The 254498-nt window shown below is 41.8% G+C and overlaps 7 protein-coding genes across 14 annotated transcripts; 2 read left to right on the top strand and 5 right to left on the bottom strand.

Moving 5' to 3' along the window:
- Nucleotides 1-10003: 10003 nt before the first annotated feature.
- On the bottom strand, nt 10004-11989 carry LOC311033478 (endoplasmic reticulum chaperone BiP-like; the record flags this gene model as incomplete). The annotated part of the gene is made up of 1 exon (XM_084040989.1): nt 10004-11989. One exon carries the CDS (start codon nt 11987-11989, stop codon nt 10004-10006), a length of 1986 nt encoding a protein of 661 aa, XP_083897115.1.
- A 6186-nt stretch (nt 11990-18175) lies between these two features.
- LOC311033477 (endoplasmic reticulum chaperone BiP-like) lies at nt 18176-20161 on the bottom strand (the record flags this gene model as incomplete). The annotated part of the gene is made up of 1 exon (XM_084040988.1): nt 18176-20161. One exon carries the CDS (start codon nt 20159-20161, stop codon nt 18176-18178), a length of 1986 nt encoding a protein of 661 aa, XP_083897114.1.
- Nucleotides 20162-33902: 13741 nt separating this feature from the next.
- Nucleotides 33903-142429, bottom strand: LOC311065570 (uncharacterized protein). 8 transcript variants are annotated; one of them, XR_014602849.1, is made up of 6 exons: nt 141970-142429; nt 141710-141758; nt 141466-141512; nt 34653-34698; nt 34258-34348; nt 33903-34121 (listed from the first exon to the last, which is right to left on the bottom strand). XR_014602849.1 is itself a non-coding variant. In XM_084085982.1 (6 exons), coding segments are annotated over exons 1-6 (360 nt in total). In that variant the 5' UTR covers nt 141971-142429; the 3' UTR covers nt 33903-33993. The 8 variants fall into 8 exon arrangements, 2 of the variants coding, with proteins under 2 accessions (XP_083942108.1, XP_083942109.1); XR_014602852.1 differs by lacking the exons at nt 141466-141512; nt 141710-141758; nt 141970-142429 and adding exons at nt 34894-34944; nt 36085-36135; nt 36486-36596; XR_014602853.1 differs by lacking the exons at nt 141466-141512; nt 141710-141758; nt 141970-142429 and adding exons at nt 34894-34941; nt 36085-36135; nt 36486-36596.
- On the top strand, nt 62211-62739 carry LOC311065644 (membrane-associated progesterone receptor component 2-like; the record flags this gene model as incomplete). Its single annotated transcript, XM_084086088.1, is given in 2 exon segments — nt 62211-62699; nt 62701-62739. Coding segments are annotated over 2 exon segments (528 nt in total).
- On the bottom strand, nt 140220-140648 carry LOC311065629 (profilin-2-like; the record flags this gene model as incomplete). Its single annotated transcript, XM_084086069.1, has 1 exon — nt 140220-140648. The coding sequence occupies one exon, from the start codon at nt 140646-140648 to the stop codon at nt 140220-140222; it is 429 nt and encodes a 142-aa protein (XP_083942195.1).
- An 11191-nt stretch (nt 142430-153620) lies between the features above and the next one.
- Nucleotides 153621-156407, bottom strand: LOC311033562 (neutral alpha-glucosidase AB-like; the record flags this gene model as incomplete). Its single annotated transcript, XM_084041132.1, has 1 exon — nt 153621-156407. The coding sequence occupies one exon, from the start codon at nt 156405-156407 to the stop codon at nt 153621-153623; it is 2787 nt and encodes a 928-aa protein (XP_083897258.1).
- Nucleotides 156408-170487: 14080 nt separating this feature from the next.
- Nucleotides 170488-171762, top strand: LOC311033609 (UBX domain-containing protein 6-like; the record flags this gene model as incomplete). The annotated part of the gene is made up of 1 exon (XM_084041194.1): nt 170488-171762. The coding sequence occupies one exon, from the start codon at nt 170488-170490 to the stop codon at nt 171760-171762; it is 1275 nt and encodes a 424-aa protein (XP_083897320.1).
- Between the last annotated feature and the right edge of the window lie 82736 nt (nt 171763-254498).

Below are 254498 nucleotides of genomic sequence, written 5' to 3'. Positions count from 1 at the left end.
AGTTGCTTCTTTTTGGCTTGTTTTCCTAGACCTGGTCGCTTATTTCTCTCACAAAATATGGCAACACTGGCTCCAGCATGTAGCGGCCGGGCCATGTGATCGCACCAGTGTTTGTTATTATCACGGCTGGAGGCTCCGTGTCTCCGACACAAAGCAGAGCTACAGTACGAGCAGAAAGCAGCGATGTCAGCCGTATGGGAGTATTTCGTGTTAAAAGGACCCAACAGCCCAGTGCAAGTCGTGTCTAAAAGACGTCCCACGCGGTGGCAACGTCAATACACGGTACAACACGACCAACCTAATTAATCATCTTATAAAACACCATAAAGCTACAGAAAAGAAAAGGCGACCACACGCTGGCCCCGAACAACCAACGTTGGAAGATACATTTGAAAAGCGTGAAAAACTCCCAAGAGAGAGCAAGAAGGCAAAAGAAATAGCATAGCACATTGCCCAGTTTTTAGTGCTGGATGACCAGCCATACGATTAACGGCTATTGCGCGAGAGAGACCGAGACAGGACGCTAATGATTGCCATTAAAACCAAATACATGATGTTGCTCACATGTTGCAAACACAGCAGCTATAGGTGAGGGCGGCCCCAGCTAAACAACAGGCCGCTCGATGTTCGTTTGTATGGAAGAATTTCACTGAAGATGTGGACAAATACAACGGTGGGGTGACGACGGTAGTTGACGAGCTTAGCATTGTTAAGCGTCGTGGTTGAACTTGCGTCATGGTTGAACTTACACCTGGTGTTTGCATTTCTCCATTTACAACTCGTACATCTACATAAACGTTCAGATTTCAAATATAAAGTGCTTATCTCATGGCTACGGGTGTTATAATTATATACGGGCCCTCATAAGCACCCGTATCTTCCGTATCGTTCAATACAAAGCTTTTTGATCCGATTGGTGGCCATTGTCTCCGTTTTTTTTCCAACCGCGGCTGTAGCGGTTGGGGGGTGTATGCACTCTGATACATTAGAACTCTATGCGGAAATGGCCGCCGATTGCATTCAAATGCTTTGTATTGAACAATACGGAATATACGGGTACTGAGACCCACCCGAAATGAAGTGTAACATCCGTGGCCATGGGGTAAGCACTTCATATTTTAAATCTGAACGTTTATGTAGATGTAGGCCTACAGGCTGTAAATTAACAAAGTGTAAACGCCATGTTGCAGTTCAACAAAGACGTCACAACGTCGTGTAGCTGTTCATTTGCAGTGCTGGAAAGTAACTGAGTACATTTACTCAAGTACTGTACTGAGCTTGTACATCTGCTATTTTCAAAGATTTAGTACTTTCACTTTTGGTACTTTACGTACATTTTAATACCAATACTTTTGTACTTTTACTCAAGTTAATATTGAATTCTGGCCTTTTACTTGTAACAGAGTATTTTTACATTGCAGTATTGGTACTTTTACTTAAGTAGAGAATTTGAGTACTTTTTCCACCACTGCTTATTTGGGCTTGCTTTCAAGATTCTTTTTGAAAATAGCTGATGTAATTGGCCTCAAGTGGTCGTGTTGTGAGCTTGTAGATTTTCACAGATTTAGTACTTTTACTTTTGGTACTTTCAGTACATTTTGATGCCAATGCTTTTGTACTATTACGTTATTATTTGGCCATGTTCACACTGACCTCAATCTTCGCCATTGTTGGGAAGAGCCGTGTGGTGTCAAAAAATGTTGCCATCACTTAAATAAAAAACATTATAGCGTTTATTGTCGCAGATTCAATGTTGCCAGGTTTGGCGAGAGAAACAAGCAATCCGAAAAACAAGTAATCAGGTCTATGAAAACACACACACACACACACACACACACACACACACACACACACACACACACACACACAGAGCACCTGGTAGGATATGACTTCAAGTAATTTCTTTCTTGTTTATTACTAAGCCCATTTAAAAACAGTGAAAATGTTGTGGGCTTGTAGATCTGCTAAAATAGTGAAAATAGCAGATCTACATGCTGACAGCATGTCACGCGTTGTCGGCTTGTAGATCTTCTATTTTCACTACTTTTGCGCAACAAAACATCATCAAAGGATGGCAATACCCGTGTCAACAAGTGTCCATTCATCAAAGATCTCAAGTAAGTGGCAATTGTTTGTTTTTCACGTCGGAAAGCCGCATCCAGATAAAGGTGGTTCATTCTCAGGTCACCGCGGTGTTTTACACTGCGTGGTTTCTATTTGCTGCTCTGTGCTCTGATCCTGTCTAAAGCCCGCCTACCGTATCCTGTAATTTGTACCCACACACTAATGCAAGTACCGTTTCCGTATCCGCTTTAGACCCAGACAAGATTAGAAAGTGCCGGTCAGCGTTGCCAGGTTTTGCGAGAGAAACAAGCAACCAGGTCTATGAAAGGGCCAAAAGTAGCGAGCCCTTTGCCCTTTAAACTAAAATAGCCGATCTACAAGCTCACTACGCGTTGTGAGCTTGTAGGTCCGCTATTCTCAACAATAATTAAAAAAAAAAGTGGATTATTTTTTAAACATTTTAACAACACAAATCTTGTATGGGGGTCCCTGGCATACAACATGTTTTCAGATGGGGTTCCGGCGCAGACAAATACATTAATTTGGGGGTCTTTGACTTGAAAATGTTTTTGAACCACTGGTTTCAATGTTTCAACAACATTAGGAAACAAGCCCAAATAAGCTTTGCACTTTAGAAGCAAGCCCAAAGTCGCTTATAATAAGCCGACATGGCAACACTGGTACCGGGACGGTTTGTTTTGAACGGGGGAGGGAGGGGCCGGGAGAAATGGACAGTAGCGAGCCGATTTTATTGGCAGCAAGTGGACAGCTGACTGGAGCGTTTTGATTGGAAACAAATCGACGGGGGGGGGGGGGGGGGGGGAGAGATTTCATAGGCAACAAGTGGATCGGGTGGATTTTTATTGGCGACATGTGGATGCGGGGGAGCTCCGCGATTGGCCCAAATAGGACCAGACGAGGTAAATGGACGGCCGCCTCTATGCGCCACCGTGCCCCCTATTTTTTCCTAATTTAAGGTAAAATGAAATCCGTGGGGTGTGCACGTGCTGTGAGCGTGCACGTACGTGTGACGTCATCTCATTAAAATACCGTCTTGACAGTAAAAAAAAAAATCACCATTACACAGCTGGTGTCGTGCCCCAAACCCTAGCAACTATACATACATATATTGTTATTAAATACCATATTACTATACTATATTATACTATACCTGTAGAAAAGGCCCCAAGGTTATAGATTTAAGTATTTCATGCTGTGTATGTATTTTGTTGGCATTCTGATATTGCACTTATAGAGGTCTGACTGTTGACACTGATTGCCGAGCTAAAAGTATGCAATTGCCCTCTATTCTGAAATAGCGGGTCAAATCCCGTTTATTCACAGAAAAACACACAGACATGTGTATTGGTCAGGGGTCATCACCATGCTGTCTTGTGGTGGACATTTTGGTCAAAATTAACACATTGACAGTGGTGGAAAAAGTACTCACATTTTCTACTTAAGTAAAAGTATAAATACTGCAATATATACACATATATATATATATATATATATATTAGGGCTGGGACTCGATTAAAAAAATCTTATTAATTAGAGGCTGTCACGACTGCCACACCCACTCTACCTTTCTCCCCCTCTTTCTAGTACTCTCATCTGATTATAGGAGTGGAGACAGGGGTGCAAGACAGGAGGCGGGACGACCAATCAGGAAGTCTATAAAGCCAGGCTCAACGCTTCATGCTCTGCCAGATCATCAGTCTCTGTTCGACCTAGTCAGTCGCTTTCCACCTGGGCTAGCAATATTATCAGTAGGGATGTCCGATATTATCGGCCTCCCGATATTATCGGCCGATATTAGCATAAAAATTGATATCGGGAAAATATCGGTATCGGTTTTTGAATTTTTTTTTTTTTTTTTTGCTTTATAAATAAGTTACAGGAGTTCTTACTGTATATGGTGTGTGTGATATGAAATTTGAGCTTACCCTAATCACAATAATCCCCGCATATATCGGTTGATATCGGTATCGGTAATTAAGAGTTGGACAATATCGGTATATCGGTTATCGGTAAAAAAGCCAATATCGGACAACCCTAATTATCAGTGTGTATCCTGAATACTTACCTTTCTCTCCTGTGCTTGTAGTGACCACCTGAACCCTGGAAGTCTGCCTCTGCTCTGCTGTGACCCTGTATCCACCACTGCTACACTCCTCTCCACTCCTGTATCTAAACCTGGACGTCTGCCTCTGCCTTCACTGCTGGGATCCACCATTGCTGCATTCAGCTCCACTCAAACAGTATCTGAATAAATCTATATTCTATAACTGCAACTCCAACCTGTCTGTCTCCGTGTTTGCACCTGGGTTCAAGGAAACTTACAATATGACAGAGGCTTTGTAATTAATTAATTGCAATTAATCACATATCAATATTTGACCTGAGAACAGTGAAAAGCTATTTTTTCAAACGGATTTTGGCATACATCTTTAAGTTCAAGAACTGTACTTAAGTACAATTTTGAGGTATTTGCACTTGACTTGAGTATTTCCAATTTCTAATACTTTTACTTCTACTCCACTATATCTCAAAGGCAAATATTGTACTTTTACTCCACTACAATTATTTGAAAACTTTATTTACTAGTTACTTTGTAGATTTCGATTATTATTACAAAACAATACAGTAACCACTTAAGGCCTATATTGGCCATTTGAAAATAGCAGATCTACAAGCACAACGCATTGTGAGCTTGTAGATCTTTTCGACCACTGGAGGCTGGTGTGTTGTTACTGTTGTTTTATAGTAGTTTAATTAATTATCAATAAAAATCGTGCGCATGTGACCCACACCGCATCGTGCAACCCGATGATCGGTCCATCGGAAACTCGTCCAGTGAGAAATGTTCCGTGGTGCAAAAACGGGTGCGATTAAAATGTCACTGGCTCGCCGACTACTTGGAGGGGGTTAAGAGAGAGTACGAGTCTGCGGCACGCGTTCTCAAACACAACTGCAAAAGGAACGGGCACGGCGACAGTTGCTACAAGCTGGGGGCTTACCACATCACAGGCCGAGGCGGGGTGAGTCGGTGTCTCAAAACGGCGTACGCCTGCTTTGTGCGCTCCTGCGACACGGCTGGCAAGAAGTCTGTCGCCGCATGCCACTTTGCCGGCCTGTTGGCCCACAACGGAGTGGCCATGGAGCGCGGAGCTGACCCGGCTGTGGCCCGGCAGTAGCCTACTACAGCAGAGCGTGGGGGGAAGCCTTTGCTCCGTCGTGCTTCAACCTCAGCCCTTTGTTCACCGAGGGAAACTCCAAGGGCTTGGCACCAGATATGCTGCTGGTGCTGAAGTACGCCAACAGGGCCTGTGAGCTGGGGCACGCACGGGGCTGTGCCAACGCCAGTCATATGTACAGGCTTTGGGAGGGCACAGGGCAGGATGAGAAGAGAGCGGAGGAGCTGTGAGACCGAGTGAGAGTGCTGCGCGGCGTGACAAAGGAGAGGCAAATGACATTCGGGGAGTGATTTTATAATGGTTGAATATGTCTTCACGGTGCAGGCTCCACAGGAGGGCCAGATAGCCATCCATGAGAGGGTCTGTCTGTGTGTGCGTGCGTGCGTGCGAGTTATTCTATGAAAACGTGCCATTTTCCATGTTTGATTTTTAAATACCATTTAAAACGTTTTTAAGACCTTTTTTTGGATGAAGTATATCCGTACTCATCAGAAACATGAGCCGCGCCATCTCAGGCTATTTTATTTGTTGTATTGTTTCACACTTTTAATCAGCGTGCATGTGCATTTCGTCAACCCTGTTACCAACATTTAAATTACTTTTTTGCATTTTTGCAATTCATACCCCTACAGCACCTTATTTAAAAAAAAAAAGTTATCAAAACAAAATATATTATATTACAAAACATTGTGTGGATTACTGGTCAGTTATGAGATTAATTAATTTTACATTTGCCTTGTAAGTTATATTAGAATACACGTTATACAAGTAACAGGGCTGACAACAGGATAGTACTGTGATGACAGGATAGTAACAGGTATGACAGTAACAGGGTTGACTTAACATATGATAGTAACAGGGGTGACATAACAGGGGTGACAGTAACAGGGTTGAGGAAAAATGCTAACATTAGCCATTGCTAGCTATGTGGTGCATGTAATGAATGACACGTACCACATGGTCATGCATTCATCGGATACCTAACATGTTTGTGTTAAAAAAAAGGATTAAACAAATAACTTTTAAATAATTTTAAACAGGGTAACAGGATTGATGGCGTGAGCTCGCCCCACTTTGTCAAACATTGCAAAACTCAAAGAAAAGTCATAAAAAGAAGAGCACACTTAGCTGACTTTTTGCCAGCAACTCCATGAAAGAGTGATGATATCACTTCCTGGAAAGGATACATTTTTGGAACATTCCAATATAGGGCATCGCAGTTCCCGCCCACTTCCTGGTGCCACTGCAAAATACTCAATGCATTTTTCCCATTGACTTTTCCAAAAATATTTATATCAATTAATTTAAGCCTAGAATCAAGCTATCCAGGATCCTGGCGAATCATGACCATAAAACGTTTGATTCTGTGAAAAAAACTTTTTTGAAAACGGCAAAACAAAGGGTATTTATTAAATATAGTATATCATATCATTAAATATAAAATAAAATAAATCACAGAAAAAAATGTTTTATGGTCATGATTCACCAGGATCCTGGATGGCTTGATTCTAGGCTTAAATTAATTGATATAAATATTTTTGGAAAAGTCAATGGGAAAAATGCATTGAGTATTTTGCAGTGGAACCCGAAAGTGGCCGCAACTGCGATGCCCTATATCTGAAGGGGTGTTTTCTTTGTAGTGGAGTAAAAGTACAATATTTGCCTCTGAGATGTAGTGGAGTAGAAGTAAAAGTATTGGAAATTGGAAAAACTAAAATATACAAGCGCAAAAACAACATAATATCCTTTGATAAAAACATACAGGTCTTTCGGGGGATGGCCGAATCCGCCATGCCTTCGCCGGATCAAACAGCACAGCTTTCACCATTGGAATTGCATTATGGAACCTACACTTTGTTACATTTTATGTTTTTTTTTTGTTATAGCGCAAAACTATGGTGAAGTGTTGTACAGGTAATTGCAATTGGTTTTCTCACAAAATGTCACCTGCTATTTGGAATGCAAATGTACTTGGCTGACAAAAAAAAGGCATATAAATCCACTTAACCACAAAACATCCAAGAAAGGAGCACCGGTCTGCCTTTTTCCTATGTCTGCTATGAACCAAGATGACACGTCAACATCATGGCGGATGATTGAACACTTCAACATCAGCGGCGCAGCGGCAAATATGCTGTGTTGCTTTGTAGCCTTGCATCGTTTGTAGCTGCCAGGGTGAACGCACCATCAGAGTTATTGGACACTGAGGAGTTTACATTGTACATATGGGTCATAGAGTTAAAAGAGAGTGGTGCCTTTCATGAGTTCATTTCATTAAGCTATTATTAGCCTAAGACTGCTTTAAAATAACTTTATATTGGCAGAAACATCTTTTAAACCTTGCATTGTGTTAGAAACCTGCATCCACTTGTGGTGTTAGCGGGTCAAATTTGACCCGAGATTTAACACTTCCATTGTGTTTTCAAGTTTAAATAGGTAAAATGTACCCTTTACATTTCTTTATTGGAACGAGGCTTCATGATATCCTCAGAAACAGCTATTTTAACGCAACACAATTAATGACCACCATTTTAATTAATTATAATGGTCTTAAAAAAGAAAAGTGACACTTGCGTGGCTCAACTCCCCCCAAATTGTCAATATTCAATGTTTACATGTTTGAGAGTGAGAGAGACGTCAATTAGCATTTGCTATCAGGAGTAAAATAAAGTTTTGGTTTATGAAAAATAAATGACCTTTAACTTCTATGGTATACGGGTAAAGTTTGACCCGTTAACACCACTAGTGTCACTATTTTGAATAATCTTAACATTTTTAAAGTTAAAAAACTAAAACAAGTATCTATTTTTTTTTATTTTTTAAGTGTGTTCTAATTATTATTTGGAATTATAGCTAGATAACATCATTATCCATTGACTTCATTATAGGAAATGTAATGAGTGAATCTTTACCTTTTTACAATTGAAAATGACATATATTGAAAGATGAAACCTTAATCCTAACCAAACATAATATTTAAAAAGGTGTTTACATGGATATGAATGCATTACAAGTCAGCTATGAGGTGAGAGAAACAAATAAATGAAAATAATTATTCTTTGAGTATTTCGGGCTGAGTTAAATCACAGGTCAAATTTGACCCGCTAACACCACAAGTGGATGCAGGTTTCTAACACAATGCAAGGGTTAAAGTATTTTTACTCATTGTAACATCTTTAAAGTATTTAAACTCTTTTAAAGTATTTTTACTCATTTTAAGTGTTTTTACTCAGTTTAGGAACTTTAAAGTAGTTTTACTCATAAGTGTGTGTGTGTGTGTGTGTGTGTGTGTGTGTGTGTGTGTGTGTGTGTGTGTGTGTGTGTGTAAATGGTAAATGGTGCATTTATATATTTTCCAGTTCACACTACCCGGCCACTCTACCCCTGAGCCACTGCCGTGTGTGTGTGTGTAGGGGTGTCACGATTCACTTATCTCACGATTCGATTCAAAATCGATTCCTAGGGTGCCGATTCGATTAAAATTGCGATTCTGCGATTAATTGATATTCGATTCGATTCTACGATTTATTGCGATTTTCTAGGGTGCCGATTCGATTAAAATTGCGATTCTGCGATTAATTGATATTCGATTCTGCGATTTATTGTGATTTTCTACCCCAAATCACTGTGCTTTAATTATACTAGAACATTTTAATATAATATAAACCATGAAAAGTTGAATCATACACTTCAATGCAGCCAGATCATGTCAGTCAGTCTTTCTGACATTGATTTCAGACAAAGTGCCAGTGAAAAAGGTACTAACTTATAAAAAAAAAGTATTATTATTATTAATTTTTTTTTTTTTCAATAAAAAATCGATTTGAATATTTTGATTCGATTTTTAAAATCGTGGCATTAAGAATCGCGATTTATTCATGAATCGATTTTTTTTGACAGGCCTAGTGTGTGTGTGTGTGTGTGTGTGCGTGCGCGCGTGCGTGCGTGCATGCATGCATGTTGCACTCCTTTGAGTATAATTAGTGTAACTGGTTGCATCTTTGTGTTGCAATCAGCCGCAGCTGTTGAGGCCAGAAACAAACATGTTGAGGCCGTCCTCAAACATACGGACGGACGGACTGACAGACAAAAAGTCAGTCCCTGGAGTGGCTAGCACCACTCAAAAAGGGGGGAGAACAAAAAAAAGATCAAATGGGGGGTCCATGGCCTAATGCAGTGGTTATCAAAGATGGATCTAGGGACCGCCAGGGGTCCTTGGGGAGTGGGGTTCCAGAAGGTTATTGGCTACTCAAAAATAGCCGATATACAAGCTCACAGCGCATCTGCAAGCTTGTACATCTGCTATTTTTGAACAGTTTTTTAAACTTTATTGAAAGTGCTTTTGAATCATTTTGAATTTTTTAACACTTCTGGGGGTCCCTAGCACAAAACATTTTCTTTTCAGATAGGGGTCTGTAGCCAGATCAATTTGGGGGTCCTTGGCACGAAAAATAAAGAGTCTGGTCTAATGCTTATCAAAAACCGGGTGGGTCTTTGCAATTTAAACACGTGTTTTCCCTGGGGGGGATCCTCAGATGGCAGTTAAGTGACAATTTAGGGACTTTTAAAAAGGTTTGAATGGGTGACACGCCATTCAGTGGGTGTGAATGGCGATTCACAACACATTGTGAGCTTGCATATCAGCTATTTTCACTATTTGTACATAGACAAGACTTAAGTGGTTACAAAAAAAAAGCCCCCGAACAAATCAAACCCTGATTATGTACAGTGCCACTACTCGCCTAAAACTCATCCCTTTCATAATTATAATGGCTATTATTCTCCTGCTCGCCCTCTCCACTGTCAGGTTGAGAGCCAGCCGCTCCGTCATAAAGCTTGCTAACAATGGGCTGCACCACTTCTTCCAGTTCCTTCCTCTTGGCCTGGAAGTCTTCCAGGGCAGCGTTCTGGTGAGACTCCATCCATTTGATTTTATCCGCCACGGCTTTCTCGATGGCTTCCTTCTCCTCAACGGACAACTTGCCGCCGAGCTTCTCCTTGTCACCGATCTGGGCGCTCAGGCTGTAGGCGTAGCTCTCCAGGTCGTTGTGGGCGTCGATGCGGTCCTTCAGCTTCTTGTCCTCGTCGGCAAAGTGCTCGGCCTCGTCCACCATGCGCCTGATGTCCTCTGGTGTCAGGCGGTTCTGTTCGTTAGTGATGGTGATTTTGTTCTTGTTGCCAGTACCCTTGTCCTCCGCAGAGACGCGCAGGATGCCGTTGACGTCGATCTCGAAGGTGACCTCGATCTGGGGGACCCCGCGAGGAGCAGGAGGGATGCCGCTCAGACCAAAGCTGCCCAGCAGGTGGTTGTCCTTGGTCAGGGAACGTTCGCCTTCGTAGACGTTGACCGTAACGAGGGCCTGATTGTGAGAGGCAGTCGAGAAGGTCTGGGACTTCTTTGTGGGCACCACAGTGTTCCTGGGGATTAGTTTGGACATCACTCCTCCAACAGTCTCGATGCCGAGAGTCAGGGGGCAAACGTCAAGAAGAACCACGTCGCCGGTGTCCTCCTCTCCGGACAGCACTCCGGCCTGCACAGCAGCTCCGTAAGCCACAGCCTCGTCGGGGTTGATGCCTCTGGAAGGCTCTTTGCCGTCGAAGAACTCCTTCACCAGCTGCTGGATTTTAGGAATCCTGGTTGAGCCTCCGACCAAGACAATCTCGTCGATGTCGGACTTCTCCAGCTTGGCGTCGTTCAACACCCTTTGCACGGGCTTCATCGTGGAACGGAACAGCTCCATGTTGAGCTCCTCGAACTTGGCGCGGGTCAATGTCTCTGAGAGGTCCTCGCCCTCGAAGAAGGACTCGATCTCCACGCGGGCCTGGTGCTGTGAGGACAGGGTCCTCTTGGCCTTCTCGACCTCGCGGCGTAGCTTTTGCACGGCGCGGTTGTCCTTGCGCACGTCTTTGCCGGTCTTTTTCTTGTAGAGCCTGATGAAGTGCTCCATGACGGCCTGGTCGAAGTCTTCACCTCCCAAGTGAGTGTCGCCGCTGGTGGCGACCACTTCGAACACGCCGTCGTCGATGGTGAGGAGGGAGACGTCGAAGGTGCCGCCGCCGAGGTCGAACACGACAATGTTCTTCTCTCCCTCCTTCTTGTCGAGGCCGTAGGCGATGGCGGCGGCGGTCGGCTCGTTGATGATCCTTATGACGTTCAGTCCGGCGATGACGCCGGCATCCTTCGTGGCCTGACGCTGTGCATCGTTGAAATAAGCGGGGACAGTGACCACGGCATGTGTGACCTTCTTTCCCAAGTAAGCCTCGGCCGTCTCCTTCATCTTAGTCAGCACCATTGCAGAGATCTCCTCTGGAGTAAAGGTCTTTTTTTGTCCACTGCTGATCTCCACCTGAAAATGGGGCTTGGTCTTCTTTTCAAGAACCTTGAACGGCAGGTACTTGACGTCCTTCTGCACGGAGGAATCGCCCCAAGCGAGGCCGATGAATCTCTTTGCGTCGAAGATCGTGTTCTCCGGGTTGGAGGTCAGCTGATTCTTGGCGGCGTCGCCGATCAAGCGCTCGCCCTCGGCTGTGAAGGCCACGTACGACGGTGTGATGCGGTTTCCCTGGTCATTGGCGATGATCTCAACGCGGCCGTTTTTGAACACTCCAACACACGAGTAGGTGGTCCCCAGGTCAATCCCAACCACCGTCCCAAAATTCTCCTTGTCATTGCTGGCAGCAAACACGGAGCTGGCCACCAGCAGAAGCAGTAAGCACAAGAGCCTCATGCTATACTCTTGTCTGCTCAGCTTCCTTTAAGAGATAATACAGCTCTTAAGATTTACCAAACTAAAGAGTAAGATGCGCTTTTGTCTTTAACAAAATGCTCTCTAGACACTCTGGTGATTGAACCACTGATTTATGTCCACAAAATCAGTTGAGTCTCCTGCCATCTGCGCTTTTATACACTTTTGTAATGACGTATAGGCACGATGTTGTCATGATGTCATAACGTCCATATTTGGAAAGAGCATAGACGGCATGGGGGAACATGCGTCGACTTGCATAAGCCTTATCATGGCCACTGGTGGAAAAAGTACTCTCAATGTTTTACTCAAGTAAAAGTATCAATACTGCAATGTAAATACTCTGTTACGAGTACAAGTCCAGTAATCAAAATGTACTTGGGTAAAAGTACAAAAGTATTGGCATCTAAATGTCCTGTTCCTCAAGGTCTAAAATGTCATGTAAAATGAACATAGCAGATCTACAAGCTCACAATGCATCGTAATGTGACGCGTTGTGACTGTGTAGATCTGCTATTTTCAAATAGCCAAAGTATATATATATATGGTTGAAGTGGTAAGTGTATGTTTTGTAATAACTAGAGTCTGAGGTGGAGTAAAAAGTACAATATTTGTCTCTGAGGTGTAGTGGCGTACAAGTAAAAGAATTGCAAATTGGAAAAATACCTCAAAATCGTACTTAAGTACTGTACTTGAGTACATGTACTTAGTTACTTTATACCACTGGTTATGGTGTGGGCTTGTAGGACGTGAGAAATATGTCTGTTTATGTCCGGTACCAATCTCACAAACTGCTGGACCCATCAGTTGCAAATGTCTTGTGCACCCCCTGCCAGCACACCAAAGAAGTACCTCCATGCATTTTTTTTCCCCCCACATATCCATATTCACAGTCATACATACAACAGAGATATCTTTGCCACAGCCTCTCTGTGCATTCTCCAATTGGTGGACAAAGTACTCTACTCCTGTACTTGAGAGTGGCCGGTTAGAGTGAACTGAAAACTGCAAGGTTCCCAGTTTGATCCCGGGCTCCCCCAGAGTTGGTGTCGAAGTAGTCTCGCGTGGCCAGACTGTTGCCTCCCACTATTTTCAAATGTTTCCGGTCATACAGTCTGGGACTCGGAAGCTCTGATCATGATTAGAATACAAACCGGATGTGGCTCCTCCTCCCCACTTCCGTTTCGTCTTTACAGTAGCGCAGATTTATACGACTATAAATCAAAATAATTTGAGTATATTTAGCTTGCTGCTAGCAGAATGGAAATTGAAAAATAAAATATAAAGATATTTTAAAATATATTTTAAAATATATGCCAGTTTCCTCAATCGGATTTCGGGAGTTGTAGTTCCAGGCTCTATATAGCATTCGGAGATTGTGGAATAGTTGTCTGGCTACGCGAGACTAGTGTCGAAGTGTCCTTGAGCAAGACATTGAACCCCTAATTGCTCCAGATGAGCAGGTTGGTGCCTTGCATGGTTTCCTCCGCCATCGGTGTATGAATGTGTGTGTGAATAGGTGAATGTAATGCACAATCTATGTAAAGCACTTTGGATAAAAGCGCTAGATAGATGCATGATTTAACATTTATAGATACTCCTTGTCAAATATTAGTCAACTACACGTGAAAGATGCCCAGTCAAATATGTTCTTGAGCTAAATTACTGGAGTGCTTTAATTGCTTTTAAGTATTGCAAAGTACATGCTTTTTTTAAAAAAAAATCAAAAGTACAGTTTTACATTAATGTATTACTAATACGTTAAATACCCATGTCCCTAATAATTATATATCAAATATCAAATGCATATGCATAGAAAACAGCCCAAACTCGAATTGTTTCCATCTTTTGCATTTACCTTCAATTTATTATGCTTGTTGGGCACAGGCCTACTCGGGAACGATGCAAGTTGGAAATGCATACCCCAGCCGGATACGCAATAGCTGTACCCATTGTCAGAGTACCCGTTGTACCCATCTGCCTGTCTGTGTCCCTTTTATGTCCATAGTATGGAGATTTCTGTATCTGGTCTGTCTGTTTCCCTTTTCTTCCCATATATATCGGTGACAGGCATGCCCAAATATGAAGTCCAGGCGGTCCCATATATGGACATGCCCATATATGGACATAGCGGTCAGATCAGCGATTATGGACTACTGAATATAAGCTTTTCAGATGACATCAGACATACATTTTCTAATAACATGCCTATTTATGGAGATTCGGTGGTTCTGGAGAACCGCCAATCCGGCCGACTCGATTTTGGGCACCGCACTCCCTCAGGTCTTTGGCGACGCATGTGCCCAGTTTTGAGTCAGTCTGTAGGACGGTTCTCGAGATCTGGTATTTCAGGACTTCCGCATTTAATACTCTACTGCGTATGAGTCTATCATCCGAAACGTTAGTGCTCTCTGCTCTATTTGCTCCAACATTGGAGCAAATCCAGGAAGTAGAGGTACTTCCGGGTGCTTCATGCGCTTTTGTAAGTTTCATTTATATCCCTCTGTGTGTGCGTCTGTGTGTGCGTCTGTGCGTCTGTCTGTGCGTCTGTCTGTGCGTGCCCCACAAACTCTTCTGCCTGGTTCTCCTCAGTGGCTGGAGCAATTGATCTGCATTTGCACACTGGAACAATTGCGCATTTGCTTCTGTCATCTGAAACGCTAGTGCGCCCGCGAAATTGGAGCCAATCCAGGAAGTCGAGGTACTTCCGGGTGCTTCATGCGCTTGCGAGCATACTTTCATCGAAATGATTAGGTGGGGGCAGGGAAGTCCACCCTCTAGATATATTATAATTCTATGAACTTAGCCAGCTAGCCGCAGTAGAGTTCAGTTTTTCCACGGCCACATGCGCGTCAATCCCGGGGGGGCGGGGGGGGGGGGGGGCGGGGGGGGTTTTGTCCCCCCCTAGCTTCAGATTGGACCCCCCTCTTATTTTGAAATGTGCATCATTTTGAAAGGGAACAGATTTCCACGAAGGTCCCTTGACGACGTGCGTCAAGCCTACGTTCTCCGTTCTCCCATCAGTAAAATAAACAACACAGACGTGAACGTCGGACATTATGGAATATAAATACTTTAGGGCAAAAGTTCATATTTACCACCATGCCCTCTGAAACCAAGACAATATGCCTATGGAACAAAAGTGTGTTCTCTTTCGTCATCTTTGCAGAAGGTGAGTAAATCTAATACTGACAGTGGTGGAAAGTAACTAAGTACATGTACTGTACTCAAATATAATTTTAAGGTATTTTTACTTGACTGGAGTATTTCCAGTTTGCATTACTTTTACTTCTACTCCACTGCATCTCAGAGGCAAATATTATAGCCTACTTTTACTCCACTACAATTATTTGAAAACTTTAGTTAGCCTACTATGTTTCTTTGCAGCTTGATTTTAATTGACAAAACATACATAAACCACTTCAGCCCTATTTAAACTTTTGAAAATAGCCGATCTACAAGCTCACAAGCGTTGCAACGTGTTGTGAGCTTGTAGATCTGCTATTCTGAAAATATTTTAATATATTGATTTTAGCCATGGACCCCCATCTGAAAATGTTTTGTGCCAGGGACCCCCAAAAGAGAACATTTGTTAGCTCTGTTTTCATCATGCAGCCATGGGTGGGCCTGGGTATAAAGCTGGCCCACCCAATAGATTTGGCAAAAAAATATATACATATTTTGATTAATGTATTTATTTTTGATAATAAATTGGTAAAATCAGGCAAAAATGAGAATTAAATAACATAACCCTAACCTAACCCTAACCCTAAAACTGAAATAAAGTAAAAGAAGAAGCACTTTGAAACTGAAGATGATGGCCAATGTTGATGATAATTGATAACAAAAATAAATAAATATATATATATATATATATATATATATATATATATATATATATATATATATATATATATATATATATATATATATATATATATATATATATAAAAACAATTAAATAAGCCCCCCTGCAACGTTTCCTTTTTGCCACACATATACACTTCATGGAGTACATTTTTTTGTACCGAATTAAAGTAATAAAAAACGGAAATAAAAGGGGAATAACCGCGAAAAACGGCGAAATAAAAGGGGAATAACAGCGAAAAAAATTGCGCGTGCATGTGTGACGCGCGGACCCCCTCCAGCCTCAAGACATATTGACGCCACTGCACGGCCATATCAATTTGGGGGTCCTTGGCACGAAAAAAAGAGTCCGGTGTAATGCTTATCAAAAACTTAGGGGGGGTCTTTGAAATGTAAGCACGTTTTTTTCCATGGGGGGGTCCTCAGATGGCAGTTAAGTGACAATTTAAGGACTTTTAAGACCCTTTTAATACTTAAAAAAATCACACCCAGTGTGAAGTGGGCGGTGTGTGGTCATCACAACATGACTCACTTTAAAAAAAGGATTATGACTTTTTTTAAAGTCCATACTGCTATTCATAGGGCTGCACATGTGTCATGTGTTTCGCTAGCCAATCACAGTCCTGAATTTGCAAAGTCAGCCAATCACATTACAGTTAGTGGTGATGACACTAGCTGTAATGTGATTGGCTGATATGAAAAAAGTATCGATTTGCATTAACAATGGAAGGGTTAGGGGGTACACAAATGTTTTGGTCGGTGTCCAAAACTCACTTATAGGGGGCGGCTACACCGCCCCAAAAAGGAAGAAGACTATTATAGTAATCAACAAATTATATTATAATAACTAGGGAACCAGGAGACCTGGTACTGCCAGACCCCTAGTGGTTGAAATCTGAATGGCCGGGCTTCGCATGACGTGTGTCCCTTCTATGTCCCTTCTATGACGAAAGGGGGACAGACTTTTTTGGCTGGGGCCGGGGGACAAAGTGACCATGCCCATGTATGGAGAAAACAGATACAAAGCCTCATGTAAGCCCGACCCCTTGGGTCTGGCAACAAAAACTGGTCAAACTTTGGCCAAATTGTCAAATATTATAAGGAAGAAGCAAAACATTTGAAAATAGCCGATCTACAAGCTTGTAGATTTTCACAATATTTGCACCCAGCAGCAAGCGGCAAAGTGACCAGAGGTCATTCATGCCGTCAGAAACCTCCATATCTCCATATTTCAACTTTTTTTTTGTCTTCCGTAAACAAATGTCCTCCTACTTCATCATCATACCCCCAAAAACTCAAAAGTAGTGAAAATATCTTGCAGAGTGGCTATATTGACTATATCTAATTTTCTTTTTTTTTTTGTATATGTATTATTTTATACTAAATAAACGGTTTTGGACGTAGGAGTTTTCCACCCAACAGCAACGATATTTCCACCGGTCGGCGATGATTGACAGACAAAATCCCTCAACAGCGACACCCGCAGGCAAAGATCTATTTTTTCATTGCAGTTGAAAAGGCTTTAGAAATGTGAGAGAAAACACCTGCCATGAATCAATGCAGTGGATTTTTTTGTTAAAACTTTTTATACACGTTTGAAGGGCCATGACAAAGACTAATGTGTGGTCTTTAATGTGTGGTAAAACTGAACGTCATGAAACCTTTAACGTTTACGCTGATCTGTTAAAAGCTGTAGAAGCTCCACGAGGTTGTAAACAAAGGGTGTGTGCGCGATGGTCGAGGGTCCCGTCTAACGACTGGAACAATAATATTTCTAACGCCATTGCAGAGTGATAGCACGTCGAAAATGGCTTGTTTTCTCCACGGTAAAAAGACATGGAGATATGGAGCTTTTTCTCCAGATCCTATCATTGGAGAGGACGGAAGAGACGTTTCTGGGGCGCTTGTCACATCCGTCCATTCCATTTTACAGGGACCAAGGACGATTCCTAAGTTGCGTTAAAGCGGCACTTGTGGGAAAAATAAATAAAATAAAAACATTTGCAAACACGAGAATTCTCTTTATGGCACTCGACGGGTGTATTTGCAAACTATGGCACTCGACGGGTGTATTTGCAAACACGAGAATTCTCGTGTTTGGCACTCAATTTGTTAACAAGGTTTGAATGGGTGACGCACCATTAAGTGAATCGCCATTCAGTGGGTGTGAATGGCGATTCACGACACGTTGTGAGCTTGCATATCAGCTATTTTCACTATTTGCACATAGATAGGGCTTAAGTGGTTAAGCAAAGCCCCCCAACAAATCAAACCCTGATTATGTACAGTGCCACTACTCGCCTAAAACTCATCCCTTTCATAATTATAATGACTATTATTCTCCTGCTCGCCCTCTCCACTGTCAGGTTGAGAGCCAGCCGCTCCGTCATAAAGCTTGCTAACAATGGGCTGCACCACTTCTTCCAGTTCCTTCCTCTTGGCCTGGAAGTCTTCCAGGGCAGCGTTCTGGTGAGACTCCATCCATTTGATTTTATCCGCCACGGCTTTCTCGATGGCTTCCTTCTCCTCAACGGACAACTTGCCGCCGAGCTTCTCCTTGTCACCGATTTGGGCGCTCAGGCTGTAGGCGTAGCTCTCCAGGTCGTTGCGGGCGTCGATGCGGTCCTTCAGCTTCTTGTCCTCGTCGGCAAAGTGCTCGGCCTCGTCCACCATGCGCCTGATGTCCTCTGGTGTCAGGCGGTTCTGTTCGTTAGTGATGGTGATTTTGTTCTTGTTGCCAGTACCCTTGTCCTCCGCAGAGACGCGCAGGATGCCGTTGACGTCGATCTCAAATGTGACCTCGATCTGGGGGACCCCACGAGGAGCAGGAGGGATGCCGCTCAGACCGAAGCTGCCCAGCAGGTGGTTGTCCTTGGTCAGGGAACGTTCGCCTTCGTAGACGTTGACCGTGACGACGGCCTGATTGTGAGAGGCAGTCGAGAAGGTCTGGGACTTCTTTGTGGGCACCACAGTGTTCCTGGGGATTAGTTTGGACATCACTCCTCCGACAGTCTCGATGCCGAGAGTTAGGGGGCAAACGTCAAGAAGAACCACGTCGCCGGTGTCCTCCTCTCCGGACAGCACTCCGGCCTGCACGGCAGCTCCGTAAGCCACAGCCTCGTCGGGGTTGATGCCTCTGGAAGGCTCTTTGCCGTCGAAGAACTCCTTCACCAGCTGCTGGATTTTAGGAATCCTGGTTGAGCCTCCGACCAAGACAATCTCGTCGATGTCGGACTTCTCCAGCTTGGCGTCGTTCAACACCCTTTGCACGGGCTTCATCGTGGAACGGAACAGCTCCATGTTGAGCTCCTCGAACTTGGCGCGGGTCAAGGTCTCTGAGAGGTCCTCGCCCTCGAAGAAGGACTCGATCTCCACGCGGGCCTGGTGCTGCGAGGACAGGGTCCTCTTGGCCTTCTCAACCTCGCGGCGTAGCTTTTGCACGGCGCGGTTGTCCTTGCGCACGTCTTTGCCGGTCTTTTTCTTGTAGAGCCTGATGAAGTGCTCCATGACGGCCTGGTCGAAGTCTTCACCTCCCAAGTGAGTGTCGCCGCTGGTGGCGACCACTTCGAACACGCCGTCGTCGATGGTGAGGAGGGAGACGTCGAAGGTGCCGCCGCCGAGGTCGAACACGACAATGTTCTTCTCTCCCTCCTTCTTGTCGAGGCCGTAGGCGATGGCGGCGGCAGTCGGCTCGTTGATGATCCTTATGACGTTCAGTCCGGCGATGACGCCGGCATCCTTTGTGGCCTGACGCTGTGCATCGTTGAAATAAGCGGGGACAGTCACCACGGCATGTGTGACCTTCTTTCCCAAGTAAGCCTCGGCCGTCTCCTTCATCTTAGTCAGCACCATTGCAGAGATCTCTTCTGGAGTAAAGGTCTTTTTCTGTCCATTGCTGATCTCCACCTGAAAATGGGGCTTGGTCTTCTTTTCAAGAACCTTGAACGGCAGGTATTTGACGTCCTTCTGCACGGAGGGATCGCCCCAAGCGAGGCCGATGAATCTCTTTGCGTCGAAGATCGTGTTCTCCGGGTTGGAGGTCAGCTGATTCTTGGCGGCGTCGCCGATCAAGCGCTCGCCCTCGGCTGTGAAGGCCACGTACGACGGTGTGATGCGGTTTCCCTGGTCATTGGCGATGATCTCAACACGGCCGTTTTTGAACACTCCAACACACGAGTAGGTGGTCCCCAGGTCAATCCCAACCACCGTCCCAAAATTCTCCTTGTCATTGCTGGCAGCAAACACGGTGCTGGCCACCAGCAGAAGCAGTAAGCACAAGAGCCTCATGCTATACTCTTGTCTGCTCAGCTTCCTTTAAGAGATAATACAGCTCTTAAGATTTGCCAAACTAAAGAGTAAGATGCGCCTTTGTCTTTAACAAAATGCTCTCTAGACACCCTAGTGATTAAACCACTGATTTCTGTCCACGGAATCAGTTGAGACTCCTGCCATCTGCGCTTTTATACACTTTTGTAATGACGTATAGGCACGATGTTGTCATGATGTCATAACGTCCATATTTGGAAAGAGCATAGACGGCATGGGGGAACATGCGTCGACTTGCATAAGCCTTATCATGGCCACTGGTGGAAAAAGTACTCTCAATGGCCCCGATTCATAACGAGGGTCGTAAATATGGTGTAAATGAAGTTCGTAAAGGAGGTCGTATTTCTGGTACTCACTAACGGACGTGCAATTCAAAAAGGGGTTCGTATATGACAGAGACGTGCGTATGACCAGTTCTATATTATAATGACAGCCAGCTGGGCGTGATGATCCCGAGAGGTTCATTTACATTGCTCCACGCCCCATTTTGCACCATAAAAAGGCGTGAACCGTGACTCAGCAGTTTCTCTCTGATCAAATCTGTCACTTTACTGAACAACGTTGCCATGTCCGCTTATTATAAGCGAATTTGCTTTTATTTTTCTGTAAAGTTGCTTGTAAATATTGGTAGAAGTGGGGTGCGTTTTTTTGTGCTTGTTTCTAAAGTATAGTTGGTTATTTGGGCTTGCTTCACAATTGTTCAATTGTTTTAACCGGTGGTTCTCAAATATTTTATGTCATGGACCCCCAAGTTAATATGTAGGCTAATTTATCCCTATAAGCCCCATCTGAAAATGTTTTGTGCCAGCTGGAGGCAGATTTGTGTTGTTAGAATGTTTAAAAAATCTTCCAAATATTCCACATTTTATTACAAGATTTTGTTTTAAATATAGCAGATCTACAAGCTCACAACGGTTTAATTAAAGTGCTTATAATGGCCTAAGTGCCAGTTGCTTCTTTTGGGCTATTTTCATAGACCTGGTTGCTTATTTCTCTCACAGAATCTGGCAACACCGGAGTTTAACTTCTCGTCCAAACTTACAGCTGTCGGCCGCAATGCCTTGACACTGACAGAGAACTTGAACATCATTCATTCTGATCTGTCTGGAAGCGAGTCCCACTATTGCACGATGGATGAGCTGAACGTAATGTGTAATGTTTACAAGGTTTTTAACCCCGCCAGCAAATAATAGACTAATAACCTGGAAAGGATATAACATGCTCACGTTTACCAGGTAAAAAGATGATGTTGAGAATAAATCCATCCAGGGCATACAAGTGGAACGATTATGGACCAGAGCTTATTGATTACTTATTGATTAAATTAGATAATTTTGGATTAATATATCACTGTCCTACGTCTGAATGGGGAATGGATTCAGCTCTAAATGCGACTCATAGCCTAGAAAATAAATAAAAAGCGGTGGAATCTACATCATGTCTATATTATGCATAGGCTACAAGCAATACATCGTTTGACAGTCTTTTTTTTTTTTAATCTATATGTGTTGACAAATGTTGGGCACATATATATTTTATTTGAGTTTTGCCACTGTTGTAATTGATTTTGGCATGAAGAATAAAGCATTCTAAAGACATACGCACATTTCAGCCCTGGCAAGACTGCCTCGGGGGTGACGTGAGAACGTGCGCACCTGACGCACAAAACACAGACCAAAAAATCTTTATGAATCAGGTGTAGTGTGTACGACTTGTCCTAAATGCCGGTACGTACAAAATATGGTCGTAAAGCCCTTTATGAATCCGGCCCACTGTTTTACTCAAGTAAAAGTATCAATACTGCAATGTAAATACTCTGTTACGAGTACAAGTCCAGTAATCAAAATGTACTTGGGTAAAAGTACAAAAGTATTGGCATCTGAATGTCCTGTTTCTCAAGGTCTAAAATGTCATGTAAAATGAACATAGCAGATCTACAAGTGCACAATGCATCGTAATGTGACGCGTTGTGACTGTGTAGATCTGCTATTTTCAAATAGCCAAAGTATATATATATATATATATATGGTTGAAGTGCTAAGTGTATGTTTTGTAATAACTAGAGTCTGTGGTTGAGTAAAAAGTACAATATTTGTCTCTGAGGTGTAGTGGAGTACAAGTAAAAGAATTGCAAATTGGAAAAATACCTCAAAATCGTACTTAAGTACTGTACTTGAGTACATGTACTTAGTTACTTTATACCACTGGTTACGGTGTGGGCTTGTAGGACGTGAGAAATATGTCTGTTTATGTCCGGTACCAATCTCGCAAACCGCTGGACCCATCAGATGCAATTGTCTTGTGCACCCCCTGTCAGCACACCAAAAAAGTACCTCCATGCATTTCCCCCCCACATATCCATATTCACAGTCATACATTTACAGAGATATCTTTGCCACAGCCTCTCTGTGCATTCTCCAATTGGTGGACAAAGTAGTCTAGTACTCCTGTACTAGAGAGTCAAAGTGTGTGTCAGAGTGGCCGGTTAGAGTGAACTGGAAACTGCAAGGTTCCCAGTTTGATCCCGGGCTCCCCCAGAGTTGGTGTCGAAGTAGTCTCGCGTGGCCAGACTGTTGCCTCCCACAATTTTCAAATGTTTCCGGTCATACAGTCTGGGACTCGGAAGCTCTGATCATGATTAGAATATAAACCGGATGTGGAGCCTCCTCCCCACTTCCATTTCGTCTTTACAGTCGCGCAAATTTATCCGACTATAAATCAAAATCATTTAAGTATATTTAGCTTGCTGCTTAGCAGAAATGGAAATTAAAAAAGAAAATGTAAAGATATTTTAAAATATATTTTCGTGAACAGAAGTGTCAGTTTCCTCAATCGGATTTCGGGAGTTGTAGTTCCAGACTCTATATATATAGCATTCGGAGATTGTGGAATAGTTGTCTGGCTACGCGAGACTAGTGTCGAAGTGTCCTTGAGCAAGACATTGAACCCCTAATTGCTCCAGATGAGCAGGTTGGTGCTTTGCATGGTTTCCTCCGCCATCGGTGTATGAATGTGTGTGTGAATAGGTGAATGTAATGCACAATCTATGTAAAGCGCTTTGGATAAAAGCGCTATATAGATGCACCATTTACCATTTATAGATACTCCTTGTCAAATATTAGTCAACTACACGTGAAAAATGCCCAGTCAAAAATGTTCTTGAGCTAAATTACTGGAGTGCTTTAATTGCTTTTAAGTATTACATGCTTTAAAAAAATGAAAAGTACAGTTTTACATTAATGTATTACTAATACGTTAAATACCCATGTCCCTAATAATTATATATCAAATGCATATGCAAAGAAAACAGCCCAAACTCTAATTGTTTCCATCTTTTTTTTTACCTTCAATTTATTATGCTTGTTGGGCACAGGCCTACTCGGGAACGATGCAAGTTGGAAATGCATACCCCAGCCGGATACGCAATAGCTGTACCCATTGTCAGAGTACCCGTTGTACCCGTCTGCCTGTCTGTGTCCCTTTTATGTCCATAGTATGGATATCTCTGTATCTGGTCTGTCTGTGTCCCTTTTCTTCCCATATATATCGGTGTCAGGCATGCCCAAATATATAAGTCCAGGCGGTCCCATATATGGACATGCCCATATATGGACATAGTGGTCAGATCAGCGATTTTGTACTACTGAATATAAGCTTTTCAGATGACATCAGACATACATTTTTTAATAACATGCCTATTTATGGGGAATCGGTGGTTCTGGAGAACCGCCAATCCGGCCGACTCAATTCCGGGCACCGTACTCCCTCAGGTCTTCGGCGACGCATGTGCCCAGTTTTGAGTCGGTCTGTACGACGGTTCTCGAGATATCTGAACTACAGACACACACACACCAAGCACCCAGAACCGCGGAGAATGATTGAAGCCTCAGAAGCCTTATGTCCAAATCTGGTATTGCAGGACTTCCGCATTGATACGCTACTGCGAATGCTTCTATCGTCTGAAACTCTAGTGCGCCTGCTCTATGACTCCAACGTTAGAGCAAATCCAGGAAGTAGAGGTACTTCCGGGTGCTTCATGCGCTTTTGTAAGTTACATTTATCCCTCTGTGTGTTCGTCTGAGTTTCTGCCCAGTTCTCCTCAGCGGCTGGAGCAATTGATCTACATTTGCACACAGCCATTGACCATTACCATGTGCACGGAACACCAAGTCTGTTTTTCGCTTTCCCCAAATGTAAGCTGTTCATTAGCGTTTTTGTGTTCGCTGGCTCCTGGGTTGCCAAATCATGTGCGTGAAACAAGCGCTGGTGTTGCTACATCTGTGAAACAAGCATGGGTGCTCATATCCACCGACAGGTATGGTCTAGTATAATATGATTTATACAGTTGAAGTGGTTAATGTTTTTGTCCCAAATGTTTATTCAGTGTGTTCTCTCAATCACAGGCAGACTTGGTCATATATGACAATCACCTGTTTTTTTATCAAACCACAATATTGTTCATCGCAATTATTTCGGCATTTTCATATTGTTCCATCCCCACCTGCAAAACAAGACACACTATTTCATTTCTAATTGTTATGGGAGCACACTAGACCCTAAAAAGGGCGGAAAATGCTCATGTGAACGTTGGCGTTCCTACTGTGCATGAGGCCTTTGTGGGTCCGTAACCTACGATTATGGCCCTGTGGCGGTTGCAATTATCTGGAGAAATGTATCCGTTTCGAGCCGGTGTGAAGGTCCTGTCCCTAAACAGAGAACCAGGGTGACTCACTGATACATCACAGTGGTGGAAAGTACTAAGTATATTTACTTACGTACTGTACTTAAGTACAGTTTTGAGGCATTTGTACTTCAGTTGAGTTTTTCCCAATTGTCTGTACTTTTACTTCTACTGCATTACATCTCAGAGGAAAATATGGTACTTTTACTCCACTACAATTATTTGAAAACTTTATGTTGATTATCTTATCACTCAAACAGAGAGCGTCTCCTTTCAAACCCCAATGGTTCTAATCAGCCCCCCGCCCACAGGAGTGGCCCAATTCTCTCACAACTTGCTACAAAAATCCCTCATGAAAAACTATATAATCTCCTACCTTTCATTTTCAACCTTCACATGTGTCTCCTTCTCTAATAATCAAAAAGTGCTATATATTTCATCTCGCAATTTACTTCCGGATGGTTCGTTTTGCACTTTTTTGGCCACATCGGTCACGGGAAAGAAATAAGCGCTGCCGTGGTCTATGGAAACGAGCCCAAAAGTGCACCCAAATAAGCCCAAAATCGCTTATACAAACAGTCAGACCTGGCAACGCAGCCTACGCCAATCCAGAGTGTAGAAGAGAGAGTAACGACACGCTTTGATCTCGCCGCAAAGCGGGCTCCTATGGGCTATAGTTCCAAACATTGGAACTATCTCATTGAGATAGACAGAGCACTTCCGCATTCCATTCTTACAATGGGAGTCGACGCTAGCGTCAAAACTCTCTTTATGGCTCTGCGCCAATCATGCGTGAGAGATCTACAAGCTATGGGGCAGAGACGCCACCGTATCTTAGCAACAACTACAGCGCTCACTCTCATTGGTCGTGTCACGCTAAGAGCAGTCTCCAGACAATGGCATCGCAGACAGCTTGCTGTTACTGCTGTAGCCATCACAGTTAGTCCCAGCGACGACGGACAGGGCGCTGTGATAGCTGCCATGTCGCTAACGCTAACGTGGTTGTCATGCCTGCAGCGGCTGTGCAATCACTTTGTCAACAATGCACGTTCGTGTGGTGAATGTCAATATTGCTGCTCAGTTAGTCCATTGTAGATGGTGTATGTTTGTGTGTGTCTTCTGGAGAACTATGTAGCTCCACAGCAACTACAGTAACTAACGTAATGGCAGGACCGCCCCGTGCAACGCATGTTAGGCTGCATTATGGTCATGTAGTAATTTCAGATAATTTCGCTCCGATTACAGCAGTGCTTATCAACCCTTTCACGCCCCCCCCCCCCCCCCCCCCCCCCCCCCCCCCAATAAACGTACTTGATCTGGGGACCCCCCCATTCTGTTTGACTCCGTTCCACAAGTACATATTGTGAAAATAGCCGATCTACAAGCTCAAAACGCCTCACGTTGAGAGGCTTTGTAAGCTTGTAGATCGGCTATTTTCTACATGACTGCCTCTTTCTTACATTCTTTCACAATGTGGCCCATGTTTTCATAGTATAGTTTGTTGACTACTTTTGTTGCAGAAATGCTCATTTCCTTTACTTTCCTTTTTTTATTGTCTCCGCCAGGCCGAAAGGCATGGCGCAAGACTATGTTTCACCCCCTGTCCGTCCGTCTGTGATAGCTAATCTCTCACATCGTTGACTTGATCGCAGCAAAATAACAGCCCGATGAGTCAGTGAGAGCTGGATAAACGAGGTAAAATGTGTCAAAAGGAGTCTGTACGGCTGTCGATAAATGAACACATGACGTCGGTGGGAGAGGAGATATTGTGTCTTTTGGACAAACAGCAGTGTCGTGCTGATGTTTGTTGTGTGAAGCAGCTTAATGTCAGAGTGTTTGTGTTGGAGCACCTCAGTGCGGCTGCAGAGTTCATGTGCAACCTCTTCCAGAGAGAGACAGAGACACTAGAAACTCTGCTGGGGAAAAAAAACACTGCTGGGCATTGACTTTCATATGGACATTGATCTACACACTGCAGGTATATCTGCTACACACACAACATCAAACTACACACTGCAGGTATGATGCAGCGTTTGCATTACAGCCAGCATGCCAGCGTAGTTCCCATATGGTTTCAAGGTGGGCTAAACCATATGGACCCCATGTCAGCAATGTCAGCGGCATCCACTTCAGTCCCAACTGCGATGCCCATGCAGGCTATAAGTAGCTTCTACCTGGCCCTTAGGTGGGCCCCAACTACCCATGTTTATGTGGGACCAAGGCGGGTCCTACCTGGGTTTGCCCATGCAGGCTTTAACTGGGTTCTACCTGGGCCCTAGGTGTACCCTAACCAACCACAGTGCAGTGCCCATCGCTCCAATTGTTGTGACGTCAGGGCTCTCAATACTGCACATTGGTGGAGCTGAACCAATGGTAGCCCACGGATGTTTCCTCTGGGGATTTACAATCTGCCCCTCTATGCCACATATCATCCGCACTACAGGGTCTTCACTGACCGAGCCACGGCCCCACTGACCCTCATGACGCTACGCCACTTATATGAGTTGCCAAGTGGCCGCGGGCGCTACGTGGGCGTGGCCGCGGGCTAGACGCGAGCCCCCGCGTAGCGGGGGCGAGCTTCTAGTTATTACAAAACATATTACTTCAGCCCTATATAGCCTGCATTTTGGCTAAAATAGCCGATCTACAAGCTCACAATGTAATGCATTGTGAGCTTGTAGATCTGCTATTTTCAAAATATCTTTATCCATTGTACATATTTGAAAACTTGTGAAATGGGACATTCTGCATAATGAGTACTTTCTACTTTTGGTACTTTAAGTACATTTTGAAACCTTTACTTTATGTACTTTTACTCAAGCCCATTTTTAATTCCGGAATTTCACTTGTATTAGTATTTCTGCATTGCAGTATTGATACTTTTACTTAAGTAAAAAAAGAAATTTTTCCACCGCTGCCCTAAAAAGAGGGCCAGGGTGACTCACTGATAAATGCAGTAATCAAGACATTACTCGCCCACGCTATCTGTAGCCTACCTCATGTAGTGTTGGTGTTGTCAGCAGCCCCGGTAATACTGTAATAGTATTCAGTAAGGACAAGTTACAAAGTATATATATTTTTTTTAAATAGCAGTGCATTGCTGAATTGAAATAGTGAACATCCCCCCCCCAAAAAAAAAGAATACAAAAAAAGGTAAGAAAGAAAGCAAAGAAAAAATAAATCCACACACCTTTTTTTATGTATCTATCTATTCATTTATGTATGTGTGTATTTATATATGCATTTATTTATTCATTCATTCATTTCTATAAAAATAAAATGTGTGAAAATGATAATTTTCACTATTTTTGAGATAGGGAATAAGTTGTTAGTTCACAATATATTTTCTGTACGCGTGGTTCCCATGAGTCCCTAACTAGAAATGTAGTGCAGTCAAAAGTATATTTAAGGGGCCATGGCCAAAGGGCCGTGGACCCTTATTGCATCTCTACACTTTCATTATTCTTCTTCCGCCATTTTCGCAGTTCTGGCCTAACCGTTCTGGCCTAACCTATTCCCATGGATTGGATACACCCCTCTCACCTGCTCTCACTCATCACCAATCACACCTGTCTTCACTCACAACTCGTTAGTGGCCTGGTATATATTTTACAGGGGAATTGCAATTCCAGGGAAATTGAAAAAGGAGCGCTCGTTTTCACCCCCACCCCCGAGGCAATTCTGTAGAACCAACACTAGAGGGCAATGCAAGCCACACTAGACTAGAACGTCTCTGTGCAACGTGCATAGACATGAAAGTGCATGCATGTGCACGCACGCATGCACACACGCACACGTGTGCGCACACACGCTCATGCTTCCAATTTGGTTTATTGAAAGCATGACTGTTAAGATAATTTTATTGTGTTCTGGCTTTTATCATTTGTTTTAGTTTATCCATGACACACACAGACACACAAGTGGATAGTAACCCATGAAAAGATCTATTCTCCCCCTATCGGTTTACAACTCGGACGGCGCTGATTCGACTAGCAGACCATCGGCCGGTCAGTGCGGGCACTCGCGCCTGTAGTAGTGCTCAGGCGTGCCTCCTCGGCCTCAAGCTCTGCTAAGTCGGCGCGCCTCCGTCATGGACAATAACTATTATCACGTGTGCGTGTGAACGCGTGTTCAGCGTTCCCCTAGCGTAGCTTCCTGGTTGCTATGTGGGGGGGAACAACACAAGCCAGGTCCGCCTTGCATCAAAGCCACGCCTCGCGCCTCCTCCCCCTCCTCCTCGAGGTTAAGGTTAGTGAGGGTGGGTGTAGAAAAGAGTCATCTAGTCAGCAACCTTCCCCCTATTCCTATGGATTGGATACACCCCTCTCACCTGCTCGCACTTATCACCAATCACACCTGTCTTCACTCACAACTCATTAGTGGCCTGGTATATATACCCTGCCTGTCCTGTCGGGCCTATTTCAAGAAAGCAGAATTAGGGGTTAAGGCTGTATTTAACAGCTATCCTGGCTTAATTTATCCAGGATTAGCCATGAATTGGTTTCATGAAAGCTGAATTATCTTGCCAGATTAGCTTAGCCATTTCACCCTGGATAAGTTTATCCATGACTCAGTTTCACGAAAGAAAATGTAAGCAATCCTACCTTAGTTACCATGGAGATTTAGCTGTGAAGTTAGCCTGACTAATCCTATTGCCTTTACTGTTCATTAACACAGCAGATGTCGCTTTTTTTTAGAGACCATCAGAATTAACTATACTGGTGGTAATTAATTTTGTTACGTTAAAATAGCTGTTTCTGAGGATATCATGAAGCCTTGTTCCAATAAAGAAATGTAAAGGGTACTTTTTACCTATTTAACCTTGAAAACGGGTGAAAAATCTGCGGGCCATTTGCGGCCCGAGGACAAATTTTATACGGCCCGTGGCTTCATTCCTAAATTGTATTATGAACGGCCCGCCTGCACCTTCAAAAAAAAAAAGATTTATAAAAATGAAAGCTGCATTTTCCTTCTTCGCCTCAGGATAGCAGCACCTTCTCTAGCTCTTCTCCTCTCGCTCTGTCTGTGACCGACCATGTGAGCCGGGCCACACCACGTGACCCTCATACTATGTCCGGAATGCGGTCATGAATGCTGCGCGCCAGAGCTTTTTACTGCCCGAGTAATACTAGAATACAACTCCATTGATTCAGTGAGGCCAGGCAGCCTGCAATGGCAACTGCATCTAAAAAAAGGAAGGTTGATGAAGAGGGCCGCCGCTTCCAGGAGAGGTGGAAATTAGAATATTTTTTCACTGAATACAGAAACTAATGTGTGTGCCTGATTTTCTGAATACAATGTGAAGAGACATTATCAGACCCATGCCAAGACACATGACAAGTTAACAGGGAGCCAACGGAGAGAAAAATTAAAGAAGCTAGAAGCTGGCCTGGCTTCTCAACAGCAGACATTCACCCGAGCTCGGGATTCAAATCAAAACAGCACCAAAGCAAGCTACGAAGTGGCAATGTTAATTACCAAACAGTGCAAACCTTTTACAGAAGGCGAGTTTATTAAAGACTGCTTGATGAAGGCAGTGGAAAACATTTGCCCCGAAAAGAAGCAAGAGTTTGCTAATATGTGTCTTGCTCGAAACACTGTGGCCAGGAGAATTGAAGAAATATCAGCAGACATTAAAAGACAAGTGGGTGACAAGGGAGTGAATTTAGATTTATTTTTCAATAGCCTGTGATGAAAGCACAGACCGGTCTGACACTGCCCAGTTACTTACATTTTTGAGAGGAGTTGACAATGACATGGATATAACGGAGGAGCTGCTAGATCTCCAAGGTCTAAAAGGCCAGACAAGAGGAGTGGATTTATTTGACTCTCTCTGTTCAGCTGTTGATGATATGAAACTTCCATGGAGTAAAATCAGCGGAATCGTCACTGATGGCCCACCAGCCATGGCAGGTGATCAAAGGGGATTAGCCGCACGGATATGTAACAAAGTCAGTGAACAGGGAGGCAGCGCAGTTAAATTACAATTGTGTATAATTCACCAACAGGTGCTCTGCGCTAAGTGTCTTAATACATTTGATCATGTGATGAAACCGGTCGTAAAGACTATAAACTTTATTCGCTCCAAGGCACTGAAGCAGTTCCTGCTGGACATGGATGCAGAATATGGAGACGTCCTTTACCACAACGACGTGAGATGGCTCAGCCAAAGGACAGCGTTGCAGCGCTTTTTCTCTCTTAGGGAGGAAATTGGGCATTTTTTGACCGACAAGGGACACCCTACTGTCAGATCCAGACTGTCTGTCAGAATTGGGTTTCTTGATCGATATAACAAAGCACCTGACTGTACTAAACATCAGCCTACAAGGGAAAGATGCCGTGGTGAGCCAGCTTTACGCACACATCAAGGCCTTTAGAAACAAGCTCAAACTATTCCACAGACACCTGTCACAGACGGAGCCCAACACCTCACATTTCCCTGCACTGCGTGAGGTCCTTGGGAATTCTGGTGTGCAAACCAGGAGGAAATATGCAGCAGCCATTACATCTCTTTCTGATGAGTTCAGCGGGCGGCGGGCGCTTTAAGGATTTTTTTGCTATGGACAAGGACATGCCAAGTTTCTCATCTCCATTCTCCGTGGACCCCGACACTGTCCCGCATCAACTGCAGTTGGAGCTAATTGAGATGCAATGCGACGATGTGTTGCGCAGCCGACAGCAGCATCTCGCACTTGTGGACTTTTACCGACAGCTGGATAAAGGTAAATACCCAAAAATGCAAACATTTGCAAAGAGAATGCTGAGCTTGTTCGGCTCTACATATTTTTGTGAGCAGACATTCTCTGTAATGAACTTGAACAAGAGCCGCGTGAGGACCAGACTAACTGACCCCAACCTACGTGATATTTTACGCATATCAACCACTGCTCTCACACCAGACCTGGCAAGTGTACTGAAGTCCAGATCTCAGTTTCGCCCCTCTCACTAGTTTAAGAAAAATCAGACCTCTTTGTTTTCTCTCACACACAATATTCCTTTTTATTGTCTGAAAAAAATAATAAAGAGAAGAGAAAAAAAGAGTTGCTTGTCTGGCTCAGTGCTGCGTGCGTGCATGCTGGCCCTTGGGTGTTTTCATATTTTCTAATATGGCCCCTTTCAAAAAAGTTTGGACACCACTGTCATATAATCAGGAATATAAAAGAAGACATACCACAGGTTGTTTTCTGCTGTGTTGCTTTTCGATGTGTACATGTTGAACCCCTGAAACAGGGGAGAATAGTATGAAACAATACACAGGCGTCTTCTCTCATTCAAAGCTTGTATATTGAATCAATTAGCACATAACAGATACATCTTCACCATCATAGAACAACCAGGTAAATGTATAGGTAATTATTAACATTATTTAAAGGACAACTTTAGTTTTTTACAACCAAGGTTTATATTTTAGCTTGTAGTTAAAGTAAATAAAAGATGAGTGTTATTTTTTCTTTTCATTTACTGCTTTCTATAGTTTTAGCAATTTTTGCGATATCATTTACAGTGGGCGGGGGCATTCTGTCCGGTGGCTAAATATGCCTTTTTTACTCAATAAAAAAGGTCCTGTGGTCTTTGATGGCCAGATGTGAGTTATTGGGGGCTAGAAGAGCTACTGTAAATAATAATAAAGAAAACACCGGGTTATTGTGTTAAAAAAAAAGACATATTTAGCCACCGGACAGAATGCCCCCGCCCACTGTAAAAAAGATCACGAAAATTGCTAAAACTATAAAAAGCAGTATATTTAAACATTTTAACACTCATCTTTTTTTTTACTTTAATTACTTTCTAAAACATAAACCTTGGTTGTAAAAAAAATAAAGTTGTCCTTTAACATACCCACTGAGCATTTTTCGGTCTATTAGACGTCTAAATGACGTCTAAACGTCACCTAGCCGTCTAGTCTAAATCCGGTTTATGAGTGGTCTAGAATTGAAAGTTTTTTCAACGTCTAAACCTAGCCTAGACGTTGTTTCAACGTCGTTTGAACGGCTAGATATAAATATATAACCGTTCAAATGACGTTCAACGTCTAAGCTTACCCTAGACGTCAAAAAAACGTTCATTTTTAGACCTGTCATAAACCAATTTTAACCTAGACGTTATTTAGACGTCTAATTTTAACCCAATTATAGACTATAGACGTTGTTTAGACGTCCTGTAAACGTCTATTTAATAAGGATATTAATATACTTATAATTAAATCAGATGTTTAAATAACATCTAAACAATTTGTAGGCATTATATACCTTTAAGATCTATCAGATTATTCACACAAAACCTATATTAATGCATTTAAATACCTCAATTTTAATGCAGATCCTGGTTCTCTGCCAAAAATACCTGATGGACCAAATTTAACCCTTTTTGCTTACCTTTGTAGTGTAGTCCCATGATGTTCTGATCATTTGTTTACATTATGTTGTCATCTTTCGGGATTAAATAGGTTGCAGTGTAACACTAATGTCATGCTATTCTTCATCAGTGAGGCCAGGCAGCCTGCAATGGCAACTGCATCTAAAATGTTAACATTGATTTACTCTGAACATAACTACCATTCAACTGTAAGTTCAATCACAATACATATTTCAGCAACAAAAAACATACCAAAGCTTGTACAATCGTTCTTTAATTTTTGCACCTCTTAATGCTTTAAACCATTAAGACCTGTCATGTTAGATTTTAAACACTTTAACACATCTTATACTTGAGCTATTAAAAAATAGCAGATCTACAAGCTCATAGCACGGTGCCGCGCTACGAGCTTGTTGATCTGCTATATTTCTTTGAACGTATGTTTTTTCCTCAAATCTTTGCTTTGCCTAGATTTGAGTTAGAAATGTGTGTGTGTGTGTGTGTGTGTGTGTGTGTGTGTGTGTGTGTGTGTGTACATATATTCAAAGATTTGCACTTTTTTTTTTTACAAAAATCTTCAAAAAATAGAAGATCTACAAGCTCTTATAGCGCCGGACAGAGTTCCGCGCTATGAGCTTGTAATCTGCTATTTTTTGAATAGCCTAATAAATCTTAAGTGACACAGATGCGTTCCCTGTCCTATTGGGTTAAACAACTAGAAAAGACCAAATGATCAAATAATAACATTGGATTTGCTTCAAGGCGTTGCCCTCTTCTTCTTGTAACTCCCTCCACCACTTCTACCAGGCGCCTGCTTGAAGTGGTCAGAGATGGCAGCGCTGACCAGGTTCTCCATTGTCTCTCTGAATGTCTTCTGAACGGCTTCTGCAGTCAAAACAATGACAAATAACTCTCAGGCTGACAGTAGACATTACAGAGGTTATCTAGTATATGTCAGTCACACGTGTACAACGTGAATAAGCAATTAACAAATAACTAGCACTGACAAAGTTATTTTTACCATTGATGACAGATAGAAGGCAGTGCTTTTGAAAGCTCTCTCCTGCTGTCCATGCAAGTAGAAAGGACTCATCAGGGCATTGGTGAAAAGTCTGAAACAAAAAGAAAACGCAAAGCTAAATTGCAAAAAGAAAAACGGCACACTCTGCCAACCTGCAATGAAGACAATTATGTTGATATGAAACAGAAATAATACATTAACACAGTGGAAAGTGATAAACAATACTTCCATTCTTACTTTTGTCTGTCTGCCTGTGATTTAGAATTTGAGGCTATACTTTGGCTGGTGCAGATCTTAATAAACAACATTACTTGTTTTCAAGTTCAACATCATTATCTCTCCCCAATTAAATCTTTGCCAGAGTAAGATGACTTACAAACTTTATCAAAATGTACCTTTTGGAATCCTGTGACTTTCTCCAGGGAGTTCTGATAAGATTTCCTGTTGGTGAAAGACAAGGTAATTAGGCTACATGTCATACTTGCAACATCACCATTGAGGATTACTGTTAAAGTCAATTGAAAGGTGGAGTAGAGTCAAGACATTTTCTTGGCCCAGATTACGGCTTCACTGTAGGGGAGAGAAAACCCCCATTGCAACCCATTTTGCTCACTGCTACAATCAATTGAAAGTTACCTTGTGTAGTTCAGGATCTGACTTGGACCGGTGTGTAGCTTCAATATTCTGCTGGGTGTGAAAACACATTGAAATTACACCTTCTTACGAGTAGATGTACTGTTGTTGAAATACGTAATATGTGGGGCAGCAGCTCTGTAGAATACAACTCTCGTAGACGTATTTATGATTCTGACGTTTTCAATCTACGAAAACGTCAGAATCATAAATACGTCTACGAGAGTTGTATTCTACAGCTAGGGCAGCAGGACACGGGAAGCGTGATTGCACCAACTTTTCCATGATTTTGCTCAAAACAGGTCAAACACTTATAGGAATAACCTTAGCCTCCTTCCACAGCTTTTGACATAGACCCACATCCAAACATCTATCAATAATATGACAGATAGGAGATGCTATATTCTCAGCACTTTACCATCCAGATTATCTAGACCTTACTATCATAAGGAAGAGAGCAGAGTAACTGCTCCACAAATAGTTGCAAGGAGTTGCAGTCATTGTCGTGGAATAGCCAGATAGATAGATACATAGATAGATAGATATATAGATAAAATGTGACAAAAGTCAGCAGTTCGCCACTTCTAGACATTACCTAGAAGAGAGCTGTAAATACATGTAAATAGGCTACTGATTGATTTAAACCAGGGGTCTTCAACGTTTTCAGGCCAAGGAACCCTTGGCTGAGAGTGAGATAAAGCAGGGACCCCCAATATATATTGTATAGAATATAATCTTTTCATAGATTTCATTGATAGCTTCATAGACTTGTTTGACAGCACTGCCATCAGTGTTGGATTCATGTTAATGTGTATTTTCAGACTTTTAACCACACACACCGTCCATACTAAGTAAACTTGACCCACTCTGTACTTGGTCTGCTTCCCCCCCCCCCCCCCCCCCTCCACCAAACCTCTTTGCCGAAAATAGCAGATCTACAAGCGCTGTGTGCTTGTAGATCTGCTATTTTTGGCTAAAGTTCTCCTCAGAATAGGGATGCTTGGTTGAAGTGGTTAATGTAAAAATCACAAAGATTTGGCGGACCCCCTGTAGTAACTCTGAGGAACCCCTAGGGGTCCCGGACCCCCTGTTGAAGACCCCTGATTTAAACAATATATTCAACACATGGCCCAACTCAAGTAAAGGTGAATAATGTTATAGTTAAAACTCACGAAACATTCAATTCATAATTACCTGTGGTGTTTGATCTGATAGCACCATTATTATTGCTCTTTGTCGGTTTTGCTTCAAAAAAAGAAAAGAAAGAAAAAAGAATACATTAATCAAATATTTCACAAGGTTCTGTAAAGTTTTAACTCCAGATTAAACATTACACAAACAAACGATTATTTTATTGTTAAAGTATTAAAAAATGAATTTAAACTCAAGTGATTGTAATTCGTTACGGTCCACCAGTAAAAAACATTGAACGCCAGCCATGACGCCAGCACTTTGTTTGGGCAGAAGCTAGCAGCTGGTAGCTAGTTGGCTAACGCTAACTTGTACATGACCAACTAACTCAATAAACATCAACTCAATAAACATGTCAACACAAATAAACATCTCCTTCAAATAATGTATCCTTTAGCACTCACCTATGCAGTTCAGAATGAATGTTTTTTTGCAATTCTGTTCTTATAGTCTCTTCTGTTCAGTTTTCCTCTTGCCTTTAGAACGCGTTGCTGACTTCCGTGTTGTTATGAAACTCCAGGGGTTGCCACGTCTTGTGAGACCGCTAAGCAAAACAACAATGTTGCCAAGTCTCCGGAAAGAAACAAGCAAAACGACCTCCAAACCCAATCTGCGGTTTACTGTAGATTAGAAAGTCTAGTGATGCGAGGTTAGCAGTTTACTGCTTGGCTTTCACTCGTTCCTCTGTATTTTATATTAGCCTATCACCATTATTGCAAACTGCCTTTATTTGTTATATTTATACATATTTAAAAAATATATTTGCATATTATCACCATTATGCAAACTGCATTATTTCGCTGTAATAGTATTTCTAAACATATGTACGTTTTCAAACAACATGACTAAGAAATGAAATACATTTAATGGTTTAAATATGGTCTAAATCTAAACGTTGATATATAGTTTTGATTTAAACGTCTAGATCAAGGCTAGATCTAAACTATACTGTATATTGATCAATAGTGACAATAGTGAGATATATAATAATTTATTAACCTAATGTTAGCACCCTAAAATAAAGATTTTCAAACAACATGAATAAAAAAATAAAAGTTTAGAAATGGTCTACATTTGAACGTTGATATATAGTTTTGATATAAACGTCTAGATCAAGGCTAAATCTAAACTATACTGTATATTGATCAATGGCTATTCAAATTATTTTTGTCCAATATTTGGAGATCAGTAATGCAACTTACAGTTGTTTTTTTTAATCAATATGTATGGAATAATTGTTTAAATTCAATTGGCTAGATTTGGTCTAGATATAGACCAAATCTACACCATCTAATTTAGGTCTACAATAAAAACGAACGTCTAAATAACGACTATGGCTCACTGGGTAGCTTCCAATCCAGAACCCCCAGGTAAATACTATATATAGGTAATATTAACCATTTTTAACTGTTTTCATTCATTTTTAACTCTCATCAATATGAATTAGTACTCGCTTTCAACTTCAATAAACTCATTGCAACGTTTCCTATTTCTTGTCTTTTCTTCCATACATTAGCACATCCCACCAATTAATTAGTAATTTGGTTTTAACCAACAGAAATGTAATACACATGGAACATTATAGTGCAATACAGGGTCATTGCTATTATTAACAGTGCACCAGTTCTTAGAGTTGTGCATACTAGCACCCACCAAACCATTTCTCAGTAGATATCTTCTCAAATCCCCCTTTCAAGTGTAAACCATATTCTGTGACTGACGTCATTACAGACAGCAACGTGCAGACGCAGCTTGTGCTACGTTAGCTTAACTTAGCTCATGTGGCTATTTTACTGATCACGGTGTAAGCACTACAACTGCTAATAACGTTATCCCTTCATCAAAACACATAAAGCACAGGGTGCAGGCCTAGCATGAAACAGTATGTATCCATAGGATAACGTTTCCTCACATATTTACCTGAAACAGGGGAGAATAGTATTGCAGACGTCTTCTCTCAGGCTGTGGCTCCCCCTACACAGACTGGAAGGCATGATCGAGCAATCGATCTCAGAGCAGGTCATCAACAGGCAATACTAGCCGATTATCTTCACTTTAGAAATACTACGCAATTAAATATTCACTCTATTACATACAGTGGTTAACAGTCCATTCATGCGCGATCTTCAAACGGCCGGCCGCGTTGTTTTTTTTAAGTTTTGTTTTAACAGTATATCTCTCAGGTCATTATACAAGGGACAAAATAAAATAAAATGGATTTCATTCTCCACCTCATTCAAATGACAATATTCACATATTCTATCCTCCTCAGCTATGCCTGTACAGTATATCTTCCTGTTTCAATATGTAATGGCAGAATGCCACATCTTATCTGCGCACAAAGTGACCTCCGACTTTTTGCCAAATTACACAAAACACACATTTATAATCTTTTTTTTTTTAGATGTTACAATATATCTTTAATAATACTAATTAGATTTAAAGAACAACAGTGGTGTAGTAAGTTATTTTGCTCCACTACAATTATTTGAAAACTATAAAGAACTTCAATTGAACAAGCTTGATTTGTTTTTCTTTTCTTTTCATATGCATATCATGGCCAGGCAGGTAATGACCGTGGCCATGTCTTCAATGGCTTTAATAGCTAGCCATTGTTCTCCCAGAACGAGTTTGTCCACCGTCTCAATCAGCCAAGCGGGGGATGGAGTAAAAGTACTTACTCATCAAACGTTTCTGAGCGCACAGACACACACAGATTGGAAGCACTTTGGAAACTAATGACCCTCATCCATGTCATTTACCTACTATAGGAGAGAGATGCTTAGTTTAATGGCACAAGATTAAACACGTCCATAGATATCCAACTTCAGCTTCCAGCATTTTTAAGGACTAAGGACAGGACATTTTTAATTCAGTTCAAACAACAGTAGGCTACGTAGTACTGTATATGTTTAATAATGAAATCACTGATTTTATTATGATGAGTGTATGAGTCCTCATGTGTATTTTTAGGCTTCCCAAGTGAAAGCCTTTGCTGCAAACTGAACAAGTAGCCTAAATGGCTTGACACCTGAGTCCTCATATGTTTTTTTAGACTACCTTTTACACTATAGCCTTTGCTACAAATTGAACAAGAGAATGTCTTTTCCCCTTTATGAGTCCTTAAGTGATTTTCTAGACTACGTTTTACACTAAAGCCTTTGCTACAAACTGAACAAGAGAATGGCCATTCCCCTGTATGAATCATCATGTGTGCTTTTAGATTACGTTTTACGTTAAAGTCTTTGCTGCAAACTGAACATGTAAATGGATTTTCATCTGTATGAGTGCTAATGTGTCTTTTGTGACTAAAGCCTTTGCTACGAATTTGACAAGTAAAGGGCTTTTCCCCTGTATGAGTCATCATGTGTGTTTTTAGATTTCTCAATCGACTAAAGCCTTTGCTACACATGTGACAACTAAAGGGCTTTTCCCCTGTATGAGTCCTCATGTGCATCTTAAGATTTCCCTTATGATTAAACATTTTTGCAACACTGTAGGCCTACAATGAATCAATGCATTTACTTAAATTAATCAATTCATAAATAGCCATATACCTTCTATAATGTATAATGACATAACAAGACACAAGCCTCTTTCTTTTTTTTTATTTAAGTCCACAGAAGATGGACTGCATAGAATGCAAATGACAAACATAATTTTCACAGGGAGAGGCGCACAAACACTTCCACAGAGGATATTATTTTTCTCTCTCTCAGTCGCGACCAAAGTTGCCATATTTTGCGAGAGAAAAAAGCGAACAGGTCTATGAAAACAAGCCCAAAAGAAGTGGCTATTATAGAATACCAGTCATTTCGCCCATTCCGCAGTTCGGACATTTCGCCCAGACATTTCGCCCATTTTCGTGGACATTTCGCCCAGACATTTCGCCCATAGATAGTGAAGCTAGCTGGCCGTTTGTGTGCGAGAATGAGAGAGGGTTAGGGTTAGATAAAAGCTCTCTCTCTCTCTGTGTGTGTGTGTGTGTGTGTGTGTGTGTGTGTGTGTGTGTGTGTGTGTGTGTGTGTGTGTGTGTGTGTGTGTGTTTGTGTGTGTGTCAGTGCAGTCAGTGGGGCAAACGCAGTCCCCACGAAAAATATTTACGATTCTGTCCCTATCGGTACATAACTCGGACGGCGCGTAGTCGACTAGCAGGACCATCGGCTGGTCGTTGCGGGCACTCGCGCCTGGAGGCGCTCGGGCGCAACTCCTCAGCCTCAAGGTCTGCTGAGTCGGCGCGCCTCCGTCATGGTCCAAAACTATACTTTATCGGCAAAAAAAAGTAGTCCGCGGATGACTGAAAATTCCCCTCTTAAATAAAGCCATTTATAATGAATCTCGCACAACTGATTGATTATATATTTATAATGAATGTCGGGCGAAATGTCTGGGCGAAATGTCAAGGGGTGGGCGAAATGTCTGGGAAAAACGTCTGGGGTGGGCGAAATGTCTGGGCGAAATGTCTGGGGGTGGGCGAAATGTCCGCTCAAAAACACGGGCGAAATGGATTTAGGGCGAAATGTCTGGTTACCGCTATTATACAGTAGGCCAACACGAGTACTTTAAACCTATAGGCATCGGGCTATTTGAAAATAGCCGATTTACAAGATCACATCAAAATAAAAAAGCAACCCACAACTACCAATATTTACAAGCAACTTAACAACTTAATTTAAAACAAGGTCGCTTATAATAAGCAGACATGGCAGCACTGTTAGCGACACACATTCAGTCGGCTCTCTGGTCTTCATGGCCAGTAGTCCAGGGGCCAAGGCAGATTTTGGTACCACCTAAGGTGGCCGTACATTTTTGGTATTTCTGTATTCCTACATGTCTCTAGTTTATATTTTGGTATGATACATCTTCCATTTCAGTAGCTTAATGACAGTAATCACTCTAAACCGGCTAATGTATCCGGTAGGAGACACAAAGTAGAATCTTTGTGTCTCCTACCGGAAATACACCCGGGCATCAAATTATTCAGACAAAAAACAAAATATATCCATGTATTCAAGGCTTCATGGGGTGTGCAATTGATAGAAAATAAATCATTTTTTGGGTGAACTCCTCCTTTAAGTTTCCCAGGGGGACTCTCCATTCAGCTATGACCACCCTAGACCGAAGGAGGGTCAACTTTTACAAGCTTATGGAAAGCAGTCTTTTTGCAAACACCAAAAATCTGAGAAGTTATCAATTGCACACCCCATGAAGCCTTTAATACATGGATATATTTTGTTTTTTGTCGCAATAATTTGATGCCCGGGTGTATTTCCGGTAGGAGACACAAAGATTCTACTTTGTGTCTCCTACCGGGTACATTAGCCGGTAGGTAGTGATAACTGCCATTAAGCTACTGAATTGGAAGATGTATCATACCAAAATATAAACTAGAGACATGTAGGAATACAAAAATACAAAAACTTTACGGCCACCTCAGGTGGTACCAATTTGTGAAAATATCAGTGTTGGCCCCTGGACTACAGGCAGGTAATGACCGTGGCCATGATAGCCATTGTTCTCCCAGAACGAGTTTGTCCACCGTCTCAATCAGCCAAGGGGGGGATGGAATAAAAGTACTTAGTTACTTTCCACCATCAAACGTTTCTGAGCGCACAGACACACACACACAGATTGGAAGCACTTTGGAAACTAATGACCTCCATCCATGTCATTTACCCATGAGATAAATAATGACGTCAATGGACATGGCGGTACTTTATAAACAAAACATGTTGTGACCTTACATGTAAATTAACGTGTAATGTGTTGGTTGCTGATGAGCGTGGATTTAGAGCTGCTTACAGTAGGCTATAATGGCACAAGATTAAACACGTCCATAGAGCTTATCTTTAATAATAAGAGGCACACAGACACACACACACAGATAGTTTGATTGAATAGTTTATTAACAGTTCGCACAGAAAGTAGGCCTACACACATGCACAGCTTGTAGATCTGCTACTTTTGTAGATGTTATGTCAAAATTGAAAATAGCAGATCTACAAGCTCACAACATGTAGCTTAGTTCTGCTATTTTTAAAATAGACCACGTTTATATAAGGCTGAAGTGGTTAATGAGTTTAACTAATATTGTGGCTTTTTCAACAATCTAAAACAGCCACAGTTCTTCTTCAGGAATCAGGAGGCAGGGGCTGTGAGCTTGTAGATCGGCTATTTTCAAATGGCCGAAATGTAGATAGGGCGGAAGTGTGTTTTGTGATAATAACCAACATCTACAAAGTTGGCTACTAACTAAAGTTTTCAAATAATTATAGTGGAGTAAAAAGTACAATATTTGCCACTGAGATAGTGGAGTAGTTCAAAGTATTGAAAATTGGAAATACTTCAGTAAAGTAAAATTACCTCAACGTTGTACTTAAGTAGGCCGACAGTACTTGAGTAAATGTACTTAGTTACTTTACACCAGGGGCGTGCTGGGACCAAAATTCAGCTCTGGGATTTTCCGAAATTTTTCAATAAAAAAACAAAAACATGCTGCAGTTGTCTTGGGTGGCCCACCGGCCGTCTGGCGGCCCGTAAGAATGGCGCGGCCGTTCTGGAATTTTCCCGAATTTCCCAGTGGCCAGCACGTCCCTGCTTTACACCACTGCGAGAGAGATGGGCTCGAGTCGCAAAGCGAGTTAATTCAGCCAAAATCTGTCACTTACGTTTCGAATTGTAGACTATTCTTTGATCTGCTGGTGCCTAGTGATATAACTTAACTGTCACAACTTGCTATTTACAAACATACTTGTGTGAATTACGGAGAAATCTGAATGAAGTCTTGTTCGGGGAGGCGCTATACGCACTTATGGATTATGGATCTCTTTGTGTCAGTCCGTGCGACCTATTTTTGGTGCACAATACCGCCCGCCAAACGAAGTATATACACAATTGAAACCGCGCACGGCACAACAACGCACATCTTCAATGAACATGGACCAATTTGAGACAGAGTATTACTTGTCAGGAGCCCGCTGCCAAGTCTCACCCTTTGAGAGTGAGAGTCACGTAATTGAACCTCTTCACACGCCTCTTAGCAAAAAAAAAAAATCCATTCCATTCCATATGGAGAGGTCATTAGGACCTCTCCAACGCTGCGCGATGGGATGGACAGGAGAGAAGGTTAAGCTGCTGGGGACCCCCTGGAACACTCCCAAGGACCCCCCTGGTAGTGATGCCTCTCTCTCTCCCTCTCTCTCTCTCTTGTTAGTGTGTCTGGGGGGTCTGCAGGAGGGCGAGGTGGGGGAGGGGGTTGAGAAGGGGGGTGGGGTGGAGGAGGGGGATGTCTGATCTCATCAGGTCATAACAAGATCTACAAGCTAACAATGTGTCTCTCCCATGAGCATTGCAGCTTGAAGATCTGTTGTGTTTGTTGATCACACAGCTCCTCTCTCTCTCTCTCTCTCTCTCTCTCTCTCTCTCTCTCTCTCTCTCCAGACTTTGTGAGAGAAATAAGCAACCAGGTCTATGAAAACAAGCCCAAAAGAAGCGACTATAAAAGGCCACATGAGCACTTCAAAGCTATATATGTCGTCCATTAAACAATGTGCATATTTATATATGTTGGCTATTTGAAAATAGACGATCTACAAGCTCACAACCATTCTACCATTATTTACAAGCAACTTCAGAAAGGGTGCGTTCGGAAATACAGCACTGTGCACTGCCCACAGCTTACTTTTGATTGACTCTCTTTCAGATGTTATTCGTGGCTCTCTTTTTCGTCCTCTTTGCAGTGATGTTCCTGCATAAAAGCCTTTACTCTTAACCATAAACTGATCAGATGGTTTGGTTAAAGGGACTATAATCTATTAAAGTGTCTTTCTTTGGTTCTGATTGTTACTAGGTTCTGATAGTAACTTGGTATATTCTATTTATTTTATCTAGTCTATGTATAGCCTTAGGGAATATAGTCTGTGCCTGTAATTTTATTTATTTTATCTAGCCTATGTATAGCCTTAGGGAATATAGTCTGTGCCTGTAATTTTATTTATTTTATCTAGCCTATGTATAGCCTATATGGAATATAGTTTGTGCCTGTAATTTTATTTATTTGATCTAGCCTATGTATAGCCTTAGGGAATATAGGCTGTGCCTGTAATTCTATTTATTTTATCTAGCCTATGTATAGCCTCTAGGGAATAAAGGCTGTGCCTGTAATTTTATGTATTTTATCTAGCCTATATGTATAGCCTTAGGGAAGGGAACAGAGGCTGTAAAGGCATGCTAACCTGTCTATTCTATTTACTTGATCTAGCCTTTGTATAGCCTTAGGGAATATAGGCTGTAAACTAAAGGCTTTTAGTGTCTTTTTATTAAAGGATATGCATTTTATTAGGTTTTATTTCTTTTTTGTAAAGGTCAAATAAAATGAGGATTTCTATTTAAAGAGTAGCCTACGGTATAAATGTCATGCCATGCTAAATGAGTGTCAGCCAGGAATGTCAAAAAGAGATTTTATTTGCCACTTTGACCACACATGGATGGAGTTTAGATCCCATAGGGACGGTTGTGTTATTTAAAATGAGCTAGTGTTGGTTGTCAAACAATCAAAATGGTACTGTAGGTCAAGATGCATTTTATTATGATCTGTTATGTTGACACAATGACTCTACAGTAATGTAACTGTTCAGAGAAGTCAAATTCTTAACAATTAAATGACCTTAACCATATTTCTGTTATACTTATCTTAATTTCATAGGCTCAACATTCTTCTCTATCAATGGTAAAACTTGTATTATCTAATTAAATAGAGTTTTGCTTAGAAGTAATCCAAAAGTAACTGAAAGTATCTAGTAGTTACTTTTTAAATGGAGTAAACAGGATTACGTTACTGACTACATTTTTTAGCAAGTAACTTGTAAATGTAGGGGATTCCTTACCCTCCCAACCCTGCCTATAATGACATGACAAGACACAAGCCTAGAGTAGTCTAGACTATTTGCTTTCCTCTTTAAACATTTTAGCTCTCTTCTGCCACCTACTGTCCACCTACTGTATTACAACAATGAAAATGTCAAAACACGCCCCCAAGGATAACCACACCCCCAACCTTTCACAACCTAAGGATATGGTGGGTAATGATAGGTAACTTTCAGAGACTGCCAGGCAAAGGTGAACAGGTGTCCACTGTACACTGTATAATTTTATAGAGGTATCTAAAGAGCACACAGTAGGCCTATGTTTCTGAATGGCCAACATTTCCTGTCTAGCAGCCAAATCTTGCGAAACCTCTGAGACAGAAACGATTTAGATGCATTACATTACATTACATTACATTACAGTCATTTAGCAGACGCTTTTATGCAAAGCGACTTACAATAAGTGCATTCAACATAGGTAGGGAACGAAACTACTAATCACCAGAAGTCTTAAGTGCATTTCCTGCAAAAACAAGCAACCAAGAGTATACCTAGCGCTAAGGTAAAAGTGCTATATATCAGCTACCTACTTTCTTAAACAGATGAGACAAAATAGCAAAATCAGATGAGCACGAGCTAATACAAAAAGTGTATCGACTAAACAAGATCCAATAAAACAGTACAACAGTAAAACAAGAGTTTGTACAACTAGTTAACAACAAGTAAGCCAGACAAAGAGGAAGGGTAGTGTTTCCTGAAGAGGTGGGTTTTCAGCCTGCGGCGAAAGATGGGCAGTGACTCTGCTGTCCTGACTTCAGTGGGAAGTTCATTCCACCACTGTGGGGCCAGAACAGAAAAAAGTTGTGACCGTGTCGATCGACCAGAAGGACCCTTGAGTGACGAGGCAATCAGTCGCCCCGAGGTGGCAGACCGAAGTGGTCGGGCAGGGGTGTAGGCATCAACCATAGCCCGGAGGTAGGAAGGAGCTGTTCCTTTCACTGCCCTATAGGCTAGCACCAGGGTTTTAAACTGGATCCGAGCTGCTACGGGGAGCCAGTGTAGAGAACGGAGAAGGATAGTTGTGTGGGAGAACTTGGGGCAGATGCCTCAATAAAAATGATGTGCCATGCACATCAAAAAGCAAGTGATTAGAAAACAACATGTGATATGTCTTCTTTTATATTCCTGAACCGATTATATGACAAAGTTCGCAATCGTTCAGAAATAATTTTTGTACATGAGCTGGTCCAGCCGGCTCCATCCACTGCAATGTATTTCATCAAACTTTCGGTTATAGACTATACATTTGTTATTATGATAACAGCATGTATAGTCTGTAACAATCTACCAAAAACGATGCCTTTTCATGATAATTTTCAAGCCCCCACAAGTTCAATTGGGGTAAACAGGCATGCTGTGACATTAACATTAATTGTAATAATAATTGCGTTGGCTCAGGCTCGGGTCGGACGAATATTAATAATTAATGGTCAGATCCTAGTCGGTCTCAGTGGTGGAAAAAGTACTCAAATGTTTTACTAAAGTAGGGGGCACGGTGGCACAGTCGGTAGTGCTGTCGCCTCACAGCTAGAAGGTAGGTACCCTCACAAAAACATGTGGTAATCCTGGTCACTATACTGCCTCCCCCTGATCAGCCGGGGCGCCTGATGGAGGGGAAGGGAACTGGTTGGAATAACGTGTTCCTTCCACGCGCTACGTCCAACCAGGGAAACTCTCCCCTGTCAGGTGACAAGAAGGTCAGTTGGCTCTCATGCATTGAAGGAGGCATGAGCTCGGCCCTGGCCTCCCTAGGTTGGCAGAGGGAAGGTAGTGCCCAGGATTACATAGACAATTGGCACTGGGTGTAAAAAATAGGGTTACAAAATCGTGGGATAATTTTTTTTTAGAAAAAAAAATGTTTTACTAAAGTAAAAGTATCAATACTGCAATTTAGAAATACTCTGTTACAAGTAAAAGTCCGGAATTCAAATTTTACTTGGGTAAAAGTACAAAAGTATTGGTATCAAAATGTACGTAAAGTACCAAAAGTAAAAGTACTCATTATGCAGAATGTCCAAGTTTTTGGAATTTCAAGTTTTCAAATGTGCAGAAATCATTTGAAAATAGCAGATGTACAAGCTCACAATGCATCGCGATGCGACGCATTGTGAGCTCGTAGATCGGCTATTTTCAAATGGCCGAAATGTATATAGGGCTGAAGTGGTTGTTCCTGACATGCAGTTGCTAATCAGGTCAGCCAATGTTCAAAGATCTCCTTGATCAACTGGTGGGGGCTCTCACTGACCCCCACCCGCCTGTATTCTAATGTGAGCGACAATGTATAAGAGTGACTGTAAGTGACTAGTTAGAGGGTACTGTCTCACACGCCGTGAGGCTGGGGGGGGGCTTCAGCTCCTTCTGCTGTTGCTATGATGCTGTTGTTTGTTTATTATGGAATAAATGAATGATGTGGAACCTGGTCCGGACGTCTCTTCTCCTCTACTTTATTACAACCAGCTAGGCCTGATAACACGCAGTTTACTACTCAAATACACAACATATTTAATGTATGTTTTGTAATAATAGTAAAAAAAATCTTCAAAGTAACAAGTTACTGAAGTTTTCAAATAATTGTAGTGGAGTAAAAGTACAATAGTTGCCTCTGAGATGTAGTGGAGTAAAAGTATTGGAAATTGGAAATACTCAAGTGAAGTACAAATACCTCAAAATTGTACTTAAGTACAGTACTTAAGTAAAAGTACTTAGTTATTTTCCACCACTGGTCGGTCTCGGGCACTATGCTGTGGTCGGACAGAAACATTTGGCCCGATCCCAGCTCTATCGTACACTCTCTGAGTTACAGACCCTTAAACTCCTCTCGACGGACCACCGGGGGGTCCCTGGGGCCCAGCATGATTGGTCCATGATTTGCATATGAAAGGAAGAGATGTAACGTTTGAGTGATGTAACACACGTGCCATTCTGCGCTCGTTACAACAAAGAGCGCACGCAGGGTTTTCATGTGCACATGCTGATGTAGGAGTGTATGTGCACATTTGCACGTCTGTACACGTGTGTCCATTTGCAAGCACGGGTCATCCGTGTGTGTGTGTGTGTGTGTGTGTGTGTGTGTGTGTGTGTGTGTGTGTGTGTGTGTGTGTGTGTGTGCGTGCGTGCGTGCGTGCGTGCGTGCGTGCGTGCGTGCGTGCGTGCGTGCGTGCGTGCGTGCGTGCGTGTGTGTGTGCGTGCGTGCGTTTGGCTGTGTGAGCGCGCACACGTGTGTGTGTGTGTGTGTGTGTGTGTGTGTGTGTGTGTGTGTGTGTGTGTGTGTGTGTGTGTGTGTGTGTGTGTGTGTGTGTGTGTGTGTGTGTGTGTGTGTGTGTGCGTGTGTGTGTGTGTGTGCGTGTGTGAGTTCTTGTGCTATCAAAACCAGATAGCTCTTTAGAGAGCGGCGTGAATTCTCCTTCTTGCCTCCCTCCCTCCCTCCCTTCCTGACTCCACTGAACAGAGGAGTTGGAGAGAGAGAGAGATCAAAAGCATGGTACCCTAAAAAAAAAGGGGGGGGGGGCAATTAAGGACAGAGGAAGTAGGAAATGTATGCAATCTGACCATTTACCATTCCCACTAAGGGGACTAGTTAAGCACATCACATCTAAGAGTTCAGAAGCCTTGTTTGTTATGCAAAGCAGGAGAGAGAGAGAGAGAGAGAGAGAGAGAGAGAGAGAGAGAGAGAGAGAGAGAGAGACAGAGAGAGAGAGAGAGAGAGAGAGAGAGAGCTAGTCTCTGAGAGAGATACAGACACTGAGAGAGAGAGAGAGGGAGGGAGGAGAGAGAGAGAGAGAGAGAGAGAGAGAGAGAGAGAGAGAGAGAGAGAGAGAGAGAGAGAGAGAGAGAGAGAGAGACACACAGCTAGTCACTGAGAGAGAGAGAGAGAGAGAGAGAGAGAGAGAGAGAGAGAGAGAGAGAGAGAGAGAGAGAGAGAGACACACACACACACACACACACACACACACACACACACACACACACACACACACACACACACACACAGCTAGTCACTGAGAGAGAGAGAGAGAGAGAGAGAGAGAGAGAGAGAGAATTATTAGTTATTAGTATGATTATAGTATCATTGTAATACTCATGTTATTTACAAGAGCCTGTGACTAAATAATGACTACATTGGATCAATTGCAACATTGTTTTTTCGTCGCCCCTATTTTCACAGAATCTTCGCCACAGAATATGGGACGCTGGGTTTTGTGTGGGTTAACGCATACTTTTGTCCCCCTGCCGCACACATTACAGAACGTATTAATGTTTAAAGATGGAGTGGGACTGGGTATTTCAATGTGTAAGTACAAAACATGAACAAAGCTATCATGATAAAAGGTTCCATCTATTTTTTTCCCCACCCCCATGGAGGTTGGTCCCTAGGGAACGGATCAAGGATGTCCAATCACAAAGGTTCTGATTCATATGGAATCTCTCATCTTCGCTGTCGCTTGGAAAACCTTGTAACTCCAAAACCGTTACTTTTAACGACATGCAGAAAAAAGAAGCATTTGTTCCAATGCGTCCAATTACTATTTAGTCACAAGCTTTTGTTAATATATACCCATTCTAAATGGGTATATAAATACATTAATAATCCCATTCCCCTGGTAAATAGTGGATTATGTTAGTGTCCTTATAGTGTCACACTGTGTAGTCACAGTGTTACACACAGTTAACCTGACACCGTCAAATGGAAGAAGCTTGCGATACACTTTCGTTTCACAGCGTACCTCCGTCTGAGACTCCGTAGGCAGAATCGATGACAGACGTTTTTTCTTTTTTTTCAAGCTACTAGGCAGGTGATTGGATGATCCCGCCCCTAGCATCCGCTGATTGGTTCGGAAACGCAGCGACTGGGGCAGCTCAACTCCCTGTGCAATCCCAGACGTAATCTGCCGAGGGCTAAAAGTGCGATGCGATTTTGCAAAGGCAGATTCGTCTGGAACCAGGCTAACACACAGTGTGTGTGTGTGTGTGTGTGTGTGTGTGTGTGTGTGTGTGTGTGTGTGTGTGTGTGTGTGTGTGTGTGTGTGTGTGTTTTACACACAGATGGATGTACAGAATAATCCAATATATTGACTAAAACACTCCATGACCCATGACCACAAGCGTTGCATTTTCATGTTAAATAACGGTACAGATAAAATAGCGTAATAAATAGTAAAATGTTAACGAGCTAGCTTCCGTACCCAGGTGTTCAGAGCTCTTTTCCTCAGACTGTTATATAAGAAACTATGCTTAATATATTTAAAATCATATGAAATATTAAATCGGGTTGTTATTGCAGTCACTGATTAGGGATTAATGTATGTTCTGTGATGCATTAGATGGGTCTGTCTTGGCCAGTTAGCCTGCTGCAGCTAGCCTGCCATTGCACAGTTGTTGTACACAATAACATCCCAGACCCATAAGGATTCAAAACATGAATCCACTGTATTCAGCAAGTTAGCAACACAACATAATATTTGTTTTTGTTATCAATAGTTTTTATTCGTCATATTAGCAATATAACAGCAATACAAGTATGCCAGTATACATGGATGCCTCATGAATAAAACAAAAATAAAAAAAACAAAACAAAAACAAGATACATACTTAGGCTACAACAATAAAAACACTTGTTTATCGCATAATCCGTGGCTGTCGTGGATCCACTCAGCTCCCGGGCCGTTCTGATACAGTGATCTGTGTCATCACTTTTTCAAGTTAACCATCGTGTTAATCTACCTTTAAGTAATCGCAGAGTGAGTGATTAATAGGCAAAATATGTCTATAATGTGATGTCTTCACGGTTAAGCCACTGTCTTTCCACGTCAGGCTCAGGGACCACTAGCGGTCAAAAAGGAGGGTCCATTCGGTTTTATTCGTAGATTCTCAAGAGTTAAATAAACACAGAGGATTTTACAATGTGGATTGGGGTTCCAGTATAGTTTAGTTCCGCAATTGTCAACCTTTTCTCAGTATCAAGGACCCCCAGTTTGATATGTGTTGTGCCACAGACCCTTATATGTTGACATTTGTATCTCTATATCAGTGGTTTTCAACCTTTCCAGGCCTTAGACCCCCCACAATAATCATATTTGAACTGGGGACCCTGATAAGCATTTGGAATTGTAGGAGTTCAGGCATGACATTTTGTTTGACTCCACAGATAAAAAAAAAAAAAATAGAAGATCTACACGCTCCCAGCTCCTCGCAACGCCTCACAACGTGAGGTGTTGTGGGCTTGTACAGTGTTGGGAAAGTTCACTTAAAATATGAACTAGTTCAAAGTTCAGTTCACAAATTTTAAAATGAACTAGTTCAAAGTTCAGTTCATAATTCAAAATTTTGAACTAAAGTTCATGGTTCAAAAAATGAACTAGTTCAGTTCTTTTTCGTTCTTTTTTTTCAATATATATTAGTGCTGTCAGGCGATTAAAATTTTTAATCGCGATTAATCGTATGATTTGTGTAGTTAATCGCGCGATTAATCGCATATTAATCGCATATTTTTTATTGTCTCAAACTTGAATGATGAACTGAAAAGCAGTGCATTGTATTGTATATGGAGCAGGATGCATCCAAATATATTATTTATTATTATTACTATACTTTTATTATTTATCCAATACATTATAAAACCAATGTTATTTATTTAATTTTCTTATACATTATATCCTCTCTGGTGTACATACACAAAGCACCCTATATTTATTATTTCCAGTGGTGTAAAGTAACTAAGCACATTTATTCAAGTACTGTACTTAAGTACAATTTTGAGGTACTTTTACTTTACTAGAGTATTAGCAGTTTTCAGTACTTACTTACTTCTACTCTACATCTCAGAGGAAAATATTGTACTTATTTTTAATTATTTGAAAACTTGAGTTACTAGTTACTTTGTAGATTTTACAAATACATGTATCACTTCAGCCCTATTTAAGTTTTGGATATTGGAAAATAGCCGATCTACAAGCTCACAACAGGTCACGGTGCAACACAGTGAGCTTGTAGATCTGCTATTTTCTAAAGATTTTCATTAATCTTGGGGGGGGCGGCTGGGGGCTTGTCAAAGTGAGTGTATGACACTGTTAACATCAAAAGCCAGGTGCAGAAGTCCACTTTTAATCCCAAAATAAAGTCGGGTTGGACGTCCAGACTACAATACGTTCATTCAGAGGTTCGGGGGCCGGGGCTACCGTCCTAAAGTCGGCTGTAGGCTACGGTGCTACGACTCATCAGCCACGGACATGTTGTTGTGACATCCCAAACTCATCTCGCCGTTCCGCGGTGTTTACTTATTAATTCAGCCCAGCTTCAAGTTAATTTTGTCGGCAGTGAAGCCAAGGAAACAACACCGATACTTTGGAAGAGACACAAGTCAACTTCCAAATGCTTGTGGCGGGGAAATAAGCTTCGCAGAGCGGATAAAGTGTCAGCTCTTCGCCCTGGCCGAGTGGCCGTAACTGTCTGTGCTGCTCACTAGCTGTCGCTGCAATGAGACTGTTCACTCGGAGTCGGACTCCGCGCTGCGCAGATGAATGTTTAGACACCGCCTTGCTTTTCTCTTTTTTTGGCTGATGTTGCGTTCAAGACGCCTCGGAAACACAGAATAGGATGAAATACAACATGACAAACCGATGTAACCTTGGAAATTTGGGACACTCTTGAACGAAGTTAAACTGTGAGAGAACGCCGTTCACAAACGCCAGAATGAACGCGTTCACGATAACGTTCATCTAGCGGATATACAGTACGTTCAGTTCACGTTCGCCCAAAATATGAACGAGTTCATGAACGATCGTTCATTGAACGCGTTCAGGCACAACACTGGGCTTGTAGATCATCTTTTTTTGAAATGTTTGCCTCTTTCTTAAACCAGATTTTCAGGACGCTATGCGGCCTTCAAACCTAGTCCTATGTTGCGCTGATAAGAGCAATGGACACCAAAGTATGGCCATTTGAAGTGTTAAACACTGCTATAACAAAGCAGTGATGCACTTTCAGCACCCAGGTTCACTGTCATACCTGTGCGACCTTGTGTTCGGGAGGTAGGGGTCTATGACCACTACCTGGTAAAACCGGAAGTGGACATATCACTTCCAGGTTGCACCATTGAACTCCACATTGCACTCCCCTCAGAGAGTGTGTGGGTGAAGTTTCAAGGCAATCTGACAAACCGGAAGTAGGAAGGAAAACCAGAAAGTGGTAATTTTTGATTAAATAGGATGTCTGTGGGACCACCCACCAAGTTTGGAGCCTGTAGCATTCTGGGAACTGGAGTTATGACTGTTTAAATCCCAGCCAGTATGAAATCAGAGCGGGTGGGGCTTCAGCAATTAAAGCCTGTCCCGTAAGACCACCTACATATTTTTAAGCATTTAACATACTGGGAACTGGAGTTATGGCTGTTTAAAGCCCAGCCAATAGGAACAGAGAGCTTAAGCAATGAAATGATTTATCTGTACCTTCACACCATAAGAGATAAAGTTAAAATACTTAAGAAATAACCAAGGTGCAAGTTCAGAGGTTCTGTGAAATGGGGAGACGTTAAACACCCTTAAATAAAGTGACAGGAGATTTACAATTTGTAAGATCAAATCATTTATTATCCTTAAACTAAGTTTACAATTATTTCTGAGCCTATGAAACTATTAGAATGAATTATCAAACAAACACTAAAGATACAATACCAATCAAATAACAGCGCGCTGGATACAAAAATCTCTCCCTCATCACAGAGTAATGATGCTAGAGACAGGGCGATATTTCTGCACTGAAGCATCCTTTCCCTATTCCAGCGTTACATCATAAAAACATTATCAATTAGATCTTGATGTTGGCTTCGGAGGACGAGGCTTCCTGCAGTTCTCACGCTGACTCCACACCTTCCCCGTCACAGGCCTCAGGACTCCTTCAACTCCCTTCGATGGTCCTACACTCCCTTACTTTTGATTGCGATAAGCGTCTATGAACCCTTTGTCTATTATAATTTGGCCAAGGTATATGGCATTTTTAGTTTTCTATTTCCTCGCTGGGAACTAACACTCTGACTTCTGCTGTGTAATTTTATGTCATTTTGATATCCATATTAAAGCTCTTAGTATATTACTATAAGAGTATTACAACAAGAATATACAATTGTTATGACCTAATATTACTTTTGAGGCATCCCTAGTGCCTGTATTTTCAGTGAAACATTCCTTTCAAAAAGGGAGTAAATGAGAGAGAGGGAAAGACAGGGCCTCTCTCACTATGATCTCCTCTCCTCCTTGGTAAACACATTTTCTTTGAATAAGGTTATAATGACATAGTTAAGCTAAAACTTAACACCTTTAGTCATACTAATGATTAAAATATACGGTATATATACAGTACACAGTATAATAGTCTATATACCACTGTGTGGCTTCAGTGACTGAACTTAAAGCAGTTATATGTTTAAACAGCAGGATATAAACAGGAGCTTTTTACTCTTCTAAATTCCTCCATTTATGCAGTTTTCTACAGACACATTCCTTAAACTTCTAGACTTGAAATCTAATTTTCCTAACAGTCCCCCTTTTACACCTTCCCTTTGGAAGGTGTAATCTAAAAAGGGAAATTAGAAGGACCTAGTCCACCTAGATTTACAGTGTTATGTCACAAGTTGCAAATGGGTCGTCATGTGTGTCTGGGCTAGGATAAATGTCATGCACGTCATTATGGGTCTGTATATGTACTGTCCGTCATGTGGTATGAGGCTTCTCAAGTCTCTAGGCAACCCTCTAAGGTTGGCTGGATCAAAGTCAGAGTCATAGGTCGATACCTTAGTCAGAGCAAGTTGTCGGGCAGTGGAGTCATGTGAGGGGATGCTAGCTAGTGAGTGGTTTACACAACAGTGGATACGAATGGGAAGTATCCCACTGGCCACCCAAACCATCCAGGAAGAGCCCCATGAGGAGAACCAACCCCAGGGGTCGTAGCCTTCTGGTGGTGGGGTCAATGAGTCAAGAACGGCCTTGGAGTGAGCTAATAGAGAGGTTACGTTAGTAGACACATCTGGAATTAAAAAGTGGTTAAGCAACACCGTACACATTCCCCCCTGCTTTTACAGTAAGCAGGTCAAAGGTCTGTTGGTACTGCAATGAAAAAAAATTGTAATTAAAGCACACATACTCCCATGCCACTGCGAACAGCCAGAACCCCAAAAGACCCAAACTGCCCCAGTGTCCCCCTTTGCTGACTGGCTGGGGAAGAAAAAGATAGACAGACAGACAGACAGACAGACAGACAGACAGACAGACAGACAGACAAAACCTCCTGTAGGCCGACCTGGTAAATAAATCAAGCATTTCATAAAGCAAATACATCAAACACAGAATATTGCTGGGCTTCTGGGTAGGTCTCCTGTCCGTTTCCTGTGTCTGTTAAAAATAGAGGCCCTCAATGCAATTAGGTTCCGTAAACTTTGTAATACATTTTCTACACATTTTTATTATTCAGGGGCGTCCCCCTTTTAGACCTGAAAATCGCTGGTTTGTGACTTTTTCGATCTGTGGTTAGTTCAACTGGGGAATGATCAGTCACTTAAGTTAACAGATGACTGTACAACAGTTAATACAATCGCAATGCTCCCCCCCACCTTTGAATTACTGACACTATTGTAATATTGTTTTGGGCTGCTACACCTCCATCATATCTGACTAAATTATTTTTAGCCTGTATTCACTCTCAACTAAACATACGCTGCGCCATCTGCCACTTGTTAACAACATTCCTCGTTCTTATTTTTTATTATTATTATATATACTAGACCATACCCGGTCGACGCATATCCGTGGGGGGATATGCACACATGATCTGGCAACCCGGGAGGCGACATTGTTTGACACATAAACGCTAATAAGAAGCTGAGATTTGATGAAATTGAAAAACGAGCTTCACAGTTAAGTTCAGATGGTAATGGTCAATGACTGTGGGCAAAATCAGAGCAATTGGTCCAGCCAGTGAGGAGAACCGGGTTGTGACACCACTAAAGACAGACAGAGGTTACTAGAATTATAGTAGGATATATATATTTTAGAATGATATCATACTCAAATAGTTATGAGCCCACTGCACCTCTTTTTTTTAACTATTCATTATCGCTAATAAGGTACATGTTTTCAAACCTACTTTTTATATTCAAATTTAAAAATGTAAACAACCCAATCCTTATACTTATTATACATTTTATTTCATTACTTCTGATATTCCCTCCTACCCTACAAGGCCATTTTATAGGATTTTAATTCCACTTTTTGTCATATTTCTAAACCTCACATTCCGCACTTACTTATTGAACTTACTAGATGCCATTTAAGTCTTCAAACTCCTTTCCAACATTTAAGAAATATTTAAACACGTCTAATCTATTCCATACTATACTCCGTTGATTTAGTACTCTTTTAATTCTGAACTTTTAATAGAAATACACTAAACTAAACTACTCTGTCTGTTCATAACCTCCACTTGACCTCCCATCTAGCTGACTCACTTGACCTCCCATCTAGCTGACTCATCGTGCACTAAACCCTGAGCGTACATGCACACTTCCTTTTACTTTTTTAACTACTACCTCACTTGTAATCTTTGGTCAGGGTGCCAGTCAGTGTATAGTTGTGTACAGTGTGAGTTTTCTCTGTACAACAATGTATCTGCTAATGGTCATATTCTACAGTGTGGTTGCAGGAGAGTTTTTCCATTCTGTTCTGTGGACTTTAATGTTAAAAACATAATACATCAGTAGGCTACTTGTCTCTCTCCCCCTTAAAAAACAAAAAAAAAATGTGTTTTTTCTTGTTTTTTTTCTAAACATACAACTAAAGGTGCACTCTGCCCTACTTTGGCCATTCAATAATTTAATTACCAACTTGCCAGAGGAAAATTTGCTTTCACATGCTTGGGCCAGAGAGCCTGGTTTGACATCTTCCAGTGGCTCGGTAAATGGTCACGTGGCAGCACTCCTCCTCCTGCCAGAAGACAAATGTACACATGTAAACAGTTTATGTTTTCCAGAGCACCCCCAAATGCCCAGTCGATACAGTTCCTTCTCCTGCACGTGTCGCATGTGCATTGTTTATATCCCAGGTCGCATAGACTGACCCCTTCCCGCCTGTAATATCACGTCCAAGAGCTGCAGACAGTGTCACTTCATGTGAAAAGGCAAATTGTCCAGACCATAAACCTCGTGGACCCCTCGGATGTGAACGCAATTATCCTCAGCATTCGGGTTATTTACTTTGAAAAATAGCAGTTATTATAGTGGGGCAGTTTAGCAGTTATAACATTATTAACATTTATTCCCCAAAAAGTTTTGCTTCATGTGTGTGACATGCTGTTGTCGTGCGTATGGTTTCGTATGTGTACTGCCACTTAAGCAACTGTGTGTTGTGTGTGTCCGTGCGTGCATGCACTCTGACCTCTCTCCTACTCTGTCATACTCTCTTCTAATCACTTTTCTCTGCCTTCTATGCTGGTCCTGCTTAACCCTGTAACCTTCCTCCCCCTGCCTTAACACCCCTATAACTGGTCTGTTCCATTCTGCCTCATCTAAAAATTTTGCTGGCTCTGACCACCGTGTGTTTGCTCCCTTCTGGGTTGTATGCAATCACGGGCGAAGTGCCCCATACCATTGCAGTTAAAACATCTGACTTGGGACATGTCACGGGGACCCCTATAACCTCTTCTATAGTCCCCCTGCTGATAAGTGTTATTCCGCTGTTGTACCCAATTTTGTTGCATTTCCAACATTTGTTGCATTTGCTCAAATGAAAACATGTGTGTGGACTGTACCGGCTGTCCGGAGGTGGGTGTGGGTGCCACCGGCATCACAGGCTGTGTAGGCACTACGTTAAGAGCAGGCACATTCTTTTTGGCATTCTTTTTGGTCGTACTAAGCTGCTGTTCTACTTGTTGTATTTGTAATCTGAGAAGCCTTTTCTTCAGCTCAGCAATTTCCGCCATGTCACCTTTTTCTTTTAGGAATCTAACACAGCAGGGGACTATGGTACTGCTATTACTTCTGTACAAACAGCGTTTGACCACTCCCTAGTGAATGGCACAGTATTTCTTACACAACTGGTCTTCCGCAGTAATCTGTAACAAAACGGCTGGATGTGGCACTTATGATTCTCACTGAAAATGCCAATGTTTATGAACCCCCACGTTACAATCTATATAAGATAAAACATGAGACTATTCAGTTAAACACATTATAGCAGTGATTTATTACTGGGGAGTTTTCTGCCTGTGTGTGTGTGGGCGGCACCAGTACCCAAATCCTGTACTCTCTTCTCCCTTTTGTGAACCTCCAAATGGCAGTGCGAGGATTAAAGTGATATACTACTGGGGCTTAACTGTGAGTCTACATGCGTGTGCGTATATGTCAGTAGTGAACAAAAAGTATAATTATCACAATGAAGAGGTGTACTACAGCCAACCTAGAGCATAAACTTTAGAAGTACAAACAGGCTTGGCCTCAAAATGTTTTAAAAGTACCACAAACAAAAGTACTGAATGTATGGAAACCACAGATCAAAGCAGTATGTCGTTAATCTTCAATGACAAGCCAACCAGCCGCACAGAGAAAGCAGCGGCCGTGCACGTTTTAGTGTTTATTCTACAAATCGCTATAAGTGGCCAAAATACATAAAACACACACAGTTCCTAGCGCCCAAAACCGTACTATGTAGGAAAATTATTTAGGGGTTTCCAAAAAAACGTCTTCACACTTTTTAAGAAGCTTTTGTTGTCCTACACACTTCTTTCCTTTTTTCTTTTTCCTCCCAACTTTCTAATTTTTATTGTAAAAGTCTCTAGGAGCAGCCAGAATGCACAAATAGCACACACTTCTTAGCGCAATGAACTGTAGTATGTTATACAATGATTTAACAGTGAACTAGAAAGAGATAGACAGAAGAGATGCGACAATTGATTGATTGTCGCGAGTACACACCACCCAGCTTTTCCCCAATACAAACTCACATAGCGCGGCGCGCTATGTGAGGAATCCACCCACACAATAAATGTCAAGACTATATCTGTTATATTTCGGCAGTTTATCTCGGCAGCTATACTGTAAACTGATTTATGTCGGCAGTTATAATACTGTAATATCGCGGCAGGTATCTGTTATATTTCGGCAGTTTATCTCGGCAGCTATACTGTAAACTGATTTATGTCGGCAGTTATAATACTGTAATATCGCGGCAGGTATCTGTTATATTTCGGCAGTTTATCTCGGCAGCTATACTGTAAACTGATTTATGTCGGCAGTTGTCGGTTTAACCGCACTTTGTGTGACAACAAGATACTGGATCACTGTAAATGCTGCACTAGTGCGTTAAAATAACTGAGTTTACCTGGTAAATGTCTCTTCCCATAAATAACAGTCTTCCCTCAAACTCCCCAAGTCCGATTTTGCACAGTTAAAACACACAGCTTAATGACAATTCATTCACACCGCTAAATTTGGTTATACATCAATGTCCTACAATCGCTAAATTTATCTCCAATGCTTTGGGATTACGACAATTGCTTATCTCAGTCAAACAAACTCAGGTTAGAGTGATCAATCACTGAATTCGACGAAGCAGGTTTCAGCAAACCTTATAACTTAAACCTCCGGAGGCAAGTTTGTCCGACCAGAAAGCAACGTCGCGACCGACAGCTGAAATGATGTTCAGGCGGTCAACCTGCCAAGGATGCCGTCCCCCCAACAGAACGGGCCGTCGGGGTCACCAATTGAAATGATTTATCTGTACCTTCACACCATAAGAGATAAAGTTAAAATACTTAAGAAATAACCAAGGTGCAAGTTCAGAGGTTCTGTGAAATGGGGAGACGTTAAACACCCTTAAATAAAGTGACAGGAGATTTACAATTTGTAAGATCAAATCATTTATTATCCTTAAACTAAGTTTACAATTATTTCTGAGCCTATGAAACTATTAGAATGAATTATCAAACAAACACTAAAGATACAATACCAATCAAATAACAGCGCGCTGGATACAAAAATCTCTCCCTCATCACAGAGTAATGATGCTAGAGACAGGGCGATATTTCTGCACTGAAGCATCCTTTCCCTATTCCAGCGTTACATCATAAAAACATTATCAATTAGATCTTGATGTTGGCTTCGGAGGACGAGGCTTCCTGCAGTTCTCACGCTGACTCCACACCTTCCCCGTCACAGGCCTCAGGACTCCTTCAACTCCCTTCGATGGTCCTACACTCCCTTACTTTTGATTGCGATAAGCGTCTATGAACCCTTTGTCTATTATAATTTGGCCAAGGTATATGGCATTTTTAGTTTTCTATTTCCTCGCTGGGAACTAACACTCTGACTTCTGCTGTGTAATTTTATGTCATTTTGATATCCATATTAAAGCTCTTAGTATATTACTATAAGAGTATTACAACAAGAATATACAATTGTTATGACCTAATATTACTTTTGAGGCATCCCTAGTGCCTGTATTTTCAGTGAAACATTCCTTTCAAAAAGGGAGTAAATGAGAGAGAGGGAAAGACAGGGCCTCTCTCACTATGATCTCCTCTCCTCCTTGGTAAACACATTTTCTTTGAATAAGGTTATAATGACATAGTTAAGCTAAAACTTAACACCTTTAGTCATACTAATGATTAAAATATACGGTATATATACAGTACACAGTATAATAGTCTATATACCACTGTGTGGCTTCAGTGACTGAACTTAAAGCAGTTATATGTTTAAACAGCAGGATATAAACAGGAGCTTTTTACTCTTCTAAATTCCTCCATTTATGCAGTTTTCTACAGACACATTCCTTAAACTTCTAGACTTGAAATCTAATTTTCCTAACAGCAATTACAGTTTGTCCCTAAAGGCCGTCTAAGAGCACCTGACAAATGTGTGGCTATTCTGAAGGGAGACCCCTGACCAGTGTTGGTGCCAAGTTTTTGTGCGGTTCGGAGCAACAGTGCACCTTGCAGGTCCGCATGTTACGTTTGTAACGTCCACCCACCCACCATCACCCACCATATTTTTTAAATAATAATTTTCAGCCATTCGGCCAAGTGTTTCCTATATTCGGTATTCGGTTTCGGCCTGGGGGGAGGCTGCCTGGAGGTCTGAATAGCCTACTGGACAAACTGTAGTGGAATAGAAGTAAAAGTACTGGAAATTGGAAATACTGTAGTAAAGTAAAAATACGTCAAATCTTTACTTAGGTACAGTACTTGAGTAAATATAATTAGTTACTTTACACCACTGTTGTTCTATGAATCTAATTATTTAACCACCCACTTCAAATTGAATTATTCTACTTAAAATGGTTTATTATTATTATTATTATTATTATTATTATTATTATTACTACCCTTATTACAAATTGCATTGTTTGTTTTTAATGTCAATAATTAAAGTAGCTATTCTTCTTAATACATTTTTTTTTTTTAAGTGATATGCATAGTTAGTAGCAGTGTCTGAGTGCGTGTGAGCGCGCATGTGCGCCCGCAACTGGTTCCGGCCCCCATCAAGTCACCATTTGACCAATCCGGCCCTCACCCCAAAATGAGTTTGCCACCCCTGCTCTAGGCAATTTTAATATAGGGTTATTTGACAATTTGGCCAATGTTTGACCAGTTTTCTTGATGCAGTATTGATCTTTTTATTTTCTTTCTTTTAGGTATTAAAAAGGTCTTAAAAGTCCTTAAATTGTCACTGTCATCTGAGGACCCCCCAAAATCATGTGGGGACCCCCTCTAGGGGTCCCGACCCACAAGTTGAGAACCACCGAGTTAACCAACTGCTGTTGCTGATAGGATTTCATGGAGGCCAGTCTGACATCATAGTTGGGCACATCTAACCCGGAAGTCCATATTTGGGCATGAATAACTCATCATGACCTCATCGTGATGACACGTGCCGACGTCACTGGACAAGTATATAAGCAATGCGGTTTTGGCAAGATATTCAGTTCGATCTTCACTATTTGAACACCTATGTGGGTCCCATAAGGCTTGCACGTGAGACCTTCAAGACTCTCTGAGGCTCTTCCTTCAAGCAACATAATTGACATTCTGGCTGGTTCAGCCGGGGATCTGATTTTTCGTACTTGAAGAGGCCAGTAAGTTAGATTATCTGTGACGTACGACTCCAAATTTGGGCGAGCTTTTATACTAATCCAACCCCCGATTGACTTCTATTATGAATCAAAGATGTTACTGCTGAATATCGGTTTTGTAGTTGTCGCAGTGGCGGTTCTCTATGTCGGCTACCGGCAACTGAGGATCCGTCTGCAGGGCGGTGTGGACGCCGCACAGGGGAGCGAGGCCTCCAACCTTCCCAAGATGAGGAGACGCGATTTCACCCTGGAGCAGCTCCGTGAATACGACGGAGTCCAAAACCCCCGGATTCTAATGGCGGTCAACATGAAAGTCTTCGACGTCACCTCGGGCAAGCGGTTCTACGGACGAGACGGCCCGTACGGGATCTTCGCCGGCCGCGATGCGTCGAGAGGCCTGGCGACTTTCTGTCTGGAAAAGGACGCTCTGTGGGACAAGTACGACGACTTGTCCGACCTGAACGGTCCACAGATGGAGAGCGTGAGAGAGTGGGAGATGCAGTTCAAGGAAAAGTATGACTATGTCGGAAGGCTGCTGAAGCCCGGTGAAGAGCCGTCGGAGTACACCGAAGACGAGGAAGGCGGTTAAAGACCACCTGAAACAGCAATTCTCAATCTTTTAGAATTCCGAAGACCCCCTAGTTTGATATGCATTAGGCCAGAGACCCCAATTTGATACCAATCTAAGCTGTAAAGTACACTGCGAAGTACACTGTAAAGGACTCTCGTGTACACTCTGAGTTACACACCCGTACGGGTCCATTCGCAACCTTGCTTCGTCCCCGGCCCCCGATATTGAGAAAGAGTGACCTTCAAAACACATCTGACTGAATCTGTTCCACCAACCAAAATGCGACAGAAAGCACGAATCCCAAACAGCTGCAACAAACCTCTCCAACTCCCTGGAGACACATTGTGAAGATGTTATCTATTTACGGTTCAAATATCCTGCTGAGCTAATCAAACAGAGGTGTGGGAAACTGACCTGGAACAGGAAATGGGTAAGCCACCTTCTAGAAAAGGGAATAACAGTTATGCACACAGCCTATTCCAGAGAGAAGTGAATGGGGTCGGGAGATGAGGGAGTTGGGATATGAGGGGGTCGGGGCGGGAGAGGTTACCACGGCCACATTTCGTTCCGAGTGGCAAGGCGTGGTCTGGCCTATTTTCAGAAGTGAAGGATCTTTGTGCTGAAGGGGAATGTGGGGTTTTACTCTGCCTAGCCCCTCCTCCTCTCCCCCAACACTCAACCCTGCAAGAGAACCAACGGAGAAGGGAAACAACACTGGAAAACGTCATGGGGTCATTTCTACTACGTTTTTACCACCCAGGCCGCAGGGATGAATGTGTCCCTGTATGTGAGAAGTAAGCATTATGATCGCCAAATCCATGTGTTGGCAATGAAGGTTGGTCATAACAGATGGAAACCCCAGGATGTCTGCCATATTGAGGCACTTTTTTTTCTTCTTTTTTTTCCTCTTCCTTTTTTTTGGTGTAATCACCTTGCAAATGAACTGCTTTAGCCCTCAGAAGCTTATAAGTCAATCTGTCGTTTCTTCTTTTTTGTTGGAAATGTATTTAAAATTAACATTTTATTTTCTTCCAGTGGGCAGTGCTGTGGCCTAACCAAAGCCAATGGGATGAAAGGCTTTTGCCATTATTTTTAAAACCCCCATGGTTTATGTTGATTTTTACTTTTCTTTATTTATTTTTGTTTGAAGATACTTTAAGATATGCTAAGAGGGATCTGTTATTCTTTGCAATTTCATTTTTGTTGTTCCCAGCAAAGCATGTCCAATATTATCTATCTTTCGCGTTTCAATGTTAACAGGTGTGAAATGTCCCCAAACGTGATATTTATACTTCCAACATCTGAATTTGATTGGCATAACATACCATACCCATAAGGGGTACTAGACACTGGATTTTCAGACCCCAAAGCCCCCAGAAAAGGATGAAACTTTATTGGGGTATCCATGTGTCCCATATGATTCATAAATATGAGCTATGTGGGCATGGGTGTTGGAACTGGGAACACATTGTATGTGAGTCCAATATGGGTTCCACATATGAAGCCCATGTTGGCTGACGAATGGGCCATTGGGCTGGAACTGGGATCATATATATTTTTCCAATAATGTGGGTTCAGTAATATGGTCCCACATAGGAAGCCCATGTGAGCTGACTGCATGGTAAATACAAAATATAAGTCTGCAGACTATCTTTTATAGGGCTCCCAGTCAAAGCTTTATTGATTACTGTTTTGACTAAAAAGTCTTCAGAAGCTGACTGCATGGTTCCAAATGAGTTTCTGTTGGACAGGATGCAATATTGTATGACTACTGCAGGCTCAAAATGATCCTTTTATGAAAATGTGCCTTTAGTACTCGGTAGAGCACCCCTTTGCTTTGACCTGCTGCAAACATGATGCATAGCCACTTAACCAGACAACAGCTTCTGGGCAAAATTCCTGAGGAATCTTAGCATATTCTTGGGTTTGTGTTTTATAACTGCCTTCTTCAAATCCCAGAGAGGTGAAGGGTTATATGGGGTTGTATGTCCCACGTCATTTTTAAGTTAAAGTCAGGAAAATGTGATGGTCACTGTAGAATCTTCCAGGACTTCCTCTGAAACAAAGCATTACAGCTGGAAGCACAGTTCACAAGTTCAAAGTAAAAGGTTCAAATAAGTAATTATGGCACATCTATATGTTTCTTAAAACAAAAGATGACTAGTATATTTCAAGTATTCTGTAAACTAGAGAAAGTGCTCCTCGGAGCACTGCCAGACCCTGGTTGAAATCTGAATGGCCGGACTTCGCATGACGTGTATGCAGAGGAAAAGAGGGACAGACCGACCGACCGACAAAGCCTCCTGTAGGCCGACCCCTTGGGTCTGGCAATTATGGAAAATGTACATAGTGTTACTTTTGACCCCAGTCTCCCCTACACCGATCCCCAATTACTATTCATAGTGAACAGATCAACCAGGTATGTTCATATACATAGTGGGTAAGAAGACAAAGAAAATAATCTATTTCCTTCGCCGTCTGAGATATTTTGGTGCTAGCAGACAGATTCTTCTTTTGTTTTTCACTTCTGTTATTATGAGTGTTCATCTGTACTGTATACCACCTGGTATGGATGTCTGTCTGTAGCCTTAAAGTCACAACTGCTGCAGCAACTGAACATTTGTTCAAAGATTGTTGGACAACCACTTACGAGGCTCTATACAGTACATCTACATATAATAACAGTATGCTAATGTTGACAGGGGTAGGCTAAGCGGTGGACATTGCTCTTGTCTTTATGTTTTATGCATGTGATTTGTGTTTTTGTCTTCTGTGTTATGTCAAATGTGTGTACTGTATGTGTTGCATACATGGCTGCTGGGTCGCTAGACAAATTTCAGTGTGAGCTGACAATAAAGTATTATTAACGTATCGTTCAAGATGGGTCGAAGGAAACTAGAATGATTGGATTTAAGTAGAAACTCTTTCTCAAAATAATTTAAAATAATTTTAGAAGTCTGATATCGCTCACTCACTTACACATTGGATCACAGGGAATGTTGAAGTTGGACGGCACCGCTTTTGTTCTGAATAAACTTGAAACTTTTGGTGTATTCTTGGATGACGATTACATAAATGCACATATCATAATGTGTTGGGACTTTCCTCCTAATTTACTGTCACTGAAGATCCTTGCAATAGATGGGTGCGGTGGCTTGCAGTTCTCTACTCTTTCCCTGCCCTTGGATATGGCACCTTTGGAACAATTTACAGCTGAGCGTGCCCTTAGTGCACAACCAGACCAAGGCATATTTAAATACACAGCACAGCTGAAAACTCTTATCTTAATGAGAAATAATCTGTCATACTCAATCCCCTAACTAGAGATTCTCCATCTCTCCAACAATAAACTGAAGTCCCTGGATTTCCTGGCACGAGCCAACCTGACTCGACTCTCTTGGCTGGACCTGAGCCAGAACGAGTTGACGGTGATCAATGTCTCTGTGTTTCATTTTCCCCCGGCTCTCAAATACGTCAATATGAGTGACAACTTTTTCACTAGCGATTGCTCTAATTATGACTTTCAGCAGTGGATGCTGAACGACAAGCAAACGCTGGTAGCTGTTGCTCACAGCTACACTTGTGCCTATCCTCTGGCTCCAGGTTTCTGGTCTTTGACTTTGACCATTCCTGTTGGATGGACGCTACCTTCATCTGCTAAATGTATTTAGCCTCGCGTGGCCAGACAATATCACACGACACACTGCGTGGATATTAGTTTGGTCCCTATCAACGATAGATTTTTTTCCAAGGGGCGGTTACAAAAAGATCCAAACGGACTCTATTGGTTAGACCTAAAACCAATCAGAGCAGTGCTTCCTGCTACGTCACACACAAGCGCCGGTGCTGAAATAGTATTTAGTCTGGTAACCAGATGAAACTATTCTTAACACATCTTTCTTTCCAACAAAAGCTTTAAGGGCTTGTTTGTTCGTCTTTTAGAAAATAAATATATTCTAACGCGTATAACTACCGATGCTATGGCGGCGTCCATCTTTGTTGTGAAAAACTGAAAATGAGTCTCCTGATTGTACATCATTGCTCCAAATAAGGTGATAAGCCCGCCCATATTTGGATACTGGGCCCTGATTGGTCCCTCAAGACTTCGGAGGGAGAGAAATGAAATCTCTATTGAGGGGGGGCCAGACCTAATCTGCCAAGGGCTAAAGTGCGATGCAATTTTGCAAAGGCAGATTCGTCTGGAACCAGGCTAAAATGTATTGCACTTGCGCAACTGTGCTAATTCTGCTCACATCCTTCACCCAACGCTTCCTGAGGTGGCAGCCGACCTACAAGGAAAGAAAGAGGGGGTCTCCTCAGCGCTACGATGCCTTCATCTCCTACAACGTTCACGATGAGCTCTGGGTTTAGAGAAATGCTTCCAGTGCTGGAGGGAGAGCAGAGCTGAAGACTCACCACCGAGACTTCCTACCAGGTACAAACCTCACTCCCAGTGGTGGAAAGTAAGTAAGTACATTTACTCAAGTACTGTATGTAAGTTCAATTTTGAGGTACTTTTACTTCTACTGTACTACATCTCAGAGGCAAATATTGTACTTTTACTCCACTACAATTGCTAGTTACTTTGCAGATATACATCATTACATTATAAAACATATATTAACCACTTTAGCCCTATTTTAAACCTAGGCTATTTGAAAACAGCGGATCTACAAGCTCACAACGTTTCACATCGTGACGTGTTGTGAGCTTGTAGATCTGCTATTTTCAAACATTGTAGTACTTTTACTTTTGGTACTTCAAGTACATTTTGATACCAATATTTTTGTACTTTTACTCAAGTAAATTTTGAATTCCTTCGATTCGTGCACCAGAATGAAAGAGCCCGATTTTACAAAATGCACTTTTAAACAGGCAAATATTCAGGGCTACTAAGAATCTCCATGGCAACCAGGAAGAAAACATTCTGCAAAACCGAAACTTCTGGTCCAAAAAGACTAAAATGAGCGTAAAATATAGATTTTCATAACGAACTTGCAACAGCTATACCATAGGCTACTAATAGTTCATTAATAACTATTAGTATGGTTTTGCAGAATGTTTTCTTCCTGGTTGCCATGGATATTCTTAGTCGCCATGCATATTTGCCTGTTTAATTTTTTTTTTTTTTTTACATTCTCTTGACCAATAAAGAGCACATTTCAAGATCATGTAAGACTAGAATATAGGTATATTCTGAACACTTTTCATCTCAACATTTGTACTAAAAAGAAGTACTTGAACGGCATCACAAAGCATATATTCAGTAGGGTATGGTAACCAGTAGAGGTAGTACAAACAGTTACTTTTTAGAGTGATTTATTCAAAGTTAAGATATTACATAGTATCACATTGCATCAGCAAACTGTGGCATTGATTGATGACATGCCATGAGGTCCTTGTCTGTGGTCCAGCTACATTACTTCATAATACATACATTTTCTGCATTTGAGTGGATCAGATCAGCCTTGAACTTCCCCTATAACCACTAGGACAGATGTTCTATAACATAGCATGTGTCATAGATGCACTGTGAGGAAAACTGGCACCTGAAGTTCACTCGAATGCATTGAAGTCAATGAGAGCAGTTTCTATCAGCTTATGAATATATTTTTTATAATTTCTACACAATCATTAACATATAGATCTTCAAAATCATGTCGACCCATCTCTCATAGACTGCAAACATGACACACAATCCACTCTTCTTCAAACATGTCACAATAATTTCCCAGATCCAGTTGTTTGTCACCTCTTGCACCTGAGCCACTCCATACAGCCTGCAACACACACACATCATTTGTGGTTATTGCACACAAACATAAGATAGAGATAACAAACACTGTACAAAATAATGAATGCAGCATGAGTGCACACACTTAATTGACAGACAAACATAATTTAACCCAACTAAATACATTAACAACTGGTAACTTTAGCTTAGAACTTGTCAAGAGAGAAAGAACAAATCACCAACCGTAACTATAATCTAAACACCAACTTTGACAACAGATGCACAGTGATGAGACCTTAACAGAAATTATACGAGATGGGAATCAATAAAATAATGAGGCAAAATAGTGTAGCAGAGCCAATTTATGATAGCGAGACATTTATAAAGGGGTACATATTGATTGGTCACTGCTTAATAGTATCTTAAGTATTTGCAGCAGTTGTTAAAACGAAATTTGCATCCGCAAACCATCCTGCTGTTGGCAATACTAACGTTATAATGATATAATATTGATGCTTAATATCATAATGTGCCGTCGTCAACATGGCTCATTCTATTGTCTACATCCATTGTATACATTTTCATAAGAATCAGTCCAACAATCATCCCAAAACAAATATTACCTACCTCTGTTGTTTTCTTGATTCCATCTGAGCTGTATTTCCTGGTTCTGCTTTTCAAGTGATACGAAGAACGTGATTGGCCAACTGAATTGCACAGTACAGTAGGCGAGCTTTGATTGGTTTATACTTCACATGGGGTTGCCAGGTATTTGAAAATAAGTAATGTTTAGTTAGTGATATTATATCTAAGTTTTATTATTCTGGTGCAACTTTACAGATTGGAAACATTTGATAATGTGTTCATAAACAAGTAATTGACACAATACAAAAAAAAAATTGCCAGTTCCTTGATGGGGATCAACCAACTCAAAAACTAAAGCAGATAGAGGCACTCGGCCCACGGCCTAATAGACATCTAGAACAGGTAATCTGACAGCTGGTATTGCATATTGGGACATGCATTCCCAACTTGCATTGTTCCTGACTTGCGTGGTCCCAGAGTAGGCCTAGTCATCTAAATCTACTAACTAGTAACTAAAGTATTCAAATAATTGTAGTGGCATATACAATATTTGCCTCTGAGATGTAGTGGAGTAGAAGTATAAAGTCTTCAAAATCGACATACTCAAGAAAAAAAAAAAAGAAACACTAGAAGTATAGTCTTCAAAATCGATATACTCAAGAAAAAAAACACTTTAAAACTGGACTTAAGTACAGTACTTGAGTAAATGTACTTAATTTATTCTCCAGCACTGCCTTCTTTATCATAAATTTTGAAATTATTGGGACCATAATATATAATAGACTTTTATGCCCTTATTTGACAGGACTGTAGGAAGTATTATAATTTGTTTTTACTCATCGTCTCTGTTGGGCAGAAACCTCTTATCTCCTTGTGTATCTCACTCAAAAGTGGCAGATCTGCAAGCTCGTTGAGCTTGCAGATCTGCTACTGTTGCTGTTTTTGAATCCTGAAAAGTAACAGTTTTGGTCATATGAGGTTTCCACCCGGCGGAGACAATATGTAAAAGTAGCATTACCACAATATAAAACTACTTTGACTATTCAAAAATAGCAGATATACAAGCTCAGCACATCACTTTGTGCCTTGTAGATCTGCTATTTTTGAAAAACGAATATATAAAAAAAACGTATATATATTTGAATACGTTCAAATATATATTTTAAAGTGCATTTTTTAACTCAAATCTTTGCTACTGGGGGTCCCTGGAACATTATATTTTTGAGATGGGGGTTCCGTGGCCAAATCCATAAAGTCTTGGGGGTTCTTGACCTCCGGTCTTAATGGGTTAATATACTTAATGAAATGATGCCCTCATGCACCTTCATCCTGTTTTGAACAGTAGGAGCAAAACTAAGCATCGGAGAGATATCACTATTTCCTTGCTGTGCAGCAGCATATCGTCTCTGTCTGGAGGTAACGTTGTATTTCCAAAAACTATACTTTTCAGGAAAACGAAAGAAAGGAAGAAAATAATAAACTGTGTTCCACTGGATCCAATGTAGTTATTATATAGTCATAATGCTTTTCAGTGGTCCAATATTCATAAAACCGAGCCTGGTTCCAAACCATAGACCTCGCCCACTCTCTGAGTGGACTGCCCCTCTTGGACTGGTGTTGAAATGTGAGCCTAGGACTTTATTCGGTACAAAAAGTACGGAGGTGGGGATGGGTCTAACGACAAGTGGGTCTAACGACAAGCCAATCAGCGGATATCTGCTAAAGCAAGCTGTGCGATGACGTCAGATGTAGGCGGATCCGCGGATCTCTTGTGATTGGTTTAGGGAAATTCGAATCCCCTCCCCCTTGTAATCGCCGACACTGCAGCCAATTTCAGACTGAAGCTCCACGCAGCTTCAGGCTGATAATCAGGCTACATAAAACCCAAAGACAGACCGTAACTATACTTTCACTTTAAACATTTTTGGAGATAGCGGAAATAGGTGATTTACAAGCTCACAACACGTCTCATCCAGGCGGCAGCCGGCAGCCATACTTATTATGGATACTTTTCATTGCGCAATGCGAAACACACATCGTGAACAACAATTGCACTCACGCTCGAACGAACGATCGCACGCACGCACGCACGCACGCACGCACGCACGCACGCACGCACGCACGCACGCACGCACGCACGCACACACACACACACACACACACACACACACACACACACACACACACACACACACACACACAGACACAGAATGCAATTTGAAAAGATGTGGGACATTTTAACCGTAAGCCTAAAGCTGAAAAATAGCAGATCTACAAGCTTATATCTTATGGATCAGCTATGTTTGGTTTACATGACACAAGCGCACTCATCAGGTACTGTATAACGCCTAAACCTATCCTCTAAATACCTAACCTTAACCTTAACCCTAACCGGAATCTTTCTCTAATCTCTAAACATAATATGTTCATTATTTTAACCACAAATCCACAACCACAAAAATATATCTTGTGAGAACCAGGAGGATGGTCTATTTCTAAAAAATCTCCAAAAAGCTTTTTGGTCTTTGATCAATGGAACGACACCAGAGGACGAGAAAGTTATGGTCATAAGTGACATCAGCGAGCTGGACAAATATGATGACTGAACGAACTTCTGTGAGGTAGGACCCCTGTGTCAATTATTCTACTGATGAACATTTACACACATATAATGATGTCTATTACTCTACCAATGGACATTTATTTTTCTATTTTTCTACGGATGGACATTTATTATTATATTTTTCTACTGATGAACATTTATCATTCTGTTTTTCTACTGATGGACTTTTATTATTCTATTTTTCTACTGATGGACTTTCATTATTCTATTATTCTACTGATGGACATACATTATTCTATTTTTCTACTGATGGACATTTACTCACATATAATGACTGACAAACATAGTTTTTCTCTTGTACCTTGTTGTAGTTTTTATAACTTTATAATTACGGACAAAAGGTTTTAATGCTTTTGTACTTTTTGGGAGTTATTACAATTTCATTGGGAGTTATTACTACTTTATTGGGAGTTATTACCACTTCAATTTGACTGATAAACTGTTTTATGCTTTTGTTTCAACTGTGCTGGGCTTCGGTGTAACTGCTGAAAGGCTATATATCCTATCTAACTTTTTTCATTGAATTATGGGCTCATCCACTCTTAATCTACCGGGCAAAGGCCTGTTGATAGCTCACTTAAACATCTGTAGTTTAAGAAATAAAATCCCAGATTTGTGCATGGTAATGAAGACAAATAACATTCATATTCTGGCAATATCGGAAACCCATCTTGACTCCTCTTTTGACGATACTGTATTAGATGTGGATGGATACACACTATTTAGGAAGGCTCGTAATAGATATGGTGGAGGTGTTGCTGTGTATGTGCAGAATCATATTCCTGTTAAAATAGGTAGAGATTTAATGTTGGATGATATTGGCACTGTGGATTCAGGTTCATCTGCCTCAAACCAAACCCATACGTGTAGGTTGTTGCTATAGGCCGCCTAGTGCGGATATAAAATACCTGGATTTGATCTGTGAGATGTTGGACAAATCTAGTGATGAAAATAGGGAATTATATTTTACTGGGGACATAAATATTGACTGGTTTGGTATGTGCCCACAAGAAACTTACCGTTGTAGCTAATGCCTGCAACCTTAGGACCTGTGCTCCTCAGAGCACAGGTCTCCGCCAGGTCAGGTAGGTTAGTGTGGTCCAGCAATGTTCGGAATTCGCCTGGAATCAGGCTGGAATGTGAAAAATCTGTCGGATTGGACGGATCCGTTTTGATCACTTAACTAAAGAGATCATTTGTACTGATTTGCGTGATGTTTGGACATGTGTAGGAGTAATATTAAAAAATATATAATAATCGGCCTCCTGGTGGCACTATAATAGGGCAATGTTGAAAGGGTCGCATTTGTTCCTCAACGTAGTGCGAATGTGCGTGCAAAGTTTCAGCGCAATCGGACGCTGCGTTCATGATTTGCAATATTTTGTTGAAAACGGGCCACTCCTGCAAACTTTAGATGTCAATCTTAGCCAATGAGGGTGGAATATGAAAAATCCAATCCATCTTGATCACATGACTATAGAGATCATGTGTACCGATTTGCGTGAAATTTTGATAAAATCTGAAGGAGTTATATCTAAAAATGTGTTTTATATAAGTCGGCCTCCTGTTGGCGCTATAAAAGGCAGATGTGAAAAATGCAGGGCAAAGGTTTTTCCCTGGTCTCTAGGGAGTGCGCATACAAAGTTGTACACAGATCGGTGCAGTTGTAGGTAAAAACACGAATTGGCCTGTTATAGCGCCACCATGAGGCTGATTTGAAAAATTTGAAGTGGCATTTCTTCCTCTGCCTAGTGAGAATGTGCGTGCAAAATGTCACGGAAATTGCATGCTGTGTTCATGATTTGAGGCACTCCTGCAAACTTTAGAAGCCATTTTTAGCCAATCAGGATGGAATATGAAAAATCTGAACAACCCTTTTCGCTTAATGACTATAGAGATACTGTGTACCGATTTGCGTGACGTTTGGACAAAATCTATAGGAGTACTGTCAAAAAATGTGTTTTGCAAAAAGTGGCCTACTGTTGGCGCTATAACAGGCCCATGTGAAAAATTTGGGGCAGAGGTTCTGAATTGGCATCCAGGGAGTGTGTGTGCACAGTTTCGCTAAGATCAAGCCAACAGAGCCGGAGATTAGCTGTCCACAGACGGACGGACAGACGGACAGACGGACAGACAGACGGACGGACAGGGTGCAAAACATACTCTCTTGCCATGCCTTACGGGCCTGGCGGAGACAATAAAAATGGGTTAAAATCATCCAAATGTATTGACCACCTATACACACAAAAACAGTATCAATAGCTCTTGGTTTCACATCACAATTTGATTGCACTTAAAAGGAAAACTAAGGTCTCAAAAGCACCTAGCTTGATTGTACAGTACATAAAAGGTCATATAAACATTTTAATCAAAAACTGTTTATGGATGAAGTGAAAAATGTTAACTAGTTAACGGTGTGTCTTGAGGAGGATCCAAAAGTCGCTTTGGATATAATATTTATGAGGTTATTTTTGCAGATTGCAGATAAACATGCTCCTGTCAGGAAAACAACTGTGAGGGCTAATGGCACGAATACCAGTCATTTCGCCCTTTCCGCACTTCGCCCAAAAAGTCGGACATTTCGCCCAGACATTTCGCCCAAAAAATCGGACATTTCGCCCATACATTTCTGTAAAATTTGTAAAATGATTGCTGCAAATTGACGGCGAGGACATCAAACAGGTGCTGAGGCTGGTGACCTCAGAGAGAAGAAGCTAGCTTTGAGGGTCTTGTGTACCATTTGTACACTCCCAGAGTTAAATCAAAACTCTGGATTTTATTGTGTAAACCTGACTGGGTGCTGCAGTCAGACTTATCAAATGGCACACAAATAACAGATAATATATACCGCTGTGACTGCGGAGCAATTACAAAACAAAAATGCCAATGGTGTCAGCATCAAAAGACAGGATATAGCTAAACTGTCCATGCATCATTATGTTTTTTATTCATTTCTATTCTGATAATTTAGTTGCCCTATTTGCAAATAGATGAAGCCTTTAGGAATAAAATTCCTAAATCTAATTTGTTTTCAAGTGTAATCATTCAGAAAGAATGATTCAAGCCAAATCTAACAATTACAACAATTTAGGCTGGTGATAGATTATATTATCGACTCAGTGGCCTGTTTTTCAGTGCATTGTTTCCTATGTGTTCCTATGCAAACTGCAATCAATCAAACAGTAGAACAAGTTGTAAAGTACACAGATAGCTGGACATTAAAGTACAAAGATAGCTGGACTTCAGGTGGTGATCAGTTAAGGCGTTTGTACCTTTTCCTATGCAAACTGCAATCAATCAAACAGTAGAACAAGTTGTAAACGGAACTATGCAAATAGTCAAACAGTAGAACAAGTTGTGAAAGTTGAGAAATTCCCCTCTTAAATAAAGCCATTTATAATGAATGGTAACTATAATAATTGCAAAAGTAGGATGTATGTATGTATCTATCTAAATAAAGCCATTTATAATGAATCTCGCACAACTGATTGATATAAGTGCAGTGCAGCGGTAACGCTGGTAATTATCTATAATTGCAAAAGTAGGTAATTTCAATATAATGAATCTCGCACAACTGATGGATTATATATTTATAATGAATGTCGCACAATATAATTGCAGGGCAAAACGTCTGGGGTGGGCGAAATGTCCGGGCGAAATGTCTGGGGGTGGGCGAAATGTCCGCTCAAAAACAGGGGCGAAATGGTTTTAGGGCGGAATGTCTGGTTACCAATGGCACCCCCTGGATAGGCAATGAGCTTAAATCACTTATGAAGCAACGTGAGCAGGCTAAAAAGTTGTCTGACTCAGCAGGTTTACTGTCCAACAGGATGATCTACCATAAATTAAGAAATCATGTAACAAAAATAAATAGAAGTAATACAAAATAATATTATCAGAATAAAATTAATAACATTATGGAAAACAATTATGGATATTGAATCAAATAGTGGGAAGATCATCATACCAGACCAATTCATTTATAGAAGTTAATGGAGCTTTTCTGACTAAACCTGTGGAGATTGCCACTTACTTTAACAACTACTTCACGAGTAAGGTAAAAATTGGAGAACAAAAATGACACCATCTGATGGCTCCTCCTCATGAACATTAATTGGGAAAATGATATAATGAAAGGTAAGGGCTGTCTATTTGATTTGATGCAAGTTAGTATTACGGACCTTGAGAACTTGCTGTCATCACTACCATGTGAGAAACCTGCTGGTACTGATAGATACTAGATAGCAAACTGTTAAGATTTGCGTCATGCTATGTATCTAATCCAATTTGTCATATATTCAATAAGTGTTTAACATACGGTGTTTGTCCTAAGATTTGGAAGGAGGCAAAGGTCATTCCTTTACCTGAGGATAAAAAGAAAGAATTTACCGGTACAAACAGTCGGCAAATAAGCATACTTCCTGTTTTGAGTAAATTGATAGAAAAAGTTGTTTTTAAACAGATTCAAGATTATTTTACCAATAACAAACTGTTCACTTGTTCCCAGCATGCTTATAGGCAGGGTCATTCCACATCAACTGCTCTAACTCAGTTAACTGATGACTGGCTGACACAAATCGACATAAAGAAGATGGTTGGTACTGTCTTGCTTGATTTTAGCGGGGCATTTGATGTCATAGACCACGACATAATGTTATCTAAACTAAGAAAATATGGATTCAGTAGTATGGCACTTGGTTGGATGTTGAGCAACTTATCAGAGAGATCGCAGAGAGTGTTTTTGAATGGTAGCCCAGGTAAAAAAGTAGTATACTTTAGTATATGAAAAATATAATATAAGTGTACTAATATTATTAAAAGTATACTTTGGATTGTTGTACTTAATTAAAAGCATATTAAAAATAAACTTATACAAAGTATACTTAAAAAAATATGTAATTTAGTTCAATTTCAATGTACTGAAAATAAATATACTAATTATGGAATACTTGAAATGTATTTTTAATGTACTTATCCAAAGTGTACTTTATGCAAAGTATATTTTTAATTAAATGTAAGCACACTTTTTAAAAGTACACTAAATTGAAACTGCTTAACTCCCTGAGTGCCAGGATTGCCAGAATTATTTCAGAATTGATTCTGAAAAGTGCCAGAGTTTTTTTTCACAAAAAACAAAAAGTGCTTAGGAAGCGAGATACAGCCTTTTTCAGTAAAAAAAAGTTTATTTTTTTTATTTTTTTTACTATTTTTTCAAAAACACGTCAAACACGTTAATGGCACCCAGCGCCATAGCGGTAAAAACACGTGAAACACGTTAATGGCACTCAGTGAGTTAATAGTTTACTTTTAGTGTACTTAAGAAAAGTGTATTTATAGTAAAGTCATTTGTAATACACTGTTAGTCTAACATATGTAAGTGTACTATAATTGCAATCCATTGCAAATGTATTTTAATATATTAAAAAGAAGTGTACTTTAATGTAAGTATATTAAAAGTTGTATGCCAGTGTACTTTGAGATAGTATACTAAATTACTAATAACTATAAGTGAGCTTTTAGTGTACTTAAGAAGAGTACATTTATTTTCAGTCATTTTTAATACACTGTTAGTATACTTTATTAAGTGTACTTTAATTGCACTCCATTAGAAATGTATTTAATATACATAAAATAAGTGTACTTTAATGTAAGAACATTGAAAGTTGTATGCCAGTGTACTTTGAAAAAGTATAATAAACTACTAATGCTTATAAGTGTACTTTTAGTATACTTAACATAAGTACATTTATTTTTCAGACATTTGTAATACACTGTTAGCATACTTTATTTTAGTGTACTTTAATTGCACTCAATTAGAAATGTATTTAAATATACTTAAAATAACTGTGCTTTAAAGGACAACTTTAGTTTTTTACAACCAAGGTTTATATTTTAGCTTGTAATTAAAGTAAATAAAAGATGAGTGGTATTTTTTTTTCATTCATTGCTTTCTATAGTTTTAGCAATTTTTGCGATATTTTTTACAGTGGGCGGGGGCATTCTGTCCGGGGGCTAAATATGCCTTTTTTACACAATAAAAAAGGTCCTGTGGTCTTTGATGGCCAGATGTGAGTTATTGGGGGATAGAAGAGCTACGGTAAATAATAATAAAGAAAACACCAGGTTATTGTGTAAAAAAAGACATATTTAGCCACCGGACAGAATGCCCCCGCCCACTGTAAAAAAAATCACGAAAATTGCTAAAATTATAGAAAGCAGTAAATGAAAAAAAAATAACACTCATCTTTTATTTACTTTAATTACAAGCTAAAATATAAACCTTGGTTGTAAAAAAACAAAGTTGTCCTTTAATGTAAGTATGTTAAAATGATATGCCAGTGTACTTTGAAAAAGTATACTAACTTACTAATACTTATAGTAGGAATTAAGTGTAGTTTAAGAATGTTATAATACACTATTTCTATGCTTCATTAAAGTGTACTTTAATTTAACTTCATTATATGCTTATTTGATTATAATAATACAAAATGCACTATAATAATTTTTATTTGTATTTTAAAATCACTTTTAAAAAATATACCAAATTGCAAATACCTATAGTGTTACTGTTAATTTAGTGCACTTATGAAAAGTACACTTATTTTCATGCCTTGTGTAACATACTATAAGTATGCTTTATGAAAGTGCCCTTTAATTTTACTCAGTTAGAAATGTACTTAAGTATGCTTATTTTAATGTAAGGTAATTTTAAAATGAGCTTTAGTTTACTTTAAAAAGTATGATTATTTGCAAATCCTTTTTAATATACTATTAATATGCTTTATTAAAGTGTAGAATAATTTAAATACATTAGAAGTCCTGCAATCCTGAGACTGCATGCTGCACTAGCTTCCCTGTGATTGGTCAGAGTCACAGGGTTCCCTTTCAGCAGAGCCATTGGCTCTGCCTTTCAAATTTGCAGTCATGTGATTATGACATAATCAACTGTTCCGTTTTTGTCACCATCTTGTCACTTGTCACAAAAAAGTACATCCATACAAAAAAATATACTTTAATACATTTTAAATAAACTAAATGGGACACTTAAAAAGTACATTTGAAAAGTATTATTAATATGATAAAAGTGTTTTAATAATACACTTTTACACTACTGATAATGTACTGTAATCCCATTTAAAGTAGATTTACAGCACACTAATGATAAAATATAATTGCACTAAAAGTGCATTTAGACCGCTCGTGGGTATACTTTTCACTACTGTACTAAGTATACTTAAAGTTTGTAAAAAAGTTGTATGAATTTAGCACACTATTTGCACTTTTAGTATGCTCAAGCATACCTTAAGTAGTAATTTATTAGTACTTGAGTACACTTATGTTCAATTTAAGACGGCCAAAATAGTACATCCATACTAAAAATATACTTTAATACATTTTAAATAAACTAAATGGGACACTTAAAAAGTACATTTGAAAAGTATTATTAATATGATAAAAGTGTTTTAATAATACACTTTTATACTACTGATAATGTACTGTAATCCCATTTAAAGTAGATTTACAGCACACTAATGATATAATATAATTGCACTAAAAGTGCATTTAGACCGCTCGTGGGTATACTTTTCACTACTGTGCTAAGTATACTTAAAGTTTGTAAAAAGTTGTACGAATTTAGCACACAATTTGCACTTTTAGTATGCTCAAGCATACCTTAAGTAGTAATTTATTAGTACTTGAGTACACTTAAGTTCAATTTAAGTCAGCCAAAATAGCTCATCCATACTAAAAATATACTTTAATACATTCATCAAAAGTTTACTTTTAGTATGCTACATTTTTTTTACCTGGGAGCCTATCAGAACGCAAGTACAATAACTGCGGGGTCCTCAAGGATGCTGCTTAGGTCCTTTGCTTCTTATTATTTTCAGAAATGATCTCCCTTGTGTAACAAAGAACACCAATATGGTAATGTATGCAGATGACACAACTTTGTACAGCACTGCCCCTACCTTGAATGAATTAATAACTGCTTTAAATCATGATCTTGAAAGGGTGTCTAACTGGTTGAAAAATAACAAACTAGCCCTGAATGTCACCAAAACAAGGAGTAATGTTTTTGGCTCCAGGTTTATGCTTATTGGTGACCCTCAGCTGAATCTATCTATGTCAGGAATCCCTATAGAACAGGTAAAAAAAAAAAAACTGCTTGGTGTTTTATTGGACAGTCAACTGAACATATTGATAGCATTATAACAAAAATGGGAAGAGGCATAGCCATGGTCAGGAAGTGCTCCACCTACTTGACATCCGCTATGGGTCAAGTCATTCAATCCCTGTTTTTTTGTCATATTCTCTACTGTCCTGTCATATGGTCAGTAGCAACTATGTCGGATCTGAACAAATTGCAACTTGTTCAGAACAGAGCTGCCAGACTGGCACTTCCTGCCCCACAAACCAATCTCCTCAAACATACAGTTATATATAGAGCTATATCCTTCTGGAATTCGTTAACATCTCACATTCATTTTATACAAAATAAATTATCCTTCAAAATAGTGCGTGCGTGCGTGCGTGCGTGCGTGTGTGCGTCATTTGCATTTATTTATGTCCTGCCCGGTTTTCTGGCATGGATGAAGAGATTATATTATACGCATATGCTTATGTGTGTTTGTGTATGATTTTTCCTATTCCATCCTGATTGGCGAATTCCGAACATTGCTGGCCAACAACAACCTACCTGACCTGGCGGAGACGGTAACCGTCTTCCATGCCGACATCTCGCCACTCCGACTAGTGGCTTCCGCGTGCGGTTAGGGTTAGGGTGAGGGTTAGGTATAGGGTTCGTTAACGTCGGAAAGGCGACATGTCGGAAAGCCGCCATGTAACCGCGGAGACCTGTGCTCCGAGGAGCACTTTTTCTATTTTTATTCTTGTTTTGGGGGTTCAGGGTAAATGAATGCCCTACTTCGTACACATAATATAGTCAGTGTCACACAAAAAGTAATAAAAATAGCAGATCTACAAGCTCACAACGTGTCACAATGAGATGCATTTGTGATTTCTTAGATCTGCTGTTTTAGCTATTTAAAAAGAATAATACACTAGTCCATACCTGGTGATGTGGGTCATGAACTTGGAGTTCAAACAAGTTTGTTGTGGTCTTGCATGTTAAGAATGGTATTGATTGAGCACAGCTGGTGAGACAGACAGTCTGACTTGAACTGGATAGCTCTAGGAGAAGACTACGAGATTCTCACAAAATGCTTCATCAACTTTCCCACGACTGTCCCAACCAGAGGCACGGACGGCATCCACTACCTATTACAGTATAACCTGTGAGTAGTGGTTTATAATGTATTGCCCTAACAGGTCAGCTGAGCCACGCTATGAAGGATTAACCTGAAGTGCCACTTGTTTTGCAGTGCCCTTTGATTAGAAAATGTGTTCAAACTCAATTGATTCTTGAGAAACCATTATGCACGCAGCATGCACAAATGATAATCCTCCAATAACTAACCAAAGCTCTGTGCCTCTGTAGCTCTGTCTGTGCTGTGCCAAAAAATGCCCAGTTCTCCTCAGTGCCTGGAGCATTAATCTGCATTTGCACACAGCCATTGACCATTACCATGTGCACGGAACACCAACGCCCGTTTTTCGCTTTCTCCAAATGTCACCTGTTTATTAGCGTTTTTATGTAAAAGAATGTCACCATGGTTACGGCTCCCCAGGTGTGGGATGGCCTTCCGACCGATGGGATGAATGATCAAACTGCGCATGCGTTGAATCCATTGACCCACTTTGTTACACTGTTGCCGTCTGCCACAAGCACACACAGCGAACGTGCTTAAGCGGCGTCACGCGCGCGCGGGTCTGTCCGGCCGTCTGTGTGTGTGTGCTTGGATATATGTTTGTCTGTGTGGGTTCGTGTGTGTGTTTTCACTGTCGGTCCGGGATGTGGCGACGGGACACGTGTGGGTCCATCCAGCCGTGTGTGTGTGTGTAAAATTATACAACTTGTTACAAATGTAAATTGCTTGTGTTCATATTTGGCCTGCAGATTGCAGGAAAGCCCAAGCCAAAAGCTAAGGCATTGGCAAAATTCTGTTCGGAGGAATGCTTGCAATTTCAGGATACAGATCACGGGTACAGGAAGCATCCTGTACGGGTGATCTGTATCCTGAAATACTTGTCGTTGAGTTTTACCAAGTTTGCGCATCTACTATTGTTTGTGTTCAAGAATTACTTGTTAAATGTGAACGCAAATAAAAATGTTACGTGTGTGTGTGTGTGTGTGTGTGGAGGGGGGGACGCGACGACGTAATAATAATAACAATAATGCTAATCTATTGGCTCGCCACCATTAGATACAATGTCACGGAGTCAACAAGCTAGTGAAATGAGCTAACCTGGCCTTAAGGTGGACTGACTTAAGGCAGACTAGTAATTCACACAGAGCTAATGTGACACCAACTCATAACCCCTGTCTCATCAGGGTGCAGTACGTTAGTGCGACAGCGCATTCCTCCGACAGCGCAGCGCTCCGACGTTTCCAATACTAAACCCGAACCAAACCCGCACCCTAACCCTAACCGCACGCGGATGCCACATAGTCGGAGAAAAGGTATGTCGGATTAACGCATGCCTCCCGTCTCATCAAAGTCTCTACGACATGCTGTCACATTACTCATACCAATATCAAATATCTCCATTATGCAACAATCACATTGTTGGTTATAGTAATGGATAGACGTTTCTTTGTTACTTCAATATTTAACACACACTTTCACAAACATTGTGGGTGGTTGGTAATGAATATGCTATATTGGAAGGGCTCCCTTGGGCCAAAAAGGTTTGGGACTACTGCTGTATACAGCACATAACCATAGGCACGGCAATCCCATCTATCACCGAGAAACCGGTCAAGAGCCTGGGCAAGGTCTTTGATTGTAGTCTCAGGGATACTGCAGCAATCCAAACTACCATCAAGGAGCTTGAGACGTGGCTATCGGCTGTAGACAAGTCTGGCTTACCCGGCAGGTTTAAGGCGTGGATTTACCAGTATGGCGTCTTACCCCGGGTACTCTGGCCGCTGTTGGTGTACGAGGTGCCCCTGTCGACAGTAGAGACGCTGGAGAGGAAGATCAGTAGCTACCTCCGTAGATGGTTGGGCTTTCCACGCAGCCTATGCAGTGCAGCACTGTATGGGAAGACCAACAAACTCCAGCTCCCTTTCAGCAGCCTCGACGAGGAGTTCAGGGTCTCTCGCACAAGAGAGGCTTTGCTCTATCGGGACTCCAAGGACTCGAAGGTCGCATCAGCGGGCATCGTGGTGCGAACTGGCAGGAAGTGGAGGGCTCAGGAAGGTCTGGAGGTAGCCGAGTCTCGGCTGAGACACAGGGCTTTGGCGGGCACGGTGGCAACGGGCCGTGCAGGGCTCGGTGCCTTTCCTCAACCTCGCTACGAGAAGGCACACGGCAAGGACAAACGCCAGCTAGTCCTGAAGGAGGTGCGGGCCGGGATCGAGGAGGAACGTACCAGCAGGATGGTGGGTATGCAGCAGCAGGGAGCATGGACAAGGTGGGAGGGTGCGCTGGAGAGGAAGTTCAATTCAATTCAATTCAATTTTATTTAAGTGTCAAATCACAACAAGTTGTCTCAAGACACTTTACATGTAGAGAAGAGACCCGACAATCCCACCCTGAACAAGCAATTTTTGCGACAGTGGCAACGAAAAACTCCCTCTTAACTGGAAGAAACGTCAGGCAGGCCCTAGGCTCTAGGGTGGCGGGCTTCTGCCTCGACCGTGTCGGGGGAAAGAGGAGAGAGAGAGAGAGAGAGAGAGAGAGACAGAGACAGAGACAGAGACAGAGAGAGATACAGTGCAGGTAGTAACAGTAACAATAGTAGCACATATAATAGTGTAATATGTGATATATATGATAGTATAATATAGTACAGCAATAATGTGTATGTAGTATATAATGGTATAATATAAGAATATTAAGATAATATACAGTATATATAGTATAGTGGTATAGTGCAGTGTAGTAGAAATCCACGGTCGCGCTCCATGGAAAGGCCCGGTCCGCAGTCACAGTCTTGAGCCGCAGCTGGGGGTCCGTATTGACAGTCCATGGACCTGCGAAGTGGGAAATAAAAGAAACTCCGGGGAGCGGGTCCCCGGTTGTAGAATTAGTGGCAGGCCTTACTAGAGCGTGAATCCGTACAGGGTTAATTACGATCGTACCATTGGGACACAAACCCACACAACCAAAGGGAGAACGAGAAGAGAGAGGACGAGAGGAGAAGGGGGGGGGGGGAGGGGAGAGAGGATAACTATAGGGTGACTGAGTCTATACACTTCGGCTATAGGCTTTATCATAGAGAAAGGTTTTTAGTCTAGTCTTAAATATACAGAGTGTGTCTGCTTTGCGGACTGAGACTCGGAGAAGGTTCCACAGCTGAGGTGCCTGAAACTTAAATGCTCTGCCTCCTGTTCTAACTTTTTTGGGGTTTTCTGGAGCCGTAAGCATTTTTTCATACTGTGGGCGCAGTGGTGTTCTGGTTGGTTTATAGGGCTCGATGAGTTCTTTGAGATATATTGGTGCCTGTCCATTGAGGGCCTTGTATGTGAGGAGGAGAACTTTAAACTCGATTCTGTATTTAACCGGGAGCCAGTGCAAAGAGGCCAATGAAGGAGTGATATGATCTCTTCTTCTGGTTCCTGTCAGTATGCGCGCAGCGGCATTCTGGACAAGCTGCAGGCTATTTAGGGATTTACTTGGGCAGCCTGATAGTAAAGCGTTGCAATAGTCCAGCCTAGAAGTAACAAATGCGTGGACAAGTTTTTCTGCATCATTTTGGGACAGAATGTGCCTAACTTTTGCAATATTACGCAGGTGAAAAAAGGCATTTCTTGAAATTTGTTTTATGTGGGACTGAAAGGACATGTCTTGGTCAAACGTGACTCCCAGATTCTTTACAGTGGCCCTGGAGGTCAAGGTAATACCATCTAGGGTAAAATTCTCATCGGCTAATTTATCTCTGAGGTGCTTAGGGCCAAGTACAATAACTTCAGTTTTGTCCGAGTTGAGGAGTAGGTAATTACGGGTCATCCAACTCTTGATGTCTATAAGACATGCTTGAAGTTTAGCCAGTTGATCTGTTTCATCTGGCTTCATTGATAGATATAATTGTGTATCATCTGCATAGCAATGGAAATTTATAGAGTGTTTCCTAATTATCTCACCTAAAGGAAGCATATATAGAGTAAATAGTATTGGTCCAAGTACAGAGCCTTGTGGGACTCCGTATTTAACCTTTTCGCGTAGTGAAGGTGTATCGTTAACGTTTACAAATTGAAATCTGTCAGACAGATAGGACTCAAACCAGTTCAATGCAGCACCATTAATGCCAACCAGATGCTCAAGTCTCTGCAACAAAATATGGTGATCAATAGTATCAAATGCAGCACTGAGGTCCAACAGAACCAGTACAGAGAGAAGGTTATTATCGGATGCAATCAGGAGGTCATTTGTGACCTTCACCAATGCCGTCTCAGTGCTATGGTGTGCTCTGAATCCTGACTGAAAAGCTTCAAATAGCTTGTTGTTATGTAGAAAGTCACATAACTGCTTGGCGACTGCTTTCTCAAGGATTTTAGAGAGAAATGGGAGGTTCGATATAGGTCTATAGTTAGCCAAAATGCCTGAGTCGAGAGTAGGCTTCTTGAGGAGGGGTTTGATGACAGCTACCTTAAAGGACTGTGGTACGTAGCCGTCACCAGAGACATATTGATTATATAGAGTAGGGATGCACCAACCGGGGTCAGGACCTCTTTAAGCAATCTAGTTGGGACTGGATCCAAGAGACAGGTCGTTGGTTTGGAAGATGTGATCATTAGAGTGAATTCGGAGAGCTCGACCGGGGAGAAACTGTCCAAATATACACTGTGTCGTACAGCCACTTCTGGGGATATTACGTCGGAGGGCGGTCCGGTAGGGGCTGAGAGTAGTAGGTTATCAATACTATCTCGGATAGTATTGATTTTACCATTGAAAAAATTCATGAAATCATTGCTGTTAAGGGATATAGGAATACGCGGATCAGTAGAGTCATGACTTTTTGTCAATTTGGCTAGAGTGTCAAAAAGGAACCTATGGTTGTTTTTGTTTTCCTCTATTAGAGAAGAATAATAGGTGGCTCTGGCATTGCAGAGAGCCTTCCTATATATTTTAAGGCTGTTTTGCCAGGCTATACAGGATTCTTTCTGTTTGGTTGAACGCCATATCCTTTCAAGCTTACGTGACGTTCGCTTGAGATTTTTAGTTCCAGAGTTATACCATGGGGCTAGCCTCTGTTGCTTTATTACCCTCTTTCTTAAAGGAGCAACAGAGTCAAGCGTTGTCTGAAGGGAGCCTGTGACATTATCAACAAGGTGATCGACCTGAGAGGGGCTATAAGTATAGAGATCTTCAATTGTGTTGGAATATACTGAGTTGATGGCTGATGGTAGTGCTTCCTTAAATTTGCCCACAGCACTATCAGATAGATTTCTACCAAATACATTTTTGTCCAATGGTGAGTAATCAATTAATGTAAAATCAAAAGTTATTAAATAGTGGTCGGAGAGGTTCTCATTATATGGGAAGACTATAAGATGTTCAATTTCAATACCATAGACCAAAACAAGGTCGAGGGTATGGTTGAACTTGTGAGTAGGTTTATCTACACACTGAGAGAAACCGATAGACTCAATTAGCGTATTTGAGTCTATCGTTGACCTGTTGACCTGGTCTGAGATCAGAGAGGCAGAACCCCAGCGCATCAGGTTCATGGTTCGTGCTGTTTATGATGTCCTACCCAGCCCAGCCAATCTCCATCTCTGGGGTTTGGTTGACTCTCCAGCTTGTGCTCTGTGCTCCAGGAAAGGCTCTCTGGAGCACATCCTAAGCAGCTGCTCGAAAGCCCTTGGGGAGGGCCGCTATAGATGGCGGCACGACCAGGTGCTGAAGGCAGTTGCTGAAGACATCTCCAAAGCTGTGGCCAAAAACAACAGCAGCAAGCAACAACATGGCAAGAGAAACATCGCCTTTGTCAGGGCTGGAGTGCAGCCGCAGTCACAGCCCAAACCAGCAGCTGGCCTTCTCACCTCAGCGGTGGACTGGGATCTACGAGTTGACTTGGGCAAGCAGCTCAAGTTCCCAGACCACGTTACAACAACTTCCTTGAGGCCGGACATTGTGCTTTCGTCAGTTTCTTCAAGGCAGGTGCTACTGATAGAACTGACAGTTCCTTGGGAGGATCGCATAGAGGAGGCGAACGAGCGGAAGCGGTCAAAGTACCAGGAGCTGGTCGAGCAATGCCAAAGAAGAGGCTGGAAAGCACGCTGCGAGCCCATTGAAGTGGGGTGTAGAGGCTTTGCTGGCCGCTCACTGTGCAAGGTATACACGCTACTTGGCATCACGGGGGCTGCAAAAAGGAAAGCCATCAAGTCCACCATGGAGGCGGCAGAGAGAGCCTCCAGATGGCTTTGGATCAGGAGGAGCGATCTGTGGGCTAACGCTACTGGGACACAAGCCGGGGTCTGATCAACCCTGGTTGGGTCACCTGAGGGAGGACGTATGATGTTGAATATGATGCCGGTGATCTCAGGCACACATCACTGATGATGTGTCCCAGTGCATCGTAAGATGTATCTTTCACTCATATATATATATATATATATATATATATATATATATATATATATATATATATATATATATATATATATGTGCCTACACCTACAGTACTTGCACACAATGGACCATTGATATGCATCCAGCCAGGGTCATTCTTATGTTTATTCGCGCTGTTGACACCCGGCAGTGAATGACGGCGTGAATGGTTGCTTTTGATCGATACGCAAGCAGTGTTGCCAGATTATGTGAGAGAAACAAGCAACCAGGTCTAGGAAAACCAGCCCAAAAGAAGCGACTGTGGGCCAAATGAGCACTTTAAACCTATACATCAGCTATTTGAAAATAGCAGACCTACAAGCTCACAATGCGATGCGACGCGAGCTTGTAGATTTTCAAATAAAATCTTGGGGGGAAATGCGGAAAACGTTTTCTAAATACTATCATTATTAGTATTATAAAACTAAAATATGACCCGATGCCACATTTGTGTTGGTGTAGTTCTAAACAGAATTAGGAATTTAGGAACAGTACGCAAGCCGTACTGAATTATATTGATTCATATTTCAGGCACGTCATTCCAAATGTGCTATAGCCACGCCCCGCTTCTTTGACACACCCAGAACTGATGAACAGACTTTTCTTTTTTGTTTTTACATAATTATCGACTTTGTATGCATAGAAACGGTGCATCCAATCGTTCATGAGCAATCAGACTTAAAGAAAATAGTAAAGAATAGTCTGTTTTAAGGTAAGCGCTTCTGGCACAGCAGCACAGCAGCGTCTCAGTGGCAGCGTCTCATATACTGTATATTTGTATACATTTGTATAGAGTGCCAAAGGCCAATTTCCAAATTTAAAAAATCATTTCCATGTTTGCAATTCCTGTAACTAAAGGACAATAGTCAAATATATCCCTGTAATATCTCACGCTGCATCACTTTCACCCTGAGTTTGCATGTTCTCCCCGTGTCTCTCAGGGTAGTTAATACCCTCACAAAAAACATATAGTAATCCTGGTCACTATAACGCCTCCCCGGTAGCCGGGGCGCCTGATGGAGGGGAAGGGAACTGGTTGGAATAACGTGTTCCTTCCAAGCGCTACGTCCAACCAGGGAAACTCCCCCCCTGTCAGGTGACAAGAAGGTCAGTTGGCTCTCATGCAAGGAGGCATGAGCTCGGCCCTCATCATGATTTCATTCACCTTTGTGACTGGTTCTCATAGTTGCACGTTCCTCCACTCGCACCTGATTTTAGGGAGACACTATTGGGCTGCTTTGTTCTTTATCTAACCCAAGATGATGGTGCTTTACTCGTTTTAAACTTAAACAGTACATTAAAATATGTATATGAAGACATTTGAGGTGAGAAATAAGCAAGGCAGTAGATAAACGTTTCTTAGGATTGCCCCCCCCCCCTCTCTCTCTCTCTCTCTCTCTCTCTCTCTCTCTTTGCACGGCGAGAGTTAGAGCAAAACGTCCCACGCCTCTGAGTTCACAGAGGAGATTGTGTGCACATCTTGTATTTAGGCCAGTTGCTGGATATCAAGGCAAGGAGAAGAAGGTAACACATCTGCACACTCCCAAATTGCATTTGATTTAATGGCGCAAGGAGTTCCGGGCCCGTAGGCGGCCGCCTACCTAGCCTACCCGGACGCTCCGCCACTGCACACACACACAAACACACAAACATACACACACTGCCAGCAAGGGGGGATAATAGACAGAGACAGATTGAGAGGGAGTAAGTGTTGTTGGGGGTAAAAGCGGTCTGTCTATGCGTTGTCCACTATTAATGCCAATTAAGACAAAGGGAGGGAAACACAGAGGATAGATTAGACGGACCCTGACATCAATTATACACAAACAATCAGAGCTCATTAGTCTCAAACGTGGTCCGTCGCAAGACATTAATCACATGTCTAAAGCCATCAGGACGGATGACAGCCACTCTTCATCACACTGATGTGTGTGTGTAGAGGGGACTAAGATGAATTATGCAATTCATTTACATAATGTAATGTACACATCAGCACAGATTGTTTTCAGTGGTGGAAAATAACATAAGTACAATAGCTCAGGGGTGTCAGTGGCTCAGGAGGTAGAGCAGCCGTTTGGAGAACCGGAAGGTTCCCGGTTCGATCCCGGGCTCCCCAAGAGTTAATGTCGAAGTGTCCTTGATCAAGACACTGAACCCCTATTTGCTCCCAATAAGCAGGTTGGTGCCTCGCGTGGTTTCCTCCGCCGTCAGTGTGTAAATGTAATGCACCATCATTGTAAAGCACCTTGGATAAAGGCACTATGTATGTATGTATGTATGTTGAGCAAGGGATAATGTATGGGGAAGTGGTCATTATTGAAAATGAAATGCCCTGAAGGCATTTCATTTTCAATAATTACCACCTCCCCATACATTATCCTGCTTATTACACGGCTACTTAATAAATAAATACAACAATTGACCCAAAAGTAACAACAAAATGTTGTATTTCCTTGCTTACTGCAATGAAAGTATTCCATAAGTGTTAGGCTTGGCCGACAAGTTCGCCTCGGAGAGCAAATGAAAGTATTAGGTAACCGGAAGACTCGCCCCAAAACACGCTCGCCCCCATTCTATATACCGCTGGATTTGCCTATAATACTGGCGAGGGTTTTGGTATTCTGCCGTTGTTGCGCTACGATAAACAAGGAAGTGTAGTGGATCAAATAGAAGCCTGTCCCTATTGGCTGTCTAAGAGCACCTATTAAAGGAGAGATCCAGTCATTTTAGGTGTTTGCTTTGATGTGTCGCTAATCACTCACCAACATACCAGGGGCAGTTGACTTTTTTCATAGAAGCCCCTGTTGTCCATTGTGGAGACCCCTTCCACTGGCATAATGAAGTAATGTGTATAAAAGAAAATCGCCTATTTTAGCAGCTCCAAAGTTCATTGTGGTTGTGGTTCACGTGGAAGCTAGTCCTCGGTGTTGCCATATTCTGTGAGAGAAACGAGCAACCAGCTCCATGTCGTTCTGCATGAACGGCAGCTCATAAGGGACATTCAGTGCATCTTTGAGTCTCAGGACACTGTATAATGAGGATTAATGGGAAAAAATGAACTTTGGAGCTAAAAACAGCGATTTTTGTCTATACACATTACTCCATTATGCAAGTGGAAGGGGTCTCCACAATGGACAACAGGGGCTTCTATGAAAAAAGTCAACTGCCCCTGGTATATGTTGGTGAGTGATTAGCGACACATCAAAGCAAACACCTAAAATGACTGGATCTGTCCTCTAAGTTTGGGAAGTTTAGCATGCATGGGAACTGGAGTTATGGCTGTTTAAAGCCCAGCCAATAGGAACACAGAGAGGGCGAAGCAAGGGTGCACCTTAGTGTGTGTGTGTGTGTGTGTGTGTGTGTGTGTGTGTGTGCGTGCGTGCGTGCGTGCGTGCGTGCGTGCGTGCGTGCGTGCGTGCGTGCGTGTGTCTGTGTGTGTGTTCAAATTCCTGCACACACACATGCACGCGCGCGCGCGCGCACACACACACACACACACACACACACACACACACACGCATCACAATCATTTTGATCACTTGTTTTGTTCCTGGACACCAAAAAAGTTTGAGTACCTGTGTGCTTCATTATTGTATTGGTACTTTTACTCAAGTAACACATCCAAGCATTTCTTCTAAAACCGGGCCTCACCAGGCAGAAGATTAACTTTGATGCTTGTGTTTAATGTACAGTACTTTAGCACTTAAAAAGCTACCATCAGCACTCGGTGATCTTCATGCGCATGCCCGTCAGGCATCTCAAAACGCTGTGTCATAAGACACAATCTTTAAAGCAACAACTCTTTTAGTTAAGTGAAAGGATGTGGGAGCCTTTAGTCGTGAGTGAGAAGTAACAAAAATGTATTTATTCATGTACTTCTATTAGTCAACACATTCCATTGATTATTTTGGGGAACTCCCAGTTCAAATATCTTAAATTTGGGGGGTCCTCAGTTTAAGTGTGATTATTTTGGGGCGTACTCGAGGTTCGTGCAGGTTGGTTGATGATGGGATGTTTTGACTTTACTTTCTTTCTTTTTTCTTCTTCTTTTTTTGTATTTGTCCCAAAGCTTTCTTTGTCCTTTTCAACATCCTGAAGCGTGAATCTGCCCTTTTCTTCTTCTTTTCTTCTTCTTGGAACAATGTGGCTGTTTTGACAGTTTGGAAAGGAACTGAGTGTAAATTGCCCATTTGAGTTATTTCCGAGACAGGCAGAGAGAGAGAGAGAGAGAGAGAGAGAGAGAGAGAGAGAGAGAGAGCGAGAGAGCGAGAGAGAGAGAGAGAGCATGGACGAGAGACAGAACATGAAGGAGGGTGAAACAAAGAGAGAGAGAGAGGGGGGGGGGGGGGGGGGGCATGAGGAGAACAAAAGAGAGAGACAGTAACCAGAAGAGAAAGAACAAAGGGACTCCCATCCACTCCACTGGCTTGTCATACAGGAGATGTCACAGACATGAAGGAGGCCCCTAGCTGGTCCCTCAGCGTCGCACTGACATTAAAACACCCACATTAACAATGTGGAAATGATGAGGCTGCCCTGGAGGCCAAGAAGGAGTACCAAAATAAAAGTATTGTTTTCTTTTTCTGTATCAGGTCCTGTTCTTTCTGCTGGCCTTTGCACAGGCTGCATCTCAGAATGTCTGCTCAGCTGTCATTTGAAGGTGAGCTATTATAGGCCGTGAGGACATTGCAAGTGGGCCCCCAAATAACTGACAAAGCATAAACATTATAATGGCACAATTTAACAATTTAAAGCGAAAAATTATGTAACATTTTTCTTTTTTTCATTGTGATACGCAACACAATCGGTTGAATGATCATTCAAATAAACATGCTCTGAATATGCACGCGACCCACCCATCTGACCGCCCATGTTATTGCTTAAGCCCCGCCCCCTCTGTGTTTCTATTGGCTGGGCTTTAAACAGCCAAAACTCCAGTTCCCAGCATGCTAAACTTCCCAAACGTTGTAGGTGCTCTTAGACGGCCAATAGGGACAGACTGTAATTGCTTGTGCCCCGCCCCTCTATGTTCCTGTTGAGCAGCCTTGACATGAATGGACAGGGATTTTTTGTTCCTCTAGTTCAAATAGCTTGATGAAATTAACTCATCGAAGGCACCACTCAACAAAACAAATTTCACACACTTTTTTACTTCTGTAAACCTGTGATTTAACAATAAAGCTGATTCTGATTGTGTTTTTTGTGTGTACACATGGATCACTAGAGCAGGGGTCTTCAACGTTTTTCAGACTAAGGACCCCTTTTTAGAGCGGCTCTGTTTGCAACTTTTGTGTTAGGGCGCGCTCCCACCACACTTTTATTTGACCTCTGGGGCGGAATCTGCCAATGCTTTGTCAATGTAAATGCGTGGATTCACGCAAGAGCGGATCTTTCCGCATGTCGCGCAGACCTTGTGTTTATCCACTCTACACAACTTGTCCATTTCTGCTGGAGGCAGGAGCTGAATTTCCCCTTCCCCTTCCCGGACCGTCCCAAGACTCTGGAAGCACCATGGTGCTCAAGGCAGAAGGCGGTGCGGGCTACGGGGACGGTCTTGAAAGTGAGTGACAGGTGCGTCACTCCTGTTTTTTAGAATCCGCTGGCTGCAAAAAACTGTGGCCGCGTACAACCTGCATTTAACAGCAGCCGACCCTGTTTTGGTGGGAGCGCGCCCTTACCCTGTATTATGATGAAAAGGAAAATAATAAAGTTGAAAAATGGAGATATGAGGTAAAAGCATTATAGTGTACAAGCATCAGGAGAACAATGTTCTGCCAGCATTAGCTTGTAAAAGTCCTTTGTGAAACTTTTTTCGTAATGATTTATTAGTATGGAAAACTGTAAATTATTTGACTTTGTCTAAAGGCACTTATTTACCATGATGCCATGGCGATACCCTTGGGGTACATTATGGATGCATAACTCAATTAGCATTGAAGGAGCGGACGAGGAATACATTTGCATTATGTGTATAAAATACGGTAAGAAATGCCTTCCAGGAATGAACAACGTAAATGTTAAACGTGTTCCCTTTAGCTTTGGGCTAAAACTATGGAGATGACCTTAAGAGTTCAATTACATTAACAGAACGGCAACACTGCATATATTGCGGTAGGGCAGAAACCTAAAAGGTCTGTCGGATCAACGTATGCCTCCCGAAACCTTGTATCTCCATATGATCACCGGCCTCTCTCTCTCTCTCTCTCTCTCTCTCTCTCTCTCTCTCTCTCTCTCTCTCTCTCTCTCTCTCTTTCCATTATATATATATATATATATATATATATATATATATATATATATATATATATATATATATGTATACATACATACACACACACACACACACACACACACACACACACACACACACACACACACACACACACACACACACACACACACACACACACACAAATTACATTACAGTCATTTAGCAGACGCTTTTATCCAAAGTGACTTGACTGTGAACTCTTGTTTTCTATACTTTAGCTATTCTAGCCAAAGTTCTGATTGCATGCAGACTCATTTGTGCATGTAATCATGTTCATACTTCACCCATTCATGATAGTCTTCTTCTACTACTGCTTCTTTTGGTAACACTTTCTATGAAGGTCGCCTCTATAATGCTTTACAAGCTCATTTATAATGCATTATAATGCCCTTATAAGGCATTATAATGCTCATTATAATTGTTTATAATCATGTATAACGACTTATAACCACGTTTATAACGTATTATAACTGCTGGTCATAATGCATTATTATGCTCAGTGGAACAGCACATTATAACTACCCTAACTTAGTCAGTTGTAAAGGCTCATAGAGAAGTCCTGTAATGTGTCATAACGCATTATAACAGACATGTTTATTAAATGGAATAATGTCTTATAAACATCAATAATATGCTATAACATGACTTTGAGACCTTTAAGTAAAGTGGTCACATACTCATGCGTTATTAGCACTTGTATCATACTATAATACCCTATAGCATGACGTAGTGACCTTTAAGTAAAGTGACAACATTCTTTATAAGTCATTAGCATTTGTATCATATTATAATACTCTATAGATTGATGTAGAGAGAAGGAATGAGTCCACATCAGTGTGTTTTGAGTTTGTTCATTTTACTGGACATTATGGAACTACAACAAGACAGATAAACATAAACAATGAATTTAAGGCAAGTTTCTTCATCACATTATCATAACAGGATGCATTGGCTTTCTTTTTGATTGATAGCCATACTGTAACTGGACATAAACAGAACAATACATAACAGAAATAACATCACATTTAAACAAAAAAATGTTTTACAAAAATATAACATAAATACATGACACCAAATAGTTGTTTTCAAAATAGTATTACTATTACAGTGGGGTAGAATTCATTAATTAATCACAACACAGTCACACAGTAGCAGCTTGGGGCCTCTGCAGTCACTACTTCAGTGCAAGTTAGCTTTAGTTGCTAAGTTAAGATGCTAAGCTAAGATGCTAAGCTAAGCTGCTCAGCATGGAGGACAATTGTAGTTACAAACATTGTGGAGACAAATAGCCAACTTTCCCACCATCAAAATACTCCCTGGTCATACAGTATGCTCCCACCATCAAAATACTCCCTGGTCATATGCTACTTTATGTGTAAAGTAGCATATGCATGCATGGCAAGTTTACCCACTTTATGATATCCCACCTGCAACAAGATAGTTAAACACATAATTAAACAATAAATTAAGGCACGTTTCTGTCCAGTCTTCATAAAGTGTAATGTATCAATACAATATGTCTTACTAAAAAGAGATCCAATTTGGACATGGGCATCTGTGCAGATCTCTGACAGCTTCAGTTCTGCATGGAGCTTGTCAAATGTTTTGATGAATGCCTGCCTCTCCATAATCACAGAGTTTCGCCCAGTTTCTCTATTGTCGATTTTGACCTAATTGATTTTTTCTTTTGTGTCATTATCCATGGTGTTATAAATGCAATACTGTGCACAGTAACCAGGACTGTCCATCCGACCATCACCTGGCATAAACAAAAACATAAATATAGGAATGACAACCGTTAGCCTTCTCATAACCATATTATCATTCATGCAAAGCTAGTTTGTTCCAAAAACATCAGATCATGTCATTCAACTGAAATGTATCTGTACTCATCACAAATAGCTTGTGTTAGACCCCTCATACAAATGAGTGGTCATGAGAACATCAGTCTATAATCAATCATTCATTTGGACTGTGTATTGGGCTATATATGGACACTCACCCAGGGCCACAACTTTGTCTGTGGTTTGTAGTCTAGTGATTATCGCAGTCCTCTTTCTATTCCAGAACTCTGTGATTGTGTCAACACAGTAGAGGTCTTAGATCTTGTGGAATGTGGTCTTGTTCACCATGCCCATATTCATGAACTTGAATAGGAGAGTAACCTTGGCATAGTTGTTTCCCGAGATGAGGACATTGCAGGACAGAAGGAAGTCTCCAACCAGCATTCCATAATTCAGATACGGCTGGGATGACCACTTCCACACAGTGTGACCCTGTTTACAAAACTGGAAAACATGCAGGATAATTAGATGCAATAACGTACAACATTGCAAACTGAAAACGCATTCAGCAGCACAGTAAAGGACACCAAAAACAAAGACTCACCCATTCAATGACGGCTGCTGTACCCCTAGATGTAATCCGAACATCAAATTTGTTTTTGATTCCACAGTGTTTACACTCTTGCTCTAGTTGCTGTAGATGCTCCACTAGTTGACGTAGAGACATGTGGTACGCTATACAGGCAGGTTGTTTGAGAATGTTAGCATCGGCCTGGATATCATGTTCTGGATCTGGAGTGTTAATGGATTCTTCTTCGTCAGCTCCCCCATCATGCACAGACTCATCAAGACTAATGAGTGGAAGATGATCAATGCTGACTTTTAGGGCACCACCAGAACTGCAGGAACAAATAGGATCAAATTCAGAAATAATCACAACAAAATTATATATCAATGAAATCAGCATATAGGTTATAATAACCTACCGAACATATAAGCAGGGCCGGTAATCATCCTCACTGTCATCCTCCTCACTGTCGTAGTCTCTTGTCAGATATTCCTCAGACGATGACAATAGCAAACTTTCCATCCCATAATGCCAGGACTCATCATCTTCCCACTCAATGCTGCAGAATAAAATGTGTAGAGTACTTAGTACTTGTAATAATGCAACAATTGATATTTTTGGTACTGCTTTATGTTGTAAAATCCATGTTGTGTAAATCCAATGAGGACATACTGGGGTAAACAATAAAATGTATTGAATTCATACACTAATACATTATCACAAAAATATATACATACAATGAGTAAACGTGATAGCCTGATCATAGAAGGCAAGGAGAGAGAGCAATTTACACAGAATGACCTAAGTTAGAATGATGTGACATTTTTCAGTCTTTTGTCTAACCCATCTATGTGTGACACCACAGAGTGAGCCAACAATGTTAATATTGTTTTGTATGCAAGAGACTCTCATACCAGATACTTGATGAACAATGGTACAAGGTTAAAACACACATTGAATGTGTGCAGTAGAAACTAATGCACTATGAAACAATACATAGGCTTACTGGACTTACCTAATTTCAAACTGATGAGCAGCAGCTTCCTAAAATGGGATTTCCACCTCCACTGGCTGGACATCAAGGAAATTATCCTCCTCCCTTCAAGAAAAAAACCCAGAACATCCACAATATGTCCCGCATTTCAGTGACTTTTCAAGCGTCCCGCAAATTGAGACGCTGTCCCGCATTTTGATTGATAGGCTCCAGTTTTCAAATATGCGTTTAAAATCTTGATTTTATCAATTAACTGGCTGTGCGCAGCGCAGCGGAGCAGTGGAGCCTGTCATCAGGGAGCGGGCCGAGTGTGTGTGTGTGTGTGTGTGTGTGTGTGTGTGTCTGTCTGTCGAGACGCACGCTGCCCCAATTAAAACACTCGCCCCTATGTTTTTCGCCGACCGAGGCCGCCAGATATACCTGGGGCGAGTGTGTTTTGGGGCGAGTGTTTTTCTTTGGACGAGGCGGCCGCGGCCGCGTTCTTGTGAACGAGCAGTGAATTAAATCACGTGTTGCTGGTGGAATACAAGTCGGAAAGAAAATAATCAGCAGCTCAACAACATATAAGAGGATACAAGAGCTATCTGTGCAAAAGCTGCAAAGTGTGCATATTTAAGCAAGTATTTCAAAACAGTGAAAGCTACCGAGGAAAAAGAAAAAAAAGTAATAGACCCCGCCAGGACTCAAACTAACGACCAGTGACCACGTTGTGAATTATTATAAACAAACAACCTCCTGGTGCTTGCTTCCAAGTTGGGGGGTAAACCGAAGGTATTGAAGAGGAGAATGTTATGTTCATCAGAGATCAGAGGATTTAGCAGCAGCTGCCCAGCCATTCTGATAATGTTAGGAGCAATGGACCTGCCAACAGTGACACTACGAGCAGGTAGGGTCCAACCAAGTGTTTCTAAATTGACTGCAGTCTGCACAGAACCCTATCGATCCAAGTTTTTATTTGCATAGTAGTTCTATTATAGTTCTTATTATCACACTCCTATTACAGAGAAGATTTCATACCCCCCAGTTTTTGCACAAAAAAAAAGTTTTAATTGTGTTTAATTTTTTTGATAATAAATCAGTCAAATCAGGCAAAAATAAGAATTAAATAACATAACCCTAACCTAACCTGAATCCGAACCCTAAAACCGAAATAAAAAAAAATTGCGCGCGCGCGGGGGGGGGGGGGGGGGGTCCCGCGGAACGGGTTCATCTGTCCCTCATTGGCCCTGTTTGGATCTGGTCACCCTATAGCCAGATCATAGAAGAAAAGGAGAGAGAGCAATGTACACATAATGACCCGAGTCAGAATAATGAGACATTATTCACTCCTTTGTCTAACCATGCACCCAGCCACTACTTTGTCTAACCACCCAGCTATGTGTGACATCACAGAGTGAGCCAACACTCTTCTTTGTTATTGCAATTGTTTGTGTTAATATTGTTTTCTATGCAAGGTACTCTCATAACACATACTGTACTTGATAATATAACTTTGTATTAGGCCACTGTAAAACAGACATAGTAAGTGTGTAGATACTGTTATGACCTGGCTCATAGGCCATAACAAAAAGGAGGAAGACACGGCTTTTAAAAGTGCACAAAGCAATATATTTATTTACAATATAAACAATAACTTAAATTCAACATATAACCAAGAATAATATGAGATGTGTTAATCAGTGTCAGTAGTGTCAGCAAATGTATGGATGTAGTGTAAATGTAGTGTGGGGTGTTGAATGGTGCAAACTCAAACAAAGACTAAACTAAACACAGTGTTGCTGCCATCAGGGAAAGAGAGAGAGACTGAGCGTGGCCACACCCAGCCTTTTATAGGGCATACTGGGGAACACTGGCCAGGTGCTCCCAATGCACTTGATTGGCACCCCCAATTCCCCAACCTACAGGCCCTGTACAAGACACTAAAGACAAGAGTACTCAAGACACAACACAGGACCTGGTAAGCCAGGCTACAGGGCCGTGACACCCTCCCCCTACAAAGCGAGGTCCCTTATAAGGATCCAAGATAAACTAGCAGCCAAAATACCCAAAATATAAACATGGAAAACTTGTCAAATATTACAACCAAAATAACCCAAATATAATCATACTAACAAGAAGTCATAATTGAGATGAAAAAAAGTGTGACAAAGTACTTGCTTCAAATAACCTCCGATCTAACCAATTCCATCCTAGCATACCAGCGCCCCCCCACCCCCCCCCCCCCCCCCTCAGCAACCAAGATTATACCTAGGATTCGTGGAGCCTTTAAGAGGAGACGAACGGGAACCCAAAAGCCAGATCAGACAGAAAAGACCAGGAGTTAAGACAAAACACAGATCACATTGTCCAACATGTAAGGCACCCTACAGAGAGCATTTTCCACTACATTCACGATCCCCAAGTTAATAGCTACAATGTCCAGTCAATTTTATTTCACAAGGCTGACCCAAAACATCCGGGCGGAGGCTCGCCCCCCAACCGAGAGTGCGCGCGCAAAGCCCCACCCGGACAATCCAGTCTCGTCCGAGACCAACCCCCCTCCCCAACCGACCCATATGTCAGAAGGAAAGAGGGAAACAGACCCTGTCTCCCAGCCAGTCTGGCCCGGTGAGACAAATCTCATACTTTGACAGGATCGAACCATATCTACACCTACCAGCCATCTACAGCCTGGCAGAGAGACGAACTCTGCCTTCCAGCTGCACCGGCCTGGTGAAGACTACTCCTGCCGTTCAAATTCTATACTCCACTCCACTGACTTAAAGCGTCCACACATGGAGCTCTCCCAAAGTCAGCTACATCAGCCATCCTTTATCTAGGTACTGACAATACTGGACCAAACACATGTATGCCATTAGTGTGGTGTAATCTATTAGATACACTGTGTAATGGTTTAGCCTAGACACCCCTTGAGTTGGTATTGCCCGGGACACCGGAAGTGGCGTCTACGGATGTAATGTGCTATCGAATGAATGACATTCCTATGAGAGCCGGTGTGGCAAACATTCCCTGCAGATTTCTACCTGTTAATAAAACTACAGTACTATACCTCGTCGTAGCAGAACTCATCCCTCAACTATATAATTGCCTAACACAACATGGTGTCAGAAGACTACGAGCGAGTGTTTTGAGTCAAGTTTACCGAGTTATAAACTGAAAGTAAAAGACGTGTGAACGCGATGGAAGGAGACGAGGACGGTGCGAGAGTGGAGCCGAGTCCGCGGTTCAACGTCGGGGACACAAGCGGCTGTTCCGGGACCGGGTGCGACGTTCAGCATTCAGCCCCCGGATCAGTTTGACTTCAGCAAACCCCAGGACTGGGAGAGATGGATTAGGAGGTTCGAACGGTTTCGACAAGCCAGCAATCTTCACTCATCTACCCAGCAAAATCAAGTAAACACTCTGATGTACTGTATGGGCGACGAAGCGGATGACGTCTTGACAGGACTGAACCTGTCTTACGCACGTCAGCAGCAGTATGACGCGGTAAAGAATGCATTCCATGCGTTTTTCATTGTTTCAAAGAACGTGATATACAAGAGAGCACGCTTTAACATGAGAAAACAAGAGGAAAGTGAAAGTGTGGATTCTTTTGTGACTGCTTTGTACACATTGTCAGAACATTGTGATTATGGTGCTCTGCACAACAAATTGATTAGAGACAGACTAGTGGTAGGACTAGCTGACTTAAAACTGTCTGAACGTATGCAGCTTGACAAAGACCTCACGTTAGACAAAGCAATCAGCATGGCAAGGCAGAGTGATGAGATAAAGCGGCAGCAAATAAGTCTTCGTGGTGATACATGTGCTAAAGAAGCACACTCTGTGGATAGAGTTGCGTTCAAAGGCAAGCAGCAGTATCAGAAAAAGCCAAATGCCCAGAAAGAGTGGGGCAGTCATGCAAATGCAGATAAATATGACAAATTTAAACAGTGCCGCAAATGTGGAAAAAGCCCATCACAACCTCCAAGCCAGTGCCCTGCTAATGAAGTCACATGTCGTGGCTGTGGAAAGAAAGGACACTACCAACGTGTGTGCCTGTCATCAAAAACAGTCAACGAGGTTGAGGAAGACTCTGAGGATGATAGCCTATTTCTAGGGTCAGTGACAGCAGGAAAAGACCCATGGACTGTTAATTTATTATTGAAAAATAAAAAGGTTCAATTCAAAATTGACACGGGTGCGGATGTGACTGTCATTCCCGACTATGTGTTCAATGCAGTGTACACCAGTAACAAACCCTCCCTACACAAAGCAACTAAATCCCTGCTGGGTCCAGGTGGTACCCCACTGGACGTGTTGGGGGCCACAGACATCCTACTGCAGAGGGGGGAGAAACAGACAGTAGAGGAAGTGTTTGTGATCAGGAGCCTACACACAGCCCTGCTGGGTAGGTCAGCCAGTGTAAAGTTGGGCTAGGTAGCTCACCTGGACAGCATTAACATGCAAAACCTGAGAGACAGCTATCCAAAGCTGTGCAGCGGTCTAGACATGATAGAGCAGCCTTACACCATTAAGCTAAAGCCAGATGCAGTGCCATACTCGCTTAAGACTCCACGACGGATCCCTCTTCCTTTAATGCCCAATGTCAAGAAAGAGCTAGAGCGCATGGAGAAGTTAGGGGTCATCAGCAGAGTGGAAGAGCCCACAGATTGGTGCTCAGGCATGGTGGTGGTGCCTAAAAAGAATGCTGATCCACGTATATGTGTTGACCGTACCAAGATAAATGAGTCAGTGCGCAGAGAAAAGTACATCCTCCCATCGGTTGAGCAGACCCTGGGCTCACTAGCTGGAGCCGAAATCTTTAGCAAGCTCGACGCCAACATGGGGTTCTGGCAAATTCCGTTGGCTGAGGAGACAGAAAAGCTGACTACCTTTATTACGCCTTTCGGGACGTACTATACCTCGTCGTAGCAGAACTCATCCCTCAACTATATAATTGCCTAACACAACAATTAGCAACAAGGGGAAAGAAATTAGGACATGTGACCTCTTTAAATATCATCCAAAAACTTTTTTTCATTAGCCTATCCACCTGTTTCCGCGGGAATTTACTGGGGCAAGAATCTGGTGTGGGAAACATCCTGCGGATGGACCAGAAGTAGGAAGTAGCGGCTCAGTGTGTTTACATTTGCCAGCAGAACGTAGCTGTAGCTTCACAGGTCGCATAGCGATTATGACTCCAAGAACGTTTGTTAGTAAGTCTTTTATCTCTGCTTTTCTCTCGCTTAACGTCTCAATTACATCGCATCCGATGCGAAAAGAAGTTGTCTAAGAAACTTGAACTTAAAAAAAACTCCCAAAGCTGTGTATGTATGTTCATTTCACTTCGTGGACAAGAGACCTACACGGGACAACCCATATCCAACGCTGCTGTTGGGTGAGAGACCTCCAGAGGAGAGTATCGTTCAGAGACATTTAACGGGTAAGATTAATTTCTACAAGGCATTAAAACAAATTTGACCTGGCCTGGTCCACGGCAGGGCTCATTGTGATTGTGACGCAAGCGATTCAACCTATCGCAAACAAAAAGTTGCAACACAATTATGATCACAAACATAATGTGTCATTTGTAACCTCACACACACGCGCGCGCTGTGTGTGTGTGTGTGTGTGTGTGTGTGTGTGTGTGTGTGTGTGTGTGTGTGTGTGTGTGTGTCACACACCCACGCACAGCACTACTAGTTTTTTTCTTCTTCTCCATGCACCTTGACAAAATAATGGCCTATTTCTAGAAGCAAGCAACTCTTTTGACAAAAATATAATTTCCCAAAAAGAATGATGTAGGCCATTATTTTAGGAAGGTGACGGTATAACCTAAAGTCCAAAAAGAAAAACAAGCATTTTTAAAGATTTTTAAAGACAAAAAAACTATAATATGTTATAATCATATGTTTAATTCAGTGCCTTAAGCATGGTGGTGTGTTAAACGTGTACAATTACATCTGTCTCAATCGATAACAACTACTGCAATACATCTCATTGTACACTAAATATGTCTGTACCCGCAGACGACGAGCCAGTTGCAATGGAGGCTTCAGAGGAGCCAAATCCCGTGGCAAAGAGCTCACATGATGTCCAGACACAGTGGTCAGACCCAGGAATGGAGGACCACATCTATCCCAAAGCTCCACCTGCCAGGACATCTAGCGTGCTGCCTGAACCATCCCCTGAGAGCTCACAGTCTGTTGCAGAGGATCTCCTAAAACATGATGAAGACTGTCTTCTCTACACAGGGATTCCTCTACTTGAATTCAACACTCTTGTGTCATGCTTACAAAGCTTTGTCCGCACATCAATAATGCTTGTTTTAGATGGACCAAGGACCTCAACGGAAACAAGTCCGCAAGGACTTGTTTGGTCAGACCTTTTAGACAAAAGCATCTGAAATGTACATAATGACTCCAGATGGCGCAGTTACAACTAGATATTTCACAGCATTACAAGCATAGTAGTGACTGTAAGATTCAGTTCTTGAGTCCAGATGTTTTTCTTTCTGCAAAACACTTTCTGTACAGTCAATTACACAAGTAGTGTTTGGAAAATTCTCCAGGAAAACCTGTGGCATAGTAGCTTTTATGGTTTCACGAGGCAGCCATGGAATCAGATCCTTAGTGTGCTCAGCAATTACATCTATCCAGAATGACAATGTTTTACCAGCCTGACTATGTGACCTTTTGAAGTGTTTTGCCGAATCAAGTTTCATTGATGTCATTAAAAATTGATCTTTGATTGATTGAAATTTGTATTAGGCAAAAGAATGTAAAACAACACAGTTACATTTATAATACCTATGGTGGGAAATGTAGCGACACATTCATAACCGAAAACTCTGTGCCCATTAATATTGTCCCTAAAATGGACAAAATACTTAATTCAACTTGATTATCTCATTGGAAATTAGACAATACTGTTTCTGGATAATCTCATTAGAAATTACATAAGCATTTATTAAGGCCTCTCAAAACAGAAATACATAAAATACAATTAACAGTGATGTGATTGTGATCTAAATTGTGTCTATTTGCTTTACATTAACTCTCCTCTCAGATTTACAAGGGCTGCACAAAAGATGAAAGATGATTTGTGTCCTAGGACAAATGCATTGATGAAAGATTTCGCACTGTGTTTGTGTACTGTACAGTAGGTTTGTGTGTGTGTGTGTGTGTGTGTGTGTGTGTGTGTGTGTGTGTGTGTGTGTGTGTGTGTGTGTGTGTGTGTGTGACAGAGTGTGCTCAGGTCTGAATCATGTAGGCTTGGGCTTGCCTGGCCCTGCCTTTTAACATCGGCTCTGTAACTGAGCTGAACTGAGCTAACTGACCATCTGTCTGGAGGTGACTTGAAGTACTGTACTTAAGTACAAATTTGAGGAATCTTTACTTTACTGGAGTATTTTCAATTTGCAGTACTTGTACGTCTAGGCCACTACATCTAAGAAGCAAATATTGTACTTTTTACTCCACTATAATTATTTGAAAACTTGAGTTACTAGTTACTTTGTAGATTTTCATTATTACAAATCATGCATTAAACACTTTACCCCATACTTCGGCTATTTGAAAATAGCAGACATACAAGCTTTCGTTGTGAGCTTGTAGATCGGCTATTTTCAAAATGCTTTTTAACATTTTGAAGACTTGTGAAATGGGACATTTTGTATAATGCGTACTTTTACTTGGTTACTCAGTTATGGTAAGTGTAAGCCGTGTTTGTGCGCATAGCGTCTCTCACAGTAAAATCCTCAGTGTTCATTATCCAGACCAGTTGTAATTGTGAGTGTGCAAATAGAACCATGCTTTCATTTGTACAGTCAGTTATATTAAGAAGGTGAGAATAGCCACCACACAATACAATACATGTCCTTTCCTTTGTTGACAGTGGGATAATATGAACGTCATATGCAAATTAGCCATGAGGTGGTCTTAGAATGTCAACAAACAGTACGTGTTTCCTCGCCGACCCAAATAAAATAAAATACTGGAGCACTTAGCTTGGGCCTGCACGTTTAATTATATTAATCTACCTATCTGTGTTGCATTTTTACTGCTGTTGATGATATGACCTCAGCACGCAGGGACTGATGGTTATCTTAAATGATAACGGTTCATAAATGACGTATTGATTACGTGAATCAGCTGTGTCGGGAGGTATCTAAAACTTTTAGGACAGGTCGTAATAATGGATGCGTACATTTACATTAGCCTACTTAGAACTGGACTCCACAAAGCGATACGAGGCCACTTCTTAACGTCATCATGCATGATGTGTTAATGCATGTGTACTAGAGTGCCCCACACGAAGCACTCTAGTTTAAGCCATTCATTTAGTTTGGTTCGGTTGTAATGACAGCCACGCACAGCACACGTTGTCCCTGAGCTCATTGTGACGTTAAGAAAAGCCGAGTCTTAATAACAAACGTCTTGGAAAATCGCTATGCGACCTGTGAAGCTGCAGCTACGTTCTGCTGGCAAATGTAAACACATGAGCCGCTACTTTCTACTTCCGGTCCCTCCGCAGGATGTTTCCCACACATCAGGAAACTACCCGCGGAAACAGGTGGATACCATATCTTACTATATATTAAAAACATTTTTAAACCAAACCAAATTCCCGCAGGAACCAATGCTCTCTCTCTCAACAACAGTGTGCGCTGCAAGACAAGGTAAAGTGCTGACAGTGAGTCTAGGACAATTATCAAGCCCAACAAGGTGAGCATGTTCCCCCCTGACTTAGCTACCTAACCAAAACTAACATAACACAACTTGCCCTGGTCTTCGGTGGCCCTTACCGACTGGGCATCTCGGTGGTACCACCCTATCCCAGCTTGTGTGGGACAGAATCTAACAAAAAAAACAAAAAAAAACAGCACCCCAGCGTCCCACAGGGGGAAACGCTGCTAACCTACGTGGGGAACACCACTCAACCAACAGAGTAGGACACACCTGTCAACATATTTACCCTGACCTCTCAGCATCACACCAAATCAATGATTATCAAAGCCTGATGACAACACACAACCCAATATATGAAATACCACCAACTTGAAATGTAACCAACAACAAAAACACTAAATTACCGTGCACTTCCTCCAAAGACTGTGACAATAAACAATCTAGGCTCCAAAACAAAACAGGAAATCACTACATTACCTGCTCCAAAAATGTCACAGCCAAACCATCTAAATGTACTTTGTTAACCCAAGTTCTATAGTATCGACGAGCCCCCATTTTGTTATGACCTGGCTCATAGGCCATAACAAAAAGGAGGAAGACACGGCTTTTAAAAGTGCACAAAGCAATATATTTATTTACAATATAAACAATAACTTAAATTCAACATATAACCAAGAATAATATGAGATGTGTTAATCAGTGTCAGTAGTGTCAGCAAATGTATGGATGTAGTGTAAATGTAGTGTGGGGTGTTGAATGGTGCACACTCAAACAAAGACTAAACTGAACACAGTGTTGCTGCCATCAGGGAAAGAGAGAGAGACTGAGTGTGGCCACACCCAGCCTTTTATAGGGCATACTGGGGAACACTGGCCAGGTGCTCCCAATGCACTTGATTGGCACCCCCAATTCCACAACCTACAGGCCCTGTGCAAGACACTAAAGACAAGAGTACTCAAGACACAACACAGGACCTGGTAAGCCAGGCTACAGGGCCGTGACAATACTAATGCAATCTGAAACAATACATATGCCTACTGGTGGTTTAAAGTCAAGTCAATGTATCCTGTAGCAAAAACAACACAAACCTAATTTCCATCAGATGAACAGCAGCTTCCAGCGAAGGGATTTCTTCCTCTAGTTGTGGCATATCAAGGAATCTATCATCATCCCTGTAAAATAACCATTCCGTTTAGCTGAATATTAATAGAAGAAGCAATGTTATCTACACATTCAAACATAAGTACAATGCGACATACTCTCTCTCGCTCTTTGAAATGCTCGAGATTGAAGATCGGGGAGGGGGTCTCTTCCGAGGACCCTTAAACGGAGTTGATTGAGACTCATCTCTCTCATAACTACAAAGAAAAAGATAAGAAAAATAATCAGGGCGTTTTATTTCTCAGGCATCTACTTGGTGCTGATGTTGAGAGCATTATTATGTTACATTAATTTTATGCTTCAATGAAGAACATACAACTGTCTCGGTCGCTAAACTTGCTTTGAAACTCAGCAACCAAACAGATGGACATGAGATGCCACAGTAAAATAAAATATATAAAATAATACGCTAAATCATGAATGGTTAAAGAAAACACGACAAACCTAGTGTAAATGCCTAACAACATTAGAATACCCACTGCAAAGTAAAATATGACTTACTGGTCGAGTAGAAGAAAGTCTTCAGAGACTTTGCTTCTTTTTTTCGTCTCCACCGTTCAATAGCCGTTCCGATGTAAATTCGGGTCTTTGATTTTACCTTTCTCCTTTCTTTAAAGGCGGACTTCTTCTCTTCACTTGCAGCTTTATTCTCTTCACTCTTCTTTATTCTTTTGGCTTGTTTTTCTGTAGTTGGGAGAACTGGAATCGGAATTTTGCTCTGCTCACAGGGCGCCGCCATGTTGAAAACAAACTGTGCACACGCAGGAGGGGGTGCTCAGGGGGTCGGCGACCAAATCATTTACCCTACCTTTAAGTGTGCCTGCCATGTAATGGCAAAACACTTTTTGTAATCCGCCATACTTAATAATAATATAATTTATCCTTGCAAATTTCGGTCGTCCGTAACAGCCGCACGGTTTACACTACCCCGGCAATATATACATCAAAAAGTGCGGCTTGGCCGGAAATAGTGTGCTCGGAAGTTTTTTGCCGTTACGCAATACCATTGCAACGTTATTCGCAAAAAACTACGAAACCACGCCCCTTTTGGCCGCACGCGGTGCCCCAAATGCTACTCCTCCCACACGGTTTACACGTCCCCGGCAATGTATATATCAAAACGTGCGGAACGACCGGGCCAACCAGGCTATAACTTTTCTCGTTACCACGGCGACGTGATAGGCAAAACCACGTAGCCACGCCCCCTTTTTAGTCCCCCATTCAAACCCATGTTAAAAAATAAACCTTTACAGATCCGGTTCAGAGTGCAGGTTGCACTGTTTAACACTTTGTGGACCTCTCCTCTCCTCTCATTGGCCAAACATCCAACTGGTTATCAAAGAGGGGTCCGGGGCCCCCCTGTCTTCCTATTGGCTGGCCTTTAAACAGCTATAACTCCAGATGGCAGCATGCTACCGATTCCAAATTTGGTGGGTGGACCTATTTTTATCCAAACTTTTTTTTTTCCGAATTGTTTTTTTCCAAACTTTTTTTTCGAACATTTTTTTTGTCCGATTTCTTTTTCTTCTTTTTTTCAGAATTTCTTTTTTCCTTTTTTTTTCAGCTCTGGGTGTGGAGCTGGTGCAACCCGGAAGTGGATCTGTTCACACCGGTTTTAAAAAGTGCCCAAAATGCTCCGAAACTTCGCGCCCCTCCCCCTAAGTGGGGGTCTGCGAACAAATGCATCAGACCCAAAAGTGGATTTATTAACTTCCGGTTTTGAAAAGTGCCCAAAATGCTCAGAAACTTTGCCTACCCCTCCTAAATGGGGGTCTGCAAACAAATATATAATGCTCAGTTTTTGCCCCAGACCACCAGAAGTGGGTGAAACAAGCACTTGAAACCATTTGAGTAATTGTTTAGATATATATTTTTTCAAACATTGTTTTAGATTTAGATTTTTTCTTTCTATTTTTTTTTTTTTTTTGTTTTCCTTTTTTAGGTTTCGGTTTATATATATATATATATATATATATTTTTTTTACTCCACCAAAATGGACCACCCAAAAACCTGTCAGGAGCACGTATTAAGCCATTTGGAGTCGATTGGTGGTACTTTGTAGTGAAACTATTTTGAGTCTCCATCCAGCTGCAGGCACACTTACATTTTCTTAGGAAATGTGTTTCTAGTTATTATTATTATTATTATTATTATTATTAGTATTATTATTATTATTATTATTATTATTATTACTCTCCGCAGGAGAGTATTGTTTTCACTTTCTAAATATGACACACCGATTGGTCAAGCCTCACGTGACACGTGACAATACGGTGAAATACTGTATAAATACATGGCGTCACTTTGACGGTGTCTTGACACCGTCAAAGTGAGGTAAGACAGGAACCATCACGAAATGGCTGCATGGCTGACACATAATTGGCAGATAGGACAGATAGGACACTTATATAGACAGGAGGGATATGACACTTACACAGACGGATAGGACACTTACAGTACACAGACAGGACGGATAGGACACTTATACAGACAGGACGGATAGGACACTTATACAGACAGGACGGATAGAACACTTACACAGACAGGACGGATAGAACACTTACACAGACAGGACGGATAGGACACTTATACAGACAGGACGGATAGGACACTTACAGTATACAGACAGGACGGATAGGACACTTACAGTATACAGACAGGACGGATAGGACACTTACAGTATACAGACAGGACGGATAGGACACTTATACAGACAGGAGGGATAGGACACTTACACAGACAGGAGGGATAGGACACTTACATAGACAGGACGGATAGGACACTTATACAGACAAGACAGATAGGACACTTATACAGACGGATAGGACACTTATACAGACAGGACGGATCGGACACTTATACAGACAGGATGGATAGGACAGTTAGAACATAAGAATTAGAACATTCCCAACATTCCCAACACAAGTCTGGTAAGAGTGAGGTAAGACAGGAACAATCCCGAAATGGTTGAGAAATGGCGGATACTGTAACAATTGGATAGGACACTTACACAGACAGGACGGATAGGACACTTACACAGACAGGACGGATAGGACACTTACATAGACAGGACGGATAGGACACTTATACAGACAGGAGGGATAGGACACTTATACAGACAGGACGGATAGGACACTTATACAGATAGAACATTCCCAACATTCCCAACAGCGGAGAGTTGTGCTCCGAGGAGCACTTTTTCTAGTTACTATTATTATTATTACTCGTTATTACTCTCCGCAGGAGAGTATTGTTTTCACTTTCTGAATATGACACACCGATTGGTCAAGCCTCACGTGACACGTGACAATACGGTGAAATACTGTATAAATACATGGCATCACTTTGACAGTGTCTTGCCACTGTCAAAGTGAGGTAAGACAGGAACCATCACGAAATGGCTGCATGGCTGATACATAATTGGCAGATAGGACAGATAGGACACTTATATACACAGACAGGACGGATAGGACACTTATACAGACAGGACGGATAGGACACTTATACAGACAGGACGGATAGGACACTTATACAGACAGGACGGATAGAACACTTACACAGACAGGACGGATAGGACACTTACATAGACAGGAGGGATATGACACTTACACAGACAGGACGGATAAGACACTTACAGTACACAGACAGGAGGGATATGACACTTACACAGACAGGACGGATAAGACACTTACAGTACACAGACAGGACGGATAGGACACTTACAGTATACAGACAGGACGGATAGGACACTTATACAGACAGGATGGATAGGACAGTTAGAACATAAGAATTAGAACATTCCCAACATTCCCAGCACAAGTCTGGTAAGAGTGAGGTAAGACAGGAACAATCACGAAATGGTTGAGAAATGGCGGATACTGTAACAATTGGATAGGACACTTACACAGACAGGACGGATAGGACACTTACACAGACAGGACGGATAGGACACTTACATAGACAGGACGGATAGGACACTTATACAGACAGGAGGGATAGGACACTTATACACACAGGACGGATAGGACACTTATACAGATAGAACATTCCCAACAGCGGAGAGTTGTGCTCCGAGGAGCACTTTTTCTAGTTACTATTATTATTACCCTTATTATTATTACTCTCCGCAGGAGAGTATTGTTTTCACTTTCTAAATATGACACACCGATTGGTCAAGCCTCACGTGACACGTGACAATACGGTGAAATACTGTATAAATACATGGCATCACTTTGACAGTGTCCTTGCCACTGTCAAAGTGAGGTAAGACAGGAACCATCACGAAATGGCTGCATGGCTGATACATAATTGGCAGATAGGACAGATAGGACACTTACATAGGCAGGAGGGATATGACACTTACAGTACACAGACAGGACGGATAGGACACTTATACAGACAGGACGGATAGGACACACATACAGACAGGACGGATAGGACACTTATACAGACAGGACGGATAGGACACTTACACAGACAGGACGGATAGAACACTTACACAGACAGGACGGATAGGACACTTACATAGACAGGAGGGATATGACACTTACACAGACAGGACGGATAGGACACTTACAGTATACAGACAGGACGGATAGGACACTTACAGTATACAGACAGGACGGATAGGACACTTATACAGACAGGAGGGATAGGACACTTACACAGACAGGAGGGATAGGACACTTACATAGACAGGACAGATAGGACACTTATACAGACAAGACGGATAGGACACTTATACAGACGGATAGGACACTTATACAGACAGGACGGATCGGACACTTATACAGACAGGATGGATAGGACAGTTAGAACATAAGAATTAGAACATTCCCAACATTCCCAACACAAGTCTGGTAAGAGTGAGGTAAGACAGGAACAATCACGAAATGGTTGAGAAATGGCGGATACTGTAACAATTGGATAGGACACTTACACAGACAGGACGGATAGGACACTTACACAGACAGGACGGATAGGACACTTACATAGACAGGACGGATAGGACACTTATACAGACAGGAGGGATAGGACACTTATACAGACAGGACGGATAGGACACTTATACAGATAGAACATTCCCAACATTCCCAACAGCGGAGAGTTGTGCTCCGAGGAGCACTTTTTCTAGTTATTATTATTATATATTATTATTATTATTATTCAGTATTATATGTGAACACATGTAGAGGAATAAATGTTTGCTGTGTGTTCACACACACATTTTCAATTGTTTATGCCTTAAATAAAGAACAAAAACAATAAATCCTGAGACTACATAATAACAATGCATTGACATACTGACATATTGACATACATTTACAATATGTCTAAAGAAGTCTAGGGTGGCGGCCTTCTGCCTCGACCGTGTCGGGGGAAAGAAGAGAGAGAGAGGGAGAGACCCACTTACGTTGATACGTTTCGTGCTGTAGAAGCCCCGACGCGGAAGTGCATGTAAACAAAGCGTGCGTGCGAGACGGCGGAGGGTCCCGACTAACGCCTGGAACAATAATATTTCTAACGCGATCCTCCATTGCAGAGTGATCGTCGATCGAAAACGGCTCACTTCCACCATGTTAAAAAGAAATGGAGATATTAAGCTTTTAGTCAAGGAGTTAACATTGGAGCGGCCGACCGGAAGGATTTTTCACATGGATCCACACCCTGCCTCTCCTTCTCAGAGACTCCTTGGATGATCCCAAAGTTTCGTTAGAGCGCCCCACGTGGGCCACACGTATAAAAATAAAATTGGGTCAAAAACGGTCTGGACCGTTTTCGGCACTCTCCGCATGGATTCTCAAAAACGGTCCGGACCGTTTTTGGCACACAATGTGTGTTTCATTAACATAAAACATACAACATAACGTAGCCCAAACATTAACTGTGTAAACATGGTTTTGTTTAGAATATTCTTTGCGATAATATATTGTATAACATCAAAATGTGAGCATTTAACTTTAACATTAGAGGTGGACTGCATGGGAGGGAGAGGATTCTCCCATTGCCGGACATTGCAGGACTATGGAGATAGTTACAGTCAACTGTACAACTGTACAGTCAACTGTACAAATGGAACCAAATGGACCCTTACAGGTCTGTAACTCTGAGTGCACAAATGGAACCAAATGGACCCCTATGGGTCTGTAACTCTGAGAGTGTATACATGGAACCAAATGAACCTGTGAGGGTCCATTTGGTTCCATGTGTACATTATCAGACTGAGAATTTAAATGGGGTCCCAGAAATAATAATCATAACAAATAGTGGTACGTGGCCTAATGTAAATCATTTGGATCCTTGAAATAAAAAATCACTGAGTTAAACTACAGAATATTTATTAACATAAAAATCCCAGCAAATGTCCCAGCAAAACCACAAAGCTCCGAGACCTTGGGCTACATCCGAGCATGTGCGACTGAATACAAGACTTCTTGGTGAGAATGGGCAGCATCACATCTGACCCCCTGACCCTCAACACTGGAGCACCCCAGGGATGCGTGCTGATCCCTCTCCTCTACTCCCTGTACACGTATGACTGCACAGCCGCACATGACTCCAACACCATCATAAAGTACCCAGATGACACAACAGTGATAGGTCGAATCGTCAACAATGACGAGTCTGACGATAGAGATGAGATCAACTCACTGGCACTTTGGTGCCAGGAGAACAACCTCGCCCTTAATGTTGACAAGATGATTGTGGACTTCAGAAGGCCGCGGAGAGATAATGCGCCCATCCTCATCAATGGCGAGCTCCCCACGCTCCATGAACTATACAAAAAGCGGCCTACCACAGCACCAACAGGTCGAGAGCAGCACCACAAGGTTCATGAACAGCTTCCACCCGGCTGCAGTCAGACTGCTGAACAAGGCATGAGGGCCTGATGACAGGCGGTAACTAAGTATATCACGCACACAGTATACATCTGCTGCTATGCTCACGGACCTTATACCTTATCTCAGGTACTATGTGTAAATATGTAATTTGCTTTTGTTTTTCTTTGATTGATCTCCCCCCCCCCCCCTTCTTCTTCCATTTCTTTTTTTTTCTATGGAAATAACGGTATGATGGGAACTATGCTTTTTACTTTTGTAAATCTGTGATGACAATAAAATGTATTCTGATTCTAATTCTTGGGCTGAAGAACTTTGAAAACGCCTGGTTTAGTTAAAACAGTGGTTCTCAAAGTGGATTCCAGGGACTCTCAGGGTTCTTTTAGGGGGGTCTGAAAGACCAAGGAAGGTACCCTGAAGAAGGCAGTTAGCTGCCAAAACGTTGGTTTTCATTACTCTGCGTCCAGAATAAAATATTGGCACTTTGGCTACCTGTGTGTGCGGCCACACGAGAGAGAGAGAGAGAGAGAGAGAGAGAGAGAGAGAGAGAGAGAGAGAGAGAGAGAGAGAGAGAGAGAGGACGCTAGAGGCAGGCAAAGCTCCAAACATCTGTTTGAGAGCATGTGGCTAATGGCAGCCATACATCAAACAGAGTTATGTATGGACTAAAGTCACTTTCACTGGAAGTCAAACACTTATAAATAGGCTGTGGGACATCCAGCTGCTGTTGTGAAATCTATAGCAGAGGTTCTCAAACTTTGTTTTGTGTCAAGGACCCCCAGATTGAGATGCATTTGACCAAGGAATCCCCAACTCCCAAATGCGTTGTGCCAGGGACCTACAGAAGAGAAGATTTGTGTTTAAACTATATATATATATGTAGTTATTTATTTTTATCTCACAAGCTTGTACATCTGCTATTTTATGATTAACCAACGTATAAATGGATAAAGTGGATAAAATGATCATGACCCCCTCGCAAACATTCTCACGTCAAGGACCCCCCATATTAATATGGACAGACCCCCATGTTCCAAAATAAAGCATACAGTACATTGACTTGAATAGGACTAAATATTAGAAGTTGCAGAACATTTACAATGCTGTGATCGTTGCTGACATCCCATTGGTCCGACCTCCCCATAGTCCAACCGGTCGGACTAAAGAGATGTCCTATCAGTCCCAATAATCCGACCTCCCTTTAGTCCGACCCGTCGGACCATTCATTCGGACTAAAGGGAGATCCCGCTGGTTCGACTACCCGTTATTCCGACCACTGTCTGTATACCCCATACTGACTCACCAAAATGTTTTTTTTTAGGTCCTTTGTAAACTGCAATTGTCGCTTTACGGTGTTGCTGTGAAAGCCTGGTAATGCCAGGTTAGTGTTGCTGCTGGGCCAGCCCATCAGAGCTAATGATTAAGATTGAATGATTAAGCCTTAATCTCAACGAGATTCACCTGGCTAAATAAAGGTTTGATTAATGAAAAGGCTTAATCATTAAAGTGACTAAAATACTTAATCACAGCGCTAAGGGGGAGTGTGGGGGTGCTTTAGCACACCCTAAGAAGGCCATAGCACCGCCAAGAATGGTAGCCTACAGTAGGCAACATGTACAGTATGTTGTAAACGTTATAGCCTGAAAGTTCCGATGTTAGGTAAGTGTTCCATTTACACCAGTGTCAAGTCCTCATCTGTCTGTCATAATAAACCAACTTGTATAAATATATTAATAATGAATTATTGTATCTCAAGACTCTAGACTCTAGCAGTTACACACTCATCAATCTTCTAAGCAGGTTCTAAAAGCATGTCGTTCTAATACGGGAATCACTGTTTTGATATGCGCTATACATAGTAACAGCAATATTAGGCCTATCCTGTTAGATTCATCCAACATACGTAGGCTAAAAATATCCATTGCTGCAGGCCCCCACGAAATGTTAACATCAAAACAAGGAGGACGTTATCGCTTTTCATTCTGCATACAAACAGTATAAGTCTAAAAAACACAGATGACATAACTTTATGGAACTGGTCAGTCTGTAGGACTAATTAGACAGCTGGCTTTGATGTGACCATCAGTTCTCAGAGGCCTGTCACAACCAGGGGCGTATATCCACGGGTGGGCATATAGGCCTGGGCTCACCCATTTGGTTGTTGTGCCCACCCCAAAAAAATATATATATATTTGTTTTAATATCATATTCAGCCGTTTTGATAACAGTGTATATATAGGTACCGAAATCTGTTACAAACCCGAAAAAAAGTAACAAATATAGCTGCAAGCAGCGATAATACGGGGCCAGGAGAGAGAAAGAGAAATGATAATTCCTTTAGCAGGTCAGTTCATGAAAGTCCTTGCGGTCTTGTTTCCAAAGAGGGCCTGTGAGCAATTAGGGATTAAGAGTCTTGCTCAGGGACAAATTTCATTTCATCGACGCATATGCTGACCTGGCCTGGAATCGTACCTGGGGCAACCAGAGCCTCTGGCTCCCTAGGCGGGCTCACTAACCACTCAGCTATGGCCGCCCCTCAGATATATACAGAGAGAGAGAGAGAGAGAGAGAGAGAGAGAGAGAGAGAGAGAGAGAGAGAGAGAGAGAGAGAGAGAGAGAGAGAGAGAGAGAGAGAGAGAGAGAGAGAGAGAGAGAGAGAGAAACGGAATAGATTGAAGATAGAAACGGAATAGATTGAAGAGACAGACATGGAAACGGAATAGATTGAAGAGAAAGACATGGAAACGGAATAGATTGAAGAGAGAGCCATGGAAACGGAATAGATTGAGTCATGTTTTTTGCAATTCAACTTAAATGAGTCTGCATCAAGTGAGGCTTGAACCGGCAACCTTGCGATCGTGAGGCACTCTTAGGTAGCTGCAACACTACCTATAGTGCTATAGCTTTGTCCAGGCTAATATTGTCTGTTGAGGATCACAAACTCTTGCCTTCTGTCATGACCCAAGCCCCTGTTTCACTAACACAAAGATCACTCGTTCACAAACCATTTACCAATGAAGAAATTGTACATCTCCTCAGAACCAAAACTAGTGAAAGTAGCCGATCTACAAGCTCACAAACCATTAAAATTTGTCAGATTGTACATCGGCTATTTTCACAATGAAGTATGTTATACATTGAAAAAACATACTCTCATTGCTATCTGAAAAGTTGTGAGATTGTAGATCAGCTATTTTCACAATGAAGTATGTAAAAAACACTCAATTAAGTATTTCATGTTATCTTTAACAATTGCAAATGTATTCATTGATAGTCATTTTGTGTGAAATGCAACTTAGATGAAGTCTGCACCAAGTGAGGCTTGAACCTGTGACCTTGAGGTTGTGAGACATACACTTAAGCGGGACGCTATTGGACCAACAGACAAACCTCTGAAAAAAGAGATCACACTGATCATACAGTTTCACGCAAATAGCTGAAAAATCCTGGGTTAAAGTGTTTTTCAAACTGCTCAAGATTGCGGACAATCTAAGGGCGGTGCTTACTGGTCAACGTGATAGATGTGTTCCTCATTAGTCAAGGCACATGTGTAAGCAGGTCTAATGGCTGTCGGCCAAACGAGGCGTGACTTTTGCCTGTTTAAAGTTTCAATGTTCAAAAAATTGCTATAGCGCCCCCGTTTGACCAATTGGAGTAAGATTGGTTTCAGTGATATTTGGAATGGCCCTTTACATTTCTGCAAAGTTTCAAAGAATGGTAAGTCTGCATGTATGTGTTAGGGGCAGATGAATAATTGTCATAAAACTGCAATATTCATTGGCTCATTAAACCTTCATTTTTTCACTTATGGAAAATATTTTGCAAACGTTTTTTGGCATAGGTCCAAAGTTCATGTGTAAAAGGTTTCGTGCAGATTACTCAAAAATCCCAGGAGGAGATAGGTTTTAACTGTTTTTCATATAATTCAAAATGGTGGGAGATCTAAAGGTCAGAGGTCAAAAGTCAGAGTGTGAAAGTTGTTCAGCATGAGGAGACGCATGTGTGCATCGAAGTTTCATGGCTGTAGGTCAAACAGGGCATGAGTTGTACCTGTTCAAAGTTGGCATTTTTCAATTGAGTGCTATAGCGCCACCTTTTGACGAAAGATTGTGAGAATTATTTCTTGATCGTTTTTCATGACCATCTATCATATGGCCGAGTTTCATAAAAAGCGACTGCACGGTTCAGCCAGAACTGCCAAAAGTGGCAGAAGAAACGGAATAATCTCAATAACAAAACGGGTCCATGCTGGAAGCCTGGCCCCGTAAAAACCGGGGGGGGGGGGGGGGGGAACGATGCATGGAATGGAATGCATCCATGGAATTCATTGCATGCCCTTTTATGCACACACTCATCTCAAGCCTATGGTGGTGATGCTCGTTCTCTGCTTTAACGGCACTTTACACACACCACTAGAGCCTATTTGGTGGACCATAATATTCATTGATCGTGTGCGTGTGAAATTTCACGGAAATTGCAAGCTGCGTGCATAATTTGAGGCCTTTTGTTCAAAACGGATCCTGCGTTCGAAGCCAACCTTACCCAATCAGGATGGAATATGGGAAAACGGACAGATGCGTGTTGATCACATGACTATAGAGATACTGTGTACCAATTTGCATGACGTTTGGATAAGATCTGTAGGAGTAATGTAAAAAAGAATGTTTTGCACAAATCGGCCTCCTGGTGGCGCTATAACAGGCCCATGTGAAAAATAGGCAGAGGTTCTGAATTGGCATCCAGGGAGTGTGCGTGCACAGTTTCGCAGCGACCGGGCCAACGGTGCCGGAGATTAGCTGCTAACGGACGGACAGGACAAACACACACGGACGGACATACGGACAGACAGGGGGTAAAACATACTCTCTCGCCATGCCTTTCGGCCTGGCGGAGACAACAATAAAAAAAAATGCACTGCGCTCAGGAAAAACAACATCTTGGTGGACACAGCGCCCAATTTTAAAAAAGTAATAATAACTAGAAAAAGTGCTCCTCGGAGCACAAGTCTCCGCCAGGTCAGGCAGGTTATTGTGGCCTCCTGGTGGCGCTATAATAGGCCAATTTGAAAAGGATGGCATTTCTTCTTAGGCCTTTCACAGCAATCGGACACTGCATTCATGATTTAAGGCATTTTGTTCCAAAAATGTGTTTTGCTAAATTAGACCTGCTGGTGGCGCTATAACAGGCCAATGTGAATGTGAAAAGGGGGGCATTTCTTCCTCGGCCAAGTCGGGATCTGCATGCAAAAGTTCACGGAAATCGCACACTGTGTTCATGTTTTGAGGCATTTTGTTCAAAACTGACCAATCCTGCAAACTTTAGAAGCCACTGTAAGCCAAATAGGATGGAATATGAAATATCGGACAGATCCACAGAATCACATGACTATGGAGATACTGTGTACCAATTTGCGTGTTTTTTGGACAGAATCTGAAGGAATAATCTCCAAAAATGTATTTTACATAAGTCAGCCTCCTGGTGGCGCTGTAAAAAGATGTGAAAAATGCAGTGCAGATGTTTTTCCTTGGCCTCTAGGGAGTGTGCGTGCACAGTTTCATGCAGATTGGTGCAGTTATAATTAAAAATGCAAATCGGCCTGTTATAGCGCCACCATGAGGCTGATTAGAAAAATGTCAAGTGGCATTTCTCCTCGGTCTAGTGGGAATGTGCGTGTGCAATTTTATGGAAATGGTAAGCTGCGTTCATGATTTGAGGCAGTTTGTTCAAAACAGACCAAGCAAACTTTGGAATCCAACCTTAGCCAATGAGGATGGAATATGAAAAATGGGACAGATCCGGGTTGATCACATGACTATAGAGATACTGTGTACCGATTTGCATGACGCTTGGATAAAAGCTGTAGGAGTAATGGAAAAAACTGGGTTTTGCACAAATCGTCCGGTGCCGGAGATTAGCTGCTAACGGACAGACAGGACACACACACACACACACACACACACACACACACACACACACACACACACACACACACACACACACACACACACACACACACACACACGGACGGACGGACGGACGGACGGACGGACGCAACATACTCTCTCGCCATGCCTTTCGGCCTGGCGGAGACAATAATAACATTAAAAACCTGCTGACACTTTTGGTGTCAAATTTGACCCGTGATTTAACTCAGCCCAAAACACTCCAAAAATTATAATTTTCATTATTCCCCCCGCCCCCCCCCCACCTCATAGCTGCTTATGCATTCATATCCATGTTGGATCTCTAAATCTGAATTTGTTTTTTTACACAACCAGCACCCAATTCGACCCGTTTTCTATACCCTGCCCAAGATACATAAATCTTTAGAGAATCCTCCAGGTCGGCCTATTGTGGCTCAGACTCCTTGCTGTCTCCTTTATCTGCTTTTGTAGATGCTCATATTAAGCACACATTTGCACAGTCTCTACCGTCATACATTAAAGATTCCACAGACTTTATTAATAAGATTTCTAGCCTTAAAAATATCCCTGATGATGCCTTAAAGGTGTGAAATGAAAAATATGTTTTTCACACTTTTAGAGCATATCCATGGTCATCATATGGGCATACCTAACAATAGATGCCAAAAAAAATGGGGAAAAAATTGAAAAAATGCACCTGTTTGATTCCCATAGCTGCACGTTCTTCAAACACAGCTGATTTTAATTACAGAGCTACTCCGTTTTGAATCTCATCCAAGATGATGTCCAGACGGTGTATTACTCATTTTAAACTTAATCTGCACACTAAAATATGTATCTGAAAACATCTTAGGTTAGAAATAAGCCAGGTAAAAAAAATAAAAAAAAACATCTTTAAAGATGCAGTGCAGTGACATTTTCGGTCATTTTATTTTGAAGGTTCAGTCTGAAACGTCGTCTCAACCGACTCTAAACCAATCAGAAGGTCCGATCCCTTCAGGCTATGAGACGTTGGAATCTCAATCACTTCAGCCGTGCGCAACACGGCTAGTGTTTGTTTACAAGTGAGAGAGAGACGACCAGTGAAGCACGTTTGCTACTACCTGGCTTATTTCTAACCTATAACGTTTTCAGATACATATTTTAGTGTGCAGATTAAGTTTAAAATGAGTAATACACCGTCTAGATGTCATCTTCAATGAGATTCAAAATGGAGTAGCTCTGTAATTTAAATCACCTGTGTTTGAAGAACGTGCAGCTATGGGAATCAAACAGGTGCATGTAATCAAGATTCATTTATATTCATGAAAGCTGTGTTATGTCATCACGCAGCACGTTTTCGTTTATAGGAAGTAATTAAGATTGGCTTTTTAGGGACTTTAGATATAAAAATATTTCAATTATTTTGGCATCTATTGTTAGGTATGCCCATACTGTATGATGACCACGGATATGCTCTAAAAGTGTGAAAAACATATTTTTCATTTCACTACACCTTTAATAATTACCTTGGATGTGACAAGCTTGTATACTAAAAAAAGGTCTTGTATTACTTTAATTATACAACAGGTAGTTCAGACCAAGCAATCTGATTGGTTGAAATAGCTATCTAGCCGTGCTTCAAACCAGCATGATAGCACGGGCCTAATCACATTAATAAATCACTCTGTACTGCAGTCCGCACCTGATTAGACCATACATGGCACGGGTGCAGTACGTTAGTCCGACAGCGCATTCCTCCGACAGCGCAGCAAGCTGTGCTGTGACGTCACGCTGTCCCACGGTAGGAAAACAAACAGACAATAGCCTGACCCACCGCCGCCACCGGAGAACAAACAGCTATGCAAAATGGACTATGTTGTTCATTTTGACTTATTTGGTGGACTTACGGTTGATCAATGGTTAGAAGAAGAGGATGAGAAGGAGAACTATCCTCCTGTGTTAAAGTCAAATTACTCCCATTTCGTTAACAGTCCAGTGTATGTTATACTTTATCGTACGAAGGTATCGCACGGCAAAAATAGCCGATCTACAAGTTCACAACGCGTCGTCATCGCGACGCGTTGTCAGCTTGTAGATCAGTTATTTTGGCCACGTGACCGGGTCGTACGACGGAGCATATAGCCTACTGGAATCAGCTGTGTTGATGAGACGGTGCCTCAGAGCGCTGCTACAGGGACTATTTAATGTCTCAGTCAAATAAACTCTTCTCTTTACAGGGAAACGGATAATAGCGAAACATTTTTATTATGAATTGCCCCACAATATGAATACATTTGGATGTGTTTTGTTGGTAACTGTTGTATAATCGCAATATTACACTCGAGGGTGTGCTTTACCTACATTATTGGCACTTCAGTGATGCTTGCGGAACTTGGCTCCGCCTCGTTCCTGACCGCATCACTGGCGTGCCAATAATGACGGTAAAGCACACCCTCTCGTGTAATATTGCTTAAGTAAAACATACTTTTACCACCACTGACCACGTGCTATTTGTTCACATATTTGGTTCGCTTAACAAAGTCCCATGTGAACGCTAACAGACCAAATGCAATATGCAACAATGTAATAAATAAAGGTCAATACAAAAAATTAAATAAACATTTGGTCCCTGATCCGGACCTTTTAAGCAAACTTTGGGTGTGAATGGGGCCTAAGAGGGACTCCAAAAATAACCTGGTCTGATGTTTTCAATATGGACTATTATTATCAATATCATATAGCTTAAAGGACGACTTCACCGATTTTCAACCTATCTTCATATAATTGGTCCTCACTATTACTCATGATAAAATGGTAGAACTTTTTTCTACTCGGTCTGTGTCTCAGAGGAGGGCTGTGGACAGTTCAGAGTCCCGTCTACCAGTGACATCATCAATGGGGAATCCAAGCTAATAGAAACTGCAGGCTTTCTATTCCTGGAAAGTTGCAATGCAATAAAAGAAGTAGAGTTGCACCGATACCGATACGGTATCGGTATCGGCTACCGATATGACTTATTTCACGTATCGGATATCGGACATGACATAATCGATCCACGTTCCAATAAAAAAAAAGTTATTATTATTATTTTATTTTTTTTAAAGTTAAAAAAAAAAAAAGTAAAAAAAAAAATCTCTTGTTTATAAATATATATAATATAATCACGCAATTGTAAGACCATAACCAAACGTTTTAGCAAATTACTATTAGATAAAACGATCCTGCAAACTTTTTTTCGTCGCTTCTCCAGTCTTTTCTGACGGCCCTCACAGCATGTGAAGACTGTAGACTGAATACCAAAACGCTCGTCCCAAAACACAGTAGCCCCAGCAAACTATGCCTAAACGCCCTAAACGTAACCTCAGTAAAACGGTGCAAAAACCTAACCTTATCCCTAAACTAAACCTCAGTAATGTATGCCTAACCCTAAACGTATGTATAACCTTATCCCCAGTAAAACAAATAAAAGAACCACTGGTCCGTGAAAAAACAATGGGGCCATGAGTTTTGGGGTGAGGCTTCCATTTACCTGCAGACACGGAGTAGCCCCGCTCAGGAAGTGTTTTCGTCTGGTGGAGCGTGGAGCCGGCACAAAGTAAACATGTCCTTAATTTGGAAGTATTTCACACTTGAGACGCCAAAAAGCAGCACAGCAAAGTGCAAAGTATGTGAAGTTCATGTTCCAAGGGGTGGAAAAAGTATTAAGTCGTATAATACCACCAATTTGGCCAGGCATCTAAAAGAAAGAACACGAGGAGCTGGAGAAAGCTAATCGAGAACGAGAATGCCCGCAGCAGAAGATCACTGATGCTTTCAAGAAGAAAGACAAACTTTTAGCAGACGCCCCGAAGGCTAAAGGAATTACAGAGAAGGTGATCAATTTCATTGTGCTGGATGATCAGCCTCTCTCTGTGGTTGATAATGTTGGCTTTCGCAGCCTGATCGAACACCTTGAGCCAAAATATAATATCCCCTCCAGGAAATACATATCAGAGACTGCTTTACCAGAACTATACGACCGAGTGTCGTCGCGGTTAGCAGCTGAGTTAAAAGATGTAAAAAATCTGAGTTTCACTACTGACATCTGGTCCTCGTCCGTTAGCCCAATGTCGCTAATAAGTCTCACCGCACATTGGGTGAGTGCGGAGAATTATGCGTTTAACAGCGCGGTGCTGCAGGTTAAAGAGTGCAGGGGCTCACACACCAGCGAGTTATTAAAAACACAATGAAGGAGATGCTGGACAACTGGAAGATCCCACTGTCTAAAGTGCATGTGGTTTTGAGAGACAATGCCAGTAATATGAAAAAGGTGATGAATGAGGTGCCTGTTGATAGTTTGGGCTGCTTGGCACACACACTGCAGCTAGTTGTTCACGAGGGTCTGCTCTCACAGCGCAGTGTACATGATGCCCTCGCCAATGCAAGGAGAATAGTGACTCATTTTAAACATTCACAAGTTGCACAGTCCCGCTTTCAAGACGTTCAATTAAAGCTACAGCAGGACACAAAACGTCTCCAGCAAGACGTTCAGACTAGGTGGAACAGCTCGCTATATATGATAAAAAGCCCTCTGGAACAGAAACGAGCCCTCTGTGCATATCAAGCGGACCACAACCTGCCAGCAACACTGTCTGCCAACGAGTGGTCATTGTTGGAAAAAACAGTGACAGTACTGGAACCCTTCGAGGAGACAACTAAAAACATCAGCTCAGCGACCTCCACTGCAGCCGATGTGATCCCAGCCATCACCGTTCTTACGCGACTGCTCAGTCGGGAGACCAGTGCTGACAGTGGCATAAAAACAATGAAACGTACGCTTCTGGAAGCTGTAAACAGACGATTTAGCGCCACCGAAGGTCAACCCCTCTACTCTATAGCCACTTTAGTGGACCCACGCTACAAAGATAGGTAAGACAGCATGTATTCAATGTTTTATTATCAATACAATGTTGTTGGCTGTGTTTTTAAATGTGAAATGCTGCACAAACTAGATAACATGTTGAACTGTAGTCTAAAGTGTGTGTGTGTGTGTGTGTGTGTGTGTGTGTGTGTGTGTGTGAGAGAGAGAAGTAATTGTATTTACAGATTTATTTTTAACATGTTTATTTAATTCACACATGACTGCAGGAGGGGCGAGATCCCAAAGTGGCGGTGGCGGGCGCCGCGGCGGTTGTGGCGGACGCCGCGAGCGCCGCGCCGGTTGTGGCGGACGCCGCGAGCGCCGCGGCGGTTGCGGCGGACGCCGCGAGCGCCGCGCCAGTTGTGGCGGACGCCACAACCGCCGTGACAACCGCCCAAAGCGCCGCGAGCGCCACGTAGGGTCCGCCATCCGGGCGCCGCGGCGGTTGTGGCGGACGCCGCGAGCGCCGCGCCGGTTGTGGCGGACGCCGCGAGCGCCGCGGCGGTTGTGGCGGACGCCGCGAGCGCCGCGGCGGTTGTGGCGGACAACCGCCGCAACCGCCATGACAACCGCCCAAAGCGCCACGAGCGCCACGTAGGGTCCGCCATCCGATCCATCGACCATATCTGCGCTCTTCTGGCGCAGCCCCCCCCCCCCCCCACCTGTCCCCCCCCCCCACCTGCGTGTCCCCCCCCCCCCGCCCCGGGACCCCCCCCCCGGGACGCCCCCCCGCCCAAGGGGTGGATAGTAATAATTGTATATTTTGCGCATTTGATCCAGAGCAGTTGAGATTTGATTCGGCCATATCTTTCTGAATTTAACTTGTATTTTTATAATTGTATTTTTTATATGATCTGTAAAGTTTATATTTTCATTTGCTACCAGGCATGAATTTATTATAATTTATTATGTTTTTCCTTATTTTCTTTCTTTATTTACACGTGCGTAATAAACGAAAATGTTGAGATTTCATCCGCCCAGATCTTTCTGAATTTTTCTTGAATTATTATAATTTTAATGTTTATATGATCCGTAAATTTTATATTTTCATGTGGTATCAGGCATGAATTTATTTTAATTTATTTTATTATTTTATTTCATTTATTTACATGTGCCCGTCCGTCCGTCCGTCCGTCCGACAGACAGACAGACAGACAGACAGACAGACAGACAGACAGACAGACAGACAGACAGACAGACAGACAGACAGACAGACAGACATATAGATCTGTCTGTCTTCTTATTGACGTAACCATGGTAAATATAATTTGCTTGCATAATGTTAATAGCCTAATATAATAATATAGCCTATCATAATTATGTTTGGTTATAACCGTGTAGCCTACAGTATAATATATTTATATTATCTATCTATCTATCTATCTATCTATCTATCTATCTATCTATCTATCTATCTATCTATCTATCTATCTATCTATCGCGCTGCAGAGCTTGTTGATCGGCTGGCTGTCTGTCTGTTGCATTTAACCAGTGAAATGAATGAGGATGCGATGAGTTGTGAGTTTATAGATCAGTTATTTTCTGACCGACACACCAGGTTCATTGACCAATGACCCAAGCTTAATTTATGCACGTAACATAATATACAGACAGACAGACAGACAGACAGACAGACAGACAGACAGACAGACAGACAGACTGTTTCTGTCTGTCTGCCTGGAGAATAAGTGTGCTTATATTATTAAGTTCTGCAAGCACTTAAGTTGCTCTAACATATATGTTGCAAGGTCTATTAACAATAATAATAATAATAATAATAATAATACTGCCACCGGTGATAAAAACACAATGTATTGACACAAGGAATTAACAGTCAGTCACACTTTTGTGGATTAGGCTACAGTAAAATTGTAATGAAACATTTCAAGGTGAACTCTGCAGCCACCGAGACCCTCCAAGCCATCGGAGAGAACCCCTGCTCGTAAAGCAAATATATAAGAGATTAATTTACACTTTGCATTTGTATATATCGCTTTCTATGAGGACATTATCTGAATATGACTTATGACCGATAAGAGCTATAGAGCTAGCTTATAAGAGCAAAGAGCTGAGTCCAATAGTTAGATGCGTGTGTAATTGCGCCCATGTAAATAAATGAAATAAAATAATAAAATAAATTAAAATAAATTCATGCCTGATACCACATGAAAATATAAAATTTACGGATCATATAAACATTAAAATTATAATAATTCAAGTAAAATTCAGAAAGATCTGGGCGGATGAAATCTGAAATGCTTCGTTTATTACGCACGTGTAAATAAAGAAAGAAAATAAGGAAAAACATATCTAATAAATTATAATAAATTCATGCCTGGTAGCAAATGAAAATATAAACTTTACAGATCATATAAAAAATACAATTATAAAAATACAAGTTAAATTCAGAAAGATATGGCCGAATCAAATCTCAACTGCTCTGGATCAAATGCGCAAAATATACAATTATTACGATCCACCCCTTGGCCGGGGGGGCGTCCCGGGGGGGGGTCCCGGGGGGGGGGGGCACGCAGGTGGGGGGGGGGGGGGCTGCGCCAGAAGAGCGCAGATATGGTCGATGGATCGGATGGCGGACCCTACGTGGCGCTCGCGGCGCTTTGGGCGGTTGTCACGGCGGTTGTGGCGTCCGCAACCGCCGTGGCGCTCGCGGCGTCCGCCACAACCGCCGTGGCACTCGCGGCGTCCGCCACAACCGCCGCGGCGCACGCGGCGTCCGCCACAACCGCCGCGGCGCACGCGGCGTCCGTCACAACCGCCGCGGCGCACGCCACCGCCACATTAGGATCTCGCTGTCTCTCCATGACTGGCTGGTGCTTACTGCTTAGCTACACTATAGTATAGTTGTGCTCAACCTATTTTATTTTTGTGTCAGATTCTTCACAGGTGATGTCACAGCCCAGCAAGCCAGGGATGCCCTGATGCAAGAGATCAGGAAAATAGAGCAAACACTAAATGATGGAGCAGCTTCAGTTTCAGCTACAACAGAGCCAGCAGCTACTGAAGAAGATTTAGCTTCAGAAACAACAGAGCCAGCAGAGAAGGTGCCTCGCATGGAAGCAGCTGGTCCAAGCAGACCCAAGAGCAGTTTGATGACTCTGTATGATGACATTCTGGAGGAGAAAGGTGATCCTGGAACAGGGAGTAAGATTGATGTTGGTCTAGTTCAAATGCAAAAGTATTTACAAGAGCCAACAATTCCTCGCTCTGAGTCCCCTTTCCAGTTCTGGGGAAAAAAAACATGATAGCTTTCCTGCAGTTGCTGCTATTGCATTAAAATTCCTCAGTGCCCCCTCCACCTCAGTTGAAAGTGAGAGACTGTTTAGCACCACATCCAACATAGTGGATGAAAAGAGAAACCGCCTTACACCAGAGAGAGCAGAAATGATATTTATTTTCCTCAAGAAAAACCTGACAAAGTTCTCTTAAGTGAGATTCTTCTGGTGTTGTCTTAATTGGGTTAATCCATGTCCTAAGTTAAGATGATACCTGCCTGATAACTTTAAAAAAGCCACAAAGAAAGATGTGGTTTCTTTTGTTTACACTACAGTGGTTGCTGCTAAAACAGACCTACAGTATTTTATTTCTTTTCTGTTAAATACAATTTTAAGAAGCAGCTATGCACAGTGTTTTAATTTATTATTTGTAGGTATATTCTTTCGATTATGGTGTATTTGTTTTAGTTTTTTTTACTGTTGTTTCACTTTAAGATATTCTGTTAAAAAAATAAGGAGTAGACACTTTTTTTGCATTTGCCAATTAAATATTTGCACTGCCAGGCACTTGTTTAACTTTAATAAGCCACGATGAGATGTGGTTGCCTTGTTGCTGCTGCATTACAGCAGACCTTTGTTTTAGTTTTTTTTACTGTTGTTTCACTTTAAGATATTCTGTTAAAAAAATAAGGAGTAGCCACTTTTTTTGCATTTGCCAATTAAATATTTGCACTGCCAGGCACTTGTTTAACTTTAAAAAGCCACGATGAGATGTGGTTGCCTTGTTTACAGTGGTTGCTGCTGCATTACAACAGACCTACAGTATTTTTTTTATTTTGTGTTTAATACAATTTTAAGAAGCAACTAAGTATGCACATTGTTTTAATTTATTATTTGTAGGTATTTTATTTTGGTGATAGATGATAGTGTATTTGTTTTTTCTACTGTTATTGTACTTTAAAATATGCAGTAATAAATGTCTTTAATTGAAAGGTAATGCATTTTTTTTTGTATTTAAAGTTTTGCTCGGATATCGGCATATATATCGGATATCGAAAAATATCCTAATTGATATATCGGATCGGATCGGAATTGAAAAAACCTGTATCTGTGCATCTCTAAAAAGAAGCCATTGTTCTCGTGTTAATAAAAATCGAAATAAAAAATGTGAAATCTTGTTGGAAAAAAAAAATCCTGCCTAACGATGATGTCACTGGTAGACGGGGTTCTGGACTGTCCACAGCCCTCCTATGAGACACAGACCGAGTAGATTTTTTTTTACCATTTTATCATGAGTATTAGTGAGGACCAATTATATGAAGATAGGTTGAAAATCGGTGAAGTCATCCTTTAAACATCATCATAACCTGTAATCAGTCGTTTCGACTGATTTAAAAGTCTCTAGGCTAATGGTGCGTTCACACGGGCAGATTAAAAGATACAAAGCTACAAAAATACACTGCATATTTGTCGATGTGTCGCTTTGCATCTTTATTGCTCAACACGTCGGTGACATCATCATGCGCGCATCCACGGTGACGTGTCGGAGCGACGGAACAGAGAAAAACAACAACGTGTGTTGGCACGACTTCTAGAGAAACAACAAACAACGAAGTCATGGAGAATGAAAATCAACTGAGAGCTCTTGTGGAACTAGGCATTATTTATATGCATTGGAAGAAGTTTACCAAGACAAGAAAAAGACGTTGCGAGTTCTGGGTCCATCCGATCCTGTACAGACGCCAACAACAAGGCGAATACCACCATCTCGTGCAGGAAATGCGACTGTATGAACCCAGATTCAAACGCTATTTTACGCTAAACGTTAGCCAGTTTGATCATGTACTGTCCATAGTAGGGCCCCGAATTGCCACCAACTAAGTACATTTACTCAAGTACCTATTCGGAACAATAGCCAAAATAGCAGATCTACAAGCTCACAACGCCTGTGAGCTTGTAGATCGGCTATTTTTGGCAAAGAGGTTTGCTGTAGAGGGGGGAAAAAGAGCAGACAAAGTATTGATGGTTCAAGTGGTTAAATGTCTGAAAATACACATTAATCCAATATACACTGATGACAGTGCTGTCAAAGTCTATGAAACTATGAAATCTATGAACATGTTTAATCTGCAACACAATTTCATACAATATGATGTAGAGGTCCTTGGCCTGAAAATGTTGAAGACCCCTGTGAGAGTATTTCCAATTGTTTATACTTTTACTTCTACTCCACTACATCTCAGTGGCAAATATTGTACTTTATTTTAGCCCTATTTTATACCTACACTATTTGAAAATTGTCGATCTACAAGCTCATTGTGAGCTTGTAGATTTTACTTTTGATACTTTAAGTACATTTTGTTACCAATACTTGTTTTGTACTTTTACTCAAGTACATTTTGAATTCTGGACTTTTACTTGTAACAGAGTACTTCTACTTTGCAGTATTGATACTGCAATTATGTTTACCCCCTAAAATGTAGGTGGGTAAAAATAATGTGTGTTTTTTGTTTTGTTTTTTTAAATCACTGGAAATAATGTAAAGTATACATGATTTAAAATGCATGGTACCATTATCAGACCAAAATGTACCCTTCAACTTCTTGTTTATGCCCAAAATAACAGGATACCCACAGTTTGTAGCAATATTAGGCCATACTGGCCATATTTTTTTTTATGTATTTGACCCTCATTTATAAAATAAATGCAAATATAACATAACTAAACAAATTGTGCCCATAGTTCTCAGATGCCCACTATTCTAGTTACCCAAGTAGTTGTCTCCGCCAGGCCAAAAGGCATGGCAAGAGAGAATGTTTTACCCCCTGTTTGTCCATCCGTGTGTCCGTCCGTCCATCTGTGTGTCCGTCCGTGTGTCCTGTCTGTCCGTAGGCAGCTAATCTCTGGCACCGTTGGCCCGACCGCTGCGAAACTGTGCACGCACACTCCCTGGATGCCAATTCAGAACCTCTGGCCCATATGTTTCAGATCGGCCTGTTATAACCCCACCAGGAGGCCGATATGTGCAAAACACATTTATTGATACTACTCCTACAGATTTTGTCCAAACATCACACAAATCGGTACACAGTATCTCTATAGTCAAGTGATCAACACGGATTTATCCGGTTTCCCGCATCCTGATTGCCTAAGATTGGCTTCCAAAGTTTGCAGGATTGGTCCGTTTTTTAACAAAATGCCTCAAATCATGGACTCAGCTTGCGATTTCCGTGAAATTTCATACACACATTTCTATTAGGCCGAGGAAGAAATGCCACCCTTTTCACATTGGCCTGTTATTGCGCATTCATGATTTGAGGATCAGGATGATTGAGGATGTGCATTCTTCACAACTACCTGCAGAACACTTCAAGGGATCCACCTGGTCTACATCACCCCGACAGAGAGGATCCTCCAGCAGGCCTCTTTGACGTCCAGAGGATGGGGAACGCCTCTCGGAGGGCGATGGATGTGAGGGACACCTACATGTATGCTGCTTACTTTTCTGCAGAGGGAGCAGTGCCCTGGCAAGATGGGGCAATATAAGCCGTACCAAACAAAAAACTGAAAACATTTACTGTATATGATTCTGTATGCATGTACAGTAGTTTCTATCCTGTTTTTCTTTTCCAATTTTCAGTACTTTTACTTCTACTCCACTACATCTCAAATGAAAATATTGTACTTTTACTCCACTGCTATCATTTGAAAAATTCAGTTACTAGTTACTTTGTAGATTTCGATTATTACAAACCATACAGACAGTAATCACTTCAGTCCTATACCTTTCGGCAATTTGAAATTAGCCTGTAATGTTTGGTACAATTTGAACCTTTATTGTGAAGGTCACTATTACCACTGCTGGAAGCAGGATTCTTTATGATGACAAGCACTAGACCGGAAGTCAGATAATGCCGGTACTGTAACCGAGACCAGAGCTCCCGTGCTAAACCATAACTGGAAATGTACCTGTGCATTATTATACAGATTAGGCTATAGTACATATTGTATATAGTCAACCACAACATGGTGTCAGAGTAAAGAGTAGTTAGTTAGACTACGGACCCGCGTGAAACTTAAAAAAAAAAAAAAAAAAGACGAGGGAAAATCGAAAATGGAGGCGTTCGGTGGCCCTACCCTGAAGATGGACTGGGATTCATCTAATCTTCCAGATGCCTGGCGGAGATTCAAGCAACATGCTGAACTCATGTTCACAGGCCCGCTCAAAAAGAGAGCAGAAGAGGAGAAATGCAGTTTCCTCTTGTTGTGGATCGGGGACAAAGGACGGGACATCAGCAACACATGGACGCTATCGGAGGCTGAAGCTAAGTTGCTAAAGACATTCTACGATAAATTCTCAGAATACCTCACTCCGAAAGCAAACCCCATATTTGCAAGGTACAAATTCCATGAGAAGACACAGGGAAGCGGTAAGTCATTCGAGCACTTTGTGACAGAGCTCAATCTATTAGTCAAAGACTGTAACTACACTAACAGTGATGAGATGATCAGGGACCGTATTGTTTTCGCTACCAACTCACCCAGAGTGCGCGAAAAATTACTCAGCCAGGGGCCGGAGCTCACGCTAGAAAAAGCGATCGACATAGCCCGCTCCCATGAGATATCACAAGTGCAGCTAAAGGCTATGGCTAGCGACAGCCGTGAAGTGCATGCAATCCACCATCGCAAACCTGGAAAGCCAAGCTTCATGAGAGGTGCTAGCAAGCACTATGAAAGCCCAAAGATGCAGGACAATGCCTGTAGTAAGTGTGGAGGACACCACAATAAATCAACAGAGTGCCCAGCAAAAGGTAAACAATGTCTGAAGTGTCGAAAATTCAATCACTATGCAAAAGTGTGTAAAACTAAGTCCCACACCCCAAGTAGAGCAGTGCACAGAGATATCCACACAGTTGGAGAAGATTATGAAGATGATAACTCTGAGCTGTTTGTGGACACTGTTACTACAGAGAGGGAAGATGAGGAAAGTGCATATGCAGACATAGGATTGGGGCCACAGAACAGAAAGTTGACTTTCAAATTAGATACTGGGGCACAAGCAAGTGTAATACCTGCCAAAGATTTTAATGCGCTAATGTCCAGCACACAATTAATGGCTGCTGACCGTAAGTTAACTGGCTACGGTGGACATGGGTTGGAAGTAAATGGCTACTGCAAAATAGCAGGCAGATACAAAGCCAAGTCAACCACAGAAAAGTTCTACATAGTGAACTGCAAAGGCCCACCCATCTTAGGCTACGAAGCATGCAAATCCCTGGGACTCATCAAAGTGGTGTATGCAGTCAACAGTGACAAAGAGAGCAGCACCCAGTCAGACCACATACAAAGTGAGTACTCAGATGTTTTCAAAGGCATCGGCACATTCCCAGGCGAGTGCAGTTTCAGAATAGACCCCAGTGTAGCACCAGTTGTCTGCTCACCCCGGAGGGTACCATTCGCCCTTAGAGATCGTCTAAAGACAGAATTGGACAACATGGAAAGGGACTTTCCCTACCCGCACAGGAAGATGTGACATCCAAGTTAGCTGGGGCAAAGTACTTTAGCATCCTGGATGCAAGATCAGGGTATTGGGCAATCAAGTTAAGTGAGGAGTCCTCACTGCTCACTACATTCAACACCACATTTGGAAGATATCGTTTCCTCAGGCTGCCCTTTGGCATCGTGTCTGCCCAGGATGAATTCCAGAGGAGGGTGGATGAGACATACGAAGGCCTAAAAGGAGTGGCTGGTATTGTGGACGACATTGTCGTGTTCGGGAAAACAATGGAGGAACCCGACAGCAACCTCCGATCCATGCTCGACAGAACCAGAAAGCGAGGGATACGACTAAACCCAGAGAAGTGTCGCATCTGTGTTCCTGAGGTGAGCTACTTCGGTCATAAACTCACAGCCAACGGTTTGAAACCAGACCCGCTTAAGGTGAAAGCCATCAGAGACATGCCACCGCCAACAAGTGAGGCAGAGCTTGAAACCGTGTTAGGCATTGTAAATTACCTGGCAAGATTCGCACCCAATCTGGCCGAGGTGTGTGCACCACTCAGACTTCTGCTAAGGCAGTTCAAATGGGACATAACACATGAGAGTGCGTTTCAGCAGATGAAGGAGATCATCACAGCAGAGCCAGGGCCAGTGTTAGCCTACTTTGATCCTGAAAAGGAAGTGACACTGCAAGTAGATGCGTCAAAAAATGGCCTGGGTGCAACCATCATGCAGGAAGGCAGGCCAGTAGCATATGCATCCAAGCTGCTTAACAGCACAAAGCAAAACTATGCCCAAATTGAGAAGGAGCTATATGCAGTCCTGTATGGGTGTAAGAGGTTCCACGAGTACCTCTATGGGCGAAACATAACTGTGGAATCAGATCACAAACCGCTAGAGACTATTCTCCGCAAATCCTAGCCCTTGCTCCACCGCGCCTACAGCGCATGATGCTCGCACTGCAAAAATATACCATAACTCTCATCCACAGACCAGGCAAAGAGATCCCGGTGGCCGACACACTGTCAAGAAAATCCCTGGATGAAGAGGACAAGTCTCTATCAGAGGCCATGGAGACACAAGTGCACACTGTCATCAGCACAGCTCCAGTGAGTGCAAACAGGCTAGATGACATTAAAAAAGCTACTGCTCAGGATGAGCAGCTCTCCGCTTTAAAGCAAGTCATTCGGTCAGGCTGGCCGGAGACAAGAAAACAGTGTCACCCACTCATCAGCGAGTACTGGAACCACCGTGACGAGATCACAGAGGCTGATGGGATCCTTCTGAAGGGTGAGAAAATAATCATTCCACAAAAGCTCAGACCCTACATGCTAAAATGCATACACACAGGACATTTTGGAGTAGAGAAGAGCAAACACAGGGCAAGGGACGTAATGTTTTGGCCAGTCAACAGATAGAGGAAACAGTCCTAAAGTGTGACATATGCCAAACACACCGTAGTGCCAACACTAAAGAACCCATGCTCTCACATGACATCCCAGAGACCCCGTGGGAGACTGTAGCAACAGATCTATTCACATGGAACTCTGAGAACTACATTGTCATATGTGACTACTTCAGCAGGTACTTTGAAATAGAACGCCTGCACAACATCACTATAGCTGCTGTCATTCACAAGATGAAGGCAGTGTCTTCAAGACAAGGAATTGCACGTAAAGTCATTTCTGACAACGGGCCATGCTATAACTCACATGAGTTCAAGCTGTTTGCAGAGTCATGGGGCTTCCAGCACGTCACTTCGAGCCCGCATTACCCGCAGTGCAACGGCCTTGCCGAAAAGACTGTTCAAACCGCAAAGCGGATCCTCACCAAGGCCAAAGAGGACAAGAAAGATCCATACCTCAGCCTTCTGGAGTATAGGAACACACCAGTCGACGGACTCAAATCCCCAGCCCAGATCCTGATGAGCCGCGGACTGCGTTCCATCCTGCCCACGACGACTCAACAACTTCGACCTCAGGTGACCCCCCAAGCCACTGTACGTGCAAGGAGAGAGAACTGCCAGCAGCGCCAGAAACAACACTACAACAGATCTACCAGACCTCTGTCAACACTGCACGCCGGAGCGCCCATCCGTTTCCAGCAAGGAGATGGCACATGGAAACCAGCGACAGTCATCCGACCAGCTGAGACCGCACGGAGCTACCACATCCAGACCGGTGATGGACAGTCATACAGGCGCAACCGACGGCATCTGCTAGACAACCATGCATCCATCACACAGCAACCAGAGATCAGCGAGGACGACCTGGTCACTGCACGAGAAGAGGCAAGGCAAGTCCTTGACTTATGATTGATTGTAAAGGGTGTAGGCGGATCGCTGCCCTGAAATACATTTTTTTTTTAAATAAAAAAAAAGAGAAAAGAAAAAGAATTGCAATTGCAACATACTGTGATTTAATGTGTTTATAAGGAAAGAAAAGAACTGATTTGTGATACTGTACTGTATTCGGATACTTACCTGTCATGAGATGTTCACCAGTATAATACTGTCATTACAGTGTGATTCCCTGAAGTTGCTGCTAACATTTCACAGGAGTATTTCAGGATTTGTTCATCTGTTGGAACTACTTGTTTGCTAGTATTATTGTTGTTCCAGAAGAAGCACACTTAAATACTGCAGCACTTTCAGTATACTGAAGTTATATTTCTGCACTGAAGTTATTTGCACTGCCAAGGATTTTACAGTATACTGTGACTTGAATATTGTGTAATTTGAGTGCCTTTTTTTCTGCATGTCATTGATGCACTGCACATCTTATTTTCTTGTTAAAGGGAGATGTAATGTTTGGTACAATTTGAACCTTTATTGTGAAGGTCACTATTACCACTGCTGGAAGCAGGATGCTCTATGATGACAAGCACTAGACCGGAAGTCAGATAATGCCGGTACTGTAACCGAGACGGTAATAATAAACAAGAGCTCCCGTGCTAAACCATAACTGGAAATGTACCTGTGTCCATTATTATACAGATTAGGCTATAGAACCTGTATATAGTCAACCACAACAAGCCCATCTACAAGCTCACAATGCATCGCCATACGACGCATTGAGCTTGTAGATCTGCTATTTTCAAAAGATTTTGATCCATCTATTATTACATTGGAGAGAAGTCCGTCCTCATTTTTCCCGTGTCATTGTTTCGCACTAAACACAACAACAACAACAACATATCACATGTCATTAACAACACAAGCCACAACGTGCGCAATTAATTTACGGGTGGAATAACCCTAACCCTAACCCAGCCCTACTCCTAACCCTAACTCCTCACCATAACAGTTAAAAAATATCAAAATATACCTATAGAGATGGCTGTAATTTCCATAAAGCTACCCCAATGGAAACAAGTCCGCAAGGACTTTTTTGGCCGGACCTTTTAGACAAAAGTATTATAAATGTAACTGTGTTGTTTTACTGTACATTCTTTTGCCTAATGAAAATTTCAATCAATCAATCAATCAAAAAACCACTGGTGTCAGCAAAAAAATCATAAAGAATTAACCTTTACACTGTCTGACCGGGCAATTGAGTTTGGGGATCAAGTCATCATTCAGGATGTCTTCGGAGCTGTTGGAAGAATGCAACAGGAACCTTGTGCCTATAGAGGGAAAATAATGTGTTCTTGCAAATAACCACCATCAGATTTAAAATAGCCTAGCTTTAAAGGTAGGGTTACGTGATTTTCTTTTGTAAAAATAACTATTACATAGCTATAGTGTGTCCATTACGTCTCACCAAATCTTTATTAAACCGAAAATGCATGTTAAGGTCGGGATACCAATTAGGATATCAGGATAGAGATTAAACAAGTGCAATTGGAAGTGATGACACAAACAAATGAGCAGACAGAATTATGAGAATGAAGCTGATGAATTTGTAATCTCCCCAAGGAGACTCCTGTTACTGAACAAAGTTAACACTATAGGCCCTAGCAATAATTACTATCATAATATAGAGCTTTAACCTTTTAACAAAGCACTTTTTGTTTTAACCAAGAAATACCACTTATATACCGTATTTTCCGCACTATAAGGCGCATCTGAGTATAAGGCGCATCTGAGTATAAGGCGCACCTTCAATAAATGTATTATTTTCATATATAGGACGCACCGCATTATAAGGCGCATCCGCACTATAAGGCGCACTGACGGTGCGCCCTATAGTGCGGAAACCAAGGGAACCAATATTGATACATATATAAGGCGCATCGGATTATAAGGCGCATCCGCACTATAAGGCGCACTGACGGTGCGCCTTATAGTGCGGAAAATACAGTAATCATAATAATGTAATGAATGATAATGATGCATCTTTCAAAACATATTGCTGAAAGGTTCACCTAAACAGGGCCAGACAACATCATATTTGAAAACAGCAAAAAGCTAATCTATCTGTGTACTTGAATCTGTAGTCATTGAGATCAGTGGCGCTTAAAGCGGGGTCCCCCAGGGGGTTCCAGGGGATCCCCAGCTAAATGACAGGTGACTCTGAGAGTTATCGGGGTCCGTGGGTCAGATCATGGGGGGTCTGTGGGCCTAGTTTATTGTAAACTGGGGGTCCTTGAAATGAAAAGGTTAGAGTATTCAATGAGAGGATTTGAATATCATTATGTAAACACCAGAGGTGCGATTAAACTTGGTTCTATTGGAGAAGAAAACATATACAACTAGAAAATGTGCTCCTCGGAGCACAGGTCTCCGCCAGGCGAGGTGGTAAAAGAAAGTACTGTTCCTGATTAATTCTGTCTTACCTATTTATATTACATATTGTGATGTCACGTGAAACTTGACCAATGTTGACGGACGGACACACACACACACGGACGGAGGGTAAAACATACTCTCCGCCAGGCCGAAGGTGTATAAATAGCTACTATATAAAAATGAATAAATAAAACCAATTACAATTATAACAATTAAATCAAATCGCAGCAATAGATGAAATAGCCAGGCGCCACTATAGTGGGACCCAAATGTAGTAGTTTGGGTACTGTAATGTACTGGATTCAAAAGTGCAATAATTATTGCCAGACCCAGAGGGTCGGCCTACATGAGGCTTTGTCTGTCCCTCTTTCGTCCATCTTTTGTCCCTCTTTTCCTCTGCACACACGTCATGCGAAGTTCAACCACTAGGGGTCTGGCAGTACCCGGTCTCCTGGTTCTAGTATTTGAAATGTGGTGAGTGGAAGTCATGAGCTTGAAAAAAGAGAGAAAAAAAGTACCTTAAGTACAGCACTCAAGTAAATGCACTTAGTTACATGTCTACCATTGGGTGTCAGCAGTGGTGACAAGACATTCGGGAATTAGCTCCCAATTTTAAAAAGAGTAAAAAAAAATAATAAAAAAAGAATTGCCAACTCTAAAACAATACAATCATAAACAAATAAAACAATAAATAGCATGGCAATACATACATACATACATAATGTAATTAACCAAAATACTGATCTGATGGATACACCATATCTCTTTGCCAAAAAGAGCCTACACGCCTACACACAAATTGTCTTCCTTGGCCTACACTGGAGGGCTGCATGCAAAGTTCAACCTCTGAGCTTGTAGATCTGCCGTTTCCAGCAAGTGATCCCCCACCTAGAATGGGGATGCCAAACCTTACTGTGAGTTGGCTGTTTTGTCTCGTCTACGCCAAATGTCTTTGACAGAAGTAGCAGAAAAAGCTTGTAGATCTGCTATTTCTAGCTAATGTTCCCCCCGGAACTGGGGTTCAAGTGGTAAATGATTTTCAGCTCTTGTCGTTCAGTGACATGTGATCAATAACCAAACTGATCCCATTACAGCCACAGCCACACAGATGACGCAAATCCAAGCAGTGTGGCTGAAGGGAGAGGTGAGTTAACCCCCTCATACCCCTCCGCACATACCGCCAGGGTCTACCAGGGGCTCAATGATGGGTCTGCCCCTTCCCACACACACACACACACCAATCCTCTTAGACAAATGCTTGCACAGAACAGAGATGCCAGGGTCTCAGGTGGTGAGACAGAGGACTAGTGGAGTGGTGTTGGTGATTACTGCAGTGATTGAGTGCCACCTAGTGTGAACACACGGGATGACAAGCGGCTGCAGGGAGGGTGCAGACTGTTTTAGAAGGGACAACAGCTATATTGTGGTCCCCCATCCCAGACTAGCTCTGGAATAGTGGTTCTCAACATGGGGGTTCAAGGACCCCCAGGGGTTCCAGGGGGCCATCAGCTAAATGATAGTTAGGAACCAAATGGACCTCAATGGGCCTGTAACGTATGTAGAAAAAGGTAGAAGTTAGATTAACACTGAGGATGTCACAGTGTACAGTAGATTGGGTCCCGGATATATAAAAAAAAAGGTGTGGGTTTGTGATATCAAACTGTGGGGGGGGGGGTTATTCCATGGGCTACGAGTTTGCCGGTGGTGGCGTTAGTGAGATTAGACCCTGTAAAATGAAAGACGCACGCACACACACACACACGCACACGCACACGCACACACACACACACACACACACCTTTTTCTAGAAACATCTCAGTACTCCCAGTTATTAACCACTTAAACACTACATTGACCAGGGTCCCCTAAGGGTCTATACCCTCTCCTTTTGAGCCCTCTATAAATCTCATAGCTGAAAATAGCCGATGGAATGCAGAAGTGACATGCTTCACCTGCTCCCATGTCGAGATAGCTTGACACGTATGCTAAAAAACTTCGAAACGAGTCGTTTGAAAAGTCTGCTTCTGCTGACCCTCCGGGCTCCTTGAGGGGTTTCCAAATGGACCCGTACAGGTCTGTAACTCAGTGTACAGATGGGACCTTCGGGTCCATTTGGTTCCATCTGTACACTCTCAGAGTTATAGAGGGCCTTGAAATGCAAAAGAAAGTTGTGTAAAATGAGTTTGGTAACCACTGGGGTAGTCACTTATTAAAGGCCAATACATACTCCCTCCAATGTCAAACAAACTCTGGTTCGGACAAGCTTTCGGGGCTATAGTTCGGAGAGTAAGAACATCCTGGAGGTGCACGAGTTCCGCGAAAAAAGAGGCCAATCAGAGCCCAATCCGCTTCAGTATCCGGCTCTCCTCAGCTCGTCGATCATCTCAAACGTCTTCTTGTTGAGCGCCCCGCCGTGGACCCCCTCGCCCCCCATGACGACGACCAACACTTTCTCCGCACGGCCGATGGAGATGTTGTACGTGGGCTCTCCGTTCTCGTTCTTTGTCCGGATGTCCATGGTCCAGTCGTCGTCCACCTGCAGGCTGTCTCGGATCACCGAGCACTTCCGGTTGCACAGCACCAGGCCATTGGTGAGGAACATCTCGCGGTCTCGCCCCACCAGCACGTCGATCTCCTCGCTCGTCATGTTGGCGAAGGTGCCGCCGGGGTGAAACGCCCACACGTACTTCTGCGCGGGCTCGGCGTAGCCGACGATGGCGGCGTCCTGGCAGCTGCCGTCCGCCATCAGGCTGTCCACGAAGCTTTGCCAGGAGGACATTGTTTTGTTTCTTGTCGTGTGGAATTAGTTGCAAAGAAGGTTGGGAGGAAATTATGTTCAAGTGACGGATGTTCGCCGGCAATGCTTTACGAGCTGTGAGCAAGCTGTTTGTATATCGTGGTCGGGTTACAAAGGTATGCAGGAAATCCCCCGGTGGCTCTGTCACGGTCGAGAGTTCCTTTTTGAAGACGTGTGGGTTAGCGAATACGAATGAAATTTCTTTTAAATGGGAGGGTGTGACATATATGTGCAAATGCCGATGACATATGTGTGACGTCAGGCCGTGGTTTTCAAAGTGGAGTCTGGGGACAGTCAGATATATATATATATATATATATATATATATATATATATATATATATATATATATATATATATATATATATATATATATATATATATATATATATATATATATATATATATATATATGGCTGTGCACACATTTTCATGAATTTAAAAAACAGATCTGGAAGCTCATTTCCAATCAGACAATTACAAGGCAGCAACTTAATGCATTTAGGCATAAACACATTGGTCAAAACGATCCACTGCCGTTCAAACCGAGCATCAGAATAAAGGTGATGTGAGTGACTTTGAACTTGGCATGAACAATTGATTCTCTTTCAATATTTGTTTTATTGTTTTTAGCAATTAAGTGCTCAATACAAGACACATAAGACAACATATACACAAAAAGTAAAAATAGACAGAATCAACAACAACAAGCCAGCAACCAACAATTAGAAAAATATAAACATCTTACTTGCACCATTGCAACCCATTTTGCTCACTGATACAGTCCATTTAAATTTACTTTGTGGTGTTATTTCTTCATTGGGGCTGGAGTAAGGCTTCGATTCACTGTTGGGGTAAAGGAAATAAGTTAGGCATATTCACCACTTTGATCACTCCTAGACTCAAAATCTACCTTGTGTAGGTAGTCCTTGCTCCATTTCATCTTGGAGTAAGGCTAAGATTCTCTGTTTGGTGGGGGTACTTACTCATCTCACTTAGAAATTCACCATTTATATCACTGCGAAACTCAAATAAAATTGTACCTTGTGGTTGTGGAGTCCTGGCACTTCTTTGGCGTACGCTCTTGATACACTGTTGAGGAGAAAACAAAGTAAATAACATGTCATAATTACACCATCACTATTGTGCACAGCTATAGCAAATCAAATTCTACATTGCGTAGTCCTGACTCTTGCTTGCACCCGACTGAAGCCACAATTCACCGTTAGGGGTGGAAGACAATGAAATTACACATCCAACGTAATGTTTTAAATGTCATCTCCACTTTGCCATCTACACATACTTTGTGATATCCGTGTCCTCAGTCCATTCAGGGCAGCTTGAGCAAGCAGTGTATTGCTGTGATCCGTTAGAAAACAATGTCATTATTAATTTCACAGCTTGTCTCAGCCCCATATAGCAGTACTGACTCCACTGTAAATGGATCCACAACAGCACTGTTCCTCCGTATGCCAAGCCAAAAACAAAACCTAAACAGCTTCTGCAATGAACATATAAACAAATTAATTCATTATAAGATTTGGAGTATCAATAGCAGAGGTTATGTAATCTAGAGTGTACACTGTACAGCTTGAAAATGAAATAATACATTTTTAGCCCTGACAATTACTGCAACATCACTAGTTTTAAATACAGTTGTTGACGTAATGGTGATGTCTTTTTAAACTTCCTTTCCCTTGCTGACCTCCTCCATTCAAATTAAAGTGTGTCATAAGTGAGTGAAGAGTCCAACAACACTGGAATGACTCTTAACACTTCCGTGACGGCTGTCAGCCCATCCCATACGCAGCCTGAGTTAAGATCATAATGACCGTTTGTTTCCTGCTATTCCATTGGCCAGTGTCTCCCCCCTGGCTCCAGACGATCCGACACCTTGTCCCCCTGCGCTGCGGGTCACAGCGGGGGATTCTATTGTCTTTTAAATAGCCTACCTATTAACATACCAGCTCACATATATTGTCAGACTACATGCAGGCAGAACATTATAATATAGGCTAACTGGGAACGTGCATGTGTAACTTCACTAACTTGTAATAGTAACTGCAGATCATGTATGTAAAAAAGAAAGCGTATAAAACTGTACGATCTGTAGCTTACATTAAACTCTTGAGTTAATGTAAGCATCTCCTCTCCTCCTCCCTATGTCAGCGCAACAAGTGAACACACCGGTATGTTCCACAAATGTGCTCATTCCAGCTCTACTCCTGCGCTAAATATCTGATCTACAAACATAAAACAGTCGCTGCCTGACGAGCCCTATGCTTGTAGATCAGATCTGTTGGCGCAGCATTTTAAAACAGCGCGATCTGTAGCGAACACATCGGTATGCTTCACACATGTACTCAATCCTGCGCAAAATATCTGATCTACAAGCATGAAACAGTCGCTGCGTGACAAGCTCTACGCTTGTAGATCTGGTCTTTTTTTGCCACTTCGCAGTGACAGGGAAAAGATTGGGTTGCCAAATTTTGCGAGAGAAATAAGCAGTAAGGTATATGAACATTTTACTGCATGCGTTGCGTCTGTCTGAGTGTGTGCCCTGAGAAAACAGTGAGGCATGAAGCAGTAGTGTGTATTTCTGTCTGTCTCCTATATGTCATCATGATTTGTGTGTGTGTGAAAATCGGGCTAAAGTGGTTAATGTATGTTTTATAACGTAATCATTTATATCTGCAAGGTAACTACTAGCTAAAGTTTTCAAATAATTGTAGTGGAGTAATGAGTAAAAGCACAATATTTGCCTCTGAGATGTAGTGGAGTAGAAGTTAAAAGTATAGACAATTGCAAATACTCCAGTAAAGTAAAAGTAACAGAACAGAAGCAGCAACACAGTGAAATAAAAGTATTACCATTATAATTGAATTATACATATAATTATAATAATAAATATAGCTGTAAGCAGCAACAAGCGGGTTTGAGGGATAAGGCAAAAGGAGATTTGAAGCGCGCGAGAGAGAGAGAGAGAGAGAGAGAGGCAGTTAGAGAGAGAGAGAGAGAGAGAGAAAGAGAGAGAGAGAGACCAATTCTGCACATTAAACATTCTGTACTCACAATATTTGTCCCTCCAACGTCCAAACATCTCCTAAATTCATAATTTCTAGTTGAAAACATGCTATTGTCTGTCTCATCATAAATCCACACGATGTTTACTTTCCTCCCCCGTCACCCGTGAGTGGTAACTTCTAATGTTGCCATTTATTCTGTGAGAGCAATAAGCAACCGGTCTATGAATATTATATGTTTATGAATTGAATACCAAGGACCTCAATGGAAACAAGACCGCAAGGACTTTTTTGGACGGACCTTTTAGACAAAGTGTTTTAACTGTACTTTCTGCCAATAAAATATTCAATCAATCAATCAATACTGTAAGCGCAAATGTTCGCTTTTTTCATAGATTTTACCTGGTAACCCCCCCCCCCCTCCCCCTCTCTCTCTCTCTCTCTCTCTCTCTCTCTCTCTCTCTCTCTGATGCGCAAACACACACACACAGTCACACAGACTAACAGTGTTAGTCTGTGTTAGTCGAGTGCGCTCCGGACGGTGCGCAATTTCCGAGCGCACCCTTTGCTTTGATTACTAGCTAGCTCAGCTGTGTGATCGTAAAAGTTGCAAGTTGATCAAATGTCAATGTATATTGTTTCTTGTGTCTGGGTAGCTCAGTTGGAAGAGCTATTGAACCGCAAGGTCATAGGATCGAATCCTGGCAAAAGCAACACAGCATATGAGTAATCTGGTTCCCTGGTGTATAGAGCATTGTTACAGGTATAGACTCATTTGTTTGTTAATGTTGCTACCCTTTAAATGGCCATGGCAATAACGTGGCATTGGGCGCTTAAAGTTAAATATTTGAAAAACTACACATTATTCCTAAAAAAAAGCCACCAGGCCACTAATGAGTTGTGAGTGAAGACAGGTGTGATTGGTGATGAGTGAGAGCAGGTGAGAGGGGTGGATCTAATCCATGGGAATAGGGGGAAGGTTGCTGACTAGATGACTCTTTTCTACAACCACCCTCACTAACCTTAACCTCAGTAAAACAACAACCTAACCTCAAGAAACACTATTTGTAAAACTAAGAATTCCAAATGATGATCACCTCAACACATTGTTGGGGACAGGGATCGAACCAGCAACATAAGGACTCACAGGCTGCCTCTCTTCTCATTGAGCTAGAGATATGGACTCCCTGATGGTGTCTGTTGATATCTATACGTTTTTCCGTCCCTTATGAACCAAGCCTCTGTTTCGCTAACTACTCTAGATCACTGGTTCACAAAACATTTACCAATAAATATTTTTTTGTCTCCTCGGAATGGAAACTAGTGAAAATAGTCGATCTACAAGCTCACAACGCGTTGCTATATGAAAAGTTGTTAGATTGTAGATCGGCTATTTTCACAAGAAAGTATGTCATACATAAAAAACAACTACTCTCAAAAAAGCATTTCATGTTATTTTTTAAAAATTGCACGTGTCTGAATTGACAGGGTCATGTTTTGTACAATGCAATTTAAATGTAAACTGTTTGAACCGGGGACCTTTGGAACAAGAGGCTAACATTTTACTGATTGAGCTATTCAATCCACAGCCTTAGTCAGTGAGAAAGGAGAATCCAACAAAAAAAAAAAAGGGGGAATGAAGTACGTCATACATTGAAAATAACTACCCTCAAATAAGCGTTTCATGTTATATTTAACAATTGCACATTTATTCATTGATACAGTCATGTTGTGTGCAATGCAATTGAGATGAAGTCTGCATGAGGTGGGACTCGACCCGGCGACCCTGTGGTTGCAAGGCATATGGTTTACCAATCAGCCATTGGACCAACAGACCTGAACTGGTGAAAAAGGAGTTCACACATATGACACAGTTTAACGCAAATTGCTCAGAAATCCTGGGTTTAAATGTTTTTCAAACTGCTCAATATGGCGGAAAATCTAAGGGTGGAGCTTACTAGTCAAAGTGATAGATGTGTTCCTCATGAGTCAAGGCACATGTGTAAGCAAGTTTCACAGCTGTCGGCCAAACGAGGCATGACTTTTGCCTGTTCAAAGTTTGCATTTTCAAAGAATTGCTATAGCGCCCCCCTTTGACCAATTGGAGTAAGATTGGTTTAAATGATATTTGGAATGACCCTCTACATTACTGCAAAGTTTCAAACAAATATGAGTCTGCATGTATGTGTTAGGGATAGATGAATAATTGCGAACGCGGAAGGAGGCGCGCCTCCGCCCAAGTGGAGCCTACTATGAAACTCTGCTCGGCTTGTGGCTCTGTCTGTCTGTCTGTCTGTCTGTGTGTGTGCAGTATGTGTGCACTGCCTGCACTGCCTGTGTGCAACCGACAGAGTGCGCCAGAGTGCAGCTACAGTCAAAACACACACACACACACACACACACACACACACACACACACAGTCCGTAAATACACAATATTTTCGAGCTGCGTTCGCTTCCAGCGTTCGCGCGTCTTACTTGTTGTCATAAAACTGCAATATTCATTGGCTCATAAAAGCTTAACGTTTTCACTTAGAAAAAAATCCACTCCCATAAATCTGTTGGTATAGGACATAAGTCCAAAGTTCATGTGTAAAACGTTTCGTGCAGATTGCTCAAAAATCCCTGGAGGAGTTTGTTTTTAACTGCTTTTCATATGATTCAAAATGGTGGGAGATCTAAAGGTCAGAGGTCAAAAGTCAGAGTGTGAAGGTTGTTAGGCATGAGGAGACGCATGTGTGTATCGAAGTTTCATGGCTGTAGGTCAAACAGGGCATGAGTTGTACCTGTTCAAAGTTGTCACTTTCAATTGAGTGCTATAGCGCCACCCTTTGACGAAAGAGTGATAATTATTTCTTGATAGTTTTTCATGACCATCTACCATATGGCCGAGTTTCGTAAAAAGCGAATGCATGGTTAAGCCAGAACTGACCCTTGGCCAGGCTGAAAGTAGAATGCAAATCACCCATTAAACAGAACAATGACGATCGGCGGGTCAATGCGGGGGGGTCTCTGAGGTGTGAATGGCTCTTGTCTGGGAGAGAAAGGGTAAGACCGGTCCAAATAGCCGAAATATAACGTCTGGGATGGTATATATAGAGCTAATTTCATATTTAGTAAATATATTAGTAATTTAGTAAATATATTAGTCATTTACCAAAGTAGCAGGTCTAAAAGCTCACACCGTGATGCAGATGCAAAGCGTTGAGCTTGTAAATCGGCGTTCTTCACGGACTGCTAAAGTTAGCAGCTAGCTTTAAAGGGGCTACACCATGAATTAAAAAAATATATATTATATATAAATATTGCCCCCTAATACGTTTTAAACAGGTTGTAAGCCTAAAAAACATCCAGATATTTTTTCTCACAATCTGACTGTCTGTCATTCCAAGCTTTTTCAGCTGCAATACCAAAACGTCCTATTGGGCAGGGGGGAGCTACTGAGCAATTCTGTCTGGCCATCGTCAATGCAAAATCAGTGCAAGTGACATCACTTGCACAGCCATTCTGAAATGGCCTGTTCAGACACGCCCATTCAGGAAATCCATGAAATGAGCATGAATGACTGAATGTTAAAAAAAAATATTTTTTGGGGTACAAGAGACACTGGGGAGCCCAAAAAATACTAAAAACCTAAAAAAAAAAATGAAATTCAAGGTGTAGCCCCTTTAATTAACTGCAGCTAGCAGCTACCTTTAGCAGTTATAAGCTTGCAAGTGGCCTAAGAAACATTTTAAAATCAATAAGCAAAGAACACTCACCTCTACAGTCTTATTGCCATTTAAATAATTAAACTTCATGGTGATGAAATCATGAGAACTCGCATTAAAATGTCTCTAGCTGTGCTGTTGTCTTCGTGGCCATGCAGGACTTCACTGTGTTGTTGTTATGCAACGAACCACTGTTGCCATGTCCCCCCTGGGAGAAATCAGCAAACAGACCTCCGAAAACTCTGGTTTATTGGTAAATGCTTTCACCATTATAACTATGGCTTTCACTCGTTCCTCAGTATTTATAAATATTTCAAAAATGTATTTGCATATATTAATGCAAACTGCCAATATGTAGCGATTTTAGATCACTTCTAAACATAATATTAGCATCCTAAAATAAAGGTTTTCAAACAACATGACTAAAAAATAAAAGTAATTTAATGGTTTAAAAATGGTCTAAATCTAAACGTTGATATACAGTTTTGGGTAGCACTTTACAATAATGACCCGTTATAAAGCATTTATAAACGTTTATAAGCAGTTTGTAGACTATTAACAAATCATTAACAACCTGTTTGTTGACATTCGTAAATGATTACTAAAACCTTTATAAGTACAGTTACAAATCATTTATAAAGTATTAGTAAGTAGTGAACTATTCATGAATAAGCCATTTATATACATCTGTAAATGATTATTAAATCATTTGTAACTGATGTTACATAATATATACAAGCTATTGGTAGCTTGTTCATGTTTAACATATGCTTTGTTAAATATTCCTAAAATATCTATAAATCCTTAGTACATGTTATTATGTGCCCTATAGTAAAGTGAAGACAGTTCATCATTTACAACTGTCTGTTAATGTGTTTGTTCATGTTTAACATATGCTTTGTAAAACATTCCTAAAATATCTATAAATACTTTGTACATGTTATTATGTGCCCTACAGTAAAGTGAAGACAGTGCATCATTTACAATGTCTGTTAATGTGTTTGTTCATGTTTAACATATGCTTTGTAAAACATTCCTAAAATATCTATAAATCCTTAGTACATGTTATTATGTGCCCTATAGTAAAGTGAAGACAGTTCATCATTTACAACTGTCTGTTAATGTGTTTGTTCATGTTTAACATATGCTTTGTAAAACATTCCTAAAATATCTATAAATCCTTAGTACATGTTATTATGTGCCCAATAGTAAAGTGAAGACAGTTCATCATTTACAACTCTCTGTTAATGTGTTTGTTCATGTTTAACATATGCTTTGTAAAACATTCCTAAAGTATCTATAAATCCTTAGTACATGTTATTATGTGCCCTATAGTAAAGTGAAGACAGTTCATCATTTACAACTGTCTGTTAATGTGACTTTCTCCTTACCTGTTGCAAACTACCTGGCTTTCATGAATGCAGACACCAAACAATTACTAGAATTATCTTTCATGTTTAATATATGATTCGTAAGACATTCGTAAAGAGTATGTTGACCATTTGCAAACGTTATCATGGGCCTTGTTGTAAAGTGAAGACTATGCATTATTATTTCATGTTTAACAAGGATTAGTAAAACATGTGACATCAAAAAGTGGCAGAAGTAACGTCATAGAGTATAAAAGTATAAAACAATTTATTAAGATATAAAATGTAGCAACTCTTGGCCACAGCACACACACTGACATTTAAACAAAGAAAGTCATCACAACAGAATCACAGAGTAGCAGCTTGGAGCCTCTGCAGTCACCACCTGCCAGTGCAAGTTAGCTTTAGCTGCTAAGCTAAACTGCTAAGCATGGAGGACATTACTAGCCTACACATCAAAACAAACATTGTGGATACAAACAGCCACCATCAAAATACCCCCTGGTCATAATGCTACTTCATGTATGTAAGACAAGTAAGACGCGCGAACGCTGGAAGCGAACGCAGCTTGAAATATTTATTTATCGTAAAAAATATGTATTTACGGACTTTGTGTGTGTGTGTGTGTGTGGGTGTGTGGGTGTGTTTTGACTGTAGCTGCACTCTGGCGCACTCTGTCGGCCGCACCCAGGCAGTGCACTGCACACAGACAGACACACACACACACACAAGCCGAGTTTTATGTTAACTCGATCACCTGCAACAAGACAGTTAAAACACATAAAATATGAATTAGACATATTTCTGTCCAGTCTACAACTGCATCACTGTTCACTTCCTCCCAAGTAGGCTACTGCAGGTGTAATGCAGGTAATCAGTGTGTTGCCAGATTTTGCAAAAGAAACAAGCGGACAGGTCTATGAAAACAAGCCCAAAAGAAGCAACTAGGCTCAGGCTCATGATAACGTCTGCAAATGGTTTACATACTCTTTACGAGAATGTCTTACGCATCATTTGCTTAACATGAAAGATAATTCTAGTAATTGTTTGGTGTCTGCATTCATGAAAGCCAGGTGGTTTGCAACAGGTAAGGAGAAAGTCCACATTAACAGACAGTCATAAATGATGAACTGTCTTCACTTTACTGTAGGGCACATAATAACACGTACAAAGGATTTGTAGATATTTTAGGAATGTTTTACAAAGCATATGTTAAACATGAACAAACACATTAACAGACAGTTGTAAATGATGAACTGTCTTCACTTTACTATAGGGCACATAATAACATGTAGCCTACTAAGGATTTATAGATACTTTAGGAATGTTTAACAAAGCATATGTTAAACATGAACAAGCTACCAATAGCTTGTATATATTATGTAACATCAGTTACAAATGATTTAATAATCATTTACAGATGTATTATACATGGCTTATTCATGAATAGTTTTACTACTTACTAATACCTTTATAGTTGATTTGTAACCGTAGTTATAAAGGTTTTAGTAATCATTTACGAATGTCAATAAACAGGTTGTTAATGATTTGTTAATAGTCTACAAACTGCTTATAAACGTTTATAAATGCTGTAGAATGGGTCGTTACAAATGGTTTAATAATCATTTACAGATGTAAATACATGGCTTATTCATGAATAGTTCACTACTTACTAATACTTTATACATGATTTGTAACTGTAGTTATAAAGGTTTTAGTAATCATTTACGAATGTCAACAAACAGGTTGTTAATGATTTGTTAATAGTCTACAAACTGCTTATAAATGTTTATAAATGCTTTATAACTGGTCATTATTGTAAAGTGCTACCCAGTTTTGATTTAAACGTCTAGATCAAGGCTAAATCTAAACTATACTGTATATTGATTGAATAGTGTGATATTAGTGAGATATAATCATTTATAAACATAATGTTAGCCTCCTAAGATAAAGGTTTTCAATCAACATGAATAAGAAATAAAAGTAATTTAATGGTTTAAAAATTGTCTACATTTGAACGTTGATATATAGTTTTGATATAAACGTCTAGATCAAGGCTAAATCTAAACTATACTGTATATTGATCAATGGCTATTCAAATTATTTTTGTCATCAGTTTTGCAACTTACAGTTGTTTTTTAATCAATATTTATGGATTAATTGTTTAAATTTAATCGGCTAGATTCGGTCTAGATTATAGACAGAATCTAGACAAAAAATGGACTTCTAAAAAACGACTATGGCTCACTGGGACAGTGGTGAGTAACATTGTTTATAAGAAAACTAACGTCAGGAAAATAATAATAATTTGATGCAGTTGGTGCGGATCTAGAAATAGGATGGTAAAATTAACGCGGTTGGATGGCGGGTGGATAATGAACATGTATATGCGGATTTGGGTGACGATAAACCCTATCCGCGCATCTCTACTACCCAGGACCAGATGAAGTTAAATGATGCAATTTTACACGAGAGGGTGTGCTTTACCATGATTATTGGCACGACAGTGATGCAGTCAGGAACGAGGCAGAGCCAATTTCCACAAGCATCACTACAGTGGCAACTAGAGAAAGTGCTCCTCAGAGCAAAGGTCTCCGCCAGGTCAGGTTGCAAAAATCGGCCTCCTGGTGGCGCTAAAACAGATTTGTGTGAACTTTGATTTCAAGCATTTTGTTCAAAACGAGCCACACAAACGAGACAGATCCGTCTTGATCACATGGCTATAGAGATAATGTGTACTGATTTAAGTAACGTTTGGACCAAATATGTAGAAGTAATATCAACAAATTGATATGCAAAAAAAAATAGGCCTCCTGGTGGAGCTATAACAGGTCGATCTGAAAAAGCATAGGGGAGTCCAGGGAGTCTCTGACAATAATATCTATATATTCTTTTATTCCATATTTAGCTACTACTTTTGCAAACCTCCCGTGCAAACTGCTAGCCTAGCTAATCGGATATTATTATTGTGATTCGTTATTAGAGAACAGCTAGGTTCATATGAGCACAGCCAGAGATACATATGTTCTGCATTGTGGCATCCAGTGTGGGACCTCTTTTAATTTTATAGAGGCCGCTCAACATGTTCAGTGTGTTTCCTGAAGAGGTGGGTTTTCAGCCTGCGGTGAAAGACGGGCAGTAACTCTGCTGTCCTGACATCAGTGGGGAGTTCATTCCACCTCTGTGGGGCCAGAACAGACAAAAGTCGTGACCGTGTAGATCGCCCAGAAGGACCACTGAGCGACTGGGAAACCAGTCGCCCCGAGGCGGCAGACCGAAGTGGTCAGGCAGGGGTGTAAACCTCGACCATAGCCTCTGTCCACCGGAGAATAAGGCTGAGGCCGAGCTAAGTGTGTTTTTCTACAAATCCTAATATAGGAGTGGACGGAGGTGCCGTTTTTTGGGATGACCACACATCCATCCATTCCTTCTCTGAGCGTCGAGGGATCATTCCTGTGTTAGAGAGCCCTCTTGTGGAATTTTCCCCCCAAAAAATATTGAAAAGACTTATGTTTACATCCTTGGCAGGCAATGTGTTACAAAAATGTCAAAGATAACAGATCTACAAGCTCACAATGTGTCACATTTTTGAGGACCTATGAAAAATGTTATCTATAATGACCAAATCTGCTGCATAACTGCTGCTACCGATAATAGAAGTCAAATAATGACTGATATATCGGCCAGAACTATATTTCCATCGGGCTCTATTGAGTTCCCTGCAGTCTTCCTGAGAGGAAGGTTAAAGTGCACTGAGTTGATGGTTGTGAGATGGGGGCATAGGGGGGTTGGGAAGGTATATTTATTGGGAAAGCATGACTCCTCAGGCATTGCTCCTGTCTTCCACATAAAGGCCTCAGTGGGGCCTTTGCTCAGACCCTGAATGTCCTCCAGGAGACTGCTGGTGGTATGTGGGACGAACCTATGATGATTGCACAGGGTTTGACATTCTGGGTGACCTTGTAGGCAGAATAACACATCCCTCTGAGGATGAAGATGATGAGGTGCCGGCCTTGTTCTGCACATTGGCTGCATGTATAAGTACTTCAAATGAGCAGATCTCAGGATCCACATAGACACAGCATGGCTCCAATGTGAATCTCGGACTACACGTGGCTAGCCTATCGGTCATCTATGACTATGATGTCATTTATGCTGTCAGGTGTCTATATCTCTAACGTATGACTCTAAATTTGGGCAAGGTTTCAGCCTGATCAGAGCACCACTGACATCTACAATGAAATTGCAGTGAAATAATTCAAAATGTATGACACATGTGGAAAAAAAAAATGGAACCAGGAGACCTGGTACTGCCAGACCCCAAGTGGTTGAAATCTGAATGGCCGGGCTTCGCATGACGTGTGTCCCTTCTATGTCCCTTCTATGACGAAAGGGGGACAGACTTTTTTGGCTGGGGCCGGGGGACAAAGTGACCATGCCCATGTATGGAGAAAACAGATACAAAGCCTCATGTAAGCCCGACCCCTTGGGTCTGGCCAAAATGGTGCAAGTACATTTGTGACCTACCGGCAGCGTGCATATGCAGTTTGGTGCTGATCGTTCCAGTAGCTTGTGAGATTACCTCCCGACACACACACACACACACTATCGTAGATGGGCTAGTCTCTTGCAAAATACGTAGCCGTGGGAACCAACGGTTCCTGAGTCATGCATAGGTTAGTTAGGTTAGGTTAGATAGCTATCTCCTGTTTCTTTAGTGTGAACAGCTTGGTCTACAAGTACACTCCCTGGACATGACACATGATGTACAAGTACATATTTCCACCATCCAACCCTTGAGAGCAAGGCAGTCACTCTTTCCTTCTCTTTCCTCTCATTTTGTCACCATGGTTAATGAAGCGCCACAGTCCAGTCTGCCCCGGCATTCATGCCAGGCTTGTGAATCATCAACACCGACATGGAGGGGTCATACTCGAACTCCAGTTGTCTCTCCTCCCGACCATCAGCAGTTCTTAGGGTAACCTTGCTGGGTTTGCTGGCTCCCAGTATGAGGATGCGTTCAATCCAGGACTGTGTAGAATACTGAGCATCTGGAACCAGATTACTGGAAGAGAGGGTATTGTTGGTGAAAGACAAGCTCCTGTGGATGAACTCCTGTTTCTTGTCAAAGTTAAATGTATGGCCATCATCTATATAGAGTTCACCCTGTGCAGTTCTCTGGGCACTGAGGGACACGTGTAAGGTGTAAGGATCATCTTCCATACAAGAGGATGACCTACGAGCCCTAGTCTTCCTGGGAATAATGGAACCACCGCGCTGGAATACCGGGATAGAACTCATAGTGACTGGGATATAAAGGTTCTGGGCGCCATCGTGCTTTTGGAAAGTGTGGACATCAAACCAGATCTCTCCTTCACCTGGCAGGTAGACAGAGACGCCCCTGGCCCCCTCTTCAGTCACTGGGTGAACCAGTAGGTCTCTCCCAACCAAGAACTGGTCATCCATAGTAAATGTAGCAGTGTCCTGAGGATACTCCACCCACAGTGGTCTCATGACTGGTTGTCCAGTGCGGTGTGCATGGTAGAACAGCTGATACCAGTGAGGCAGCAAGGCGTAGCGCTGTCGAACTGCCTCGCGGATCAGTGCAGTGTTCTCTGGACCAAAGAGCCAGGGCTCACGGCGGGGGGTATCGTGGTGGGCATGAGCCCTGAACAACGGTTGGTAGGCACCTGTCTGGTACCAGCGCACCAGAAGCTCACTGCTGGGACTCTTGGAGAAGCCGCCCACATCAGCGCCACAGTGAGAGATTCCCACCAGGTTCAGACTCAGACACATGGGGATGGAGATTTTCAGGTGTTCCCAGTCAGCAGTGTTGTCACCTGTCCACACAGCACCATAGCGCTGTGACCCAGCATAGAAGGCCCTGGTCAATACAAATGGCCGCTCTACACCCCCTGACCTCTGAATCAGACCCTCTGCTGTGGCCATTTGCACATAGAAACCATAGAGGTTGTGCACGTCCCGGTGCTCCCAGGAGCCATGCACAGCGTCCTTGTGCATGGTGACCTCTGGCCCACTGAACACTGACGGCTCATTCATGTCATTCCATATGTACAGGTTCTCCATGGATCCCTTGTATTGATCATAAGCAAACAGGCTGGCCCACCACGCCCTCACCTCTGGGTTGGTGAAGTCTGGGTAGCCTGAATTACCTGGCCAGCAGTGGCCCTCATAGTCTTCACCATTTTTATTCTTGATGTAAAAGCCTCGGGAGCGGGTCTCATTGTGGATCCTGTAGTTGCTGTCTACTTTAATATGAGGATCCACAATGGTGACCATCTTGCGTCTCTTGTCCATGATGCCCTGCAGCATCTCCTTGGGTGTGGGAAACGTGTTGGGGTCCCAGGTGAAGTAACGCTTCCCGTCCGTGTGCTCGATGTCCAGCCAAATGAAGTCGTAGGGGATGTCATGCTCATCAAAGCCAGCGTCCACTGACCGCACATCTTCCTGATCGTTGTAGTTCCAGCGGCACTGGTGGTAGGCCAGTGCAGCCAGGGGAGGGAATGCCTGGGTTCCAGTGAGGGAGGCATACTGGGAAAAGACATCACGTGGTGCCGGTCCCAGCATGATGAAGACGTCGATGATGCCGCTCTCAGAGATCCAGCGCACGTCCGTCTGTTTTGTCTTGCTGGAGCCCTGCAGGTAGTCTAGCATCTTCCCAACAACTGTATTCCCTGCTGTGTTAGAGTTGATGTCCACCCATGTCTCTGCCGCATTGAGCCAGAAGATACCCATGGTGCGCTGGGTGCTGTGGGACAGCATGACTGGGACCGCACCATATAGAGCCATGGGGTTGTACAGCTCATACTCGAACACATCTAGGTTATACAGTCGGTATGGGTCTCCGCCGTCTGTGGTTCTGAGTTTGAGATTGTCTGCATGCTCCGGAATGCCGTAGACGTGTTCAACACCTGGTAAGGAAAAGTCTAAACTGACAGATGAGGGTCCATTGGGTTTGCTGTCCGAGTGCGATTTAAATGTTTCCTCCCACATCCCGGCTTCCGACTTCTCTTCTGTGTTCCTTACTGCATCCTCGCCACGGCTTGCTGAATCGGCCCGGTCCTCTTCCTTTGTCCGCGCCCTCAGGTGCTCCAATGCCAGCAGGCCACGGGAGTTTAGCGACATCAGCACCTTGTGGCCCTCCAGAATGTCCAATTGGAAGGGCCGGGCACTGACAAGGACCCTCTGTGAGTCCCCGAGGGATAGAAGAACTCCGTTGTCATCCCTAGATATGAGAGACAGGGGCTGGGTTAGCGGCTCACGGACGAGAACATCCGGGACCTCATAGCGAGGCTTCAGTGGATACAGCTCGTTGATCTTCACCCTCATCATGTTGCCCTGGAGGCGGAAGACCTCCAGCAACAGTCGGTGCGACTGTTGCTGGAGCTGAGCAGCGCTGGACTTAACATGCAGCTCATCGTGGATGAGCTGCATGGTAAGTCCAACGCTGGTCAGCTCCATGGTGTCCAGCAGGGCTCGGTATGGATTCTGGCCGGGCGTCAAGGATCGCTGGCGCCGGCAGAAAGCACTCTGGTCACAGGTCTTGAAATTCCCCCGGTCCACGGCCCACACCCCGTTTAGGCACGCAGCTAGCAAAAGAACCAGGACAAGTGCCATCCTCAAGGGGGAAGTTGGTGTGCTAACCTGTTCAATGATGGCTGTATCAGGCTTAGTCAAGCTACTAATTCAACTGGGGTCACGTTCGATAGGATGTATTTTAGCAGGAGCTACTATTTTCTCAAATTTGACTACTTACCAGTGCTTTGGCCTTCTTTTGCGGCAGGCAGCACCCTTTTTCGGAATACTTGAACACCAGTCTATGATGTCAGACATCTATGACATCAGTCATCTAGGATGTATTTTAGCAGGAGCTACTATTTTCTCAAATTTGACTACTTACCAGTGCTTTGGCCTTCTTTTGCGGCAGGCAGCACCCTTTTTCGGAATACTTGAACACCAGTCTATGATGTCAGACATCTATGACATCAGTCATCTCCATATTTAGACCCCTCTGTCGTCCCGGGACCCAACGTTGAGAACCAGTGTTATATATTTTCTGAAATATTTAATATTTCTCTCTTTGACTGTTATATACAGTGTACTCCTTGTACTCTAGGCTGCTAGATGTTTAACAAACTCCAGGTAACACAATCACATTATGCCTATGCTGGCCTCTCCACTGGCTGCCAGGATTTGACGGAAAGGTCTTCCTGATGACTTCGAAAGCCTTACAAGGCCCGCCTCCTACATACATTGTAGACATGCTGGTCTTAAGTGCAATATTAGATCTAATAAACTTTTAATTCATAATAATCTGTCATGGATGGTGGTGGAGCAGAGATTAGCTGCCAGTCTGGCTGTATGTTTTAGGAATATTTGTTTAAAGAAAAAAAGAAAATGCAAATATAAAAATATTCATTATACCAGCAATAGACAAAGAATTAATACCAGACATGTAGTGATGGGTCGATTTACAGTGCCTAGGCCAAGAACTGATGCAATGAAGAATACAGTCAGGGCAATGACTTTCTGGAACTCACTACCAGTATGCATCACTGAAATTAAGGGCAAAAGGCATTCAAAAAAGCCTAAAGCATGTTATATATATATGGAGGAATCATTGCAATTGTTTATTTCACTATACTTCGTTGCTATCCGGCAGAAACCAGCTAACTCCATTTTGACGCTTTTGCATTTTTTCCCCATAAATTAGGTCCATTGAACAACCTTTACGTCTGTGTGGTCCAACAAATATTGGACGAATGAAATGCATGAAAAAGCGCTTCTGACAAAACCAGCTAACTCCATTGGATCCTCAAATGTTCTGCTAAACCAGCGAAGTCCACCGGAGTTAGCTGCTTTAGCTGACTCCAGGCTCCACCCCCTTTTGACCTCCAACCTCATTGTGAGCTTGGAGGTCCATTCAGCTGTTCTTATGAATGATGAACAGAACCTCCTAACTCCACTTTTTTTCATTTCCTGAAAAACGAACATTTTGGAGTTAGCAGGTTCCTGCCGGACAGCAGAGATATATTACTTATGCGTAAGCACTAATCGTGTATCTATTTCGACCTCACTCTGACCGTCACTACGGGCATAACAATGAATGATGCCCTCATCTTCTACCTATTATCAAGACCAAAAACCGACATAGTCATGCCAACATGACCCGGGGAGGCGGTCTCACTTTTAACCATGCCCAGTGAGAGTGGCCTGGCCTCATTGAAGGGACCTGCACTGTTGGAGGATGAGTATCTGTTTGATGTATACCTAATATTGAATTAAACTGCTTTGCTCTTTTTTGCTGATAGTTTTCACACTCGCTGCCTGCTCAACCCTACACTTCGGTGCAGGTGCCTTGCGTCCCTGTGGGTTGCAGTGTTGTGTTTCTATTTTTGCAAAAAAAAAAGTTAATATTACTCCTACAAATGTTGTCCAAACATCACGCAAATCGGTACATATTATCCCTTTGTCAAGTCATCAAGACGTATCCATCCAATCCGATTTGTCACATTCCAGCCTGATTGGTGCATTCCGAACATTGCTGGCCCACACTAACATACCTGACCTGGCGAAGACCTGTGCTCCGAGGAGCACTTTTTCTAGTTTGATTATATATTTAGTGTTTACCCGTTGCGCTGTTCGCAGCTGCTGGGGTTTCTATTTGAGTCTCCATAACTTTTCATTTATTGGCTCCCTGTGTGTTCGCATTCTGTTAGTCTTCTTAATTATTTCCCTTGTGCGTTCGTGTGCCTTGTAATAATTATTTCACGTTGCTGTCTCTTGCAGTCAAGTGTTTGTAACCCCCACCTGTACCCCGTTACCGTGTATTAGGGTGGACGCTTCGTTCTAGGTCCGTTGAAGAGGTGTTTTCGATGTACAATGACCACACAACACATCAGATTGACACAATAGCTTTGGTTGGGTAACCACTTGGCACCCTTTTAGTATTTTTAGCAATTAGAAATAGTGCACACACATGAAATTACATTTTGACAAAGGTACATAAGCCGGCATGAACAATAACCCCCAAATAAAATAGTAAAGAGAAAATAAATTGTCATTAAGTGAAGTTGTCACTTTTAGAGCTCTGTAACTCTGTTCAAGTCAATAGTCAGTCAATGGTGTTTGTAGTCAATCAATTGTCAGTTAGTTGGAATCAGACGGAGGTCTGATCCTATTCCTTCACTCCGTGTGACAGGAATAGCGAAAGTCAAGGTTCGTTGGAGTGCACTCTTATCGCGTGTGTTCAATCTGTATCAGTCGGATGACTGACACAATCCTACCATGACAGACAGTCCGTCTGTTCTCTCTCTCAACGTAGTTGAGGCAGATCTGGAATCCTGGGATCATCAACTGGGTAGCTCGCCATCTGGTCTCCATGGATCTTCAAACTCGTTCTAAAAACCTGACCTGTATTTGAAACAGGTCTTTTAGTCTATAATCTAAAGTTATCTATGAATTAATACCTTCTGTATCTCTATTCTGTTCTTTTCTGGTTGTACAACATTTTAATATCAACATTAGCTGAGTATTTATGAATTCAAATACTCTATGAACTGTATTTTTAACTCCAAATCCAAATTAAATGAATTATAGAATTAATCACATATGCTTGGCATATTTTTAACCAATAACTGGTTTAAATACAAAATAAATGAATTAAACTGCGTCAGTTTAACCAGTGCATCAATTACAAAAAATATCAAATACCTCTTTTATCAAATATGAACTCAACATTTGTGCAAAATAAAATACACAAAGTACAGAAGCACTTTAACAGCACCCAAAGGCACCAATCAACACTGACTGTTTCACAGTGTCAGTAAAATAAATCTTATCTTTTTCCCTTTTATGATAAAACAATATAAAATGCCCTTTCAGTGCATTTATGCCATATATGGAGTTTCCATATAAGAGTTACCACTCCATTTGAAAGTGCATCTTCATAAAATAAAGTTGGATTAAATCCGGTTTTGTAATAATTACAATCACATTATATTTTCCACAACACTAGTACATTACAGTAGCAACACTTCAACAGCCAAATATCTCACCAAATCTCATCCAATGTTCCTGTATTGACGACGTCAGGACAGGACTCAATCTCACAAGGGGTTTTGCCTGTATAAACAGGGTGCTAGCATTAGCATCATGTAGCATTGAGTTAGCTAGTTAGCATTACAGTTAACATGTGTAGATTTGTTTGTTTATCTCACCGAGTGGGCTAACGTGTTGTTCTTGCACCAAACGGCTGTAGGATTCCCCTCTGTGAAGCTAAGACACAGCACCACACTGTAGCCACAGCTGGTGTATCTGTTCTTAGTTATATTATATCGTTTTTATTTAATTATTTTATCTCTCAGCTAACTGCTGGGTGTTTTCAGGTTGAAGTCGCGGTGTGAAAGAACGTGCTGACGTGGTGACGTCACTTTTCACTGCGTGACTTGTGAGGCTTTCAAGTGTGCTTGTAAACCACAACTGCTGCTCTGTACCAATGATGCTTTCATGTGTACCTCGTGAAACACAAATCAACCAAACTGAGGTAGAATATTTTTAGAGGTAGATCGTTTTGTGCATGTTTTTAAATAAAGCAACTTATAATGAATTTCAAATAAAAATACAATCATGTCTTAGTTAACCTGGTTAACTATTGTAACTTATGTAAGCTGGGTTTTCCACCTAGGTTACATGTTGTTTCATTCATACTTTCAGCAGTATCACATGAGTTTTGTTTCGCTCAGACCGCTGTTCGCAGCAGGTGGGCTTTTTTTGGTTATTCTGTTCTTCCCTCTCGTACGTTCGTGTGGAGTGAGTAGGTGTTTTTATTTCTTGCGTATTGCTGCCCCTGGTACTACGCTGTAGAGTTCTCAACGGGCCTGAAAATCAAGGCTCGGCCCTAACTGGGCCCTACTGGGTCGGTCCGAGGCTCGGCCCGAACCTGAATAAATAATGTAAAATCTGAATTAGAAAAAGTCACCTTCGGTGTCCCGCAAGGTTCGGTTCTAGGTCCGAAATTATTATTATATTATATATATAAATAAGGATAAGGATAATTCCTTTTAACAGGTTGTTCATGAAAGTCCTTGCGGTCTTGTTTCCAATGAGAACCTGTGAGCAATTAGGGGTTAAGAGTCTTGCTCAGGGACAAATTTCATTTCATCGACACATATGCTGGCCTGGCCTGGAATCGAACCTGGGGCAACCAGGACCTCTGGCTCCCCAGGCGGGCTCACTAACCACTCAGCTATGGCTATGGCCGCCCCCTCGAAATGAGATTTGCAAAGTGTCACCAACATTAAATTATGTCTTGTTTGCCAATGACACAAACCTTTATTGTTCTGGGAAGAATTTGGAGCAGCTTCTGAATGCAGTGGAAGGGGAATTGAAAAAAATGGTTTGACATTAACAAGCTATCACTGAATATAACTAAAACAAAGTTTATAATATTTGGCACTAGGACAATAAGAAATCAAGCTACAATTAAAATCAGTGGTATGGAAATACGTTTTAATAATACGAGTAATAATAGATGATAAACTATGCTGGAAATCACATATAAATAATGTAAAAATAAAAATGTAAAACTACTGTATTGCAATATTATATAAAACTAAATATATCCTCTGTCAGAAATCACTGTATTTACTGTATTGTTCACTCATAGTTCTATACATTACCTATTGTGTGGAGGTATGGGGAAATGCATATAAAACCAATACCAACCCTATTTTTATATTACAGAAGAGAGCCATAAGAATAATAAATAGAACCCACAAGGGTTCGGCGTGCTGGGCATGGGGGGCAGTCAGCACGTTCCAGGGATGTCCAGGCTCCTCCTTGCTCAGGGTCCAGTGCATGGGCATACTGGCAGGCATTCCCGAAAACGCCATCAGGTGACCGGAGTCATGGGAGGTCTCATGAGCATACATCTGTGCCTTCTAAACGTCCTGCTCTCTCCCCGAAAAAAGACGGCGGGTATCGTCCCGTCCTAGATCGCAGGCGGCTAATCAAATACATGAAGGTTCTGCCTTTCAAGACACTGCAGACAAAACACAATACTTCAGTCCATTGGGCACGGGGAGCGGTTCACCACTCTTGACCTAATTGACGCATACTTTCATGTCCGCATCTCGCCGGGTCACAGTCGTTTTATCCGCTTCACTTTTCAGGGGCAAGCGTACCAGTTCAGGGTAATCTCAACATTAAATGTAATCAAGGTTTTAGTTGCATTGTTCCTGCGTTACCGCACATCACAGTTGTAATGTGATGTGTCCGATATCCTAGCCTGGCGTAGCACTCGCAGATTCGTCTGGTCCCAGGCTACCAATATCCAGTGATGAACGTTGTCTGTTTGTGACGACGTGTTGGATTTCCGTTGGATTTAGGAGCCAGTCAGGAGCTTGCAGGCAGGCTAGGCTGTTTGCAGAAATGCCCAGGTCAGAGCAGGTCACCGGTGATGTGCCTATATGGTCAGGCAAGAGTGCAGTCGTCGTAGCGTTGAGCAGAGGTGCAGATGCGACTGCCCATAAGTCCGACATCCCATTACTCCGACTATGTGGCTTCCGCGTGCGGTTAGGGTTAGGGTTAGGTATAGGGTTAGTAACCGTCGGAACAATGAGTCGTCGGAACAATGACACGGCACCGCAGCTACGACCGACAGTAGAGAGGGGAAGCAGCGGAGACGCAGATTTAGGGGGTCAGAATTCGTCTCATGGGGACCCCAATCTGGCTGTGGCCTTCCAGCCACGGAGGGCATCTATGCTATACGTAGCATGTTGACAGTAACATGAGCTTAGTTGCAACACACGTGTTCTTCGGAAATACACATTACATTACTTAAGTAAAAGTACCAATACTGCAATATAGAAATACTCTGTTACAAGTGAAAGTCCAGAATTCAAAATTTACTTGAGAAAAAAGTATTGGCATCAAAATGTTAAGTACCAAAAGTAAAAGTACTAAAATGTTTGAAAATAGCAGATCTACAAGCTCACAACGCGTCACATTGCGGCGGGTTGTGAGCTTGTAGATCAGCTATTTTCAAATAGCCTAGGTATAAAATAGGGCTAAAGTGGTTGATTGAATATTTTATTAGGCAAAAATGAATGAAGAAGAACAGCACCGGTTAATGTATGTTTCATAATATCAGAATGTATATCTGCAAAGTAACTAGTAACTAAAGTTTTAAAATAATTGTAGTGGAGTAAAAATACAATATTTGCCTCTGAGATGTAGTGGAGTAGAAGTAATATAGAAAATGGGAAATACTCCAGTAAAGTAAAAATTCCTCAAAAGTGTACTTAAGTACAGTACTTGAGTAAATGTACTTAGTTACTTTACACCACTGATTATAATCCAATAATCCTGATCCATTCAGGATTCTGAGTCTGCATGTCTCATTTGAAGCTGCTTGGATACAACCGTCTGCAAATAGAAAGTTACAGGATTCCATGGGCTTCAAAGGGAATCCTCAATCATGGTTAAAGTCAAACCTTACGTTTACGAAATTAGATGCAAAAAATTATGCAAACTTCCATTTCTGTCGCACATTCTTGAGGGTCAATAGGTCAGGAGTGTGAAACCAAACATCCTATGACATGTAGAGTGAGACCTCAGTGTGTGAGCGCAGTGCTCCGACATTAAACAGTAAACCCGAACCAAACCCGCACCCTAACCCTAACCGCACGCGGATGCCACATAGTCGGAGAAAAGGTCTGTCGGATTAACGCATGCCTCCCGACAGAGAGAAGTACTTGCAGTGTTCATTTGTTCATCCAATAGTGTAAGTGTGGGAACTGTATAAACAGTAATTGTGCTTCTATATCGACCCTTAATTACTACACTTGCATTGTGTTAGAAACCTGCTGACACTTTTGGTGTTAGCGGGTCAAAATTGACTTGTGATTTAACTTTTTTTCCTCATAGCTGACTTGTTATGCATTCATATCCATTTAAACACGTTTTAAAATATAATTTTGGGTTATGGTTTCATCTTTCAATATAGTTTGTTTAAAATTATAAAATATGTTAAATTTCGCTCATTACGTTTCCTATAATGAAGACAATGGATAATGATGTTATCTGGTTATAATAGACTAATATTAGAACACATAAACCCAAACTTTATTTTACTCCTAATAGAAAATGCTAATTGAGGACACCTTTCTCTCACTCTCAAACCTGTAAACATTGAATATTGACAATTTGGGGGGAATTGAGCCACACTTCTCTGCCGGGTAAATTTTGACCAGCTGCGATCGTGTCGCCATCATTGTTGTTTTGAAAACAAATTTAAACTAGAAAATGTGCTCATCGGAGCACAGGTCTCCGCCAGTACTGTTCCTGATTAATCCTGTCTTACCTATTTATATTACATATTGTCACGTGTCACTTGACCAATGTTAGCTTGATCCCGTTAGCTTGACCAATGTTGGAAGTGACACACCTATTTATAGGATTTTATTTCGTCATGCTCGCTAGCCAATCAAAAGCATTGGTGACAACATATTGTCACGTGTCACGTGAAGCTTGACCAATGTTAGCTTGGCTAGGGGGGGGACACACAGCGTGACGGGAACGAAAACATACTCTCCACCTCTGGCGGAGACAAAAACTCACCACGATCGTGATCTTGCAACCCGCGTGCGTCACCGTCGCCATGAGGCCGTGGATGGAGTTTTATTTCTTCATTATATGGATAGATCCGTGTGCCATGCGGATTGGAGAGGACTTACTGAAGGTAGGCTCGCGTGCCGTGTGTGTGTGTGTGTGTGTGTGTGTGTGTCTGTGTGTGTGTGTGTGTGTGTGTGTGTGTGTGTGTGTGTGTGTGTGTGTGTGTGTGTGTGTGTGTGTGTGTGTGTGTGTGTGTTTTTGTTTTTGGAAGTGAGGTGACATTGGTCAAGCTAACGGGATCAAGCTAACATTGGTCAAGTGACACGTGACAATATGTAATATAAATAGGTAAGACAGGATTAATCAGGAACAGTACTGGCGGAGACCTGTGCACATTTTCTAGTTATCACTTTGTTTATTGGGCTTGTTTTCATAGACCTGGTTGCTTATTTCTCTCTCAAAATCTGGCGTTCTTTGGAATTTGCAGTCTCACGTGACCGCTAGATCAGAGGGTCTCACTCTCAACCTGTGGCTTGGGACCTCAACGCCTCGCTGTGAGCTTGTAGATAGATATACTTTATTGTTCTTGCGGAAATTCATTTTGTACCAAGCAGCCATCAGGATACAAAACAATCACACCCTGTGTGAAGGTAGCAGCGCCTTTGATACATTTTGTCATCGATATGTGTTTATAGCCATGTGTCACGTGAAGCTTAACCAATCACTTTGTTGACGCACCTGACCAATCAGAACGTTGACGCACACGGACAATGTCAGGTATAGAGCGGCTAGCGCAGCTAAAAAACACAACACATAACATAAATACACAATACATAGACAGATCACACAATACATTGACAGTGCTACACATCTCCTCTCTTAGAGAGTAAACTCTAGAAAAGGCTGCAGGGCATCACATTACATTTTTTGCACAGAACTGAGATGGTGCCTGTTTGTTCAGGAGTCCTATACTTGTAGGGACAAATTAAACCATAGCCTGCAACATTGGCACTGTGTACCTACTATTTTCACAACATGTATCTGTGGAACCAGTCAAACAAAATGGGTGTCCCCAGTTCAAATGTGATTATTTTGGGGGGTCACAGCCTGAAAAGAACTGAAGATAACCACTGCATAGATTACTAAATCAGGTTTGTGAACAGAGACATCTCACTATGTGAGAGAGAGAGAGAGAGAGAGAGAGAGAGAGAGAGAGAGAGAGAGAGAGAGAGAGAGAGAGAGCTATTTTCCCAATATTTATCTGTGGAACAGAGTCAAACAAAATGGGGGTCCCCAGTTCAAATAGGCCTATGATTATTTTGGGGGGTCAGGCCCTGGCATCCCTTATTTTTATTTATTTATTTTCACAAATTGTCATAAATGGCATAAAGGAAAAAAAGATCATCTACAAGTTCAGCAAAAGCTTGTAGATCTGCTATGTGTTGCTATGAATACAGGTGTGGCTTGAGATTTTGACTTGCCCATTGGTGTGGCTTGGGCACAAAAGGTTTGAAAACCACTGCAGTATAGAATATTGGACTGGAAAATTAGTGTTCTCATGAAGCTCTCGATGACCAATTCATTGAGGTTGCACTTTGAACTTTGAATTATTATTATTATTATTATTTATTATGTGATGTATATAACTTGAGTTGAAATGTTTTGTTTGAAATGAGCTGAAATAAGCTTGCACTTTGGAGTGAAACAAAGCCATAAATCTACTCAAAAGCAGTTTTTTTTGTTAGCAAGTATTGTTTACATGACTGATGCCAATGAAGGCGCAAAATAAATCACTTTTGAAATCATTTTTATGCCTCTAACGCAGGGCTGGATTAACACCTCTCAGTGCCCCTGGGCACTACAACTGCAATGGGCCCCGCCCGATTCTCGCACGCGCGCAAAACTTTTTTAGGTTTTCTTTTTTGTGTAACTGTTTTCTTGGTACTGTTGTCACTGTGGATGCTTCATTGAGTTTTATTGTTTTCTTATGGTTGTTTATGCTCTGTCTAATGGTATGGATAATGTAGGCTGTGTATAGGATAAGGTACAATGTATTCTTAATGATTAGGAGTTTATATGAAGTTATGTTTTGTCATGCTTTACTGATGCAATGATGTTTAGGAATTGACTTTTGATGTATGTATTGTATGTTTTCTGTTCTAGTTTTCACGTTGGGAATACAAATAAAATGGTTAACTCATCAGTCGAGCTTCAACTCCTTTATGTCCAGCTGGGTCCGCTACATATAAGGAGTTCCCAATGCAGCTATGGCCAAATATGGAATGTATTGTCAAACCAATGTGTCATCATGGCATCAGGCCTTAACAAATCAGTCAGCATGGCCAATTGGCCATACAAGCGACAATGACTGATAGATTCAGAGATCTCCATATATGCCCATGAAAGGGACAAGGACTGACAGATAGAGATCTCCATATATGACAGGCAGGCGCACACACACTGGAGTCCCAACCTCCCAACCTCACGACCCACCTGCTGTCAAATAGAAAGCCTTTCTTCTCAGTGGTGGGACCGTCATCAATATGTTCATTAGTACACCGTCACTCTTTGAGTTTGCCGTAATTGTGATAAAGAGGTCAAACTTCCTGTATCTGGTTGCTATGGCAACCTGCCAGATCAGGCTGAGGGTCTGATAGGCAAATCAGAGAATCGATCATGCCTAGAGTCTGATCACTGATCGAGGTGGGGTAAGATGCTTCGCGGCCCTAACCTCTAGTCCCAACCTCCCAACCTCACGACCCACCTGCTGTCAAATAGAAAGCCTTTCTTCTCAGTGGTGGGACCGTCATTGGGCCGCCTGTACTGTGGGTAACCATGGCCATCATGAGGCAGTCAAGTGTTGTCACTAGGCTGCTGTCCTTGAAATATGTTCATTAGTACACCGTCACTCTTTGAGTTTGCCGTAATTGTGATAAAGAGGTCAAACTTCATGTATCTGGTTGCTATGGCAACCTACCAGATCAGGCTGAGGGTCTGATAGGCAAATCAGAGAATCGATCATGCCTAGAGTCTGATCACTGATCGAGGTGGGGTAAGATGCTTCGCGGCCCTAACCTCTAGTCCCAACCTCCCAACCTCACGACCCACCTGCTGTCAAATAGAAAGCCTTTCTTCTCAGTGGTGGGACCACTGAGAAGATCTGATCTGGCAGGTTGCTATGGCAACCTGCCAGATCAGTGATCCTGATTGATCCTGTGCTTGCGAATCCCAGACGAACTTCGGAGCGTTTGTCAATTATAGTAGTTATATTATATAATATATATATATATATATATATATATATATATATATATATATATATATATATATATATACACATAATATTACTTTTTTATTGTTTGCTAATTTCTTAAAGCACAGTATACCAGTAAGCCAGTGTTAGTGGTGAAAGCAAACAAATATGTCAAGCATTAATACGTTCTTTATTTTCCTTCAATAATTTGTTTCTTATCTCTTATTTGGTGTATAGGCGACACTTTCTTCTTTACAATAGGAGAATGTAAGAATAACTTTATGCCTACAACATAAATTGTTATTAAAATGTAAAAAAAGAAAAGAAAACCTCTTATTCCTTTACATACTTTTTGCCAAAGCAACTGGTAGCCACGGGAGAGGGCCTTAGAGCCACATGCGGCTCTAAAGCAGCAGGTAGCTTACCCCTGGGTTAGCCAAACAAGGACTACTGGCTTAGCGGCACACTTGTGACGTGACAACTCTGCCAATCCATGAAGCCGACAGTTTGGGTTGGCTACTGAGGGAAGCCGATGCATACACAACAGGTATTACTGACTTTTTTCAGTCCTTGGAAACCATTGGGCCGTCCGAAATTGGCGTTCGGCTCTGCAAATAGCAGGGTTGTATGAGACATACAGGCCCAGTTTGACACCGAACAGACGCTGTCCGAGTTATGCCAGGGACAGATATATATGCATACACATATTTACATACATACATATATATATATATATGTGTGTGTGTGTGTGTGTGTGTGTGTGTGTGTGTGTGTGTGTGTGTGTGTGTGTGTGTGTGTGTGTGTGTGTGTGTGTGTGTGAGTGAATTTCAGTGTCCTGTAAATCATATTACTTTTTTAATTACAATTATTTGCTTTCCATAGGTTTTAGTGCCAAAAACACCACATACTCATTCCAGGATGACCTAACGAAAGAAGTCGTTCACTTTGAGTTGCTGCAGGTAATTATATATTTTTTTAAATAGGGAAAGGACGTACTTCATGTACATTTTGGTGGCAGTTGTGTCACTGTTTCTTCCTTTATTTATTTTTATTTTATTTTATTTTACAGGTTTCAGAATCTCCAAGCTCTGTAGCGATGGAGATGATAGGATACGAACGGGGCCTAGAAAGACTGCAATTCTTGGGTGTTGATATTGAACTAATTGCCACAGACAGATCACCGTCAATCAGGAAACTGATGAAGAGTGAGAAGTATAAAGGCGTTATAATGCATGAATTTGACGCCTGGCACGTAGGCAAGAGTAAGTGTCCTTCAAATATGATTTTTCAAACAAATAATATTGACCATATCAATATCATATACAATTTACTAACCTATTAATGCCTAAAACGAATTAACTCGTTTTTAGCTTTTCATCACTTGAGTGCCAAGATCTGCTAAAAACGAGTTAACTCGTTTTTAGCAAAAAAATATTTTTTCAAAAAAAAATATATATTTTTTTTTTCTACTTTTTTTTTTTTAAATTTGACCCAAAGACCAAGGAGATATGAATTTTCGAAGATCTTTACTCTCATCCACTTCCTTGTTAACTTAAAACTTTAAAATTTTGTATCTATTTTTTTTTTCCATTGAAAAATCTCTGGCATGAATAACAATAGGCAGTGAAAATAATTCTGGCAGTCAATGTGTTAATACAAAAACAGGAGAAAAAAAGTAACTGGATAAACCAAACAAAAGTACCAAACACCCCTACATAGTGAATATTTGAGTATAGACAAAGAATGAATCTGAATATAACTTTAGTAAATAAATGACCAACTTTGGTTCAAGCATTAAACTAAATAATAAGGATCAACTTTAAGCAAACTAAATATCAACGAATTGGAAAACAAACGCAATTGAAGTACTCAAAGACAACTAATCGGAAAACTAACAAAAAGCAAAAATGTTACAAAAGGCTGGAGGACAAGAGGGCTTGAGTCTCTGCTGCTGTTAAGCTGCCAGTCCGCAATAATGTCAAGGCAGAATGAAGGCTTTATAGATGAGGACCCAGAACCACAGCCAATCAACGGCTAGGGCATGGAAGGAATCGACGAATGAGGAGTAGGAAACGATTCCCCAGGGGCAGCTGGACTTGTCAATCTGCAACACTGCCTGCTTTCAATCAGCCACTTCACACTCATACCTTACCTCTCCACCATTCGCACGGCACACAATTCTCCACCACAAGGAAAAACAATATAACACTAGATACAAATAATACAAACATATTCCAACTAATCATTAACTATGCTAAATTATAACCAAATATAAATATTAAATAAATAAAAATACAAAATATGTCTCTCACACACACACACACACAAACACACACACACACACACACACACACACACACACACACACACACACACACACACACACACACACACACACACACACACACACAAAAGGTCTATACTACATCCCACCTACCCATTGTGATGCGTTGTGAGCTCGCAGATCTATTTTTCGCTGAATATCCACCTCAGAATAGAGATAGGTTGATGTGGTTAGCGTTAGCTTGCCGTTAACATTAGAACTGAAATTCAACGGTTGTGGCACCATTCAATAGTTCTGGCGCCTGCACAGATCAACATTGTTAGGGGCAACGGCTTGTTTGTGACGTAAAACCAGGGCTACAGTATATAAGGTGTTGTAGGGTGGATATTCCTTCAGATTGTGCCTTCCTCTGAGAACAAGAAAGAGACTGCGAAAAAGACCCAGAGAGAGAGCTCCCTGCAGCCCTACAGGCTTATAGTGTTTATGGGCCAATGCTAGCTGGCCTCTGTGCATTACGGGTCAGTTTTCTGTCAAGTTTAAGCAAAATGAAGGCATTTCTAGATAACATTAAGAAAGACATCAAATTCAAATTTGCCGGATCCGGGAAGAAACTCACCGATGCGGCCACTGGCAGAGCACAGCGGGTAGGAGGCCCAGCGGCGGGCGTGGCAGCAGGAGCGGCAGCTCTGTCCAGGATCAAACATCAGCAACGTCCAAAGGCCCACACCTCACAGGATGCCGTTAGGAACCAGTTGAAAGGGGAACTGGGGGCAGAAGCTCCTGCAGGGGATAAAACGGACAAGGCAGCTACAGCAGCAGCAGAGCTGGAAAGTCTCTCTGTGTCAGGTGTGTATTTTACCTGTCCTCTAACTGGAGCTACTTTAACCGGAAGTGACAGAGAAGCGCGCCTCAAAGAGGCCATTCTCATGAAGTTTGAGCAGGATGCGGTGGAGGCTTCCATCATGATGATGCACACCTTCAACAAGGACGGAGAAACGAGGGCCGCCGTGGACGTCATTAGCAAGTACGTTGACAACGTGTGTGAGCACCCTGCGGAAGAGAAGTACAGGAAAATTAAAGTCAGCAACAAGGTGTTCCAGGAGAAGGTGCACTGCGTTGAGGGGAGTAGAGAGTTTCTGCAGGCCTTGGGCTTTCAGAGCACTAGGATCCCCGTAGAGGGACAAGAGGAGGCTGAGGAATTCCTGGTCTTACCTGAGCAGAGCACTGACTCCCTGCAGCTGATGACGGAGCGGAGGGATCGCCTCCAGAGAGGGGAACCGCTCAGAGCCCAGCTGGACAGACGGCCTCAGGCCTTCAGACCCTCCTCCAACGCTACCCGCTTCGAGCTACCACTGGAGTTCTACAACCTGACGGCGGAGGAGCTCAAGAGAGAGCAGCAGAAGAGGAGCGAGCTGGTGGAGATGAACGCCTTGCTGCTCACCAAGGCGATGAGAGAGAAGCAGGAGCAAAGGGAGAGAAGGAAATACAGTTACGCTCTCCTGCGAATCAGACTACCTGACGGAAATCTGCTACAAGGGACGTTTTATGCCTGGGACCGGATGCCGGTGCTGTTCAGCTTCGTGCGCGACTCCCTGGTGGACGGCTGGCGGCCCTTCAAGCTGGTTGCTCCTGGATCTCACAAGAGCTTGCAGGAGTCTGAAGACGTGGCCCTCTTTGCATGCAACTTGGTCCCTGCAGCTCTGCTGATGTTTTCCTGGAATGTAGACATGCAGTCGGACATCACAGCTGCTGGCGGCGAGAGGAAGAGCCCAGCTCTTCTCAAACCCCAGCTGCTGGAAAGCATTCGGACCCTTAACTGAACAGAAGTGGCTTTATCCCTGAACTCTCATATGGCTCTTTTCGACTACAGGAACTAAGTGAACCACGCTGTGCCGTGAAACGTATTTCACTGGTTCTGGATTTCTTTCCATACTCTACGGTTTCAGATATGGTTCTGAGAACCTAATTAGGGCCCTGCTCAGGATCCCTGAACTCTGAACTATCCATGAGTTCCCAGAACTCAGGGATAGTACCCCTCATTTTATGGAAGGTTCTGGGTTAACCCTTCGCAGGCGATGGGACAACATCCCTCCGTGGTCCATCGAGGGTGGAGTTGTCCCTCATCAATGATTCTCAAAACATTTTAATTTCAGGGACTCCCAGTCTGATATGCATTATATGCCATGGACCCCAATTTGATACAATCTTTTTTTTATCGCTGGGATTGCAAGTCTGAGAGCATTGTGTAATCCTCAGTGTCAATTTGACTCTGAGGGTATGCAAATGCACTTAGGTCCTTTTGGTTCCCTTAGCACACTGAGTTACAGAGTTACAGAGCCGTGAAGGGGGCTACATGCTACCACCAGGGACGTGCAGAGAGGGGCAGGGCTGAATCTGTAAAATGGCACTTTAGGACAGAATTTTGTTTGATTGAATACTTTATTAACAGTTTGCAAAAAAAGAAGCACAGGAAAGTACAGTTCAATACACAGGCGGCTAAGAGGATTTTAAACCCAAGAATGGCTCACTATGGCTTGTTTCCATTGGGGTCGTTTGTACTCAATTCATCAAAACATTTATTGACAGACAAATATGTCTGTCATTGTTTGAGCCAAACCTGGGTTAAACGTGATTTGTGGCGCTCCCTCTGGTGTTGTGATTGTGGACGTCATTGACGTTTTTGAAGTGGTGTATCTTGTAGACCAGGCCCATTGCCGGTTGCTGTACTCTGTCCTCTACACTGAGCCATCCCACCCTTACCTGGCAAAAAGAGCAGGGGTTGGAGGAGTTGTACTGTAGGTGTGAGGCCAAGGAGTATCCTTGACCAGTTTGTTTTGGGATGCCTGGAGCAGCATGTAGGTAGCTTCAGGGTCCATTTGGTTCCATTTACACAATCTCAGACTTACAGACCCGTAAAGGTCCATTTGGACCCCCAGCGCTGACATTGAGGACCAGTGATAAACCCTATTATACTTGACTATACTTGTATAGTCCCATAGGGATCTATAATAAATGATAAATAGTGCATTTATGTAGTGCTTTTATCCAAAGCGCTTTACATAGATTGTGCATTACATTCACCCATTCAAGGCACCAACCTGCTCATCGGGAGCAATTAGGGGTTCAGCGTCTTGCTGAAAGACACTTCGACAACTCTGGGGGAGCACGGGATCGAACTGGGAACCTCACAGTTCCCATTCGGCCACTCTACCCCTGAGCCACTGCCGCCCCCATATACTAGGCCCCTCCTTATCACTCACACACACTCACTATGTGTGTGTGTGTGTGTGTGTGTGTGTGTGTGTGTGTGTGTGTGTGTGTGTGTGTGTGTGTGTGTGAGAGAGAGTGAGCGTGCGTGTGTGAGCGTGTGCGCGCGTATCTTGTGTAGGCCAGTATTTCCTCCAAGTCAACGTGCTGTGATTGTCTATGTTGATTGGAGGACTGTAGTAACATAATATATTCAGTGCGCATCGCGACGCGTTGTGAGCTTGTAGATCTGCTATTTTCAAACATTTTAGTACTTTTACTTTTGGTACTTTAAGTACATTTTGATACCAATACTTTTGTACTTTTACTAAAGTAAATGTTGAAATAATGTGTTCCTGAATGCTGTTTGCTGCGATGCGACAATAAAGTTGATTCTGATTCTGAATATAGGCTACTTGCCTTTGGGGAATTTGAGTTTAACCCTATAATGAATTATTTTAGGGACAACATTGTGATGCTTGTGATGGATTTCCATAATTATCTGAACACTACTGGGTTACAAATCATGTATTGAACACTACAAAGAGAGCATCCCCTTCTGGTCTTGACCATTTATAGAGTGGATGATTATACATGACATTCACTATTTTGAAAACCTAAAGATCATAATTCTATGTTGCAATAGGTCTGTTTTTTATCCACACCACCTCCGTTCAAAACTAAAGCATTCATTATTAATAAACAACAGAGAGCTTAAAACAGGCGAAAAATACACATGTGACTACTATTAGCACATGAACCAATGTAAACATTCTGCCAATGACATCATAAAACCAGTCAACTTTTATACTCTCTCTCTCTGTATTAGTTTTGATTATTTTCATTTGACGCTTGCTTTGACAATCAAAATGTGTAATGCCAATTAGACTCCTTTGAATTGAAACTGAATCGAGTGCACAAAACCAACTCACAATTGATTTTTGGATATTTGTTTCCTCCTGACTGCAAGCCCTGTATCGTGAGCAGTGTTGGGCAGTAACGAATTAAAAATAATATATTACTGTAATATTATTACTTTCCCCAGTAATGAGTAAAGTAAGGTATTAGTCTGCCAAAACAGTAATATAATACCATACTCTGTCAAAAAAGGCCTCATTACTCGTTACTGATGACGAGCGTCATTTTTTTCTCATTCATTCATTTAACATGTACTCTCTCCGTCTCTCGTAGAGGCAAGCTGTAGCAGCATGCAAAAATAGAGTAGATCTACAAGCTATCAACCTACGTCAACAGAGATGCTATATAGCTTGCAGATCAGTTCTTTTTAGCACGCAGCCTGCGCACAGTTATGACGTAGCGCATGACCCGTATGCGAGCGGCGCCGGGTAACACACAGAAAGAAGAACACACTACACACCAACACAAACACTGACAGCATGGCGGCGGATGGTGTTTACACTTTTCACGGCTGGAAATATCGACATTATTTTGAATACGTGGGTGTCAAAGATCCCAAGAATATTAATGTCCGTTGTAAACTTTGCATGGGCAGAAAAATACTTTCCACAGCAAAAAATACAACGTCTAACCTGTTGAAGCATATCGAAACAATGCACAAGAATGTTACGCTGACCGAAACACCAGAGGATGAAACTGATCGCCCCTCAGACCCAAAACAAAGTTTAAAAAGTCAGAGAGACTGCTGCTTTATTTTGTATTTATTTGTTTGACTTGTTTACAGTTTTGCACTTTGGCTAATTATTTATTGACTGGTGTAAGATATGTTGAAAAGATTAAGAAATGTTTACTTTATTGTTTGTTATACACAATACAGTTTTTTGAGAGGCTGCAGTCAGTGTGTGCAGTTCAGATTGATGTTGTTCCTGTAAGGATAATTATTGTTCCAATTCCAAATATGGAATTTGCAGCAGCAAAATACTTAGAAAGATAAAGACTGTTGACTGTTTTCTATTGCAGTGGTTCTCAAACTTTTTCATCTCAAGGACCCCCAAATTGACACTTATTAGCCCGCGGACCCCCATTTCAAAAATATATGCCAGGGACCCCCATAAGAGAAGATTTTTCACTGCCAGCTACCAGTGATTCTCAACCATTTTAATTTCAAGAGGACCCCCAGTTTACATGCATTAGGCGACACCCATTTAATGGCATTTCTATCCCTGGGACCCCAATTTATATTGTAAAATCAATGTTATTTTAACTCTGAGAGTGTACACATTTGTACACTCTCAGAGTTACAGACCCACAAGGGTCCATTTGGTTCCTAACTATCCTCCATTTAGCTGGGGACCCCCTGGGGGTCCTCGGACCCCACTTTGAGAACCAATGTTCTATTGTTCCATTAAATTGGATTCAGTTCGACTTCCGGTAATGCAGGGTGAGGAGTAGACGCGTCCTCTCTCTGCTCCCCCGCTTCATAATTCTACCTAAACAGAAACCCCACTACCTTCCTCATAAATGGTATGGTTTGAATTAAAAAAGTTTGCGATTCAGTCTTGATATCAGAAAATGAACACTAGGGCTTCCGCACACGTCAAAAAAGATACTATTTCGATGAAAGCCGGTACCGCCACCGCTAAAGACATCAGCATGGAGGCCCTGACTAGCCTACTAGAAGACCACAGGACGGCTCTTTCGGCTGACTTTAAAACAAGCATCGCAACGCTTGAATCTAAGATTGACCTTATACACACCACTATAACTGATCATGGCCAGCGTATTACTTCACTAGAGTCTAACGCGGATTTGGTCAGTGATCGTATAGTTTCATTGGAGGCCACATGCGCGGAGCTAGCGGCTAGCAACGCGAAGCTGCGTGCTAAAGCCTCGGATATCGAGTCGAGGAGTCGCCGCTGGAATGCACGTATAGTCGGTGTTAAAGAATCGGTTGAAAGTGGTACCAAGCCCACCACCTTCTTCTCCACCTTCCTGTTCGAACTTCTGGGGGACGAGGTTCTGCCTGAACCGCCCGAATTGGATTTAGCTCATAGATCGCTAAAGGCTAAACCGGGTGCTAACGAAAAGCCGAGGCATGTCATCATTCGTTTCCACAACCTTCCGGTCAAGGAGAGAGTTATTCGGGAAGCACGCAAGCGGAGGAACCTGGAGTACGAGGGTCAAAGAATCGCCATCCATGAAGATTATCCCCAGGATGTTGTGGAGCAGCGCGTCAAGTACCGTGATGTGATGGCCGAATTATACAAGCTTGGATGCCGGCCTGCTCTCCACTACCCGGTCAAATTGATGATCGCTAACGAAAATGGCGGAGCTAAGGTCCAGTTGGCGTCCGTTGAAGAAGCTGAAAAGTACATCACATCTAAACGCAAGTAATCGCAAGTAATGGGTGCTTTGCTTATGACTTGATCTGTTCAGACTTGGATTTGATAACTGTATTTGGCCTGGCAGATGTATTGTTTGCTGCGTGGACTTGTTTAGCTGTTAGCTTGCTAGCCTAGCCGTTAGCTGGCGAGCTTAGCCGTGGAAGGCTGGGGGCTAGCTGCAGCTAGACACTGATTAACATTGCCGGGCTGAAGAGCGCTCTTTTTTCTTCTTTTTCATCTGGACAGTGTATTTTTGTGACGCTCAATCTGATTACTTTATCGCTTGATGTGGGACCGATTTTATTTCTATTTTTATTGCTCTTTTTGGACATGGACATTATAGTCTGGACTGGCTGGGCTGATAGCTGGCTGGCTAGGGCTTTTGCCTGGTTAGCCGCGGCTCAGCTGGGACGGCGACACTGTTTTGATGTAACGCCTTTCTTTTTCTCCCTTTTTTTTGACATCTGCTCATCTCCTCTCCCTACTTCCCCCTCCCTTTTATCTTTATTTTTTATTGTAAATTGTGTGTTATGCCGCAACTACATTGAGATAATATATGCACTTTAGGTGTGTTTCATGGACATGGTAATTGTATTATTAGCCTGACTGTTGTATTGTTACGTGAATTAACCCAGCTGTGACTGATTGACTAGCCTTGACGTTGTCTAATTTGGAATGAGATGACGGGTCCGTTTTGTTTTAAATACATTATAGTTTCAATTTTATCTTTTTTGTTGCAATCTTAAATATGTGTGTTGTTGTTTTTTTAATGAACAATTGCTTCTCTGGCCAAGTTAGTGTTGTATACAGCAGCCGACTTTCCTTTTGTTGTTCTCTCTTTGTGTGTTAATTTGTTGTGTACATCAGACTAATAATATCTCCTTTAGGAGTTTTTGATTGCGTAGCTTACATAGCCTTGGGCAAATCATTTATTTAATTGACTACTATTACAGCCGTTCCCCCCTTTGTTTTCTTTTTCCCTTTTTTTTTTTCTCCTTATTTGATGGCTTGCTTTTATTTGGAATACTATTAGGCTTGTTGGACCTACTTCACTAATTTATGGTTTGCCTTTATGTGAAATTCCATGGGCCAATGTGCTTGTTTGTGATACAGAGGAGTTTTAGTCCAGTCTATTAGGACCTGCTTTATTCTAGTTTGGCTTTGTTTGTTCTTGTTTACATGTGTGTTGTATTTATGTTTATTACATTTTTTATTTTTTATTTTTTCTCTTAAGTAGTCCACTGGGTTAATGATGTTTACGATAACTTGAGCCAATTTGCTTTCTTACATGGGATTTCTTTTGACTCTAGTTTTGGACCTCAATATAATGGTTGTAATGTGGCCTTGATGCAGTAGTTACCATAATGTCGGACCTATGTAATTGAAGCACCTTTAATGTCAATTTGATCTTTGAACGACCTTAAGAGATTGTAAGACGGCCAATTGTTTTTTGTAGGGGGGCGATTGGGGGGGGGGGGGGGGGTGGGGTGGGTGGAAGGGGAATTCAGGGCTATTTTATTTTTACTTGGTTTTCAGGTCTTATTGTGAAGGTTTTGTTGTCACTGCTTTATAAATGCACTTTATTTGTGTTAAGATAGGCATTTTGGGTATATATATGTTGTTCCGAGCTCACTCTCCCTTAATTTTTACTATGCAGCCTAAAACTTTAAGTGACCCTAAGGTAACCATGTATTTTAGGGGAAACAAGTTTGAATGACATTTTCGTTCACATGGTTTTTCCAAATGGGTTTGTAAAAGCTTTTTGTAGCTTCTTTATGTGTGTATTTCACCTCACTGTGGAGCCTAAACCTGAGTACCAAAAAGGAAAGAACTTTTTTTTCATTTTTCTAAAAAAAAAAAAAAAAAAAAAAAAAGTTATTTTTATTTTTTACCTGTGCTTTCACTATAGGTTTATTTGGAGGTTATTTGATACTACCTTACAGGTGGAGTTTGTTCGGGATGGGATGTGTGTACTGTACTATGCCTGGTCTTTTGTTTTTCTAATGTGAAATATTTTTTGTTACTACTGCTTGTTGGATGATGTTATGATGTTAACACTGATATTCAGATTATGCCAGAATTGAGGGTTGATAATTGCACTGAGTGGAAAGGGAATGGTGATATACATGTTTTCATTTTATTTCTGTATATTTTTTGGATTATTTATGTATATTTTTTGGATTGTATACCTTTTCTCACTCAGTGGTTTGCAGGGGGGTGGGTTGTGGGGTTAGCATTTACTGTTTAAGATAGGGGAAACGGAAGTTAAGTAGGTAGGATTAGGACTGACTCATGTCAGGCAGTTTTGTATCCGGAGTGATACGCGTTTTTGGTGCTCCCTTTGGAACTAGGGTCCGTGTTCTCAGAGAACCGGGTTTGTGTTTTTCTTTTTGTGTGTTCTGGATGTGTGTGTATGTGTGGACCTCTCCCCTCCCTCCTTCCTTTCCCTTCCCCTTTCTCTGCTCAGATGCCGGCATAACAAAAAAGGGTGACGTCGATGAGTGGTAGGAATCTCCGTTTCATTTCTTGGAACGTTAAAGGAATGAACGGTGTCATTAAAGCTGGAAAGGTAATTTCACATTTGCAGCAGCTCAAGGGAGATGTATGCTTTTTACAAGAAACACATATGCGCACTGCAAGGGTGTCGCGTATTAAAAAGCCGTGGATGGGCCACCTGTTCCACTCAAAATATTCTGAAAGCTCTAGAGGGGCCGCCATTATTATACATCGTGACGTTCCATTTGAACTGAACACCACTGTGTCAGATCCAAATGGACGATATGTTATTGTCTCGGGCAAATTGCTAAACACCCCCGTGGTCCTGGCCTCAGTCTACGCTCCAACATGGGATGACGACAAATTTATTTCCAAATTTTTCTCTTCTATACCCAACCTTGATGAATATCAGATAATCATTGGAGGAGATTTTAACCTAATCCAAAACTTAGAGCTTGATAGGTCATCTACTAAACAAAATACTTTGTCAAAATCAGCCAAACTTTTGCAATATCACGCTGACCAACTTGGGCTATGTGACCCTTGGAGGTCTAAGTTTCCTACTCAAAAGGTGTTCTCATTCTTCTCGCAAGTTCATCATAGTTACTCAAGAATAGATTTTTTCTTACTTGACGACAAATTATTGCATAACGTTCTCTCTTGTGAGTACCATAGCATAGTTATCTCCGATCATGCACCAACATCTCTAGAGATAAAATTTCCACATGGCAGACCACCCTCTAGGTTTTGGAGATTCAGTCCACAGCTGTTGTCTGAACCTACATTTAAGGACTTCCTCGAGTCACAAATTACTTTTTACTTTCAAACCAATGACACTCCAGATATTGATAGTAACGTCTTATGGGAAGCCTTTAAGGCCTATCTCCGCGGCCAAATTATCTCATTTGTTTCCCACTTTAGGAGATCGGAGCAATCCAAATTGACAACAATTTCATCCGACATTCGGAACCTGGACATCCAATATTCGGTTAATCCCTCGCCCACCTTGTACACACAGAGATTACAACTACAAGCTCAATACGACTTGTTATCAACCAGTAAGGTCGAGAGACAATTGTTACAGACTAGGCAGCGTTATTTTGAACAAGGAGATAAGGCGGGCAAATTACTTGCATACCAGGCAAGAGCGGCCAGTGCCTCCAGACTGATCCCTAGATTAAAATCATCTGCGGGAGAGGTTAGGACAGACCCAGGGGAAATTAGTTCGATTTTCTCTGCCTTTTATGCAGATTTGTATTCCTCCGAGACCTGTCCACAGGACTGGGAGGGGCCTAATCCCTTAGAAGATTTAGAATACCCAAAATTGGATGAGGACTCTGCCACTAACCTTGGAGCGCCTTTAACAGTTTTGGAAGTATCGGAGGCAATCAAGTCCCTACAAAGTGGTAAATCACCTGGGCCCGATGGCTATAGCACAGAGTTCTTTAAAACATTTTGCGACGTTTTGGCCCCAATTTTGGTACGGGTATTTAATGACGCCTTTTCAAAGGGAGAGTTACCCCCTTCCTTATCGGAAGCATCAATTACATTGCTGCTGAAAAAGGATAAAGACCCACTTTTATGCGGTAGTTACAGACCCATATCTCTTTTAAACGTTGATTTCAAGATTATGTCTAAAGTCCTGTCTACGCGTCTCCAGAGAGTCATTCCCGACCTGATTCATTCGGACCAGACTGGCTTTATGCCTGGAAGGCACTCGTCCTCCAACACGAGGAGGCTGTTTAATATCATCTACTCTCCCACCACTAGGGTTCCCGAATTAGTGCTTTCTCTAGATGCGGAAAAAGCCTTCGATAGGGTGGAGTGGAGATACCTGTTTTATATCCTCGACAAATTTGGTTTCGGCCCTAACTTCATTTCATGGATTAAGCTTTTATATACTTCCCCGGTAGCTTCGGTCAATGTTAACGGAGTGAGATCTGGCCAGTTCTCCCTCTCCCGTGGAAATAGACAGGGTTGTCCTTTATCTCCATCGCTGTTTGCGCTTGCAGTCGAGCCTCTGGCAATTTGGCTCCGTAAGGAAGAGAGGTTTCAAGGTATTACCCGTTTTGGCTCTACTCACAAGCTTTCCTTATATGCAGATGACCTTCTGTTGTATATTTCTAATCCGTCATCCTCTGTTCCTGTAATTTTACACATCCTAGAGCAATTCAAGAAACTCTCTGGTTACAAACTTAACCTCCAGAAGAGTGAATATTTCCCTGTTAACGCTCTGGCCGACAAGCTTCCCCAAACTCTTTTTCCCTTTAAAAAGGCTACGGAGGGATTTAAATACCTGGGAATATTCGTTACTAAAACTTTCATAGAGCTATTCGCAAAGAACATCAGCCCCCTGGTGGAACGTTTTAAGTCTGACTTGGATAGATGGTCTACCTTGCCCCTCTCATTACTAGGACGTGTAAACTTGATAAAGATGGTGGTGTTGCCCCGTTTCTTGTATCCTTTTCAACATATTCCGATCTTCATCAGCAAATCTTTTTTTTCCACTCTCGATCGGCTCATTAACTCATTTTTATGGTGTAATAAAAAGGCTCGAATCAGAGGCAAGGTCCTTCAACTCCCAAAAACCGAGGGTGGTTTAGCGCTCCCCAATCTTCGTCAGTATTATTGGGCGTCTAACATACATAAAATAACTTTCTGGAACACTAATTCGATTTTTGCAGTACAACCCCAATGGGCCAGCATGGAGGGAGCTTCCTCGAATCTCTCTTTATGGTTGGTGGTCTGCTCTCAACTACCCCTCCCGGTTAAACAAGTGTCCAAAAACCCTATCGTAGTTAATACGTTAAAGATTTGGAACCAGTTTAGGAGGCAATTTGGTCTACACAGGTCCTCAAATCTAGCACCCGTATACAGGAATCACCATTTCCTTCCATCGTGTACTGACCCTGTATTTCGGATTTGGGCAGACAAGGGTCTGCGATCCATTAAAGACCTTTATACTGACAATATCTTCTCCTCATTTGCAGCCCTGTCTGCTGAATTCGACCTCCCTAAATCTCACATGTTTCGCTTTTTTCAAATCAGGCATTTTGTGAAAAGTCAGAACCCTCAGTTCCCGAACCGGCCACCTGATTCGGTGATAGACTCCTTTTTATCCCTTAGAGCGGGTGACAGGAAGCTTACTTCAATTATATATGACACAATCTTTGCAGTTAATCCGACTCATTTGAATTCCCTGAGGGCCACCTGGGACCAGGACCTCGGTATCACCTTGTCCGACAATCAGTGGGACCATGCTTTAGACCTGGTACATACCTCTTCTATTTGCGCAAGACACAAACTATTACAGTGCAAGATATTACACAGAGTCCATTATACCAATGCAAAGCTGGCCAGAATATACCCTGAGAGGTCCGATGCTTGTAATAGGTGTAAACAATCGCCAGCAGATTACATGCACACGTTTTGGTCCTGCCCTAAATTGTCAACATTTTGGTCAGAAGTGTTTAACACCCTTGGGGTGATGCTGGGTGAACCAATTGATCCGGATCCCCTTACTGCTCTTCTTGGAACCACAGTAATGCCTGTTGTGCGCAATTCAGCACGCCGAGTTATTGCTTTCACGACCCTACTCGCTAGGAGGCTTATTCTCCTTAAATGGATACACCCTTCCCCTCCTACACACAACAGATGGATTCATGAAATTCTGTACTGTCTTAAACTTGAGAGGATCAGGTTCTCCCTTAACGGCTCTTTGAAGATGTTTCACAAAATTTGGCAACCCGTTCTAGACCACATTGACACCCTAACTATGGTGGAAGAACCCGCAAATTAGTGTCTCCTTTGAAGGAGAGACTAGATCCAATTCAGACTCTCCCTCAATGACTCTCTTTAACGTTTCTCGAAAATAATTAAAAAATAAATAAATTAGTAACTCTTACCAGACCTCATCGGCATCCAGACTACGAAAATAATCAGCGCTCTGTGCAGAGAAACCCCCCCTCCCCCCTCCTCTCCCCCCCTCTTCTCCTTCCCCTCCCTGGTATGATTGAGTGTCTTAATTATTGTCTGTCTTGTCTGTTTATTTATTATTATTTTTTTAATTTCTTATTATTTTCAAGACCCCTATTATGTATGCTAATTACTGTACTAATTTTATTGTTTGTTGTCATGTGCTTTGTTTGTTTGTAGTTTTTTGTCAAAAAAATCAGACCTCTTTGTTCAACCGCCTAAAAAGTTTGTATTTTAACCTGTCTGAGAAAAACAATAAAGAGATTTGTAAAAAAAAAAAAATTGGATTCAGTTCTAAAAGGCTAAAAACTGTACACGTCTTTTCTTTTGCGGGGGGCGCGGGGAAAGTAATATAAAGTAATATAATATATTACCCTTGATTCCAAGTAATAAGTAATATAATATTATTACTTTTCAAAGGAGTAATAAGTAATAAGTAACATATTACTCTCCTAAGTAATATAGCCCAACACTGATCGTGAGCACCGTGCCATTATGGATAGCTGATGCGTAGGCGACTGAAAATGTGCTCTGTCATTATTCAGTGGTGTAAAGTAACTAAGTACATTTCAGTCAGATAACTCACAAATAATTTGAACCAATATTTTATTATGAATGTGAATACAAGTGTGGATATAATAATGTATCTTGGTGTTGAGGCTCTGCAACCTTTTTCACCCTGCTCGACACAATCATACAGCCATCATTAACCATTAAGAGCAGGGAGATAGATATACCATAACATAACAACCCCCCATGGGGAACATAACCAATAGCAGAGCCCACTGGTGGTGCTGGGGTGGTGCTTGGAGTAAACAGTTGCATATCAACAGACCAGGGGACTTGAGGTGAGCTTAAACAACCCACTGATTGGTCTGCTGATGTCACGTCAGCTATGACGTATGGTCTGTGTAATAGTGTTGTAGTAAGCTCTGTATGCGACCGCATAACCGCAGTGTGTAACCTCTCGAGTATATACTGCCTGAATTAACTCGCAGGCTACGTATAATTTACTCAAGTACTGTACTGGAGTATTTCCAATTGTCTGTATTTTTACTTCACTACATCTCGTAGGCAATATTGTACTTTTACTCCACTACAATTCATTGAAAACTTTAGTTACTAGTTACCTTGCAGATATAAATGATTACATTATAAAACACACATTTACCATTTTAGCCCTATTTTACACCTAGGCTATTTGAAAATAGCCGATCTACAAGCTCACAACGTGGCGCGATGTGACCCCCCAAAATATTCATATTTGAACTGGGGACCCCCATTTTGTTTGACTGGTTCCACAGATAAATATTGTGAAAATAGCAGATTTTCAAGCCCTCTCTTCTTCTTCCCCTCTTCCTCCTCTCTTCCTCCTCTCTTCCTCCCCTCTGTCTGTCTGTCTGTCTGTCTGTCTGTCTGTCTGTCTGTCTGTCTGTCTGTCTGTCGCTCACACAGTGGGATGTCTCTGTTCACAAACATTTGGAACCAAATGGATCTGATTCAATAATCTATGCAGTGGTTATCAACCTTTTCAGGCTGTGACCCCCCAAAATAATCATATTTGAACTGGGGACCCCATTTTGTTTGACTGGTTCCACAGATACATATTGTGAAAATAGCAGATCTACAAGCTAGCCCTCTCTTCTTCTTCCTCTCTTCCTCCCCTCTGTCTGTCTGTCTCTCTGTCTGTCTCTCTCACACAGCGAGATGTCTCTGTTCACAAACCTGATTCAATAATCTATGCAGTGGTTCTCAACCTTTTCAGGCTGTGACCCCCCAAAATAATCATATTTGAACTGGGGACCCCCATTTAGTTTGACTCTGTTCTACAGATAAATATTGTGAAAATAGCAGGTACACAGTGCCAATGTTGCAGGCTAGGGCTTCAAGATCATTTGTCCGTACAAGTATAGGACTCCTGAGCAAACAGGTCCATCTCAGTTATGTGCATAACATGTAATGTGATGCCTCTTGAATCATGGGTAGCCCTTTCTAATGTTTACTCTGTAAGAGAGGAGCTGTGTAGCACTGTCAATGTATTGTAAGATCTGTCTATGTATTGTGTATTTATGTTATATTTTGTGATTTGTTGTATCCTGATGGCTGCTTGGTACAAAATTAATTCCCGCAAGGACAATAAAGTCTAATCTGATAAAGTAAAATCTATCTACAAGCTCACAACCTCTGTTCTGATCTAGCGGTCAATTGAGACTGCACATTCCAATGAACGCCAGATTTTGAGAGAGAAATAAGCAACCAGGTCTATGAAAACAAGCCCAAAACACCATCTCTAACCTAACTAACTAAAGTTGATAATAGTCCACACACCGCAGCAATTCAAACCTAGTAGGGAAATAGCTATGTGAGCACGCGCACACACACACACACACACACACACACACACACACACACACACACACACACACACACATATACCTCCACAATCTGCATTGATATCTCGCATGGATCATTCACTCCTGAGAAGATCGACCGCCTGTCGAGGGACGACGGAGGGGGTCCGCCTGCGCCTTCTCACGGTAAGATCCGGCTCCCAGAGAAAGCAGATGTGTTTACTGTTTCGGTTTGTAATGGCGGACTCTGTTACCCGCGGCCGGGCGGCTTAGACTGTTTTGTAATAACGTGTTTGTGTGATCACGTGACCGGATCAAATGTTTTTTCAACTTCTCTTTCATTTACACGAACGATTTTAACCCACAATCTGCTGGAAGGCCTAATTTAACAGAAACCACTAAAAAGACCCTATCCCGAGAATTCTCCCTATCGGCGGTGAACCGTTGGATTTTATATCTCGAGAATTCTCTGTATTGGCGGTGAATGTGTGTGGCGGCTCGCTGGTTGTTCTGCGATCGTGTATTACATTTTGTTTCTAAAAAAGAAAAGTGGGGGGAAAAAAGAACATTTCATACAAAGACGTTGTAACTTCAAGGAAGACATTTTGCATGCTCATGCAAGTTTCTGCAATAGCTTTGTTTTAGAATCTCAGAGAGCTACCTTTCTCTAACGACATATAACGCCAGCTCCACTGGCTTCAACTTCCTTCAACTTCCTTCCATTACTTGATTTCCAAATAGTCACCCCTCAGGACGCAATGTCAGCCGAGTCGACACGCCCAGAAAACTCAGTAGGCTAATCAGTCGCTTTCATTTCTTTTTCACTTAGTATAACCAGTCCTAGGGGGCACGGTGGCGCAGTCGCCTCACAGCTAGAAGGTCCTGGGTTCGATTCCCGCCAGGGACGCTGTGGGTGCTGGGGGCGTGTTCTCTCCTCCGCGTCATCAGCGCCCATACCCTAGGTGGGGTTGGCGAAAGGGCATACTCTGTGTGGAGTTTGCATGTTCTCCCTGTGTCTCCTAGGGTAAGTACCCTCACAAAGACGCAGTAATCCTGGTCTCTATACTGCCTCCCCCTGGTCACCCGGGGCGCCTGATGGAGGGGAAAGGAACTGGTTGAAATAACGTGTTCCTTCCACGCGCTACGTCTAACCAGGGAACCTCCCCCTGTCAGGTGACAAGAAGCGGCTTGCTAGCTCTCATGCATTGAAGGAGGCATGAGCTCGGCTCTAGGCTCGCCCTAGGCTGGCAGAGGGAGTGTAGCGCCCAGGATTACTTAGACAATCGGCACTGGGTGAAAAAATTGTGGGATAAAAATAAAGATACATTTTTTTTAAAAAGTATAACCAATCATCTCTTAGTGGCATAATACTGTATAGCCTGTGGTTCTCAAATATTTTCATTTAAGGGATTCGGCCAATATTGTATTACTTCAACTCTAACATTACTGTAACTCTGACATTACTGTAACTCCAACATTACTGAACTCTAACATAACTCCAACATTAGCGTAACTCTGATATTACTGTAACTCTGACATTACTATACCTCTGACAGTACTCTAACTCTAACATAACACTGACATGACTGCAACTCTGACAGTACTGTAACTCTAACATACCTTTAACTCTAGCATAACTTTAACTCTAACATTACTGTCACTCTAACATTGTTGTAACTGTAACATGCTTTATCTAACTACTTTTGTATACATACCTACACATGATCAGGGAGTAACGATACAACACAATCTAAGATGCTCTGTAAAACACAAGACATATTATAAGACACAAATTATGACAAGATAAAACACATCAAACCAAACTTCACACGTCACAACCCAACTCACAATAAAACATTGTGATACACATCACTTGCAGGAAGCTGCCCCCCTGAGAAGGGGACGAGGCTACACTACTGTAACCTCGTACTAGCATTGTAAAGGAGAGACTTAAGCCAAATTCCAATACCGAAAATCTCGGCCACTCGCTCACTCCCACTCGGTCACTCCGACTTTGAACCGGAAGTAGGTCCAATTGTTCATGTGCTTCTTGGAGGAGGCAATCTACACTTCATGGAGTACATTTTTGTACTGGGGTTCTGGGGACTGTACGAGCAATAAGAGGGACAGGTCAGGATTAAATCAATACATGTAAGTTTGCTCATCCTGGCGCTTCATTCACTATTTCAGGAATAAATGGCTTTGCACAATAATGTAACTATAAAGATAACGATGTGGCCATCCATCCACATTGATGAATTGTCTATTCTTATATTCTGTATTATTCTATACCTGCATATTATTGGTCCAACTTTGTGAGACGTCATAAGTGATCGCGGAATTTGCCGTCGCTTTGAAATGACGCGCTGAGTGTAGTCCGATCCTTTGAGGGCAACCGCTCGACCACTCGTCCTCACAAATAATCCTTGGCTCCTCGCAGGGGCGGGGCTTAGGCGCGAGTGGAGGACGCGAGGAGAGTGAGCGAGTGACCAAGCTTTGGGGAATGGAATTTGGCTATAGAGACAGAGAGAGAGAGAGCACGAGAGATGAAAAGTTTACGGCCCTATAGGAGGTGTCCTGACTCATCCAAACAGACAGACAGACAGATGTGTACACAGGTGGGTAGCCTCCGAGAGCCAACTTCTAGCAAATAGGTGTGAAAAACCACTGCAGGGGAATAGAACAATGAGGGGATACGATAGGTGTGATATATCCTATGAGGAGGGATGGGGCTAGTGGGAATCCCCCTCTCATAGTTTTATTACAGTCCCTTGTCTCATCTGAGCTTGTAGATCTGCTATTTTCGTATCATTTTTGCAAAAAGTGTGTCTGTACCACATTTTCAATAGAACCCTTATAACCAGGGGTGCACATAACTTTTTAGGTCTAGTACTCAGAAGAGCACCTGTAGATGTGACTTGGTGCGCACCAAATAAATGGTCCCGTCCCGTTTTGTTAACGGGGGGGGGGGTTCAGCACGGTGCCCACCGGACATTTTTGTCAACGGGGGGGGGAGGGGTGGCGACGTGTGCTTTAGCGTGATTGTGTGAGTGTGGCTTCAGGAAGTAAATTCCTAGCCTCGATCTCTAGGCTTTTATTTTTTAGTTTTGCTAAAAAAAAAAGCTTGGAAATTCCTGTCCCAGCTGTTGGGACGCAAAAGCGCCTCGCGTCGTCTGATGTGCCGCGCATTATTTATTTTGGGTGCGCATGCGCACCTGCGCAGAAGTTATGTGCACCCCTGCTTATAACATAGGTTTCAAAGGTTGTCAGAGCTTGTTAAAGGAAGAAATGTGTTACATACATACAGATAATGATAAAAAAAAATACACTGTGTCCCCCTGGCTGCAGCTGTGGGCCCGAGAAAAACAAAAGCTCTAACACCCACGTGTGAAAAAAGCCCCTGTGTGAGGAGCAACGGACACTGTGTCCCTACGGTTTCCTCCCATTGGCTAGGAAGTAGTGATGGGAAAAACAGTTCATTTCGATGAACGAACGAGTCTCATTCAGTTCACGGCAAAGACTCGTTCAAATGATTCGTTCACGTTCTCGTTCAGTAGTGCTTGCGGTCCCGCCGGAGCGTATGCGATGCGAAACGGTAACTGCATGAAACTGTTTGCATCTGATCCCTCTGACATGACTGCACAGTCTGCACAGAAACACAGCACTGTCATTCAGAATCTAATTGCACCATCTTCTTTGTAATATAATGTGTAGAAGTAATAAATTACTGCAATAGATAATGTAAAGTTATTTTTATTTGTCGATAATTATTTATAATAACAATAATAATTGTATACAAAGCAGCCCAAGTCAGTATGATTTCGTATGAACGAAATCATGAACGTAACAGTTTCGAGTCATGAACGTATTCGTTCACGCTCACGGCAAAGAACTAGTTCTTATGAACGGATCGATCATGACCGACACATCACTACTAGGAAGTAATCACCCAGCATGCAATTGTGAACTTTAGCTATGTATGCCGTTAAAAAAAATGTGGGTTATAATGGTAGAGATTGGTGTCTAACCCAGTGGTCTCAAGGTGGCGACCCGCGGGCATTTGGCGGCCCGCGGAAAGGTCCATGACGAAATACTTTTAAAAATAGTAAATTGATGCTACATCTAACAGACAAAGAGTCGCAGTTTGCATTGCCTCCAAGCGGCTGTGAGGACGCTCCCCCCTCCCCCACTCGCTGCTACTAGGCTGCAGCGAGTACTAGCTGATGGCCCGCTGTAGAGAAGCATTGTCTCTCCCCAGCTGTGGAATGTTCTGGCTGATTGGCTCGTTAACAGTCTATTCAACTACTACTACTAGTCGAGTAGTATGGCTATACTCTTTGATCCTCACACAGGAGTCAGCCTAGCACGGACATGTATTTTCTCTCTGTCTGTCTCTGTCTGTCTGTCACACACACACACACACACACACACACACACACACACACACACACACACACACACACACACACACACACACACACACACACACACACACACACACACACACACATGAACGTAGTGCAGTGTTATGAAAATAACTGGTCCCTGCCATTGACAAGTTGGTTAAAGCAAAGAGATGTCAGGTGTCTGGAAGCAGCAAGTGATTTAGATGAAATTTCATGCTGGCTACACCATGTAAATTTGCCATTTGGGATCATTTTAAAAATATAATAATGGTAGTTAGAAGCATTAATCATATATGTGTTAGAAACTTATAAATGTATCAAAGCTGCTTCTTTTATTTCTCAGGAGCTTGCCCTGTGAAGTGGAGCGGGAGCAACTCCTTACTGATTTAAAGAAAGCTTGATACATCAGTGTAATGATCGATGGGGCCACTGATAGTGGGATCTTGGAGAATGAGATCGTATATGTCAAATTCTTCACTGAGGAGAGAGGAGTGGTCCAGTCCTTCCTTGGCATCGAGGATGTGAAACATGCACATGCAGATGGTGTGCTTTCTGCAGTACAGGCGGGTAAGCCAATAAGAATAGGTTAGTTAGTAAAGTGTGATTTACTGACTTAAGTGATGACTTAAGTGTTTGAGAAAGCAGGTCTGGGCAACTGGAAGGAGAAGGTGGTCTTCTTTTGTGCTGATGGTGCAGCTGTCAATATGGGGAAGAAGAATGGCGTGGCTGCAAAGCTGAAGGGGAAGATGGGACACCTGCTTTCCATCCACTGTGTGGCACACAGGCTGGAGTTGGGGATGGTTGACTCCATAAAGGCCCAGCCAAGGATTAAAAAACTGCAGGAGGTGCTGCATTATTTGCACATGCAGTACCATTACTCCCCAAAGGCACTGAGGGAACTGAGGATGCTGGCAGATGCCCTGGAGGACAAGGTTCTCAAGCCTACAAACCTGAAGGGGGCCAGGTGGTTGCCCTACATCCACAAGGCAACACAGGTTCAATGATTGATACTTTTCCAAACTTGTGTAACGGAGAAAGATATGAGTAGATAATGAAATAGCGAAATATATCATGTTGTCTTTCTCCTCCAGATCCTGTGTAATGGGTATGCCGTCTTTGTGGCACACTTTGAGGACCAAGTCAGCCCAGAGCGGACACCTCAGCCTTCACCTGCAGTAGTGGGAAGAGCAAAGAATAATCTCCAATACCTAAAAAAATACGAGAATGTGCAGTTCATGCACTTCCTGCTAGATACGCTGGAGTTTCTGAAGACACTGAGCCTCCAGTTTCAGCAGGATAATCTGACACCAGGTAAATACTGCATGTTTTCTTTTTTTCTATTTTATATGCTTTATACGGTCTTACGAAGTAGATAACAAACTCTAACTATTTTCTATAAGGGGAGGCAGTGGAGTACATTGAGGCCTGCATCAAAGGCCTCACAGAGGTGTGTCTGGAGCCAGGAGAGAAGCACAGGAAGCTGTGGGCTGATGCAGTGACTGGCACGTACAGAGGGGTGGAGCTCACTAACACCTCAACAGACAACACACTTGCTCCTGAGAGGAAGAGAATTACAGGTTAATAAATAATGAGAAACCTTTACAGTTTTTAAAGCTTTCTTCAAAGCTTTGACAACAATTGAAATATGGATGCTGACATGAATTGTAGAAATTCTGGTAGCACTTGCTATGCATCCCATGTGTATAACGCATTATGCACATACTTATAAGGCATTGTAATGCTGATCATAATCCGTTATAATCACATTTATAAGAGCTTATAAATAATCATAATGCTTTATAACCATAACCATGACACATTGTAAAGCTTATAATGACTTATACGTTCAAGTATACATGGAGTGTATTATGCTTATAACACGTGATGATTACAGTTATACATATTCATAACGTATAATGCAATCATAACACATTATACAACATGTTATAATGACTTATAACGTCAAGTACTATAATACTTAATAATTGCTCCCCACTTTGTAAAACTTGCTATGCAACCCAAAATGAATTCTCATAGTTATAATCCATTATAATCAATTGATAATGCTCTGTTATAATGCATTATAAGTGACAATAAGGCATTATAACAGTGATTAGAATGCGTTATGACAGTGAGTATAAGGCATTTTAGACATTATAACACAGCATTATTAAATGATCTTAAAGTAACAAATGGCCACTTATGATAACTTATGATCATAATGTAATGCATTATAACAGTGATTTAAAGGCGATAAACATGTAATAATAACATCTTATAAAATGATCATAATGTTACAAATGTTCACTTTATAATAACTTATAATCACAGTATAATGCCTTATAAGTGATAATAAGGCATTATAAACGTGATAATAAAGCCTCATCAAATGATCATAAAGCAACAAATGACCGCTTATAATAACTTATAATCATAGTATAATGCATTATAATAATGCATTATAATAATTATGACACATTATAACAGTGATAATAAAGCATTATCAATTGATTATAATGGATTATAACTATGAGAAATAATTTGGGATGCATAGCAATTGTTACCAGTTTGGCAGCAATTATGAAGTATTATAACATTTGATACTTATAAGTCATTATAAAATGCCTTATAATGTGTTATGGTTATGGTAATAAAGCATTATGAGTATTTATGAGCTCTTATAAATCTGATTATACAGGGTTATGAGAAGATTATAATGCCTTATAAGTATGTTCATGACGCATTATACACATAGGATGCATAGCAAGTGCTACCGAAATGCTCACCAAACATATTGAGAGCCGTCTGGAGGACTTGATGTCTGCCGGCAGTATTGTGGCAAAATTCTCTGACCTTAATCATCACATGTGGCCAAAACCGGCAGCACAAATGACTCCAAGGAAGCCTTTGTCCTCCATGGACGTCAAATTTGACCCGTGATTTAAATCAGCCCAAAATACTCAAAAAATAAGTATTTTCATTTTTTTTCCTCCCACCTCATAGCTGACTTGCAATGCATTCATATCCATGTAAACACTTTTTAAAATAGTATAGGTTAGGGCTAGGGTTTCATCTTTCAAAATATCTCGTTTTCTATTATAAAAATGTTAAAATTCACTCATTAAATTTCCTATAATGAAGTCAATGGATAATGATGTTATCTAACTAGAATAGAATAATTAAGAATAATAATTAGAACACACTTCCAAAAAAAAAAATATATATATATATATATACTTGTTTTTGTTTTTTAACTTTAAAAAATGTTAAAATTATTAAAAATAGTGACACTAGTGGTGTTAGGGTCCGAAATGACCCGTATACCATAGAAGGTAAAAAGTCATTTATTTTTCATAAACTCAAACTTTATTTTACTCCTGATAGCAAATGCTAATTGAGGACAAGTCTCTCTCACTGTCAAACATGTAAACATTGAATATTGACAATTTGGGGGGGAATTGAGCCACACTTCTTTGCCGGGTCATTTCGGACCCTAACACCACAAGTGTCACTTTTTTTTTTAAGACCATCAGAATTAATTAAAATGATGGTAAATAATTGTGTTGCGTTAAAATGGCTATTTCTGAGGATATCATGAAGCTTCATTCCAAGAAAGACATGTAAAGGGTACTTTTTACATTGGTGGCAGTCGGGGCCAAGAACCAGACGCCCAGGATTTACAGCCTGGGCATCAGGAGGAGTGATGAATGCACTTTTGGAATACAATTTTATTTGCACTGTTGAAATACCTTTATTTGCACTTCTGAAATACTGCAATCAGTACAATACAATACAATCAGTATTTATACAATTTAACTATAAACATTTCTTTCAATAAATCAAGGTGAGGAAAAAATCAAATTCATTTAACATTATTTTTTTAATAAACTATCAATTAGTCTGATTAATCACTTAACCACTAGACTGTTGTGAGATTGTAGATCGGACAATTTCTTTTGCCTAAGACTCGGTAGACGGGGAAAAAAGCGGTCCAAGTACAGGTCCGATTCACGAAGACTAGAGCAGGGGTCTTTAACGTGTTTCAGGCCAAGGACCCCTGAGAGAGAGATGAAGCAGGGACCCCCACTACATATTGTATACAATTGTGTTGCAGATTACACTTTTTCATAGATAGCTTCATACTTTTAAATTATTATTTGTTCACACATCATCTTCTGTATGTTGGATTCGTTTTAACCCATTAAGACCTGAGGCAAATGCCTTCTAATTCTCACACTTTCAAGATTTTTCAAACATGTTAAAGAAATAGCAGCTTGCAGTGCGGCACGAAAACCCGGGTTCAATGGGTTAATGTGTGTTTTCAGACGTTTAACCACTTAAACACATACTAAGTAAACTTGACTGCTGGCTCTGTACTTGGTCTGCTCTTTTCCCCCCTCTACACCAAACCTCTTTGCCGAAAATAGCCTATCTACAAGCTCACAACTATTGTCCTATGACACAAAGAATTGGTAGCCCCTCTGTAGTAACTCTGAGGACCCCCTAGGGGTCCCGGACCCCCTGTTGAAGACCCCTGGACTAGCATGTCTAAGCGAACAATGTGTGCAAGTGTGCGTTGTTAGGCGTACAATGGCAACAGTTTGTGGTGAGTGTGACGACAGAGGAAAGCTCTGGACAGCCTATTTAAGGTGTTGCAGCTTAATAACGCTCACCATAAGTTGTGTACGTTAGTTACTTTAATTCCAGGATATTTAGTTCAATTTGTTTATTTCTTACTCTCTTTTTATCAATACAAATATTAATTTGGCATCTTGCGTCAAACGACATATTACCGGTATTGAGAGTAAGAGTAAGAGAAGAGACGGAGAGGTAGGTAGAAAGAGAGAGAGGGAGGGAGGGGGAGAGAGAGAGAGAGAGAGAGAGAGAGAGAGAGAAAGAGGGGGGGGGGGGTGTTAAGGAAGGAGAGTCAATTTCAGAATGATCTCTGGTAGACAGCCCCACTATGTTAGGGTCTGCTTCATCCATCTCTTCATCTCACTGGTTGTATTTTCCACCAGCTGGGGGGGAGACTTACCACCCTGGGATACAGCTGAGCCAGAACCTAAATATCAATACACAAGACCACCTTTGATTAAAGGCAACCCCTTCTTCGGCATTTGGAACGTTCCCGATGCGTGTTACAAAGCGAATGCAATAGGCGAACCACTCCTCGCTAATCGGGAGCACTACTTCGGATTTATCAGCAACTATAAGGACAACGACCAAGAAGTCAAACTATTCTATAAAGAGCACTTTGGCAAGTTCCCTTACTTATCTCATCATAATCCAGACAAGCCGATAAATGGAGGTATTCCTCATAGGGGTAAGTATGACTCTCACATGAAGCAGGCTAGAGAAGGCTATAAGAAAATGATCCCCACCACGACAAAAGCAGGCCTTGCCATCCTCGACTTTGAGCAATGGAGGCCACTGTGGGTCCGAAACTGGGGCGGAAAAAACCACTACCGAAAATTAACAGTCGAATATTGCGAGGCAGAATTTCAAAATAATGCAGAAGGAATGAAGAAACACTGCTCAAAAGGAGGAGTACCAGATTATTATGAAAAGGAAGCCTGGAGATACTTACTCGGACCTCTTGATTATGGGAGAAATCAGAGCAATAAAAAGCTCTGGGGTTACTACCTCTTCCCTGATTGTTACAACACCCATTACTCTAGAAATAGGATGGACTCGTGGTTAAAAAAACCTGGGTGTCCTGAGTCGGAGTATAAGCGTAATTTCCGTCTGGGTAAGCTCTGGTTAAACTCTACTGGTCTTTTCCCATCCGTCTATCTGGATTATGTGCTCAGAGATAACGACGGGGGTCGTTTATACACTAGACATCGCATAAGAGAATCCGTAAAAATGTCCTTTGCTCCCAAAGGACATGGCGGTGAAGATGGAAAAGCTACGTGGCCTACGGAAAAAGAGGGGAAATGGGAATGGAACACAGGAAAACCAACACGGAACTTATCGATCCCCATCTTCGTCTATGTCCGCAATGCCTTCAAAGACGAAGAAGACGAACACTTGTCAGAGTTAGACCTGGTAAACACCATTGGAGAGTCGGCGGCACAAGGTGTCGGCGGTTTCATCGCCTGGGGCAAGATGCGTTTTGCCAATAACAAGGTTTCCTGCACGAAAGCTCGGAAATTCCTGGACCACGTCATTCTCCCGTACTTGCTGAATGTCTCCACGTCGGCAAAGATGTGCAGCAAGGCACTGTGTAACTCGAGGGGCCGCTGTTCGAGAACCAAATGGGACGACCACGACGTCTTCCTCCACCTGGATGCAAAGCGCTTCCAAATCAAGAAAGGCAACGACGGGCAGCTGGATGTGGAAGGTGAACTATCTAATGAAGACATCAATTTTTTCAAAGACAAATTTAAATGTGTGTGCTATAGCAAACCCAGCTCTAAGAAAGGAGTAGCAAACTGTAGCCTTCCAACTCCTCCTCCTACAAGTGCAACTACCACAGAAGACCCTGAAGAATCGGTTCAAGGTCACCCTCCTGTAACCAGACGCAAGGACCACAAGGACCCAAATCCTCCTTCCACTAGAAAAGCGTTAACGGTAGGGTTAATGGCAGGTGTAGGGTCAGGGGCAGGGATAGTGGCAGGGTCGGGGATAATCTATGCATTTATCATCAGATAATTGTCAAGGTTTAGATAAGGTGCAGGATTCTGAGTCTCCGGCACCTCCCCCCAACCCTGACTTCAGTTTAGGGTTAGGGTTATGGATAAGGCCAGGATTAGTGTGCATTTTTTAATAGCTGTGTGTGTGTGTGTGTGTGTGTGTGTGTGTGTGTGTGTGTGTGTGTGTGTGTGTGTGTGTGTGTGTGTGTGTGTGTGTGTGTGTGTTTTATTATTTTTTGAAATATTTAACATTGCATTTTATGATGGATGCCAATGGGGCTCAGATTGCGCTGAAACCTTCCCATATTTCAAGCGATACTACAACCTGTGCCGACGGGCTGAGCCACGACATTACCAAGTGGATCCTAAGATCCATGTGATCTTTTTCTTATCCCACTTTAATTGTTACCAATGTATTACCGAACTCTTTAGAACATTGGTTTAGCACAGTGGTTCTCAAAAATAGCAGATATACAAGCTCGCAGCGCGGCACAAAGTTTGTAGATCTGCTATTTATTTTTGTGTTTGAAAAATGTTGAATATTTTTTTTATTTATTTTTTAACACAGATCTTCTCTTCTGGGGGGTCCCTGGCACAAAGCATTTTCAGATGGAGGTCCGCGGCAAAATACATATCATTGTGGGGGTCCTTGGCTCAAAATAGTTTTAAAACTACTGATTTAGAAGGCATTTGTAGGTCTTAACCCTCTGGCGTCTCACATTTTGTTTTAAAATTCAAATTTTGGTCATGGGTGGTATGGCCGACTTGTGGGTTAAACCTCTTTCCTGTTGTCCTTTTTTCCCCTCCTTATTTAGTCATTATTACACCAGTTCCCAGTGTTGCCCCTACATGTAGGTTCTGTATGTCCCTGTTTACTTGTAACTGAGTTTATTTTTTATTTTGTTATGATCTGCTATTTTCAGCGAAAGCTTTCCCCACAATAAACGCTGGTGTCGAGCTCCGAGAGACTCCGGGGCCAACCATATAGGGTTTAAGTGGTTAAGTAAAAAAAATCTGAATACTTCCACCACTGCACCTGCTGAAAGACGTTCCTATCCCAACCTGTAGGAGTCCCTATAGGAGCCGCGATCAGAGAACGCCCTGCCCGCCTGCATTGCGGAGGATTATACAACCCACACCTAAGGGGCCACGTGTCCACCAACAGGTTTTTTTGTTTTTCCTGAACGGTTATGTTGTTTTGAACGGTTTACAATGAGAGTGCTGCGAAACCCAGTGGTGTAAAGTCACTAAGTACATTTACTGGAGTACTGTACTGTACAATCTTGAGGTACTTTTACTTTACTGGAGTATTTCCAATTGTCCATACTTTTACTTTTACTCCATTACATCTCAGAGGCAAATATTGTACTTTTACTTCACTACAATTGTTTTTAAACTAGTTACTAGTTACTTTGCAGATAAATGATTACATTATAAAACAAACATAAACCACTTTAGCCCTATTTTATACCTAGGCTATTTGAAAATAGCTACAATCTACAAGCTCACAGCACATCATGACGCATAGTGAGCTTGTAGATTTGCTATTTTCAAACATTTTAGTACTTTTACTTTTGGTACTTTAAGTACATTTGGATGCATTTTTTGGGGTACTTTTACTTAAATTAAGTACATTTGGAATTCTGGACTTTTACTTGTAACAGAGTACTTCTACTTTGCAGCATTGATACTTTCACTTAAGTAAAACATTTGAGTACTTTTTCCACCACTGGCGAAACCCCAGCAGTGCAGCATTTTCAGCCGTGAAAAAAACATAACATCTCTGTGGACACGAACCCCACGTCTCTGCGGTGATGACTATAGGAAGGCTATGTGTCAGCCGGAGACCCCTGCCAGTACCTTTATTGATGCTTTTCGGCTCTTTCCGAGCAAATACAATGCTCTCGCACTGACAATTCCCGCCATCGCAGGTTTTCAACCCGGCTTATAAAGTCAAGATGATGCAAGATGGCAACAGTGTGGAAACAAGGGAACCAGGAGACCTGGTACTGCCAGACCCCTAGTGGTTGAGATCTGGGTGGCTTCGCATGACGTGTGTGCAGAGGAAAAGAGGGACAGAACGACCGACCGACCGACAAAGCCTCATGTAGGCCGACCCCCTGGATCTGGCAACAAAAAGTACTGTAGAAACAAATCTTTGTGCAAATAGATCGGAAAGGAAGTTTACTGCAAAGGTGGAGAACCGACCTCTTCTTTTTTCATTCTCTGTCAATAGTAAAGCGAGCATTGGATATGCGTTCAGAATTGCCAGTGTCCAAGCAAATGCAATTCACCAGCTCTCACTGCTCTCATCCTGCTTGTGCACTAACTGGCCAATCACAACGCTCCTGTCTAAGGCTGGGACAGTAGCCTCATTACCATAATATCACAGTCCTGTGATGCTTGAGCTTATTCATCGCTGCATTTTAATTCATTTTTTATTGTATTTACTTATTTGATTTTAAAATCACTTATTTGATCTATTGATGTATTTATGTATTTGTTTGTCAAATCACATACTTCATCATTCATTCATTTTTGCAGATGAGAGTTCCAGGAGTGCATATGATATACGTGAAACGTAAGCTTACGATGACACAATACTCATTGTATAGTTAACATGTCACAGACTTATTCCACCCCATGTGTTCCAAGGGCTTCCTGATTTTTATTTAATTTGAGCCAGACCAAGAGGCAGCCAGCGAATTTGGATGAGGCAACATGCTGCATCTATGGGGGGAAAAAAACAAATACCCTCATGTGTGAGCACATGGATGCATTAGGAATAAATATGTCTAAGATATGTGTAATATAAGATCACATCTGAGACCTCTGGCAGCTGATATTTTGTTTTAAAATACAGTTTTTGGTCATGGGCGATATTTCCGCCTTTGAAGAATTTGTCGACTCACAGTACCGTAACATGCTGTACTGTAAACATCACCTGCGGTATGTGCCAACTTAATGTCCTGTTTTTCCCATGCTTTGCTTACAAACAGCCCCTCTGCTGCTGCGTTGTAAATCATTACTTTTGAATGCCATTCACAGCTGATAAAGTGGTGATGGAAACACATTGAAAGGAATGTTTGTAGAAACAAAGAAGCATTGGGCCAAAGAACATACAGAAGAGGATTTCAGGAAACAGATTTGTCAGGGAGATCTGGGAGTGGGAGAGGAAACTTTTTTTTGTTATTTTTTTGTTATTTTATTTTTTTCCTGCTCTGTCATGTTGCCAATACATTTATTCTCTCCGCCAGGCCGAAGGCGTGGCCGATACTATGTTTTGCACCCTGTCCGTCCATCCGTGAACAGCTAATCTCCGGCACTGTTGGCCCGATCAGGGTTGCATTGCTCATGGGACGACGTGCAGGCACATGCATACAGTAGATTTAAAACAACTTTAAATTCACACCTCAACAAAGTGTACAAAGGCTCCCGACTCACACCAGGTGAATTAACATAGGAATGAGCCTAGATGCATATCAATTGCCCATTGTGTGACCTGTAGTGTACAGTAGGTGTTGAGCGACGTGAGCGTGACGTCATTAAAATAGAGTGCAAACACGTTCCAATTCAGCAATGCAACACACTGGGCCTGATCAACGTGAAACTGCACACACACATTCCCTGGATGCCAGAGAAGAACCACTGCCCCAAATGTGTCAGACCGGCCTGTTATAGCACCACCAGGAGGCCGATATTACACATAAAGATTCTGTCCAAACATCACGCAAATCGGTACACAGTATCTCTATTGTCAATAGAGATACTACAATAGGGAGCTCATATGTAGTATACAATAGGGAGCTCATGACTCCTTTAACTGCACCGATCGGCAAAAACCTCTGGCCTGCATTTTTCACATAGGCTTTTTCTTGCACCATGCACCAGGAGGCCGGCATTTGATTTGTTTTTACATTACTCCAAACATTGCGTAAATTGTTACACATTATCTCAGTCATATAATCAAGACGGATATGTCTGATTTTACATATTGATTGTCATCTAAATTTTGCAAGAGTGGCTCATTTTGAACAAAATGCCTCGAATCATGCACGCACACCCACTAGGTTGACGAAGTAATGGCACCCTTTTCATATTGGCCTATTATAGCGCCACTAGCAGCAGCAGATCCAAGTCCACTGGCGCTGTACATACCGTAATGCCCCATCAACGAACATGACCATCTCTCAACCTGAGGTAAGCGGTTTTCGTTGTCCACAGTTCACATGGGCCTTCAACCAGAAGTAGGCAATAATATAACCCATTATTGTCCGATATTGGGTTCCGTTAATCACCACCTGTTCTCTCCCCCGCAGATAGGATTTCATCCAGTTCACTGCTATCAAAACCGATTGCTTTTAGCATATCAATAGAGTGATTTACGGTGTCAAATGTCTTTATGGAGGTCCACCATGACCATGCCACAGTATTTGCCCACGTCCACCAGATTTGAATTCGTACATTCGTTTTTTTTCAGCAAGATACTTTTCTTTTCTTCTTTTCTTTTCATCCCGCAATTTTGAAACCCTTTTTTCACCCGGTGGCATTTTTTCTAAGTGATCCTGGGCGCTACACTCCCCCCACAGTCTAGGGAGCCCAGGGCCGAGCTCATGCCTCCTTCAATGCATGAGAGCCAACTGACCTTCTTGTCACCTGACAGGGGGGAGTTTCCCCGGTAGGACGTAGCGCGTGGAAGGAACACGTTATTCCACGTGTTCTTTTCCCCTCCATCAGGCGCCCCGGCTGTCATGGGGGAGGCTATATACCGACCAGGATTACTACATGTTTTTGTGAGGGTATTAACTACCCTACACAGGGAGAACATGCAAACTCCACACAGAGTAGGCCCTTTGGCCAACCCCGTCCCCGGCGGGAATCGAACCCAGGACCTTCTAGCTGTGAGGCGACAGCGCTACCGACTGCCCCAAAGACATCGCCTGATTGTCGAGGTTGGAGCGCTAGGATATGAACGTTCGGCCAATCATAGAAAACCACACGCACGGGAGGACGCGATCGGCTCCTGCCCGAGCCAACTTTGTTCAACTGTGGCTCTGCTTGCTTGTAGCATATATACTGTACATAATATGACAGATGCAATGAATACAAGAGTATGTTACGTTATATTATAACGTAACATACTCTTGTATTCATTGCATCTGTCATTCTAGACTTACAATTGATGAGATGATCAAAGCATTAATAATTACCACGAGCCACCGAGGGCACGTTGAGCCACGAGTTCAACGATGCTTGTAGGCAGCCGATAATGTAACATTAACATTAACCTGATCAAAGCAGAACGAGAGCTTTTACTGGCTGACTTAATGTTCCTGCATGGTTTCTTTCCGACAAACAGCTAAACATTGTCCAATAAGTGTATAGCCTACATTATATTTTGGCTATATGTATATAAGAAGGAGTGTAATAAAATTGTAGAGTGTGATTGTGAACGCTTTCCCTAACTCTACCCAAACTCTGTTAGTTATGTAACAAATAGGCAAACTCATCATTGAGCAATAAAATAATATTCATGCTTATAGCCTATACTCTGCATAATGTCAGAGTATAGCAGCATGATGTGCTTATAGTAGCCTATACATTTGTATTTCTCATTAGGAAAACATTAAAATTGACGTTGAGATGCATTAAGCATTAATCATTAGACATTTGGCTCTGTACTTGTTTTTTTGCCCTATACACCACCAAACTTCTGAACCAAAAATAGCAGATCTACAAGCTGTCGCAGCATGATGCATTGTCAGCTTGTAGATCGGCTATTTTCGGTGAATGTAGGCTACCCCCCCAAAATAGGGATGCTGGTATAGCGTAAAAAAAAAGAAAAAAAGAGAGAGAAAATGTTCTATCTCACATAGATTTGGCCCCGGACCCCCATTTTTACCTCATATATGACGGCAATTTATTTTGTTAACGTCTGTCTTGCCTGTCTAAGTGACTCTATAGGTAGCCTACATTATATTTTGCGTATATAATATAATGTTGACACTATGACAAACTCTTGTTTCCCCTAAGCTAACTCCCTAAACTCGTTTAGTTATGTAGGTAATAAATAGCCGACATTTTGCAATCGTGTCATTGTTATCCAAGTTATTGCTTATTGCTAGTAATCAGTGGTGGAAAAAGTACTCAAACTTTTTACTTAAAGATGGTGATAACTTAGAATAATGAGGGCAATATTATGCCCTAATTAGCCCAAGCTATCACTGAAACCTGGACCCTGTGAGACTGTATGATTTTGGGTAAAAAGGTGTTTAAGACTGTAAAGGTATAGTAATAATAAATGAGACGACAACGACAGGTTAAAATAAGGTAATTATTATTCCAAAATGAGTTATTAATTACAGTTACAATTAATTGCAGTTATATTGAGTTTGCACAGAGTTGCGATAAGGAGGCGAACCAAAAATAAGGATCGAATAGCGTTCCTTCGGGTTAAGTAAAAATGTTACAACTGAATTATGGAAGAGAGATTCAGATATTATAAGTGGTGGATTTAGGCTTCCTTATCAAGGAGGGGGGGAGAGGGCAGGTCTTCAGAGCTATCTTGCCATATAGCTCTCGGCAGTTTGATGACGTCAGAGGACCCAGGCTGGTCTTGGGAATCATATCCATGATTCGGGGCAAGAGTCAATTTTGATAGGGAGGCTCCAGGAATCCATAACAAGACAGTTTCTCAGGATGAGATAGACACAACTTGCATGTGCAAGCGACGCCTTGGCAGGCAGTGTACAGTTCAGGGCTGCACACTTGTGTGTCCAGGGTGGACAGATGGCCTTCACGTGATATTAAAACCTTTATGCAGCATTATATTAATTTGACATTTAAAGCAGGTTTAGGACATTAGACAAATTATGATTAATTAAAACATTTCTATCAAGCCTACCTCTTTATCATGATTTGGATAGGGTCAAAGGGCAAGCTGATTGTACCTTGTGACATTATTCAAACCAAACCAGACACAGACAGGCAAATCTTACAGTGACTAAGTAAGGACACAGAGATTTCAAATGACCTAAAGGGCAAATGGATTGGAAGTACAAATATATTTTAAGGACTGTATAAGTTATTAACAGATATTACTTAGAAATGTTTTTACTTCTTTGAAAGGACTGTATATAATGGTTATTCATTCAATTAGGAAGTAAAACAGGGTTATATTTCATGAGATTTCGAGACACATACGACAAAGTTTTTCCCTTTTGTTTAGTGGAGTCGTGTCTAGCTCTCCACCTGCAGCGTTCAGCAACAGCTGATTAACAATTCACATCTCCACTAACAAATCATTTTATTATAATTAAAAAATCTCAGCTAATGTACCGTTCCAAAACAAATCTTCTTAATACGTTTGGATTTAATCAATTTTTTTAGCACCTGTTAATGACCCATAGCCCGTTTTGGTTGATAGAGTGAGGGAAAATTGACCAGTCTGACAAGTTTTTGAAATTGGACTTTGACAAGACACCTACGTAACTGATCAAAGACGATTCTGGACAATTCAGATAAGAGAATTACCCCTCCTCGTGTTGAGCTGGTCCAGATACTTTAACAAGTTTTTAAGTATTTAAAATGAAACGGTACACTTCTGACCTGTATTTTTACTTTTTGGTAGTAGGGCTGTGTCTAGCCTTCCACCTGCGGCCTTTAGCAACAGTTGATTAACCATTCACATCCCTACTAACAAATAACTTTACTTTATTTAGGGAAAAACTCAGTGGAATGGTCCCAAAACCCAGGAAATACTTCCCGAATGTAATACTTCCTGATTGCATGTATATGGGGTTTATTTTGGTAGGAGGAATCATGTTAATGGATTAAGTAAGTACAACCTGAGTAAATACAAACTGTTTGTGTAATTTTCAAATGTTTTCAATCTAAGTATATTCAGCAAATCAAATCAATTATTCATCTACAAATCTCTCCCCTTGTCACATTCAATGGGTAATGAAGGTGACATGGAAAAGAAACAAATGGGTAATGGAGGTGACATGGAAAAGAAACAAATCAGATTTAAACACAATGGGAACATGAAAAATGTAAAAGAAAATATGGAAATATTTATTTGAGGTTCTATTCTGAAGGGTACATTTATTCTTTTATCTTTCATCTAAACTAAAAACAAACAAATGCATTCCAGGATTCGTATTAATATGTAAATCAGTTGTGGGGTTTTACCCCACTTACCTCCGAGGTCTATTTACAGCGCAATACGAATTGGCCTGGAACGTGAGGCATACTGTGTTTTGTTCTGAAAATAGACAAACAACAAAAGTGACAGTACAAAAGGAAAACAAATAAAGAAATACATATATTCATATATCTATATACATATATATAATAATTTTAAACCTTCCAATACCTTCATATACCTATAACCATACATGGCAGGACATCGCATGGATACAGTATATATGAAAGAACCATGATTAAAATGTTTAAAATTAAAATATAACAATGACAAAATTAAAATAAACATATTCGTTGCGAAGAGTTAGAGTTAGATAAAGTACATCAAAATAAATTGAAAAGAAAACACACAGACTTTGAAAAAAAATAAAACAGCAGATCTACAAGTTTAGTTAAAAATCAAATATCTTTAAAACTTTAAAATAATTCTTCTTATTCATCATTAAAATGTTTCCAAAGAATAGTATAAAGAATATTATAATATTGTAATGTATTTAATCTAATATTCACCATTAAGTATGGAATTTAATGGAATCTGTAGGAGTGACGTGGTAAAGTCACGTGGCCGGGAAGCTGATACTTCCTGTTGAATGAATTATGGGTAATTGAGTCAAATGGAGTGTAAGAGAGACCATTAAAGAAAATCAAAAAAATGTAGAACTTATTATTTAAGGGACATGTCTATATATATATAGACATACCCATACATGTGGCGAGGGATGGAACTAGAACAGTCAAAATATGGTTACAGAGGGAGAGTTTAAGATGTGTTTCCATTTTCACTGCCGGAGCAGTGAGAGGGGAAAAAAATAATAAGGGCTGCTTCTTGCAGCTTTTAATGAGACCACAGAAAATAATCACATATCTGGGTTGAGTTTAATAGTCGACTTAGTCTGTCTAGCAGACGAATGAGCTCTTGTGATTGCTTAATCAACCATTTTTATCGATTAATGGTCTACCACTTAACAATAATTTATGAAAAACATATACACGAAAAGCAATAATTTGTGAATGCAAGTCAACTAATATTCATAATCCTACAGAGTAAAATAGATATAATAGTTCTCGTGACAAACATTAACCTATGTTTCACAAACATAGTACACAAAATCAATTTACGCGAATGACGAGGGGTCCGCACACTTATCTATATTTGATCACCCACCTGGTGTGAGACCAGCATAATGATTTATACATGTACCTAGATGATATGATCAGAGGTACACCATAAATCCATATACATATATACATACTCATACAAGTATCTATATATAAATAAATAACTGGAAATATTCAGAAATGAGAATGTCCAGCTGCTTAGTCAAACACCAGTGTAAAAAATATGGAGATGTCCAGTACAGATCGTGTGGAGTTAACATAACCTTCTTACGTCATCATCCTATGCTTTTTCATAGCACAAGAGGGCTGCTCTCACTTATCTACGAGCAGCCTAAATGTTTACCGCGGAGAGGAAGGAAGAGAAAAAGAGAGAGAGAGAGAGAGAGATGGAGAGAGAGTGATAGATATATAGTGAAATATTGTATTTTTAAGAACGTTTAGTCTAGAATCTCTTTATGGCAGTGGAGGCGGGCGCTGTAACAGACTAATGAGACAGTTATGCACGCTCCAAGCCCTGAAAAGCTTCCCCGTTCAAAAAGTTTTGAAGAACGAAAATAAATGATGAGTTCTATAAGTGACCGTCTAGACCATATATACAAAATATATATATATATATATATTATATATACATTCAAGAATGTTTTTCATGAATTTAAGGGGATTATAAAACATTTTAGTTCAATAAAATAATTAAATTAAATTAAATCGAAATTAAGGAGTAGTCTGTTCAGTCTTGTTTGTGTAATGAAACAAATTACAATGTAGGAAAAATAAGTAACTCTTGAAACGCAATGTCTATGATTATCACCAATACCCCCATATACCTACCAGTAAGACTCCCTAATCGGGAGATAAGCGACCGTAGCTGCAGTGGCAGGGGGTCCTCCACTGGGGGCGCCACCACTTTTGCATCCGTTCTGGAGCACCAGGAGTGGGTGGTCCCCGGGAATGCCCCGTGAGCAGCCCCGTTGGGGTGGTCATTTGGTAATTTGTCCACATGTGCTCATTTTTTACACTTGGGGGTCCCCGAGGCAGCTGGGGGTCCCTGGAGCTCCGGGGGTCCTTGGAGGGTGTAGTTTGGCAGGTAAGGAGTGTGTGTGCAAAATCTGGCATGGATCGGGGCAACGGGTGCGGAGATATGAGCAGGGCAAAAGTGTGACGTGTGTGTGTGACGGAGTGACGTGACGGACGGACACCTGGAGCAGGTTTCTATAGTAAATGCGACCTACGGTCGCAATAACCATACATGGCGTTACATCGTATGGATACAGTATATATGAAAGAACTACTGGTACTCACAGTCACAGCCATACGTACGCATACATCCAGGTAGACCCATGCCGATACGTATGTATATATATACAAAAAAACACAGATCTACGATCTATAAAAAATATCTGTATTTAGAAAAAGGTTCACCAAAAGATTCCTTGTAAGCATTAATCTGATATAAAGGTTAGCGTTGTATTTTTAGCATGAATTAGTTTCAAGGGAGCGAGTTCTACAAAAATGTGTTTTCGCCTGCCAGATGACCCCGGTAACAGAAGCTGGGGTTTCCGGGTTTCCCATAAATCGCCCCGGAAGTATAAGCCCGCAATGATTTATTATGGGAAATGAAGTCATCTATCTAACGGCAGGCTACAAGGAAATGAATTATGGAGTATAACCGAGAAAGAGATAATTTACTCTTCTCGCAGTCTCACCCACATTCATAAACATTCAAAGCATTCAAAGTATTTACAATTATCTGAATTTTATGGAGCATAAACGAGAAAGTTGAATAGTTGACAAAGAGAAAACTTATTCTTTAAGGCAAACTATTTACTGGTTCAATGAATTTAGAACAGAAGGGGGAAAGGAATATAAAATGTATTATTAAGGCTTATTTTTAAAGCTCACAATATTAAATGGATTTGATGATTTTAATCTACAGTGGTCAAAATAAAACCGGTCAAAGGTAAATAAATATATGTATATATTAAACGCTCACCCCCCGCACCACCCCGGCCGGAGGCGGTGAGAGAAAGAGACAATAAAAATACATTAGAGTGTAGCGCTCCACTCTGAATTTAGGGATGAAAATGAATAACGAGCTACATAATGACCACAGTAGATAGAAAAATTTATGAGACATTCAGGAATGTTCTAATAACCGACTAAGTTGAATAGCCGACAAAGAGATAAGATTTGCTCTCCCGTCGGACACACAGAGTTAAGAATGATTTATACAGTCAGCGTTGGGTCAGGGCAGGCAGGCGTTACATTATTCTTTCTGTTTTAAGTTGGGAAGCATATACAAATCAATTTCTTGGCGTTATCTATCATTTTATCTACAGCCTCCTCGTGACGCTCATCTCTGAGAAGTACTTGGGGGGCTGGACGGTCTTCCTTTATCCAAACACCGAGATATCGGAACGGGAAACCATTCCGATCTTTAACAATAACGCCTTCCGAAATAAGAAATTTATTCAGGGTAGGACCGCAAGTGTGAATGCACTGGGTAATTAAATCTCTGCATTCTATGGTGTTGAGCCTTAGTTCTTCGATTGTCGCTTTGAGAGCGTTCTCCCATCTGTCGGGCTCTGACCGAATATTAGGGAGTGTGTTTATAATATTGTCTTTATCTTCGGGATACCATCTTCTGTATCCAGCGGCCATTAAAATGTTCTGCTCCGGTGTAACTATGAATTCGGCTGTCTGGTTTTGGGCCATGACAAAAATTAAAGAGAGACCCTAGGAAGTCTAATTCTGAATCTAATAAGATCACTGATTTTAATTATGAAAATGGAATTCGTTTTTGGGATGGTTAAATTTAACAGTTAATTTATAACAATTTTATATCTAAAGTGAACAGTTTAATTTATGGCAATTTACAGTTATATGATATAACTATAAATTGTCACAATGCCTCTCTAATGTGCAAAGTCAATAAACCATACTATACCCTTCCAGTAGACCGATCACAGGATCCAGTATTCCGCGAAGAAATGAAAAATATATTTCCGAGTATATAAAAATCCTAGTAATTCGCTCGTTCACGAAAAATCGTATTTATCCGCGCTCGTTTTGGACCATTTGATAATGGTTATCCGGCTCGCGTTGGACCATTTGATAACTTAGAATAATGAGGGCAATATTATGCCCTAATTAGCCCAAGCTATCACTGAAACCTGGACCCTGTGAGACTGTATGATTTTGGGTAAAAAGGTGTTTAAGACTGTAAAGGTATAGTAATAATAAATGAGACGACAACGACAGGTTAAAATAAGGTAATTATTATTCCAAAATGAGTTATTAATTACAGTTACAATTAATTGCAGTTATATTGAGTTTGCACAGAGTTGCGATAAGGAGGCGAACCAAAAATAAGGATCGAATAGCGTTCCTTCGGGTTAAGTAAAAATGTTACAACTGAATTATGGAAGAGAGATTCAGATATTATAAGTGGTGGATTTAGGCTTCCTTATCAAGGAGGGGGGGAGAGGGCAGGTCTTCAGAGCTATCTTGCCATATAGCTCTCGGCAGTTTGATGACGTCAGAGGACCCAGGCTGGTCTTGGGAATCATATCCATGATTCGGGGCAAGAGTCAATTTTGATAGGGAGGCTCCAGGAATCCATAACAAGACAGTTTCTCAGGATGAGATAGACACAACTTGCATGTGCAAGCGACGCCTTGGCAGGCAGTGTACAGTTCAGGGCTGCACACTTGTGTGTCCAGGGTGGACAGATGGCCTTCACGTGATGTTAAAACCTTTATGCAGCATTATATTAATTTGACATTTAAAGCAGGTTTAGGACATTAGACAAATTATGATTAATTAAAACATTTCTATCAGATGGAGTGCCATGATATTTTTCAACCCTAAAACCTGATCATAAGGTATTATTATTATGTAAGGATTTTTTTTTTTTTAGTGTACAGTAAGTGTTAAAATGTTGTTTTTATGTAGACACACCCACCAGTTCATTAAGTATACCTGGTTTCACTTAGCACCACCCATCTAATCCAGTCCCTCCGCCTCCTCCTATAAGACCTCCCACCTGTCCTAGTCCTTCCCCCTTATCACTAAAGGACTGCCCATGGTTCTGCCCATTTGTTTACAAAATGGCAGAGGGAGGACAAATTGGACAAATACAGCCATATATGTTTGAACCTGAATCTGGTTCAGATGAAGATGAGGAGGAAGAAGAAGAAGAACTACTCCACAACCGGAAAGCCTCATCAACCCTTTGCTCAAATCCCAAATGCTCATCTGTGCAACGGATAAATAAAAGGCTTAAAAGGACAATTTTGTTTTTTTTACAACCAAGGTTTATATTTTAGCTTGTAATTAAAGTAAATAAAAGATGAGTGTTATTTCTTTTTCATTTACTGCTTTCTATAGTTTTAGCAATGTTTGCGATCTTTTTTTTACAGTGGGCGGGGGCATTCTGTCCGGTGGCTAAATCTGCCTTTTTTACACAATAAAAAAGGTACGGTGGTCTTTGATGGCCAAATGTGAGTTATTGGGGGCTAGAAGAGCTACTGTAAATAATAATAAAGAAAACGCCGGGTTATTGTGTAAAAGATCCCAAAAATTGCTAAAACTATAGAAAGCAGTAAATTAAAACATTTTAACACTCATCTTTTATTTACTTTAATTGCAATCTAAAACATAAACCTTGGTTGTAAAAAACTAAAGTTGTCCTTTAAACAGAACCATCAGTTGTCATACATTCTTACAGATGTGCCATGGTAATGTTCAATATCCTGTGATCCAAGTAGAACTTTATCTTACAATGACTATGGTATCCATTACATCAGTGTCATTATTTATAGCATCACTGCACACATTTTACTATCACTATACATACATCCCCTTACTAGAAAATGGAAATATAAGCTACAGTATATTACAGTAGGCATATGCATATAAAACGTCTAACTAGATGCTCTCATAATGTATTCAGAGCCATTTCCACCTTGATAATACACTTATGTTTGCAGAGGCACAGATAATTCGTCTCTTTTTTATTATATTGACAAACAATCACGCTATGTATCTAATCCAACTGAACTAGCTCTAGCGACCCTAACGTTCGCTGAGACTGTATGACTCGAGTTGGTCCCGCCCGTGTCGGTATGTTCTGCCGATTTAATGTACATTTTTTACCTTCTGAACATCGTATGAAAAATCTAAAGCTAGGCGCCGTAACCTACATATGTCTGTTGTTCCGACGGCGTGAAACAACGCATCGATGGGCTCAAATAACCGTTTAAAACCTTAGTTTGTTGGCAGCCTGCGTTGAATTAACATGGAGGCTCGTCCCTGATCTAACTCTACGCCATGTTAAACGGCGATGTGCGTTCACGACCAGCACTGTCTCTGCACGTTGAATTCAACGCAGACCGGCACAAAACGACCCCGTTTCAACCCATCCATTAATTTCTTCACACCGTCGTAACAAAAGACGACTGTAGGTTACCGCGACTACCGTTACATACGATGTTCAGAAGCGAGCTTATCGACGCTGAACTAAATCCCACAACTAAATGGTGGGGGAGGTCACAGACACAAGGCTATGTCAAACCGATTCATGGCTACTAAGTCATTTTATTGGGGCTGGCGGATATTTTAATTTACCGGTAACGCTCCTGAGGTGCTGCTTTCTGTGTCGCCAGGATAAATCGTCAGAATAGAACCTGGCTTCAGTACTTTCCTGTTTGCAAATCCCATATTGACTTGCACTAAGTTGGTGAAGCAGTCATCAACAAAATGGGAACTACACACCCGAAGCCTGGTAGAGGGGGCTGAGGGAATAATCATGTCTTTATAAATTAAATTAAGCCATTGATCACGTTTGTCCGTGTCAATGGGAAAAGTGTGAAACGACTGTTTGATAGCTGTCACACAGCAGTTAGGCACAGAACAACCGGCCATGGCCACACACGTGTGTTTGAGGCAGCTCCGCCCACAAAAGGTTGTAGTATAAATGACAATGATAATGGGGGAGGTGCGGTGGGTGGGTGTGGGCTTTGTTTCGTCAGTATGCCCCTGTTTTGGGGCGTTTGGATTGGCACGTTTGACTCTCAAGGTTTCAGCCTCCAGGAAAAAACTCCAAATAGTCAGAGAAGACATGAAACACCATAAAACCACCAGCGGGGGCCTTAATGAAGTTCTATCAACATCATAGACACATGAAAAACAGAAAAAGTGCAAAAACATGGCACTAGCTCTTTAAGTAAAAGTATCAATACCGCAATACAGAAACACTGTTAAAGTACCAAAAGTAAACACTCATTATGCAGAATGTCCAATTTCAAGTTTTCAAATGTTAACAAATCCTTTGAAAATAGCAGATCTACAAGCTCATTGTGAGCTTGTAGATCTGCTATTTGTAAATGGCTGAATGTATATAGGGCGGAAGTGGTTAATGTATGTTCTATAATAATAATCCAAATCTACAAAGTAACTTGTAGTTTTAACTAAAGTTTTCAAATTGTAGTGGAGTAAAAGTATAATATTTGCCTCTGAGATGTAGTGGAGTAGAAGTAAAAGTACTGAAAATTGGATATACTCCAATAAAGTATAAAAAATACCCCAAAATTATACTTAAATAGTACTTAAGTACAATTTTGGTCTTACAATGTTGGGAAGACTGCATGGCTAATTTGCACATGCGTAATATATTCACGAGAATATGCAAATGAGCCATGCGGTCTTAGTCCGCAGGCTAGCCACATCTTTGCTAGCCATGGTTACATGACGGTCATCTGTTACAACCGTCATGGATGAACTTCAACCTGGTGTTTGCACTTTTCCTTTACTGCTCCATTCATCTACATAAACGTTCATATTTCAAATATAAAGTGTTTACCCCATGGCCACGGATGTTACAATAATGTACTGGCCCTCAGAAGTACCCGTATCTTCCGTATTGTTCAATAAAAAGCCACCGATCGGATTAAAATATCCAATCGGTGGCCATTTGCTCATACAGTTATAATGTATCAGAGTGCAATACACCTCCCAGCCGATAGGATCACGTAGTTGAAAGCATATGGAGAAAATACGGGGAAAATGGCCACCAATCAATGCTTTTTATTTAACAATTCAGAATATTCGGGTACTTCTGAGGGAACGTACATAATTGTAAAATCCGTAGCCATGGGGTAAGCACTTTATATTTGGAATATGTACGGACCAAAAAGGGAGAAAGTTTAAATACCAGGTTGAAGTTCATCCATGACGGTCACGATATGACAGTCATGTTTCAGGGCTATGAACTCACACATGATTGGTTTTGCTGTTCTCAAATAGATTACCCACAATAAATAAAATACTGGAGCACAGCATACTTTGAAATTGCAGGGGTGATGTTTTAATCAAACTACTAAGATAATAACGCCAGTCCATCAACATAATTAAAGGTATTGGCTGTAACATTATGCATTATGATCAGATCAGTCAATCAAATTGGATATCAAAGAAAGGAGGCCCACGTGTATTTTGGCAGATCTGGTGCAGGAGCTGGACAATGAAAACGAAAAAGGCAGTAAGCTAATCAAAGTAGAAAAGATTGTAACTTCCTCTTGCAATGAACAGCCAACTAATTTCCTTTGCTGTTTCCTGCTTCTCCTTCTTCCTCATCTACGAATGGGGGCTGGGTCTGGGAGTTCGGGGAAAGATTTAACTGGTCAGTGAAACAGTAAATCCAGGACCGAGATTGGCCGCTGCTCAAGCAGTGAATGACGGGGGCGGGTCCGGGAGTTGGGGGAAAGATTTAACTGGTCAGTGAAACAGTAAATCCAGTGCCGTGATTGGCCGCTGCTCAAGCAGTGAATGCAGGACCGTGATTGGTCGCCCAAACAGTGAATGGAGGACCACGATTCGCCGCCCAAGCAGAGAATTAAGGACAACAAGCAGTGAATGCAGGACCGTGATTGGCTGCCCAGAGTGCCACCATTGCCACCAACATAGATATATATAAAGGCTAGATGGCTCAAGGGGGCGTCGCAAGCGTAGCTCAACCGCGGCCATCTTGCGACAGTCATTCATAACATTATGTCTATGGTGCATGTACTATTGAAATAACCATAGCGTGCTCAATTTTCATCCGATTTTCAAACGGTTTGGTGTGTTGTAAACACCAAAGATGTACTTATGATACTGCATACTTATAACTATGATCATGTTTTTTTTTTTTAAATAACATTAAGTATGCGGTATCATAACTACATCTTTGGTGTTTACAACACACCAAACCGTTTGAAAATTGGATGAAAATTGAGCACGCTATGGTTATTTCAATAGTACATGCACCATAGACATAATGTTATGAATGACTGTCGCAAGATGGCCACCGTGTGGCAACGTCGTACTCCATTGGCCAGCAGCGCGGGTGAGTCATCTAGCCTTTATATATATATCTATGGCCACCACTACCACAAAAAAAAAATGATTGCAAAGGGAAACATACTGGATTTTCACATTGAACTCAATGGAGCCACATGGCTTGAATGAAAGCCTGGATCTAAGTTCCTTCTTGTAAATTTGATTTATTATACTCTAAACTGCCACATTTGTTAAGTATTGCAATAAGTTGCATTACTTGGCATAGGCTTCAGCCTACTCAGACTTGCTTGGCCTACTCCAATTTTACTGAGCTGTGTATATATATTTGGTGTACTGTGTTGGATAGAGGGCAATGAGAGAGAAAATAAGGGGGGGGGGGGATTCCAAACCCTCTCTCTTTTATGTACTCCATTTACTGTCATGAAATGTACTGCTGCTAAAGTATATGAGATTATGCTCCCTCAACCTGATATGTATTTATCTTAATCTATATCAAGGTGGTTCTGTGTCATGTTGCATCATATGTATATATATGCATTTTAGTATGTGGATACATACATACATACACACACACAGTACGTGCGTGCGTGCGTGCGTGCGTGCGTGCGTGCGTGTGTATATGTTACAGGGAAATTGATAAAGGAGTGCTCGTTTTCATCCCCCATCCCCTCCCCCCACAACCTTTTTGGTGCCAAGGCACACCTGGCATAGCCAAAAGATCCTAGGGCACACCCTAGATATACGGCATATATACATATATACACACACACAGAGAGAGAGAGAGAGAGAGAGAGAGAGAGAGAGAGATTATTGGGCAGGTATAAAGAAACCTTGACCATTACAAATATATAAATCTTTGGCCTACAAATATATAAACTTGGGTCAGTGCAATGAATGGAGGACTTTGAAAACCTTCCCAGAGTAAAACTTCTTTGGTAAGTAAGTATATTTGGTACCCAATATACTTCTAATATCTGATAATAATATCTAATAATCTGATCCTGATAGCATTATTGCGGACGCATGCGCTGTTGCCCACTACAGACGAACACCAAAACTCTCGCCCCAAAACAGTCACCCCGGGGGAAATCCGGTGATATTCAGCTGGTATTCCTAAACGTAACCTCATTAAACTATGCCTAAACATAACCTTATTCCTAAACGTAAACTTGGTAAAACTAATAATGCTAATAATGTGGCTAACTGTAAACTTATTTCTAACCTTATCCTCAGTAAAACAAATACAGGAATACAAGAACCGCTGGTCCGCGAAAAGAAATGGGGGCGAGCGTGTTTTGGGGCGAGTTTTCCGGTTATATATCGACGGCACCGCGGCTTGAAGTTGCAAGAGATTCTCTCCGTGGAGGAGTAATTAAACACCACAAACTACACAGATTACGTTGACACAAACACACTGGAGTGATTTAGAAGCACTTTATAAGAAAACTAACACTTATGTAGTGTTATATTGTTGGACATTCATCATGGCAGGTTATAACATGGGCTTTTGGGACAGGACAGCCCCTCTTCGCAGGTACGACGTATCGGCCCGTTCCGACCCACTTTCACCCCTGAGTAGGCTACCTGCCAGGCGAGTACAGGTGATGGCCCCGTGAAGACAAAACCAAACATTTGCATTTATATGGGCGAGGGTCGATTCACTGGATGTGTGTCCGCGATGGACGATGAGCAATGGCTTAAGGCAGCAGCAGCCCATGACGCATCTATTGTTCTGGGGGGGAGGGGGTTGATTTCTTTCTTTTTCATTTGACACACCTAGCATATCCTCACGGCACAAAAAAAACTCCAGGCGCAGGCACTCGCGCCTGGAGGTGCTCGGGCGCGCCTCCTCAGCCTCAAGCTCTGCTAAGTCGGCGCGCGACAATAACTATTATCACGTGTGCGTGTGAATGCGTGTTCAGCGTTCCCCTAGCGTAGCTTCCTGGTTGCTATGTGGGGGGGAACAACAGAAGCCAGGTCCGCCTCGCATTAAAGCCCCACCTCGCGCCTCGCAAATAAAAAAAAAGAGCTTAACTCGGCATGTAAATATTATATAAATGAGTTAATGTGAAGTGGAATCGAAAATAACATTGTAGTCCTCCGAGCGTTAGCCGAATTTGGCTAATAGTTAGCTTAATCTCGTTACTAACACACTGTTTTTAGCCAAATGCAGTAATGTCCGCTCTCCATTAGTTATCGACGCAAGTCACGTTATTACTCCCGTAATTTTCATGTATTGTACGTCCCAAAATAAAATGTATTAACCATGTTATGGTGCTGTAATGACTCGCAACATAATACTGTGTCTTTTTCACGGGTCTTGGAAAGGAGGATCGCTTCCGCATTTTCTTCTTCGTTGGTCTAAACAATGACACGGTTGCCAGATTTTTGAGAGAGAAATAAGTAACCAGGTCAATGAAAACAAGCCCAAAGATTTAAGTGACTATTAGGCTACATAAGCACTTTAAACCTATATGCATCGGCCATTTGAAAATAGACGATTTGGAAATAGCCGATCTACAAGCTCACAACAAAATAATAACAAATAAAAAGCAACTACTAATATTTACAAGCAACTTTACAGAAAACGAGGTCGCTTATAATTAGTATACATGGCAACACTAGTATGTGAGGTGACAAGCGGCGAAACAAGAGTTTTTTTGCAAACAAACACATTTACACTAGCGTGTGTGTCACCTACATAGTCAATCTATATACCATGTTAATGGTACGGGCCTTGTGATTAAAATGATGCTAACCATTCCAAGATTGATGATGATTTTAGCATCAAAACTGACGCTAAAATCAGCGTAACACAAAACATGTTTCATGAAAATATCAGATCTACAAGCTCACAACGCGTCGCTGCCTTGTGAGCTTGTAGATCTGCTATTTTTTTATTTTTTTATTGAATACTTTATTTAGAAAAGACATTAATGAAACCAAATGGACCCATTTGGGTATTTTGTTCATGTAAGCCAGTAGTGAAAAGGGCAAACTTGCATTTATGCATTAACAACTCAAGCCCTGTTTCAAACAGTGAAATTAGAAGACAAGTTGTGAGCTTTTATAAAGGCTAAATAATAATAACTTTAGTGTCAACTGTATTCTTGACTGGTTATGCAAGAATGCACTAGTACTCTAGTACTTAGTGACTAAGTACTAGTGCAGATAAAAAATCACACCCAGTGTGAAGTGGGCGGTGTGTGGTCATCACAACATGACTCACTTAAAAAAAAGGATAAATAACTGTCATTCCTTCCCAGTTTGCAATGATGAGGCAGATCGTTCGGATTACAGATGTTTATTTAAACACCTGTAATCCGAACGATCTGCCTCATCATTGCAAACTGGGAAGGAATGACAGTCAAACTTTCTGGCTGCATGTAGGTATGAAAAGGAATGCACGGGGGGGAGAAGGGAGTCCAGGTTTCCCAAACAAAACAACTTTAGATGTCACCGGCCATTGGCCAACACACGGAACAAACAATTCATGCCTCTGCTGTCTGCAGAGACACGACAAGACTGTAGCAGGAAGCGCAATACCCAGCCGTGTGGAAACACTTTCCAAAATAATGTTCCGGCAGGAAATGACGTGGTATTGGCAACTTTATTACACAGAGAAAACAACAACAAAAAATAAAGTCGAACAGAAACATAGTGCGGCAGCCACATAACTTTTTTTTAAGTCCATACTGCTATTCATAGGGCTGCACATGTGTCATGTGTTTCGCTAGCGAATCACAGTCCTGAATTTGCAAAGTCAGCCAATCACATTACAGCTAGTGGTGATGACACTAGCTGTAATGTGATTGGCTGACTTTGCAAAAGTATAGATTTGTATTGACTGTGGAAGGGTTAGGGTTGTAGACTGCGTTGTAGACTATTGGCCAATCACGGTGCAGGATTGGTCAGTGTCCAAAACTCACTTATAGGGGGCGGTTACACCGCCCCAAAAATCACACCCAGTGTGAAGTCTCCCATGACTCGGGAGTCATGGGAGACATTGCAGGTCTCTGCAATGACGGGGGCGGGTCCGGGAGTTGGGGGAAAGATTTAACTGGTCAGTGAAACAGTAAATCCAGTGCCGTGATTGGCCGCTGCTCAAGCAGTGAATGCAGGACCGTGATTGGTCGCCCAAACAGTGAATGGAGGACCACGATTCGCCGCCCAAGCAGAGAATTAAGGACAACAAGCAGTGAATGCAGGACCGTGATTGGCTGCCCAGAGTGCCACCATTGCCACCAACATAGATATATATAAAGGCTAGATGGCTCAAGGGGGCGTCGCAAGCGTAGCTCAACCGCGGCCATCTTGCGACAGTCATTCATAACATTATGTCTATGGTGCATGTACTATTGAAATAACCATAGCGTGCTCAATTTTCATCCGATTTTCAAACGGTTTGGTGTGTTGTAAACACCAAAGATGTACTTATGATACTGCATACTTATAACTATGATCATGTTTGTTTTTTTTAAATAACATTAAGTATGCGGTATCATAACTACATCTTTGGTGTTTACAACACACCAAACCGTTTGAAAATTGGATGAAAATTGAGCACGCTATGGTTATTTCAATAGTACATGCACCATAGACATAATGTTATGAATGACTGTCGCAAGATGGCCACCGTGTGGCAACGTCGTACTCCATTGGCCAGCAGCGCGGGTGAGTCATCTAGCCTTTATATATATATCTATGGCCACCACTACCACAAAAAAAAAATGATTGCAAAGGGAAACATACTGGATTTTCACATTGAACTCAATGGAGCCACATGGCTTGAATGAAAGCCTGGATCTAAGTTCCTTCTTGTAAATTTGATTTATTATACTCTAAACTGCCACATTTGTTAAGTATTGCAATAAGTTGCATTACTTGGCATAGGCTTCAGCCTACTCAGACTTGCTTGGCCTACTCCAATTTTACTGAGCTGTGTATATATATTTGGTGTACTGTGTTGGATAGAGGGCAATGAGAGAGAAAATAAGGGGGGGGGGGATTCCAAACCCTCTCTCTTTTATGTACTCCATTTACTGTCATGAAATGTACTGCTGCTAAAGTATATGAGATTATGCTCCCTCAACCTGATATGTATTTATCTTAATCTATATCAAGGTGGTTCTGTGTCATGTTGCATCATATGTATATATATGCATTTTAGTATGTGGATACATACATACATACACACACACAGTACGTGCGTGCGTGCGTGCGTGCGTGCGTGCGTGCGTGTGTATATGTTACAGGGAAATTGATAAAGGAGTGCTCGTTTTCATCCCCCATCCCCTCCCCCCACAACCTTTTTGGTGCCAAGGCACACCTGGCATAGCCAAAAGATCCTAGGGCACACCCTAGATATACGGCATATATACATATATACACACACACAGAGAGAGAGAGAGAGAGAGAGAGAGAGAGAGAGAGATTATTGGGCAGGTATAAAGAAACCTTGACCATTACAAATATATAAATCTTTGGCCTACAAATATATAAACTTGGGTCAGTGCAATGAATGGAGGACTTTGAAAACCTTCCCAGAGTAAAACTTCTTTGGTAAGTAAGTATATTTGGTACCCAATATACTTCTAATATCTGATAATAATATCTAATAATCTGATCCTGATAGCATTATTGCGGACGCATGCGCTGTTGCCCACTACAGACGAACACCAAAACTCTCGCCCCAAAACAGTCACCCCGGGGGAAATCCGGTGATATTCAGCTGGTATTCCTAAACGTAACCTCATTAAACTATGCCTAAACATAACCTTATTCCTAAACGTAAACTTGGTAAAACTAATAATGCTAATAATGTGGCTAACTGTAAACTTATTTCTAACCTTATCCTCAGTAAAACAAATACAGGAATACAAGAACCGCTGGTCCGCGAAAAGAAATGGGGGCGAGCGTGTTTTGGGGCGAGTTTTCCGGTTATATATCGACGGCACCGCGGCTTGAAGTTGCAAGAGATTCTCTCCGTGGAGGAGTAATTAAACACCACAAACTACACAGATTACGTTGACACAAACACACTGGAGTGATTTAGAAGCACTTTATAAGAAAACTAACACTTATGTAGTGTTATATTGTTGGACATTCATCATGGCAGGTTATAACATGGGCTTTTGGGACAGGACAGCCCCTCTTCGCAGGTACGACGTATCGGCCCGTTCCGACCCACTTTCACCCCTGAGTAGGCTACCTGCCAGGCGAGTACAGGTGATGGCCCCGTGAAGACAAAACCAAACATTTGCATTTATATGGGCGAGGGTCGATTCACTGGATGTGTGTCCGCGATGGACGATGAGCAATGGCTTAAGGCAGCAGCAGCCCATGACGCATCTATTGTTCTGGGGGGGAGGGGGTTGATTTCTTTCTTTTTCATTTGACACACCTAGCATATCCTCACGGCACAAAAAAAACTCCAGGCGCAGGCACTCGCGCCTGGAGGTGCTCGGGCGCGCCTCCTCAGCCTCAAGCTCTGCTAAGTCGGCGCGCGACAATAACTATTATCACGTGTGCGTGTGAATGCGTGTTCAGCGTTCCCCTAGCGTAGCTTCCTGGTTGCTATGTGGGGGGGAACAACAGAAGCCAGGTCCGCCTCGCATTAAAGCCCCACCTCGCGCCTCGCAAATAAAAAAAAAGAGCTTAACTCGGCATGTAAATATTATATAAATGAGTTAATGTGAAGTGGAATCGAAAATAACATTGTAGTCCTCCGAGCGTTAGCCGAATTTGGCTAATAGTTAGCTTAATCTCGTTACTAACACACTGTTTTTAGCCAAATGCAGTAATGTCCGCTCTCCATTAGTTATCGACGCAAGTCACGTTATTACTCCCGTAATTTTCATGTATTGTACGTCCCAAAATAAAATGTATTAACCATGTTATGGTGCTGTAATGACTCGCAACATAATACTGTGTCTTTTTCACGGGTCTTGGAAAGGAGGATCGCTTCCGCATTTTCTTCTTCGTTGGTCTAAACAATGACACGGTTGCCAGATTTTTGAGAGAGAAATAAGTAACCAGGTCAATGAAAACAAGCCCAAAGATTTAAGTGACTATTAGGCTACATAAGCACTTTAAACCTATATGCATCGGCCATTTGAAAATAGACGATTTGGAAATAGCCGATCTACAAGCTCACAACAAAATAATAACAAATAAAAAGCAACTACTAATATTTACAAGCAACTTTACAGAAAACGAGGTCGCTTATAATTAGTATACATGGCAACACTAGTATGTGAGGTGACAAGCGGCGAAACAAGAGTTTTTTTTGCAAACAAACACATTTACACTAGCGTGTGTGTCACCTACATAGTCAATCTATATACCATGTTAATGGTACGGGCCTTGTGATTAAAATGATGCTAACCATTCCAAGATTGATGATGATTTTAGCATCAAAACTGACGCTAAAATCAGCGTAACACAAAACATGTTTCATGAAAATATCAGATCTACAAGCTCACAACGCGTCGCTGCCTTGTGAGCTTGTAGATCTGCTATTTTTTTATTTTTTTATTGAATACTTTATTTAGAAAAGACATTAATGAAACCAAATGGACCCATTTGGGTATTTTGTTCATGTAAGCCAGTAGTGAAAAGGGCAAACTTGCATTTATGCATTAACAACTCAAGCCCTGTTTCAAACAGTGAAATTAGAAGACAAGTTGTGAGCTTTTATAAAGGCTAAATAATAATAACTTTAGTGTCAACTGTATTCTTGACTGGTTATGCAAGAATGCACTAGTACTCTAGTACTTAGTGACTAAGTACTAGTGCAGATAAAAAATCACACCCAGTGTGAAGTGGGCGGTGTGTGGTCATCACAACATGACTCACTTAAAAAAAAGGATAAATAACTGTCATTCCTTCCCAGTTTGCAATGATGAGGCAGATCGTTCGGATTACAGATGTTTATTTAAACACCTGTAATCCGAACGATCTGCCTCATCATTGCAAACTGGGAAGGAATGACAGTCAAACTTTCTGGCTGCATGTAGGTATGAAAAGGAATGCACGGGGGGGAGAAGGGAGTCCAGGTTTCCCAAACAAAACAACTTTAGATGTCACCGGCCATTGGCCAACACACGGAACAAACAATTCATGCCTCTGCTGTCTGCAGAGACACGACAAGACTGTAGCAGGAAGCGCAATACCCAGCCGTGTGGAAACACTTTCCAAAATAATGTTCCGGCAGGAAATGACGTGGTATTGGCAACTTTATTACACAGAGAAAACAACAACAAAAAATAAAGTCGAACAGAAACATAGTGCGGCAGCCACATAACTTTTTTTTAAGTCCATACTGCTATTCATAGGGCTGCACATGTGTCATGTGTTTCGCTAGCGAATCACAGTCCTGAATTTGCAAAGTCAGCCAATCACATTACAGCTAGTGGTGATGACACTAGCTGTAATGTGATTGGCTGACTTTGCAAAAGTATAGATTTGTATTGACTGTGGAAGGGTTAGGGTTGTAGACTGCGTTGTAGACTATTGGCCAATCACGGTGCAGGATTGGTCAGTGTCCAAAACTCACTTATAGGGGGCGGTTACACCGCCCCAAAAATCACACCCAGTGTGAAGTCTCCCATGACTCGGGAGACTTGTTTGTAGTCAACAGGTTTCATGGCTTGTGAAGGGTGAAACTACAACACAACAAAAACATACAAAACAGTGCTTAAACTCCTTTCCTTCATAAACATCAATGCAATAAAATTATACAGTATGTAAGCAACTACAATAACTAGACAATATTATACCAACAGCCAGAATGACTACACAGGCATTATTTCAATAGCTACACAAAATACAAAGTGTTTGAAACAATCGCATGTTATGCAGTTGAATTAAACAAACTACACCAAAAGTGCTAATTCACAATTATCAAAATATCAGTGAAGATATCTCTACACACAAGTATCATATAAAGCAGCGGCAAAATAAAAGCTTTCCCTTTTAAACATCAGCCACTAGGGGGCTTCAAATGCAAATACACCATTACAAAACAAACCTACAATTTAAACAAATGACTACAAATTAAAGTTACAGTACATCTGTAACAGAACAATACACCTTGCACCATTGTCTTCGTTTGTTTAAATCAGATTTACACAATATTTCGTGCAATGGCGGACATTGACAAAATAGCGCTGGTTCTAATTCTGCTAACATGACTTTTTACATATTTACACATACCGTACACAGTTAGTATTCCACAATTTTGTTCTGGTAGTGGACTTTAACAAGGCTACATAAATGAGGAGAGGTCAGATACAATGGCCCTATTTTCGAGTCAGCTATTACCGCCAGGTCTTATGTCACGTCAATGCGGAGATGTGGCCTCCACGGTAAAAAAAAGGTTTACCGTACACATAGCCTGACAATCAGCCTGAATTCTCATTTTATTTCACTTCATTATTCAGTCTGAAAGCCCTCTCAGTGCAGCCGTTTTCTGAGATGGGGGCGTGGCCAAAGTGGGACTTTTTTGGCAAGTGGTTCATACTGGATTATCCCGATCCCGATTGGGTCGTTTAGATGTGCAAACGAGAAAACCCTGCCTTCGATAGCGTCACCAGACCCTGAATGCGAGGCTAGCCATTTCAAGGGCTGGAGCCAGGTTACCGTACACACAGAATCGTCTCAAGAAATGTGTGTGTCCACACAAAACCACTGAAAACGCCACAAAAGCACTGAAAACGCTGTAGTATAAAAACAGAGAAGAAGCCATGGAGCGTGCGCATACAACTCTTGCGATGTAAATAAAAACAATGGCGGAGAATTCGAATCGAGCTAGAAATGAGACATTTGTGTGGGCTGACAGCAAAGTAGAACTTCTGCTTCGGGTCACACTTGACTACAAGATGACCAAACTGCAGGAGAATGTTGACTGGGAATCCTGCCAGTCCAAAAAGGTGATATAATGGACGAATTTCGGGCGCAGTATCCGAGGCACCAAACAACAGACAGGGATTACCCTTGTGACGTAAACGCCATATCAAAAGCCCAGCTCACCGCTAAGATAAAGAACATCCAAAGCAAATACAGGCAGGCGGTGGACACTAGGCGTAAGAGTGGCCAAGGACGTGTGGTGCTCTTGCATTTTGAGCTGTGTGCAGAGATCTGGGGTGGGTCGCCTGCCACACACTCCCTTGACGCCGGCATTGAGACTGGGAGCCTGAAAGAATCGTCTTCCAGACAAAGTTAATCTCCCGACTTTGGAGCTTTCTAATAACTATATTCATACATTATTTTATAAATATTTCCATCTAAAGAGAATGGCAGAGTCCACACCACAACTAAAATGAAGAGAAGACAGTGCTGAATAATTGGTGTGTAGGTGTAAGTGTGTAGTTTATAATTTACAGTTAGAGCACAGGTCGGAGCACAGGTCTCTGCAGGTCACGTAGGTTATTGTGGGCCAGCAATGTTTGGAATTCACCAATCAGGATGGAATATGAAAAATCGGACGGATCCGTCTTGAAATCGGCCTCCTGGAGGCCCATGTGAAAAACTTGGGGCAGAGGTTCTGAATTGGCATCCAGGGAGTGTGTGTGCACAGTTTCGCTTCGATCAAGCCAACGGTGCTGGAGATTAGCTCTCCACAGACGGACACACACACACACACACACACACACACGGATTGACGGACAGGGGGCAAAACTATAGAGTTATAAATAATAGAGAGGGCACCGTAAATCCTCTCCCATCCACTTGCATTGAGTTACCCAGCACATGAGGCGAAATCACCCTTCTTTCGGGGTGTGAAATGTGATGGGAGAGGCCTATTTGGGGCTTCTGCTGCACGTTTTGCGTCACCTCGGTGCACAGCCCCATGCGCAAGCTCGTGAGTCGAGCCCATTGGTCGAAACCGTTTTCGCTCGTGCATGTACAGAGGCCCCAGCCGTTTTGAGCTGCAGTACCTATGAATGGCCAGCATGTCCAATGCACTTCAATGCAACCACTGGGTTCTGGGGGCTTGGGCAAAACATAGTCTCCCCATGCCTACGGCCTGGTGAAGACAATAAAACGGGGACAGTCTGGTTTCCATTGTCATTGCCCATCATTCAATAATTCAAATAAGAATGAAGAACCTTTAAAAATCCCAAAGACCACTACATGGTAACTACACTCATAGGCAGGCCACACAAGTGTCCTTATACTTTTGTTCCCATCAATGTATGTTAATGGATGGACAAAAACACCAGGGCACCACTGTAATGCACTCCAATACACCATCACAATCCGCTACACCCTCAATAATAAACAAAGTAAAAGTATCAACCTTTATGACAATATCGACAAAAACTGTAAATATTAAAGCTTTGCCAAAGTAGAATGTATGGCAGAGCTGTTGTATTGGATTGCAGTGATACCTAATTAAGTGGCCGCATGATTTTGCACTGGTTTATTCAAGGCAAAGCTGAACAGCCACACAACTGACAAACTGAAAGACATATACAAAAGAGGATGTTGGAGCTAATGGAGGAATCAACCCTAACACAGTTAGTTAACAAGCCAACCAGAACTCAAATAACGATAACATTGAGCATTATAAGTGTTAAACTTGGGTACAGATACAGAACCTAAACTAATCACTGGCTTCTCAAACTAATCACCATGGCAACACGGCATACACAAATGACACTCCTTAGCGGGGTTAGCGGGGTTGCGCCACCATAATGGGCAGTGCCAGTGACGTCACGCTATGCCACACATTAAATGTATAAGACTCACCGGCAATGCCTGCATCACCATATGATTATATTTTATTCAGTTAGTCTTTAGGAAGTGTGGAAAACCATTCAAACGTGAGAATCGCCTGGAGGTTTACAGGGGGACGTGCACAGGAAGGAGAAACGCTGCTTCTGTGTGATGATGGGATACATTGGATCCCTCCGAGTAAGGTACGACAATAAGGAATGCATTGAATTCCTCCGTAAGCACACAAAGTTTGTCTTCAAAGGCAGATTCATCTTAATCCTGATGTTCCTCGCAGGCGTTGTCAACATAAGTCTGGGCATCGGCTTGCTGACGGAGGACAATAAAACTCACCTGGACGACCTGGATAGTATCCTGAAGGATGGCAGTAAGTCAGATCTCAGATTCAAGGTCCCGCTGGTGGGCTCGCTGATGATAGGTGTGGGGTTGGTACTGCTCATTCTTGGTTTCCTGGGCGGTTATGCAGCTATGAAAGAAAGCAGGTTCTGGCTGAGCCTGTTCTTTGGCATGGTGTTGGTGCTGTTCATAGCGCAGGTCACTGGAGCAGTGATAGTCCTGGTTAGATCAGTGGCGTGCGACTATACAAGGTCAAAATACAACATAACACTAATGTATGGAAAAGTAGGAGAAGACAATATCACAAACCTTTGGACAGATATTATGGATAAAGGCGTCTATTGCTGTGGATTCTGCAACTACGAAGACTTCAGAGATTCTGAATTTTATAGGCTTGCGGCTACATACAAAAACAAGATTACGACGTATTTGAAAAAGGTTTATGATCAAGATAACGAAGGTTTAGAAGAAGCGGATATCAAGGAATTAATTGATGTGGATGAATATCCACCTCAATGTTGCCGAGCTATGGATCCTGACTGTACATATAATAGAGCTAAGCTTAGTTACGAAAAACGGAGAAGAAATGGCTGCTACAACGAGATTAAAAGAGTGATCGAGGATGACTTTGATTTTGCTGCACGGTGGGCCCTGGGTGTCGCGGTTCTGGAGCTTTTTGCCATGGCTGTCTCCATGATCCTCCTTTGCAAAATAGGATCAAGTGAGACCGACGCAACTTGAGGAGCATCATTGTTTGGAAGCATAGCATGCAGGTACAATAATTCACCCTGGAGGACCAGAGGAGAATAACCTTATCGTGAAGAAAACTATTGTTAAATGAAAAACACATTGCCTGTGAGCGCCACACGTCAAAACCAGGCGGAAAGAAAGTTCTGCTGGATGTGAAGCCGAAACTAATTATCCTTAATGGCCTAGAAGGCGTCGCTATTTCCCTCCTGCGTGCTGAAAAAGAATTACCTCGGCATTGATGGTAATTCTTTATTACCATACTTTATGCTTTCAGTTACTACTTTAGAGTGTTTCAATTACCATGATATGCATTTTTGTAAATTATGGTCCCATTAACTTTAAAATTGATGATAAAGAAGGGCATGCTTCTAGGGCTTCTACTGGTTCTACCGAGTGAAGATCCCCTCACTACCTGGAATTCCAAGATGGTGGATTTGAATTAGCTTATTTACAGGCTTCAAACCGGGTCTGTAGAAACCAACGGGTGTCGTCACCGTTCCCTGTGTCCATTATTTTTTACTGTCTGGTCAAAACAGCCAACCCCATTATTGTCTATGTACAATACCCACAAGGCGGCACTAGACCCGCACCAGCGCTCATCTATATCTATAGATATAGCTATAAATAGACAGACACAGGCAGACAGATACAGATAATGATGTTTTTTTTGTTTTTTTTTCAGGGCCCATGGGTATGGCAACTGTTCTGCCCCCATTATAGATTCCCCACTGCAGACTAGTCCCAACCTGTTGTTTTCTAGGTGTATCAGGAGAGACTGATAGTTCAAATCAGTACAGCACACAAGCCCGTCGGAAGAAAGGTAAGTCTGGCGAGCCTGAGTAGCCAATCTCCCAATGAACTACTCTGGTGAGGAATCAAGTAAACTCAGGACACAACACATGTCCTGCACTGTGCGTGTTCTCTCGGCAGTCTGGCCGTGCAATGCTTCCAGTTGATGCTAGAGGCAGCACTTCACACACAATGATGCTTCACTGGGCTGGCGGTTTGCTTTCTACGTTTGGGACAGTTCATGTTAAAACATGCAATTGTCAGATTTTTTTAACTCAATGAATCTAATTTCACAGCATAAGAGGCACAGCATGGCCCTAAAAGAACCAGAGGCATCTGGAAGAGGGTCTTTGTGGACCGATCACCACCTTATTTCTTGTGTACGCAGCCAGTAAGCCAAGGAAGTACCTCCATGTTATCAATTTTTTGGCATACCTGAAAGAGTTAAGAGCATATAAGAGATTTCTGACAGACAGGTGTCTGTTCGTCTCCATAGCCAATCTCACTAATTTTCTTTTGCACAACGTCAATAACGTAGAATACCACTAGTTTTTGTTCACATATGTTCGAGACTTTTTCATCAGTTTTTATAACAGAAGTCAATGGGGCCCTGGACTTTTTGGGCATGGATGACATCAGCTACACTCTCCATGATGGTGGTCAAAGGGACTGGAATTTTGCCCGATTATGATTTTATGCATCATAAACCTGTGATGGGATAGTATTTTAACTTGATATATGACTGTTGTCGTAGACTAGCCACATGAAGTCCAAGATCCACATGGGGGATTGATGATTTTTTATTACTTGAAATTAGAATGCAATCCTATGATTCTGGATTGATGCCCATTTAAAATAGTTATGACAGATTAAACTATAAAGACAAATGTTCTTATTTACATTTTAGTTCTAAAAGAAAAAAAAGGGCTCACCTACCTCTCAATTTATCAGTGACAGTGACAAGAGAGAATTGGCGACCACGTCGAAGAGATCATCCTTTGCTGCAATTGCCGATCTAGATCAGCCATTAATGTTCCCGTCAGAATAGGGATGCTAGAGTTGCAAGTGGTCAAGCATTTAGTGACACTAAAATTGTACAATCACAACACAAAAAGTTACGGATTGCAGCTTTAACATCCTACAGTATATGACTGAGAAATCAACTATATAGCCTATAAGACGCAGGTGGCGCCCTAGGCAACTGCCTGCTGCCTATGCCTAGAAAGGCTCTGATAACACAGGTCTCCCTATGGAACACTTGTTTCACCTTTAATTTCTTTAAGAAGAACGGACAACATTGCAACATCACATGGACATGGCAAGAGCTGGGACAATAACCATATTACCACAATACCGCAGGTTTGAGCTAATACCATTATGATAATAATAAGGATAATAATAATAATTATCATTATTATTATTATTATTATTCATTACTTATTTATTTATTACATTTTCAAACCTTTTAATTTCAAGGACCCTCCAGGTTGGTATGCAGTAGGCCGCGGGACCACCATAACTCTGAGAGTGTGCAGAAGCGTGGCAGTGCCAATGGAGAGGAGAAGGCAGCACCCGTGTGAGTCGTAGCATTTTTCATTTTTTTTCATTTTTTAACCTTTCTTTTTTCATCTACACCGTCGGGAGTATAAGGAATTATCACGTACTTTTGGAGCGAGCGATCGCACAGCGCTGTCCGGACTTTTCCGCCGGAAATCCTCCACTTGGCCGGGTGGTCAGGGAGATTCCCTTTCTCTTCACCAGGACAATAGAAAGGAAGCGGCGAAAACGGCGGCCGTGGTCCAGTCGCCGTGGAACAAGAGCAGGCCTCCTCGTAAGATTGAGCAAACGTGGACATAAACCCCCACTGCCTTCAATCCTGCTGGCAAACGTAAGATCTCTGTGTGAGTCAAAAACAGTGACCATGACCATCTCCTAGCGCTTGTTAAATTCAGCACGGAGACGAGGAATACATGCATTGTTGTGCTAACTGAAACGTGGCTAACGGAGTTAGCATCTGATATTTCTATCACACCTGGCTTCAGAAAAGACAGAGATGGACTGAGCGGTAAGCAACGTGGGGGGGAGTTTGTGCCTTGATCAATGACAATTTGTGCAAAGATGTTAAAGTCCTGGACAGCCTCTGCTCACCAGACCTTGAACTTTTGATGACAGCCTGCCATTCTTTCTATCTACCACGTGACTTTAGTATTGTGATCGCAGCCGCTATTTACATCCATCCTGGAGCAAACAAGGACACAGCATTACACGCACTGACATTTTGCACCTTAATCCCATGTACAACGCACTGACTTTTGTCTTTTTTGTCTTGTTGACAAACTTTTAACTTTTGACTTTTTGTTTTTCTAGCACCTTAACTAACGCCCATAAGTATATCATGCACAGTATACATCTGCTGCTATGCTCATGCACCTTTATATCTTTTCTCAGGGACCATGTGTAAATATGTAGAGAGCTTTTTTGTTCTCTCGTTTGATCTCCTTTCCCCCTTGCCCCCCCCCCCCTCCTCCCTTCCCTTTTTTCTATGGAAATAACGATACGATGGGAACTATGCATAAAAACTTATTTCACACACTTTTTTACTTCTGTAAACCTGTGATGTGACAATAAAGCTGATTGTGATTCTGATGGAACCAAATGGTTCCTAGAATAAAAACATGTACACTCATTTCATGTGTACACTCTCATAGTTGTCCGCGAAGAAATCTTCAGAAGTGTGGTTGCATTTTAAAATATGCCCAGACAACCCCGACAAAGCACAATGCCAGATTTGTGATAAGAAACTGCCATACCTCAACTCAACAATGAGTTTGAAGAGCCACTTGAAAAACATAAGTAGCAGCATAGCGTTACGTTAGAGAAGTAGCAGCACATCCATTGATTAAGCCAATGGCTAATGTAGTTAGCATTAGCAAGCAACTTGACTAATTGTTATCATTATATGCGTTTATAGGTGCACATGCTGAAACTGGGTGCTTCATCAGCCGGCCCCAGCATGACACAAACCACTATTGATTCATCAATGCCAAAAACAAAGCTTACGGAATCCAGGAATGGTGTCATAACTGAGGCACTAGTCTCGTTCATTGCAGAGGACATGAGACCAATAAACATTGTGGAAGGGAACGGATTTAAACACTTGATAAAATCACTGGAGCCACTGTATACTTTGCCCAAGCGAGAGAATATCTCTCCTGCCCTTTCTGCAAAACACAGTTCCATTCGTGATCAGGTTAAAAGCAAAATTGATACGTAGTCTGCAGTCAGTTTCACAACTGATATGTGGACCAGTCTACACATGGAGGCATACATGACGGTGACAGCTCACATGATAAACAACGACTGGAAAATGAAAAACTACGTGTTGGAGACTAGGTCCATGGAGGAGGCTCACACAGGTGTAAACATCGCACCGAGACGTAGCCGATGCTTACGCCATACTCGCAAAGAAGAGAGCTGCATTTGTTTGACTCAGTGTCTCAATACACTGAAAGAAGAGGAGGATTGGGGTGATGTCAGGGGGGTGCGCTGTGCAGGGCATACGCTCCAGCTGTGCATCAATGCTGCACTAAAACACCATGACCCTGTAAACCGTACCGTGCGATATGCAAGGAGACTTGTGTCCCACTTCAAAAAGAGTTCCAAAGCAACTACGGCGTCAAAGGCTAAACAGAGGTCACAGCCAGGTGAGCCAGCAGTCGATCACAAACTAATTCAAGACGTCGCAACTCGCTGGAACTCGACGTATTCAATGCTCCAGTGTCTGTGCGAGCAACGGTGGCCAATCATTTTTTGACATCGTTCTATTGTGTTTTAGACAGTAGGTAATTAATTCATAGTGCTCTACTACTTCTTTCATAAAGCCTCGATCAAATTATGGCCTAGAGACGGAGGATTTAATTGTTCGACACTGTTTTATTGTGTTTTAGTAGCTAATTATTAGTGTATTACTGCTTTCATAAAGCCTCGATCAAATGATGGCTTTAGAGTTCATTTTTTGTTCAGTTAAGCAATGCCCTTCCTTATATGTTGATACTTGACAGTGTGTGCACTTTGAGCCAAACTGACTATGTTAGGCCTACCCTTTTATTTTTTGTTTGTATATATGAAGGAACTAGAGGTAATGCCTGTGTCGGACTATTTAAATTCATGTTAATGTCAGAGCGGGTCGTACGTAATTCATTGTGCGTCACTGCTTTCATAACCTCAATTGACGCGGTTACACTGTGAAACAAACAATGTGTTTTTGTTTACTAAAAAGCAAAGAACTTGGTTTAGCTAACATTTAAAAAGTTTAAGAGCTGTGTCACTTTTTAGTATACAGTAGCCTATATGGTATATATTTTTGGGCGGTGCAACCGCCCCTATATGTGAGGTTTGGACCCCCACCCATTGCACCCCCCCAGCCCTGCGCTGTGATTGGCCACCATTGTACCCCCTAACCCTGCACCGTGATTGGCCACCATTGTACACTGGTTGACTTTATTCAGGACTGTGATTGGCTAGTGAAACACATGACACATATGCAGTCCTATAAATAGGACTGTGCACTTAAAAAAAACATGTGTTTTTTTTAATCACCCACTGTGATGACCACTGTGACCACACCGCCCACTTCACACTGGGTGTGATTTTTTTACCATGTATTTGAAAAGACATTTGTATAAATAAAAATCACACCCTGTGTGAAGGTAGCGGCGCCTTTGAATACATTATGTCATCGATATGTGTTTATAATGTGTTTATAGCCATGTGTCATGTGAAGCTTGACCAATCACTTTGTTGACGGGTCTGACCAATCAGAGCGTCGACGACAGATAAAGTTAAATTGAGGATCTAACTTTAAATAACTTACCTAGAAGGAGACTTTAGCCAAATAAAAATATATACAAAAAAAAACATGAGGAAATAAAAAATAAACCTTGACATCATAGTGATGTCATGAATAGTCCCCTTGCCTGACAAATCACAACCTTGACGGGCCTGACCAATCAGAACCTTGACGGGCCTGACCAATCAGAACCTTAACGGACTCTTGGATTCTCGATCGTCTCTATCAAACCATTCTGTCATAACGGATGACTGGGTCCCAAACTCAGACTTTCTATACATTCACCCTTCATCTGTTCTTGTATCTTTCTCTTTCTATTCGTCATATTAACTTTAAATAACTTACCTAGACGGAGACTTTAGCCAAATGAATAATAAGATGAAGTCATTGTCATCGTTTATATAGACATCGAATTCTATATTCATGACATCATAGTGATGTCATGAATAGTGACCAATCACAACTTTGGCGCACCTGACCAATCAGAACGTTGACGCACCTGACCAATCAGAACGTTGACGCACCTGACCAATCAGAACGTTGGCGCACCTGACCAATCAGAACGTTGACGCAAAAGCCAGGCATAGAGGGCTAATATCCGCTCTATACCTAAAGGTATAGAGCGGCTAGCGCCGCTAACTAGCGCCGCTAAAAGGTGCTTATTAAGTCCAGTTATGCGTTTGTCTCTCACTCGTCTCTTACTACCTGTAAATATAGCCTACTGCTACTATATTTATATGTTTGGGTTTAATCCAAAGACAAGTAGCATATCCAACCTACAGTAGCATTCTATTATTGGCACCAGGGCAGGAATTTCAGGGAGGCCACGAAGGCCATGGCCATCGTTGCCCCTCAGTTTGGCCTTGTGCCCCTCAAGGAAATGGCATGCCCTGAGGCCACAGTGGCCTTAATGCCCCAGCTGACTGCACCACTTTCAGTCTCTCTCTTTCTTGTCGTGTAGACACCTGTGTCTTTTGACGAGATTCTGAATTCTTGACTCCCCAAGAGTCCCCATCTTTAAACCAATCCAGTGACTTTGATTGGTGCAGGGCTGAGCATGGATCAGATTGTAAATACCATATTTTATTTATTTCACTGCAGATAGTCTACATAATACCCGGAAGTCTCGTCTCGCGAGACTTCCGGGGGGAGGCATACGATAATCCGACATCCCTTTTCTCCGACTATGTGGCATCCGCGTGCGGTTAGGGTTAGGGTTCGGGTTTGGTATAGGGTTAGTATTGGAAACGTCGGAGGCATGCGCTGTCGGAGGAATGCGCTGTCGGACTAACGTATTGCACCCACTTCCGGGTATGCACGCCAGTCCCATCTCACTCTGTTGTACTGAAAGCGCGGCCTTTCATTCCAACCCGTCCTTGTTTACATACAGAGGACATTGTTTCATCAGAGAGAGAGAGTATATTACTTGTAGTATCTACTTTTATCAACATCAGCAGCGTGAGGGAGTGTGTAGGCCTATATCCTGGCTGTTCAAACAAAAGAACCCCGTGGACTTTGAAATGCAAAAGCTTTCATCATATACCTAGTTTGAATGCTGATATGAGGAAACTTTGTCTCACAGCGTCAAAAATAGATATAAATGCTACAATTGATCAGACTAAAGCATGGAAAGTTTGCAGTGACCATTTAGAACCGGAGGATTTCTATCCAAAAGTTTAAAAAAAAAAAGCTATTCCTAGGAAGGAACGTTGAACGTACAAACATCTGGCCTCACGCTGTTCCAAGGACTTCAACATTCGAGGTACTTTTTCAAATATACACTAGAGATATTAGAATGTTCAGCAAACAAAGTTAGTACCAGTGGTGGAAGAAGAACTTAGATATGTTACTAAAGTAAAAGTAGCAATGCCACAATATACGTTTTTTTTTCTTTATTTACCCAGGGTAGTTGCTGAGCACAAGTGCTCATTTTCAGCAACGCCCTGCACACAGAAACACACAGACAGACAGACAGACACATTAAAACCTGGGAGTTGACTAGTACAACCACAGTCTTATACTGTTGGCCACTAAGCAGCTCCACTGGAGCAGTTGGGGTTCAGTGCCTTGCTCAAGGACACTTCAGCGGTGTTGGGGAAGTGGTGAATATTCACTTCCCCAGCACCCAGATTTTTTCCTGCCAGTCCAGGGATTCGAACCGGCAACCTTCCGGCAACGAGGGCGCTCCTCTAACCTTTAGGCCACCAAGTTACAAGTAAAAGGCCTATGTTCAAAATGTTACTTGAGTAAAAGTACATGTATAGGCATCAAAATATACTAAAATATACTAAATCTACAAGTTCACAACGCGATGCATTGTGAGCTTGTAGATCGGCTATTTTAAAATACCTTATGTATCAAATAGGGCTAGAGTGGTTTATGTATGTTTTTTTAATATAATGTATCTGCAAAGTAACTATTTACTAAAGAAACATTTTAGTGTAGTAAAAGTACAATATTTGCCTCTGAGATGTAGTGGAATAGAGGTAAAAGTATCTAAAATTGGAAATACTCCATTAAAGTAAAAATACCATAAATACTCAACCTACATTTTGACTACACTTTGTTATAATATAATATATAATTATTATTATGATATTATAATATTATATTATAATATATTAGCTTATATTATATTATATTATATTATAATATAACCAGTTAAAATATAAGATTTTGTTTTATTATAATAATAATATTAATTATGATAATATATTATTATTAACATTATTATTAAATATTGTTTTACCTGAAACCTAAAGGTAGAAGAAATGTTGATGTATAGCATAAATAACATATTTCATATTATATATATTTCTAATGCAACAGTCTTTATTTTGCATTTGTACAGTATCATCAAAGAGTTGATAAAATGCCTTATCTAAAAAAGACATCTTGCATTGATGTTACACAATTTACTTGAGTTTTCATCTAATTCGAATCATTATAAAATATATAAAATAATATAAAATAAATAATTATATTACCTACAAGGTTTCCATCTAACAGTATTGGTGTGTTTATCCACACTATACTAACCCAGGATAACTTTTAAAATAAAGTATAATCTTGTAACTTCTCTAAATGTGCATGTTTTTATTTTCTCAAGGAATTGCCTGGGACTTTGTCAGCGTTATCAACAGCGCTGATCAAACCAGATTTTGGAGAAGGAGCGCAGGTGAGGATATACATTTTATTTGGTTTACTTATTGTCCAAATGTTATCCGATGACCTGAAGTGACACATTTAAATGTTTGAAGTATCTGTGGTAATAGTTAGTGTATGGGTCCATTATGGACCCCTGAATGTTCCACTATGAGAGTCTTCTTCTTTGTCTTTCGGCTGCTCCCGTCAGGGGTTGCCACAGCGGATCATTCGCTTCCATCTGGCTCGGTCTTCTGCATCCTCCTCCGTCACGCTGTAATGGTTATTTTAAGAAAGCCAACCTGTTCTTATATATTTCTGTACTATCTAACTCTATCTGAACCAAGGAGGGTTAAACTCACAGCAGGGGTCTTTAGTCAACTCAGCTACAGCTGTCAATCTAACAGCTGATCTGAATCCTCCATGCTAGTCTCTGTGTCAGCATATATTTTCCTGTAATACTATGAATGGTCATTGCTATTTGTATTTGTGCAGCTATGTATGTGCCTCTCTTATAATTAGTACATACCTTATATGACTATTTAGGATAGTATCTTTGGTACAATGTGGGGTATAAAGACTGTGTAAGATGGGTGTTTAGGAGGCTGGTGCCCGGATGGGCTGTGGGAGTGGGCTCCTCATTGTTGCTGTATGCTGTCTCTCTGCTGAAATCTTCCGAATAAATGCTCTAAAACTTCATCCAAACGGAATATTATTTTTCCGTAACAGTTGGCGTTGTCGGCAGGATTCAGATTTCATCATCATAAACATAATTATGATTATGGATACTGGATCAAAAGAACTTAAGGGTGAAGGACTTTTTGGGAAGAAGATTTTCTAAAAGCAGATCCGGACCAGATCCAGACGATGGAGGACAAAGAGGAGACCGCCACAGAAGCAAGCTATGCAGAATCAACTTCTGATGATCTTCTTCAACAAACTACACGATTGGACCTCGCAGATAAATCTATTCTGTGATGACATCAAGGGAACAGCATCAAGCCGCAGAGGGAAGTAGCAGAGCTTCAGCCATGAGAGCAGCACCAACAACATCAACAATGACACCATGTAACAACGGAGGTGACGAAATCGACACCTGGTCAAACACCAAGAGACCTTGACACAGCAGGACACCAGACCACAGAGGACCCAAGGAGACAGACAGATAGCTTGCCATATCTGTTCCATTTCCAGTCAAAGGTTTGACTCTTGCTGGGACAGAAAGACATGCTGCGTTTGATAGCGGTTTCACATTGGGTGCGTTTGAAGCGAAGCGTTCCTCCTCCGTTCCCGAGTGCGCTTGCTGGCCAGCATTCACACTGGCCAAGGCTCTAACGCGCCCGAATACACTTGCATATATACCCCCGATACTATAGGTGGCGGCATGCACATAGTGCTTCGCCAGTGGACACAGACGTCATCAACTATGCGACAATGTTTGTGCTGGTCGCGCATAAATATAGGGTTGCCGCTGGGGAGAGAGTCAGGAGCGCACTGAGCGCACAGAAGTCAAGGCACAGACTGCTGTGTTGTTGACAGACAACGGATGCACGCTTATGAGAAACAACACAAATAAAACCTGGTGAAACACTTGTGTGCATTAGCGCAAGATGAGGATACAGGAAACATTCAGTCTAAATGTCCAGTTTGCTAACCTTCACAACTACTACTACTTTTGTATTTGAAACTTTACATTTCTCTAAATATTATAAACTTTTACGACAGCTTAAGTACAAAAATATATCATTTATGAAAAGGCAACTAGCCTATACAGTGAAGTCGGACTGAATGACTGAAACCTTGTATTGTGAATTGTACTTCCATGTAGCCTACTGTTTCTCATGTCTTACTAAATAAAGTAACGTCTTTTCTTTTTTTACTCTCTTTGTGTGGGGATTATCTGGCACATGTATGTATCTGTTATGAAAGAGAAATTGCATCATGTCCTTGGGAAACCATAAACCTACGTAGGCCTACATCTAAATGAGGTACCATATTTACTTACAAATTTCAAATTACAAAGCCTTATAAGCTATATATTTCTGGGATGCATAGTAGCTGAAACTCCACAAGATATCCACAAGATATACTATATGATATATATATATATATATATATATATATATATATATATATATATATATATATATATATATATATATTGTTGCTGTCATTATATGGCCATGACACGGCCTCTCTTTCTATCTCGCGCTCTCATTCTATTTCTGTATGTAATGTTTTATATAAATAAATAAAAATGTTTTATATATAAATATTGCGGGTTTTAGCGCATCATCCCGCGGGTTCATTTTATAATTTAATGATGAAATTAACCCGCGGGATCCGGCCATGGTTGAACCCCTGTGGATTGATCTGCGACGTGTTTTTGTTGACTGTTTTTGGCGAGTTTATATACCGTCACCTATTACAAATAGCGGGCCACTTCCGTCAAACGATACGCTTGCTTTCACATTGCAGTGTACCGTAACCGAGGACGCAAGAATCGCACCCGAGACTACCTCCCGAGGTGGTTTCGGGAACGGAACGGCGATCCGTTTCGTGGAACGATGCGCAACATTCACACTAGCGCGAAACCTGCCAAGCGGTCTCAAGTGCGCACCCGGGACCATAGTGTGAAACCGCTATGAGAGCCACTGAATAGTGGAACCACTAGCCGAGTGGAGCTCGCTGTCAGAGACATAACTGTCAGAGACATAACCAAATGGACCCGTACGCCAAGTGAAGATGGAGGAAAGAGCCATGAAGACTGGAAAACTATATTCGATAACTAAGGTGTAAAATATTTGTTCGTACTGCCTAATCTCTGGCATATCAACGTCTGGAAGGGTGAGAATCAATTATGGTGTGAGTCCATCCAGAGTGACATCTGGAAAATAACTGTACAGGAACTGTACATAGTCCGTGGAAGACGGAGAAAATTGTGGTGTGAGTCCCTCCATTTATGGAAAATAACTGTACTTAATAGAGTGCATAGAATTGGTAAATGCCCTCAGCCTTGAGAAACAGAGATTTAAGGTACAAACAGAGATAGATTTGACATTATACTAAATTGTATACAAAATTGAGTGAGAAGCTCTCAAAACTCTCAAACCCAAACAAGTAGATCTACTTTGGATATTATTATTAGGTTAACGGCAGAGTCAGTGATGCCTTCTGTGTCAGGCAATTATGCATCAGTTATAAGTCGCACGTCCTGTCTCCTGATATTTTTGTCTGATTGATCATACAGTAAATGGTTGAGAAAATAGCTTTGTCATTCTAAAAATCTCCTGTCTGTTGTACATGAATATGATTATTCATTTACAAAAACAAAAAACTCTGGAATGTAATGGTTATTTTAAGAAAGCCAACCTGTTCTTACTCTACCTCTCTTACTTACTGTACTATCTAACTCTATCTGAACCAAGGAGGGTTAAACTCACAGCAGGGGTCTTTAGTCAACTCAGCTACAGCTGTCAATCTAACAGCTGATCTGAATCCTCCATGCTAGTCTCTGTGTCAGCATATATTTTCCTGTAATACTATGAATGGTCATTGCTATTTGTATTTGTGCAGCTATGTATGTGCCTCTGTTACGGCCCTAGCCGTATGGTTATATTATGTGTGGTTATATTTTGGTTATATGTCTGTGCTATGTGTGGCTTGTGTTATATTGTTGTCTTTCTGTGTTCCATATAAGGTCATGAGTGGTGGTGGAAGCTGTGAGTCTGAGTCTGGGTGTGGTGCTGGTATGAGTGAGTGAGTGATTGCCTTCCAGCTGTCCAGGTTGACAGGTCCAGCCTCTGGCCCTGTTCTCCTGCTCCCATTCGTCGCCCCTTTGTCTCCGCCCTAGCCAGGGCTGGCTGTTCTCTGAAGCTCACCTACAAAAGCTCATTCTGCTCTGTCTGTCATGGGGACTGGTTGCTCTCACTTGAAAGAGCTGCAGAGATTCAATCCCTCTGTCTCCCCGAACCCATGTAGCCTGGTCTGATCTGTTCTGTTTTGTTTTGGTTCTGTTTCTTTGCCTTCTGTTTGTTCATTTGTCCATCAGTGACTTTTGATTCAATCAGTTATTTTGTTTGTTCTTTAGCTACTTTTGTTTGTCCTTCAGTTATACTTTTCAGTTTCTTAGTTTAATCTATAATTTAATTATAGTTAAACTTGTTGCTTTTTGCCCAGTATTATTTTGAGTTAAGCATTATCTTGTAACTATTTGTCCACTTCCATTATTTCTTGTATTTAGTTTCACTCGCCTTGTAGGGGTGTTTGGTCTTTTTGTTGGTTAAACCACTTTGTTTTTGTATATTCTTTAGTTAGGTAAGTAAGTTTAGTAAATGTATATTTTTCTTTTGTTAGGTTTAGGTTAGGGGTAATTTTCTTTATTAGGCAGCCTTTTTACCAATGTAAACCGGCACCCTGAAGTTCTTTGGCACTGGTGAAAAAAAGACAAAAAGAGTTTGAAATCTCTGCATAAAAAAAGGAAATAAAAACAATTCATTTTTGAAAGCGACTTTGTCCTTCATTATTATGTCACCTCCCCTACCCTAGACAGGGGGTCGTAACATAATTTGGGGGCTCGTCCGTTCCAAATTATAAAAAAATATCGATCCAAATTATAACATAATTTGGGGACTCGGCTTGGTTCAAAAGTTTACCCCTGAAACGTATTCCTTTTTTGAGGATTATTTGAATTTGGTTTAATTCGTTCGTTTAACAGGTTGCATGGGTTTGGTTAGGTCCTTCTGGGTTTCGTTCGATCTGGTGAGTAGTCAAAACTTTGCTCCAGTTGTCTGTTTTGGTTGGCAGGTTAGGTAGAGTATTTGATTAATTGTAATGTCCGCGGTAGAACCAGATGAGGTTGCATTAACTTTCCCAACTTCTCCCACTCTAGACAAATTAGATAAATGCACTAAAATTGAGTTAAATTTGATTGCTAAAGTCTTCAAAATTTCTGTCCCATCGGGTGCCAATAAGGCCGAACTAAGGTCTCATATAGAGGAAAAACTTACTGAAAAAGGGATCATAGAGCGTGTAAGCATCGGGCTGGCGGAGAATATGGCTGGGCGTTCGGGTGAGAATGTGGAGGCGACTGCTGACACAGGCTCCCCTGCGCTCACTGAGCTTGAGGAAGGAGAGGCTAGTGTCTCACCTCAGGACTCAGAGATAGATCCGCTTATAGCTCGTACCAATGCTGGGGGGGACTCACATAGTCTAGGGCTGGCCCTCCGCCTCCGAGAGGTGGAACTCGCAACAAAAACCAAGGAGGTTGAGCTGATGCAACTCCGCATCAGGGCCGCAGAGCTCGACAGGTCACCTGCCCCCCAGCCCAGGATTTCGGGATGCTCTCAGGATTTCAACATCAGTAAGCATATTCCTTTGGTACCGCACTTTAAAGAGACAGAACTCGATTCGTACTTTGACACTTTTGAACGCATTGCAACCACGGTGAAGTGGCCAAAGAACATGTGGAGTTTATTACTGCAGTGCAAATTAGTGGGAAAAGCTCGGGATGTGTGTGCAGCCTTAACTGTTGAGGAGAGCCGCAAATATGAGGTGGTAAAAGAAACCATACTAAGGGCATATGAGTTAGTGCCGGAGGCGTACCGCCAAAGGTTCAGGTCCTGTGAGAAAACTGCCAACCAGACTTATGTAGAATTTTCCAGGGAGAAAAGTGTCTTATTTGACAAATGGTGCACTGCAAACAAGGTATTGACTATTCACCAGCTTCGTGATTTGGTATTATTAGAGGAATTTAAATCCTGTCTACCTGAGCGTATAGTTGTCTACTTAAACGAGCAGAAAGTGGATAATGTGGTTAAAGCTGCGGTGTGTGCCGATGAGTTCATTTTGACACACCGATCTGTGTTTTCTGCTCCCTCTGCACGTCGCAATCCCATGGGCGGCAGAGTGGGGGGGAATCAAAAGTTTTCTGTGTCAAAAAGCCCGCCTCGTTCTGGTTCTAATGTTGTCTCTGGTTCAGAGACTCGTGATTGTTTCTATTGTCATGAAAAGGGTCACCTCATTTCGGCATGTCCCACTCTACAACGAAAAGAAACTCAGAGTCCAAAAAAATCAAAAGCAGTTGGGTTCATTCGGTCCATTCCTCCTCCACTTTCCTCTGACACAGGGGCGCCTGTGTCAGATGAAATGGAGGAATGTTTTGGACCCTTCCTTTTGAAAGGTTCAGTGTCCCTGTCAGGTCAGGATAAAGATCAGGTACCGATCACAATCCTGCGTGATACGGGAGCGTCACAATCTCTCATGTTATATGATGTGTTGCCTTTCTCGAATAATTCCTTTTGTGGATCTGATGCTCTATTGTTGGGGGTGGAGATGAATTCATTACGCGCTCCGTTGCACTCTGTGTTTTTGCGTTCGCCCCTGGTCTCCGGTTTTGTGCAGGTGGGTACTCGCGCTCAGTTACCAGTCGGCGGCGTTTCGTTAATTCTCGGCAATGACTTGGCAGGGGAGAAAGTTTTCCCAACGCCGGAAATTGTCGAGAATCCTGTGATCGATTTGGATCAGTCTATGGGCACCTCGGTATTGTTCCCTGCCTGCGCTGTGACCCGTGCACAGGCAAGGAAGGGCTGTGATGAGAACATTAGTTTGAAGGACACTTTTATGTGTTCTGAGCAACCAGTGAATCTTCCTGCCGCCATGGTTAAGCAGAAGATGGTTGATGTGATGCCAATAAAGACTGAATTTGTGTTTGATGTCGATAAAGACACGTTCGTTTCGGCACAGCAAAATGACCCATCCCTCGCTGTTTGCTGGGGGGCCGCTCATGCGCAGGATGCGCAGAGTGCGTACAGTGTAGTGGATGGCATTTTGTTGCGCAATTGGTTCCCGCCCGGCGCTGGCAACCTCGGGTGGAACTCCGTTCAGCAGGTTGTTGTACCTGAACCTTTTCGTTCTCAAGTCCTTAGTCTCGCACATGACAATTTGGCTGGTCATTTAGGTATTCGTAAAACGTATCACCGCATTTTGCGTTATTTTTATTGGCCAGGGCTTAAATCTGATGTGTCAAATTTTTGCCGTTCGTGTCATGTTTGCCAAATGATGGGGAAGCCTAACCAGGTTATTCCTCCTGCTCCTTTATTACCTATTCCGGTGATGGGAGAGCCCTTCGAACATATCATTATTGACTGTGTTGGCCCACTTCCCAAAACGAAGTCAGGTCATCAGTATTTGTTGACTTTAATGTGTGCTGCCACTCGGTATCCGGAGGCGATTCCATTGCGCACATTAAAGGCCAAAACTGTAATAAAAGCTCTGGTTAATTTTTTCTCTATTTTTGGTTTACCCAAGTCCATTCAATCGGACAGGGGAACAAATTTCACCTCTAAAGTTTTCGCGCAGGTTGTCGCGTCCTTGTCCATTAAACACACACAGTCTAGTGCTTATCATCCTGAATCTCAGGGCGCTCTTGAGCGGTTCCATCAAACGTCAATGATGAAAAAGTACTGTTCTGAGACGGGCAAGTCGTGGGATGAGGGGTTACCTTTTCTGCTCATGGCCGTGCGGGAAAGTGTACAAGAGTCACTTGGTTTTAGCCCTTCTGAGCTGGTGTTCGGGCACAGTGTGCGTGGTCCTCTCCGGGTGCTCCGTGATCGCTTGCTATTGAAATCCACTGTTCCATCCTCAAATGTGTTGGATTATGTAGCTAAATTCAGAGACCGCCTGCACAATGCCTGTAACCTCGCACGCAGCGCATTGACTGCGTCCCAGGGGAAAATGAAAAAACATTTTGATCGCAAATCGGTGACACGCCAGTTTAATGTGGGTGATAGGGTGCTAATGTTGCTCCCGTTTCTCACTTCGGCCCTTCAGGCTAAATTCTGTGGCCCATATGTCATAGAAAAAAAACTTAGTGATACTGATTATGTAGTTGCGACCCCAGACCGCCGGAGTAAAACCAGAGTGTGCCATGTTAATATGCTCAAACCCTATTTTGATCGTTCTGAGAGTGTTGCGCCTTCAGTTCTACCCACCCCGGTAGCCTCAGTAGTGTCCGTCGTGCCTTCTCTATATTCCCCAGAGAGTGATGGCTTGCGTTCAAAGAGCTCGGCTGGCTCTCGGATGCAAAATTCTGAAATTCTGAAAAATCTGCCTGATTATTTGCAGCACTTGGATTCTGTGGCTCAAGCAGACGTAGTTAGTTTGATTGAAAATAACCCCATTTTATTTTCAGACATACCTTCCCGCACTACTGTCCTATCACATGATGTGGAAGTAGGTGTGAATCCTCCCATTAAACAACATGCTTATCGGGTAAATCCTACTAAACGCTCATTGTTTAAGAAGGAGGTTGAGTATTTGCTAGATAATGGCCTTGCCATTCCCAGCTCTAGCGCATGGAGTTCGCCTTGTCTGCTCGTGCCAAAATCTGACGGCAGTCAACGCTTCTGCACAGATTACAGAAAGGTAAATAATGTTACCAAACCTGATTCGTATCCTCTGCCTCGCATGGAGGACTGTGTAGACCGTGTTGGTGCTGCTAAATTTGTTACAAAACTTGATTTACTTAAAGGGTACTGGCAGGTCCCTTTAACTGCTCGTGCTTCAGATATCTCTGCCTTTGTTACCCCCGATGGTCTCTATCAGTATACTGTGATGCCATTCGGACTCCGTAATGCACCTGCTACGTTCCAACGGCTTATGCACAATGTGTTAGCTGGGGTGGAAAATTGTGAGGTGTACCTCGATGATGTTGTTGCTTTTTCTGATACGTGGCCTGAGCACATGCACACTCTTGGTTTAATCTTCGGCAGGTTGGCGGGCGCTAATCTGACTCTAAATTTGTCAAAGTGTGAATTTGGTCGTGCCACCGTTACGTATCTGGGAAAAGAGGTAGGTCAGGGTCAAGTTCGGGCCATTGATGCCAAGGTCAAGGCCATAGTGGACTACCCTGTACCTACGTCACGCCGTAGTCTCCGCCGTTTTCTAGGAATGTCGAGCTACTATCGCGCCTTCTGTAAAAATTTCGCTGATGTAGTTGCTCCCCTTACCAGTTTGACCAGTGTGAAAAAGCCTTATGTTTGGTCGCCTGCTTGCCAGCATGCTTTTGAGTCCTGTAAGGCTCTTCTTTGCAGCACTCCTGTCCTGGCTGCCCCAAACTTCAAAATGCCTTTTAAGTTGGAGGTGGATGCGAGTGGAAGTGGAGCCGGAGCAGTACTGCTGCAGGAGGATGACGTAGGTATTGACCATCCAAACTGTTATTTCTCAAAGAAATTTAATGCACCTCAGAGTAATTACAGTACTATTGAGAAAGAGGCTCTCTCTTTATTGCTTGCTCTGCAATTTTTTGAGGTTTACGTGGGATCTAGCCCATTGCCTGTAGTTGTTTATACTGATCATAACCCTTTGGTTTTTCTGAGACAGATGAAAAATTCGAATCAAAGGCTCATGCGATGGTCATTACTGGTACAGGATTTCAACTTAGAGATTCGTCACAAGAAAGGAGTTGATAATGTCTTGGCAGATGCCCTTTCTCGTGTTTATGCCCCAGCTTAAGAAACTTCTTTTTGGGGGGGGAGGTTTTCTTTAAGGGGGGGGGTGTTACGGCCCTAGCCGTATGGTTATATTATGTGTGGTTATATTTTGGTTATATGTCTGTGCTATGTGTGGCTTGTGTTATATTGTTGTCTTTCTGTGTTCCATATAAGGTCATGAGTGGTGGTGGAAGCTGTGAGTCTGAGTCTGGGTGTGGTGCTGGTATGAGTGAGTGAGTGATTGCCTTCCAGCTGTCCAGGTTGACAGGTCCAGCCTCTGGCCCTGTTCTCCTGCTCCCATTCGTCGCCCCTTTGTCTCCGCCCTAGCCAGGGCTGGCTGTTCTCTGAAGCTCACCTACAAAAGCTCATTCTGCTCTGTCTGTCATGGGGACTGGTTGCTCTCACTTGAAAGAGCTGCAGAGATTCAATCCCTCTGTCTCCCCGAACCCATGTAGCCTGGTCTGATCTGTTCTGTTTTGTTTTGGTTCTGTTTCTTTGCCTTCTGTTTGTTCATTTGTCCATCAGTGACTTTTGATTCAATCAGTTATTTTGTTTGTTCTTTAGCTACTTTTGTTTGTCCTTCAGTTATACTTTTCAGTTTCTTAGTTTAATCTATAATTTAATTATAGTTAAACTTGTTGCTTTTTGCCCAGTATTATTTTGAGTTAAGCATTATCTTGTAACTATTTGTCCACTTCCATTATTTCTTGTATTTAGTTTCACTCGCCTTGTAGGGGTGTTTGGTCTTTTTGTTGGTTAAACCACTTTGTTTTTGTATATTCTTTAGTTAGGTAAGTAAGTTTAGTAAATGTATATTTTTCTTTTGTTAGGTTTAGGTTAGGGGTAATTTTCTTTATTAGGCAGCCTTTTTACCAATGTAAACCGGCACCCTGAAGTTCTTTGGCACTGGTGAAAAAAAGACAAAAAGAGTTTGAAATCTCTGCATAAAAAAAGGAAATAAAAACAATTCATTTTTGAAAGCGACTTTGTCCTCCATTATTATGTCACCTCCCCTACCCTAGACAGGGGGTCGTAACAGCCTCTCTTATAATTAGTACATACCTTATATGACTATTTAGGATAGTATCTTTGGTACAATGTGGGGTGTAAAGACTGTGTAAGATGGGTGTTTAGGAGGCTGGTGCCCGGATGGGCTGTGGGAGCAGGGCTCCTCATTGTTGCTGTATGCTGTCTCTCTGCTGAAATCTTCCGAATAAATGCTCTAAAACTTCATCCAAACGGAATATTATTTTTCCATAATAATGTGGTGGAAAAATTAATATAACAGTCATTGTGGTATTGATAAATGGAATGTATTGGTAGATGCACCAATCATCACCTGTTCTTCCTTGTTAAACTCCTCTCCTTGACAAACTCCTTGCAAACAGCCGACTCATGCTAAACTATTTCAAACGTGCCGACTAGGTGCGAGTCAGTTATAGAATAAAGCCCATGTAAGGAGTGACCATCTGTTGTTACCGCATGTGTACTTCTCCTCTTTGTATAAATGTCTGGGAGAGATTGGGGATGGGAGAAGCTCGAGAGGGATGGGGGAAGCTCCAGAGGGAGACACTAGTCTCTCTCTGCTGTGATGAGATCTACAATAAACCATGGAGTTTGCTTCCTGACGACTGAGTCCTGCATTTTCCTGATCTGTTTATTTTACATAAAGTAACATGTAAAAGCTGCCATTACAATTTGGCGCTGTGAGCAGGGTGGATGCTTTGCTGTTATAGCAAACACTCCACTTTGAATCTTAAAAAGATGGGAGCAAAACAGAGCAGGAAGAAAATGCAGCGACAACTCGACGACCAACAGAAGGCCTTGCAAGAACAACTTGACAGAGCTGAGCAACTCAATGACCAACAAAAGGCACAACTCGACGACCTGCAACGACAACTCGATGACCAACGGAAGACCGCAACGATACTGGAAGAACAAGTCAAAACTATGGCAAAATTAGCAGATCAACAAGCCAAGACAATCAACACCATTCCTGATGACGACAAAACCATGGGGCAGAAGGAGCGGAACCCCAGCGGAGATACCCAGCTGACGTCTCAACACGACAGCAGCAACCATGATGACATCGGTGGAGGACTAGTGGAGAGCCATGGAATCGAGAGGGAAGGCTTGGCCCTGGAGTGACCACCAGTCGAGTGACCACCGCCCAGCTGAGCGGCCTCCAGGCACTACTGGCTGTTGTTTTGTCAGGGAAAGTGAGCTGTTAATTACATATTCATTGTCATGCTAAAAATAGGGTGAGAGTGATAAAGTGAATTTATTTGAGATAACCTCCCTAAAGAATTGCAGTACAGTCCGGTCCTAAATTGAAAATGATATTCTACTAAATTAATGGTACTTCGCAGTACAATCCGATCCAAAATTGAGAATTATATTCTACTAATTAATGTAAGTGTAATATGCCTAAAAAAGACAATAATGTCATAACACTTGAGTAAGTCGGTATTGTAATCTATTTCCACACACATAAAGTATGTAGATAATATACTGTATAGGGACTCATCAGTCTGTGTTCCCCACTTCCCCCACCTTCTTTCGTCTCCCCAGAATAGCTGACGTGGGGAAGGGGGTGGCAGGTGCCCGGGGCCGTGTGTGTCTATGTGTGAGTGAGATAGACCAAACACTGAAAGAGGAATACATTTGAGTTTTAAAACGTATCAAAGTAATTATTCAAAATTTAGTGTTAAAACAGATTTTATTTGTCTCCAGTCCACTTGCTCTGCTCTTGCTTGATAAAATGTTAAGTAAAACTCGGATTAAAATAAACACACCACGTGTAGACAAATTTCCATGTGGCAAGACATTTTACATAATTCTATATTTTAAATCCATGTAGCGAAAATGCCAGAGTGAAGAAAATTCCATGCTGTGTTGATCCTGCCATACGTGATGAAAATCCATTCGGTAGCAAATTCCACGTGTTGATATATTTAAAATAAAATAACTAAAAGATAAAATTATAATCCGTAGGCTGGAACTTGATGGTTATCAAGCAAATTGTTACAGCAATTTTTGAGTGACTGATGGAGATAGTTTTAAGACAGGTTAAACTGTACCTTGGTTGAGTATTACATGTACTGTATAGCAAAAAGTTTGTGTGCAGCTTTCCGGATCATGGGTCCGGCTGATGGTTTCTGCAGGACCATTGGTCAGTCCATTATTTCCTGAAAGTTACTCACAAACTATGGGGGGTAAGGGAACATTTATTTCCGACCATTATTTGACCATTGGTAAATCCATTATTCCGTAAAAGTTCCTTACAAACTTTGTGGGGTAAGGGAACATTTTTATTTTATTAAAATTGTATTCAATTAATGTCTAAAATTGAGACCGGTGACAGGCCGATATACAGTAGTTCTATTTTTCAAAGGGTCAATTACCTGCCTGATGGGTACATTTGGGTCTTAACTAGCTACTAAATAGGTAATACAATAAAGCTATGAGGTTTGTAGTGTGGAACTACACTACCATAATAGTATGTAAAAGATGCAATGGCAATCTTTCCCAAAAATGGCAGATCTACAAGCTGCAGATCAGTTCCAAAAAATTGTATAAATCTACAAGCTGCATCAGTTGTTTAACAAATGTCAAAGAGCATAGCATTATCAAAGATACAGTATGCCAAAAGGTCCTATGATTTTTAAATACGTAAGAAGTGAAGTATAGGGAAAAAATGGTTATTGGTGTTGACTTTCTCTGTAACCATTACTGTAGAATTGTTGAATACACTGTTTGAGGATACGTGACCAGTAGCATATGCGCAATGCTTGCTTGTCACTGCCATCACACATGTATCTAACAATACAGTTTTGTTTTCAATATTTGTACATGATTGTATCCCATTGAATTAGCATAATGTCCTGTCATTCTATGAATTTTCTCTATTTTTATAGGACATAAAATACTTTATATTTATGCCCTAAGGGGTCGAATGTGGTGGAAAAATTCATATAACAGTCATTGTGGTATTAATAAATGGAATGTATTGGTAGATGCACCAATCATCACCTGTTCTTCCTTGTTAAACTCCTCTCCTTGACAAACTCCTTGCAAACAGCCGACTCATGCTAAACTATTTCAAACGTGCCGACTAGGTGCGAGTCAGTTATAGCATAAAGCCCATGTAAGGAGTGACCATCTGTTGTTACCGCATGTGTACTTCTCCTCTTTGTATAAATGTCTGGGAGAGATTGGGGATGGGAGAAGCTCGAGAGGGATGGGGGAAGCTCCAGAGGGAGACACTAGTCTCTCTCTGCTGTGATGAGATCTACAATAAAGCATGGAGTTTGCTTCCTGACGACTGAGTCCTGCATTTTCCTGATCTGTTCATTTTACATAAAGTAACATGTAAAAGCTGCCATTACAACGCCCACTGCCTTCATGTCCTCCTTCACCGCGTCCATGTACCTTCTCTTCGGCCTTCCCTTCCTCCTCTTTCCTGACAGCTCCATCTCCAGCATCCGCCTCCCAATGTACTCCCCTTCCATTCTCCGCACATGTCCATACCACCTCAGTCTTGCCTCTCTCACTTTCTGTCCCAGCGGCTCCACATGAGCGCTTCCCCTTATGTACTCATTCCTGATCTTGTCCACCCTCGTCACTCCCAGAAAGAAGGGCTGCATTTTCATCTCTGCCACCTCCAGCTCCGTCACCTGCCTGCTGGTCAGTGCCACAGTCTCTAGTCCATACAGCATGGCTGGTCTCACAACACTGCTATAGAACCTTCCCTTCACTCTCGCTGGTACCATTCTGTCACAGATCACCCCAGTCATCCTTCTCCACCCGCACCACCCCGCCTGCACTCTCTTCTTCACCTCCCTGCCACAATCTCCACTCTGCACCGTTGACCCCAAGTATTTAAACTTGTGCACTTTCGGTACCTCCACTCCCTGCATCTTCACCCCCCCTCCTTCCTCCCTCCCATTTACACACATGTTCTATGTCTTGCTCCTGCTCACTCTCATCCCTCTTCTCTCCAGTGCATGTCTCCACTTCTCTAGATTTTCTTCTACCTGCTCCCTGCTCTCACTACAGATTGCGATGTCGTCTGTAAACATCATGGTCCACGGGGCCTCCTGCCTGACCTCATCTGTCAGCCTGTCCATCACCATGGCGAATAGGAATGGGCTGAGGGCCGACCATTGATGCAATCCCACCCCGACCTTGAAACCCTCTGTCACTCCCACTGCACACTTCACCACCGTCTCACTACCCTCATACATGTCCTGTACTACTCTCACATACTTTTCTGCCACTCCTGACTTCCTCATACAGTGCCACAGCTCCTCTCTCTTACCCTATCGTATGCCTTTTCTAGGTCTACAAATACACAGTGTAGCTCCTTTTGTCCTTCTCTTTACTTCTCCATCAACATTCTCAGGGCGAACAATGCATCTGTTGTGCTTTTCCTGGCATGAACCCATATTGCTGCTCGCTGATGTCCACCTCTGCTCTCAATCTGGCCTCTGCTACTCTTTCCCAGAGCTTCATGCTATGGCTGATCAGCTTAATACCCCTGTAATTGCTGCAGCTCTGTGCATCTCCCTTGTTCTTAAATATGGGCACTAGGACGCTTTGCCTCCACTCCTCTGGCATTTTCTCAGTGGCCAAGATGTTGTTGAACAATCTTGCTAAAAAGTCCACTGCTAGCTCTCCTAGGCAACTCCAGGCTTCCGCTGGTATATCGTCTGGTCCTACCGCCTTCCCCCTCTTCATTCCCCTCATAGCTGCCCTCACTTCCTCCTTGCTAATCTAGTAGCACTTCCTGGTTCACTGCCTCCGCACTGTCTGTCCTCCTCTCTCTCTCATTTTCTTCATTCATCAACTCTTCAAAATACTCCTTCCACCTTCCCATCACACTGTCCTCCACTATGACAGTAAATGATTGAATTAATAAAATGCAGCCTATCTCTCCATTTGTCCTTTATTACATAACTTTCCTAAAACGAATGCTTTATTTGTATTCCTTTTGTCTATAAAAAGGGAGGGGGAAGTACTGAGGAGGAAACAGATTATGTAAGGGACCGATTCTCCACTCCTAAAAAGGCTGTACCAACCAAAGGAGTGGGAAACTCACAGACTGCCAGTCCAATATTCTCCTCACCAATGTTGACAGAGGTGAGGAAATTATTTGTGTGTAACTGAGTACTATCATATGTATAAATCATTTGAGTTTATGCATACCTTCCAAGTCTCCTGTTTTCGCCAGGAGACTCCTCCTGTTATTTGACCATGTCTGGCTGTTTCTCCTGGTTCTTCCATTTATCCTGTTTTTGATTTATTTGGGGTGAGTTTGCTCCATTGGGGGTTTCTTACACAAGTCCTTGGGTTTCACATCATGCAAGAATGTATTAAATGAACTGATGTGTCACAGTTCAGCAAATTACACATTCACACATAATGTGTGAATGTGTTCTTTTGACACAATTATTTTTAACAAATGAGCTTGTGAAACCACGCCTCATTGAGTTAATGAGATTCATATGCAAACCCAACGATTGCTCGTAGTAGTTGGAAAGTATAAATGGATGTTTTCACACACAGTATATCACGTCAGTTTCGTGTATGCAATGTGGAAATGTCATTACTGTTGACTGTGTTTTGCACTGACTATAAACATTTTGAAAATGGAATGCCTCAAATCATACAATTACAAGAGCTTGTCAGAGTGGGGTTCTCAAATTCAAATATTTTAATTTATGGTGCTTACGGCCTGAATGAGTTGATAAGCACTGCTGCAATGTACAGTATTTGATTCCTTCAGGATACATATTTCTGTTAGGTAACTGTCTTCATTATCACTTTCAGGGACCAGAAGGTGGTACAACTGCAGATGCTCCTGCTCCAGACCCAGCTAATCGTTATAAGCCCACTTTTTTTTTTGAGTACTCCACCTCATCAACGTCTGGAACCTCGCCGCAGGCCATCACTGTCTGGGGCCTACGAGGCGCGGCCGCTGACCTATTATCTTGAGGTGATTTTGGGCAATATTAAAAAATATTGACAATACATTCTATGCACTATACACATAGTGCACAAAGCCGTGGCCATTGCTGTAATGACACTCAAGTTCATGTCCATCAACCACACCTGAACTATTATTCTCCTTATGAGACATAATTCACATTCATAATATATATATTTTTTTAATTATTTGCTTTTATATCTTCAAATTCTGACTAATAGATCTTTATATTCATTACACCAAAGCCGATGAAGAATTTGAGGCTGAAATGAGTAACCTCAATGCATCTTACGGGGACATGGACATTGCAGCGGACTCAAAAAAAAAAAGATTTTGAATCGGCAGAGGATATTGCTGATGATTCAGACTCATCGTACCATCCACCCAGCCTAACTCCTAGTTCTGAGTCTATGGATGAAGTCTCTGTACCCAAAGAAGACCAGCCACCTGCTGAATGGGAACCAACAAGGAGGTGGATAGTGGACGAATCACACATTATGGAACTATTTAAATTCTGTTCCAAATGTGGTAGCAAGATTACAAGGAAAGACCCATATCTATTCGGAAGCAGCCGGCTTGTTGTCAAATGGGAATGTGAGGGTGGCTGCTCAGAATCTTGGGATACAAGCATACAAGCCCTCAAATGTCGAAACGTGCTGCAGATAACAACAATCCTACGGCGAACACAACAAGTCAATCATTGCACGCCTAAAGCAGAGAGGTCAAAAGATACACCTATGTGATGATGGCAGGTCTGACAGTCCTGGTAAGCTATATTCCTTCAATAGTACAAAATATTAATGTAACATACAGTCTGTGTGTGTGTGTGTGTGTGTGTGTGTGTGTGTGTGTGTGTGTGTGTGTGTGTGTGTGTGTGTGCGTGCGTGCGTGCGTGCGTGCGTGCGTGTGTGTGTGTGTGTGTGTGAATTTCAGTGTCCTGTAAATCATATTACTTTTTTAATTACAATTATTTGCTTTCCATAGGTTTTAGTGCCAAAAACACCACATACTCATTCCAGGATGACCTAACGAAAGAAGTCGTTCACTTTGAGTTGGTGCAGGTAATTATTATTTTTTTTAAATAGGGAAAGGACGTACTTCATGTACATTTTGGTGGCAGTTGTGTCACTATTTATTCCTTTATTTATTTTTATTTTATTTTATTTTATTTTATTATTATTATTATTATTATTATTATTATTATTATTATTATTATTATTATTATTATTTTACAGGTTTCAGAATCTCCAAGCTCTGTAGCGATGGAGATGATAGGATACGAACGGGGCCTAGAAAGACTGCAATTCTTGGGTGTTGATATTGGACTAATTGCCACAGACAGATCACCGTCAATCAGGAAACTGATGAAGAATGAGAAGTATAAAGGCGTTATAATGCATGAATTCGATGCCTGGCACGTAGGCAAGAGTAAGTGTCCTTCAAATATGATTTTTCAAACAAATAATATTGACCATATCAAGTGTCACATTAGATATATCTTTCTTTGTTTTAAATTTCTTTTTTCAAGATGTGAGGAAGCAATCAAAGCTGCTAACAGAGCACTTCAGCCTTGGATAAAGGCAATCAACAATGACTTGTATTGGTCCTGCGAGAAAAGTCTTGGTGATCCCGAGCTAAAAAAATTGTGTTGTAATTGTCAACATTGTTTGAAATACTTGTCACAAATTTATCATAGGATAATTCTCGCACTGAAGACAGTGGAAGTATATAGTAGAATATATTTCAAAAGTGCAAGAATTGTAAATGTGTGAATATTATGTTGCTAAATAACTTGTTGGGTTTTTTAAAACAAATTGTAGAAATACGTTTTTTTTTTTTAAATATGTTTTTTTTTTCAATTATCATAACGAAAAAAAAACATCACATGGATGCACCTGGGACGTATCATCAGTGTTGTAGCCTGGGGTCAACAGCTGTTTCGGGTCTCGCAACATACACCCTCGCCCAGGTGACCCAGCCGGGGTTGATCAAGCCCCGATTTACGTCCCAGTAGCTACCCACGGTCAGTCCTCTCACGGTGCGTTTTAACAGCGGGCAACTCTGGGCGATGCCGGGCGATATCGCCCAAAAAGATAAAGAAAATCCATCTTTCATCGCCCCCCCGCCCACTTCGCCCGATCGCCGGCTCTCATAGACTTTCATTATATTTTGGGCGATGTTGCCCGGCATCGCCCAGAGTTGCCAGCTGTTAAAACGCACCGTTAGGGCAAGACAGTGCCACTCAATCCGCTTGTCCGGAACTGCTCTGCCGGGACCGGGGGAGAGGAGAGGCTCTGGCACGTGGAGGGGTTAGGCTCTGTGGATGGCCTGTTGATGGCCTCATATATATGTGTAAAAAATAATAGTTATCTATTTTCCAGGCATGTGTGAGGCAGTG

The sequence above is a fragment of the Gymnoscopelus microlampas genome (genome assembly GCF_963454915.1).
Source record: "Gymnoscopelus microlampas genome assembly, chromosome: 18".
In the NCBI taxonomy this organism is placed as follows: domain Eukaryota; kingdom Metazoa; phylum Chordata; class Actinopteri; order Myctophiformes; family Myctophidae; genus Gymnoscopelus; species Gymnoscopelus microlampas.
Note: the sequence above shows the minus strand (reverse complement) of the source record. Positions and strands in the feature narration are given on the sequence as shown.

What these genes read in the sequence shown, in the direction of transcription:
- LOC311065570 (XM_084085982.1), bottom strand. An exon ending in CAGGACTCCACAACCACAAG is followed by an intron (nt 141,513 to 141,709) that starts GTACAATTTTAT and finishes TTACCCCAACAG; the next exon opens with TGAATCGAAGCCTTACTCCA. An exon ending in AAGTCACAGGATTCCAAAAG is followed by an intron (nt 34,349 to 34,652) that starts GTACATTTTGAT and finishes TTTTTGTTTCAG; the next exon opens with ACTTTTCACCAATGCCCTGA.